Raw genomic sequence first — 247840 nt, forward strand, 5'->3', positions numbered from 1 at the left:
CGTTTATAGTTAATTGTTGTCTACTCTCATCATCCCAGCTTATTTTGTTATCCAACGATTTAAGACTGGGCGTAATACTGTCCCGATAACCTCGACCGGGCCACAGCCGTACAAATAAATATTCAGAGAATCTCTCCCATTCCTAAAAAAAAAGTCACCACACAAACGAGCTGAATATCTGGATGTGGGCCGACAGGACCCTGAACAGCTTCTCCACCCAAGCCATAAGACTGCTAAATAGTTAGGTAGCTACAGTATGAAGGCCTAGATTGCAATGAAGAAGAAGGCAACCAGATCTTTCTCAAGCAGCGTTGAGGTGGAAGCTAGCGTGGCGTCACAAGATAGCGATGTCAAAGGTTATTTTCAATACAAGATTACAATAATATAAAGATAACTGATGTAAACATCCATGCCTAAAGATCAACCCTGTCCAGAGACCTGTTTGGATGAATGCGAAGCGCCATTCAGAGATGCACTGTTTCTGTTTCTACTGTGTCATTAGGGCCAAAGTGTAATTCTTATTTATACTGTGCATTAGTTGTATTTTTTACATTAATGCGTTTGAGCCAACTGTGTCTCTTCACAATCCCCATCGTGCTGTAAGGTGTTATTTTTTCTGTTATTTTTTTATCTGTTTTTATTGCTAGCTTGAGTTACCTGGGCTGGCTGAGAGTTCCATTTAGTCATGTCTCTATTTAATACTCTGTGTTTCCCAGCCTCTGTTCTGGACCTGGGGACTGTGAAGAGACCTCTGGTTGCATGTCTTGTGTGATACCAATGAGTGTCCGAACTGTGTGCCAACTGCTTGAAAAGGCAGTTCGGTACCTTCAACACATCAACACCTCGCACAAAGACCAATAGTGGGTGGCTGTGTCTGTGTGAACGTTGGACATGTTGACTCAATCAGTTACTGTTGTGACAGTGGTATGGTAGTCCTGGGGTACAGGCTTGGTGGGGCAATAATTTGCATTCCCAGCACTGCACCCAGACCTCCTGTTACAACTTACCCTGACCCTTGCAGCCATTAGCTAGCTTAAATGTTTTGCTACAAATCAAATGCAAATGTATTTGTCACATGCACATACAACAGGTGTAGACCTTACCGTGAAACGCTTACTTACAAGCCCTTAAACAACAATGCAGTTCAAGAAATAGAGTTAAGAAAATATTTACTACAGAAACTAAATAAAAAAATTAAATAAAAAGTAAAACAATAAAATAACAGTAACGAGTGTCAGGATGTCAGTGTGATGCGGTAGGACGAAGTCAGGCGCAGGACACAGAGCTAATCGAAAACGTACTTTACTCGTAGGTAACGTAAATAAGATAACCTCCACGCAGGGAGGAAACAAACCCACTCACCAGACGACAACCAAACATGAACAAACACGCACAACATACAGTGGGAGCCAGAGGGTTAAATAGGGAAGTAATCAATACCTAATGGGAACCAGGTGTGAACAATAAAGACAAGTAGAACACAGAAACATAGATCGGTAGCAGCTAGTACTCCGGTGACGACGAATGGCGAAACCTGCCCGAGCAAGGAGAAGGAGCAGCCTCGGCTGAATCCGTGACAGTATCTGTCTCTGCCCAGGGGATAAAACCCGACCACTCCCCCGACCGGTCCTGGCAATAGGACCGCAGAAACCTACCCACATCCTGGTTAACTCTCTCCACCTGCCCATTACTCTCGGGGTGAAAACCTGAGGTCAGGCTGATCGAGACCCCCAGACATTCCATGAACGCCCTCCAGACCCTTGAGGTGAACTGGGGACCCCGATCCGATACAATATCCTCAGGCACCCCGTAGTGCCGGAAGACGTGTGTAAATAGGGCCTCAGCAGTTTGTAGGGCCGTAGGGAGACCTGGCATAGGAATGAGACGGCAGGACTTAGAAAACCGATCCACAACGACCAGGATCGTGGTGTTTCCTTGTGAGGGGGGAAGGTCCGTAACAAAATCCACCGATAGATGGGACCACAGCCAGAACTTGAAACTCTAGACCCGCACCACTACAGCCCCGTCAATGTGAATGGGGGCGTGTTCGGCCCTCCTTTTCATATTAACTTTAGCATTGCAGAATTACATCAAATATATCTACACACACTGGTTATAAACCTAATATAATTGTTGAATCTAACTACAAAGCAGGTGATGCCATCACAACAACAAATTTGGTCCAAAAAATGACTTTACCTCAAAATAAAAATGAGGGTTGAGGACTAAACTGAGCATGTGCACGGTGAGTCACATGATTCTAGCTTGTTCCTGTTTGAAGATATGGAGAGTGTTACAACCATCCCCGGTCTCCCCTACACGGGATATCACTTTTCAACAGGAAAACTTCAAAAATCATTGGAGGTTGTCTTTAAAGCAATCCCACTGGGCACACCACATCATTTCAAGGTGGAAATGTTGGTCATATTTAGTTGAGATGTTGATCAATGAGATTTCAACCTTTTATTCACCCACTCAAAATGACAGACTACAGTTGTTTTTTAAATGTTGGTAGTATTGAGTTTGGAAACTATACTCAACAAATAATCAACCACATTTAAATATTGGAGTGAGGTTGAGAACACATTGTGATATGATTTGACCAAAACACCCCATGAATTCAACAGGGATTATCACCAATCCATGAAGTGTGGTGATTAGACGTTTAGAAGTAGTTGCCATTTTGTGATGTAGGCTTCTTTACATTAAACAAGGATAAGAGATAAGAATAGGAAAACAAACTGTATCAACCAGGACCTTTCTGATGTTCCACACTCTTGAAAAGCACCCTGATTTCTATAACACAAATTCTACTCATGATGCAAAATATATCTTTCAGATTTAAGCCCTATTCGCACGAACTAGTACAGTATTACTAGAGAACGTTGGTTATGTAATTATTACCCCAGAATATCCATTATTCCAGAGGAGGATTCTGACGTTTTTTTTTTTTTTTCAATAAATTGACCGTTATGACTGAAGCCTGGAGGTTTCTATTCTAGGCGTGATGATATTTCAACATGTCCAGGTGATAACAGGCTACATTGATAACTCAAGCTTGGCTCCCGAGTTTCTAAACCATATCAAACCATCTTTGGTATAGAGTCGCCATAATATTTGAATTGAGGAAGTGTGATCATAATCATTATTTTAGCGATCCGCAGTAGAATACGTCCTAAATGCTCCCCAGCCTTCAGATGCACTTACACTTCAGATTAATTTTTAGGCTATGGATGAGAACGTGAACTTGTCATTTCCAAAAGTTTAGCACAGTTCTAATGCTGCTTTGTGATCTATTAACAGCATTTAATAGGCACAATATGTTTTTACTGACGCATTTGGCATGTTCAATTCATTGGCACAAAACGTATAAACGAAAGCATTCACCGTGAAAGTTGATACATACATGTAGGCCATTCATATACAGTGGCTTGAGAAAGTATTCACCCCCCTTGGCATTTTTCCTATTTTGTTGCCTTACAACCTGGAATTAAAATGGATTTGTTGGGGGGTTTGTATCATTTGATTTACACAACATGCCTACCACTTTGAAGATGCAAGAAATAAGACAAAAAAAACTGAAAACTTGAGGGTGCATAACTATTCACCCTCCCTAAAGTCAATACTTTGTAGAGCCACCTTTTGCAGCAATTACAGCTGCAAGTCTCTTGGGGTATGTCTCTATAAGCTTGGCAGATCTAGCAATTGTGTCACGATCGTTACAGGAAGCGGACCAAGGCGCAGCGTGATATGCGTATATTATTTATTTTAAGTACACACACGAACCAAAACAACAAAACAAACGATACGTGAAGTCCTGGGTTGAACACAAACCTTCCGGAACAAGATCCCACAAGAAACATGTGCCAACAGGCTGCCTAAGTATGGTCCCCAATAAGAGACAACGAGCTACAGCTGTCTCTGATTGGGAACCACCCTGGCCAACATAGAAACTAAACGATCTAGAACACAACATAGAAAACTATAACATAGAAAATCCACACCCTGGCTCAACATATAAGAGTCCCCAGAGCCAGGGCGTGACAGTACCCCCCCAAAGGCGCGGACTGCGACCGCGCCAACCAAACACAAGAGGGTAGGGGCCAGGTGGGCATTCCGCCTCGGTGGCGGATCCGGCTCCGGGCGTGACCACCACTCTCTCTACCCCCCCCGTAGCGCCCCTGGTCTGGACCAGGCACCGGTGGAACAGGCACGGACCGTGCCGGACTGACGACGCGCACCACTGGCTTGGTGCGGGGAGCAGGAATGGGCCGGACCGGGCTGACGACGCGCACCACTGGCTTGGTGCGGGGAGCAGGAACGGGCCGGACCAGGCTGGCGACGCGCACCACTGGCTTGGTGCGGGGAGCAGGAACGGGCCGGACCGGGCTGACGACGCGCACCACTGGCTTGGTGCGGGGAGCAGGAACGGACCGGGCTGACGACGCGCACCACTAGCTTGGTGCGGGGAGCAGGAACGGGCCTGACCGGGCTGACGACGCGCACCACTGGCTTTGTGCGGGGAGCAGGAACGGGCCGGACCGGGCTGGCGACGCGCACCACTGGCTTGGTGCGGGGAGCAGGAACGGGCCGGACCGGGCTGACGACGCCGCACCACTGGCTTGGTGCGGGGAGAAGGAACGGGCCGGACCGGGCTGACGACGCGCACCACTGGCTTGGTGCGGGGAGCAGGAACGGGCCGGACCGGGCTGACGACGCGCACCACTGTCTTGGTGCGGGAAGCAGGAACGGGCCGGACCGGGCTGGCGACGCGCCCCACAGGCTTGGTGCGAGGGACAGGAACAGGCCGGGCTGGACTGTGGAGACGGACTGGAGGTCTGGAACGGAGAGCTGACACAACCCGTCCTGGCTGAATGCCTATTTCCACACACTCTGTGTGAGGCATCAGCACAGGACATACAGGGCTGTGCACTCGTACTGACACTACAGCACGTGGCACTGGATATCCAGGACCGAGGAGGGGTACTGGAGGCCACGAGCGTTGAGCCGGCACACTCTGTCCTGGCTGCATGCCCACCTTAGCACGACACGTGCGTGGTGCTAGCACAGGACGTACAGGATTGTGCCGGAACACTCGCGGCACAGTACGTAGCTCCGCATAACTCGGAACCTGCCCAGTTTCACGCTGCCTAGCCTGAGTACGGGGAGTTGGCTCTGCTCTACCTCTAGGCTCCGCCAACCACCCTTCCAGCCCCCCAAACCTGGTGGCCTCCTCTCCTAGTCCGCCGATTCGTCCTGTAGCTGCCTCCAGCAGCCCTGTCGTCCACGCCGTGTGCCCCCCCAAAAAAATTACTTGGGGTTGCCTATCGCGTGTCCGTCATCGGCACGGTTGGCGCCGTTTCTCCTCTCCTGCCTGGGCATTTACTTTTGCCCATGGCCCTCTGCCCGCGAATATGTCCTCCCATGACCACCATTCGCCCACCTGGGACATCGCCAACTTCTCCTCCTGGGCACGCTGCTTGGTCTTGTGGTGGGATCTTCTGTCTCGGTCGTTACATGATGACTCGGACCAAGGCGCAGCGTGATAAGCGTACATTTTATTTACCGTACTGCACACGAAACAAAACAACAAACCAAACGATACGTGAAGTCCTAGGTTATACACACAAAAACAAACCTTTCGGAACAAGATCCCACAAAATACTAGTGCCAAACAGGCTGCCTAAGTATGGTCCCCAATCAGAGACAACGAGCTACAGCTGTCTCTGATTGGGAACCACCCTGGCCAACATAGATATAAACGATCTAGAACTGTCACATCCTGGCTATGGGACTCTAGTTGTTGAGCCAGGGTGTGTTTGTTCTATGTGGTGTGTTTCTATGTTGGGGGTTCTAGTTCGTCTATTTCTATGTTTTGCCTGAGTGACTCCCAATCAGAGGCAACGAGTGTCAGCTGTTGGCTGGTTGTCTCTGATTGGGAGCCATATTTAAACTGTATGTTTTCCCTTTGTGTTTGTGGGTTTTTGTTCCGTGTTCGGTCATTGATACCGTGGACTTCACGAGTCGTTTCTTGTTTTGTATTGTGTAACTTTAACTAATTAAAGTATGTTTGTTCATCACGCTGCGCATTGGTCTCTCCCTGACGATCGTGACAGAAAAACCCACCATACCAGGACCAAGCAGCGTGTCCAGGAGCAGGCAGCCTGGACATGGGAGGAGATATTGGACGGGAAAGGGTCCTGGACCTGGGAGGAGATCCTGGCCGGGATGGATCGCCGGCCATGGAGTGAGACAGTTGAGAGGCGACGGAGAGAGGAGCAACGGCGTAAGCAGTGTCAGCGTCGGACGGTCGAGAGGCAACCCAAAAAATTTTTTAGGGGGGGGCACACGGCAGGGGCGACTGGGCAGCAGGAGGCTGCCACAGGGCGATTAGGTGAGGAGGCCACCAGGTTAAGGGGGCTACTGGCCCAGAGGGAGCAGGAGTTAGTGTTGCAGAGGATGGAGCTATTGGAGGCGATAAGGGAAAGGGTGAGAAATGAGGCACGGCGAGAGGAACTCGGTAGGCAGCTGAGGGAGCAGAGGGTTATGATGAAACCCAGTCCCGCTCCTTACACCAAGCAAGTGGTGTGCGTCACCAGTCCGGTCCGGCCCGTTCCTGCTTCCCGCACTAAGTGTACGGTGCACGTCGCCAGCCCAGCCCGGCCTGTTCCTGTCCCTCGCACCAAGCCTACGGTGTGCGTCGCCAGCCCGGCCCGGCCTGTTCCTGCCCCTCGCACCAAACCTACGGTGTGCGTCGCCGGCCCGGCCCGGCCCGTTCCTGCTTCCCGCACTAAGTGTACGGTGCGCGTCGCCAGCCCGGCCCGGCCTGTCCCTGCTCCACGCACCAAGCCTACGGTGTGCGTCGCCAGCCCAGCCCGGCCTGTCCCTGCTCCACGCACCAAGCCTACAGTGTGCGTCGCCAGCCCGGCCCGGCCTGTCCCTGCTCCACGCACCAGGCCTACGGTGTGCGTCGCCAGCCCAGCCCGGCCTGTCCCTGCTCCACGCACCAAGCCTACGGTGCGCGTCGCCAGCCCGGCCCGGCCTGTTCCTGCCACTCGCACCAAGTCTACGGTGCGCGTCGCCAGCCCGGCCCGGCCTGTTCCTGCCACTCGCACCAAGCCAGGGGTGCGAGTCGTCAGCCTGGTCCAGCCCGTTCCTGCTACTCGCACCAAGACAGGGGTGCGAGTCGTCAGCCTGGTCCAGCCCGTTCCTGCCACTCGCACCAAGCCAGGGGTGCGAGTCGTCAGTCCGGTGAGGCCCGTTCCGGCTCCACGCACCAAGCCAGGGGTGCGCATCGTCAGCCCAGTCCGGCCCGTCGCTGCTCCACGCACCAAGCCAGGGGTGCGAGTAGTCAGTCCGGTGAGGCCCGTTCCGGCTCCACGCACCAAGCCAGGGGTGCGTATCGTCAGCCCGGTCCGGCCCATTGCTGCTCCACGCACCAAGCCAGGGGTGCGCATCGTCAGCCAGGTCCGGTCCTTTCCTGCCTCACGCACCAAGCCAGGGGTGCGCGTCGTCTGTCCGGCACAACCCGTGCCTGGGTCACCGGTGCCTAACCAGGTACCGGTCAACGGCTCCACTACGGAGTTGAAGCTAACCGCTCCTGCTACGTCCAGTCCAGCTCCAGCCAGCGGGGCCAGACCGGACCAGGGGCGCTATGGGGGTTTGTTGGAGGGTGGTGGGCAAGCCCGGAGCCAGAACCGCCGCCGAGGAGGTATGCCCACCCAGCCCTCCACTGTTTTGCTCTTTTTGAGGCGCGGTCGCAGTCCGCGCCTTTAGGGGGGGGTACTGTCACACCCTGGCTATGGGACTCTAGTTTTTGAGCCAGGGTGTGTTTGTTCTATGTGGTGTGTTTCTATGTTGGGGGTTCTAGTTCGTCTATTTCTATGTTTTGCCTGAGTGACTCCCAATCAGAGGCAACGAGTGTCAGCTGTTGGCTGGTTGTCTCTGATTGGGAGCCATATTTAAACTGTATGTTTTCCCTTTGTGTTTGTGGGTTTTTGTTCCGTGTTCGGTCATTGATACCGTGGACTTCACGAGTCGTTTCTTGTTTTGTATTGTGTAACTTTAACTAATTAAAGTATGTTTGTTCATCACGCTGCGCATTGGTCTCTCCCTGACGATCGTGACAAGAACAAAAGGATAGAAAATGTAACAGAAACTCCACACCCTGGCTCAACATTTAAGAGTCCCCTGAGCCAGGGCGTGACACATTGGGATTTCTGCCCATTATTCAAGGCTAAACTGCTCCAGCTCCTTCAAGTTGGATGGGTTCTGCTGGTGTACAGCAATCTTTAAGTCATACCACACATTCTCAATTGGATTGAGGTCTGGGCTTTTACTAGGCCATTCCAAGACATTTAAATGTTTCCCCCTAAACCACTCAAGTGTTGTTTTAGCAGTATGCTTAGGGTTTCCCTCAAGAATTTCCCTGTATTTAGCGCCATCCATCATTCATTAAATTCTGACCAGTTTCCCAGTCCCTGCCGATGAAAAACATGGACGGTGTTCTCGGGGTGATGAGAGGTGTTGGGATTGCGCCAGGCATTTTCCTTGATGGCCAAAAAGCTAAATTTTAGTCTCATCTGACCAGAGTACCTTCTTCCATATGTTTGGGGAGTCTCCCACATGCCTTTTGGTAAACACCAAATGTTTGCTTATTTTTTTCTTTAAGCAATGGCTTTTTTCTGGCCACTCTTCCGTAAAGCCCAGCTCTGTGGAGTGTACGGCTTAAAGTGGTCCTATGGACAGATACTCCAATCTCCGCTGTGGAGCTTTGCAGATCCTTCAGGGTTATCTTTGGTCTCTTTGTTGCCTCTCTGATTAATGCCCTCCTTGCCTGGTCCGTGAGTTTTGGTGGGCGGTCCTCTCTTGGCAGATTTGTTGTGGTGCCATATTCTTTCCATTTTTTAATAATGTATTTAATGGTGCTCCGTGGGATGTTAAAAGTTTCTGATATTTTTTTATAACCCTGATCTGTACTTCTCCACAACTTTGTCCCTGACCTGTTTGGAGAGCTTCTTGGTCTTCATGGTGCCGCTTGCTTGGTGGTGCCCCTTGCTTAGTTGTGTTGCAGACTCTGGGGCATTTCAGAACAGGTGTATATATACTGAGATCATTTGACAGATCATGTGACATTATTTAACTAATTATGTGACTTCTGAAGGTAATTGGTTGCACCATATCTTATTTAGGGGCTTCATAGCAAAGGGGGTGAATACATATGCACGCACCACTTTTCCGTTATTTATTTTTTTCATTTCACTTCACCAATTTTGAATATTTTGTGTATGTCCATTACATGAAATCCAAATAAAAATCAAATTACAGGTTGAAATGTAATAAAATAGGAAAAACGCCAAGGGGGATGAATACTTTTGCAAGGCACTGTATAGGCTTTGCACTTCATTTTAAGCATCAATTTATTGAATCAGTTGTTTTCTTGCTCAAACCGTGAGCAACACCTGTCAAACTCAGACACTTCTCTCAAAACACAGGGATGTCGATTTGCACAGGACTAGTATTATCAGAGGACTTTGGAGTTAGTAAAATCTTTTTTTCACCTGGAATTATTACTCTCCTGCTACGTAAATGACCGACATGGCAGATTCGGACTGGATTTAAATTACAGATGTGGTTATTTGTGCTTGTGAACATAATTACATAACCCTATCTCCCCCAGTAAAACGAATCCTGTGCGAATAGGGCGTTAGGATCTATACTACTGTTGGCTATTTTTATTATGTGTAACACAATAAAAGCAGTAACTTGGAACAGCATTGTGTAATCCTTTGTCTATGTAAAAACGTATGCATTTTTTGTTGTTGCCAAAGTCAAAAACGGTTTAAATGAAAGTTGATTGCTCCACAAAATAGATGTACAAACCCCAATTTGTTTTTTAAAAAGGCCAAAGACGCATTTCTGGCACAGGCTTCTTGGAAACAAATTGGGGTAACACTACTTGACACCTAGCATCATAACACGTTATGACACAGTCATTACCATGTCATAATAGCTGACATAACCTGTCATTATATGGCCATAACACTATCATGACCCATATATTTACACCTGTTGTGGCATATATTGTGTTATATTAAGGCTGGTTATGAAAAAACCTAAATTAAAATGTGTTTTTTCCCTGCCAAGAAGTTTCCTTTCGTTGTTGTAATGAATCCTTTACAGTCATGTTTTTTTCACCATGTTTTAAATAACTTGTAGAACATACCATTTATGACACTGTCAAGAAGCATTATAACCATCAGAATTATATGAGCCAGATAGGCCTATCACGTCACTCATCAGTCAAAAAGAGGGCATCTTGTCCTGCTCCTGAAATCTGCTCCTGCATTCATCCCAGTCATCAGCAAACAGAGCATTAGGTTAGGTGGATGTCTGACATCAATGTGTGTGCAATTAAAATGGCAGTTTAATATGGTCCATTTCAGAAAATGTTATAACAAATATACTGTTGACGAGTAGGCTATGGTGTAATTGAATGTTTTGCCTTGTGCGTTTTTGGTTTTGAAACTCTTATGTAGGTGTCATAACCAGCCATAAAATAATGCTATATATCACAACAGGTCTAAATAAATGTCATGACAGTGTTATGACAAGTTATGTCAGCTGTTATGACATTGACATTGTTATGACCACTGACGCTAGGTGTCAAGTAAAGTGTTACCATTTTGGATACACAAAAAAATGAAATAAAGGCACTGTCAGACCAGCTTTGACGCTTTTAACTTCTTAACTCTTTCATCCCCTTACTCATTGGCCTTCCCACTGCCCCCCTTGCGGTCAGGTGCATATTTCAGGCAGGTTGATGTCGTCTGTAGTATTTCTGCCTCTGTAGCCTTTGATTCGCCAAGACTCTCACCTGTAGTAAAGGGGGAAAACAAATATTAGAGAAGGTCATGTAAAATGTCATGATTTGGACTCCACCGTACCTATGATGCTGCAAAAGCTGTAGTCCGCAAAGGCCCTCTTCCCTTTGTTTCCTTTCATATTCATTGTTGACACGAGCCCTTTTGTCAGGGTTCTGTATAGAACACAAAATATGTACTTTACAAGGAACACACCATGACCTAATTTAAAAGTGAAACAAATATGGTAATAGTTTACCGGTGCATCACTCTTCACCTGGTCTGATATGTCTTTCCCTCCCAGCTTTGAGATATCTGTAATTTTACAAAGGACACTAATGCATTACAAATGTACTGGATGGAAAAATCCTGTACTACATGGCAATATAATGTCATACCAATGAAACATTTAATTTCTCACCATGTATTTTCAAAAATCACTTTCCATTAGCTGCTCTTCCATCTTTAGTAAATCTTCCTCCATCTCTTTCAGATTTAAGTCAAATTTCTCAACCAGACTCAGACGATTGTCCTTTAAAAGGGTCACGGATCTCAAAGGAGATAGGATATTTATTTATTTATTTATTCTGAAACAAAGTAGTTTTACATTTCTTCACTTCTGTCACGTTCGTTGAGTACAGGATTGGACCAAGGTGCAGCGTGGAATGCATACATGTTTATTAGCGAAGTTAACACACGACAAAACAACAAAAGCAACGTAACGTGAAGCTCACAATGGCTACACACAAACAAGCCAAACAAGAGTCAAGATCCCACAACATAGGTAGGCAAAATGGCTGCCTAAGTATGATCCCCAATCAGAGACAACGATCGACAGCTGCCTCAGATTGGGAACCACACCCGGCCAACATAGATCTAAACATACTAGATCTACACATAGATATACACATTACATAGATACTCACACCCTGACCAAACCAACTAGCGAACTCTATGTCAGGGTGTGACAACTTCCAAATACAGTATAACAGCCTAATTTCAATATCATAGAAAATGGCTTAAAAATAACTTTGTCATACTTGCTTCCAGCATAGGAAAAGGGTCTGAGCCTTTGCAGCGCTTTGGTGAGGGGGATCTCTCATCTAAAGAGGCAGAAGGAAACCTCTGTGTCCCATATGACATATCCCTGGAGGATGAAGGCTCAAGATCCTCTGCAGTATAATATTGGACAGCATCATGGCAATTCTTGGTACAATTAGAATATCTTTCCCAAATACGTCGATCATGAATGAGAATTACGTCCAGCAGTTTCTACACACATTTGTAAGGCAACCCAAAAACTATATAATTTCTACCAAACTTTAAACCAAAGTTCTAAATGGAGAGTTTCGTACTTGCGTCTATCACAGCAAAAGGGTCTGATCCTTTTCAGCGATTTGGTGAGGGGTATCCCTCAATTAGGAAGGAAGAAGGAGACCTCAAACCCTCATGCTCCAGGGTTAAGCCAATGTGAGAGACCAAGATGATTCTCTTGCAATAAAAGATTGGACATCATATGCAAAAAAATTTACAATTAGAATACCCTCACCGTCATTACTTGGTGACTTGTGCTGCGTTTTAGCCTTTTGCTTCTTGGTAGCATGGCACAGGTTTTCTGGTGCTTCAGGGCATATTTTGGTGGGGGCTTGGGTAGACCTTTGCCTGAAAATATACATGCATGTGTAAAATAACATCCAGCCTTTTTCTACACACATTTATCTTGTGTTTAAGTTTTATTGAAGTGGACAAATTCTTCAAAAGTAAACCTAAACCCATTACCAAACTTTAAACCAAAATTCTACAACATGCCAAAGTTAACATCCCAAGCCCCTACCCCCTAGCCTGGAAATCCGGACAGATTTCAGCTCAGTTTCACGTTTCACTACACTAAAAATTGTGAAACATGGAGTGATTCCGTCTGGATAGAGGCTACCTTTCCACTAGTCACACTCTTGTAGATTTGAAAGGATCAGTTAAAGTATTCCGGTAAAAGCTCCTCCCAGTCTATCAAAAGGCAAGGTGGTTGTTCAGTGGCTAGGGTTTAGGGACAAGGGGTTGATTAGTAATCAGCATTGCAGGCTACCATACTTACATACTTTGGAGGCAGTAGTGGCTGGAGATTATATTCCTCATGCGATTTTAAACAACAATACACAGAATTAAAAACCATGCCAAGTATATTGAATGTACACAAATTGTCAGTGTGTGTTTAAACCAAGGGTTGGAATCGGTACAAGGAACAGAACAGAAAACTGTTAAAGAATGAATTTATTTGAGGAAACGAAAGTGAGCTATACTGTTCCGGAACAGAACAGTTATATTAAAAAGCATGGGAAGTGAATGAAATAATCTTATTAAATACTTTTTTCTTTACATAGTTGAATGTGCTGACAACAAAATCACACAAAAATGATCAATGGAAATCAAATGTATCAACCCATGGAGGTCTGGATTTGGAGTCACCCTCAAAATTAAAGTGGAAAACCACACTACAGGCTGATCCAACTTTGATGTAATGTCCTTAAAACAAGTCAAAATGAGGCTCAGTAGTGGATGTGGCCTCCACGTGCCTGTATGACCTCCCTACAACGCCTGGGCATGCTCCTGATGAGGTGGCGGATGGTCTCCTGAGGGATCTCCTCCCAAACCTGGACTAAAGCATCCACCAACTCCTGGACAGTCTGTGGTGCAACGTGGCGTTGGTGGATGGAGCGAGACATGATGTCCCAGATGTGCTCAATTGGATTCAGGTCTGGGGAACGGGCGGGCGAGTCCATAGCATCAATGCCTTCCTCTTGCAGGAACTGCTGACACACTCCAGCCACATGAGGTCTAGCATGGTCTTGCATTAGGAGGAACCCAGGGCCAACCGCACCAGCATATGGTCTCACAAGGGGTCTGAGGATCTCATCTCGGTACCTAATGGCAGTCAGGCTACCTCTGGCGAGCACATGGAGGGCTGTGCGGCCCCCCAAAGAAATGCCACCCCACGACTGACCCACCGCCAAACCGGTCATGCTGGAGGATGTTGCAGGCAGCAGAACATTCTCCACGGCGTCTCCAGACTCTGTCACGTCTGTCACATGTGCTCAGTGTGAACCTGCTTTCATCTGTAAAGAGCACAGGGCACCAGTGGCGAATTTGCCAATCTTGGTGTTCTCTGGCAAATGCCAAACGTCCTGCACGGTGTTGGGCTGTAAGCACAACCCCCACCTGTGGACGTCGGGCCCTCATACCACCCTCATGGAGTCTGTTTCTGACCGTTTGAGCAGACACATGCACATTTGTGGCCTGCTGGAGGTCATTTTGCAGGGCTCTGGCAGTGCTCCTCCTGCTCCTCCTTGCACAAAGGTGGAGGTAGCGGTCCTGCTGCTGGGTTGTTGCCCTCCTACGGCCTCTTCCACATCTCCTGATGTACTGGCCTGTCTCCTGGTAGCACCTCCATGCTCTGGACACTACGCTGACAGACACAGCAAACCTTCTTGCCACAGCTCGCATTGATGTGCCATCCTGGATGAGCTGCACTACCTGAGCCACTTGTGTGGTTTGTAGACTCCGTCTCATGCTACCACTAGAGTGAAAGCACCGCCAACATTCAAAAGTGACCAAAACATCAGCCAGTAAGCATAGGAACTGAGAAGTGTCTGTGGTCACCACCTGCAGAACCACTTCTTTATTGGGGGTGTCTTGCTAATTGCCTATAATTTCCACTTGTTGTCTATATCATTTGCATAACAGCATGTGAAATTTATTGCCAATCAGTGTTGCTTCCTAAGTGGACAGTTTGATTTCACAGAAGTGTGATTGACTTGGAGTTACATTGTGTTGTTTAAGTGTTCCCTTTATTTTTTTGAGCAGTATATTTGTTCCGCACTTTTGAAATGTACAGCGACAGAATTCAGAACATGGGCCGTTCTTACAGTATTCTCCCTGTACACCAAGTCAGAACCGAAGGATAAATTAATGGGGCATATAAGCAGACAATGAAAGCTCTTACAATATCCGATGACATTTCTCTAAAACGGGCTATAGGCTACATGTGCACCACCAACAGCTAACAGCTTACTACACAACATACACTTAGTATTTATTTCTTAGCTACAGTATACATATCTTCCTGGAATATCACATCATTTATGCAGCAGCATACAATACATTTTTGCACTCACCTTGTTGTTCTGTGCTCACTTGAACAGGGAGGTGGCACGGCGGTCCTTCGTGGGCAAATTTTGTAATCAATTTTGTCATCAAAGTCTGGCATTCTTTGGATTTATTGTGCTTTCAAGACAACTGGGAACTCGGAAAAAACAAGGTCGAATCATGATGACGTCAGTGATCTTCAGGTCAGAGCTCTAGAAAGAGGCCCGAATTCCCGACTTGCAATTCCTAGTTGGATGACCGCTCGAAAAGTTTTTTTTTTAATCAGAGTTCCCACTTGTCTTGAAGGCACATTTCCCAGTTCTGCGTTTCCAGTTGTTTTGAGAGCGGCAGTCTCAATGACAAGGTGCTCCATCATGCTGGGAAAGGCATTGGTCGTCACCAAACTGTTCTTGGATGGTTGGGAGAAGTTGCTCTCGGAAGATGTGTTGGTACCATTCTTTATTCATGGCTGTGTTCTTAGGCAAAATTGTGAGTGAGCCCATTCCCTTGGCTGAGAAGCAACCCCACACATGAATGGTGTCAGGATGCTTTATTGTTGGAATGTCACAGGACTGATGGTAGCGCTCACCTTGTCTTCTCAAAACAGCCCTGAATGACGGGTGTCCACTGGGCGCAGCTGTCAACATTTGAGACAAAAAGAAAAGAAAACAATTGAATAAACATGACATTTATTTCAATATCATTTAAATATATAGGCCTACAGCCTATTACTGTATGTAGGCTATATTTTAATGCAATCATCAAGGTTTTCATTTGAAGCATCTTCTTATCCTTCGCTTGTTTGTAACAATTGCAAAGACATTGGCAACTTTGTATCTGTACTCAATTTTGTTATGAAGTTATCGGCAGTCAGAGACAGATAAACACTGTGATTCTATGTTTAGCTGAGATCTGTGTATAAAGTGATGCGGGAGAGCAAAAAAACATCTAACGACATACTTAGCTGTTCGAGTGGTCTGAGGCAGGCCTTAGATTACGAGCATTTTAAGTGCAACACTAATAACACTGGTTTGGAAAACAGCTGAGATTTAACGATGCACCTACGAAAGTTCTAACAATGAACTTAGCCTTAAGATGCTTTTGGGAAACCGGGCCCTGAACATACTTGGCAAAACTGTAATAGAGGGATCACTATGTATTGCCTAGGATAAGGCAGACACAGCCTTGCTGATTAGGTCCTCGGGATAAATAATGTATCTTTTGCATTTGCGGATATTTGAGATACTTGCGAAGTCTTTGGAGCCACGTGGATGAATGAAGAAGGTGTCAGTTTGAGTATGGTGAATGACATCATAGACGTCTCCCAGAGTCTGTCTTCACACCATACGCATATAATCTAATGGAAACCCTGAAATACAAGAAACTCCACCGTCGATAAATGGAGATGTAGCTACCTGATGGCTAGCCATGTAGGCCAAGTTATTGAATTCACCATAATTTCTCTCTGGATGTGTCCCCTCAGAGTGCAACACTAGCCTTCCATTCCAAGAAGCCTTTAATCTGACATTTTTCGCATGCTAAATATCCAGTATGGGATTTTAGCATGGCTGGTGCATCACACAGAAAAGCTTTGATTGTGACATGGTAAAGACCATTTGTCAGATTGATACCCCAAACCAGGATCACCTTCAACTCAGATAGGAGATCACTCAGCTAGTCATCCACAGGCACTGGATTAGCCTCTCCAGCGAATAAGGCAACAACAAATGGATGGAAATCATTAAAGCTGTTTTAAACAGGCCCAAGTTGGCAGCTAAATGATTTGAAGAGAGGAACACCATCACATTTGATTTTCAAATCTATTGAATCCTCAATTAAATCTGGATGTTCAACTAGAGTCTACACTATACCCTGCTCAACAGCCAAAAACTCCATCTAAACGTGAATTGATTCTCAATTGCGATACGGTTCTATAAACATAAAGCCCTTTACTTTCATATCACAACAAAATAATTTCAGAAATGCTAAATACACACTTACTGTTTTAACCAGCTTTACCACAGTTGCAGCTGACAGTATTTTTCAGTGGCAACACATTTCTGGCGACCTCCTTCCGTTACACACAGGTTTTCAGAGTGTGCTAGATAGCCAATTAGCACAGGTGGTCCCTCTGCCTTCCATAAACACAAGCTGTAACATGGAGATATAGCCATGTGGGAACATGAACAATATAAAAAGGTGTGTATCAATTTAATATTGTTTTTTGAAAATTGTTTCTCGCTGAAAGATAAGGTCCTTATGCCTCCAAAACTGTACCGCAAGCAATGCGGGTTAATGTTCAGACCAAGCGCTGGGGCTCTGAACAAAAGTCCCCCGTGAAGAAGACACCTTTATCCAATTACTCTTATGTGTAATGTAATGGAACTGAGAGTCGTGATCAAGGGCTGGGTGTATGCATATGTGTGCGTGCATCTTTTGGAACTTTAAGCCCCTCTTCTCTTAGAATTACCAATAAACTACTTACTGCACCCCTGGTGAGGTTGTTTTCATTAGCCCAAGCAATTTGAGAAGATCCTGCTTCACACACTGACGACCTCTCAATCTCATCACTTGATTAACTTGAAATTGGTTGTTTTCCGTGTTAATTATCGTGGGCTACCCATACTAATAAGGCAATCAGGTCAATCAGGTGCAGCAGTCAGATGACATCATGAACAGGGGTGTATTCATTATGGAAAGTTTACCGTTTAACAACCAAACAGGCCAAAAGGGGAGGGACCTACCTGAATTTGCGTTTTCCGTTTGGAGTAAACGGTTTCTGCTGCAGAGTGTTTTGCAACAGACTAAACGTTTTGCAACAGAATCAGTCTAATGATTACTCCTCAGGTTGACAGACACCTTTTTCACTAGTGTGGAAACACTTCATGCAACGTAAATCACAAAACATCATATGGCAACTTAGCCCTATAAATAGAACGCCAAATTCATGAAATTAATATAATAAACACATTTGGATATTGTCTTATCCAGATACAGAACCAGTCAAAAGTTTGGACACACTTAATTGTTGAATGATAGTGAAGACATCAAAACTATGAAAAAACACATATGGAATCATGTAGTAACCAAAAAAGTGTTAAACAAATAATAATAATAATAATAATATGCCATTTAGGAGACACTTTTATCCAAAGCGACTTATAGTCATGTGTGCATACATTTTTACGTATGGGTGGTCCCGGGGATCGAACCCACTACCCTGGCGTTACAAGCACCATGCTCTACCAATTGAGCTACAGAGGACAACCCATACGTGGTCAAAATATATTTATATTTGAGGTTCTTCAAAGTAGCCATCCTTTGCCTTGATGACAACTTTGCACACTCTTGGCATTCTCTCAACCAGCTTCACCTGGAATGCATTTCAATTAACAGGTGTGCCTTGTTAAAAGTTAATTTGTGGAATTTTTTTCCTTCTTAATGCGTTTAAGCCAATCAGTTGTGTTGTGACAAGGTAGGGTTGGTATACAGAAGATAGCCCTATTTGGTAAAATACCAAGTCCATATTATGGCAAGAACAGCACAAATAAGCAAAGAGAAACGACAGTCCATCATTACTTTAAGACATGAAGGTCAGTCAATACGGAACATTTCAAGGACTTTGTAAGTTTATTCAAGTGCAGTCGCAAAAACCATCAAGTGCTATGATGAAACTGGCTCTCATGAGGACCGCCACAGGAATGGAAGACCCCAGAGTTACCTCTGCTGCAGAGGATAAGTTAATTAGAGTTACCAGCCTCAGAAATTGCAGCCCAAATAAATGCTTCACAGAGTTCAAGTAACAGACACATCTCAACATCAACTGTTCAGAGGAGACTGCATGAATCAGGCCTTCATGGTCGAATTGCTGCAAAGAAACCACTACTAAAGGACACTAAGAAGAAGAAGAGACTTGCTTGGGCCAAGAAACACGAGCAATGGACATTAGACCAGTGGAAATCTGTCCTTTGGCCTGAATTTGAGATTTTTGGTTCCAACCGCTGTGTCTTTGTGAGACACAGAGTAGGTGAACGGAAGATCTCGGCATGTGTGGTTCCCACCGTGAAGCATGGAGGAGGCGGTGTGATGGTGTGGGGGTGCTTTGGTGGTGACACTGTTGATGATTTATTTAGAATTCAAGGCACACTTAACCAGCATGGCTACCACAGCATTCTGCCGAGATATGCCATCCATTCTGGTTTGCGCTTATTGGGACTATCATTTGTTTTCAACAGGGCAATGACACAACACACCTCCAGGCTGGGTAAGGGATATTTGACCAAGAAGGAGAGTGATGAAATGCTGCATCAGATGACCCTGCCTCCACAATCACCCTACCTCAACTCAAATGAGATGGTTTGGGATGAGTCGGACCGCAGAGTGAAGGAAAAGCAGCCAACAAGAGCTCAGCATTTGTGGGAACTCCTTCAAGACTGTTGAAATAGCATTCCAGGTGAAGCTGGTTGAGAGAATGCCAATCAATCAAATGTATTTATAAAGCCCTTTTTACATCAACAGATGTCACAAAGTGCTAAACAGAAACCCAGCCTAAAACCCCAAACAGCAAGCAATGCAGATGTAGAAGCACGGTGGCTTGGAACAACTCCCTAGAAATGCAGAAACCTAGAGAGGAACCAAGCTCTGAGGGGTGGCCAGTCCCCTTCTGGCTGTGCCGGTGGAGATTATAACAATACCTGGCCATTAAGGCCAGATTTTTCTCCAAGATGTTCAAACGTTCAGAGATGACCAGCAGGGTCAAATAATAATCACAGTGGTTGTGGAGGTTGCAACAGGTCAGTACTTCAAGAGTAAATGTCACTTGGCTTTTCATAGCCGGGTATTTAGAGGTTAAAATAGCAGGTACGGTAGAGAGAGAGAGTTGAAAACAGCAGCTCTGGGACAAGGTAACACGTCTGGTGAACAGGTCAGGGTTCCATAGCAGAAGAGTTGAAACTGGAGCAGCAGCACGAGCAGGTGGACTGGGGACAGCAAGGAGTCATCAGGCCAGGTAGTCTTGAGGCATGGCTCTAGGGCTCAGGTCCTCCGGGAGGGGAGGGAGAGCAAGAGAATTAGAGGGAGCATACTTGAATTCACACAGGACACCGGATAAGACAGGAAAATAACACCAGATATAACAGACTGACCCTAGCCCCCTATTGCAGCATAGATACTGGAGGCTGAGACAGGGGGGGGTCGGGACAGGGGGGGTCCAACGAAAGCCCCGGACAGGGCCAACCAGGCAGGATATAACCCCACCCACTTTTCCAAAGCACAGCCCCCACACCGCCAGAGGGATATCAACAGAACACCAACCTACTACCCTGAGACAAGGCTGAGTATAGCCCACGAAGATCTCCTCCACTGCACGAGCCCGAGAGGGCGACAAACCAGACAGGAAGATCACGTCAGTGACTCAACCCACTCAAGTGACGCACCCCTCCTAGGGACAGCATGGAAAGCACCAGTAAGCCAGTGACTCAGCCCCGTAATAGGGTCAGAGGCAGAGAATCCCAATGGAGAGATGGGAATCGGCCAGGCAGAGACAGCAAGGGTGGTTTGTCGCTCAAGTGCCTTGCCGTTCACCTTCACACCCCTGGGCAAGACTACACTCAATCATAGAACCTACTGAAGAGATGAGTCTTCAGTAAAAACTTAAAGGTCAAGACCGAGTCTGCGTCTCTCACGTGGATAGGCAAACCATTCCATAGAAATTGAGCTCTGTAGGAGAAAGCCATGGCTCCAGTTGTTTGCTTATAAATTCTAGGGACAATAAGGAGGCCTGCGTCTTGTGACCGTAGCGTACGTGTAGGTACAGTTGAATTCGGAAGTTTACATACGCTTAGGTTGGAGTCATTAAAACTAGTTTTTCAACTACTCCACAAATGTCATGTTAACAAAGTATAGTGCATGACACAAATTATATTTCCAACAATTGTTTGCAGACAGATTATTTCACTTATAATTCAATGTATCACAGTTCCAGTGGGTAATTAGTTTACATACACTAAGTTGACTGTGCCTTTAAACAGCTTGAAAAATTCCAGAAAATTATGTCATGGCTTTAGATAGGCTAATTGACATACTTTGAGTCAATTGGAGGTGTACCTGTGGATGTATTTCAAGGACTACCTTCAAACTCAGTGCCTCTTTGCTTGACATCATGGGAAAAAAAAAAAATCAGCCAAGACCTCAGAAAAAGATTTGTAGACCTCCACAAGTCTGGTTCATCCTTGGGAGCAATTTCCAAACGCCTGAAGTTACCACGTTCATCTGTACAAACAATAGTACGCAAGTATAAACACCATGGGACCACGCAGCCGTCATACCGCCCAGGAAGGAGACGCGTTCTGTCTCCTAGAGATTAACGTACTTTGGTGCGAAAAGTGCAAATCAATCACAGAACAACAGCAAAGGACCTTGTGAAGATGCTGGAGGAAACAGGTACAAAAGTATCTATATCCACAGTAAAAGAGTCCTATATCGACATAACCTGAAAGGCCGCTCAGCAAGGAAGAAGCCACTGCTCCAAAACCGCCATAAAAAAGCCAGACTACGGTTGCAACTGCACATAAGGACAAAGATCGTACTTTTTGGAGAAATGTCCTCTGGTCTGATGAAACAAAAATAGAACTGTTTGGCCATAATGACCATCGTTATGTTTGGAGGAAAAAGGGCAAGCTTGCAAGCCGAAGAACACCATCCCAACCGTGAAGCATGGGGATGGCAGCATCATGCTGTGGGGGTGCTTTACTGCAGGAGGGATTGGTGCACTTCACAAAATTGATGGCATCATGAGGAAGGAACATTATGTGGATATATTGAAGCGACATCTCAAGACATCAGTCAGGGAGTTAAAGCTTGGTCGCAAATGGGTCTTCCAAATGGACAATGACCCAAAGCATACTTCCAAAGTTGTGGCAAAATGGCTTAAGGACAACAAAGTCAAGGTATTGGAGTGGCCATCACAAAGCCCTGACCTCAGTTCTATAGAAAATGTGTGGGCAGAACTGAAAAAGCGTGTGCGAGCAAGGAGGCCTACAAACCTGACTCAGTTACACCAGCTCTGTCAGAAGGAATGGGCCAAAATTCCCCCAACTTATTGTGGGAAGCTTGTGGAAGGCTACCCAAAACGTTTGACCCAAATTAAACAATTTAAAGGCAATGCTACCAAATACTAATTGAGTGTATGTAAACTTCTGACCCACTGGGAATGTGATGAAATAAATAAAATCTGAAATAAATAATTCTCTCTACTATTATTCTGACATTTCACATTCTTAAAATAAAGTGGTGATTCTAACAGACCTAAGACATGGAATTTTTACTAGGATTAAATGTCAGGAAATGTGAAAAACTGAGTTTAAATGTATTTGGCTAAGGTGTATGTAAACTTCCGACTTCAACTGTATATACTGAACAAAAATATAAACGCAACATGACACAATTTCAAAGACTTTACTGAGTTACAGTTCATATAAGGAAATCAGTCAATTGAAATACAGTGGGGAGAACAAGTATTTGATACACTGCTGATTTTGCAGGTTTTCCTACTTACAAAGCATGTAGAGGTCTGTAGTTTTTATCATAGGTACACTTCAACTGTGAGAGACGGAATCTAAAACAAAAATCCAGAAAATCACATTGTATGATTTTTAAGTAATTCATTTGCATTTTATTGCATGACATAATATTGACGTATTTGATACATCAGAAAAGCAGAACTTAATATTTTGTACAGAAACCTTTGTTTGCAATTACAGAGATCATACGTTTCCTGTAGGTCTTGACGAGGTTTGCACACACTGCAGCAGGGATTTTGGCCCACTCCTCCATTCTCTAGATCCTTCAGGTTTCGGGGCTGTCGCTGGGCAATATGGACTTTCAGCTCCCTCCAAAGATGTTCTATTGGGTTCAGGTCTGGAGACTGGCTAGGCCACTCCAAGACCTTGAGATGCTTCTTACGGAGCCACTCCTTAGTTGCCCTGGCTGTGTGTTTCGGGTCGTTGTCATGCTGGAAGACCCAGCCACGACCCATCTTCAATGCTCTTAAGAGGGAAGGATGTTGTTGGCCAAGATCTCGTGATACATGGCCCCATCCATCCTCCCCTCAATACGGTGCAGTCGTCCTGTCCCCTTTGCAGAAAAGCATCCCCAAAGAATGATGTTTCCACCTCCATGCTTCACGGTTGGGATGGTGTTCTTGGGGTTGTACTCATCCTTCTTCTTCCTCCAAACACGGCTAGTGGAGTTTAGACCAAAAAGCTATGCCCCACGAGGTGAGATCTTGCATGGAGCCCCAGACCGAGGGTGATTGACGGTCATCTTGAACTTCTTCCATTTTCTAATAAATGCGCCAACAGTTGTTGCCTTCTCACCAAGCTGCTTGCCTATTGTCCTGTAGCCCATCCCAGCCTTGTGCAGGTCTACAATTGTATCCCTGATGTCCTTACACAGCTCTCTGGTCTTGGCTATTTTGGAGAGGTTGGAGTCTGTTTGATTGAGTGTGTGGACAGGTGTCTTTTATACAGGTAACGAGTTCAAACAGGTGCATTTAATACAGGTAATGAGTGGAGAACAGGAGGGCTTCTTAAAGAAAAACTAACAGGTCTGTGAGAGGCGGAATTCTTACTGGTTGGTAGGTGATCAAATACTTATGTCATGCAATAAAATGCAAATTAATTACTTAAAAATCATACAATGTGATTTTCTGGATTTATGTTTTAGATTCCGTCTCTCACAGTTCAAGTGTACCTATGATAAAAATTACAGACCTCTACATGCTTTGTAAGCAGGAAAACCTGCAAAATCGGAAGTGTATCAAATACTTGTTCTCCCCACTGTACATTCATTAGGCCCTAATCTATGTATTCCAAATGACTGGGAATACAGATATACATCTGTTGTCACAGATACCTTTAAAAAAAGGTAGGGGATCAGAAAACCAGTCAGTATCTGGTGTGGCCACCATTTGCCTCATGCGGCGCGACACATCTCCTTCGCATAGAGTTGATCAGGCTGTTGATTGTGGCCTGTGGAATATTGTACCACTCCTCTTCAATGGCTGTGCGAAGTTGCTGGATATTGGCGGGAACTGGAACACGCTGTCGTACACGTCGATCCAGAGCATCCCAAATATGCTAAATCGGTGACATGTCTGGTGAGTATGCAGGCCATGGAAGAACTGGGACAACTAATAAAGACCATGATCTTAATTCTGGAGGAATTGTAGAGGTATCATTGTCTATAATTACTACCTCAACTGGCCGGTGTGATTTCTTTTTAGGAGGGTGGGAAAACCGTCAAGTTGGCCAAATCTATACGCTTATATGATTCGTTTAGACTTCTGAGATATGAATAATATTACTACACAGATCATACACGTAACGTTAGCTAGCGAGCCAGCCAGCTAACATTAGCTAGCTAACAGTACGCTTTAACTTGCAATGAAAACGACCTTCTGACATAATATCTGAAAATGTAGCTAGCTAGACTCTCTTACCCGAATATATGGATGAACGCTTCTCCCTCTCTGTCATGAATGCCATGGCTGCCCTTAGTTTGAAGATGTAATCCAGAGACAGGTGTTTTATACAACAGCCTTCTGTGTGTTCTCTTTTCGACTCCCTCCGCATATTTGCAATCAAAAGCCAGAATTTTCTCCATCTCCTTAGCTATCATACTCTGCTTCCACCGGACATTCCACTGATTTCAAAACTCAGTCCTCCAGAAAGTAGAGAGCATCTTTCAAAAAAGCTGTGTTAGAAAGGATTACCTATAAAAACAAAGAGAGTCGCACACTCCATATCTATAACCTCCCAGTAATTTATTGGGTTAAAAACCACCAACGTTTCGGCATCACTGTGCCTTCTTCAGGGTGATACCGAAACATTGGTATTTTTTTACCCAATACATTACTGAGAGGTTATACATATGGAGTGTGCGACTCTCTTTGTTTTTATAGCTTACAGTTTATTCACCGTTAGTCAGCACCTCTACACTAAATGATTTTCTCTGGGTTTGCGGCAGCTCATGCTTTTTATTAGAAAGGATTAAGACAGAAGCGTGCTACATGGCAGACCAATCCGAACTCATCTCTCGGCATGTCCAGCCCACCATTAACTAAGCCAATCATTGCTAGCGGGAAGGTTCTTGTCTTTTTCTGTGGCTAAACCAACTAAGCTTGTAATTTAACAATTGTATTTGTATTTACGGATGGCATACAAGTTTGTTATTAACGCACATTAAAGTTCACATGTTCCAGAAGGCATTTCTGCCAAAAAGCACATTTTGATACAAAATAAATGTTTACATTCATTTTGATACAAAATAAATGTTTACATTCAAATGCCTCTCCTGTGAAGTAGTGACAGGATACATATGCCTAGTTTCCTGAAACGAGTCACAATTGTACGCAACAGTGAATTGGGCTACTTCTAAAACTGTTGCTATAAAAAAAAAACTTGTTAGAAAATAATTTGAAATTGACAAGTTGAAACAGCCTATAGATAATTAGCAGGCAGCGTGCCTTAGTTTGAGGGCAGTGCAGGTTAACTGTCCTGTTGTGTAACAATCACATTTTGGAACAGTGAGTGCATTCTGACATCACATGCATAAAAAAACCTATGCTGGGGCGACCGTTAGAGACATTTGGAACTCACACGTGAAAAGGCTAGTTCCATGTATCAAACTGTTAGTTCAGTTATATTAAAACCAGGAAAATATGGAGAGTCCCATGCTGATTACAGACTCATAAGTTTAATAAATTGTGACAATAAAATAATAACAAAGCTCATAAGCAATAGAATGGCAAAAGTCTTACCAGACTTGATACATATTAATCAAACAATGTTTATTAAAAATAGACACAAACAAATACAAGAACATATTTCAGTTTAATACGCTAAAAAACAAGATATAGATTCATCAATAATGGCTGTTCATAAATCGAAAAGGCTTTCGACTGTCTTGAATGGCCTTTTCTATTCAAAACTTTGGAAGCTTTCAACTTTCCAGCTGAAATAATATATGTCATAAAAATATTATATACACTGCCTTCAGAAAGGGTTCACACCCCTTGAGTTTTTCCACATTTTGTTGACTTACAGCCTGAATATGAAATTGATTAAATTGAGATGGCCTATACACAACACCCAATAATGTCAAAGTGGAATTATGTTTTTAGAAATGTTTACAAATTAATTCAAAATGAAAATCTGAAATGTCTTGAGTCAATAAGTATCAAACCCCTTTGTTATGGCAACCCCAAATAAGTTCACGAGTAAAAATGTGCTTATCAAGTCACAAGTTGCACAGACTCTTTCTGTGTGCAATAATAGTGTTTAACGTGATTTGTTAATGACTAACTCATCTCTGTACCCCACACATACAATTATCTGTAAGGTCCCTTAGTCGAGCAGTGAATTTCAAACACAGATTCAACCACAAAGACCAGGGAGGTTTTCCAATGCCTCGCAAAGAAACTGGTCATGAACATCTCTAAAACTAAGAGCATTGTATTTGGTACAAATCATTCCGTAAGTTCTAGACCTCAGTTGAAAATCCCAAATTGTTTGCATAGTCAACTTACACACAGCTCTGACACACACACGTACCCCACCAGACATGCCACCTTCTTTGGATCTTTTCACAGTCCCCAAATCCAGAACAAATTCAAGAAAGCGTACAGTATTATATAGAGCCATTATTCAATGGGGAACTCCGTTCCATCTGATATTGCTCAAATGAACAACAAACCTGGTTTCAAAAAACAGATAAAGCAACACCTCACAGCACAACGCCTCTCCTCTATTTGACCTAGATAGTTTGTGTGTATGTATTGATATGTAGGCTACCTGTGCCTTTTTTTTAAATAAATGCCTTTATTTTTAATTAATGTAATTCTATTCATGAGCTGTTCTTGTCTATTAATGTTCTGTATGATGTCATGTTTCATGTTTTGTGTGGAACCCAGGAAGAGTAGCTGCTTCTTTTACAACAGCTAATGGGGATCCTAGTAAAATACCAAATACCTATTTGTAGATAGGTCAAAATAAAAAAGAAGACAATGAATATCCCTTTGAGCATGGTGAAGTTATTAATTACACTTTGGATGGTGTATCAATACACCTAGTCACTACAGAGATACAGGCGTCCTTCCTAACTCAGTTGCCGTAGAGGAAGGAAACCGCTCAGGGATTTCACCATGAGGCCAATGGTGACTTTAAAACATTTACAGAGTTGAATGGCTGTGATAGGAGAAAACTGAGGATGGATCAACAAGATTGTAGTTACTCTACAATACTATCCTAATTGACAGAGTGAGAAGAAGGAAGCCTGTACTGAATAAATATATTCCAAAACCTGCATCCTGTTTGTAACAAGGCACTAAAGTAATACTGATAAATATGTGGCAAAGAAATTAACTTTTTGTCCTGAATGCAAAGTGTTATGTTTGGGTCAAATCCAATACAACACATTACTAAGTACCACTCTCCATATTTTCAAGCATAGTAGTGGCTGCATCATGTTATGGGTATGCTTGTAATCATTAAGGACTGGGGAGTTTTTCAGGAAGTAAAAAATAAATGGAATGGAGCTAAGCACAGGCAAAATCCTAGAGGAAAAACCTGGTTCAGTCAGCTTTCCTCCAGAGATGAATTCACCTTTCAGCAGGACAATAACCTAAAACACAAGGCCAAATCTACACTGGAGTTGTTACCAAGATGACAGTGAATTTTCCTGAGTGTCCGAGTTACAGTTTTGACTGACATTTACTTGAAAATCTATGGCAAGACCTGAAAATGGTTGTTTAGCAATGATTAACAACTAATTTCACAGAGCGTGAAGAATTTTGAAAAGAATAATGGCCAATGTTGCACAATCCAGCTGTGGAAAGCTTTAGAGACTTATTCAGAAAGACTCACATCTGTAATCACTGGCAAAGGTGCTTCTACAAAGTATTGACTCAGGGGTGTGAATGTAAATGAGTTAGTTCTGTATTTAATTTTCAATAAATTTGCTCAAATGTCTAAAAACATGTTTTCACTTCTTCATTATGGGGTATTGTGTATAGATGGGTGAGAAAAAAATATATTTAATCCATTTTGAATTCATGCTGTAACAAAATGTGAAATAAGTAAAGGGGCATGAATACTTTCCGAAGGCACTGTAAATGTCCTAAAGCAAAAATATACACAAATAATACATTTTCTGATGAATTTCCTTTAGAAAGGGCCACAAGACATTTCCTCTTTCCCCCCTCCTGTTTGCACTGGCAATTGAACCGCTTGCAGAAATAATTAGACAGGACCTAAACGTAACAGGTACCAGTATTGGTAAACATTAATATAAACTGAACTTATTTGCAGATGATCTCCTGATATAAATGACCAATATTGAAAACTCAATGCCACCCTTGCAAAAAAATATTTTCAGAATACTCCAAAATCTCAGGATATAAAATTAACGTGAAAAAAAATGAAATAATGGCAATAGGAAAAAGAAAAATAATAACTCATGATCTACAACAATTCTTTAAGTGGACCACAAAAAATATGAAATACTTACGATGCTTAATAAGTGACAACAAACAACAACTATGTAAAGACAACTTTATCTCCTTTCTCAACAATATGAAAACAGATCTAATTAAATTAAACAATCTTCCCATAAATCGTACAGGAAGAATAAACCTTTTCAAAAGGGCATGGCTCCCAAAGGTTTTATATTTATTCTCAGGAATGCCAATCACCCCACCGAAGACATTCTTTTAAAAAGTATATTCGGTCATAACAGACTTTATATGGGCAAATAAAACTCATAGAATAAAAAGGAAAGTTTTACATCTTCCTAAGTCTGAGGGGGGTTTTAACCTTCCAGACTTCGAATTGTATCAACTTGCCACCCAAGGCTTTTTACATACAGATGAAGTCGGAAGTTTACATACACTTAGGTTGGAGTCATTAAAACTCATTTTTCAACCACTATAGTTTTGGCAAGTCGGTTAGGACATCTACTTTGTGCATGACACAAGTAATTTTTCCAACAATTGTTTACAGACAGATTATTTCACTTATAATTAATTGTGTCACAATTCCAGTGGGTCAGAAGTTTACATACACTAAGTTGACTGTGCCTTTAAACAGCTTGGAAAATTCCATAAACTGATATCATGGCTTTAGAAGTTTCTGATAGGCTGATTGACATCATTTGAGTCAACTGGAGGTGTACAGTGAGGGAAAAAAGTATTTGATCCCCTGCTGATTTGTACGTTTGCCCACTGACAAAGACATGATCAGTCTATAATTGTAATGGTAGGTTTATTTGAACAGTGAGAGACAGAATAACAACCAACAAATCCAGAAAAACGCATGTCAAAAATTTTATGAATTGATTTGCATTTAATGAGGGAAATAAGTATTTGACCCCTCTGCAAAACATGACTTAGTACTTGGTGGCAAAACCCTTGTTGGTAATCACAGAGGTCAGATGTTTCTTGTAGTCAGCCACCAGGTTTGCACACATCTCAGCAGGGATTTTGTTCCACTCCTCTTTGCAGATCTTCTCCAAGTCATTAAGGTTTCGAGGCTGACGTTTGGCAACTCGAACCTTCAGCTCCCTCCACAAATGTTCTATGGGATAAAGGTCTGGAGACTGGCTAGGCCACTCCAGGACCTTAATGTGCTTCTTCTTGAGCCACTCCTTTGTTGCCTTGGCCGTGTGTTTTGGGTCATTGTCATGCTGGAATACCCATCCACGACCCATTTTCAATGCCCTGGCTGAGGGAAGGAGGTTCTCACCCAAGATTTGACGGTACATGGCCCTGTCCATCGACCCTTTGATGGAGTGAAATTGTCCTGTCCACTTAGCAGAAAAACACCCGCAAAGCATAATGTTTCCACCTCCATGTTTGACGGTGGAGATGGTGTTCTTGGGGTCATAGGCAGCATTCCTCCTCCTCCAAACACGGCGAGTTGAGTTGATGCCAAAGAGCTCCATTTTGGTCTCATCTGACCACAACACTTTTACCCAGTTCTCCTCTGAATCATTCAGATGTTCATTGGCAAACTTCAGACGACCCTGTATATGTGCTTTCTTGAGCAGGGGACCTTGCGGGACCTTTCAGTCCTTCACGGCATAGTGTGTTACCAATTGTTTTCTTGGTGACTATGGTCCCAGCTGCCTTGAGATCATTGACAAGATCCTCCCGTGTAGTTCTGGGCTGATTCCTCACCGTTCTCATGAGTATTGCAACTCCACTAGGTGAGATCTTGCATGGAGCCCCAGGCCGAGGGAGATTGACAGGTCTTTTGTGTTTCTTCCATTTGCGAATAATCGCACCAACTGTTGTCACCTTCTCACCAAGCTGCTTGGCGATGGTCTTGTAGCCCATTTCAGCCTTGTGTAGGTCTACAATCTTGTCCCTGACATCCTTGGAGAGCTCTTTGGTCTTGGCCATGGTGGAGAGTTTGGAATCTGATTGATTGATTGCTTCTGTGGACAGGTGTCTTTTATACAGGTAACAAGCTGAGATTAGGAGAACAAACTGAGAATTAGTGTGCTCCTAATCTCAGCTCGTTACCTGTATAAAAGACACCTGGGAGCCATACATATTTCTGATTGAGAGGGGGTCAAATACTTATTTCCCTCATTAAAATGCAAATCAATTTATGACATTTTTGACATGCGTTTTTCTGGATTTTTTTGTTGTTATACTGTCTCTTACTGTTCAAATAAACCTACCATTAAAATTATAGACTGATAATTTCTTTGTCAGTGGGCAAAAGTACAAAATCAGCAGGGGATCAAATACTTTTTTTTCCCCTCACTGTACAGTTCATTTAAGGAAATCAGTCAATTGAAATACATTAATTAGGCCCTAATCTATGTATTCCAAATGACTGGGAATACAGATATACATCTGTTGGTCACAGATACCTTTAAAAAAAGGTAGGGGTGTGGATCAGAAAACCAGTCAGTATCTGGTGTGGCCACCATTTGCCTCATGCGGCTCGACACATCTCCTTCGCATAGAGTTGATCAGGCTGTTGATTGTGGCCTGTAGAATGTTGTACCCCTCCTCTTCAATGGCTGTGCGAAGTTGCTGGATATTGGCGGGAACTGGAACACGCTGTCGTACACGTCGATCCAGAGCATCCCAAATATGCTCAATCGGTGACATGTCTGGTGAGTATGAAGGCCATGGAAGAACTGGGACAACTAATAAAGACAATGATCTTATTTCTGGAGGAATTGTAGAGATATCATTGTCTATAATTACTACCTCAACTGGCCAGTGTGATTTCTTTTTAGGAGGGTGGGAAAACTGTCAAGTTGGCCAGATTTATACGCTTATATGATTCGTTTAGACTTCAAGGATATCCGTACAAGATGCATCTTCGACTACCTCCGGAGGTGGTCAAGAAGATCTAATAACTATCAGTTCACAATGTGTCTTTTGATTGTCTACTCAAATTGTATATTTGAGCTGCCTCAACACTTCCCACGGGGCACAGACGTCAGTTCAACATCTAGTTTTGATTTACATTTGGTTGAGTTGTCTACTAACGTGAATTCAACGTGAAATCAACAAAACATTTCACCATGCAACTGGATTTAGGTTAAAAGTTGGGTGAAAACGAGACCAAGTTTCCTTACGTTGGTGACAATTTTCCACATTGATTCAATGTCATCACATTTCATTTTTCTATGTTGAAATTACTTGGAAACAACGTTGATTGAACCTGTTTTTGCCCAATGGGATGTTACTATTTTAGTCCTCAACACCTGTATATCACAGCATGAAATGTTTTCTGTTCGGCTGATTTATTTGTGACGTCAAATGTTTGTACACTGGTGATTCCAAAGGATTACAAATTAAGATAAATGTATCTATTGGTTACTTGGTTGAGCTGTTATAAAAATCCACTGCTTTCACTTAATAATTTCTGATTTATTCTAAATCTATTCAATTCCAATTCTCTTCTACTACACACTTCAAACTCTACTCAACACATGTAGGCCTGTATACACCCCTTTAGTGTACAGTATATACACAGACCATGTAAATCAATGTAACCCGACTACTTTGTGGTCCTCTGTAGCTCAGCTGGTAGAGCACGGCGCTTGTAACGCCAAGGTAGTGGGTTCGATCCCCGGGACCACCCATACACAAAAATGTATGCACGCATGACTGTAAGTCGCTTTGGATAAAAGCGTCTGCTAAATGGCATATATATATATGTATACTTTAATAGTTTTGTTTTCAAGGTAATGTTAAGAGACAGTTATGTAACATCAGGGTTGTGCATGAAGAAGGATACATCCCTTTAGGGTTGTTGTGCGTGAAATGAACAAAGAGATGGCTATATAACAGTGCTGTTGTGAAGAGACAGGTTATAATAACTGTAGGGATGTGCGTGAAAGAGGCCGTTACATTACATCACTAGGGCTTTTATGAATTAAGAGATTTATACTGTAGTGTGGTGTCTGAAGAGACAGGCAGGTTATAATAACAGTATTGTTGTGCACAAGGAGTCAGTTGCTCCTATAACTGTAGGTTTGTGCACGAAAAGACAGTTATACTGAAATGTTGTGCATTATGAAGCGACAGCAGAGGGGACAGACAGAGGACCCGACCGAGGCTCAGGCTGCCCCGACCCTGCCACTAGGATGACAGGAGGTCCTGCCAAACTTGGTGCTCCTGGAGTTGCCTGAAGGACCTTTAGAAGTCAGGGCCCTCCTTCTTCAGAGCCTTGTAGTCCATGTTGACGGCCACCAACTGCGGAGGGAGTGAATACATTTAAATACGTTTTGCTTAAATTAAATTCATCAGTGTGTTTTTAGGAAAGCGAATACAAACTGGCAGTTTACACACACGCACACATGCATACATACACACACGCGCACGCATACATACACACACGCGCACAAACCACAGGAGGCTGGAGAGGGGAAGACTGCTCATAATAATGGCTGGAACGGAGTGAATGGAACGGTATCAAACGTGTGATGTATTTGAAACCATTCAATTTATTCCATTCCATCCATTACTATGAGCCCAGCCACCAGGGACACACACACATCATTTAGCATGTTCATTTATTTTCCAACGGCCTCGGTCACACTGAGCCGCTCAGGACTGCTGCTCTTTGCATACGTCACAGACAGCGCTGTGTGTGCATGCCTGTGTGTGTGTGTGTCATGGACAGCACTGTTCAGGGCTACACAGCCTCCCAACCAACCGTGACAGACGACACGTTTTTGCTTCGCCAATGATTATTTTCTCCCTGCATGTTTTCCTTGATTGGTCAGCTGTCAACCCCTTGTCTCCCTCCTCTCCTCTTCCCTTCATCTCCCACCTCCCTCTCCCCTCCCCTCTTCCGCTATCCTCTCTTCAATACTATTATTGTGGTGGACTAAAGTGGAATGTGAATGTGAGACCTTTGCCTGCTTTAGAGAATTAAACATGGGATGTGTGGTGACCTTTCATCCGGCATGACTTTCACTATGGCACTGCGGCTGACACACACATACACATACAAACGTACACACGCACAGAAGCACAGACACACATAGGTACAGCCTTGAAAAACCCACTCAAACAGTTTCTGTTGGAATAATCAGACCCTCCTGTGGGGCTTTTGTTCAGTTGCTTTCCATTCAGTTTGTGTTTCTCTTGTTTAATATGAACATTAGCTGCCTGAGGTGATGCCCCTTATTCAAGGCATGTGTATGTGGATTCAGGAAACTAGCCGTACAAAATATATTGTGTTTGTTATGGAGAATAGAGATGCTTCAATTTGTTATGAGAGTAAGAAGAGGCTTGAATTGCTTTGGCCACGAAGTGTAGTGCCACTGTCTAGGGTTGCACCCCAAATGTCCCATAGGGCTATGGACTTTTAGGCACTATGTAGGGAATAGGGTGCCATTTGGGATGTATTGTAGCCTTGAAGTGAAGTGCTACTGTGGTACTGTGATATTTACTTTGTACTGATAGTTTGGACCGTATGTGTTCCAAGGCTCTGGGTTAGGTGGAGGGAAGGAGGGAGAGAGAGAGAGGGAGGAAGCGGGGAGGCGGAGGGGGGATATTGAAAGAGAGAGAGAGATTATGAGATGAGGTTAAGACAGACATTTCATGGCAGACTTCCTCTATTCATTACAGTAACAAAATGTGGTTGTCACTGTTCTGCACAGTCAAACTCAAACAAAGTCACTCTAATGAGTCTAGACAATGGTGGCCAGGCCAGCACATCCCCCTACTCTCTATATGAAGGGTTTCATTCCAAAACACTATATACCATTTTCAGAAATGTTGGTAAATCAGCTTTTATTGATTAAACAAATTATGAAAGAGATTGGTGTGTTTTTTCACTATCTAATCATGGCGTGGGGTTGTTCAATGAAAGACATGTATTTGATTAAAATGTATCACTTGATGCTTTCATTTCAGAGAAAGAAATAATCATGTGTTTTTGCTAAACGCTATATATATATCCGCCTCACTCTCAGACAAATAGGTAGTACTGCTAGGTTTTACACATTGTAACAAATAACTGAATTTCTTATAAATAAATGTGCAAATGATACATTTGAGACATCAATATTTAAAAAATGTTTTACAAAAATAATTCAATACAGTAATGAGACCTATAAGTAAAATATTTACATTTTAGATTTTAGTAATTCAGCAGATGCTCTTATCCAAAGCAACTTACAGTAGTGCATTCATCTTAAGATTGAGCGCTAAGTGAGACAACCACATATCACAGTCAAATACACAGGATACGAACATTCCATTCCAGCATTGTTTTGCAAAACAATTAACATTTTCATACACATCTAAAATCTATGAATAAAACATTTGAGAACAGTAATATTTTACACACACACATGAAGGTACTCATAAGTAATCATTTCAGATAAAAAAAAGTTAACATTTTGTAAATAAACTCTTCATATCATCACTGTTCAGTTTTCCATAGTGGATGACTGGATGTCTATTCCTCCCTACTGCATGGTCAAACACAAATACATACAGACTGATGGCCAGGCCAGCATGACTCTCTGCTCTCTATCATGTGGCCCAATAATGACCAGAGTTTACTAGAACAAAGGGATGACTACAGTGTCCAAATACTGTATTAAAATAGGAATGGCCAATGTTGATTACAAAATAGTGATTGCGTTTTAAGATATAGCTGCTCAACCAAGATGCAAAAACAATTGGTCAAAAAATGCACAGGTAACATGTTTAATCTTCACAGAAATTAACAACTAAGATGTTCAGGCAGTAGAGTAGGAGGTCCTACATGACGTGGGGTCCCTTGGCCGGACGAATCAGATAGCAGGAAGCCCCAGTCATGCCTATTATCAGGAAGAAGAACTGAGGGATGAGCTGAAGGAAGGAAGGATACATTGGTGTTAGAGCCGCAAGACATGTGTGTGCACATTGTTATGTGTATGTCTGTGGGCTGCCTGTCACATATTCAGGAAGAAAGATATATGGTATACACACACTTTTTGCAGTTGTTATTCCTCTCCTCTCCCTATCCTCCTCCATATGTATGAGCCAGAGGGCCATGTGAGGCGCTGAGGCTGTCAGGCTGGGTTGAGCGGGCAAGGACACTAGCAGAGTAAAGAGAGAGATCGCTGCTCGCTCGCTCGCTCACTGCATGGTTTCCTGTGTTGTGCCAGCCTCTCTCAAACACAAGCACCCACCCCCACACCCACCCATCCACACAGAGCTCCTTTCCACCCTGCCTGCCTCTGCCTGACTGCCTGTCAATTTGAGTGACAAGATAAGACACCGCAGACTTCCGGGACAGCAGGGTGACGACGACAGGAATTTAAATAGAAAACTCACATTAAGGGATAGATGGGATGTTGAAACTTCAAATTAAACCACGAAGGCAGGGGTGAGAGAGAGAGAGCGAGCGAGAGAGAGAGGCTGATTCAATCCTCTTGTTATTATATTACGATCTAGTCATTTTAATTACACTGCCAGGCTTTGTGTCATAACATGACATGCTACTTGTGCCACCACCCCAGCAGCTGGTGAAACAGTAGCCTACAGCATAAGCCACCCATTAAGTAGATTAAGTAGCCTATTTAGCTAGGCTATGTTTTTGCCATACATATTCCTTTCTAATTCCGCATTTTAGTAGGCCTAAGTGAATGGACAATAGGCTTATAAACAAATTGTTTTGATCATGATAGCCTAACAATAAACTTGTGATTTAAGATGTGAACATGTTGTTCACAGCTTTCTGAGGTCAATAACTGACTCGGGCCTAGTCAGTCAACAGAGCTGGTCTAAATCTGACTCTAAGCTATTTGATAGACTAGATGATTAGGTCACCACAGAAAGTAATCCAGCCTTTACCAGTGTTGCAGAACATTAATATGTTTCCTGGCCAGCGAACAGACAGACAGGGAAAGAGTAGTTGGTACTGGATAGGCTCTGCGTCCCAAATGACACCCAATTCCCCTCCCTATATAGTGCCAGAGCCCTGTGGGTCCTGGCATATAGTGCACTATATAGGGAATATGGTGCCATTTTGGACGCAAACAGGAAACGGTACACTAGTGCTGATGTATTCCTAGTATGGAAGTTTAAACAGCTGCGGCACTGGCAGCTGTGAAAGTTTCCCTACCTACATTATCATGACTCCGACCAACACGAGACAAAGCATGCTTATTCTGTGAGCTCGGTTCGATATTGTGGTTGCACTTATTACTATTTTGGTGGAGTGCCAAGTCAAGTCTGTCGATTTAAGAATTTGGGTCGCCCGCAGCTTGATTCACAAAAAATAAAGAACTAGGACTGCGTCGGTGCTTTTTAGTATTTGGTAAATATATGTACTGCTGGGACTATATCTCTTTTTATTGAATAATGTGTTATGAAGTATTTAATAATGTGTTATGAAAGGTATTAAACAAATCATGTGCTACTTTGGTATGTGCACAACCCTGCCTAGACTACAACCAGCATAGTGGTGAGACAATGGGCAGATTATGGGCATAATCCATGAGAGAGTCAGCAACATGTTACTGATTATTAGTAGGGATGTAATTGAAAAAAGTCACTGTGGGAATCCACTAATGTAAAATCCTTGAATTCACCTGTCAAAATGATTTCCCTCCCTTGGAGAACCGGGTCCCCCTATTTCCACAAATGATTATTAGCTTAAAGTACTAAAATGTGTGACAAGTGCTACAGATTAAACCAGACTCAGAGGGTTAAAATCTAATCAACCATTGTCCTAATCGGCATCTTTATCCCAGATCCCAAAACACTTACACAGCAAGCCCTTCCTGCTCCTTAGATTGCAGAAGGGGGTCAGAGGAACAGGCAGGGAGGGGAGAGAGGGGTGAGTGAGGGCGAAGGGAGGGTGAGAGAGGGGGAGGGAGGGGTTAGCTACAGTGAGGGAAAAAAGTATCCCCTGCTGATTTTGTACGTTTGCCCACTGACAAAGACATGATCAGTCTATAATTTTAATGGTAGGTTTATTTGAACAGTGAGAGACAGAATAACAACAACAAAATCTAGAAAAACCCATGTCAAAAATGTTATAAATTGATTTGCATTTTAATGAAGGAAATAAGTATTTGACCCCTCGTGCGTTGCGCGTGCGTTAGACAAGATGGCGTATTGAATAGAAAGCGGTACAAACCACCTCAAGATAAAAACATAATATTGAAAATCAGTTAGTTAGACTAAATATTAGCATTTCATATATTCACAGTTAATAAAATTCAATCTGGATAAAAATACAAAACAAATCATAAGGCTAGAGAAATATATCGACAAATTTTACAACAACACCCAAACATGGCGGAAGATAAACGAGGAGAACCAATCCCCAAGAGGAAACGTGACTCATCGACTGATACAGATGATATATGCTTTTCACCACTGGGTCTGGTACAGTGGGGAAAAAAAGTATTTGGTCAGCCACCAATTGTGCAAGTTCTCCCACTTAAAAAGATGACAGAGGCCTGTAATTTTCATCATAGGTACACGTCAACTATGACAGACAAAATGAGAAAAAAAAATCCAGAAAATCACATTGTAGGATTTTTAATGAATTTATTTGCAAATTATGGTGGAAAATAAGTATTTGGTCAATAACAAAAGTTTTGTCAATACTTTGTTATATACCCTTTGTTGGCAATGACACAGGTCAAACGTTTTCTGTAAGTCTTCACAAGGTTTTCACACACTGTTGCTGGTATTTTGGCCCATTCCTCCATGCAGATCTCCTCTAGAGCAGTGATGTTTTGGGGCTGTCGCTGGGCAACACGGACTTTCAACTCCCTCCAAAGATTTTCTATGGGGTTGAGATCTGGAGACTTGCTAGGCCACTCCAGGACCTTGAAATGCTTCTTACGAAGCCACTCCTTCGTTGCCCGGGCGGTGTGTTTGGGATCGTTGTCATGCTGAAAGACCCAGCCACGTTTCATCTTCAATGCCCTTGCTGATGGAAGGAGGTTTTCACTAAAAATCTCACGATACATGGTCCCATTCATTCTTTCCTTTACACGGATCAGTCGTCCTGGTCCCTTTGCAGAAAAACAGCCCCAAAGCATGATGTTTCCACCCCCATGCTTCACAGTAGGTATGGTGTTCTTTGGATGCAACTCAGCATTCTTTGTCCTCCAAACACGACGAGTTGAGTTTTTACCAAAAAGTTATATTTTGGTTTCATCTGACCATATGACATTCTCCCAATCCTCTTCTGGATCATCCAAATGCACTCTAGCAAACTTCAGACGGGCCTGGACATGTACTGGCTTAAGCAGGGCCACACGTCTTGCACTGCAGGATTTGAGTCCCTGGCGGCGTAGTGTGTTACTGATGGTAGGCTTTGTTACTTTGGTCCCAGCTCTCTGCAGGTCATTCACTAGGTCCCCCCGTGTGGTTCTGGGATTTTTGCTCACCGTTCTTGTGATCATTTTGACCCCACGGGGTGAGATCTTGCGTGGAGCCCCAGATCGAGGGAGATTATCAGTGGTCTTGTATGTCTTCCATTTCCTAATAATTGTTCCCACAGTTGATTTCTTCAAACCAAGCTGCTTACCTATTGCAGATTCAGTCTTCCCAGCCTGGTGCAGGTCTACAATTTTGTTTCTGGTGTCCTTTGACAGCTCTTTGGTCTTGGCCATAGTGGAGTTTGGAGTGTGACTGTTTGAGGTTGTGGACAGGTGTCTTTTATACTGATAACAAGTTCAAACAGGTGCGATTAATACAGGTAACGAGTGGAGGACAGAGGAGCCTCTTAAAGAAGAAGTTACAGGTCTGTGAGAGCCAGAAATATTGCTTGTTTCTAGGTGACCAAATACTTATTTTCCACCATAATTTGCAAATAAATTCATTAAAAATCCTACAATGTGATTTTCTGGATTTTTTTTCTCAATTTGTCTGTCATAGTTGACTTGTACCTATGATGAAAATTACAGGCCTCTCTCATCTTTGTAAGTGGGAGAACTTGCACAATTGGTGGCTGACTAAATACTTTTTTTCCCCACTGTAAGTGTGGAAAGGGACCTGTTGAAGTCGATAAATGACAAATTGGGCATACTAGAATTGGTCAGTAAGGACGTAAAAGAGTTGAAAGCGAGTCTTGAAATGAGTGACGAGAAAGCTGCGTTAATGGAGAAAGAAACCAAAAAATTGTGAAAAAAAAAAAAAAAAAGTGACAGTCTCTAAGATGGAAACGGACGTTAGGGAACTTAAAAAGGAGAACAACCTTCTGAGAGAAACCTTACTAGACATCCAAACTAGATCGATGAGAGAAAATCTAGTACTTACGGGTATTCAGGAAAAGGAGGGAGAAATAACCGAGAATATTATGAAGGATTTCCTGCATACAGCGCTTCAAATACCACTCGAGGTTGTCGATAAAATCCAACTCGAACGTGTACACCGTTTCGGAAAAAGAGGACAGAAATATGAGCGCCCAATCGTTGCCAAATTTGCATTCTTTAAGGATAAAGCAATGGTAAAAAGCCTAGGGAAAAGACTTGCTGGCACGAAAATAGGCATGAATGATCAGTTCCCGAGGGAGATTGCAGAAAGGCGCAAAGTTCTGTATCCAATCTTCAAGGAAAATAGATTAAAAGGGAAACGTGTTGCACTGGTGGTAGATAAACTGTATATCGACTACCAAATGTTCAGAAACACAAAGACTACTCCATGGCTATTCTAAAAGTTGTAATAGAGGAGTCGAATAATGGAACACCCAATACTAGCAATGATAGGGATAGTAATATTAAAGAATATTTATAGTAAGTATAGTATTTTATAAAAGGATAAAACGATATAACAAGAAAAGATAACAAGCAGAATAATACATCTTCAAATACAACTAATTAGAACACTTTTTTGGCGGACGGTTGTTGTGGTTGGTCCTGTGTTCTCCCTGGCGTCCTTTCCCCCTTGCGGCAGGTGTGGACGCGGTTTGCGCACTCGGCCCATTTCCTCAGCAGTCAACCATGTGGGGTGCATTTTTGTGTTTGGAAAGGTGCGGCGTTAAGTGAGTGCGAGGGGAAATGGTTGCATATCCCAGAGCCGACGGAGGTCTATGAGCAGGGGTAGTGAGAGAGAGCTTTCAATTTTGTGTCAATGAGGGATATACATTTTTTAATATAGTGTACATCTAATCTAATTTTTTATTGTCCTATCATGATGGAAAGATCCCCAACCCTATATCCTGGACACCCACCTGAGCGACCCATACACCAAAGAGAAGTTCCTATCTGTTTTATGGACCTGCTGTGAGTATGCAGCCTAAACAGAGAAATAAATGCAGTCAGAGACCTACTTGAGCAGCATCGCCCCCTCAAGATTCTGAGCCTGCCTGGCAGGGTTGTTCCTACAAAGCCAGAGCCCCCTGATGGGAGAGCATTATATACAAGGAACCTTGACGACCTTGTACCTAGCCGGTGGGGATTCCGGTGGGGTACCCCCACTTAGGTAGTGGCAGTGCTGGCAACACTGGCTGCAGTAACCCATGGGGAGGGGGTCACACTCGGACAATCAGAGAGGGGGTTTATCATTGTGGCCCTGGTGGCACAAAATAATCAATGGTCTGACTGCACAGAGATGCTTGGGAAAAATGGTTACAACGGGGGACCAGAGTGTTTGTGTCTCAGGTGAAGAGGGTGGATCTGATCTCCATCACCTAGGACATGACATAGATTAAATAGATTAATCAAATCTCACATTGTTGTCAATCTTGCATGCTTTCTCAATCAGCTGTAACTGTATGTGCACCCGTAAATCAGTGCCTTTCTTGAGTTGGGCTCTGGGATGTAATAACCGTTGAGCATCTAATTTTATGGTTGATTGTGGGGGAGGGGGGTTGAGTGTGTTGGAGTATGTGAGTGTGTGTTTGTCCCGCATCTGTTGTGGGGGGTGGGGATGTTGAGGGGAGTATGATAGGACCGTGGTAATTGTTTGCTAGAATAATAATTGCTTGTCAATAAATTAAATGTAATACAATGGCAATCCATGTTTGACGGTGGGGATGGTGTTCTTGGGGTCATAGGCAGCATTCCTCCTCCTCCAAACACGGCGAGTTGAGTTGACGCCAAAGAGCTCAATTTTGGTCTCATCTGACCACAACACTTTCACCCAGTTCTCCTCTGAATCATTCAGATGTTCATTGGCAAACTTCAGACGGGCCTGTATATGTGCTTTCTTGAGAAGGGGGACCTTGCGTGTGCTGCAGGATTTCAGTCCTTCACGGCGTAGTGTGTTACCAATTGTTTTCTTGGTGACTATGGTCCCAGCTGCCTTGAGATCATTGACAAGATCCTCCCGTGTAGTTCTGGGCTGATTCCTCACCGTTCTCATGATCATTGCAACTCCACGAGGTGAGATCTTGCATGGACCCCCAGGCCGAGGGAGATTGACAGTTCTTTTGTGTTTGTTCCATTTGCGAATAATCACACCAACTGTTGTCACCTTCTCACCAAGCTGCTTGGCGATGGTCTTGTAGCCCATTCCACCCTTGTGTAGGTATACAATCTTGTCCCTGACATCCTTGGAAAGCTCTTTGGTCTTGGCCATGGTGGAGAGTTTGGAATCTGATTGATTGATTACTTCTGTGGACAGGTATCTTTCATACAGGTAACAAGCTGAGATTAGGAGCACTCCCTTTAAGAGTGTGCTCCTAATCTCAGCTCGTTACCTGTATAAAAGACACCTGGGAGCCAGAAATCTTTCTGATTGAGAGGGGGTCAAATACTTATTTCCCTCAATAAAATGCAAATCAATTTATAACATTTTTGACATGCGTTTTTCTGGATTTTTGTTGTTGTTATTCTGTCTCTCACTGTTCAAATAAACCTACCATTGAAATTATAGACTGATCCTTTCTTTGTCAGTGGGCAAACGTACAAAATCAGCAGGGGATCAAATACTTTTTTCCCTCGCTGTAAATCCTTATAATTACATCTGCTCTGAGAGGGACAACCAGACCTGGGTTCAAATAGTATTTAAAAACCCCTAGAGGCGATGTCCACGCCCCCGCATATATCTAATTAGCATAATACAAAAATCCCCATAAAAATCTGTCAGTTTAAGATAGAGATATCTGGGGGTTTGGCATTGGATGTGTCTCAATCCACCGCATCCGCCGAGGTCGCACTTCCGCATCTGCGGTGAGAGGTGGCAGAGCTGGAGCGGTGTGTGTCAGTCCATGAACCTACAGACTATTAAGTTTTACTCTACAACCCCCACAAGAGTCTTGGGACTCGTCTGAAGTCGGTACAGCCGGTCTGCGAACTTCTGTCTGTGGCGCCTGAACAGTTTGGGCTAGACACTAATATGACCCCTCTGTGGAAAGGTGAGACTGTCACGAACACGTACATATTGTTTTGCTCTAGGACGCCTCACAAGACTCGTCTGAAGGACCCCCAGTTGGAGACTGTAAGGGTGCCAAAAATAAGGGGTTAAATACATGTAAAAAAATAACTAAATGTTTCCTGATCTTTCTTTTATGTCTCAGATATAGGACAGAAACTTCAGAACAAACTTCCTTTTGATTTTTTTTTGGGGGGGACTGCTGTTCAATGTTGTGAATCTGTTATTCAATGCATTTGTATGGGCTAATAGCAGTAAGGCCAAAAATAATTTTTCTGCAAATAATTTTTGGGATACTTCAAGGGTCTTAGTAGAACACCACCCAAAACTTCCAATCTCAGGGCGGACACTGACTTGATAATGGGGAATATACACAATGAAGCATGTGAGTGTGTGTGTGTGGATACATCACCTGTAGTGTGTCGCAGTGATTATACAGTAGGTGTCAGAAGCAAGGTAAATAATTGTGTGGTTTTGTTGAACGTTGCATTTTGGAAGTTAATGAATTTAAAAGGTCTGCAGTCGCTGCATTACGGGCCAATCAATGACTATTATCATCCCTGAGTCAAAGGTTGCACCTCAGGGGAAATAGAACCGCTCCAGACAGCACAACACAACTGGACAGAGACAAGGTGTTATATATGGAAGTAATGAGACACAATTTGTTAATGTTAATGTCCTCTACAGGGCAAAGGGTGTACCCAGAGCCAATTAAATATATTACTTTGGATGTACCTGTACGTCAATATCCACTGTCCACACTACCATACTATTTAGAATGCATGGCCAAAACATTCTAAAATCTAAGTAGTAGCAAGTTCTAAATCCAGAACACAGAAGCACATCATTGTGATTCTGATGCATATAAATATAATTAATAGAACTGATGTCCCAATTCAAGGCAATGATGGCATAATGGGTGGGCTGGCAGCCATTTTGAGTGTACCCATGCCAGGAAGTAAAAGCAGGAAGTGTACCCTTCCATTAGTGGTGATCTGTTGAGTCAACTCAACTGATATTACAACAAATACATTCCATTGCATGAGCCATATCAGTTAGCATCATTTGAATGAACATTCTACATTACCATGGCAATCCAGCATCAGTTGATAGAACATTCCAAATTACCATGGAAATTATTGCATCACAATACCAGGCAGCCATTGTGAGTGTACCAATGAGTTTACCAGTCAAATTGCCAGAGTTTCCAAGCCCGTTCTATTCATTCTACTTCTATGTTATGATGTGCCCTGCCCAGAAAAATCTATGTGAGTTTATATAAAGAAGTTGTATTTTACATTTCTCAGGAGAACAATATGCTATTTTTGTACCTCATCATGACAACGGTAATGGCCACCATCTTTCAACACGCAGCGAGGAATCGAGGATAGAGAAATTGATGACGGTCGGGAAGGAAAGGTGTTCAACAAAAGACTGATGGGAAAATGAGATGCATTACGAGAGGGAAAAAAGTCAATACTTTTGGCCCCTTCCACATCAGTCTCAGGCATCAGCCATTGTTCTCCCAAAGGATTGCTCCGCTCTGTGTTCAAAAGAAGAATCAGAGTGCAATATCAATCCAGCACATTTAAATGTTTTCCATTTATGATTCAGTTAACAGGAAGAGTGCTTCTGATGAGATTTCTCTGTAAAAATGGATTAGGATAACACACACACACGCGCACATGGATACCACACACACTCCTCCCTATGCCCCACACCATCCTCTACTACAGGGAGGTCATACCAGCCGCCAGCCCAGGCCTGGATCCCCGACAAATTGCACGACCCGGCACACTGCTGCTTTACCTGCTTTACCTTCAGGCTGCAAAGTGGAGAGAGGAAAGGAGTGGAGAGATGTGAGTCCCAGTGTGTGGCCCCCTATCCCCTATATAGTATAAGGGTGCAATTTGATACGCAGGTGCAGTCTCAGTGACAGGAGTTTGCCATGCTTTGCTAGGGGAATACAGACGTCTCATTTCAACTAAACCAGGTCTGGAGCAACATACTGACCCTGGCTATGACCCACCCGCCTCCCTGACAAATAATGGATGCTGCTTTGACTGCTTTCTGCTCCTCTGTGGCCATGGTTTTATTATACAATGGAACTGGACCAGAGCAGGGGCTACACTGAAACAGTTATAGACATGAAAGTAAACACAATGTCACTTAGCAGACACATATTCAAAGCGACTTACAGTACAGTGAGTGCACAGATATGATCCCTGCAGGAATTTAACCCAGGACCTTGGTGTTGCTAGCGCCATGCTTTAGCCAACTGAGCCAAACCGGACCATTATATTACATCGAGTCCTATTCAACCTGTCTATGTCCGTTTGACCCTTGCCAGGTTGTCATTGTAAATAAATACGGGGGCGTTCTTCATTGGCTTACCTGGTTAAAGAAAACATGAATTAATCATTTGTATCTCATTTGCATTAACAGTGAGATGCTTGTTAGAGGTAAAATCCAACTAACATTGATATTCACCATCCCTCGCAGCAGAAGGTGTGAGGAATGGTTGTTCATAAACAGAAGGCATTGGCAGCTAAGGCTGTGAGTGAATGACCATTTTTGATTCAACACAATCTGTTAGAATTTTTTTCAGGAGGTAAGAACACTTAACCACTGACAAACCACAGCCACTGACAACACAACTCACAACCACTAAAAATAACTGGAAGTAGAAGAGTGGGGAGATTTTCCTACCTGATAAAAACACCTATAATAAGTCTGTACTTCCTAAATCGTATCCAGCTTATGCAGCCTGGCAACAAGGGCGCATCCAATTTGTTGCGATTGTTTTCCTTCTTCTAGTGCATTGACACACAGCTGATGAGGTCGTTAAATATACCTTATTATTTAGAAAACTATAAAATAACGTGCACAGAATTGGAAAGATATGGCAATTCTCTGGTGAGGAAAATTATAGATAAAAAAATATATATATATTTGCTTTCACGTAGTATAAGCACTCGGAAGCTGACGTTAGCATTATTATCATTCTCATAGACTTAACATGGGGATTACCTAGTTAGCTTTGTGGAACAACAGATTGCAAATATCCTAATGTTATTTACATAAAACATTTCGGCACTATTTCGGTCTTTTGTCATTGATATTCTGTGTCTAACAACATTGTCATTTCAAGCACTGATCTTTGATTGTAAAGGTATACAGCCTGTATGGATAACAACCATTATGGGGTGTTCACATGCTATCAGAGTTATTGGAGGGTCGTACTTCCGACTGGGAAGTTTCACTTGAATGACCCTCCAAGTCGTAATTACAGTGGGGGAAAAAAGTATTTAGTCAGCCACCAATTGTGCAAGTTCTCCCACTTAAAAAGATGAGAGAGGCCTGTAATTTTCATCATAGGTACACGTCAACTATGACAGACAAAATGAGAAAAAAAAAATCATTGTAGGATTTGTAATGAATTTATTTGCAAATTATGGTGGAAAATAAGTATTTGGTCAATAACAAAAGTTTCTCAATACTTTGTTATATACCCTTTGTTGGCAATGACACAGGTCAAACGTTTTCTGTAAGTCTTCACAAGGTTTTCACACACTGTTGCTGGTATTTTGGCCCATTCCTCCATGCAGATCTCCTCTAGAGCAGTGATGTTTTGGGGCTGTCGCTGGGCAACACGGACTTTCAACTCCCTCCAAAGATTTTCTATGGGGTTGAGATCTGGAGACTGGCTAGGCCACTCCAGGACCTTGAAATGCTTCTTACGAAGCCACTCCTTCGTTGCCCGGGCGGTGTATTTGGGAACATTGTCATGCTGAAAGACCCAGCCACGTTTAATCTTCAATGCCCTTGCTGATGGAAGGAGGTTTTCACTCAAAATCTCACGATACATGGCCCCATTCATTCTTTCCTTTACACGGATCAGTCGTCCTGGTCCCTTTGCAGAAAAACAGCCCCAAAGCATGATGTTTCCACCCCCATGCTTCACAGTAGGTATGGTGTTCTTTGGATGCAACTCAGCATTCTTTGTCCTCCAAACACGACGAGTTGAGTTTTTACCAAAAGTTCTATTTTGGTTTCATCTGACCATATGACATTCTCCCAATCCTCTTCTGGATCATCCAAATGCACTCTAGCAAACTTCAGACGGGCCTGGACATGTACTGGCTTAAGCAGGGGGACACGTCTGGCACTGCAGGATTTGAGTCCCTGGTGGCGTAGTGTGTTACTGATGGTAGGCTTTGTTACTTTGGTCCCAGCTCTCTGCAGGTCATTCACTAGGTCCCCCGTGTGGTTCTGGGATTTTTGCTCACTGTTCTTGTGATCATTTTGACCCCACGGGGTGAGATCTTGCGTGGAGCCCCAGATCGAGGGAGATTATCAGTGGTCTTGTATGTCTTCCATTTCCTAATAATTGCTCCCACAGTTGATTTCTTCAAACCAAGCTGCTTACCTATTGCAGATTCAGTCTTCCCAGCCTGGTGCAGGTCTACAATTTTGTTTCTGGTGTCCTTTGACAGCTCTTTGGTCTTGGCCATAGTGGAGTTTGGAGTGTGACTGTTTGAGGTTGTGGACAGGTGTCTTTTATACTGATAACAAGTTCAAACAGGTGCCATTAATACAGGTAACGAGTGGAGGACAGAGGAGCCTCTTAAAGAAGAAGTTGCAGGTCTGTGAGAGCCAGATATCTTGCTTGTTTGTAGGTGACCAAATACTTATTTTCCACAAAAATTTGCAAATAAATTCATAAAAAATCCTACAATGTGATTTTCTGGAGAAAAAAAATCTCAATTTGATGAAAATTACAGGCCTCTCTCATCTTTTTAAGTGGGAGAACTTGCACAATTGGTGGCTGACTAAATGCTTTTTTCCCCCACTGTACAAGTGTGAAACTCCGAGTTGCAGAGTTGACGTTTCACCATTGACCTTTTCATTTTTTACAATTACATAATTACAATTGGATAATGTAGCTAGTTTGACACCATATTGTCAATGTTAAGCAAGCTAGCTAACTTTATTATTAGCAATGCTAGCTAGCTAGTTTATCAAGCTAGGTAAAATCTTATTGGTTGAAGAATTGTTCCAACTTTAAAAGCACTTGAACACAATCATGTCGGATTTACAACTTCCCACTTCTCAACAAGCATGTGAATTTCTAGTCAGTTATACAACTGAGTGCATTCAACTGAAATGTGTCTTCCACATTTAACCCAACCCCTCTGAATCAGAGAGGTGTGGAGGGCTGCCTTAATCGACATCCACGGCGCCCGAGGAACAGAGGAACAACTGCCTTCCACAGGGGCAGAACGACAGATTTATACCTTGTCAGCTCGGAGACTCGATCCAGCAACCTTTCGGTTACTGGCCCAATGCTCCTACCCGCCAGGCTACCTGAATGCCCCACTAAGTACAGTGTAATATGCTAAGTAGCTCGGCCGCCATGTTTAGTCTATGAGAATAATAATTATGCTAACGTTGGCTTCCAAGTGCTTATACTATGTGAAAATGTTTTTCAATAATTGTCCTTAACATAGAATTAACCTTTCAAATTCTGTGCTCTTTATATAATAGTTTTTACAAATGTCATTCATATTTAACGATGGGATTACTTGTTTGTGAATGGGCCAGAAGTAGAAAGAAACTAGGTCAAATGGGCGGGGCTACATAAGGTGGACAGGCTATTGGCGCAATGCCAGCATTATGGATGTGACATTTGCACTCAAAATGACAAACCAAATGTCAAATAGAAATGTTCTTTGTGGTTGTTGTAATTCACACTCACCTCTTCTCTTCAGGTTTGAATGACATCTGGTCTCTTTTTTTCTATGTAAATTGAGCAAACCTTCTAATTAAGTTGCAAAGTTTGTCTCGGTGTACAGTGATAGAAGAAAGAAAAACATATCCATATTTCCATAATTTCAGACAGTTTTCATTTTCATAAGATGTGACATTTCATTTCAAAGCCACCTGTGTGAGTAGGGAGAAAGGCAGCCAGAGTAGCCTAGCCTCAAATCATTGTCCTATGTTTTGGCTACCCGTATGCCCAGAGTCCCGGTCTCTCCTACTTTTTCCATTGGCTTTGATGCATTTTTCAAAAGACTGTGACACAAATGCCATGGCCCAATTCTAGCACACATAAAAAATACAATGTCTGCCCTCTCTTTCTCCTTCTCTCTTTGTCTTTGTTGAACCTGGTGCACTGTGACTGTCTTCTCCCTCCCTGCCTCCCGGTCTGATCCCTGTGAGACCTGTGTGCTCCCTGCTGACAGAATGGTGGCACTGTGAGAAGCTGTGGTATTCACTTGGCTCCAGACCTGGGTTCAAACACTATTTGAAGTATTTCAAATACTTAGAGCATTTGCTCTAGTCTGCCTGGAGTTCCAGATGGGTTTGCACTCGTGACTATTCTGATGGTTCCATTGTGCCAGGCAAGCTGAATTAAGCCCAGATTAAGTAAATCTTTGAAATCATTCGAAATAGTATTGGAACCCAGTGAAAAGCTGTGCTGTGTTGGTTTTCACTTTGCTCTGTGTTATGGTGGAACCAGATGTTTTGCAGATGTGTTTCCCACGTGAGGGGGGAACGTAAATGTGTAAACACCTCCGTGGGTTGTTCTGTAAGTGCTAACTACCAGCCCATCCTCACTGTGTGAAAATAAACAAGCATTCAGGTTCTTGTCATTTTCTATGTTGCATGTTTGTTTACTTGTTTGCATGTTTGTATAGTCTACTTGTTTGTTTCGAAAGGTTCACAGTGCTGAAATGAGTGGTGGTACACTACATGAACATCTCGACAATAATCTTGACCAACCATTTATGTATGGACCTCGCTTTGTGCATGGGGGCCTTGTCATGCTGAAACAGGAAAGGACCTTCCCCAAAGTTGGAAGCACAGAATCGTATAGAATGTCATTGTAATCTGTAGCGTTAAGATTTCCCTTCACTGGAACTAAGGGGCCTAGCCAGAACCATGAAAAACAGCCCCAGACCATTATTCCTCCTCCACCAAAAACTTTATAATTGGCACTATGCATTGGGGCAGGTATCGTTCTCCTGGCATTCGCCAAACCCAGATTAGTCCGTCGGCCTGCCAGATGGTGAAGCGTGATTCATCCAGGGACGCAACTTTGGTTTTAGAAGTCATACATTTTTATTAAATTGTTTCCAGTCGGATAAACACTCCAAACAGCCTACCCGACCGCTCGGAGGTGTCCGCTTGGTCCTAAAGCACACCGTTGCCTTGTTTTGTATCACATTCCAATGATAAAACCGGGGGGGACAAAAAATTCAATTTCAGAATGTGGGGGAACATGTCCTTCATTTTAATTGCAGAACCATAATGGAATTACCTGCAGGTGTGACAATGGCTTTTAATAAAATCTTCACAAAGTATTAGGGAAGACTTGGGTAAGTTGAGCCTAAGGGTTAAGTTGAACCACCCTTGTTTCTAGGAAACCATACACAAAATGTATAATTTTACCAAATATTTAGAAAGAGGTCATAATTTAATGGAGTCTGTGAAGGAAGAAACCACATGGAAAAAGTGGTAGCAAGTTAGGTCCAAAAAACTGCTTTTCACCAAGTCAAATGAATTTGTGTTAGAGGTTTAATGATGCTTAACTTACCCCGTCTCGCGGCTTAATTTACCCCATGCCTGGGGTAAGTTGTGCCAATATACTTTTTTTTTGTCAATATATATTTTCAAAACCGTAATATTTACATGAAATCTGATCATTTCCAGGAATCCTGAAATATATGTAGATATCTTTGTTAGAAATAAAACTGTATTTCCCTTGACGGAGTGATGCTGAATGTAAAACATGACTAAACTTACCATTCTCTCCCCTACCTGTTTTTCGCAATATTTTTGGGGTTATTAAAAGGGACTTTAATATTAGCGTGAGAAATAACATTAGTGTCTCTCTCTCACACACACACACACTTCTCTTTATCCTCCTACCCTTTTCACTCTATACCCCCTCTCTCTGAGTGATTGTAGTATTTGTCAGCCTGGCAGGGCCCACTCCTTTGTGGCTGACTGGTATAAGTGCCCGCGGGGAGCAGCAACCAAATCTGATTGGGGATCTAAAAAAGCAATACATCTCTGTTACGCTGCGCTACGTGGCTGCTACCGTATTGATGGGTTGAATGTATTGAATGTAGGGCTCTCATTTCCATGCCCCCGAAGCATGCAGACATAAAAATAATATTTCAATAAATGGTACTCTCTGATGCGTGTAGTTTATGTGTGGTGTTGTGCTGTTATCATAGGGAGTCTGTAGGGAGTCTTTATTTATGTCTATCATTCTCCCTCTCACTCAGTTTCCAAAGGCTCCAAAACACACAGGTTGTACAACTGATGAACAACGCATTTGATACAACATGTTTTGAAGAGTTTGTCTGCACAGAAATGTTTACATAACCATTGTGTGGTGTCTCTCTACAAAGTTGCCTTATTAAAATTCCCCTACATTCAACTATCAGGTCTTGACCTCCCTATTTCCTCAACACACTATTCACCCGCCTTTAAATCTCCTTCCTAAAGCCGTGGGGAACGTCAGCAATATAAATAAAGTAGAGTAGGGGGCAAATCACAGTGGTCCAGCTAGCAATCTATAATTCTCTTTGAATTCTGTATTGCAAAATCTATTTCTTCCTGCTTCACACACTTGTAAATAATAAATATCTTTCCATGGCAGAGAAACAGTGTTTCTTCCTCAATCAACCATCTGCATGACCTACGGTTTTTCAAGTGTTTGTCCCAAATGGCACCCTTTTACCTATATAGTGCACTACTTTTGACCGGAGACCTATGGGCCCTATAAAGGGAAAGGGATGGCATTTGGGACACACATATCGTATCATAGCAACAACCTCTGCATTATTCATCTTTATTATTATTATTGACATTATTATTATGTTCTTTGGAGACGAGGGGCCTTAGCGTGTGAAATATACTTCTCATTCAAACTGAAACCGGTCAATATCTACAGTATACCAGAGAAATCCCTATATGGAGTGGAGTGGAGTAAACTAAGAAATCCATGGGAAGAAAAATGACAGCAGTGAATCAGATATGCAGTTCAGCCCTAACATATGAATACACTGAATAATAACAGAGTAATATAAAAGTTTCCAACCATCTTAAACAAGTGTTCGTCCTAAATGGCACCCTATTCCGGGGAACCCTATTCCATGGGCCTTGGTCAACATTAGTGCACTATATAGGGAATAGGGTGCCATTTCGGGGACACAAAGTCTTTACCTTCCAAGACAGAGACAAAGATTATATATTTATTTATTATCACACACACACACACACACACACACACACACACACACACACAGAGTTTGGACACACCTACTCATTCCAGTTTTAGTTTTACTATTTTCTACATTGTAGAATAATAGTGAAGACATCAAAAGTATGAATTAACACATATGGAATCATGTAGTAACCCAAAAAAGTGTTAAATAAATCAAAATATATTGCGATTTTTCAAAGTAGCCACCCTTTGCCTTGACAGCTTTGCACACTCTTGACATTCTGTCAACCAGCTTCATGAGGTAGTCACCTGTATTTCAATTAACAGGTGTGCCATGTTAAAAGTTAATTTCAAACTTAATGCGTTTGAGCCAATCAGTTGTGTTGTGACAAGATAGCGTTGGTATACAGAAGATGGTCTTTTACCAAATAGGGCTAAGTCCATATTATGGCAAGAACAGCTCAAATAAGCAACGAGAAACGACAGTCCATCATTACTTTAAGACATTAAGGTCAGTCAATCCGGAAGATTTCAAGAACTTTGAAAGTTTATTCAAGTGCAGTCGCAAAAACCATCAAGATCTATGATGAAACTGGCTCTCATGAGGACCGCCACAGGAAAGGAAGACCCAAAGTTACCTCTGCTGCAGAGGATAAGTTCATTAGAGTTACCAGCCTCAGAAATCGGCAATTAACTGCACTTCAGATCACAGATTTCAAGTAACAGACACATCTCAACATCAACTGTTCAGAGGAGACTGCGTCAATCAGGCCTTCATGGTCGAATTGCTGCAAAGAACCACTACTAAAGGACACCAATAAGAAGAAGAGAGACTTGCTTGGGCCAAGAAACACGAGCAATGGACATTAGACCGGTGGAAATCTATCCTTTGGTCTGACGAGTCCAAATTTGAGATTATTGGTTCCAACCACTGTGTCTTTGTGAGATGCAGAGTAGGTGGTTCCCACCATGAAGCATGGAGGAGGTGGTGTGATGGTGCATTGCTGGTGACACTGTCTGTGATTTATTTAAAATTCAATGCACACTTAACCTGCATGGCTACCACAGCATTCTTCAGCGATACACCATCCCATCTGGTTTGGGCTTAGTGGGACTATCATTTGTTTTTCAACAGGACAATGACTCAAAACACACCTCCAGGCTGAGTAAGGGCTATTTGACCAAGGAGAGTGATGAAGTGCTGCATCAGATGACATACCCGAACTCAACCCAATTGAGATGGTTTGAGATGAGTTGGACTGCAGAGTGAAGGAAAAGCAGCCAAAAAGTGCTCAGCATATGTGGGAACTCCTTCAAGACTGTTGGAAACGCATTCCAGGTGAAGCTGGTTGAGAGAATGCCAAGAGTGTGCAAAGCTGTCATCAAGGCAAAGGGTGGCTACATTGAAGAATCTAAAATATAACATATATTTTGATTTGTTTAACACTTTTTTGGTTACTACATGATTCCATATGTGTTATTTCATAGTTTTGATGTCTTCACTATTAATCTAAAATGTAGAAAATAGTAAAAATAAAGAAAACCCTTGAATGAGTAGCTGTGTCCAAACTTTTGACTGGTACTGTATATACACTACCGTTCAAAAGTTTGGGGTCACTTAGAAATGTCCTTGTTTTCAAAAGAAAAGCAATTGTTTTGTCCATTAAAATAACATAAAATTGGTCAGAAATACAGTGTAGACATTGTTAATGTGGTAAATGGCTATTGTAGCTGGAAACGGCTGATTTTTTATGGAATATCTACATAGGCCCATTATCAGCAACCATCAGTCCAGTGTTCCAATGGCACATTGGATTTGCTAATCCAAGTTTATCATTTTAAAAGGCTAATTGATCATTAGAAAACCGTTTTGCAATTCTGTTAGCACAGGTGAAAACTGTTGTGCTGATTAACCTAATTGACTGAGTGAAAAGAAGAAAGCCTGTACAGATTAAAATATTCCAAAACATGCATCAAGGCACTAAAGTAATACTGAAAAAAAATGTGGCAAAGCAATTCACTTTTTGTCCTGAATACAAAGTGTTATGTTTGGGGCAAATCCAATACATTATTGAGTAGGGTACTAGTGTGATGAGGTGGTGATGAAGGAGTCAGGCGCAGGAGGATAAATCAAGAATAACAGGCTTTAATCCGCAAAATACAGGTTTACGCAGAAATGCGTGAAACACACTCCAGGGCACAAAACAGGCACACTGGAAAATACAAGGCATACGGGAAAATACTCCCATCGATATACAATACCACAAGCTCCACCGAGCTTCACTAACCTCCACAAATAAACAATCACCCACAGGGACAAGGGGGCAGAGGGAACACTTATACACGGACTGATTAGGAGAATAGAAACAGGTGTGTGTATGACAAGACAATTGTGATGATGATTGGGGTGGCAGTGGTTAGTACTCCGGTAACGACGAACGCCGAAGCCTGCCCAAACAAGGAGGGGAGGCAGCCTCGGCGGAAGTCGTGACATTACCCCCCCTTGACGCGCGGCTCCAGCAGTCGGGTCCTTCTTCTTCTTCACAAAAGAGAAACTCGAGGAGGCGGGTGAAGTGGAGGGACGTATATACCCCTGGCGCATGGACTCGTGACATATTTTTCCATAGCCATCGTTTCAGCCTGTGACAGGGGGTATATATGACTCCTGGGAGGTACTGCGTCTACCCGGAGGTTTATCACGCAATCCCCCGCCCGATGAGGTGGTAATTTAGTCGCCTGCGTTTTAGAGAACGCTTGCGCCAGATCGAGGTATTCAGGGGGAATGCGCACGGTGGAGGTACTGTCTGTACTTTCCACCGTGGTTGCACCAACGGAATCACCTAGACACCTACCCTGACACTCTCGCGACCACCCTGTGAGAACCCTCTGCGGCCATGAGAAGGTGGGGTTGTGGAGTGCTAGCCAAGGGATACCTAATACCACAGGGAAAGCAGGAGACTCAATAATGGAAAAAGTAACCTGCTCACAATGAGTCTCCTGGGTAATCATGGTGACTGGTGCAGTAACTTCCTTAACCAACCCAGACCCCAATGGTCGACTATCAAGTGCTCTGATGGGGCGTGGAATGGATAGGGGAATCAATGGAATGCCTATACGGTGTGCGAATGCCCTGTCCATAAAGTTCCCAGCTGCGCCTGAATCGACTAGCGCCTTACACTGGGGAACTACCGTGTCCTCAGGAAAAGAGACTAGTATTTTACAGTGCGCAGCAGAGGGCTCTGAACGAGTGTGGGTGTTCGATACCTGGGGTGATGCGAGAGTGCCCTGCCTGCCGCCTCCAAACCCAGAAGGGGGTTGATGACAACGTGTGGTGAAATGTCCCTTCGCGCCACCGGTGCTGTCCTCCTCCGCTCTCTCGGCCAGCGGCTCCACCCAGCTCCATCGGTTCGGGATCCGAGTTGTCCGGGGTGGAAACGGGCAGACCTCCTCCAGGACGTCCTCTGTCCAAACAAATGGCCATGTCCACCAGTTGCTAGAAGGACAACATGGTGTCACGGCAGGCTAGCTCCCGTCGGACGTCCTCTCGCAGATGGCACCGGAACTGGTCAATCAGGGCCCGCTCGTTTCACCCGGACCCAGCTGCCAGAGTTCGAAACTCCAATGCGAAGTCCTGCGCAGTCCTCGTCCCCTGCGTCAGGTGGACCAGCCGCTCGCCTGCCTCTCGATCCTCGGGCGGGTGATCGGAGACCGCCTGGAAGAGGCGAGCGAACTCCCCGTATTTCTCCACCTTCGTTCCACACCGTGTTGGCCCACTCCAGGGCTTTCCCCGAGAGGCAGGAGACGAGGGCGGACACCTTCTCCCGCTCCGATTGAACCGGCCGGATGCTGGAGAAGTAGAGCTCCAGTTGGAGGAGTAATCCTTGGCACAGCGCCGCTGTCCCGTCGAACTCCCCTGGTCAGGATATCTTGATCCATCCGGGTGCTGGGGTGTAGGTGGCGGGATCCGGTTGTCGAGCTGGTCTCGACGGATCGGGCTCTCTCCTCTCCAGGCGTTGGACGACCCATCGCTTCACCCAAGCTGGCTAGCATAGTTGAATGCTCCTGGACCCGTTCCACGACTCCAGGCATGTGCGTCTCTCCTGACTCCATATTCAGGTGGGTGATTCTGTGCTGAGGTGGTGATGAAGGAGTCAGGCGCAGGAGGGTAAATCACAGAATAACAGGCTTTAATCCGCAAAATACAGGTTTACGCAGAAATGCGTCAAACACACTCCAGGGCACAAAACAGGCGCACTGGAAAATACAAGGCATACGGGAAAATACTCCCGTCGATACACAATACACGAGCTCCACCGAGCTTCACTAACCTCGACAAATAAACAATCACCCACAAGGACAAGGGGGCAGAGGGAACACTTATACACAGACAAATTAGGGGAATAGAACCAGGTGTGTGTGATTGACAAGACAATTGTGATGATGATTGGGGCGGCAGTGGTTAGTACTCCGGTGACGACGAACGCTCTTATCCAGAGCAACTTACAATTAGTGAGTGCATACATTTTTCATACTGGCCCTCCGTGGGAACCAAACCCACAACCCTTGCGTTGCAAGCGCCATGCTCTACCAACTGAGCTACAGCAGGGCCTACCACTCTCTATGTTTCCAAGCATAGTGCTGGCTGCATCATGTTATGGGTATGATGGTAATCGTCAAGGACTGGGGGGTTTTTCAGGATAAAAAAAAAAAGAAACGGAATGGAGCTAAGCACAGGCAAAATCATAGCGGAAAACCTGGTTCAGTCAGCTTTCCACCAGATGCTGGGAGATTAATTCACCTTTTAGCAGGACAATAACCTAAAACACAAGGCCAAATCTACACTCAAGTTGCTTACCAAGAAGACAGTGTATGTTCCTGAGTGGCCGAGTTACAGTTTTGACTTAAATCTACGGCAAGACCTGAAAATGGTTGTTTAGCAATGATCAACAACCAATTTGACAGAGCTTGAAGAACTTTGAAAATAATAAATGGGCAAATGTTGCACAATCCAGGTGTGGAAAGCTCTTATACTTACCCAGGAAGACTCGCAGCTGTAAAGATGCTTCTACAAAGTATTGACTAGGGGTGTGAATACTTATGTAAAGTAGATATTTCTGTATTTAATGTTCTATACATTTGCTACAATTTCTAAAAACTTGCCATTATGGGGTATTGTGTGTAGATGGGTGAGATTTTTTTAAATATTTCATCCATTTTCAATTCATGCTGTAACACAACAAAATGTGGAATAAGCCAAGGGGTATGAATACTTTCAGAAGGCACTGTACTAATGACATAAAGCTGGGAATTATTTTGGGTGAGGGAGAAACCACAAATATCACTGCCAGATACAGTGGGGAAAAAAAGTATTTAGTCAGCCACCAATTGTGCAAGTTCTCCAACTTAAAAAGATGAGAGGCCTGTAATTTTCATCATAGGTACACGTCAACTATGACAGACAAAATGAGGAAAAAAATCCAGAAAATCACATTGTAGGATTTTTTATGAATTTATTTGCAAATTATGGTGGAAAATAAGTATTTGGTCAATAACAAAAGTTTCTCAATACTTTGTTATATACCCTTTGTTGGCAATGACACAGGTCAAACGTTTTCTGTAAGTCTTCACAAGGTTTTCACACACTGTTGCTGGTATTTTGGCCCATTCCTCCATGCAGATCTCCTCTAGAGCAGTAATGTTTTGGGGCTGTCGCTGGGCAACACGGACTTTCAACTCCCTCCAAAGATTTTCTATGGGGTTGAGATCTGGAGACTGGCTAGGCCACTCCAGGACCTTGAAATGCTTCTTACGAAGCCACTCCTCCGTTGCCCGGGCGGTGTATTTGGGATCATTGTCATGCTGAAAGACCCAGCCACATTTCATCTTCAATGCCCTTGCTGATGGAAGGAGGTTTTCACTCAAAATCTCACGATACATGGCCCCATTCATTCTTTCCTTTACATGGATCAGTCGTCCTGGTCCCTTTGCAGAAAAACAGCCCCAAAGCATGATGTTTCCACCCCCATGCTTCACAGTAGGTATGGTGTTCTTTGGATGCAACTCCGCATTCTTTGTCCTCCAAACACGACGAGTTGAGTTTTTACCAAGAATATCTATTTTGGTTTCATCTGACCATATGACATTCTCCCAATCCTCTTCTGGATCATCCAAATGCACTCTAGCAAACTTCAGACGGGCCTGGACATGTACTGGCTTAAGCAGGGGGTCACGTCTGGCACTGCAGGATTTGAGTCCCTGGCGGCGTAGTGTGTTACTGATGGTAGGCTTTGTTACTTTGGTCCCAGCTCTCTGCAGGTCATTCACTAGGTCCCCCCGTGTGGTTCTGGGATTTTTGCTCACCGTTCTTGTGATCATTTTGACCCCACTGGGTGAGATCTTGCGTGGAGCCCCAGATCGAGGGAGATTATCAGTGGTCTTGTATGTCTTCCATTTCCTAATAATTGCTCCCACAGTTGATTTCTTCAAACCAAGCTGCTTACCTATTGCAGATTCAGTCTTCGCAGCCTGGTGCAGGTCTACAATTTTGTTTCTGGTGTCCTTTGACAGCTCTTTGGTCTTGGCTATAGTGGAGTTTGGAGTGTGACTGTTTGAGGTTGTGGACAGGTGTCTTTTATACTGATAACAAGTTCAAACAGGTGCCATTAATACAGGTAACGAGTGGAGGACAGAGGAGCCTCCTAAAGAAGAAGTTACAGGTCTGTGAGAGCCAGAAATCTTGCTTGTTTGTAGGTGACCAAATACTTATTTTCCACCATAATTTGCAAATAAATTCATAAAAAAATCCTACAATGTGATTTTCTGGATTCTTTTTCTCAATTTGTATGTCATAGTTGACGTGTACCTATGATGAAAATTACAGGCCTCTCTCATCTTTTTAAGTGGGAGAAGTTGCACAATTGGTGGCTGACTAAATACTTTTTTTCCCCACTGTATGTACAGTGCCAGTCAAAGGTTTATACACACCTACTCATTCAAGGGTTTTTATTTTATTTTACTATTTTCTACATTGTCGAATAATAGTGAAAACATCAAAACTATGAAATAACACATGGAATCATGTAGTAACCAAGAAAAAAGTGTTAAACAAATCGAAATATATATATTTGAGATTCTTCAAAGTAGCCACCCTTTGCCTTGATGACAGCTTTGCACACTCTTGGCATTCTCTCAACCAGCTGCATTTCAATTAACAGGTGTGCCTTGTTAAAAGTTAATTTGTGGAATTTATTTCACAAAGCCAGTCAGTTGTGTTGTGACAAGATAGGGGTGGTATACAGAAGATGGCACTATTTGGTAAAAGTCCATATTATTGCAAGAACAGCTCGAATAAGGGAGTGTATATGATTGCCATAGCCTCAGGGACATCCCATGACCATTAATAAGTATTTATTTATTGTACATTGTATATAACATTGTATATAACTTACAAGTAATACATAGTGTAACCATCATCCATGTACATTTAGTTGTTTACTTATTAGCAATTTTCTCTTTTTAGAATCGTATTTTTATTTTAAATCGACCGTAGATTACACAATACAACAGCAGTAGTGTTGTACCTGTATACATTATTATATATATACACACACACACACTATTATTATTATTAACCTCATTGCATTTTACTGTATTTACTGAAATGCTGTACCACTACTGCTTTAGCAAGATCTACTAATTGTATTTCATGCCAATAAAGCAATCTGAATTTGACTGACAGAGAGAGACAGACACAGAGAGAGAGACACACACAGAGAGAGACACACAGAGAGAGAGACACACAGAGAGCCCGAGAGAGCCCGAGAGAGACAGAGAGGAGAAAGAGGAGAAAGAGGGAGAGAGAAGGTGAGAAAGAAAGAGCGCAGAGTGGAAGACCAGCTCAGCAGCTCCCCAACAGCCATTAGTCATCATTTGGCCCCGGACGCGCAACAGGGCCCTTGCGTCTGAAGGTACAAACTAAAATTGATTGGGCTGGCCTGCATGGGCTAATTGAAAGAAATTGTCTGTCTGTTTGCTTTCCACAGTGTTTGAGAAGGTTCTGAGGTGGCTGGGGAGTCAGTCGAGTGGAAGTAGAGAAGGGTTGGTTTTAAAGCTGAAGGTTTTAGCCACCAGCGCCCTCAACCTGAACAGCACACCAGCACACAGCTGAGCTCTGCAGCTACTGGAGGGACAGGATTAAGGTTATTTCTAACAGGGTTAGGGTCAGTGCCATTTCAATTCAGTCAATTCAAGGAATTAAAACTCAACTCATGAATTGAGTTGAAAAATGAACATTTCGTTTTTCTAGGTGGACTCGCTTTTCAATTCATGAATAGAATTTCAATGCACTTCCTGAATTGACTGGAGCCGAGTGGAAACAAAATCGAGCCCCCACCAAATTATTACCTGGCCGGCCATTACAGATAATTACTAGATTCACCTCAGTTGATGACACAGCCCAAATAAACACCAATCCACCAACTGTCAAAAATACTGTGACAGGTTGTGACCTTACTTTATATACACTTTCCTACCTTTGTCAGAGCTGGAACAGTATCCTACCTCTCCTCGCCAGCCTCCTTCCTTCTACTATAAATTGCCACAATCTTGCAAAAACCCAGAGGAAAATGTGAGAGGGGAATGCAATGAATGAAAAATAAATAAAATATATTTGAGACTGGCAGAAGCTCCTGTTTTTAAAATAATAAGATGTAGCTGTTCTGAGTTCTAACCGTCATTGTCTCAACCCCAGTATTCTGTGGCCTCTATGGCAACTGAGCCTCGTCATGATGAAGGAAGACCGTTGACAGCACAGCCAGGTTGACTCCACCATCCGCTATAGCCACAAAACTTAACTCAGAGAGGAAGAGAGAGAGAGAACGGGGGGGAGCGAGAGGGAGCGAGAGAGATAGAGAGAGAGAGAGAAAACGAGCGTGAGAAAGGAAAGAGTGCTCAGCTCCTCACTGTAGACCAGCCGGCTCTGCTGCTCAGAGATCCTGTTGCAAGTAGTGAGACTTGTTGAATTGTTGACTTTCTATTCAGACGCCGAGAGGACAAGTCACACTGGGGCAGTAGTGCACTACATAGGGAGCCATTTGGAACGCAGCCTGGGTCTCAGACAGGTAGAAGATGTTGTGGATGGCAGGCAGCATTCATACTGTGTCAACAACAGTATTTATGTCCTTAACTCCTCATCACAACTGGACTCATCTGGGACTCAGCTAGGGGTGATTATTATTAGAGTACCCAGGGAGTTGACCTGCTCCTCAGAGAGAGAGGGGAGAGAAGAGAGAGGGGGGAGAGAGACATGGAAAGGGAGAAAGATGAGAGGGAGAGAGAGAGTGGAGCAAGAGGGAAAGAGGCTAGCAAGAACAGCCTGCCAGTGTGGTTAGAAGTGCTGCCATCCTGCCTAGCTGTCACCAATTTGTTCCTAGCCATGGGGGACATCCAGGGGATGGCGAGGTGATGGCAACTAAAAGTCCTCCTCAGCCCAGATAATGAGCCTTGAGTGTGTGTGTGCCTGTCTGTGTGCATGTACGTGCCTGTGTTCAAGCTGCTTGAGCCATATACCTGTACATTTCCCTGAGACTGTGACTGATAACTGTCTGGCACTTCATATTTCTCTACTGTAACTGGACAGAGATTTTTTTAATTATACAACTCTGAAAACACTATAAATTATTTAGCTTTCTGACCAAAAAATTATAACCCAGGTCTAGCGTGGGTCCAAGACAGGCCTGTACAATAGTGGTTATTGGGGGATACAGAGTCAGACAGGGCTGCTAGTTTCCCTTTTCCCTGACCTATGAAACCTTAAATGGGAAGCAAGAGAGTGAGAAGCTCCTGTAGACCTGACCTGATAGAACAGGGGCTATAACCAAACGTTTTAGGGTTGAGCAGAAAGAAAATTATGAAACCAAATGTGAAAACATTTTTTGTGCAGACAAACTCATCAACATTATCTGTTGTATCACAACTGTTGTGCATGTTCAAGCTGAATATGTACGGGGCCATTGAGATTAATTAAATAAATCTAGTATCTTTTTTTTATTTTTTATGAAGATATTTAGGGCATTTTCAAGAGAAATGTTTCCTTTTAAACAAGCTGCTGCTCTGGAGGCTATTTGAACAGTCTTGGTTAAATGAATTAGGTTTTAATAAATGCTGTTCGCTGTGTAGAGACGCAGTAAAGCTCTTTATAGTACAATCATAGCATCCATAAAGGATGGAAACAGAATGATTTGTAGTTCAGGACCGCCACTGTGTGGCACTTGGTGGTATTTGACTGTGTGTACATGCTTTCCTTTAAGAGCAGCCATAGATAATGCAGATTATAATCATGGCTGTATCCTTGACAAAAAAAATATGTATTAGACATTTTATATAAACTATATAAAACGTTTGTCCTTTAGCAGACCCGTTTATCCAGAGCTACTTACAGTCAGAATAAACCCACATAGAAATAATAACAGTCCCTTTTAATAGTTAAATACAACTCCAAACATTTCCAAAAAATATTTCACACATAATTATGATATGGAAGGATACAAACATCCCTGTAAATCCTTACTTCATACAGAGCTAATCGGACAAGAACTTGTATTGGACACTAAATTATTGCTTAGCTAATTACAACTAGTCTGGAATCCAAACTGGTATGCTCTGTTTCACCAGAGTTAACGGAGCATATGTGTTTCCAGGCTAAATGACAAGGGGGAGAGTTAAGAAGGTAACCTGAATATTTCTGCTGATTCATTCACCTAGCACTAAGAACAGAAGAGAACATGGCTACTCAGCTAACAGCAAGACCCGCCAGTGGAGGTGAGTGATCAGCTTTTTTACAAACCTTCCCCATAGAGAACCTTCACAGCACAAAGAGATGCTGACTGACCGACCTGCATCCACAACTCCTATTCCTAAAAAACATTATTTAGAACATTCCTTAGAACCTTCAGAACTTCAAGGTAGGGTTTAGATTCTAGTATCATTCAGAAAGTCCCTGATGATCAAACTTCGTCCAGTGCCACTGGTTCCATATGATTGTAAATAAATATATCTAAGACAGATGGCCCTTGTGTTGTCTTTTTTTGGTCATGAATGGATGAATTTCAACTCAAGTTATATCACTATAAAATCAATGATAAACCTGTAACAGTGAATTCATTATTTTCTTTCAATAATTCAGACAGATGCTTTACTTACTTCTGTAACAAAAAGGAAGCAGAAGCTAAGGTAAACACAATTGCCTCAAAACACAAGGGCAACTGCAGAGAATCTTAAAACATGCATATTGAGGATATTGAGTTTGTAAAGGCAAATGGATATGGATATTTACAGCAGTGGAGGCTCCTCAGAGGAGGAAGGGGAGGACCATCCTTAGTGAATTTAATAAAAATAGTGAAACAAAGTTAACATTTTTAGATAAAATTATACTAAATATATTCACATCACCAAATAATTGATTAAAAACAATGTTTTGCAATGGTATACAGTAGCCTCAGCTGCACTCTGTAGGGTAGCATCATGGTGTAGCCAGAGGACAGCTATCTTCTGTCCTCCTCTGGGTACATTGACTTCAATACAAAACCTAGGAGGCTCATGGTTCTCATCCCCTTTCACAGACTTACACAGTGATTATGACAACTTCCGGAGGATGTCCTCCAACCTATCAGAGCTCTTGCAGCATGAACTGACATGTTGTCCACCCAATCAAAGGATCAGAGAATAAATCTAGTACTGAAAGCACAAGCTATAGCTAGCTAGCACTGCAGTGCATAAAATGTGGTGAGTAGCTGACTCGAAGAGAGAGAAAGATAATAGTTGAACAGTTTTGAACAAATTCATTTCTTCAAAAATGAAGGAGAAGCAAGAGAGAGCGAGCTGGCTAGCTATATTTGGTTGTATTATTTGAAACTTCACTTAGCTAGCTGAATGCAGCTAGCTAGCTTAGCCTACTCAAACAGAAAGGGATAATATGTTAGCTAGCTGGCTATGGCTATCCAACACTGGAACTCTTCAAAGTCAAGGTAAGCTTTTGCTGCCAGTGTAACTGCTAAACTGCTTTCTGACTGTACTGCTTGATTGTAGCTAGCGGGTTTATTACCGCGTTAGTTCTAGTAGCTATGTTGACTATGAGGTGACAACGATGTAGGCTGTGTGTAGTGGTCAGCGGTCATGGTATGAAGGTGTTGTGCACTGAAGTCCAGAAGTGAAGGGAAAAAGTGAGAGGAGGAGAACGCATAGATAGTTGCGAGAAGGACTTATACACAGTGCATTCGGAAAGTATTCAGACCCCTTGACTTTTTTCACATGTTACGTTACAGCCTTATTCTAAAATGGATGAAGAAAAAAAATTACAAAGCGAAAACAGGTTTTTAGAATGTATTTACATAAGTATCCAGACCCTTTACTATGAGACTCGAAATTGCGCTCAAGTGCATCCTAATTCCATCGATCATCCTTGAGATGTTTCTACAACTTGATTGGAGTCCACCTGTGGTAATTTCAATTGATTGGACATGATTTGGAAAGGCACACACCTGTATATATATATATATATATATATATATATATATATATATATATATATATATATATATATATATATATATATATATATATATATATATATATATATATATAAAGGTCCCACATTTGACAGTGCATGTCAGAGGAAAAACCAAGCCTTGAGGTCAAAGAATTGTCCGTAGAGCTCTGAGACAGGATTGAGTCGAGGCACAGATCTGGGGAAGGGTACCAAAACATTTCTGCAGCATTGAAGGTCCAAGAACACAGTGGACTCCATAATTCTTAAATGGAAGAAGTTTGGAACCACTAAGACTCTTCCTAGAGCTGGCCGCACGGCCAAACTGAGCAATCGGGGGAAAAGGGCCTTGGTCAAGGAGGTGACCAAGAACCCAATGTTCACTCTGACAGAGCTCCAGAGTTCCTCTGTGGAGATGGGAGAACCTTCCAGAAGGACAACCATCTATGCAGCACTCCACCAATCAGGCCTTCATGGTAGAGTGGCCAGACGGAAGCCGCCACTCAGTAAAAGGAACATGACAGCCCGCTTGGAGTTTGCCAAAAGGCACCGAAAGGACTCTCAGACCATGAGAAACAAGATTCTCTGGTCTGATGAAACCAAGATTGAACTCTTTGGCCTGAATACCAAGCGTCACGTCTGGAGGAAACCTGGCACCATCCCTACGGTGAAGCATGGTGGTGGCAGCATCATGCTGTGGGGATGCTTTTCAGCGGCAGGGACTGGGAGACTAGTCAGGATTGAGGCAAAGATGAACGGCGCAAAGTACAGAGATCCTTGATGAAAAACCTGCTCCAGAGCGCTCAGGACCTCAGACTGGGGTGAAGGTTCACCTTCCAACAGGACAATGACACTAAACACACAGCCAAGACAACACAGGAGTGGCTTCAGGACAAGTCTCTGAATGTCCTTGAGTGGCCCAGCCAGAATCCGGACTTGAACCCGATCGAACATCTCTGGAGAGACCTGAAAATAGCTGTGTAGCGACGCTTCCCATCCAACCTGACAGAACTTGAGAGGATCTGCAGAGAAGAATGGGAGAAACTCCCCAAATACAGGTGTATTTGAAGCTTGTAGCGTCATACCCAAGAAGACTCGAGGCTGTAATCGCTGCCAAAGGTGCTTCAACAAAGTACTGAGTAAACGGTCTGAATACTTATGTAAATGTAATCCGTTTTTTTTTTTTTTATACATTTGCAAAAAAATTCTAAAAACAATTTTATACATTTTAGAATAAGGCTGTAACATAACAAAATGTGGAAGAAGTCAAGGGGTCTGAATACTTTCCGAATGCACTGTATACAACGAGCAAAGTGATCATGCTGTTTTTATATGGCTGCTATGAAAGTGATCTGTGTTTGCGTGTGATCAGGGGTGTATTCATTCTGCTGATTCTGTTTAAAAACGTTTTTTAAATGGAACGGGGATAAACATACCTGAATTTGTCCAATAGAATCTCTCATTTGCAACTGTTGGACTAATGATCACACCCTAGATCAGCTAGATGCAGGCACGAGAGTTCACGGCGGTATTTAATGTGTTACTGTCTGTCACCTTGATTACTCAAAATTCATTCATAAACTAGGTTGTAGCAACCTCATGATGGGTGCAGGGACATTGAGTATCTTGTAGTAGCCTAAACCTATCGATGTTACATTGAGCTGGGTGAATGGAATATGAATGACAGTCATCCAATATACTGTAATAGAAATAAGAACATGCTCATAAAAAAATCTTAAAACGGCACAGACCGCCATTGATTTACAGGTGGGTTAAAAGTGAGCCTCGGTGGGTTATCGAGGAGATTCAAAATTCTGTTTTTCCTCCCGCAGAAATTCCAGTTGAAGAATGATGGATGGTTGGAGGAATTTCTCACAGCTTATTCCCTCCTGATTCCAGAAATCCTGAATTTCTTAAGAAAAAAACCCTGGTAATATTTGGAAAGTCTCAGTTATCGAAGTTAGAGGTGGTTGGGGTCTCAGCCACTCAGGGTGTAGGTGAGGTGGGTGTCTTGAAGAGGCCGGTCTTTCTGACGTGTCGTACAAGAAGAGGCACTGACATCAGAGTGATGCTGATACGGAGCGGAGCAAACAGCTTGTGGATGGCGTATGCCAGGACAAACGTACTTGTCCCTGCTGCCAACTTGGACTGAACCAGAGATTCACTGAACCCTATCTTGTACAGGATAGCAGCCATGTCGATCCCACTGTGGAGAGGAACACACACACACCAGAGGGAGCCATATAACTTTAGCACTGGATAGGATTTCATCATGGTCCTCAAAGCAATTGTTGGATATTGCTAACTTGTACCTCAAAGATGCAGACTATTGAAAGGCTTTATGAAGAAATAAACTATTAAGTAATCAAATGTATCAAAAGTTTCTAATTGCTCATCCCATTAGAATGCTGCTCTACACTCATCTAACTAAGTATAAAATGGCTCCCTATTGCACTGCAATGTATTATCAGACCACTATAGGGAATAGGGTGCCATTTCAGAATGTCCCCATGTCTCTCCCACAGCAATTATGTGGTGTTTTAGTGAACTGTAGCACCGGGCGGGCCAATAGGGTGTTGAATCCAAGGGCCATTACAGCTATAAGGGGAGATCTGTGAGCTGGCTGATAATCTGGACTCAATCCCTCTGGTATTCAGCCTACTGGGCTGGCAGAGAGCCAGCAGGCAGGCAGTCAGTCAGAGATGGTGCTCACATAACCAGGCCATGAGTCCACGGCTACAGACAGTCTTACTAACAACAGCTTGGCCTACATTACACAATCAGTCGAGGGCCTTCCCCCTATTGTCATTGGCACCTTCCAAATTAAAATGGCATGTGAAATGACTGAATGCAGTGTGCTTAAAGTGCTACAGTAGTTCACAAAATCAATCAAGATGTTTTCAGGCCTCAAACAGTTTGGGATGAACAGAGCCATGTCAACTGGGAAGACAAATTTAATGTTTTTGTATATGTGACAAATACTGTTGAAGTCTTGCAACATACAGTACCTGGACACAGCGAGGTAGAACATGCCCAGAGACATGAGGGACATACATATGTGGAAGGAGACTCCCACTGCTCCGTACTCTTTAAAGATCTTCTTCAGCTGTTGGGTCTTGCTAGGTTTGTCCTCCTCAGGCTCCGGTACCTTGGGCTCCTCAGGGCCTTTGGCTGAGGCCTCCTTTGGAGTCTGGTCCTGATCGGGTCAGAGAGAGATATACATTTTTGTATTTATCCTTTAATTAAACTCAGGGAAGTCACATTGAGATTTACATCATTTTCAAATGAGCCCTGGACGAGGAAGATCAATACTGGTTCCACATATAAAATAGTCTAATTCAAAAAGTAGTCATGAAATGTATGTGAAATAGAATTCTGCCTTTGTATTAGTTGAGACTCACCTATGGGTTTGGTTGAGTGAGTCTAGAAAGTGAGAGTAAGAAGTGCGAGCCTCAGCCTATGATTCAGCAGAAAATAAACAAGCAGGTACCATCATCAATCAAATTGATATAGCCCCTTTTACATCAGCAGTTGTCATAATGTGCTTTTATCATACATATATGCATCATACATAGCCAATATGTTGAATAATAAGCCACAGCACCCTTCCCAACCATTCCACACACTATTCATTAAACCTGGGGGTCCTGACCGAGCCTGGGTACTGCAGACTCTATTGAATATTGAATCAGTGTACTACTGAGTCAGCTGATTAGATGGAGTCTGCCTGGAGAAGTGTTGTGTTATTCATGTAATCTACTGGGAGAGAAAGGAGATCGTCTGAGAGGCCTGTAGCTGATGGCAGGCGGGCGGGTGCTTCACTCACGAGACATGACGCGGGGCTGTGATTACTCTTTGTCTGTGAACCCAGGGCCACAGACACACTCAGATGAACAGGAAGGGAGATTAGACACTATCTGTAGGATGATTACATGTACTGCGGCATGCAGGGCAGCACACACACTTCCAGAGATTACATGTAGTAGGGGCAATAGAGCGTCGGCCTGTATTATTGGCATGGAATACAGAGGTATTATAGGGTAGACATAGAGCTATAGTCAGCCCCATAAAGCAGCCGTGCTCCAATAGGTAAGAACCAAATAAGATGCAAATCATAAACACACAGAGGGTAGAAGCTGGAGTGTAATCTGGAGTGTACATTATTGTACCACTGCCAGTCAGAGTGAGAGTGGTGAGTGCTATGATATTGCCTGCTGAGTGTCACAGGGAGGCCAACAACTCATTCCAAGACCAATAGGAATCCAGGAGGGGCTGACATAGCAGAGTAGAAAATAACTAGCCACGGTCCGCATCAAGCAGACTCAAAATTTGGACAAATACAGAGTCTCTCTCTCTGGATAGATAGAGAAAGGCAATTCCACGGAAACAGAATGACAGACTTTTCACTTTAAAAGTAAGCCAAACAAAAACTATTGATTGAAAAGTTAAATAAACCTCACAACTGTGCACAAGGACTAGTTTAAAAAATGTACACAGAAATTTTTACAAAAACACGTTTACTCAAAGAACAGTGCAGATGTAAAATGTAGTATCAGAATGATGGTAAAATCTCCCTCAGTTCTTTATGTGACCAAGTTTTCCAAAAACGATGTTAAATATCTACTCTGAATTATGATTAAAAGATACAGTGCATTTGGAAAGTATTTAGACCCCATGACTTATTCCACATTGTTACATTATAGCCTTATTCTAAAATTGATTTAAATATCCCCCCCCCTCATCAATCTACACAAAATACCCCATAATGACAAGGCAAAAACAGGTTTAGACGTTTTTGCAAATGTAAATATCTCATTTACATAGGTATTCAGACCCTTTGCTCAGTACTTTGTTGATGCACCTTTGACAGCGATTACAGCCTCAAGGCTTCTTGGGAATGACGCTACAAGCTTGGCACACCTGTATTTGGGGAGTTTCTCCCATTATTCTCTGCAGATCCTCTCAAGCTCTGTCAGGTTGGATGGGGAGTGTCTCTCCAGAGATGTTTGCCAAAAGGCACCTAAAGACTCTGACCATGAGAAACAAGATTCTCTCATACAAAACGTATAACATCTCCTAAGCCTATGTTTACCACAGAACATATTTTTTTGGCATTTATCCAAAAATTCATTTTCCTCATAGGCTTTGTCCAACGAACCATGGCGCAGTTAGTGCCTACAAAAAGAAGGCCATTACTATTTCTCTCTATATGGCCGAGCATAACCGAACCAGAGCTGATAGAGAAGGGTGAAATTGCAGCCCGCAATTCAGGGTGTTCCTGCATTTGGGCATTCCTGCATTGGCAGGAACCCCTCTTCATACTTCTATTGATCCATTTTGAAGTTAGGACAGGAGGGATACGGGGGTTTCTCCAGTAAATTAGGTGGTGTTAACGTACAATAATGTTGGATGCCAGCCGCTGATAAACCCCACAGAAGAAGGGGCGGGGGCGTAAACGGTAGCTAGCTAACCATACACCGGTAGGCAGTGTCCTTCGCCCCCGCATGTAGGGCACTGTTTTCCCACAGTTCTGTTATCGACGGTGAGGGCAGGTGATCGGCAGGCGGGGACCAAAGGACACTGTGTGCTAACTTAGCCAGTTAGTCCTAAGGAGGACTCCGGTACACAGCCGGCGGGGGCGACACTGTGTGCTAGCTAACTAACAAGCAAGCACACAGTGTTGCTAACTATCAAGCTAGTTAGTACACGCTGTCACCCCAGCCTCCCGCCTGCTATGCTAGCGGGAGGCGGGGGCGACCGCTAGACAATGCCCTTTGGCCCCGCCTGTGCTGGCACCGTTTTCCTGCAGTTCTGTTAACGACAGTGTGGGCAGGTATTCGGCAGGCGGGAGCGAAGGACACCGCTAGCTAGCAAGGAAGACTCTGGTAGGCGGGGGTGAAGAAACTCAGATAATACTTCTATTTCCCTTTTGACCCATATTCAAAAGAGGAAATGGGGGGTCATGCAGGAACCAATGGGATGTTTGAGGGGTGGGGTCAACTAAGTTTGGTTACATTCAGCTATTGTTGCCATATTGTGCGTGAAGAGATTGAAAATACTAGTGACAGAACCAACCAGCACCTCAAAAAATAGGGTAAACGACCCTTTCCTTTGGATACCCTATCTCCACCTCCTACCGCCAAAAGGACCAACAGCATGCACAACCGGTAGAGTAAGGGTAAATATAAATGCATTGAACATTCTGGATTGTAACGTTAGAGACTATTGCGTCTTTTTTTTAGGTGGACTTGGGTAAGACTGATAATCCATGGAGTAACCATGGTAACAGTCTGACATTTAGACAACTGCAACAGTTGACTAGACCCAAAATCACAGCCACAGGGTTTAGAGTCGCAATGTTTGGCATAGCTAAGTGGGGCATGATTGTGGTGGAAAAAGTACCCAATTGTCATACTTGAGTTAAAGTAAAAAGACACCTTAATAGAAAATGACTCAAGTACAAGTGAAAGTCACCCCTTAAAATACTACTTGAGTAAGTCTAATAAAAGTATTTGGTTTTAAAAATACTTAACCTTACAAAAAATAATAATCATCCAACAGTTTCAGAGAGAATCGAACAATGTGCTTTCTCTCTGGGTATGTAGCTAGCTAGCTAACGTCATTGGCCAGAAAGCTGAAGTCAGGAGAGGGAACAACGAGCAGAGGTGAGGACATGGGAACGAACCGATTTGACACGCTAGTTTACTGGCTAGACACTATTCTACTGTCAGAATGGCAGGTAAGTGGGCAAAAATATTGCAAAGACTGGGAAAGAGAACCGGGTATAATGGAATGGATTAAGAGCATCCCAGGAGATAACAGAAAGGTTTACTGTAGGTATTTCTCATGCACAAGCAGAGAAACACAAAAGAGATGCTACTCCATTTTCTAATGCAAGAACATTGTTTGACACAGGAACTACATTTGTAAGAGATAATAACACAGTTAAACGATCAGAGTTACAGATGGCTGCACATATTGCATGCCACTCCAGCATTGCAACTGTAGATCACCTGGGATGTGTTGTTGAAGATACTGCAAAGAAAGGAATCAATATCCACAGAACAAAATGCACAGCGCTCATAAATGCAGTTATAGGGCCTGCAGTGCATGAGGAACTAATAAAGGACATTGGGAATGAGTCTTACTCATTGATTATTGATGACAGTACTGATGTCACAACCAAGAAGCAACTGTGTGTGGTGATAAGATACCGAAGCAAGAAACTCTGAAATCATAAGGACATCTGGAGGAATAATCAACATTCCACCTGGTTATTCACGGACCATTGCCAATGCAATGTTCAAGTTTCTTAATGACAATAAAATGCACATTGACAACAGCATCCGTCTAGCCACAGATGGCAGCAATACAATGTGTGGCAAAAAACAATTCTGTCCTGACAAAACTTCAAACACTGAATCCGAATATCGTTTACATTAAATATGTGCATCATTCCCTGCAACTCCAAAGCAGTGAATGTTCTTCCACGAAATGTTGAATATATGACTTGTTTCAGGAAACTAGGCGTATGTCATGCGTCACTACTTCACAGGAGGGCCATTAGAAAGTTGCGATTTTTTGGCAGAAATGCCTTCTGGAACATGTGAACTTTCATGTGCCTTAATAACAAACTTGTATGCAATCTGTAAATACGAATAAAATTGTTAAATTACAAGCCTAGTTGGTTTAGCCATGGAAAAAGACAGCAAGCTTCCCGCTAACCATGATTGGCTGAGATAATGAGTGGGCTGGACATGCCGAGAGATGAGTTCGGATTAGTCTGCCATGTAGTACGCTTCTGTCTATAAACATGAGCTGGTCAGTCTGTGTAGGTAATCCTGGCTTTTTTTGAAAGATATCACGTAGTAGAACTACATAAGTGTTGCTCTCCACTTTCTGGAGGACCAAGTTTTGAAATCAGTGGAATTAGAGTATGATAGCTAAGGAGACAGAGACAATTCTGGCATTTGATTGCAAATATGTAAGTCGCTCTGGAGAGCGTCTGCTAAATGACAAAAAAAAAATATATATATATATATATATATGCAGATTGGAGTCGAAAAGGGAACACACAGAAGGCTATTGTACAAAACACCTGTCTCTGGTTTACATCTTCAAACTAAGGGCAACCATGGCATCCGTGACAGAAAGGGAGAAGTGTCCATCCATGTATACGGGTAAGATAGTCTAGCTAGCTACAATTTCAGATATTACACATTTCTAATTTTGTCAGAAAGTCGTTTTCATTTAAAGTATTAAAGTGTACTGTTAGCTAGCTAGCTAACGTTAGCTGGCTGGCTAGCTAGCTAACGTTACGTTATGATCTGTGTAGTAATATTATTCGTATCTCAGAGACATTTGCATTGCTAGTTATAGCCTAATGTTAGCTAGCTAACATTGAACCTAGTTGGTTAGCTACCTGCAGATTCATGCAGGGTAGTAACGTTATGAGTTGGGATTATGGTTCATTGTTTAGCTAGCTAGCTACATGTCTAAACATAATACTCCTCTATGCAAGTAACTATTTCAATAGAATGTTTATGAGGTCACTGCTACAACTGTCGATAGACGTAGATGGTAAATTCGCTATGGCTATCTACTCCGATTTCAGAGCACTCTCGTCTGAGTGTACCAGAGCGCAGAATAACTGACGAATTTACGAATGCTCAACACCCGTTGAATATGGCCGGTATCAGTAAACGTTGGCAAAAAATAGCCAGAGCGTCCAGTGTTTTTCAGGAACTTGGAAATGTTGCTCTCTCCATGCTTTCTTTGCCATTCAGCAATGCTGCTGTTAAACATGCCATCTCCCAGATGACACTGATTAACAACAAGCTGAGAAACAGAATACAGGAAAGATCCCTTGAGAACATCATGAGAGTCCGAGCCCACATTGAAAGGAACGACATATGCTGCCACAAATTCAGGCCGTCACAAATTCAGACCGTCAGCAAGGATGCTCTCATTGTTCACCGCTGACATCTACTCAGCACAACAGGCTGAGGTAGATAAGGACAACCCTCTTATCTAAAAGAAGAGGAAACAGACTGTAAATAGTTCAATTTGATGTGAATCGTTTGGATCTGTGGAACAAAAAAGAACAGAGTTCACAGCAGAAGAGTGCACTGGATACGGGCAGGGAGTTGGCTAAACACAAGAAAAAACCAGGGTGAATAACTTTTACAAGCGTTATTTCTGAGTATAAACACAGACATCTACTAATCAATTTGTGACACTTCAGTCATCTGTCTGTAAAGTCTCATTCCCCCTGTTTCTCGAACTCACCCCTCATGATATCTCTGTCTGTTCCTCTACTCTCTTTCTCTGTTATGTGGTGATGAGGAATGGTAGGAGCACGAGCATGTACCTCCTTTGGCCCCTCACTGGCTGAAACCTTGTTGCTGAGTGTCCCCTAAAGTCCAATAAATGGCTTCAACCTGGTAGTGAGGCTCCTGGTTGGCCTAACCCAGCAATTTGGGGGTGAGCAGAACACACACACAGACACTTCCTTCAGTCATCTGTCTGTAAAGTCTCATTCCCCCTGTTTCTCTAACTCATCCCTCATTTAATCTAGGTCTGTTCCTCTACTCTCTGTAGAGCAACATATGGGGAATGGCAGCAGCAGCACCAACTTGTATGGGGATCCTCTAGATGGAGGGTTACTACCAAACCAGCACTACTGTTTTGGTGAGTACTTATCTCTACACATTGACATCTATTATGAAAAGAAGCCAAAAGCGAACTTTTAGGGCTTAGAGATTTTAATACTCCAGTTTAAAGGAATACGATTATTTTAGAGCAATGTGACTTGTATTAATACTATTTCTCAATGATTAACATTGTGTTAACACCATTTCACAATAATATTTTCTGAAAAAAACATACCTCTTAACCATTCACTATCAATCACTTCTATAGTTCAAATTAAATAATTTGGTGTGATGAACCAATAACAAAGGGAGAAATGCAGAAGCAATTTGTCCATAAGTATTTAGATAAATGTGCGAACTCCTCTCTTGCTGCTGGAAGAAAAATGTAGACTAGTTTTCAGGCCTTGTTGGCGGGTTTTGAGGGATCATTGGGCTAGAAATGTTTGCTTAACCTGGCAACACTGATTGGACTGATCATGTCAACATCATACTTACAAAATCTTAGCTAGCAGTCATCATCATGAATCAAGTCGACAATCAACTGGCAAATTATTTTTAATCCTTGTCATATGAAGAGAAATAATAGATAAAACGTATCCGTGCTCATCGGCCATACACATTACACAACAAGTTGGAAATTGCAAATTCAACAATGAGTGGTTTGGAAGGAATCAGTGGCTAACTGCAAGCATTTCAAAGCAATCACTAGCCTGCTATTCAGTGGAGTGGGTGTGTGGACCCAAGTCTGGGTTTAAGGGTCTCTTTTCCAAGCTTAAAAGGATAAACATTCAACATTGGTCATGCTGTCAAGCCAGCATGACTTCTGCCACGCTCAAAACAACTGGAAACTCTGAACTGGGAAAACTGACTTCAGTGAGTTCAAGACAACTGGGAACTCGGGGGGAAAAACAACGAGCTCCGACTGGGAAAATACGTTTTGAACGGTCATCCAACTCGGAATTGTAAGTCGGGAACTCGGGCCTCTTTCTAGAGCTACGACCTGAAGATCACTGACGTTATCATGATTTGATTCCCAGTTCCCAGTTGTCTTGAAAGCATCATAAATCCAGAGAATGCCAGAATTTGATGACAAAGTTTGATGACAAAATTTGCCCACGAAGGACCACCGCACCACCTTCCTGTTCAAGTGAGCACAGCACAACAAGCAAGGTGAGTCCAAAAATGTATTGTATGCTGCTGCATAAATTATGTAATATGCCAGGGAGATATGTACAGTGCCTTCGGAAAGTATTCAGACCCCTTGACCTTTTCCACATTGTTACGTTAGAGCCTTTTTCTCAAATGTATATATTTTTTTTATCCCCAGCAATCTACACACAATACCCCATTATGATGAAGCAAAAACAGGTTATACATTTTTGTAAATTTATAAAAAAATTACAACAGAAATACCTTATTTACATTAGTATTCAGACCCTTTGCTATGAGACTCGAAATTTAGCTCAGGTGCATCCTGGTTTCCATTGATCATCATTGAGATGTTTCTACAACATGATTGGAGTCCACCTGTGGTAAATTCAATTGATTGGACATGATTTGGAAAGGCACACACCTGTCTATATAAAGTCCCATAGTTGACAGTGCATGTCAGAGCAAAAACCAAACCATGAGGTCGAAGGAATGGTCTGTAGAGCTCCGAGACAGGATTGTGTCGAGGCACAGATCTGGGGAAGGGTACCAAAACATTTCTCCAGCATTGAAGGTCCAAGAACACAGTGGCCTTCATCATTCTTAAATGGATGAAGTTTGGAACCACCAAGACTCTTCCTAGAGCTGGCCGCCTGGCCAAACTGAGCAATCGGTGGAGAAGGGCCTTAGTCAAAGAGGTGACCAAGAACCCGATGGTCACTCTGACAGAGCTCTAGAGTTCCTCTGTGGAGATGGGAGAACCTTCCAGAAGGACAACCATCTCTGCAGCACTCCACCAATCAGGCCTTTATGGTAGAGTGGCCGTCTGGAAGCCACTCCTCAGTAAAAGGAACATGACAGCCCGCTTGGAGTTCTCCAAAAGGCACCTAAAGACTTTCAGACCATGAGAAACAAGATTCTCTGGTCGGATGAAACCAAGATTGAACTCTTTGGGCCTGAATGCCAAGCGTCACGTCTGGAGGAAACCTGGCACCGTCACTACGGTGAAGCATGGTGGTGGCACCATCATGCTGTGGGGATGTTTTTCAGCGGCAGGGACTGGGAGACTAGTCAGGATTGAGGCAAAGATGAACAGAGCAAAGTACAGAGAGATCCTTGATGAAAACCTGCTCCAGAGCGCTCAGGACCTCAGACTGGGGAGAAGGTTCACCTTCCAACAGGACAACGACCCTAAGCACACAGCCAAGACAACGCAGGAGTGGCTTCAGGACAAGTCTCTGAATGTCCTTGAGTGGCCCCGCCAGAGCTGAGACTTGAACCGATCAAACAGCTATGGAGAAACCTTAGAATAGCTGTGCAGCAATGCTTCCTAGCCAACCTGACAGAGCTTGAGAGGATCTGCAGAGAAGAATGGAAGAAACTCCCCAAATACAGGTGTGCCAAGCTTGTAGGGTCATACCCAAGACGACTCAAGGCTGTAATCGCTGCCAAAGGTGCTTCAACAAAGTACTGAGTAAAGGGTCTGAATACTTATGTAAATATGATTTTTTTCATAAAGTAGCAAACATTTCTAAACTTGTTTTTCCTTTGTCATTATGGGATATTGTGTGTAGATTGAGGGGGAGAAAAGCAATTTAATTCATTTTAGAATAAGGCTGTAACGTAACAAAATGTGGAAAAAGTCAAGGGTCTGAAAACTTTCAGAAGGCAAGAAAGTAATACTAAGTGTATGTTGTGTAGTAAGCTGTTAGTAGCCCATGTGCCTCACCCTAATGATTTGGTCCCTTTTCCCCTCTTAATTTCGCCTACTGTTCTGACTTGGTAGTGCACATGTAGCCTATAACCTGTTTTAGAGAAATGTAATCATTGAATATTCTAAGAACTTGAATTGTCTGCTTATATGCACCCTTTTATTTATCATAAGGTTCTGACTTGGTCTACAGGGAGAACACTAAGGACGGCCCATGTTCTGAATTCTGTCGCTGTGCATTTCAAAAGTGCTTAACAAATAGTTATATTGACTAGGTCCGTCCTAACTCGCTCATTAATGTCTTAATCGAAATTACGGATTGCCTCTTATCCGCTCGTCCCCTTATGCCATACTTTGAACATCTCAATTGTCAGTAGAAACCACATTTGTTTAAGCAAGTCAGCCATATCAGCAATGTTTTTTTTTAAAGGCAGTAAATGAGGCCGAATGAACTGTTTCGCTGCCAGACAAGACTCCACTGTGGTGTAGTAGTGGTAAGGTGTTGGGAATGCTGTTGGGACAGCATTATGTAGGCCTTAACAGATTGTGGGCACCGTTTGTCACCGGTATAGTGCAGTGAATGTATTGTTTTGTGTTGTGCCTTTGATGGCATGCATCCCCCAAATGTTTGTTTTGTTTGCCCCACCAAGATTTACATGCTAAATCACCACTGAGTACTTTACACCACTGGCATGATTGACGGTCAAACATTGTTAAATTCGATGTCACAGTCACATGGGTTAAACAAATAGCATTCAAAGTTGAATTTACCACTTTGTGATCTGCGGGCAAGTCCTCCACCCGTTTGGGAGCGACATCAACCGAGGAAAAAGCTCTCATTTGCACAGTCGATGTGGGATTGAAACGATGATTGCAGACATTGGCGCCAGACGTAAACACAGATTCAAGTGCATCTACGTTCAGTTTCTTCTGCCAGCTTTGGCCTTCATTCGTCCGATAAAGCGTTGGGCTAGTGACGTTATGTGTACGGCTGATGAAACTTTTACGGTTACTTTTGTTGGAGAGATTGAAAGCAAATGAGTTTACTCGAGTTAATTGTTCCTGATGCGTGATTATGAAACTAACAGAGTCCCGGTTTTTGACGGAAAACATATCCTTCTCCCTTTTTTCTCGCTTTCCATCAGGCGAAAGTGCAGAATCATCCTTTTCCCAACCATCACCACCGATATATCCACAAAAAGCTCGGGAACATTTGAATGTATGTATGTTACGTAATGGCAATGGGCAGGTAATGTCAGCTAACGTTAGTCTGTTTGTTTTAAGTTGCGCCGCTGCTTGCAATGCCGTCGTGGAGTTTAAACCTTGTTCCAAAGCCGTCGCCGAGAGCCTCGCTCCTGGACACAAAAACATGTCTCTCAAATTATAAACAAAGCACGGACTGTAAAGCGGATGAGTTCAAATAAACTAACATTTGTTGAGGATACTAATAAAAATAGCTATCAACATGCTATCCATCTCGCGCTGCTGATTAGGTCGTGTGTGGCACAGCCAATAGGGGACAGACATGGCTCCACCAATAACGAGCCCGCATGTAGGTGAAAACTGGAATAATGAGGGAGTTATTTTAAACTGGGCTGGGTTGAACCCGGCAAAGGCCCGTCACATTATCAGGCTAAAGCGGGGAGGGAGGAGTTCCATTCTCCAATCGAACAGTAATCTGAGCCGATAGGTCATTTTGTCAATAAGGCAGCAGGTGCATCGTCTCTTTTCCATGAAATATTTTTTTCGAATTTTCCAAGTAGTTTTCATTGGGAAGGCAGATAAAGCGATCTTTATCAAAAGCAATCACCTTTGCATGGGAAAACACAGAATCCTAACAATTACTACACGTGCTTAATTAGGCTAAATCACGTTTGTTTAGAGCAGAGTCAGACAGAGTGGGGCACCTCGCTCACCAATGTAATCAATTTTCAGCCGATGCAAACGCTACATGGGTGCCCGGGAGAGATTAATCGAGCCTCTTCAATACATGTAACCTACATTACCAAAAGTATGTGGACACCTGCTCGTCGAACATCTAATTCCAAAATCATGGGTGTTAATGTGGAGTTTGTCCCCCCTTTGCTGCTATTACAGCCTCTACTCTTCTGGGAAGGCTTTCCACTAGATGTTGGAACATTGCTGCAGGGACTTTCTTCCATTCAGCCACAATAGCATTAGTGAGGTCGGGCACTGATGTTGGCCGATTAGGCCTGGCTCGTAGTCGACGTTCCAATTCATCCCAAAGGTGTTCGATGGGGCTATGTGTAGGCCAGTCAAGTTATTCTACAGCCGATCTCGACAAACCATTTCTGTATGGACCTCTCTTTGTGCACGGGGGCATTGTCATGCTGAAACAAGAAAGGGCCTTCCCCAAACTGTTGCCACAAAGTTGGAAGCACAGAATCATCTAGAATGTAATTGTATGCTGTAGCGTTAATATTTCCCTTCCCTGGAACTAAGGGGCCTAGCCCGAACCATGAAAAACAAACCCAGACCATTATTCCTCCTCCACCAAACTTTACAGTTGACAATAGCATTCGTGTCCTCCTGGCATCCGCCAAACCCAGATTCGTCTGTCGGACTGCCAGATGGTGAAGCATGTTTCGTCACTCCAGAGAACGCATTTCTGCTGCTCCAGAGTCCAGTGGAGGCAAGCTTTACACCACTCCAGGCGACGCTTGGCATTGCGCATGGTGATCTTAGGCTTGTGTGCGGCTGCTCGTCCATGGAAACCCATTTCATGAAGCTCCCGACGAACAGTTTTTGTGCTGACCTTGCTTCCAGAGGCAGTTTGGAACTCGGCAGTGATTGTTGCAACCGAGGACAGACGATTTCTATGCGCTTCAGCAGTCCCTTCTGTGAGCTTGTGTGGCCTACCGCTTTGCGGCTGAGCCGTTGTTGCTCCTAGATGTTCTCACTTCACAATAACATTACTTACAGTTGACCGGGGCAGCTCTAGCAGGGCAGAACTGACTTGTTGGAAAGGTGGCATCCTATGACGGTGCCATGTTGAAAGTCACTGAGCTCTTCAGTAAGGCCATTCTACTGCTAATATTTGTCTATGGAGATTTCATGCCTGTGTGCTCGATTTTATACACCGGTCAGCAACGGGTGTGGCTGAAATAGCGAATCCACACAATTTAAGGGGTGTCCACATACACTATATACACAAAAGTATGTCATTACCATACTCACTGATCCTGTATAGGGAGCCTAATTTTCTGCGTAGCCTATCTAGCTTTTAAATTTCAGAAACGTATTATGTAATGTAGGCAGGGTACATACAGTTAAAGTCGGAGGTTGACATACACTTAGGTTGGAGTCATTAAAACTCATTTTTCAACCGCTCCACACATTTCTTGTTAACAAACTATAGTTTGGCAAGTTGGTTAGGACATCTACTTTGTGCATGACACAAGTAATGTTTCCAACAATTGTTTACAGACAGTGTATTTCACTTATAATTCACTGTATCACAATTCCAGTGGGTCAGAGATGTACATACAATAAGTTGACTGTGCCTTTAAACAGCTTGGAAAATTCCAGAAAATGATGTCATGGCTGTAGAATGTTCTGATAGGCTAATTTACATCATTTTTGTCAATTGGAGGTGTACATGTGGATGTATTTCAAGGCCTACCTTCAAACTCAGTGCCTCTTTGCTTGACATCATAGGAAAATCAAAATAAATCAGCCAAGAGCTCATAAAAAAATGTGTAGACCTCCACAAGTCTGGTTCATCCTTGGGAGCAATTTCCAAATGCCTGAAGGTACCACGTTCATCTGTACAAACAATAGTACCTGTTTCCTCCAGCATCTTCACAAGGTCCTTTGCTGTTGTTCTGGGATTGATTTGCACTTTTCGCACCAAAGTACGTTCAACACTAGGAGACAGAATGCGTCTCCTTCCTGAGCGGTATGACGGCTGCGTGGTCCCATGGTGTTTATACTTGCGTACTATTGTTTGTACAAATGAACGTGGTACCTTCATGCGTTTGCAAATTGCTCCCAAGGATGAACCAGACTTGTGGAGGTCTACAATTTTCTTTCTGAGGTCTTGGCTGATTTCTTTTGATTTTCCCATGATGTCAAGCAAAGAGGCACTGAGTTTGAAGGTAGGCCTTGAAATACATCCACAGGTACACCTCCAATTGACTCAAATGATGTCAATTAGCCTATCAGAAGCTTCTAAAGCCATGACATCATTTTCTGGAATTTTCCAAGCTGTTTAAAGGCACTGTCAACTTAGTGTATGTAAACCTCTGACCCACTGGAATTGTGATACAGTGAATTATAAGTGAAATAATCTGTCTGTAAACAATTGTTGGAAAAATTACTTGGGTCATGCACAAAGTAGATGTCCTAACCGACTTGCCAAAACTATAGTTTGTTAACAAGAAATTTGTGGAGTGGTTGAAAAACGAGTTTTAATGACTCAAACCTAAGTGTACGTAAACTGTAGGGCTGTATACCAACTAAAAAACAGTTCAAGTGTATCAGTTTTTCAGATATTCATTTGCCCCATTGTGTCTGGGTACAGATAAGGTTATCCAATGTGGAACGGATTCTATTATTTCTTTATTTTTATCAAGAACCTACGGCTGAAACTAGCCAGCTAACTAACTAGCTACTTGCTATTAGCTACCGTTAGCGGTCTTCACCACTGTCCGTGGCCTGCACTACCTACCAGCCAGCTCTAGCCTGGACAATTATCGGCCAGTCTGCACAGCGTGCTATCGACCCAGAGCATATCGGATTTTCTGCCGGAATCACTGAATCACTGGACCTTAACACCGGATCATCGCAACTAGCTAGCTGCAACCGAATGGCTGTTGTTGGCTAATTCACCACTGTCCCGAAGCAGCAGTTAGCCTTGAGCTAGCCTCGAGCCAGGCCCATCTCCCGGCTATCTACTTCTCTGTCAACCGGACGGGACCTCCTAGTGTCGACACGGAGCCCCGCCGATCCATCACGACTGGTCTGCCGACGTAATCGTAAATGTACATTTAAATGTAATCGTCTGATGTGGTTTCAACAGGCTTCCCGTTGCGACGACCACGAAGATCCATCTGCCAGCCCCGGCCCGCTAGCACGCGCAATCAACAGCCATGCGTCCTGCTCGCATGTGCTGCAGCAGCCTACAAGCTGCTCCCAGACTTACCTATTGCTGTTCACTGGACCTTATGATCACTCAGCTACACAGCTGATGTCTGCTGGACTGTTCCTTTTACATGGTACCTTATCCTGTTTATCTGTTTAACCTCAGCCCAAACTTTCGTCGCCATTACCAGTTGTTGTCTTAGCCCTCTCGAATAACACCTGTGATTGTGTTATGCCTTTCTCCCATGTCAATATGTCTAGCCTATTGCTGTTTGGGCTAGTTCTTATTGTACTATTTCACTGTAGAGCCCCCAATCCCACTCAACCAGCCTCAGAGAGCTCCTTTGTCCCACCCCCCATACAGGCGCTATCATTTGTTGACTTCTGTAACCGTAAAAGCCTTGGTTTCTTGCATGTTAACATCAGAAGCCTCCTCCCCAAGTTTGAGTTATTCACTGCATTAGCACACTCTGCCAACCCTGATGTTCTAGCAGTGTCTGAATCCTGCCTTAGGAAGGCCACCAAAAATTCAGACATTTCCATCCCGAATTACAACATTTTCCGTCTAGATAGAACTGCCAAAGGGGGCGGAGTTGCAATCTACTGTAGATACAGCATGCAGAGCATACTATCCAGGTCTGTGCCCAAACAGTTTGAGCTTCTACTTCAAAAAATCCATCTCTCACTGTTGTCGCTTGCTACAGACCCCCATCAGCCCCCAGCTATGCCCTGGACACCATATGTGAATTGATTGCCCCCCACCTATCCTCAGAGTTTGTACTGCTTGGTGACCTAAACTGGGATATGCTTAACACCCTGGCCGTCCTACAATCTAAACTAGATGCCCTCAATCTCACACAAATTATCAAGGAACCTACCAGGTACAACCCTACATTCGTAAATATGGGCACCCTCATAGATGTCATCCGGACTAATTTACCCTCTAAATACACCTCCGCTGTCTTCAACCAGGATCTCAGAGATCACTTCCTCATTGCCTGCGTCCGTAATGGGTCTGAGGTCAAACGACCACCCATCATCACTGTCAAACGCTCCCTAAAACACTTCAGCGAGCAGGCCTTTCTAATTGACCTGGCCCGGGTATCCTGGATGGATATTGACCTCATTCTGTCAGTAGAGGATGCCTGGATGTTCTTCAAAAGTGCTTTCCTCTCCATCTTAAATAAGCATGCCCCGTTCAAAAAATTCAGAACTAAGAACAGATATAGCCCCTGGTTCAACCCAAACTTGACTGCCCTTGACCAGCATAAAAACATCCTGTGGCTTTCTTCATCAGCATCGGACAGCCCCCGCGATATGCAACTCTTCAGGGAAGTCAGGAACCAATATACACAATCAGTTAGGAAAGCAAAGGCTAGCTTTTTCAAACAGAAATGTGCATTTGTAGCACTAACTCCAAAAAGTTTTGGGACACTGTAAAGTCCATGGAGAATAAGAGCACCTCCTCCCAGCTACCCACTGCACTGAGGCTAGAAACACTGTCACCACCAATAAATCTACGATAATCGAGAATTTCAATAAGCATTTTGCTACGGCTGGCCATTCTTTCCACCTGGCTACCCCTACCCAGGCCACCAGCTCTGCACCCGCCGCTGCAACTTGCCCATGCCCCCCCTGCTTCTCCTTCACCCAAATTCAGATAGCTGATGTCCTGAAAGAGCTGCAAAATCTGGACACCTACAAATCAGCTGGGCTAGACAATCTGGACCCTTTCTTTCTAAAATTAGCCGCCGAAATTGTCGCAACCCCTATTACTAGCCTGTTCAACCTCTCTTTCGTATCGTCTGAGATCCCCAGAGATTGGAAAGCTGCCGCGGTCATCCCCCTCATCAAAGGGGGTGACACTTTAGATCCAAACTGTTACAGACCTATATCCATCCTGCCCTGCCTTTCAAAAGTATTTGAAAGCCAAGTTAACAAACAGACCACCGACCATTTCGAATCCCACGTACCTTCTCCGCTATGCAATCTGGTTTCCGAGCTGGTCATGGGTGCACCTCAGCCACGCTCAAGGTCCTAAACGATATAATAACCGCAATCGATAAAATACAGTACTGTGCAGCAGTCTTCATCGACCTGGCCAAGGCTTTTGACTCTGTCAATCACCACATTCTTATTGGCAGACTAAATAGCCTTAGTTTCTCAAATGACTGCCTCGCCTGGTTCACCAACTACGTCTCAGATAGAGTTCAATGTGTCAAATCGGAGGGCCTGTTGTCTGGACCTCTGGCAGTCTCTATGGGGATGCCACAGGGTTCAATTCTCAGGCCGACTCTATTTTCTGTGTATGATGTCGCTCTTGCTGCTGGTGACTCTCAGATCCACCTCTACGCAGACAACACCATTTTGTATACATCTGGCCCTTCATTGGACACTGTGTTAACAAACCTCCAAATGAGCTTCAATGCCATACAACACTCCTTCCGTGGCCTCCAACTGCTCTTACGCGCTAGTAAAACTAAATGCATGCTCTTCAATCGAACGCTGCTTGCACCCGCCTGCCGACTAGAATCACTACTCTCGGCGGGTCTGACTTAGAATATGTGGACAACTACAAATACCTAGGTCTCTGGTTAGACCGTAAACTCTCCTTCCAGACTCACATTAAGCATCTCCAATCCAAAGTTAAATCTAGAATCGGCTTCCTATTTCGCAACAAAGCCTCCTTCACCCATGCTGCTAAACATGCCCTCGTAAAACGGACTATCCTACCGATCCTTGACTTCGGCGATGTCATTTACAAAATAGCCTCCAACACTCTACTCAGCAAATTGGATGTAGTCTATCACAGTGCCATCCGTTTTGTCACCAAAGCCCCATATACTACCCACCATTGTGACCTGTATGCTCTGACTGGAACGAACTGCAAACATCTCTAAAGCTGGAGACACTTATCTCCCTCACTATCTTTAAGCATCACTTGTCAGATCAGCTTACCGATCACTGCACCTGTACACAGCCCATCTGTAATTAGCCCACCCAACTACCTCATCCCCATATTGTTATTTACATTGTTATTTATTTTGCTAATTTGCACCCCAGTATCTCTATTTGCACATTATCTTCTGCACATATATCACTTCAGTGTTAATACTAAATTGTAATTATTTTGCACTATGGCCTATTTATTGCCTTACCTCCATAGCTTACTACATTTGCACACACTGTATATAGATTTTCTATTGTGTTATTGACTTTATGTTTTGTTTATTCCATATGTAACTCTATGTTGTTGTTGTTTTTATCGCAATGCTTTGCTTTATCTTGGCCAGGTCGCAGTTGTAAATGAGAACTTGTTCTCAACTGGCTTACCTGGTTAAATAAAGGTTAAATAAAATAAAAATAAAATGACCATTCAGACTAGTATTGATAACTGAAGGCATGCCGGATCAACTGTTTTTGCTGCCTATGTGTTTACTGTCTGTGTATTTACTGTCTGTGGGTGTGCTGTGCATTTATATGGAAGTGTTTGTCAGTGTAGTTGCATTTCTGTGTTACGTAGTGGGTGGAAGTTAAAGTGTGTGTACGTGCAATATCTCTCTCTCTCTCTCTCTCTCTCTCTCTCTCTCTCTCTCACAGGAAATTGTTAAACCACATGACAAACAGGTCTGAAACACAACTTTGCTCCTCACCTAGTTAGCTTCTGTAGCAGACTATGATTTGAATATGCAATTCTTTCTATAGCTGATTTCAAAACTCACCATGTACCTTTCTCTTCTTCTCAGACCTGTGACCGGTGAAGTAACTTTCTCAGGAATTCACACACCGTTAGTGTGAAAGCTGGCAACCAGCCATTCAAAACAACCTGCTGGGGCTGTAACAGTCCCTACCCTCCTTATTACCTTACCACTACCATCAACATGACAGGTGGTTCATTGGTGTCTTTAAAAGTGGAGCCTTATCTCTCTATCTATGCATTTCAATTCACCTAAATTAAACATACACTGAGTATACAAAACAGGTGAATCCAGGTGAAAGCTATAACCCCTTATAGATGTCACTTATTAAATCCACTTCAATCAGTGTAGATGAAGTGGAGGAGACAGGTTAAAGAATGATTTTTAAGCCTTGAGACAATTGAGACGTATTGTGTATGTGTGCCATTCAGAGGGTGAATGGGCAAGACAAAAAATGTAGGTGCCTTTGAACGGGGTACGGTAGTAGGTGCCAGGCGCACCGGTTTGTGTCAAGAACTGTAATGCTGCTGGGATTTTCACACTCAACAGTTTCCCATGTTTATAAAGAATGGTCCACCACCCAATGGACATCCAGCCAACTTGAAACAACTGGAGTCAACATGGGCCAGCATCCCTGTGGAACCTTTTAGAGTCCGTGCCCTGACTAATTGAGGCTGTTCTGAGGGCAAAAGAAGGGGGGGGGGAACTTAAATTAAGTTCTGATATTGTTGAATTTCTCATTTTTTAGAGGAAGTGAAATAAGATGCCATAGTATTTCGATGTTGTAGTGTGAAAATAGGATGTTGTTGGCCAATAAGTGAGAGGGCCACAGCCAGTCAGTCTCCACAACCGCAACATGCTGACTCTGCACTCATAAACAATGACTGTGGGTTACTGGGACTGACTGGTAGCTCAGCATGATGCATGTTTGTTCTCCATCATCAAGTCTATTGTTGCTGCACAGCAAGTTGTAGTATGGCTGCCATGTGTCACATAATCACGTCAATGATTGTAAATGTCTATAGATGATGGAGAGCAAACACATTGCTGTTTCCTGTTTGATACATAAGGGCCTGGTTGAGAAACCAGAAAATCTGGTCATACATACAGTATAATAATATAATATATAATACAGTAGATATAATACAGTAGATACAGTTGAAGTCGGAAGTTTACATACACTTAGGTTGGAGTCATTAAAACTTGTTTTTCAACCACTCCACACATTTCTTGTTAACAAACTATAGTTTTGGCAAGTCGGTTAGGACATCTACTTTGTGCATGACACAAGTAATTTTTCCAACAATTCTTTACAGACAGATTATTTCACTTATAATTCACTGTATCACAATTCCAGTGGGTCAGAAGTTTACATACACTAAGTTGACTGTGTCTTTAAACAGCTTGGAAAATTCCAGAAAATGATGTCATGGCTTTAGAAGCTTCTGATAGGCTAATTGACATCATTTGAGTCAATTGGAGGTGTACCTGTGGATGTATTTCAAGGACTACCTTCAAACTCAGTGCCCCTTTGCTTGACATCATGGGAAAATCAAAGGAAATCAGCCAAGACCTCAGAAAGACAATTGTAGACCTCCACAAGTCTGGTTCATCCTTGGGAGCAATTTCCAAACGCCTGAAGGTACCACATTCATCTGTACGCAAGTATAAACACCATGGGACCACGCAGCCGTCATACCGCTCAGGAAGGTGACGCGTTCTGTCTCCTAGAGATGAACGTACTTTGGTGCGAAAAGTGGAAATCAATCCTAGAACAACAGCAAAGGACCTTGTGAAGATGCTGGAGGAAACAGGTACAAAAGTATCTATATCCACAGTAAAACGAGTCCTATATCGACATAACCTAAAAGGCTGCACAGCAAGGAAGAAGACACTGCTCCAAAACCGCCATAAAAAAGCCAGACTAATGTTTGCTGCAAAGATCGTACTTTTTGGAGAAATGTCCTCTGGTCTGATGAAACAAAAATAGAACTGTTTGGCCATAATGACCATTGTTATGTTTGGAGGAAAAAGGGGGCTGTTTGCAAGCCGAAGAACACCATCCCAACCGTGAAGCACGGAGGTGGCAGCATCATGCTGTGGGGGTGCTTTGCTGCAGGAGGGACTGGTGCACTTCACAAAACAGATGGCATCATGAGGAAGGAAAATTATGTGGATATATTGAAGCAACATCTCAAGACATCAGTCAGGAAGTTAACGCTTGGTCGCAAGTGGGTCTTCCAAATGGACAATGACCTCAAGCATACTTCCAAAGTTGTGGCAAAAGGGCTTAAGGACAGCAAAGTCAAGGTATTGGAGTGGCCATCACAAAGCCCTGACCTCAATCCTATAGAAAATGTGTGGGCAGAACTGAAAAGGCGTGTGCGAGCAAGGAGGCATGCAAACCTGACTCAGTTACACCAGCTCTGTCAGGAGGAATGGGCCAAAATTCACCCAACTTATTGTGAGAAGCTTGTGGAAGGCTACCCGAAATGTTTGACCCAAGTTAAACAATTTAAAGGCAATGCTCCCAAATACTAATTGAGTGTATGTAAACTTCTGACCCACTGGGAATGTGATGAAAGAAATAAAATCTGAAATAAATCAGTCTCTCTACAATGTTTCTGACTCCCAATCATGGCCGGTTGTGATACAGCCTGGAATCGAACCAGGGGGTCTGTAGTGACGCCTCAAGCACTGAGATGCAGTGCCTTAGACCGCTGCGCCGCTCTGGATTCTTGGATTCTTCAAACCGTTGCTATCTTCGTTACAGTTTATTGATAACACTCCCTTATTACTATGCTGCAGGCATAGAAAGTAGCTATTTGTAACCAGAGCACCAGTTTTTTAGCTCATGCACATTTTTTTTAATGGTATGAATTACACTATATTTGGTTGCTTTCAGTTTGATCGTCTATATAATTATATTATTTTATGCCCTGTAGAATATGGTAGACACATGTTAAATGTACTGTACTGTAAAATAACTGTGACAACTGCTGATGTCAAAAGGGCAGTAGACCTACAATAGAATAGTCATAATCTCAAAGCAATGTGTTGAGTGGCTAGCTATGAGAGTTGAATGCTCATACTAACACAATATCCAGGTTTTTATCTCAATTAGACTAACCTGTTTAAATAAAGGTTCAATAAAAATAAAAAACTACTATAGCCATGTCAACAGACCTTACACGTGACCTTTCTCACCTATTGTGTCTCATGAATGTTGCCCTTCTTCTTTGACTGAGGGGCACCATGTTGCAGAGACAGATGGAAATAGAGACACTCGCTGCCTTATAGACAGAGCAGAGGAACAATGGAGCTAAATCACATGATACAGGCTCTGCATTAACTTCATCTCTTTGGCCTGTTCTTCTCATTGTGGCTGTGTTGTCCTTTAGACTGAGCTGGTTACATTCAGACTGGGCCAGCTGGCACCCACCCCAGTCCTCTCTGAATAAGGACGAGGTGGAACAGTGCCAGGACTAGGAGTTTCTCCCATAGAATTAGAATTAGTTCCACTTTTAAACATTCTGATTCTAATTCAAAGTTCTAAGAGTTCTATTCCATCGAGAGTTCCACCCTGCTAATTCAGGTTACAGTGGCCTACTAGGGTCAGGGGCCTCTCACTGCCCTGTTCCCGAGATTCAGTGTGTCTGGGGCACTGTTATGCCAGATACGGTAACCCATGTTAGCAGGGTAACATGCACTTAAACAGTCCCCCATTCCCTCTCCTTAACAGATTGCTTTGAGATTGAGAATACCGTATTACCAGATAATTATGTGTTACTTAACTAGAAGTGCAGAAACATGAAGAACACAGGCACAGAGTAACTACATAACTATACTGAACAAAAATATAAACGCAACATGTAAAGTGTTGGTCCCATGTTTCATGAGCTGATATAAAATATCCCGGTTTCAACTGTACCGGGCAGATGGCAGACAGCGTGTATGGCGTCGTGTGGGCGAGCGGTTTGCTGATGTCAACGTTGTGAACAGAGTGCCATATGGTGGCAGTGGGGTTATGGTATGGGCAGGCATAAGCTAATGTCAACGAACACAATTGCATTTTATTGATGGCAATTTGAATGCACAGAGATACCGTGACAAGATCCTGAGGCCCATTGTCGTGCCATTCATCCGCCGCCATCACCTCATGTTTCAGCATGGATCTGTACACAATTCCTGGAAGCTGAAAATGTCCACGGCCTGCATACTCACCAGACATGTAACCCATTGAGCATGTTTGGCATGCTCTGGATCAACATGTATGACAGTGTGTTCCAGTTCCCGCCAATATCCAGCAACTTTGCACAGCCATTGAAGAGGAGTGGGACAACATTCCACAGGCCACAATCAACAGCCTGATAAACTCTATGCGAAGGAGATGTGTCACACTGCATGAGGCAAATGGTGGTCACACCAGATACCGACTGGTTTTCTGATCCACGCCCCTACCTTTTTTAAAAAAGGTATCTGTGACCAACAGATGCATATCTGTATTCCCTGTCATGTGAAATCCATAGATTAGGGCCTAATGAATTTATTTCAATTGACTGATTTCCTTATATGAACTGTAACTCAGTGAAATCTTTGAAATTGTTGCATGTTGCGTTTATATTTTTGTTCAGTGAATGTAATAATATAATACTTTTTATGAAGTGACCATGGAAAATAGGGCACTGTGGATGGATTCGTTCACTCCTCTAACCTCTCTCCTTCGTCATGCCAAGAGAGTTATGGCTGTGACGGATGCTAGCTAACAGTGTGACTCCAGCCTGTAGGAGTGTGACTCCAGTAAGCCCACAGTACAGCCAGTGAATGAGTCATTCTTCTGAGAGGAGCGGAGGGCCGCCGCTAACACCAAGCACTTGACAGCTGCTTAACGGAGGGCAGAGGGCTGTTACCAGGAAAGTAGAGGACAGCTATAATTTTTCTGTGAAAAAATATAGATTTTGACAATGCAACAGGAATGGCTTCTTATATACATTGAAGACAATGAAATGTGCAAAATACACAATTTATTCAAAATATGTTAATACAACCATCAGTATTCTCCAGTAATGACAAAATCAGTAGTTTTAATAGTTTTCCTTTTTCTTATTAACAACACGTCTTTATAAAATAAACACTGATCAACCATCTTAGTACAGATTCATTTTCAGTTTGCACATCTGACAGACTGTTTGATAGACAAGCACTGGCCACAACAATAGGAAAAAACAGTCGGAGAATGGATATGTCACTGTAAATTTGGGTCATATTAGTGGTCTGATAATACAGACTTTAAACATTTGGACCCCTGGGAATTCCTACTTACACATAAATACAATGGCCACTATGAAAACAACCTTCTGCCTGGCCTGCTGACATAGTCCATATTTAAAGTGTATCTGACAAAACTTTTTGGTAACACAGCCAGGGTTGTAAATTAACATTTTTCATTGGTAGCACTGGTGCTCCCAACTTTAAAAAGTTAGGAGCACAACATACCATTTAGGAGTACAACATACAATTTAGGAGCACCAGAAAAACGTTTATGTTTTATTTGTTTTATATCAATTGAGATATAGCATAGCCTATATGAATTATATCTACTTCTGAAGCCTTGTAAATACATTTGCTAATTATAAAAAGCTAAAATGTTGATACAAAGTCATTTGTGGAATATTAGGTTTGCATTATGTAAAAGCACTATTTTCCTATTGAGATGCATTACATTGAAAATTATACACAGTCTCTTTAAGAGCGTCAAGTCCGTGATGACAACATGCAAGAGATGTCATTCATTCATTGCTATGATCATTGATCTCCTGAAGAAGCTATCCCTTTTCCTTTCTGTGCCCCCAAATGTTTGGATATACTGGTAAAATTACCAGGTTGTTAGCTAGCTAGCTAATGAGGTAACAAACATGACTGAACCAGGTGTAAAACAAATGGTTAATGGCCTGTGAATAGTTATAGAACGGCCCGACATGATTTATGAATGTAAAATGCGGCCTCCCCAATCCTCGACAGGATGAAAAAATGTTCGCTGGTAATATGGGTCTAGAAACAAGCAGTTTTACCTGTAGTAATGATGCAAGCATGACACTAACAAATTATTTTTCTCGCACTGGTGCTCCCAAATTAAAACTGCAGGTCGCAAAGCTAAATATTTTGTTGCATATGCAACCAAATTGCTGGCACTTTAGAGCCCTGAACACTGAAGTTGCCCTATAGAGTACCACAGTAGGAGTCATAATACCCATAAAACCTAGCGGTCAAACAAGAAAATGGTTCCAATAATTTTTCCACCATACATCTATCCCATAGGGGATTTTAGAAAAACTTAAAATAAGGGCTGGGTTTTGTGTAGGCTTACTGTAGCGTAACGTTTTGATAACCGTGTAAATCTCTCTAGGACAAGGTGACTTTGATCAATATATTCACCTGTATTTACCCCCCAAAAAGGAAATGCTAATTAGCTGCTAATGTGGCTATCATAAAGAACTACAAATGCCATGATGATCTGGACGACACTGCCGGATCAAGGCAAAGGTAAGTATCTCTGGATTAACTATCTAATGTTAGCTACATTTAGTAATGAATAAATTGGCTAAATTTCTTTAAACTGACAATTCTTTGAACTGTCATGCGAAAGTTTTAAATTGACACAATACCTGTTAGCAAAGGTGTCAGCTAGAGATGATGTGCAGGAGCTTGCAGGGATTTGTAGTCTTGCATGATTTCGACATTGATACTAATTAGCATTTTAGAATCTGAGAGTAAATAGAGCCGAATATATTGATAAAAGTCACCTTGTCCGAGAGAGATTTACATGGTTATCAAAACGTCACGCCAGGGTAAGCCTACATGAAACACATCCCTTATTTTAAGTGTTTCTAAAATACCCTATGGGAAAAATGAATGGTCGAAAAACGATTGGAACGATTTCCCTGTTTGACTGCTAGGTTTTATGGGTATTATGACACCTCCACTGTGGGGCTCTATACCTGTAACTACATAGTTATAAGAGCAACTTAAGGTAAAGTGTTACCAACTTGTGTTATCTTTCACTCTATATGAATGGCTGGAGTACAACGTCACAACAATAACAACTAATTATGCAATTCTTCGAACAGTTTACCATTTCTGACACTATACACAGGCAGGACAGGGCAGTTGGGATGGCGGTGGGTACAGGAGATAAGAGATATTGTGAGGACAACACTGACACAGGTGGGCTGCCTTCCCTGGTCCCCGTCCCCAGTCCATTCCCCTCTCCTCTGGAAGACTACTTGGCAACCATAGGGAAACAATCGAGGAGGGCAGAGCTGAGGGTAGCTACTACAGATAATTGTCTCCTACTACTTTATACTGTATGTATCCACAGGTTAAAGGACAATGACACAGATTAACCAGCCTCATTAACTACTTCCTACTATCCTACTTTGCATTGTTTAGTAGGTAGGTGCTTCCAGTGTTGGAACTTGGAACACAGACACACATTCTACAAAATAATACACAGTGGGCTACATCATGTCAGATACCATACATTCTCTGAGTTAATACGAATGTAATGGTAATAAGCAAGTTTTATACTTTGCTTTGCTAAGTCTCTTAGTTTTCAAGCACTTTAACTGAGCCTGGGTGAATTATGCCTGGACTCAGATCCGTTTGTGCTCTTTCTTGCCAAATCCTATGGTTGTTGAGTTGGCAATACAGCACACACACAGATCTGGGACCAGGTTATACACAAGCTACAGATGACTGGACAATGACCTTGTCTTGTCAACTCCACAGGAACATTTCCATTCTAGAAGGTGCAGTGCTTCTAGCCTGGTTCCAGATTTGTTTGTCCCGTTTTGCCTACTCCATGACAATGGCAGCAAGGAAGTTGGCAAGACAGCACAAACAGATCTAGGATCAGTGCTTCACAGGAAAGGAAGACATACTGTACTGTACCAATAGCTCATCCTATTGCATTCACTCTCCATATATAGATAAAGAAAATAAATACACTGTAGGACTTTGCAAACCATATCATTTATACATACAATTATTCCTCATTAATAAAAAGCTAAAAACGGTAAACAGTGCCTTCGAAAGTATTCAGACCCCTTTACTTTTTTCCACATTTTATAACGTTACAGCCTTATTCTAAAATTAATTAAATCATTTTTTCCCCTCATCAATCTACACACAATACCCCACAATGACAAAGCAAAAACAGGTAAATAAAAAATTGCAAATGTATTGCAAATAAAAACAAATATCACATTTACATAAGTATTCAGACCCTTTACTCAGTACTTTGTTGAAGCACTTTTGGCAGCGATTACAGCCTCAAGTCTTCTTGGGTATGACGCTACCAGCTTGGCACACCTGCATTTGGGGAGCTTCTCCCATTCTTCTCTGCAGATCCTCTCAAGCTCTGTCAGGTTGGATGGGGAGCGTTACTGCACAGCTATTTTCAGGTCTCTCCAGAGATGTTAGATCGGGTTCAAGTCCGGGCTCTGGCTGGGCCACTCAAGGACATTCAGAGACTTGTCCCGAAGCCACTCCTGTGTTGTCTTGGCTGTGTGCTTAGGGTCATTGTCCTGTTGGAAGGTGAACCTTCACCCCAGTCTGAGGTCCTGAGCGCTCTGGAGCAGATTTTCATCAAGGATCTCTCTATACTTTGCTCCGTTCATCTTTCCCACGATCCTGACTAGTCTCCCAGTCCCTGGCGCTGAAAAACATCCACACAGCATGATGCTGCCACCACCATGCTTCAACATAGGAATGGTACCAGGTTTCCTCCAGATGTGACGCTTGGCATTTCAGCGAAAGAGTTCCATCTTGGTTTCATCAGACCAGAGAATCTTGTTTTTCATGGTCTGAGAGTCCTTTAGGTGCCTTTTGACAAACTCCAAGTGGGCTGTCATGTGCCTTTTACTGAGGAGTGGCTACCGTCTGGCCACTCTCCCATAAAGGCCTGATTGGTGGAGTGCTGCAGAGATGGTTGTCCTTCTGGAAGGTTCTCCCATCTCCACAGAGTAACTCTGGAGCTCTGTCAGAGTGACCATTGGGTTCTTGGTCACCTCTCTGACCAAGGCCCTTCTCCCCCGATTGGTCAGTTTGGCCGCGCGGCCAGCTCTAGGAAGAGTCTTGGTGGTTCCAAACTTCTTCCATTTAAGAGTAATGGAAGCCACTGTGTTCTTGGGGACTTTCAATGCTGCAGAAATGTTTTGGTACCCTTCCCCAGATCTGTGCCTCGACACAATCCTGTCTCAGAGCTCTACGAACAATTCCTTTGACCTCATGGCTTGGTTTTTGCTCTGACATGCACTGTCAACTATGGGACCTTATATAGAAATCATGTCCAATCAATTGAATTTACCACAATTGGACTCCAATCAAGTTGTAGAAACATCAAGGATGATTAATGGAAACAGGATGCACCTGAGCTCAATTTCGAGTCTCATAGCAAAGGGTGTGAATACTTATGTAATATAATAAAATAATATGCCATTTAGCAGACGCTTTTATCCAAAGCGACTTACAGTCATGCGTGCATACATTTAATTTATTTTGTGTATGTAAATAAAGTATTTCTTTTTTTCCGTTGCAAACATTTCTAAAAACCTGTTTCACTTTGTCATTATGGGGTAGTGTGTGTAGATTGATGAGGATGTTTGTGTTTATTTTATCCATTTTAGAATAAGGCTGTAACGTAACAAAATGTGGAAAAAGTCAAGGGGGCTGAATACTTTCCTTATGCACTGTATTTTCAAACATTTATTTTTGATTAAATTACCTACAAATAAGCAAAAAGACATGGGCATATCAAACACCTTTTTACAACCTTCATCGATGCAAGTTTGGATATGGACGGATGATGAGAAAAGACAGTTTAATGCTGCATTGTTTCAAATGTCTATAGTGCAGTGCTCCTATCCTCCTTCTTCACAGGAGCAGATAGATCGTTGACAGTAATACTGTTCTGTATTTACATTTTAGTCATTTAGCAGACGCTCTTACCCAGAGCAACTTACAGGAGCAATTCGGGTTAAGTGCCTTGCTCAAGGGCACATCAACAGATTTCTTCACCTTGTCGGCTCTGGGATTCAAACCAGCAGCCTTTCAGTTACTGGCCCAACGCGCTAACCGCTAGGCTACCTGCCACCCGGGTATAAACCATTCCTTCCCTTTTCTAAAATAGTCAGCATTTGAACAAGAATTCTTCTTAAGAAAGATTATCCCTCCTTTGTTTCAGTAATAACACAGAGAGATTATTCTGATATGTTGGGAGTTTTTTTTCCTCACACACTTTCAGAAACAGTGGATAAACTGAGGAATGTGGTTTGAAAACAGTGATTCAGTCAAAAGGCTTAACATGGGAGAGCACGCTGCCTAGCCATCCATCGCTTTATAGGGCACCAGAGTTCTCTCCTCATAGGGGCTAAGGGCCATCTCCTTCCACTTCCTTACCCTCTACATCAACCACAATCTATCACAGTGGCATGCCCGTTCTCCGGAGTAAGGGTATCCTCCATACTCTTATGGTCTACGGACCATCTCAGCCACACACTCCATAGGGAGATCAACAGTATCCACCACATACTTTCCCTGTCAATCGACCACAAGCTATCACAGTGTGGCTCTTCCCCAATTCATTTCTCTAAGGGTATCCTATCCTCCATACTGGTGTGGCCAGGAGTTGAAACAGCAGTGGGTAGGAAAACTAGTGAGTAGGGGCAGGTAACCAATCACCTGGTTGGACCAGCTCCACTCCTATTGCATTCTTGGACCTTGGCTCCGCCTTTTGGTGTCCCTCTGTGCAATCTCTTCCTGCTTCAGTCACATGACCATCCTGCTCTGGTACGCTCTATCCGGGAAGAAGTGACCCTTCGGCACAGATCTAGGATCAGTTTACCCTCCTCGAACCTTAATGCATTGGAGGAGAACATAGTAAACCTGACCTTAAATCAGTGTCTTGGGGTGACCTCCACCCCTCCCTAGGAGACACAGCAGCAGCTGTGCCCCTTTAGTTCCTCATCATCGATTGGCTGTTTCAGTTTGAGGATGGGTGGGTCCCCGCTGGCTGGGGTGTAGTAAACTGCGCTGCCATTGGACGAGACCAGCGGCATGCGGGAGTCTACAGGGCTCTGGGGCTCTGCGGTTTCAGTGGAGCCGTTTCCAAGGTGACTGTTGAAGAGCGGGTGGTTGAGCATCTTGGCGGCCGACCTCTGCTTTTTCAGTTCTGACAGTGTCTGAGCACGCTCCCTGGGCAAGGAGGAAGAGTCCTCGGGCAGCTGAATAGATGTCACACTCTTCGTGTCAGGGGATGGAGCCTCGCCATTGGTGGGCGGCGACTGACTGGGAGCGGGCGTGGACGTCGTCGTGGAGATGATGCCGTTTTGTTTGATGATGCCGCTAGGATCTTTAAGGATTTTCTGGAGCTTGGGCCTCTCCGCTACTGGCTTCACCGGAATCACCTTGGAGACAGAGGACATTAAGATTACTGTTACTAACTACTGTTACTCAATACTGTTACCAACTACTGCTATCAATTACTGTAACAAACCTTTACTATGATTTCCTTCACAAACTAAATAGATGGCTACAGGCTGGTCGTTACTTCCTTTGTTAAATGATAAGCTGCATGGTCTTGTTTACACACACAGATATGATTTGCATTTTGTGATAGATGTAAGATAGGAGAAACATTCATCCAGACTAACCATAGTAACAGTCATATTGATCAGATGGCTGTTCTCCTGGTCGGTCTCCTTCTCTTTCTCCTGCTCCTCCCTCCCTCCTTCCCTCCCACCTCTCCACACGATGGCCTCTGTCTCGTATTCCTTCACACGAAGGTTGTGTCTGTCAGACAGGCTGGCCCGCCGTACCACTTTCCTACACAGAGAGGAGGAGAGGGGTCCAGGGAGTAGTTCAGTGGTCATGGTTTCTTTATCCTAGTCCTGGCACATTTTAGTTTTATCCCAGGCTAGTAACTGGGATTCCCAGCACCAACACACCTGATTCGGCTAATAAGAAAATGCAGCTATTATTTAATTAGGTGAATTATGTGTTAGGCTGTAACAAAAGCAGCCCATCCCTTGTGTTGTGGCTCGCCATAGAACAGCACTACTGCAGAAGAAAATAGAGAGAAAAAACAACTAGTGTGCAGTTTCCTCTCTGTCCAGCAGAGGTCAGTACGTACCCACGGCTGCCTGCGCTGGACGTCCTCCTACACAGGGAGGTCTTGTGTTTGAGCTGAGACTTCATGATAATGTCGTGTTTGTGTTTCAGGTCCAACAGGATGGCACGGAACTCCTCGTCCTCACACAGGTCTACAGGTCACAGAAAGGTCAGAGCTCACACAGAAACCAAAACACAACAATCCACATCAACTACTTCTCTGGGGTGGCCCCGTGGGTTTCTATGGGGTTTTAGACCCTAGTACAGTAATCATGTATACAGTATAGCATCACCTTTTTCATGATAAACAGCAGGTTGGGGCAGACCATAGAGATAGTACAACAGAAAGGTCATAATGTTCTCTAAAGTTTTGATCTCTACAGTCGTGGTCAAATGTTTTGAGAATGACACAAATATACATTTTCACAAAGTCTGCGGCCTCAGTTTTTATGATGGCAATTTGCATATACTCCAGAATGTTATGAAGAGTGATCAGATGACTTGCAATTATTTGCAAAGTCCCTCTTTGCCATGAAAACTTTATCCCAAAAAAACATTTCCACTGCATTTCAGCCCTGCCACAAAAGGACCAGCTGACATCATGTCAGTGATTCTCTCATTAACAGAGGTGAGAGTGTTGACGAGAACAAGGCAAGAGATCACTCTGTCATGCTGATTGAGTTAGAATAACAGACTGGAAGCTTTAAAAGGAGGGTGGTGCTTGACAAAGACATTGCTGCTAGTAAGATTGCACCTAAATCAACCATTTATCGGATCATCAAGAACTTCAAGGAGAGAGGTTAAATTGTTGTGAAGAAAGATTCAGGGCGCCCAAGAAAGTCCAGCAAGCGCCAGGACCGTCTCCTAAAGTTGATTCAGCTGCGGGATCGGGGCACCACCAATGCAGAGCTTGCTCAGGAATGCAGCAGGCAGGTGTGAGTGCATCTGCACGCACAGTGAGGCAAAGACTTTTGGAGGATGGCCTGGTGTCAAGAAGGGCAGCGAGGAAGCCAGTTCTCTCCAGGAAAAACATCAGGGACAGACTGATATTCTGCAAAAGGTACAGGGATTGGACTGCTGAGGACTGGGGTAAAGTCATTTTCTCTGATGAATCCCCTTTCCGATTGTTTGGGGCATCCAGAAAAAAGCTTGTCCGGAGAAGACAAGGTGAGCGCTACCATCAGTCCTGTGTCATGCCAACAGTAAAGCATCCTGAGACCATTCATCTGTGGGGTTGCTTCTCAGCCAAGGGAGTGGGCTCACTCACAATTTTGCCTAAGAACACAGCCATGAATAAAGAATGGTACCAACACATCCTCCGAGAGCAACTTCTCCCAACCATCCAAGAACAGCTTGGTGACGAACAATGCCTTTTCCAGCATGATGGAGCACCTTGCCATAAGGCAAAGGTGATAACTAAGTGGCTCGGGGAACAAAAAATCGAAATTTTGGCTCCATGGCCAGGAAACTCCCCAGACTTTAATCCCATTGAGAACTTGTGGTCAATCCTCAAGAGGCGGGTGGACAAACAAAAACCCACAAATTCTGACAAACTCCAAGCATTGATTATGCAAGAATGGGCTGCCACCAGTCAGGATGTGGCCCAGAAGATAATTGACAGCATGCCAGGGCGGATTGCAGAGGTTTTGAAAAAGATGGGTCAACACTGCAAATATTGACTCTTTGCATAAACTTAATGTAATTGTCAATAAAAGCCTTTGACACTTATGGAATGTTTGTAATTATACTTCAGTATACCATAGTAACATCTGAGAAAAATATCTAAAAACACTGAAGCAGAAAACTTTGTGAAGACCATTACCTGTGTCATTCTCAAAACTTTTGACCACGACTGTATAGGGACGACTTACCAATGGGTGTCTCCTCTAGGTACGTCTTGGCATTGAGACTGGCACCGTGAGAAACCAACAGTTCTGCTACATGCATCTGAAACAATGGAGAGTATCTATGAGTATTTACATGGCTATCCGCAATCATGTTCAGAGAGTGTGTGTATGTGTTTGTGTTCGTTTGTATGCATCTGTGTGTCTGTGTTTGCCCTTTGCCTGAGCCCGTGTGTGCCCGTATATGTTTCTGTGCACCCCTTGTGTTTCTGTGCACCCCTTGTGTGTCCATGCTCCCCTGTGTGTGTTACCTCACCTGACCCCAGCAGGCTGCAGCGTGGAGCGGCTGCCATCCGTCAGTGTCTCTCTGGTCCATCCTGGCCCCTCCCTCCAGCAGCAGCTCTGCAGCCTGGACGTAGCCATTAGCTGCTGCAATGTGGAGCTGCATGGGGGACAGGAGAGAAGATAGATGGAATATAGTCAGTTTAGAGTGTTAGCTACTTCAACAAATATTTGTATTTGAAAAGATTCCCTACCTGCTATTTTGATATACAGTATCTAATGCCCTCTTGGGATCCTTTTGTGTCACTCTTTCTGTCCTTTCTCAAATATATTAACCATAGATTGACTGGAACCAAAGTTGGACGCTAACTCTGGTGCTAGGGCTGTAACGGTGACCGTATTACCGCCACACCGGCAGTCACGAGTCATGACGGCAGTCAAACTCCACATGACCGTTTAGTCATGGTAATTAGGCTTCTCCAAGCTCTGATGCTGCTGATGGTCATTAGTATCCTACCAAACTTGCTAACTGCCTGGTACTCAGCACTCTATTGTCCCTCTAATCACTCTGACATCAATGCAAATGTAATCGAAAATCTAATCAAACACTTCATGAGTAACCATGAGCTCATGTTGCGTAACATTTCTATAGGCTATGCAATTGCTTGAGAAAACAGAGTTTTAATGGCCTCTATTAAAAAGAGGAGGATCACATCAGCTTTCTATAGGCTAGGCCTACTATATATATTTATGAACTTTCCGAATATTAAGCACGTTGCTTCGCTTTACAACAGGAGTTGTACCTGGCTGGCATGAAAATGAACCATTGGAAAAGCGTCCTCCATTCACTGTTTACAGTGCATTCTAAACGTATTCAGACCCCTTGACTTTTTCCACATTTAGTTACGTTACAGCCTTATTCTAAAAAGTGTTAAAGTGAAAACAGGTTTTTAGAAATGTTTGCATAAGTATTCAGATCCTTTGTTATGAGACTCAAAATTGAGCTCAGGTAAGTCCTGTTTCCATTGATCATCCTTGAGATGTTTCTATAACTTGATTGGAGTCCACCTGTGGTAAATTCAATTGATTGGACATTATTTGGAAAGGAACACACGTGTCTATATACAGTGCATTTTGTTGAAGCACCTTTGGCAGCGATCACAGCCTCAAGTCTTCTTGGGTATGACGCTACAAGCTTGGCACACCTGTATTTGTGGAGTTTCTCCCATTTTCTCTGCAGATCCTCTCAAGCTCTGTCAGGTTGGATGGGAGCGTCGCTGCACAGCTATTTTCAGGTCTCTCCAGAGATGCTAGATCGGGTTCAAGTCCGGGCTCTGGCTGGGCCACTCAAGGACATTCAGAGACTTGTCCCGAAGCCACTCCTGTGTTGTCTTGGCTGTGTGCTTACCGGCCCCCCGTGTAGCTCAGTTGGTAGAGCATGACGTTTGCAACGCCAGGGTTGTGGGTTCGATTCCCACGGGGGGCCAGTATGAAAATGTATGCACTCACTAACTGTAAGTCGCTCTGGATAAGAGCGTCTGCTAAATGACTAAAATGTAAAATGTCGTGGTCCTGTTGGAAGGTGAACCTTCGACCCAGTCTGAGGTCCTGAGCGGTCTGGAGCAGGTTTTTATCAAGGATCTCTCAGGACTTTGCTCCGTTAATCTTTCCCTCATTCCTGACTACTCTCCCAGTCCCTACCACTGAAAAACATCCCCACAGCATTATGCTGCCACCACCATGCTTCACCGTAGGGATGGTGCCAGGTTTCCTCCAGACGTGATGCTTAGGATTCAGGCCAAAGAGTTCAATCTTTGTTTAATCAGAGCAGAGAATCTTGTTTCTTATGGTCTGAAAATCCTTTAGGTGCATTTTGGCAAACTCCAAATAGGCTGCCATGTGCCTTTTACTGAGGAGTGGCTTCCGTCTGGCCACTCTACCATAAAGGCCTGATTGGTGGAGTGCTGCAGAGATGGTTGTCCTTCTGGAAGGTTCTCCCATCTCCACAGAGGAACTCTGGAGCTCTGTCATAGTGACCATCGGGTTCCTGGTCACCTCCGCTTAGATTGGCCGGGCGGCCAGCTCTAGGAAGAGTCTTTGTGGTTCCAAACTTCTTCCATTTAAGAATGATGGAGGCCACTGTGCTCTTGGGGACCTTCAATGCTGCAAAAAAAATTGGTACCCTTCCCCAGATCTGTGCCTCGACACAATCCTGTCTCGGAGCTCTACGGACAATTCATTCGACCTCATGGCTTGGTTTTTGCTCTGACATACACTGTCAACTGTGGGACCTTATATAGACAGGTGTGTGCCTTTCCAAATAATGTCCAATAAATTGATTTATCACAGGTGGACTCCAGTCAAGTTGTAGAAACATCTCAAGGATGATCAATGGAAACAGGATGCACCTGAGCTCAATTTCGAGTCTCATAGCAAAGGGTCTGAATACTTATGTAAATAAGGTATTTCTGTTTGTTATTTTTCATAACTGTGCAAAAATTTCAAAAAAACTGTTTCCGCTTTGTCATTAAGGGGTTGTGTGTCGATTGATGAGGGGAAAAAATAATTTAATCCATTTAAGAATAAGGCTGTAACGTAACAAAATGTGGAAAAAGTAAAGGGGTCTGAATACTTTCCGAATGCACTGTATTATTTAGTATATGTAAAGACATTAAATTAAGAATGGTCTGATGGGTGACAATATTAGCCTATCACTTGTGAATAATGTATTATCACTTGTGAATGATGCCCAGCTTGTGCAGTAAGGCATGAAACAGCGCATACCTTTTTTTTTTGTTGACTTTTCACACACACCTCATGTATCCTAGCCCATAGGCCTATATGTTTTGATAAGGTTTGTATGGCCAAATAACTTCTTAAAATTAAGCACATTCATGCTTTTTACAACCGGTGTAGAGCCTAACTGGCATACATCGGCTGCGCGGGGATTTCACGTTGGGGGAGATCATTTTCACCATAAAAATGCACCTTTATAATAAAGCATTACATGCATAATCACATTTGCCGTCACTTTCGAGAACAGTGTTTTCCTGTTAATTGATTGCATTTTGGAACATTTGTGCCGTGTGCACATTGCTTCGCTTATAATGTGAAAAAATTGCCTAATAGTTTATCAACATTTTAAGCTAAACGTTCAGCATCACTGCTTCTTAAACTTGTTTTGATGCAAGTGGTTGTATTAATATCGCATCCCACAACTGTCCCAGAGTATGTTTGGAATATTTATTTAATGCACAGATGGATAAGTTGACCAATTGAATAGGTCCATTTTTGTACTATGGGGGATAGTAGACTGACATAAGCTAGTGCTTTTGCTGTTGGCCTACTTATCTCGTTGGCTGACGAAAAGTAGGCTAAATGTGGACAGTTCTAACATCTAACAATATGTGCCTTGGAGTTTGATAAGAGGGACACGAGCAGTTGCGTCCCCGATGTGTTGGTCTTCATTCACTTGTAGCCTACTTCTTAGCTGAAATGCCTGTGAGAAGGAACCGATCGCGTGACGGGCATTGGCTACATCTGAGAGAGCCATGTGAGTGAGAGGTGCTTCGGAGCACGGCAGCCGGGAGAAGGGAATTATAATTAGCCTATTATATTCAGCCCAAGGGCACAACGGCCACTTTGGCCGCAAAAGGCATCGATTTTTTAGGGTGCATTACGGCTACACAAGGGGGATGCCGCCAGGAAATTCGAGGCCTGGTGAGAATATTATCAAGTGCTTGTCAAATCGTGAACGAGAGACTGATGAAGTCTGTGCAGCTTGCGACTTTTTTCAAATCACCATTAGAGTCCCATCATGCAGCCTTAGAATTAAACATCTAAACATATAGCCTAACGTTTGTATCACAACTAAAGTTGCATAAATAACTCTAAATTAAACATATAGGAGGACCAGTTTCTTTGTCAAACAATCAACACAGAATAGCCGCATGTGCGCACTTCCTTTGAAATCGTTTGGAAAAAATATACTTTCTATTTTATTAAGCTATGTTCAATTGTAATCTTCATACTATAAAATAAAATAAACATTTTCTAAACAAATCTTGTCTGCTAAATGAACTAGTGTAGCCCACAGCCATATGACATAGCCATATCAGGGCCTAACATAAGGACAACTCAGAGTATGTTATTCTGTTATTCTGAAATAGACTACATTTTCTTCATATCATGTTTCTTTAGACCTGTCTAAAATAAATAATGGATTTATTGTGATGGTGTAGGCTATATTAAAATGATTTATTATACTTTTTTAAATGTAGATGTTCCAAAGGTCTGCATCAGTGGCTTGGAGGCTATGCGTGGAAGTCAGGAGATGTTAAACGTGTTTATGCTAATTAACGGTCAATTACCGTGAGTCCGTGTGTTATTTGCTTGACAATCACCGGCTGACAAAATTTCATAACCGCCACAGCCCTATCTGGTGCTAAACGTATGTTGATTTATTTTAACTTAAACCTTGAGTAAACTCATCTTCTCATCTTTATTGCCCTTGTCTCAGGGCCAAGAGAAAAGCCTTACCGGAATCTGAATCAGAACAAGATGAAGTTGTCTCCTGAATAAATATTTAATAATAAAATAAATGAGTTACAGTAAAATAATGTGATTAATATATTTAAAACAGCTCAATTCTTGCAGTCCTGGATGGAATGACGGACTGCCTTGTTAAATGACTGGTTCAGTTCAGCTGAGGAATGAGGATGGAGAATGAGCCTTAAAGTAACTGTCCAGTGTTTCTAGATTTCTATTAAATATGACCTATATATTAATTACAAAATTAGTGAAATAGTTTTCCTTAAAAAAAAAAGAAGGTAAATACAGTGGGGAGAACAAGTATTTGATACACTGCCGATTTTGCATGTTTTCCTACTTACAAAGCATGTAGAGGTCTGTAATTTTTATCATAGGTACACTTCAACTGTGAGAGACGGAATCTAAAACAAAAATCCAGAAATTCACATTGTATGATTTTTAAGTAATTAATTTGCATTTTATTGCATGACATAAGTATTTGATACATCAGAAAAGCAGAACTTAATATTTGGTAAAGAAACCTTTGTTTGCAATTACAGAGATCATACGTTTCCTGTAGGTCTTGACCAGGTTTGCACACACTGCAGCAGGGATTTTGGCCCACTCCTCCATACAGACCTTCTCCAGATCCTTCAGGTTTCGGGGGCTGTCGCTGGGCAATACGGACTTTCAGCTCCCCTCCAAATATTTTCTATTGGGTTCAGGTCTGGAGACTGGCTAGGCCACTCCAGGACCTTGAGATGCTTCTTATGGAGCCACTCCTTAGTTGCCCTGGCTGTGTGTTTCGGGTCGTTGTCATGCTGGAAGACCCAGCCACGACCCATCTTCAATGCTCTTACTGAGGGAAGGAGGTTGATGGCCAAGATCTCGCGATACATGGCCCCATCCATCCTCCCCTCAATACGGTGCAGTCGTCCTGTCCCCTTTGCAGAAAAGCATCCCCAAAGAATGATGTTTCCACCTCCATGCTTCACGGTTGGGATGGTGTTCTTGGGGTTGTACTCATCCTTCTTCTTCCTCCAAACACGGCGAGTGGAGTTTAGACAAAAAAGCTCTATTTTTGTCTCATCAGACCACATGACCTTCTCCCATTCCTCCTCTGGATCATCCAGATGGTCATTGGCAAACTTCAGATGGGCCTGGACATGCGCTGGCTTGAGCAGGGGGACCTTGCGTGCGCTGCAGGATTTTAATCCATGACGGCGTAGTGTGTTACTAATGGTTTTCTTTGAGACTGTGGTCCCAGCTCTCTTCAGGTCATTGACCAGGTCCTGCCGTGTAGTTCTGGGCTGATCCCTCACCTTCCTCATGATCATTGATGCCCCACGAGGTGAGATCTTGCATGGAGCCCCAGACCAAGGGGGATTGACCGTCATCTTGAACTTCTTCAATTTTCTAATAATTGCGCCAACAGTTGTTGCCTTCTCACCAAGCTGCTTGCCTATTGTCCTGTAGCCCATCCCAGCCTTGTGCAGGTCTACAATTTTATCCCTTCCCTGATGTCCTTACACAGCTCTCTGGTCTTGGCCTGGTAGAGCACGGCGCTTGTAACGCCAAGGTAGTGGGTTCGATCCCCGGGACCACCCATACACAAAAATGTATGCACGCATGACTGTAAGTCGCTTTGGATAAAAGCGTCTGCTAAATGGCATATTATTATTATTATTATTGGCCATTGTGGAGAGGTTTGAGTCTGTTTGATTGAGTGTGTGGACAGGTGTCTTTTATACAGGTAACGAGTTCAAACAGGTGCAGTTAATACAGGTAATGAGTGGAGAACAGGAGGGCTTCTTAAAGAAAAACTAACAGGTCTGTGAGAGCCGGAATTCTTACTGGTTGGTAGGTGATCAAATACTTATGTCATGCAATAAAATGCAAATTAATTACTTAAAAATCATACAATGTGATTTTCTGGATTTTTGTTTTAGATTCCGTCTCTCACAGTTGAAGTGTACCTATGATAAAAATTACAGACCTCTACATGTTTGTAAGTAGGAAAACCTGCAAAATTGGCAGTGTATCAAATACTTGTTCTCCCCACTGTACGTATGTTAAAAAGCAGATTTTCTGCGTTGGAATGGTGTGGCCGTACCCCAACAACAGAATGGTGTGAGCGTGTACCAGTAATTAAAAATATTAATGCGAATAGACCGCTGATTGGCCACCTCATTCTCCTAAGGAGGTTGACATCATCCTCTATGAGGAAATAGCAATCTTTTTTTAAAATGTTTGAGTTGGGGTTTTTAAAGTGTTCTTTCTCCAATTTATGCTTTAGCCACAAATACGAGTATAGGATGAGTCAATAACATTATTTGGGTATGAGTTAACAGAATATGAACATTTAAAAATGAGATTTTCACTAGTCAGCCAAAAGGATCATCCCTTGTCCTCGCCTGGCCTCTCTCACCTGCCTGTAGTAAGTCACTGGGATGTCTCTGAGTTTTACATATTTATCTTTCGCTCTCCCTCTCTGTGTGTCTCCCTCTCTTTGTGTGTGAGTGGTGTGTGTGTGTGTGTGTGTGTGTGTGTGTGTGTGTGTGTGTGTGTGTGTGTGTGAGTGTGTGTGTGTATGTGTGTGCACGCATGCGTTTGAAAGGTTGACCTTTCCCAGTAAACTAAATGCATAAATACTAGTCCATGTTATGTGGCCATTGATTGGTTATATGACCTTTTCCTCGTATACCATTATTCAACCATTTCCTTTCAGCTCACATAATACAGCATTATAATGAATCCCTGTTAAACTGTATTGGAAGACTAGCACAAATGTATCTTGATACCAGTTGAATGTTTTCTCTGTGTTGCTCTACTTTGATTGTTATCATCATAAATCAAACACAGATTAACAGACAGCATAAAGCTGGATGACAAGCTTCTCAATCACGGCATTACTGAAGATTACCAAAGTTATTTTGGGATAGTTTCATGTAATGTCCCTTCCCCATTTTTTATCCAATTGTGTTTGTTTTCGATTGAGACAAATCCTTTCATGCAGTGTTTTTATATCATGAACCTTAATCACACCTAGCGTGTGATCCTCGCAGTAGACTAGGCACTGACATGAAACACTCCTTTACTACCTATACTACATTCTCATTGCCACAGCAACTCATACGGAGCACACAAAAAGTACACAAAAAGTACACAAAAAGCACACAAAAAGCACAGACCCCACTGAACATTATTTATACAGTACCAGTCAAAAGTTTGGACACACCTACTCATTCAAGGGTTTTTCTTTAATAATAATAAAAAAAACTATTTTCTACATTGTAGAATAATAGTGAAGACATCAAAACTATGAAATAACACATATGGAATCATGTAGTAACCAAAAAAGTGTTAAACAAATCAGGTGAAGCTGGTTGAGAGAATGCCAAGAGTGTGCAAAGCTGTCAAAGGCAAAGGGTGGCTATTTTGAAGAATCTAAAATCTAAATTATATTTTGATTTAACACTTTTTGGGTTACTACATGATTCCATGTGTTATTTCATAGTTTTGATGTCTTCACTATTATTTTACAATGTAGAAAATAGTAAAAAATAAAGAAAAACCCTTGAATGAGTAGCTGTGTCCAAACTTTTGACTGGTATATACAGTGGGGAAAAAAAGTATTTAGTCAGCCACCAATTGTGCAAGTTCTCCCACTTAAAAAGATGAGAGAGGCCTGTAATTTTCATCATAGGTACACGTCAACTATGACAGACAAAATGAGGAAAAAAAATCCAGAAAATCACATTGTAGGATTTTTTATGAATTTATTTGCAAATTATGGTGGAAAATAAGTATTTGGTCACCTACAAACAAGCAAGATTTCTGGCTCTCACAGACCTGTAACTTCTTCTTTAAGAGGCTCCTCTGTCCTCCACTCGTTACCTGTATTAATGGCACCTGTTTGAACTTGTTATCAGTATAAAAGACACCTGTCCACAACCTCAAACAGTCACACTCCAAACTCCACTATGGCCAAGACCAAAGAGCTGTCAAAAGACACCAGAAACTAAATTGTAGACCTGCACCAGGCTGGGAAGACTGAATCTGCAATAGGTAAGCAGCTTGGTTTGAAGAAATCAACTGTGGGAGCAATTATTAGGAAATGGAAGACATACAAGACCACTGATAATCTCCCTCGATCTGGGGCTCCACGCAAGATCTCACCCTGTGGGGTCAAAATGATCACAAGAACGGTGAGCAAAAATCCCAGAACAACACGGGGGGACCTAGTGAATGACCTGCAGAGAGCTGGGACCAAAGTAACAAAGCCTACCATCAGTAACACACTATGCCGCCAGGGACTCAAATCCTGCAGTGACAGACGTGTCCCCCTGCTTAAGCCAGTACATGTCCAGGCCCGTCTGAAGTTTGCTAGAGTGCATTTGGATGATCCAGAAGAGGATTGGGAGAATGTCATATGGTCAGATGAAACCAAAATATAACTTTTTGGTAAAAACTCAACTCGTTGTGTTTGGAGGACAAATAATGCTGAGTTGCATCCAAAGAACACCATACCTACTGTGAAGCATGGGGGGTGGAAACATCATGCTTTGGGGCTGTTTTTCTGCAAAGGGACCAGGACGACTGATCCGTGTAAAGGAAAGAATGAATGGGGCCATGTATCGTGAGATTTTGAGTGAAAACCTCCTTCCATCAGCAAGGGCATTGAAGATGAAATGTGGCTGGGTCTTTCAGCATGACAATGATCCCAAACACACTGCCCGGGCAACGAAGGAGTGGCTTCGTAAGAAGCATTTCAAGGTCCTGGAGTGGCCTAGCCAGTCTCCAGATCTCAACCCCATAGAAAATCTTTGGAGGGAGTTGAAAGTCTGTGTTGCCCAGCGACAGCCCCAAAACATCACTGCTCTAGAGGAGATCTGCATGGAGGAATGGGCCAAAATACCAGCAACAGTGTGTGAAAACCTTGTGAAGACTTACAGAAAATGTTTGACCTGTGTCATTGCCAACAAAGGGTATATAACAAAGTATTGAGAAACTTTTGTTATTGACCAAATACTTATTTTCCACCATAATTTGCAAATAAATTCATTAAAAATCCTACAATGTGATTTTCTGGAATTTTTTTTCTCATTTTGTCTGTCATAGTTGACGTGTACCTATGATGAAAATTACAGGCCTCTCTCATCTTTTTAAGTGGGAGAACTTGCACAATTGGTGGCTGACTAAATACTTTTTTTCCCCACTGTATATAGTGGGGTCCGGAATTATTGGATCCTTTGATAAAGATGAGCAAAAAAGGCTGTATAAAATAAATACAAATAATGAGCTATATTTGACTTTTTTTTTTTTTACATAGGATAAAAGTAGAGACTCAGAGCTAGAAAATGGTATATCATACACTACAGTTGAGGAACAATGGGAAAGTAATTCTGTTTTGAAAGTTCATAAACATGTAACCTCACTTTTGAGAAAATGGCCTTTGAATGTTTTGGTACACCTACAGGAGAGGTCTTCTTTGTCTACACCTATTCAGCATGGTTCACACCCTCTTAAGCCTTAGCCCCACCCATCTCTTTAAGGATTCACATGTGAGGCCATGTACTAAACAACCAGAGATTTCAAGACTAAAGGCTGGTTTATACTACGGGTGTGTTCGTAAATTTAAATCTGGAGTGCCAGAGTGTGCTCAGAGTGCGCTCTGGGTGTTCAAAAACTCAGAGCGTTGTCAGATTGTCCATTCGTAAATTCAGAGCGTTTCGCTCTCGGAGCGTTCAGCGTGCACACTGGACGCTCTGGCCGAGGAGTAGGATTGATCTGAGCGTTCTGACCTAACAACAGCAGTCAAGCACCCAAGCTAACTGGACAACGTTGGCTAGCTTGCTAGCTACTTCCAGACACAAATGAGAGAACAGCTCACTCTGACCATTTTAATCGCTCTAGCAGAGCTGGTTAGGCTGTTTTTATGTTATCCAGAGCGTTGTTGACTGCAACTGTGCTGCTGGCAACCTTTTAAATATGCTTTTTTGACATCGTTTAATGAGTCTGGAAACTGAGATGGCCATTGCAAAATGTTGATTTTGTGGTCAATTAACCATTTCTTTGTGGATTTTGATGTGTGCTTGGGCTTATTGTTTTCCTGGAAGATCCACTTGCAGCCAAGTTTCAGCCTCCTGGCAGAGGCAACCAGGTTTTTGGCTAAAATGTCCTGGTACTTGGTAAAGTTCATGATGCCGTTGACCTTAACAAGGGCCCCAGGACCAGTTTAAGCAAAATAACCCCATAACCAATGTTCCCCGGGACTGCCGCAAAGAACAAAAGCCTGCCTAGTTTTCCACTTTAGTTGTCAACGTTTCCCAACATTTACCTCTACTGTGTGAATTGTGATCGAATCAAAGCAATATTAGCCACTTTCAATGCAACATACCGAAACAAAACAAACTATGCAAGAGATTTTCTTGTAGGCAGAGCACATTGGAGTAGGATTCGATTGCATTGACAGGCACGACTCAGGCCCATACTCTACACAGATCGGTGCGCCATAACCAATCAGAGCTGCAGTATCCCTATATGCAAATAGACCATTGCCATATATGGATCTGTGCCATTCACTTTGAACTGGACTGTATTTACAGCATGAGTGGTCGCGAGTAGATGCGCTTGTTTTGAGATCAAAGCAAGAGCTGCATGTAGCGAGGTGTGTATATTTGTTCATATTCTTTGCTAGTAAGTGAGTTATTAGCCCAGTTATAGTTTATTTCTAGTCAGCAATGGGGGACTGGTTGCTTCCTACAAGAGCACAAAACGTGTGCATTTCTAGCTATCTTTGAAAAGCAAGTCAGGTAAAGAGCTTTTTTTCTGTCTTAAAGGGGCAGTGTTGTATTTTGAGACAGGTTTGAATAAGCTAAGTAGCCAGTAGGCAGAGGGTAGCATAATTTGTCTGAATCTCTGTAATAATGGTATGGGAATAATAATGGAAAGTGGTTTCTGGCATCAAACAACAACATTTTCAGTCACCTCCTTTAATGTCAATCCCTACATGTTTTTTTTTCAAAAGTCTCATGGAATGTAGGTCTACATTGAACACCACACATTGGCTGCTACTGTAGGCTGAATGATAGAACAGCTATTTCCATGTTAATGTTATGGGATGCATTTTCTCATAAAAAAAAAATGGTAGGCCACTCTGATAGGCCTACATTATGATCAAATAGCCACAGTAGCCTACTTGGCCACTGTTATAAATGTAACTTAAATTGGGTACCGCCTCAGTGTTCAAGTTGAACAGAATTTTCACACCGTTCAGCAGACCTGAGATTTGCTCAGTGCCAAAATAAATTAGAGGGAACATTGCCCATAACATCAAAGATCCACCACCATATTTTACAGTAGGGATGAGGTATTTTCTACATATGCATTGTTCTTTCGAAGGCCAAACCCACCTCTGGTGTGAGTGGCCAAAGACTTCTATTTTCGTGTCATATGACCATAGCACCGATTCCAATCCAAGTGCCAATGCCGTTTAGCAAACGCCAGGCGGGGCTATGGTCAGATTAATCTTCCAGCAAGACAATAACCCAAAGCACACATCCAAATCCACAAAGAAATGGTTAATTGACCACAAAATCAACATTTTGCAATGGCCATCTCAGTCGCCAGACTTGAACCCCATTGAAAACCTGTGACTTGAATTGAAGAGGGCAGTCCATAAGCGCAGACGAAGGATATAAACGATCTGGAAAGATTCTGTATGGAGGACTGTTCTAAGATCCCTCCCAATGTGTTCTCCAATCTCATAAAACATTTTAGAAATAGGCTCAGTGTCGTTATCCTCGGAAAGGGAGGGTGCTGGAGTATTGAAAACAGGGGATCCAATCATTTGGACCCCTATCTTTTATTTGTATTTGTATTACTTGTTAAACAAAATCTCTTTCTCTAAGCAATTGCATTCGTATGAAATAATATAATAGTAAAAAAAGCTCAGTATTTGTATTATTTCTTTTATAGTATTTTTGCTCATCTTTATCAAGGGATCCAATATTTCCAGAGCCCACTGTATATATCATCTCACCAGAGTAGCTCCTTGTGAGTCGTGGTGGTTGACGTCCTCTCCCTCAGTCAGCAGCTCCTGGATATCTCCCATCATTCTCCTCTCTACAGACGCCCGGGTCTCGTTGATCATCTCCTGGGTGATGCCTGTCAACCAAAAACAGATAAGAAGTGATATAAGTCAGACAGACAGACAGATGACACCCCGTTCACACTATCGTGTCGACCTGAACCGCACTGTCCTCACTCTGTTTTTGTTGTGTTTTTTTTCATATCTCCCTTTCCAGCATGGTTCCACCAACTGCAGTATATATGGTGGATGCGTAACCAGGCCAGTACAGTGCATTCGGAAAGTATTCAGACCCCTTGACTTTTTCCACATTTTGTGACATTACAACCTTATTATAACATGGATTAAATACACATTTTTCCTCATCAATCTACACACAATATCCCATAATAACAAAGTGAGAACATGTTTTGATTTATTTGTGCAAATTTATAACAAATAAAAAACAGAAATACCTTATTTACATAAGTGTTAAGACCCTTTGCTATGAGACTCGAAATTGAGCTCAAGTGCATCCTGTTTCCATTGATCATCCTTGAGATGTTTCTACAACTTGATTGGAGTCCACGTGGTAAATTCAATTGATAGGCCATGATTTGAAAGGCACACACCTGTCTATATAAGATCCCATAGTTGACAGTGCATGTCAGAGCAAAAACCAAGCCATAAGGAAGGAAGGAATTGTCCGTAGAGCTCCGAGACAGGATTGTGTTAAGGCACAGCTCTGGGGAAGGGTACCAAAACATCCCCAAGAACACAGTGGCCTCCATCATTCTTAAATGGAAGAAGTTTGGAACCACAAGGCCACCCGATACCATCCCTACGGTAAAGCATGGTGGTGGCACTATCATGCTGTGGGGATGTTTTTCAGCGGCAGGGACTGGGAGACTAGTCAGGATCGAGGTGAAAGATGAACGGAGCAAAGTACAGAGAGATTCTTGATGAAAACCTGCTCCAGAGCGCTCAGGACCTCAGACTGGGGCGAAGGTTCACCTTCCAACAGGACAACAACCCTAAGCACACAGCCAAGACAACGCAGGAGTGGCTTCGGGACAAGTCTCTGAATGTCCTTGAGTGGCCCAGCCAGAGCCCGGATTTGAACCCGATCGAACATCTCTGGAGAGACCTGAAAATAGCTGTGCAGCGATGCTCCCCATCCAACCTGACAGAGCGTGAGAGGATCTGCAGAGAATAACGGGAGAAACTCCCCAAATACAGGTGTTCCAAGCTTGTAGCGTCATACCCAAGAAGACTCGAGGCTGTAATCGCTGCCAAAGGTGCTTCAACAAAATACTGAGTAAAGGGTCTGAATGTGATATTATTATTTGTAATACATTTGCCAAAAAAATTACAAACCTGTTTTGCTTTGCCATTATGGGGGAATTGTGTATAGATTGATGAGGGAAAAAACCCCAATTCAATCCATTTTAGAATAAGGCTGTAACGTAAAAAAAAAGTAAAGGGGTCTGAATACTTTCCGAATGCACTGTATATGAATAAGTATGAATAGTGTGTACTATTTATCTCCTCCAAGATACATAAGCATAAGGGGCAACCAACCAACCAAAGATTCTCACGTCATATTCCAAGACCAAAAGCACTGACTCAGGACAGCTTCCTGACTCCTGTCTCTGTTCTACTCTACTTCCTTCTTGTTTTGACTGCAACAGTGCCTGTCTGTCTGGCTGGAAGACTTTGTGAAGATCACTGGCAGAGAAGATGCTGGCAACACTAGTAGGAGAGTAATTAGCAACATTGACTGATTCCCTTTGATCAAATGATTAGTCATTCAGATCACCTTCCTACTACACTATCTCCAGGCTCCACTGGGTTTCTCTGTGTTTCTCTATGTGTTCCGTTCTGTTGTGAGCCCACATTGCCACTATCCCTCCACTCGGATTCTCTATGCTCAGTTGTGTTGTCATCCCCCACACCCCTGGCTGACATAATACATCTGTTTATAGGATCTGGCTCCTTGAAAGCTGGAACCTGTGAATGCTGTGGGCTCTCTGAGGCTCAGGGCTGACTATTGCTCTAACTCAGTGCTGCGGACAAAGAGGAGGAAGGGGTGGAACATTCAAAAAGTTATCCTTTTAAAAACTATACTAAATATACTGAACAAAAATATGACCGCAACATGTAAAGTGTTGGTCCCATGTTTCATGAGCTGAAATAAATAAACTGAAATTTTCCATACGCACAAAATGCTTATTTCTCTCACATTTTGTGCACAAATTTGTTTACATCCCTGTTAGTGAGCATTACTCCTTTGCCAAGATAATCCATCCACCTGACAGGTGTGGCATATCAAGAAGCTGATTAAACAGCATGATCATTACACAGGTGCACCTTGTGCTGGGGACAATAAAAGGCCACTCTAAAATGTGCAGTTTTGTCACACAACACAATGACACAGATGTCTCAAGTTTTGAGGGAGTGTGCAATTGGCATGCTGACTGCAGGAATGTCCACCAGAGCTGTTGCCAGAGAATTTAATGTTAATTTCTCTACCATAAACCACCTCCAATGTCATTTTAGAAAATCTGGTAGTATGTCCAACTGGCCTCACAACCGCAGACCACGTGTAACCACATCAGCCCAGAACCTCCACGTCGGGCTTCTTTACCTGCGGAATGAAACTGTGGGTTTGCACAACCAAATAATTTCTGCACAAACTGTCAGAAACCATCTCAGGGAAGCTCATCTGTGTGCTCGTCGTCCACACCAGGGTATTGACCTGACTGCAGTTCGGCATCGTAGCTGACTTCAGTTGGCAAATGCTCACCTTCGATGGCAAATGGCACGCTGGAGAAGAGTGCTCTTCGCGGATGAACCCCGGTTTCAACTGTTGTGTGGGCGAGCGGTTTGCTGATGTCAACATTGTGAACAGAGTGCCCCATGGTGGCGGTGGGTTATGGTATGGGCAGGCATAAGCTACTGACAATGAACACAATTGCATTTTATCGATGGCAATTTGAATGCACAGCGATACCGTGACGAGATCCCGAGGCCCATTGTTGTGCCATTCATCTACCGCCATCACCTCATGTTTCAGCTGCATCACCTGGCACAAGAGGGTGCCATACTGTATGGCCGCTCTGACTCAACTTTGCTATTTTGTGACTCTATTTTAACGAAATGTAACCGCTATTATTTCTTACAACCGACAAGAACTCAGATCAACAGTTACTTACCCCAATTCCGGCTTCTACTTCGACTCATCTGCTCTTTCTGTAATTCCAACCCATTTTTCGGTCTACCCAAGAGGAAACGCCGGAGTTCCAGAGGCAAGAGAGGGGAGATTCTGGTGAGATTAAGGCAAAGGGAAAACCGGCCACCTCTTCCCTCCATTCTACTGGCTAATGTACAGTCACTAGATAATAAGATAGATGACCTCCGATCGCGGATTTGCTACCAACAGGACTCTCGGAACTGCAATAATCTTTGCTTTTCAGAAACATGGCTCTCGGATAAGATACCCCCACACGGCTATCCAACTTGATGGATTCTCCATTCACAGGGCGGACAGCGCAGTGGGGTCGGGGAAATAGAGGGGGGGTTGCCTCTTCATCAACCCCAACTGGTGTGCTAATTCCAGCGCGGTTGAAGTGTCGACCCACTTTTCACCTGTCTTGGAATACCTGATGGTCAAATGCCAACCCTTCTACCTCCCGAGGGAGTTTTTAGCTGTTATCGTGACTGCTGTATACATTCTACCTATGGACAATAAAAATAACAAGCTGGCACTTAACAAACTGTACAAGGCTATAAACAAGCAGGAAACCCTACACCCAAAGGCTGCCTTTCTGGTTGCCGGCGATTTTAATTTGGCGTCACTAAGAAATGTGATGCCCAACTTCCATCAACACGTCTCCAACGTCACTAGGGGCGATAAAGTCCTAGACCACTGCTATTCTATCCACAAGCAAGCATACAAGGCCCTCCATCGTCCGCCATTCGGCAAATCAGATCATGACTCCGTACTCTTGCTTCCTGTTTACAAGCAAAAGCTAAAACAGGAAGTACCCACAATTCGCTCTGTTGAGAAATGGTCACCAGAATCAGAGGTTATGCTACAGGACTGCTTTGCTAGCGCTGGAATATGTTTTGAGACTCCACCAATAACATCGAGGAGCTAACCACCTCCGTCACTGGCTTCATTAGAAAATGCATTGGCGACGTTGTACCCACGGTGAAGGTTCGCTGCTTCCCCAATCAAAAGCCCTGGATTAACACAGAGGTTGGAGCTAAACTAAAGAGCAGGGCTACCACACACATAGCTATCGTAGACAACCCTGATGTTACGGCCGAAGACAGGAATAAGTACAAGAAGTCCCGCTATGACCTCCGCAGAGTCATCAAACGAGCAAAAGGACAATATAGGAATAAGGTGGAATCATATTACACAGGCTCCGACATGTGGCAGGGGCTACAGTCCATTATGGATTACAAAGGAAGACCCAACAGTGATCTGTCCAACGATGCCTCTCTACCAGACGAACTCAATGCATTTTATGCACGCTTTGATAACAACAACATTGAGTTGGGTGTGAGGGCCGTCACAGACCCAGAGGACTGGGTGATCTCGCTCTCCGAGGCCGACGTGAGAAGGGCCTTTAATCAGGTCAACACCCACAAGGCCGCGGGGCCCGACAGTATTCCAGGGGGCGTTCTCAGAACATGCGCAGAACAGCTGACAGGCATTTTCACGGTCATTTTCAACCTCTACTTGTCCCAGTCTGTAATCCCCACGTTTTAAAATGAACACAATCATTCCTGTTCCTAAGAACTCTAAGGCTTCATGCCACAATGTCTACTGCCCTGTAGCACTCACTTCTGTAATCATGAAGTGGTTTAAGAGGCTGGTTATGGCACACATTAACTCCGCCATCCTAGACCTACTCCAATTTGCATACCACCCCAACAGATCCATAGACGATGCAATCTCAATTGCTCTCCACACTGCCCTCACCCACCTACACAAGAGGAATATCTATGTGAGAATACTGTTCATTGACTACAGCTCAGCGTTCAACACTATTATCCCCTCCAAGCTCGTCACCAAGCTTAGGACTCTGGGTCTGAACACCTCCCTCTGCACCTGGATCCTGGACTTCCTGACGGGCGAACCCCAGGTGGTGAGGGTAGGCAACAACCTCTCCCTCAACGTTAGCAAGACCAAGGAGCTGATCGTGGACTACAGGAAATGGGGGGGAGCATACCCCATGTTTTTTTCTAGTAATACATTGTTATTGATTATTGCATTGTTGGGTTTTGAGTTTGCAAGAAAGGCATTTCACTGTACTTGTGCATGTGACATTAAAACTTGAAACTTGTTTCAGCATGATAATGCATGGCCCCATGTTGCAAGAATCTGTACACAATTCCTGGAAGCTGGAAATGTCCCATTTATTCCATGGCCTGCATACTCAGACATTGAGCATGTTTGGGATACTCTGGATCGACAGCGTGTTCCAGTTCCCGCCAATATCCAGCAACTTCGCACAGCCATTGAAGTGGAGTGGGACAACATTCCACAGGCCACAATCAACAGCCTGATCAACTCATTGCGAAGGAGATGTGTCGCGCTGCATAAGGCAAATTGTGGTCACACCAGATACTGACTGGTTTTCTGATCCAATCCCCTGCCTTTTTTTGAAGGTGTCTGTCATGTTAAATCCATAGATTAGGGCCTAATTAATTTATTTCAATTGACTGATTTCCTTATATGAACTGTATCTCAGTAAAATCTTTGAAATTGTTGCATGTTGCATTTATATTTTTGTTCAGTGAATATTCACCAAATACCTGATTAAAACATACTGTTTTGCAATGAAGGTCTACAGTAGTCTCAACAGCACCTTATAGGGCAGTCTTCCCAACCTTTTTTGAACCGTGACACACCTTGATAATAATAATAATAATATGCCATTTAGCAGACGCTTTTATCCAAAGCGACTTACAGTCATGCGTGCATACATTTTTGTGTATGGGTGGTCCCGGGGATCGAACCCACTACCTTGGCGTTACAAGCGCCGTGCTCTACCAGCTGAGCTACAGAGGATGAAAAAAAATCTGTGGCATACCAGAAATGTCCCTATTAATTTATTTTGTGATAATGACCTCCATCTCATCTGATCCATACTGCAAATCATCTACTTTTCTGTGACAAAGGTTTTTTATAGATTTAATAGGATTTATTTTAACTCGTTTCATAGTTCCTAATGTATTTACATTCAGTAATCTTGCTCTGATTTGTTATCCTAACGGTCCCAGAGATAAAATGTAGCAATGCAAATAGTCCTGGTAGCCATGATTAGCTGTTCAGGAGTCTTATGGCTTTGGGGTAGAAGCTGTTAAGATGCACTGAAGCCTAGGCCCTGAACCGCTCAACCCCTGTCCTGCATTGAAGCCTATCCCCTGAACCGCTCAACCCCTGTCCTGCACTGAAGCCTAGCCCCTGTACCGCTCAACCCCTGTCCTGCATTGAAGCCTATCCCCTGTACCGCTCAACCCCTGTCCTGCACTGAAGCCTAGCCCCTGTACCGCTCAACCCCTGTCCTGCACTGAAGCCTAGCCCCTGTACCGCTCAACCCCTGTCCTGCACTGAAGCCTAGCCCCTGAACCGCTCAACCCCTCTCCTGCACTGAAGCCTAGCCCCTGAACCGCTCAACCCCTGTCCTGCACTGAAGCCTAGCCCCTGTACCGCTCAACCCCTCTCCTGCACTGAAGCCTAGCCCCTGTACCGCTCAACCCCTGTCCTGCACTGAAGCCTAGCCCCTGAACCGCTCAACCCCTGTCCTGCACTGAAGCTTAGCCCCTGTACCGCTCAACCCCTGTCCTGCACTGAAGCCTAGCCCCTGTACCGCTCAACCCCTCTCCTGCACTGAAGCCTAGCCCCTGTACCGCTCAACCCCTCTCCTGCACTGAAGCCTAGCCCCTGTACCGCTCAACCCCTGTCCTGCACTGAAGCCTAGCCCCTGTACCGCTCAACCCCTCTCCTGCACTGAAGCCTAGCCCCTGTACCGCTCAACCCCTCTCCTGCACTGAAGCCTAGCCCCTGTACCGCTCAACCCCTGTCCTGCACTGAAGCCTAGCCCCTGAACCGCTCAACCCCTGTCCTGCACTGAAGCCTAGCCCCTGTACCGCTCAACCCCTGTCCTGCACTGAAGCCTAGCCCCTGAACCGCTCAACCCCTGTCCTGCACTGAAGCTTAGCCCCTGTACCGCTCAACCCCTGTCCTGCACTGAAGCCTAGGCCCTGAACCGCTCAACCCCTGTCCTGCACTGAAGCCTAGCCCCTGAACCGCTCAACCCCTGTCCTGCACTGAAGCCTAGCCCCTGAACCGCTCAACCCCTGTCCTGCACTGAAGCTTAGCCCCTGAACCGCTCAACCCCTGTCCTGCACTGAAGCCTCTGAACCGCTCAACCCCTGTCCTGCACTGAAGCCTCTGAACCGCTCAACCCCTGTCCTGCACTGAAGCCTAGCCCCTGTACCGCTCAACCCCTGTCCTGCACTGAAGCCTCTGAACCGCTCAACCCCTGTCCTGCACTGAAGCCTAGCCCCTGTACCGCTCAACCCCTGTCCTGCACTGAAGCCTAGCCCCTGTACCGCTCAACCCCTGTCCTGCACTGAAGCCTAGCCCCTGTACCGCTCAACCCCTGTCCTGCACTGAAGCCTAGCCCCTGAACCGCTCAACCCCTGTCCTGCACTGAAGCTTAGCCCCTGAACCGCTCAACCCCTGTCCTGCACTGAAGCCTCTGAACCGCTCAACCCCTGTCCTGCACTGAAGCCTCTGAACCGCTCAACCCCTGTCCTGCACTGAAGCCTAGCCCCTGTACCGCTCAACCCCTGTCCTGCACTGAAGCCTCTGAACCGCTCAACCCCTGTCCTGCACTGAAGCCTAGCCCCTGTACCGCTCAACCCCTGTCCTGCACTGAAGCCTAGCCCCTGTACCGCTCAACCCCTGTCCTGCACTGAAGCCTAGCCCCTGTACCGCTCAACCCCTGTCCTGCACTGAAGCCTAGCCCCTGTACCGCTCAACCCCTGTCCTGCACTGAAGCCTAGCCCCTGTACCGCTCAACCCCTGTCCTGCACTGAAGCCTAGCCCCTGTACCGCTCAACCCCTGTCCTGCACTGAAGTCAAGCCTCTGAAAACCTCAACTCATGCCTGATACCCTCATTCAATCACTGCTGTGATCCCTTCCCAACACTGTGTAAGTAGCCCTCTCATTCCAATGATATTTTACTATAAATGCCTTTATTAAATGTTTTAGGTAAAAATAAATGACAATCTCTGAAACATGCTTTGTCGTCTCCGTGTGGTCTGCGCCTATTCCGTGGGTCTCCCATCCTCCTATTTTCTTCAGGTCACCAGCCTCCACTGCTCTACCGTTCAGCTATTATATTGATGATATCAGAGAACTGGGACTGCAGGTGCTACAGTGAGAGCCGACAGACTTATATTAAAACAGTATTTTTTATTAGCTCACCTCGATTGGCCATGGCGGTCTCGATGATGTCCAGGGTGGGGTCATCTTCACACAGGTCATAGGGCATGTTGCCGTCAGAGTTCACAGCTAACAGGTCTGCTCCACTGGGAAGGTGGAAAACCGACAAGAGATATGTGTGACTCAATTGGTTAGAGCATAGCGATAGCAATGCCAATGTCATGGGTTTAATCCTCTCAGTGATCAAAACATAGTAAAAATGTATGCTCTCACTGTACTGTAATCGTCTTGGGTCAAATAAAATACAGATCTGACATGAATAAATACAAGACATATAGATGGAAAGCTGCAGTGTTATATGTAGTGTGACTAAGCCACTGTCTTACTGTTGTATGAGGACCTTGACCAGTCCTGCATGTCCACAGGTGGCAGCAGCATGTAGCGGGGTCCAAAGTTCATTGTCCTGGGCGTTTACACTGGCGCCACGATTCAACAGGATCTTTACCATCTCCTCATAGTTATCAATACAGCACTGGAGGGGGAGTGGGGGAGTGAGAGAGAGAGAGAGAGAGAGAGAGAGAGAGAGAGAGAGAGAGAGAGAGAGAGAGAGAGAGAGAGAGAGAGAGAGAGAGAGAGAGAGAGAGAGAGAGAGAGAGAGAGAGAGAGAGAGAGAGAGAGAGAGAGAGAGAGAGAGAGAGAGAGAGAGAGAGAGAGAGAGAAGATGGAATATTAGCTTCATTTAGTGCCACAAACTAAATGCATTCATGTAACAAGACCCTTTAGAATCTATAGGAGACAGTTGCTCTTAATCTCTAATGTATTTTATTGAACATTATAATTCCACTGAGACTTGTTAAGAATACATTAAGCATCACAAAGATGTGACTCTTTGACATCTCCACTGCTGTGTGGGTTGTGTGTGTTCTTAACAGCAGGAAGTGGGCTAAAACTAAAACATTTAAAAAAGAGAAAGAAATTCCAGGGTGTGGAAAACAGCAGTTTTCTCCATCAGAAATAATTGGAGCTCTACCCTTTAGCTCAGTGCGGATGTTGCCTGTAATCCATGGCTTCTGGTTGGGGTATGTACGTACGGTCACTGTGGGGACGACGTCATCGATGCACTTATTGATGAAGCCAGTGACTGATGTGGTATCCAATGCTATCGGAAGAATCCTGGAACATATTCCAGTCTGTGCTAGCAAAACAGTCTTGTAGTTTAGCATCTGCGTCATCTGACCACTTCCTTATTAACCGAGTCACTGGTGCTTCATGCTTTAGTTTTTGCTCATAAGCAGGAATCAGGAGGATAGAGTTATGGTCAGATTTGCCAAATGGAGGGCGAGGGAGAGCTTTGTACGTGTGTCTGTGTGAGGAGTAAAGACTTGCATTTCAAAGATAATAGAACAAAAATGTATATTATACTTTTACCAGTTTTCTCCATCAGAAATAATTGGAGCTAACTAATGCTCAGTGGTGGTAAAAGTATTCAATTGTCATACTTGAGTAAAAGTAAAGATACCTTAATAGAAAATTACTCAAGTAAAAGTGAGTCACCCCTAGTCAAATACTACTTGAGTAAAAGTCTAATAGTATCTGGTATTAAATATACTTCAGCACAGTGGTGGAAAAAGTATCAGTTGTCATCCTTGAGTAAAAGTAAAAAGTAAAAGTAAATGCTATACAGTGGGGAGAACAAGTATTTGATACACTGCCGATTTTGCAGGTTTTCCTACTTACAAAGCATGTAGAGGTCTGTAATATTTATCATAGGTACACTTCAACTGTGAGAGACGGAATCTAAAACAAAAATCCAGAAAATCACATCGTATGATTTTTAAGTAATTCATTTGCATTTTATTGCATGACATAAGTATTTGATACATCAGAAAAGCAGAACTTAATATTTGGTACAGAAACCTTTGTTTGCATTTACAGAGATCATACATTTCCTGTAGGTCTTGACCAGGTTTGCACTCACTGCAGTAGGGATTTTGGCCTACTCCTCCATACATACCTTCTCCAGATCCTTCAGGTTTCGGGGCTGTTGCTAGGCAATACGGACTTTCAGCTCCCTCAAAATATTTTCTATTGGGTTCAGGTCTGGAGACTGGCTAGGCCACTCCAGGACCTTGAGATGCTTCTTACGGAGCCACTCCTTAGTTGCCCTGGCTGTGTGTTTCAGGTCGTTGTCATGCTGGAAGATCCAGCCACGACCCATCTTCAATGCTCTTACTGAGGGAAGGAGGTTGTTGGCCAAGATCTCGCGATACATGGCCCCATCCATCCTCCCCTCAATACAGTGCAGTCGTCCTGTCCCCTTTGCAGAAAAGCATCCCCAAAGAATGATGTTTCCACCTCCATGCTTCAAGGTTGGGATGGTGTTCTTGGGGTTGTACTCATCCTTCTTCTTCCTCCAAACACGGCGAGTGGAGTTTAGACCAAAAAGCTCTATTTTTGTCTCATCAGACCACATGACCTTCTCCCATTCCTCCTCTGGATCATCCAGATGGTCATTGGCAAACTTCAGACGGGCCTGGACATGCGCTGGCTTGAGCAGGGGGACCTTGCATGCGCTGCAGGATTTTAATCCATGACGGCGTAGTGTGTTACTAATGGTTTTCTTTGAGACTGTGGTCCTAGCTCTCTTCAGGTCATTGACCAGGTCCTGCCGTGTAGTTCTGGGCTGATCCCTCACCTTCATCATGATCATTGATGCTTCACGAGGTGAGATCTTGCATGGAGCCCCAGACCGAGGGTGATTGACCGTCATCTTGAACTTCTTCCATTTTCTAATAATTGTGCCAACAGTTGTTGCCTTCTCACCAAGCTGCTTGCCTATTGTCCTGTAGCCCATCCCAGCCTTGTGCAGGTCTACAATTGTATCCCTGATGTCCTTACACAGCTCTCTGGTCTTGGCCATTGTGGAGAGGTTGGAGTCTGTTTGATTGAGTGTGTGGACAGGTGTCTTTTATACAGGTAACGAGTTCAAACAGGTGCAGTTAATACAGGTAATGAGTGGAGAACAGGAGGGCTTCTTAAAGAAAAACGAACAGGTCTGTGAGAGCAGGAATTCTTACTGGTTGGTAGGTGATCAAATACTTATGTCATGCAATAAAATGCAAATTAATTACTTAAAAATCATACAATGTGATTTTCTGGATTTTTGTTTTAGATTCCGTCTCTCACAGTTGAAGTGTACCTATGATAAAAATTACAGACCTCTACATGCTTTGTAAGTAGGAAAACCTGCAAAATTGGCAGTGTATCAAATACTTGTTCTCCCCACTGTATATCAAATTCCTTATATTACGCAAAACAGGCGGCACGATATATCTCTTTTTTTTTTTATGGACTGCCAGATGCACATTAACACTCAAACATAATTTACAAATGCAGTATGTGTGTTTAGTGAGTACGCCAGATCAGAGGCAGTAGGGATGACAACACGTTATATTGATAGGTGCGTGCATTGGACCATATTGCTGTCCTGCCTGAACATTTGAAATGTAACAAGTACTTCTGGGTGTCAGGGAAAATGTATGGGAGTAAAAATAACATATTCTCTTTAGAAATGTAGCGGAGTAAAAGTAAAAAAATATATAATTAGTAATGTAAAGTACAGATAGATACGCCCCCCAAAAAAAAGTATTTCAAAGTATTTTTACTTTGTTACTTTATACCACTGCTAAAGCTATGGAGGCGTGTCATTGTGACAGGCTGTACAGAGAGTGACAGAGACAGTTGAAAGACAAGGAGCATAGAGATCAGCAAACCTTTTTTTTTTTTAAAAGACAAAAACATGGGAATTTCCATGTAAAAAGCCCAATGAGCACTAACGTGAAGTTCTCTTTCAATTATTAGTCTTGATATCTCACAATGGGGATTCTCTAGGACAGGGTTCTTCAATTCCGGTCCTGGAGGGCCGAAACACCTCTGTTTTTCATCCTCTCCTTCTAATCAGGGGCTAATTCAGACCTGGGACACCAGGTGAGTGCAATTAACTACCAGGTAGAAATAAAAAACAGAAGTGTTTCGGCCCTCCAGGACCGGAATTGAAGAACCCTGCTCTAGGATCACCTACTCTTGGAAGAACCTATCAAAAGCGTCTGTTGGAGACAGACAGGTAGAGTGGCGAATGAGGTGTGCCCATCACCTCTTTAAAAGGAGTCACTCTTCAGCCCTCTGGTTATTCTCGCTTCTCTTCTTCACAAAGAGCATTGCTCTCTAGCTCTCCTCAGATCGACTGGATCCCTGTTTTCCTGCTTAACTGCTCACAAGTGAACCATAAAGGATATCGCTGCCGAGCGTAGGTCTTCAGACCCTGTCGAGAAGTTGTGTACTGACCGAAAAATTCCTTTCTATTTCTCAGTCTCCGTTGGTAGCTAGCTTCATGGCTAGCTATTGAGACTTGGTTATCCCACGCTGCAAAGCTTAGGCTAACTTGGCTAGCTCGCTGAGAGGCACGCCAACCTCACTAGCATACCCTACCTGCAACACAGTAGCATTGCTAGCTCCCTTCTCTCATCTAATTTAACCTAAGTTCACCTGTTTGTGTTAACTAGACCGACCGTTTCAGCCTCGTGGCTCCTTCGGTCGTGGGAGCAAACTCTGCCCCTACGCAGTTCCCTTCAGTCACCACTGAGCTATCCACTGCACCTTCACCATGAGGTTGCTATCTAGCTAATGCCCCACTAGCTTTGTGGCTTTAGCGTTCTACTGTGCTCATTATTGCTAGCTGTTAGCCGCAAGGCTTCTAACTGGCTAGCTTATTACGCTGTTTACATGAGCTACGATTTGCTAGCCACCAGCCCCAAAGCTTCTAACTAGTTAGCCTACGCCGTCTACATGTTGTTCTTACAACAAGCATTGCTTTGTTCCCCTAGCAAGCCTTGTTCCTCACAATGGCCACTGCTATCCCATCCAAGGATGAGCCCAGCACTCAAACCCCAACGTTCTTGCGGTTACATGTTTGCAAGGAAAGATTCCCAGCTGCTATGCATGAATTGCTTGGGTAAGGAGCATGCCCAAAAGGTGCTCGACGACCCAGAGTCCTGCGAGCACTGCAAACTGCTGACGAGGGCAGGTCTGAAGAGGAGGCTTAAACAAGCTTCTATATAAGGTAGCTCCCTGCAACCGAGCCCAGTTGGGGAGAGGCCATGGATAGCCTTCGACTCACTCCCCTCACTGACGACATAGTGTTAGGGGAAGGCGAGTTAGGGGGTGACAATGAGATTCATCTCACGGATATCTTCGAGATAGTTCAGGAGATGGGGGCTGACAACCCCATTCTCCTGCCCGCTCGGGCCAGCAGGTCTGACAGTCCAGAGAGCATTTCAATATGCAGCTTCAGCTGCCTCTCCTTCATTGGAGTTTGGGCTCCTTCATGTCTGCAAGCGGGCCGCGGCCATTGAGTGGCCATCGCCTATAAGGGCTCAGGGCCTGTCAAGGGCCCTCATACCACCCCATACAATTACTGCTCCCCGCAGTACCAGCTTGCCACAGGGAAGCTTGTGGAATAAACCCTCATTAGCAAGATTCTTGCTAGAGGTATCCCAAGCCTGGACATGCACAATATGGAGGAATCCCGGTTTGGCAACCCTCCCACGGCGGAGGCATCACTTGCTGACCACCTTAGCCCCCTGTGCCATTTTACTAACCAACGACACCAGCGCCTCACTCTTTAGGAAGACTGAGCTCTTTACTGCCTCCATTTTTCAGAGCTCTCAATGTGACCTATTTACTGTTGGCTTATCAGGCTGAGTTACTGGAGGAGGTGGGGAAGCAACTGGAGGAGGACACCCTAGACCCAGATGCTTGGGAAGAGATCTGTATTACCGACCTAAACCTCCTGCCTCCCGTACTGCCATTCATGGCTGTGGTCGTACCATGAGCCCGGTTTCTCAAAAATATCTTAAGGCTGTTCATCGTTAGAACCCTCGTAGGAGCATCATTGAATCTCCGAGCTGTTTCCCAAAACCACCGTTACTAAAGTTGCTCTTGAAAACGCTTCGTTAGATGTGTTTCTTCCCTACCGCTTCCCTTTATACACAGAAGATCTCCTCTAAACATACACATCTTGATTCGATCTGTCTTTCTGTGACCGCAGATAACTTCACAACGAAGTTGACTACAAATACAAAGTTGCCAATGTCTTTGCTAATGTTACAAAGAAGTGAAGGATAAAAAGATGCTTCAAATGAAAACCGAGATGACTGCATTACAAGATAAATACCGGTAGCCTAGAGTATAGGCTACATAGGCCTATATAATTCAATATTGAAATCAATTGTTCATTCATTTGAGTATTATTTTGTTAATTGTAGGCTAATGTCTCATTTTTGCCACAATATATTTCATGATGTGTAGGCTAACAACACGTGCGCAATGATGTGCAAAATCTTGATTTAGTGCATCATTATAGGGTAAGCAAGCATTAGAATAAGCCGCCTCAATATTTGCAGCCATAGGTGACAATATCTTTCTAGAAGCTGATCTGTCGTCAGTAATGTGGAATTATTCTAAGTTAAGGTAAGATTTGAATGGCGAAAGCTGATCCGAGAGCAGCGCTGCCTTTCTTTCGATCCTATCAGTATCGATACATGCCTCAACGACACACTTAGTGAACGTTCTCGCTGCATGGTGTTTTATGAATCACACGTTACATCTTCGGCCGTTGTAGTAAAGATGGATTGTTAAAACACTCATAAGCCTACATGCCATCGCTATCGGGAAACCGGGCCCAGGGTTGTACCCAACTTCAGCTGTGGCCAATTAATATCTCGATTGGTCTTTTTCTGATAGGGAGTTACCCCTTCCTCATTCTAAATCTAAACCATTTTGTACTGGATGTGTAACTGGCAACATATAACTAGATAGTAGAGTGAGACAGTATAGCAGAAACAGCACCACCTAGTGTTCAGAACCTGGTTATATCAGGTTGTATGATGGGACATAAACCTAACAACTTCAATTACACATTTCTCTGAACGGGGAAAAAAAACATCACCAGATATGGGGTCCGTGGGTGGTTTTTGACCATTTATTTGGATTCCTCACATCCTAGTCACTATTAAGAATAGGTTTGGTCAAAATCGGACGATGTGTACTATAGTTATTTAAGCAATAATGCACAAGGTGTGATATATGGTCAATATACCACGGCTAAGGGCTGTTCTTACGCACAACGCAATGCGGAGTGCCTGGATACAGCCCTTAGCCGTGGTATATTGGCCATATAACACAAACCCACGAGGTGTCTTATTGTTATTATAGCTGGTTACCAACGTAATTAGAGCAGTAAAAAGAAATATTTTGTCATACTCGTGGTATACGGTCTGATATACCACGGCTGTCAGCCAATCAGCATTCAGGGCTCGAACCACCCAGTTTATAATGAATACTATATGAATCTATGAAATGGCCAATTTGGGTGCAATCAATTAGGTTAATTTCTCAAAGTTAAATGTATCTTTCAACAAAATAATGTTTCAGGAATGCTAATCTTATCGGTTCTGATTTCAGAACAATCTGAGATGGGTGTCAAAATCCTCTTTCTTGTCCTTTTTGAGGTAAAACGACTGCAGCCTGGTAGAAGCGACGACCCTGTGAGGGTCCTGGGAGACCCAATCCCCAAAAAAATTTGACCATGCCATTTTGGGGTGGAAGAGCTGACACACCCAGGAAAAATTGGGTGATGCCATATACTTTCCCTCCTATGTTCCCTACCCTTCCCTCTTCCGTCTACACGGAGCAAAGGAATAGGGCCTTTCCCTCATCTTCGAACCCCATGATGACCAGTGACTTTCCGGAAGGCAGTTACACCCTGCTTACAACCAGTCCTGGCAGCTATCGTCATGCAGGGTTTATACCCTAGCGAACAAAGCAATTCTCTATTCTCACCCGGATGCTTTAGCCCTCGGGCATAGCCAATGAGAGATACAAAAATAAAAGAAACTACACTTTTACAATTGCTGTGTTTTTCTTGGAGAAATGGTATGACTTAGCAGATTGTTCCTTCCTACACTCTGTTTTCCATGATCCTTGCAGGATTTTTTCGACGGAGAAAAGGTTAACTTTGTTATGGTCCTTTAGCCGCTTTCTCAGCCTGCTAAGGCCCCAACAGTGATACCGTTTATCCATAACTGTTGTGTCATCTCTAAGGCGGGAAAGTCGCTTACGCACAGTCTCTAAGCCTTTAGCTCATCCTGGGATATGTCTATTGTGCTTCAGATCCTTCCACAGCAGCTACTAGCCGCTGAAAAGCGTGGAGATGTAATATTCCTCCATCTTTTGCTTTACTACTGCCCTTGGCTCCCTAAGCATATGCGTGGACTGTGCTCTACCAGCCACTGTTGATGCCCACAGTCTGCCCAGGGGTTTTTCAGGTTAATGTACCTAACCCCATCTTTATCCTGCCGGATCATGGGGGCTATTATAGTGATTTATAATGGCAAGGGTGACCGCCTCCTACAAAGGAGTTTTACCTCTTGGGCACATTAAACTGAGATTGTGTGAGCCACGTATTGGGCTTCCCTCACTTTGAGGTTTTTCCCGATTGGTTGTTTCTGCACCTTCTTGGTGCGTACTCCCTCAGTTTCGGAGCCTCTAAGTGTTGCTGATGTTAGGACTACCCTGGCTTCGGAGAGCATGTCTTTGCGATACAGGAGTTGGCCATGTCCCCATTGTGGAATATCAAAACAAATAATTCAAAGAGAACTGAAAGTTATTTGCGTAACCCCGGTTCTCTGATATTATGAGTGAGATATCTCACCACATTCCCCTGCTCGTGGAAAGGATGTCACGCTGCTTGCTTAGCGAGTACCACTTCCTCACAATTCGACAAATACCTGGCGCGAACTCGGGACCTCTGTCTCACAAACACACGTGATCGTCCTCCTCAAGCGTCTTAGCCAATTGCATCACCTCAAAATCTAGCTGAATGAGGTGACGCAAGTGGGCCACTTCAGGCTAAGGAGTAAGTTTCAAACATCCCCATGTGCCACACTCGCAAGAGCACGAGGAAGAGAAGCATGCTCGAGAACAGCCAGAGGGCGGAAGAGTGGCTCCTTAAAAGGAGGTGAGGGGCTCACCTCATTCGCCACTCTGTCGGTCTCCAACAGACGCTTTTGATAGGTTCTTCTCAGAGTAGGTGACCCTAGTGAATCCCCACTGTGACATATCTCCCTCATAATATCAGAGAACTGGGGTTACGCAAGTAACCTTAAGTTCTCTTATAATTTTTGGTTTTGATATCCCAAATATGGGGATATGGCCAACTTCCGTATCGCAAGTAACCTTAAGTTCATAGGAGCACATAAAATTGTGTCAAATGAAAGCTAACAGTCTATATTCTTTAGAAATTAATGCATTTTTCAACCATTTTCCATCCTAACAATTAGGAATAAGCAAAGGCTTTGATTTTTGTTCCAACAGATGGAAAATGGGTTCTAGAAAACATCTAGCAGAAAAAGTAATAAAAGGTATTAGAAATACATCAAACCACAATACTGTTGAAGTAAAGACCCCTGCCAACTAATATCAACATTTATATTTAGTTTTGCAGACATTATTTGCCTTCTGTAAGTTTAAGAAATATTGCAGAGAGCCTTGTCATTCGTTACCAAAAACCCACATACAGTGCATTCAAAAAGTATTAAGACCCCTTGACCTTTTCCACATTTTGTTACGTTACAGCCTTATTATAAAATGTATTAAATTGCTTTTTCCCCCTCATTAATCTACACACAATACCCCATAATGACAAAGCAAAAACAGTTTTTTTGAATTTTTTCCAAATGTATGTATATATATATATATATTTAAAAAGTATGCATGCCAAATGCATGCCCAAGTATTCAGACCCTTTACTCAGTACTTTGTTGAAACACCTTTGGCAGCGATTACAGCCTCAAGTCTTCTTGGGTGAAGCGTGTCATGCCTGTATTTACTGAGTTTCTCACATTCTTCTCTGCAGATCCTCTCAAGTTCTGTCAGGTTGGATGGGGAGCGTAACTGCACAGCTATTTTCAGGTCTCCAGAGATGTTTGATCAGGTTCAAGTCTGAGCTCTGGCTGGGCCACTCAAGGACATTCAGAGACTTGTCCCGAAGCCACTCCTGCGTTGCCTTGGCTGTGTGCTTAGGGTCGTTGTCCTGTTGGAAGGTGAACCTTCACCCCAGTCTGAGGTCCAGAGCGCTCTGGAGCAGGTTTTCATCAAGGAGCTCTCTGTACTTTGCTCCGTTCATCTTTCCCTAGATCCTGACTAGTCTTTCAGTCCCTGCTGCTGAAAGACATCCAAACAGCATGATGGTGCCATCACCATGCTTCACCGTAGGATTGGTACCGGGCGGCCAACTCTAGGAAGAGTGTTGATGATTCCAAACTTCTTCCATTTAAGAATGATGGAGGCCACTGTGTTCTTGTGGATGTTTTGGTACCCTTTCCCAGATCTGTGCCTCGACACAATCTTGTCTCGGAGCTCTACAGATAATTCCTTTGACCTCATGGCTTGGTTTTTGCTCTGACATGCACTGTCAACTGTGGGACCTTATATAGACAGGTGTGTGCCTTTCCAAATCATGTTCAATCAATTGAATTTACCACTGGTGGACTCCAATCAAGTTGTAGAAACATCAAGGATAATCAATGGAAACCGGATGGACCTGAGCTCAATTTCGAGTAAAAAGGGTCTGAATACTTATGTAAATAAGATATTTCTGTTTTAAAATTTTAATACCTTTGCAAACATTTCTACAAACCTGTTTTTGATTTCTCATTATGGGGTATTGTGTGTAGATTGATGAGTAAAACATTTCATTTAATCATTTTTAGAATAAGGCTATAACGTAACAAAATGTGGAAAAGTCAACGGGTCTGAATACTTTCCGAATGCACTGTATCTTTAATATATTTTCTAATTTCTCTCCCTCATGAGGAGAGAGGATAATGAAAGTTTAGAAGAAACAAGTAAAGGTAGACCTACCAATTAGTTATACTGTTTTTACTGAAAACTAAACTCAGCAAAAAAAGAAACGTCCTCTCACTGTCAACTGTGTTTATTTTCAGCAAACTTAACATGTGTAAATATTTGTATGACAAGATTCAACAACTGAGACATAAACTGAACAAGTTCCACAGACTTGTGACTAACAGAAATGGAATAATGTGTCCCTGAACAAAGGAGGGGGGGGGGGGTCAAAATCAAAAGTAACAGTCAGTATCTGGTGTGGCCAACAGCTGCATTAAGTACTGCAGTGAATCTCCTCCTCATGGACTGCACCAGATTTGCCAGTTCTTGCTGTGAGATAAATAAATAAATAAATTAGTCATTTAGCAGACGCTCTTATCCAGAGCGACTTACAGGAGCAATTAGGGTTAAGTGCCTTGCTCAAGGGCACAGACAGATATTTCACCTAGTCGGCTCGGGGATTAGAACCAGCGACCTTTCGGTTACTGGCACAACGCTCTTAACCACTAAGCTACCTGCCGCCCCCTGTTACCCCACTCTTCCACCAAGGCACCTGCAAGTTCCCGGACATTTCTGGGGGGAATGGCCCTAGCCCTCAACCTCCGATCCAACAGGTCCCAGACGTGCTCAATGGGATTGAGATCTGGGCTCTTCTCTGGCCATGGCAGAACACTGACATTCCTGTCTTGCAGGAAATCACGCACAGAATAAGCAGTATGGCTGGTGGCATTGTCATGCTGGAGGGTCATGTCAGGATGAGCCTGCAGGAAGGGTACCACATGAGGGAGGAGGATGTCTTCCCTGTAACGCACAGCATTGAGATTGCCTGCAATGACAACAAGCTCAGTTCGATGATGCTGTGACACACCGCCCCAGACCATGACGGACCCTCCACCTCCAAATCGATCCCGCTCCAGAGTACAGGCCTCGGTGTAACGCTCATTCCTTTGACGATAAACGCGAATCCGACCATCACCCCTGGTGAGACAAAACCACGACTCGTCAGTGAAGAGCACTTTTTGCCAGTCCTGTCTGGTCCAGCGACGGTGGGTTTGTGCCCATAGGCGACGTTGTTGCCGGTGATGTCTGGTGAGGACCTGCCTTACAACAGGCCTACAAGCCCTCAGTCCAGCCTCTCTCAGCCTATTGCGGACAGTTGATGGGAATTTTTTAGTGGACTATGAGATAAAACAGAGTTAATCACGAACATATGGTCTGAATTCTCTGTTGCTAGGCAAGAATTTAATTGGTTCATTTCACTGTGTGTGTGAAGTGGGGATCTGACCTAGGGTCGAATTGCTCGCTCTTACCTAATCCATGGCTGTCCTACCTTATCAGAGACTGAAACCAGACTGTGGTCTTTTGCCTCTCTCCTCAAACAAAAAGTGGAAAGAGCGGCGTCAGAGTTGAACAGAGTTTAGACTAATCATGAGTAATTACAGCATGACAGGAGGGAAGAGAGGAGTGGGTTTTGGGTATGTTTGAAAGATTAAGTGTGGACCTGTCATGTCCAACAATCAATCTTTAGGTCAAGCCAGGGAGAGCCGGGGTTGAACAGAGTGATTATTTGTGAATGACAAGGGCTTGATTGATTGTAATAATATAGTTTCTAAATTGAAGAGAAGTCAAATTTAGTTGCTATCATAGACTAAGGAAGTGGGCAGAGCGGTAGAGAGCGGGACACTGAAGATAATGGTGAGGAACCAGAGGGAGGGGCTCTAAACTAGGATGTGTGTGAATATGACTATATAAACGGAGAGCTGAGAGGGAGACGGGAGGTGCTCTGCAGATCATCTCAGCTTACGTTACTCTGTGTAATAAAGTCTATCTTGATTCTACAAAATCTGTACCAATCATTGATGTCAATGTTTCTCAAGTTTGGGCAGTACAGCACATTATAGTTCAATAAAGTATTTATGCCCTCACTTCCCTGTGTTCCCTTGCTCAGTTTTCTCTGTTAGTATCTCTATGTCCAGCAGTACTACTCAGTGTCTGATCTGAGATCTATGTACAGGTACTTGAGAAGTGTTCTCCCTGTTTCGTTATTTGTTTCAGTCTTAGATAGTATTTTGTATTTTGGCTGTCAGCCGGTTTTTGGAGACATTTGCTCCGCCTTTCTTTTATCGTGATAAGTCTGTTATTTTGTATTCTGGCTTCGGGACCACCAATAAAGATCCTTGTTTCACCATCTCTGCCTAATGTATATCTTGCACCGCACCTGGTTCACACCTCACACCAACCCTTACAAATACCCAGTTTGTAGAATAATACCTAAACATGCAAAGGAAGATATAAAACATTTCAACTTTTGTGTACCTATTCAGGATACATCACCATGAAGAGAATGACATTCATAATAATTATCAATTTCTGTATAGACCTTTTCAACTGTCAAAACAATAACACGTTCTACACACGCAACCAAGATGTTCCCTAGTAAACATCCGATGCTGCAGAGCACCATAATTGGTAGCTAGCACCAAATGACAAGTTCGTATTTCTTGATCCAACCAAAAAACACAACAAACAACTTATATACACACACATTGACTTGTTGCTACCAGATCCACTAAACAAAATCAGACGTTTATTTCCCATTTATTATCTGTTTGCTCTGGTGGTGTTACATTTGGCTAGCACAGCGAATATCCACAGAGCTAGCGTGATGTGAAGGTAAAGATAAGCTTACCTTGTTTGCCAGCTAGATAGATAAATTAATTTCTCACGACAGCCAACAATATAACTAAACTAAATTTAACTAGCATACAAGTCCAATGTTTTTGACGGCCACATTGTTCACATCAAAAGTTAGCTAGCAGAGGTAATTACCCTACCATCAACCTCTCTCTCCCCCCTCACCAATCTGTAGCCATGTAATGTATGAGTTCCATCCATGTCTGGCTGACCGGGCCGGGACGCAAACCCTAATCAAATGACACTTGTAGCTAGTATGCTAACCACTGGATAAAGAGGACAGCGAGTGTAGCAAAATGAAGCAAATCGGCGCAAAATTGCAGGAATAGATCCTCCCACAGCTGAGATGCTTACGGTATAAAAATATTAATGATAGACAGGAGGAGACACTACTTCAAGGCTCAGCGGGGATGACATCACATCACAGTGGATACTAGAACTCACCTGCAGCTCACCTCTGCTCCAGTCAGTGAGTGTAGCAGAGGGGTGAGTGTGTAGCACATGTGAGCTAGTTGACAGGTGAGTGCTAGGCTCTTTCTCAATTAATCCTTCCTTGATTCCTCTCCTCGCCTCCTTCTAAAAACCCATTGAAGAAGAAGGTCAGAGGGTAGGGACCATGTACCTTCTCCTCCAATACAGTTGTGATACAATACAGGTGTGGAGATAGGATGTGAGTAATCAAGGAAAGACAAAGTGAGACAAAGCTCTAGTAGCCATCGTGTGGTGATGTCGACCACCCTGAGACCGAAAGTACTGCTATCCTAGCCCAACCAAGACCATGGCTTTGGTAGGATAATGGACACTGCTTTGTGGGTATGAAGTGCTGTTGTGGACAGGGGTTGCATCCTAGGTCAGCCATACAGGGATTGTTACACTCACACACCAATGATGAAGGACATTAGCTGCAGCTGCAAATCTGTGCAATATCATCAGACACAATGAGAGTGAGTGACAACCAAATAGAACAAGACAAAAATGGAACGTTCAATGACCAAAAAATACACTATACTTAAATCAAAGAATCAACACTTTATTTCATATCATACAAAGGACGCCTATGTACATGGTTAGTGGGTTTAGACATTCATAGTGTGGCTAATACAAATAATAAGCAGAATGTCAGGGCTGTAACAGAAACCGGCACACCCAATAGCTAGATCTCAAGGAGCAAGGTTGGACATGCATGTAGTCCTACAACCAATTCTAACAGTAAACCAATGGCATATATAACCTATTGGAGGTATAACCTTCAGTCTCTCTGGGACAGGGTTTAGCAGCTTTCACAGGTCTGTATCTGAGGTTAGGAAATTAGACCAGGACTTGCTTCATTATTCTAAAGTGATATAACATTTGATATTTAGTTGCAATTGTGTTATTTTATTGTCATAGTTCTCTCTTTGGGACTGGAAATATGTTCATTAGCTAGCTAGCTTAGCTACTAGCTAGGTAGCTAACATTGTTTTTAGCAGATTAAGTTTACATTTGGGTCATACAAAAAAACGAATATTGGATGGCTGTCTATCCTATTTATATGTAGGTAATTTAGCTAGCTAGATACCTGATGTTGCCTAGAATAGATGGTTAACTTAATAAACAACTTACCCATGTGCTACATATCATTCTTGCGCCGCCACCTCCTGCTGCTAACGTCGTTACTAGCCATCCATGCAGGCAATGCAGCCCGCTGCGATGCTTCTTTGGGAAATTATCAACTTTAATTTAGAAAAATAGATTTGTCTCCGGATGCAAGGAGACATCCCAACAGGGAATACATTCTGTCAAACTGCCAATTTTTACCTTGAGAAAACAACTAAACTAAGTTAGCTAGCTTACCAGCTAGCTGTTTACAGCCGCGATTGAACAGCTGTTGTTTACAAACTCACCGAAAGTTAGTTGGGGTTCCAGGGTTCACTTCCACTCCTCCTCAAAAAGCTGTTAAAAAGGTCAATAGTACAGATCAGGGACCCATGATGTCATTATGTTACCATCATGCTGTTACTGGGTGTTAATCCACTTCACTTACTGTAGCTCAATAGCCAAAATAGATTTTTTCAAACTCAAGGTGTCCTATCATAGCTGACACCACATTCTTTCTGCAGACATCTTTGAATCTTCATTCAGAGTAGTTATTTAACAGAGTTTTTGGAAAACATGGTCACATAAATTGAGGGAGATTTTACCATCATTCTATTACCAAACTTTACATCTGCACTGTTTGAGTAAACGTGTTTTTGCAAAACTTTGTGGAAATTGTTCAAAGTAGTCATTGTGCATAGAGTTGGTTTGTTTAACTTTGCAATCAATAGTTTTTATTTAGCATACTTGTAAAGTGAAAAATCTCAGTTTCAGCGTCATTCTGTTACCATGGAATTGCCAACATACAGTATATGAAACATAACTCTACAGACTATGAGATTGACTAGAGATCAGTTTGTTCTCAGGGGATATTTCCCTTTTTAGACACAGTGTCTGTCTGAGAGACTAGTTTAATAACTTCCTTATGGGCTTCGAGAAGCAGAACAACAGTAGGACACATTATAGTAGAGGTGGCGGTGCTTATTTCTGTTCTTCCTGTGTGATGTGTGTGTGTGACGTGTGTCTGTGTGCATGTTTGTGCGTGTGTGTGCATGCGTGCAAACTGTTTGACAGCAGAAGAGACAAAGTTACAAGGCCCATGGTACGGTTGGGCTAGGTGAAATAACACAAGCCATAGCTACAGTGGAAAACCTTTTATTTTTAAACTCAAAGTCACCAGGAAGTAACCATTGTTACCACACAATTTCCTATCCAATACAGAGTTGAAACAGTAACGTAAAATACATTTGTAGGCCTACCAAATATGTTCCATTAATACAGCCCTAGTAACTGGTTCTAATGTGTGAAATGTACAGTAGCTAAATATGGTTTACAACTGAAATGTTACGCTTGTATACTCATGATTGGATTAAGTCAAAATCTGCAGCTTGTGTTAGGCAAAGGGCACATTTAGGCAAAGTGTACAGACAAACCCAACCGCGTCCATGTCAAAATAATTTACCCTTGTCTGGATTACAGCTCGGCTAGCCCACCATTAGAATTACCATAAGAACCCTCTTTAAAACCCACATATTTGAACCCACACACTAGCTGTTAGGCTAATCTCCCTAGCCTTTCCCTGTTATTCCCCTGTAGTCTGCCTCCCCCGGCCCTCTGCCTGCGCTAAGACAATGAACCGACCGGGGAATGAAATAATGTGTCTTTCATAACTCCCCATGCAAAGTATTTAGACACGAAGGCCTGCCTCACAAAGAGGCAGATTATGCATCTGTGTGTGTGGATAACAACACTGGCTGTGTTACTGGGCTCTGGCTGTGGGTTGTACGGATTGGAAGGTTGGTTGGAAGGGGAAGAGAGGAGAGGAGAGCAAGGCTGACATACTGTAAAGGTCCAGGCTAACAAAATAATATTATGGAGTCAGTGTTTGGTTTGTAGTACGGAGTGGAATACATAAACTGTGGGTTGGAAGACAGGGGGACTGTGTTACTGGGTGGCTAGGAGTTAATGAAGGGCCTGGTGAAGCGTAGTCTCTAGACAGATGCTTTGCTACCGGGAATGTATCAGTTGGGACAGAGAGGACGAGTCGGAAATGGGAAGCGCTTCACTGGTAACGTCACTGCCGTATCCGCTTGCTGCCCTAGGAAACATGAGCACAATTCCCGGCCGCATTTTAAGCCCCGCCTAGCCAAACTTGTGATTTGTTGGGTACTGTCAGAGAAATGTCAGAGAAAAGCCTATAGGCTTACGTTGCTCCAAGGTCGGGGATATCTGAGACTAGGTGAAGAGAGGAGAGAGCAAGGCTGATGTACGGTACAGTAAAGGTGTAAGCCAACTAAATATGGCTTCAGTGTTTGTTTAGTTGGAAGGATTCAGAGTATGGAATACTGGGGTATGGTACTGTTGTGTGGTATAATAGCAAAACATTCCAAAGCACTCCTGGGTCACTCTTTTACAGTGGTGGAAAAAGTACTCAATTGTCATACTTGAGTAAAAGTAAAGATACCTTAATAGAAAATGTAAAAGTAAAAGTGAAAGTCACCCAGTAAAATACTACTAAAAGTATTTGGTTTTAAATATACTTAAGTATCAAAAGTAAAAGTATAAATCATTTCAACTTCCTTATATTAAGCAAACCAGACGGCACAATTTATTTAAATTTTTTATTGACGGATAGCCAGGGGCACACTCCAACACTCAGACATAATTTACAAAAAGCATTTGTGTTTAGTGAGTCTGCCAGATCAGAGGCAGTAGGGATGACCAGGGATGTTCTCTTGATACGTGTGTGGATTGGACCATTTTCCTGTCAAAATGTACTTTTGGGGGTCAGGGAACATTTATGGAGTAAAAAGTACATTTATTTTCTTTAGGAATGTAGTAAAGTAAAAGTTGCCAAAAATACAAATAGTAGATGCCCCCAAAAACTACTTAAGTAGTAATTTAAAGTATTTTTACTTAAGTACTTTACTCTAGTGCTCTTTTATTCTGGGAGCAAGTGAGATTGACAGGCTTTTCTTTACTCGATGTGACACTTGTATGAAAGCACTCAAACTCACTGATTAACAGGGCATAACCGTGTCAAATTCTCAGATTCCAGTGCACTAATCATCAAGCGTGAAGGAGAATACCTCTGGTGGATCTATCAGTGATTATACAAAGCCAGCTGGATTATATGACACCTGAAATTGGTGTCGCGTCACTTCAGATGAGCCCGGTAGCATGCGTGCGCACACGCGCACACACACACACACACACACAATGCTCTTCTATCCTCGTGGGGACCTAAAAGAAATATCCATTCAAAATCCTATTTTCCCTAACCCCTAATCCTAAACATAATCCTAACCTTAACCCAAACCCAAACTCCTAACCCTAACCACTAACCCCTTACCCTAATTCCTAACCCCTAAGTTTAAAATAGCCTTTGTCCTCATGGGGACATGGGAAATGAGGTTGAATTTTCCTTGTTTTACTATCCTTGTGGTGACTTCTGAGGATTTTAGGTCCCCACAAGGATAGAAGAACCAACCAACCCACAGCCACCAAAAAAACACACACACACACATCCATCCACCCACACACGGACTTTCACAGTATTTGCAGCAGGTTTAAAATAACACAAAGCTAGTGTGTGTTCTTCATGCATGTCCATGTGTGGTCAATTGGTCATATTTTCCTTTCAAGGACCATATTGGATGTAAGTTGTTATATGATACTTTCATGTTATCCTCTTGGATCTAATGTATTCTATTTATCTATATGTACAAGTCTTTTCTAACCCAATAAATAAATCAAAAATCATTGTGCTCCAATATAGAGGCCTGTCACTGACCAAGAGGCCCAGTCCCCTCAGTCGAGACATGCCACCAATGGTCCAGAATGATGTGCCAGGGAGAGAATAGAACAGATAAATAATGAACACACACACACTTTGAGGTGCGGTGCTGACCATAGAAATGAAACGAGTTACTATATTTATATGATGCTGACAGACTAGCGGAACATATAAACTCAGAAAATGAAATTGAAGTCGCCCACTCTTGTCTTCTTATGACCAACCTCACAGGAAATGAAGTTGAGAGAGAGAGACATTCATTTATTTTCCATGAGAGAGAAGACGTGGTGCCACCCACCCATCACCCAGTGGTGCCAGACAGACGGACAGACAGAGAACAAGACAGAGCAGAGAGCTACATAAATTATACAATATGTTCGAGATGATCAGCCTGAGAAAGGCACTGCACTGTGCTGAATCTCTCACCTACAACACCTTCTATAAATGAAAAATGATCAGGACCAAAGCGGGTTTGTTAAAAAAACGTTTATCCTAGGATAACCTCAGTCGACTATTAATATCCTAAATGCTTCATCAGAAACAACAGCTCCTTGGGTTTTATCTCTCGATGCATAAAACGCTTCTGATAGACTAGAATGGTCATACTGTATTCTCTGGTCTGCCTTGGAACATACGGAAATAAGCTCCAATTTCATTAATATGATTAACCCTTTACACTCGTGGGAATTGGCCTGTATGTATAGGTCTAAATTGAAATGTTTCTCACAGAAGAAATATGAAATGCATAACCATGGTAGCAATTGAAAGGGAACCGTTTCGAGATTATGGGATAATTATTAGACCAAAGGTGAGGACACAAAAGTTCACCTGACACAAGACTGAATCCAAACATTACACTGTTCATTGTATGTGAATTTTACAATTACTGTAATTTTCGTCGCATTTGTTGTTAACAAAATCTGAAAATACTCTGGATACATTCAGTAACATGATAAGAATATTCCTGGGAAATGTGGGGTAGGTGCAAGATAAGACTAAAAAAATGACAAGGGTTTGAGTGAGGTCTACAGTAACTGGTGTCTCCAAGTGGCCACATCCACCTCTCCAAAGTGTGCACAGTTCCTAAGTAATTTAAATGCACTTTTATGATGCACTAGTCTTCAACTATAAGGTGATTTATTGAGCTCTACTTCTGTTCTCAGCAGACACTTTTGTATTGTGGTTTCCTTTCAGAAGCAAGAATAAAGGTTTGCATTTCTTCATCTCAATACAAGGTGTTTCAATGCATTCTATTTGTACATCAAGTGCTGACAATGATGACAAAAGCTGTGTGCCACAGACTTTCTTCTACTTGTGGTATAGTTCAATCTAATCTAAATTACTTCACACTGAGACGTCCCAGATTCAGGTTTCATTTTAACAAGATTAAAACTCTACTGGTTCACAGTGCACACAAATAACTGAGTCTGTGCATCTATCATGAATCCTCATCCTTGAAGCCATGATGCCGAATGCATTCTCTGACTCTGACAATGAGAATGGTGGTAGTTTCAGGTACGCCCAGGTTTATTGAGATGGACACCTGTGAATGAGAGGTAACAAGAGAATGTCAGATATATATATATATATATATACACATACATACACACACAGACATATATTACACACATACATACACACACACACACAGTACCAGTCAAAAGTTTGGACACACCTATTCATTTTTTCTTTATTTTTACTATTTTCTACATTGTAGAATAATGGTGAAGACATCAAAACTATGAAATAACACATATGGAATCATGTAGTAACCAAAAAAAGTGTTAAACAAATGAAAATAAATGTTATATTGAGATTCTTCAAAGTAGCCACCCTTTGTCTTGATGACAGCTTTGCACACTCTTGGCATTCTCTCAACCAGCTTCATGAAACATGCTTTTCCAACAGTCTTGAAGGAGTTCCCACATATGCTGAGCACTTGTTGGCTGCTTTTCCTACACTCTGCAGTCCAACTCATCCCAAACCATCTCAATTTGGTTCAGGTCAGGGGATTGTGGAGGCAAGGTCATCTGATGGAGCACTCCATCACTCTCCTTCTTGGTCAAATAGCCCTTACACCGCCTGGAGGTGTGTTTTGGGTCATTGTCCTGTTGTCCACTAAGCGCAAACCAGATGGGATGGCGTATCGCTGCAGAATGCTGTGGTAGCCATGCTGGTTAAGTGTGCCTTGATTTCTAAATAAATCACAGACAGTGTCACCAGCAAAGCACCATCACACCTCCTCCTCCATGCTTCACGGTGAGAACCAAACATACAGAGATCATCCGGTCACCTACTCTGCGTCTCACAAAGACATAGCGGTTGGAACCAAAGAGCTCAAATCAGGTTTCTTTGCTGCAATTCGACCATGAAGGCCTGATTCACGCAGTCTCCTCTGAACAGTTGGTGTTGAGATGTGTCTGTTACTTGAACTCTGTGAAGCATGTATTTGGGCTGCAATCTGAGGCTGGTAACTCTAATGAACTTATCCTCTATAGCAGAGGTAACTCTGGGTCTTCCTTTCCTGTGGCGGTCCTCATGAGAGCCAGTTTCATCATAGCGCTTGATGGTTCTTGCGACTGCACTTGAATAATCTTTCAAAGTTTTTGAAATTTTCCGGATTGCCTGACCTTCATGTCTTAGAGTAATGATGGATCTGTCGTTTCTCTTTGCTTATTTGAGCTGTTCTTGCCATAATATGCACTTGGTCTTTGAAGAATCTCAAATATAAAATATATTTTGATTTAACAATTTATTGGTTACTACATCATTCCATATGTGTTATTTCATAGTTTTGATGTCTTCAGTATTACTCTACAATGTAGAAAATAGTAAACATAAAGAAAAACCCTTGAATGAGTAGGTGTGTCCAAACTTTTGACTGGTACTGTATATATATGCAAGGCTGTAACGTAACAAAATGTGGAAAAAGGGAAGGGGACAACACTGTATATTATACAGTGCATGCGGAAAGTATTCAGACCCCTTGACTTTTTCCACATTTTGTTACGTTACAGCCTTATTCTAAAATGGATTACATTTTTACAAATCCTCAATCTACAGACAATACCCCATAATGACAAAGCGAAAACAGGTTTTTAGAAATGTTTTCAAATGTATTAAAGATGAAAAACTGAAATACCATATTTACATAAGTATTCAGACCCTTTGCAATGAGACTGGAAATTGAGCTCAGGTGCATACTGTTTCCATTGATCATCCTTGAGACGTTTCTACAACTTGATTGGAGTCCACCTGTGGTAAGTTCAATTGATTTGACATGATTTTTGACAGTTGACAGTGCTTGTCAGAGCAAAAACCAACCCATGAGGTCAAAGGAATTGTCCGTAGAGCTCTGAGACAGGATTGTGTCGAGGCACAGATCTGGGGAAGGGTACCAAAAACTTTCTGCACCATTGAAGGTCGCCATGAACACAGTGGCCTCCATCATTCTTAAATGGAAGAAGTTTGGAACCACCAAGACTCTTCCTAGAGCTGGCCGCCTGGCCAAACTGAGCAATCGGTGGAGAAGGGCCTTGGTCAGGGAGGTGACCAAGAACCTGGTGGTCACTCTGACAGAGCTCCAGAGTTCCTCTGTAGAGATGGGAGAACCTTACAGACTGACATCCATCTCTGCAGCACTCCACCAATCAGGCATTTATGGTACAGTGACCAGACAGAAGCCATTCCTCAGTAAAATAAACATGACAGCCCGCTTGGAGTTTGCCAAAAGGCACCTAAAGGACTCTCAGACAATGAGAAACAAGATTCTCTGGTCTGAGGAAACCAAGATTGAACTCTTTGGCCTGAATGCCAAACGTCACGTCTTGAGGAAACCAGGCCCCACTCATCACCTGGCAAATACCATCCCTACGGTGAAGCATGGTGGTGGCAGCATCATGCTGTGGGGATGTTTTTCAGCGGCAGGGACTGGGAGACTAGTCAGGATTGAGGCAAAGATGAACAGATCAAAGTACAGAGAGATCCTTGATGAAAACCTGCTCCTGAGCAAAGGTTTGCCTTCCAACAGGACAATGACCCTAAGCACACAGCCAAGACAACGCAGGAGTGGCTTCGGGACAAGTCTCTGAATGTCCTTGAGTGGCCCAGCTAGAACCTGGACTAGAACCCGATTGAACATCTCTGGACAGACCTGAAAACAGCTGTGCAGCGACGCTCCCCATCCAACCTGACAGAGCTAGAGAGGATCTGCAGAGAAGAATGGGAGAAACTCCCCAAATACAGGTGTGCCAAGCTTGTAGCGTCATACCCAAGAAGACTTGAGGCTGTAATCGCAGCCAAAGGTGCTTCAACAAAGTACTGAGTAAAGGGTCTGAATACTTATGTAAATGTGATATCAGTTTGTTATTTAATTTTTTTGCAAACATTTCTAAAAACCTGCTTTTGCTTTGTCATTATGGGGTATTGTGTTTAGATGGATGAATGAAAAAAACAATTTAATCAATTTTAGAATACAGCTGTAACGTAACAAAATGTAGAAAAAGTCAAGGTGTCTGAATACTTTCCAAATGCACTGTATGTGTGTATATATATATATATATATATATATATATATATATATATATATATATAACAAAAACACCATATAATTTTCCAGGAACCATATTCCAAAAGGCTTGATTAAATGGGATTTATTATAAAGAGGTGCATACATGTATGCAGTAACAAGGGAAATGAGAAATAGAAAAGTGAAACTGATTCCAACGTTCTATTATCAACATACCTGGATAAGGGCGTATGAGGTTCTCATGTAGGGGGAAAGCTGAAGGAAAACATGAGGAGTTGGCGTTGTGGTACCTTGCAGGACAGCTGGCGGTGGTAAATCAAGGGTCTTCTGCAGCAGTTTGGACCCAAAAGAACTCTTGAAACACTCCACCATAGCTCTCTCGGCCGTATGCCCCTATATCCACCATTGTGAACCGTAGATGGCTATTATAAGCTTATCACCCTCTACTGTCCCGGGGTAATATTGCCGCATTCGCACTTTTTTTGTTTGTTTTTCAAGCGAACGTCTTTTTAGGGAGCACGCGAGCACACTTGCTCGAAGTCGGCTAGCCGATAGCTGAACTGAAGCATGCTGACGCCTTAAGGGTCCAATTCGTTTTGAGAAGCGGCGAGGAGACGGGATTTGAAGAATTGAGGAAACATGAATTGAGACGGAGCCAAGGTGTGTGCCGGACTGCATTGATGAATGTCCCGTGTCATAACGAGAGCACACCACACAGCAGGTATAATAGCATGGCCTGGAACAACTCATTAATAACACTACCTCAGACAAACCCACAGGAAGGCACACACACACACACAGTGGGAGCCCAACACTGCAGGTACAATAGCATGGCCTGGAACAACTCATTAATAACACTACCTCAGACAAACCCACAGGAAGACACACACACACACACAGTGGGAGCCCAACACTGCAGGTATAATAGCATGGCCTGGAACAACTCATTAATAACACTACCTCAGACAAACCCACAGGAAGGCACACACACACACACAGTGGGAGCCCAACACTGCAGGTATAATAGCATGGCCTGGAACAACTCATTAATAACACTACCTCAGACAAACCCACAGGAAGGCACACACACACACACAGTGGGAGCCCAACACTGCAGGTACAATAGCATGGCCTGGAACAACTCATTAATAACACTACCTCAGACAAACCCACAGGAAGGCACACACACACACACACACAGTGGGAGCCCAACACTGCAGGTACAATAGCATGGCCTGGAACAACTCATTAATAACACTACCTCAGACAAACCCACAGGAAGGCACACACACACACACAGTGGGAGCCCAACACTGCAGGTACAATAGCATGGCATGAAACAACTCATTAATAACACTACCTCAGACAAACCCACAGGAAGGCACACACACACACACAGTGGGAGCCCAACACTGCAGGTATAATAGCATGGCCTGGAACAACTCATTAATAACACTACCTCAGACAAACCCACAGGAAGGCACACACACACACACAGTGGGAGCCCAACACTGCAGGTATAATAGCATGGCCTGGAACAACTCATTAATAACACTACCTCAGACAAACCCACAGGAAGGCACACACACACACACACAGTGGGAGCCCAACACTGCAGGTACAATAGCATGGCATGAAACAACTCATTAATAACACACACGCTAGTTGCTGTTATTTTGGGGAGAAGGCTCAGAACACACACTGTTGAGACTTCTAGCTCACTCAGAAAAAAATAAATACATATATATATATATAAATAGATAAAAGAGAAGCAAATGGGTCTGATGTGTTCAATTAAATGGGGAACGAGTGATTTCTTTAAGTTTCTTAGATGCTCAGATACAGTGGGGGGAAAAAGTATTTAGTCAGCCACCAATTGTGCAAGTTCTCCCACTTAAAAAGATGAGAGAGGCCTGTAATTTTCATCATAGGTGCACGTCAACTATGACAGACAAATGGATAATATTTTTTCCAGAAAATTACATTGTAGATTTTTTATGAATGTATTTGCAAATGATGGTGGAAAATAAGTATTTGGTCACCTACAAACAAGCAAGATTTCTGGCTCTCACAGACCTGTAACTTCTTCTTTAAGAGGCTCCTCTGTCCTCCACTCGTTACCTGTATTAATGGCACCTGTTTGAACTTGTTATCAGTATAAAAGACACCTGTCCACAACCTCAAACAGTCACACTCCAAACTCCACTATGGCCAAGACCAAAGAGCTGTCAAAGGACACCAGAAACACAATTGTAGACCTGCACCAGGCTGGGAAGACTGAATCTGCAATAAGCAGAGTAACCAAGTAAGCAGCTTGGTTTGAAGAAATCAACTGTGGGAGCAATTATTAGGAAATGGAAGACATACAAGACCACTGATAATCTCCCTCGATCTGGGGCTCCACGCAAGATCTCACCCCGTGGGGTCAAAATGATCACAAGAACGGTGAGCAAAAATCCCAGAACCACACGGGGGGACCTAGTGAATGACCTGCAGAGAGCTGGGACCAAAGTAACAAAGCCTACCATCAGTAACACACTACGCCGCCAGGGACTCAAATCCTGCAGTGCCAGACGTGTCCCCTTGCTTAAGCCAGTACATGTCCAGGCCCGTTTGAAGTTTGCTAGAGTGCATTTGGATGATCCAGAAGAGGATTGGGAGAATGTCATATGGTCAGATGAAACCAAAATATAACTTTTTGGTAAAAACTCAACTCGTCGTGTTTGGAGGACAAAGAATGCTGAGTTGCATCCAAAGAACACTATACCTACTGTGAAGCATGGGGGTGGAAACATCATGCTTTGGGGCTGTTTTTCTGCAAAGGGACCAGGACGACTGATCCGTCTAAAGGAAAGAATGAATGGGGCCATGTATCGTGAGATTTTGAATGAAAACCTCCTTCCATCAGCAAGGGCATTGAAGATGAAACGTGGCTGGGTCTTTCAGCATGACAATGATCCCAAACACACCGCCCGGGCATGATGGAGTGGCTTCGTAAGAAGCTTTTCAAGGTCCTGGAGTGGCCTAGCCAGTCTCCAGATCTCAACCCCATAGAAAATCTTTGGAGGGAGTTGAAAGTCTGTGTTGCCCAGCGACAGCCCCAAAACATCACTGCTCTAGAGGAGATCTGCATGGAGGAATGGGCCAAAATACCAGCAACAGTGTGTGAAAACCTTGTGAAGACTTACAGAAAACGTTTGACCTGTGTCATTGCCAACAAAGGGTATATAAGAAAGTATTGAGAAACTTTTGTTATTGACCAAATACTTATTTTCCACCATAATTTGCAAATAAATTCATAAAAAATCCTACAACGTGATTTTCTGGATTTTTTTTTCTCATTTTGTCTGTCATAGTTGACGTGTACCTATGATGAAAATTACAGGCCTCTCTCATCTTTTTAAGTGGGAGAACTTGCACAATTGGTGGCTGACTAAATACTTTTTTCCCCCACTGTATGTTACGTTATGTGCGCATCCGCAGATTCACTAGAGACTTAAATTATGGCAGCTGGTTATCATTTCACCGCAGACAATCATCAGGAGCACACAGCCCGTTGGTATGTAACTGCGAACTACTCACAGTCTAGCATTAATGTTTAAGTCACCTATATGTTTGAGCACTGAACGTTTACCTCACTGTGTCGGTGTTAGTTGGCCGAGAGTAACTTGTAGCTCGCTGGGTGCGGTAGCTCAGCGACCCAGATGCTGTATAGCATTATCAGCCATTTGCGTTGTGCTGATTGTTCGGAGCACTCTGCTGGTTTCTGGTGGCGGTGGTGATAGCGGTGGTTTGGTTCGTTGATCCATGGTGGAGTGCCGCGTTATGTTGCGTTTGTGCGTGTGTAAATCCTTTGGACGAGGCATGTGGTGGCATGGGTTCTATGTCCTGTCACAGCGTCCATAGCAACCAGTGACGGCAGAGTCACTGTGCGCATGCTCCTCTGGCGCTAGGCATTCTGGGTGATGTAGTCAATGTTGTTTAAGCCAGATTTGCCACATTTTTGATGGTGTTGCAGGCTTATTTGATTTTCATTATTTACATTATTATTATATTATATTATTTGAATAATATATTTACATTATATATTTGAATAATATATTGTCATTATTTGTTTGTTGTATTTCAGGTTTATTACCTGTGGTCATTTGATATAAAATAAAATGAAGGACAAAACACGAGTCATGACATTGTGTGCTTCCTGGTGAGCCTTTTCGGAGGGCTAAATAACGAAAAATCCGAACACACACAGTTTTATATCCTAAGAGTGCAGATTATCTGGTGCTGTGAACATACAGAAAGACAAGTAGGCAGGCAGGCAGACTGACTCTGAGCTGAAGGGCTGGAGGGCAAAGCTGGTTTTCTGGCACCAGCTCAATCACACATTACACCACCAGGCAGATTCACTACAGACTGATCTCTCAACCATGTTTATTTTATACTATAACGTTTTGGGACATTTAAGCGGTTTTTAACCAGTTGATGGTGCCGGTTAACCCGTTTTTTTTTTAAAGTGTGTTATTGCCTGGTGTCCTGGGTTTTAGAGAGAGACAGACAGAGACTGGGGATAACTGTTTGGACCTCCAGTATTACTGCCACTGAAAAATCTGTGGATTGAGGGACTTTGTGTCTAACTATTTATATGGTTGATCATGGTCAGAGACCAGGGACAGAGGAACATAAACTCACCTGGTGTAGGGCAGTGAGTCCGTCCTCGTTGCACAGGTCTGGACTGACATTGTTCTTCAGCAGGTAGCGCACTGGAACACAGAGAGCGAGAGAGAAACAGAGAGGACAACACATTACAATACATTAACAAACCATTGTAGAACAGCGTTGACAAAACACAACCACGCCAGACAACAAGAACAATGACAATACACATGGGCGTCTCTTCACTGGCCAGAGAACCTAAGAAGAGGGGGGCCACTCACAGCAAGTTCCCAGCAGGAGTTGTCCTTCCCCCCGTTTGCTCATTTCAAACCTCCAGTATAGGACAATGCCCAGGACACTCAGCCCATGATTGAACCAGCCAGTAGGAGAAATAGACCCAGCAGGGTCCCGACAAACAGTGATGATGACTACAGCTCAGCCAAGGATATTGGATGTCAGCCAATCGATGGACTGTACACAAAGTGCCTCAAAAACATTTCCTTGATTTGACTGTGAGCATGTAAATCTGAATCTGTTACTCTATTATTAGGCTGTCTCCAAGAAATACTGTACCTGTCTCTGTTCGTTTAGGACTTTCAAATATCTGCTTGTCTTTTGTCAGTTTCATCAAATGCTATAGAAATATCCTACACCTTTTCCCTTCCTTTCTTAGTTTGATTCCATTGACCATTTTGCCAACATTTTCATTAATCATTCATCCTGTACATTCATTGCTTAACCCTGGTTATCCCTTAATACATCTTCTTTGTTTTAGATAAAGTAGATACAGTATCTACTGTTCTCCGAGAATGCATTGCCTTGTCACTTAAAAGTACTGAACTGCCTTCAGATTATATCATGTGATAATTGTAACTATTTTATAGTTTCTTGTTGACTAATAACGAACAAGTGGTGCCCCAAATTAATTAGACGTTATCACATGACCATTCTCAACATATACTATGCTTTCAGACCAAATTAGACGTTATCACATAGACCATTCTCAACACATACTATACATTCAGACCAAATTAGACGTTATCACATAGACCATTCTCAATACATACTATGCTTTCAGACCAAATTAGATGTTATCACATAGACCATTCTCAATACCATACTATGCTTCCAGATAAAAGTAGACATTATCACATAGACCATTCTCAATACCATACTATGCTTCCAGATAAAATTAGACATTATCACATAGACCATTCTCAATACCATACTATGCTTTCAGATTCGAATTAGACGTTATCACACAGACCATTCTTAATACCTTACAACGCTTTCAGAACAAACCATGTGTGCAGACCACACCAGGCTTTCATACAAGGGTACTAAATGTCTATACTGGTAGAGTAGCGCCAGCCCTCTTTCTGCTGGATTACCCCTTACATTTACCCAGAAGCCATTAATTGTAGATTATCATATTACTAGAATTCATTTGAGTAGAAGTGAATGTTATTAAAATCATAAATTAAGGTCAGGATGTTATCACCATAGTGACTTTGGTTGGACAGTACAGCAGGTGATGTAAAGGCTTTTGGATGATTATTGTTCCCTTCCTGTGTGTGTGTGTGTGTGTGTGTGTGTGTGTGTACGTGCATGTGTGCGTGGGTGGGCGTACGTGTGTTCTTTAAGCCCCTGGATCTGATGCACCGTACAGAATATACTGTATAACCAGCGTGAGGAGAGCTGAACAACATAGTTGACAGACAGACCGACAGACAGGCTGATCTTTCTGGGTTAATTTTCACATCATTATCCTCAGTTTTGGCAGCTTTGCCTGATCTGCTTTTTTAATAACGGAAACAAACCAGACCCAGAAATGGGCATAACTCTGGGGTGGGTGCTGTGATGAGCTGGGGGGTGAAGGGCGATGTTCGGAGGGAGAGGGGGATTCGGGGAGAGAGAGAGAGCGAGAGAGAAAAAGAGAGAGAGAGAAAAAGAGAGAGAGAGAGAAAAAGAGAGAGAGAGAGAGAAAAAGAGAGAGAGAGAGAGAAAAAGAGAGAGAGAGAGAGAAAAAGAGAGAGAGAAAAAGAGAGAGAGAGAGAAAAAGAGAGAGAGAGAGAGAAAAGAGAGAGAGAGAGAGAGAGAGAGAGAGAGAGAGAGCAGGAAGAGGAGATTGGGGATGATAATTATCACACACATTACTAATTCCCCACAGGGTATCTGTCTTTTAAACTGCCAAAACTCCCCAGCAGCTCCACACACACACGATACGTAAACACACACCCCTCCCTGTTTCTCACCTCAGCTTGACTCTCTCCCAGTACAGTACGCTGTAGGCCTACAATACACACTACCTAACCTACACTTCCCAGTTTGTCAGCTGATTTTGTCTAAGGCCTCCAGGGCATTGCTGCCCTCCTCAGCATCCCCATCCTCACTGATTCCTGTTACTGACACACTACCTCTGACCTTCCCGTACCCATGCTCAGCTACTGATTAGAAAGATACTAATCTCTTCTCACAGCCGCTGTATCTCCAACACAACATGCGGAGCACCCTGCGTCTTGCCACCCTGACTAGAAAGTGTTTTTACTGTAATCACTGAGCGGTGAATCAGAATTTTCATTTCCACTGACATCAATGCATGACTAAGTGAAAATTTGACTTCAGTGGAAGTTAAGATTCGCCCTTGACTGATTAGAGATACCATTAACATATTAACCATCTGCCCCACTTAATGCAATCAAGAAATTATGTTTTATTTTCCTAAGCTGTCAGCTATTCGAGGTCTTCACGGATGCACCTGTACCCAAATACCCAAGACCCAATCCGGGAGCCGAGCGGGTCCTGATCCAGAATTCTAAATAATGTCACGGGTCTGGGTCAGATCTGATATGATTGTCACGGGTCTCGGGTATGTGTAATTTGAACTGACTTGACAGAAGGGCCCGTACAGATCCGTACGTGACTGTTGCAGTAGAGAGAGAGAGAAATGTAATAATTTATGCTTCTGCTCTTGCTTTTCACAAGAGTGGAGCGTGGCATGTGTAGCTTGTTGTTGGCCAATCATAAGTCATCAAAGCGGCAATAGGCTACAGTCATAGTGCCTCCATGTGTGGCAAATATCTAATCAATGGAAGATGGAATTCAAATGACGGAAGTAAAAATTTAAGGAGAAGGATAGGCAACACGACCAAGAGCCAACAGGTAGGCTGCTACTTAATATTCTGAATGGAGTTGTTATTGGTAACTGTAGGATGAGAAAGCGCATGCACTGCAGCCTCAGTTAGCCTAGCTAGCTAACGTTAGCTAGCTTAAGTAGCTTCTCCCGGTTTGATGCAGTCAAGACAGGTACTACGTAATCTTATTTGATGATAAATAACCTAGCTATGGCAGCTATTAGTCTACTATAGCGCGAGTCGGCTTGGTTGGTTGCTGTCTCTAGTCCCTCCCTCCTCCCAGTGTCACTCGCTCACAGTACGGCCCCTCCCCCGTCTGCTAGAGCCGGACCTCTCTCTCCCTCTTCTCGTGTTTTATCAGCTACGGATAATAAAGTAGCTTTTAAAAAATCATTTTCTGCTGCTTCCCTCACTCGGATTGGACCGGGACTAGATCCAACCACGTCTATACGGAACGGGTCTAGTTGTCCACGGGTACGTTCGGAACGGGTCTCTATATTTAAAAATATATATATCAGTTCCAGGTGGGAACCCGTGAAGACCTCTAGTAAGTGTGTTTAAATAAGTATTTTAGTGGACATTCCTGCCTGCAGTCAGCCAAAGCCCATCAGTGGTTGCCCTGTCTTTTTGACGTGTTCAAACGTTTACATCTAAATCGCAGTGGCACCTGCCTAATAGTATCTGCCGGTCTCATTGTCAAGCTGTCTCATTTCACAACCTTACAGCAACATTTTTAAAACAAAAAATAATTCTGCTGGACAAACAGCTAAAATTGTTTATGAACTGAAGAATAGAAAACATCTTTCAAAATGGAAGAAGGGACGTCTAGGGAGAGTGTCCATTAAGACCAGGCTAGAAGAACAGAACATGGTCTTTGATTTACCCTCTGGGTCCATCTGACTGTGGTCCTCTGTAGCTCAGCTGGTAGAGCACGGCGCTTGTAACGCCAAGGTAGTGGGTTCGAACCCCGGGACCACCCATACACAAAAATGTATGCACGCATGACTGTAAGTCGCTTTGGATAAAAGCGTCTGCTAAATGGCATATTATTATATTATTACTGTCTGTCGGATGCAAACAACGTTTTAGGATAGTTTATGCTTGATTTTAAACCGGTTAATGGTTTGGGTCCTGGATGCTGATTGGCTGAAACAGCATTTCAGCCATGTTTATAACAGACAATAAACCACGGGTATGATGCAAAACTAGTTGTTTACGGTTCTATTTATGTTGATAACCAGTTTATAATAGCAATAAGGCACATTGGGGGTTTGTGGTATATGGCCAATATACCACAGTTAAGGGCTGTCACCAGGCACTCTGCTTTGCGTCGTGCATAAGAACAGCCCGTAGCTGTGGTATATAGAGTACCACAGCATGAGTCATAATAACCATAAAACCTAGCGGTCAAACACGTACATTTTTCCAATAGGGGATTTTAAAAACACTTAAAATAATGGCTGTGTTTTGTGTAGATTTACCCTGGCGTGACGTTTTGAAAACCGTGTAAACCTCTCTCGGACAAGGTGATTTTAACCAATATATTTTACTGTATTTACCACCCGAGAATTAAATGCTAATTATCTGTTAATGTGGCTATCATACAGAACTACAAATGCCTGTCTCAAGCTTCACGTCACTCACCAGACTGGCGAATCAAGGAAAAGGCAAGAATCTCTGGATTAACCATCCAATGTTGGCTAAATTTAGTAATGAATAAATTTGCAACATTTGTTGAATTGACAATTCTGTAAAGTGTCTTGGGCAAGTTTTAAATGTACACTATACATGTTATGCAGAGAGATAGCTCATGGTTAGCTAGTTAGCAACATTAGCCTGGCCAGATGGCTACATTAGCCGTCTATTTGTCTAGCCATTTAAATGCATTAGAAACTCATAAAAACAAGTTTCTTTCTTTGGCTTTTATAAACCAATAGTCTAGGTCGCTAGTTAACTAGCTAGCTAACTTAGATGGTAAAGCTAGGCATTCTTCATAATGTTTGTTTGTGTCTGTTGGTCAGGGGTGGGTAGCCTACTTCAAGTACTACTTGACTTGTAGCTACCCTAGCTAGCTGTAATATTTTGGTCTGGCTTCTGAGAGGTTTCAGAGATTAACTGATTAGCATCCTCTCTCGAGTCAGTGTGCTTGCATTACTGCGGGAAGACATTGATCTGTTTACTGTTACCATCTGGACAGCAGATCATTAGTATAGCTAGTAGGCAATAGTGATGGGGGAAGAAATCAATAGAGTTATATATCACAACATTACTTTGACTCCAAGTTTCGATTTGTAAATACTGTATATATACTGTACCAGTCAAATGTTTAGACACTCCTACTCATTCCAGGGTTTTTCTTTATTTTTACTATTGTCTACATTGTTGAATAATAGTGAAGACATCAAACTATGAAATAACACATATGGAATCATGTAGTAACCAAAAAAGTATATTTTATATTTGAGATTCGTCAAATAGCCACCCTTTGTCTTGATGACAGCTTTGCACACTCTTGGCATTCCCTCAACCAGCTTCACCTGGAATGCTTTTCCAACAGTCTTGAAGGAGATCCCACATATGCTGAGCACTTGTTGCCTGCTTTTCCTTCACTCTGCGGTCCGACTCATCCCAAATCATCTCAATTGGGTTGAGGTCGGGGGATTGTGGAGGCCAGGTCATCTGATGCATCACTCAATCACTCTCCTTCTTGGTTGAATAGCCCTTACACAGCCAGGAGGTGTGTTGGGTCATTGTCCTGTTGAAACAAAAATGATAGTCCCACTAAGCCCAAACCAGATGGAATGGTGTACTTTGCTCCATTCATCTTTGCCTCAATCCTGTACTTTGCCCCTGAAAAACATCCTCACAGCATGATGCTGCCACCACCATGCTTCACCATAGGGATGGTGCCAGGTTTCCTCCAGAGGTGACTCTTGGCATTCAGGCCAAAGAGTTCAATCTTGGTTTCATCAGACCAGAGAATCTTGTTTCTCACGGTCTGAGAGTCTTTAGGTGCCTTTTGGCAAACTCCAAGCGGGCTGTCATGTGCCTTTTACTGAGGAGTGGCTTCCGTCTGGCTACTCTACCATAAAGGCCTGATTGGTGGAGTGCTGCAGAGACAGTTGTCCTTCTGGAAGGTTCTCCAATCTCCACAGAGGAACTCTAGAGCTCTGTCAGAGTGACCAACAGGTTCTTGGTCACCTCCCCGGCCAGCTCTAGGAAGTCTTGGTGGTTCCAAACATCTTCCATTTAGGAATGATGGAGGCCACTGTGTTCTTGGGGATCTTCAATGCTGCAGACATTTTTTGTTACACTTCCTCAGATCTGTGCCTCGACACAATCCTGTCTTGGAGCTCTACGGACAATTCCTTCGACCTCATGGCTTGGTTTTTGCTCTGACATCCACTTTTTTGAACAAAGCAATGATGACGGCACGTGTTTCCTTGCAGGTAACCATGGTTAACAGAGGAAGAACAATGATTTAAAGCACCACCCTCCTTTTAAAGCTTCCAGTCTGTTATTCTAACTCAATCAGCATGACAGAGTGATCTCCAGCCTTGTCCTCAATATTCTCACCTGTGTTAACGAGAGAATCACTGACATGATGGCAGCTGGTCCTTTTGCGGCAGGGCTGAAATGCAGTGGAAATGTTTTTTGGGGAATAAGTTCATTTTCATGGCAAAGACGGACTTTGCAATTAATTGCAAATCATCTGATCACTCTTCATGACATTCTGGAGTATATGCAAATTGCCATCCTCAAAACTGAGGCAGCAGACTTTGTGAAAAATTAGTATTTGTGTCATTCTCAAAACTTTTGACCACGACAAAAAGCTTATTTATTTCAAATTGTGTGCACAAATCTGTTTACATTTCTCCTTTGACAAGAAAATCCATCCACCTGACAGGTGTGGCATATCAAGAAGCTGATTTAACAGCATGATCATTACACATGTGCACCTTGTACTGGGGATAATAAAAGGCCACTCTAAAATGTGCAGTTTGTCACACAACACAATGCCACAGATGTCTCAAGTTTTGAGGGAGCATGCAATTGGCATGCTGACTGCAGAAACGGCCACCAGAGCTGTTGCCAGATAATTTAATGTTGATTCCTCTGCCATAAGCCATAAAAACGTTGTTTTAGATAACTTGGCAGTATACGTCCAACCGACCGGCCTCACAACCACAGACCATGCCAGCCCAGGACCTCGGCTTCTTCACCTGCGGGATTGTCTGAGACCAGCCACCCGGACAGCTGATGAAACTGAAGAGTATTTCTGTCTGTAATAAATAAAATAAAATAAAAAATCGAATACAATTTTGTTCCGAATACAACAGCTGTAGACCTTACCGTGAAATGCTTACTTACAAGCCCTTAACCAACAATGGAGTTCAAGAAATAGAGCTAAGTAAATATTTACTAAATAAACAAAAGTAAAAAATAAATAAAAAAGTAACACAAAATAACAATAACAAGGCTATATACAGAGGGTACCGGTACCGAGTCAATGTGCGGCTGTACAGCTTAGTCGAGGTAATTTGTACATGGAGGTAGGGGTAAAGCGACTATGCATAGATAATTACCAGTGAGTAGCAGCAGTGTAAAAACAAAGGGAGGGGGGTGTCAATGCAAATAGTCCTGGTGGCCATTTGATTAATTGTTCAGCAGTCTTATGGCTTGGGGGTAGAAGCTGTTAAGGAGTCTTTTGGACCTAGACTTGGTGCTCCGGTACCGCTTGCTATGCGGTAGCAGAGAGAACAGTCTATGACTTGGGTGACTGGAGTCTGACAATTTTTTGGGCCTTCCTCTGAGACTGCCTAGTATAGAGGTCCTGGATGGCAGGAAGCTTGGCCCCAGTGATGTACTGGGCCGTACGCACTACCCTCTCTAGCGCCTTACGGTCGGATGCCGAGCAGTTGCCATAGCAGGCAGTGATGCAACCGGCCAGGATGCTCTCGATGGTGCAGCTGTATAACTTTTTGAGGATCTTGGGACCCATGCCAAATCTTTTCAGTCTCCTGAAGGGAAAAGGTGTTGTCGTGCCCTCTTCACGACTGTCTTGGTGTGCTTAGACCATGATAGATTGTTGGTGATGTGGACACCAAGGAACTTGAAACTCTCGACCCGCTCCACTATAGCCCTGTCGATGTTAATGGGGGCCTGTTCGGCCCACCTTTTCCTGTAGTCCACGATCATCTCCTTTGTCTTGCTCACATTGAGGGAGAGGTTGTTGTGCTGGCACCACACTGCCAGGTCTCTGACCTCCTCCCTATAGGCTGTCTCATCGTTGTCGGTGATCAGGCCTACCATCGTTGTGTTGTCAGCAAACTTAATGATGGTGTTGGAGTCGTACTAGGCCGCGTAGTCGTGGGTGAACAGGGAGTACAGGAGGGGACTAAGGACACACCCCTGAGGGGCCACAGTGTTGAGGATCAGCGTGGCAGATGTGTTGTTGCTAAACCCTTACCACCTGGGGGCGGCCCGCCAGGAAGTCCAGGATCCAGTTGCAGAGGGAGGTGTTTAGTCCCAGGGTCCTTAGCTTAGTGATGAGCTTCGTGGGCACTATGGTGTTGAACGCTGAGCTGTAGTCAATGAAGAGCATTCTCACATAGGTGTTCCTTTTGTCCAGGTGGGAAAGGGCAGTGTGGAGTGCGGTTGAGATTGCGTCTTCTGTGGATCTGTTGGGACGGTATGAGAATTGGAGTGGGTCTAGGGTTTCCGGGATGATGGTGTTGATGTGAGTCATGACCAGCCTTTCAAAGCACTTCATGGCAACCGACGTGTTACGGGGCGGTAGTCATTTAGGCAGGTTACCTTAGCTTTCTTGGGCACAGGGACTATGGTGGTCTGCTTGGAACATGTATGTATTACAGACTCGGTCAAGGAGAGGTTGAAAATGTCAGTGAAGACACTTGCCAGCTGGTTCATGCATGCTCTGAATACACGTCCTGGTAATCCGTCTGGTCCCGCGGCCTTGTGAATGTTGACCTGTTTAAAGGTCTTGCTCACATCGGCTACGGAGAGCGTGATCACACAGTCATCCGGAACAGCTAGTGCTTTCATGCATGCTACAGTGTTGCTTGCCTCGAAGCGTCACTGGGCAGCTCGCGGCTGTGTTTCCCTTTTGCTTCTGGTTGGGATATGTACGAACGGTCACTTTGGGGACGATGTCGTCGATGCACTTATTGATGAAGCCGTTGACTAAGGTGGTATACTCCTCAATGTCATTGGATGAATACCGGAATATATTCCAGTCTGTGCTAGCAAAACAATCCTGTAGCGTAGCATCTGCGTCATCTGACCACTTCCGTATTTGAGCGAGTCACTGGTACTTCCTGCTTTAGTTTTTGCTTGTAAGTAGGAATCAGGAGGATAGAATTATGGTCAGATTTGCCAAATGGAGGGCGAGGGAGAGCTTTGTATGCATCTCTGCGTGCAGAGCGTCTGCTAAATGACTAAATTATAAATGTAATAAAGGTGGTCTAGTTTTTTCTTCCTCTGGTTGCCTGCATTAAAGTCCCCGGCCACTAGGTGCGCCACTTGTGGATGTGTATTTTCTTGTTTGCTTATGGCCAGCATCGGATTGTGGTAGGAAATACAGCACCAGCTGTTATTGACAAATAGACACACACACCCACCCCTGTCTTACCAGACGTAGCTGTTCTGTCATGCCGATGCATGGAAAACACAGTCACATATTATCTGTGTCGTCGTTCAGGATTCTTCCATCATCCACACACAACAAAATGCTGTCCTCAAAGCTGAAGTTGTATTGTGTATGGCTCACTTTAAGGAAATGCTGTGATCACTCATCATATTTGATGTTGTGATTCACCGACACAAGATGACCACAATTTGAATGCTGCAACTGAGACGGAATGACGTCGAGGGACACACACTGAGACCCCGAGTATGACTGGACATGGGCCGGATATTTGTGACAACGACCTAAAAAGGGGTGCAGAAGCGCACCAGCACCCCATTTTATGTTTATTCCATGGCCAACCATACCTCTAGCTACCCCTTATTCCACACTATGCCTTTTATGCCTCATGGTCCCTCAACTTCGGACACTTTGGAACGCCATCTTATCTCAATAAACATACCCTACCTTCACCCATTTTCCATATGCTGCTTCAGTCACTTGTTCTTTTCCTGATTTGATAACATCTAGACTTTAAAAACACGTTTAAAAGCCCTTACCCACGGGCTGTGATAAACGGCAATTGAACCACGAGAAAATCCGCCTACCGTGTGTAGAGACCAGTGGACCCGGTTGTTGTCAGCTCAAATGTTGTCATTAAAACATTGTTTAATTGGTTGACAAGATGCACTCTGCTCATTGGTCAACCATGCACGGCAGCCGCTCAAGACTTAATTGAATATGTTGGCGCCTCGAGCCAAAGCGAGCACCACGAACCACGCCACCTGCAAAACTGCTTGCATTTTGCCGCCCGCCACCCTACTCCAATTGAAGTCTATGAGACCTTCGCCGCTTACCGCGGCCTGTTTGTAAGTGCCTTAAAAGTGTTGTGGTGTACTGTTTTTGCTACCTTTTCTTCACCTGTGTAATTCTGTCCTCCTGCTTATTCTGGGGTTCAAACTGAATGCTGTGGTAAATGTGCTGCATGGACCTGGGTGTTGATATAGCTGCGTTTAGGCATGTCTTCCTTGTTTTGAGTCTGTTAAGTGTGTTTCTCATTCTGCTGGAGTTGACCTAGCATTGTATATTAAACCTACCTTATGCTTATTCATTCATGATTATGGATACATTCCGCAATTAGTTAATCTGGCTTTGAATCTGCAACAGAACATGTCAACAAGTTAGTTCTGAATTGCTTTAATACAGCAGTGCATTTTGACACCATGTTCATATTGTTGGAAGACATTTTAAGGGATTAAATATAGACCTCGACCAGCTGAAGGAGAAGAGTATGTGGTAAAATAAGGCTGTTGCTAATATGGAGCTAACTAGCAAAAAAATTTAAATAATAACTAGTCTAGTATTCACGGCAGATTGTAAATACCTGACTGCAACAAGGATAGTATTCTGTACAAGACACAAGACCAAATGCATAAATAAGCCAACAAATATTAGTTAAATAAAATATGGAACAGTAAATTAAAATGGTCAATATATCTTTCATTTTCGATCAAGGTAGCTAGTAGCTAGCTAGCTGTAAGCAAAGGTGTCAGCTAGAGATGACGTGCGAGCTTGTAGGGATTTGTAGTCTTGCATGATGTCTACTTTGATGCTAATTAGCATTTTAGAATCTGATAAAAGTCCCCTGATAAAAGTCACTTTGTCCGAGAGAGATTTACACATTTATCAAAACATCACGCCAGGGAAACCCTACAGACCTTGTCTAAAATTCCTAAGGGAAAAATGAATGGTGAAAAAACGTATGGAACCATTTCCGTGTTTGACTGCTATGTTTTATGGGTATTATGACGCATCCACTGTGGGGCCCTATTGGCCAATATTCCACACCCCCTCAGGCCTTATTGCCTAATTATAGCTTCTTATCCATTCAATCCATTCAGACATAAATTATGTGTTAACGATGAGGGTATGAATCACTGCCTTGCTGTTCTTAGCTTTGTCTCAACCTATTTAATGTGCACTTACTGTACACCCACACAAACAAACAAAACAAACAAACAAAACGACACAATGCGATACAAGACGACACTACACAACTACAGTATCTCGAGATAGGATCCTCACTCTACGGTTCTAGTTTTTCATTTCTAGAAATGAAAGTGCATACTTAAACTAATAAAAGCTCTATATTTGACAGGGAGGGAAAGTTAGAAGGCTGAAAAAATAACAGGAGGTAGAGAGAGCGATAGATTAAAGAGGAGAGTTGGAGGTGATGAATCAAACTGATTCCTATCTGTTGGTGCAAATGTTCCACACCCGTCAGCCCATGGGAGAGCAGAGCAGACCACACTGTCTCTGTCAGTGAAAACAGCGGAAACACACACACACACTTATGGGGGAGAGAAGACACAGGGACTTTCTACAGTTCTCATATAAAGGAATCTCTGATTGGGGGTTGCAATGGTAATTATTGTATGGAATGTCCAAAATGTCTTCCTGGGTGTCGCTACATTCCGATGGAGGGAAGAGGGGGAGGGGCTAGATGCTTCCAAAGCGATAAAACAAACACAGAAGGAAGTCTGACACACCCTTCCTGTTATCTAAACTAACCGCTGTGTTTGTAGGGAGAGCATACAGAACCAAGTGGACATTAAATCTCTCTCTCTCTCTCTCTCTCTCTCTCTCTCTCTCTCTCTCTCTCTCTCTCTCTCTCTCTCTCTCTCTCTCTCTCTCTCTCTCTCTCTCTCTCTCTCTCTCTCTCTCTCTCTCTCTCTCGTATGGACCTCACTTTGTGAATAAGCCTGCGACAGTATGTGATATGACATTGTGTGTATGTGTGTCATTGGTTTTAGTAGGTCGTTGGTTGGTATAATTAGCATAACACTGATATAATTAACCCCATATGAGCAGCTATTAACAGACTTTAATTGTATATACACTAATCACCACATTAGGGAAACCAAGCAGAAAATGCAGTAACCTGAGACAAGTGACTAAGCTCGATGTCTCTCCAATAGGGCCCTGGTCAAAAGTAGTGCATAGGATGTCATTTGGGACGGAACCCTTCTCTCTCCAATAGGGCTTATTTACCATCAATTGGTGCAATCTCTTAGTCCACACTGCATTAGTCCTACTCTGAAGGTAGGAGGGGTTTAATTTTCAAAGGACTGTAGGTGTGTAAGGTTAATCTTGTTCTGGTTTTCAAAAAACCACACCACCACAGGGAGAAGAGTATATAAAGCCTCGGACACACACATAGGATTGTCTAACATTTGCGAGCCAAGAGTACTTACCACCTCTGAACAGAGCACCGGCCGACGCTTCGTAGGTCATCACATAACGCACTTCTAAGCAGAGAACTCATGTGTACCGTTGGGAGTACTACAGGCTGGAGTTGGGAACCACTGATGTAGACGGTTCTGCACCTGCACTATAAATAAAAATACCTCAGACCAGTAACTGGCAGTTGCGTCACTTTCTTACTATCTGAATCAGAGGTGCGAGGGGCTGCCTTAATCAACATCCACGTCATCGGCGGCCGGGGAGCAGTTGTTGTTTGGGGTTAATTGCCTTGCTCAGGGGCAGAACAACAGATTTCTACCTTGTCGGCTCGGGGATTCGATCCAGCAACCGTTCGGTACATTTTTGCCAATTTATCGACAATGAAAAACATAAATATCTTATTTACGTATCCACACACGAGTCAATACTTTGTAGAAGCACCTTTGGCAGTGATTACAGCTGTGAGTCGTTCTGGTTAAGTCTCTAAGAGCTTTCCACACCTGGATTGTGCCACATTTGCCCATTATTCTTTAAAAAAATAACATAGATAGCTAGCTAACCATGGTGTAGCTAACTTTGCTAACGTTAGCTATGCCAAAGTAGGCATAATATACAAGTACAACACACTTGGCTAGCTAGCTAGGTATCGTCAAACAATGTTTTTTTTTTTATTATAACATATGACAATGTTAAATCTTGATTCTTGGATTGTATAGTTCTGTAGCTAATGAGTGTATTGCTGTGTATTCACAGGGGAAAGCTACAGGAGCCTGTCCTACCTGTTCCATGTGGTGGTGTGAGGAATTGTCCCTGAAACCTGTCACCACCATAGTCATTCATGTGGCATGTAAAAGCTAAGAAATTGATGCTGTAAATGATGTTTTGCTCAGTAAGTAAGTGCACACACTTTTCACCTGTTCTGTGCTGGTGTTTAAGTTGGTTGTAACCCCTGCGAGACAAAAATAACATTCATCACATTTAGACCACATCCCTTTCAGAAAAGCTCTAGGCTAAACAGTCTTTCCAATAGAGATTATTCTAAAGTGATGCAATCTCCAGACTCCCACATTAGCCCCTGTATCAGATCAGGAGATAAAAGACTGAAAAGATCTTTACACTTCTGTTTCATATTCATGAGAAGCTTGGTAATATTGACAGTAACTGCATATTCAGTGGTGGAAAAAGTAGCCAACTGTCATACTTGAGTAAAAGTAAAGATACCTTAATAGAAAAGGACTCAAGTAAAAGTGAAAGTTACCCAGTAAAATGCTACGAGTAAAAGTCTAAAAGTATTTGATTTTAAAATATACTTAAGTATCAAAAGTCAAAGTATAAATCATTTCACATTCCTTATATTAAGCAAACCAGACGGCACGATTTTCATGTTATTTGAATTTACGGATAGCCAGGGGCACACACCAAAATTCAGACATCATTTACAAATTAATAATTTGTGTTTAGTGAGTCCGCCAGATCATAGGCAGTAGGGATGACCAGGGATGTTATCTTAATATGTGCGTGAATTGAACCATTGTCCTGTCCTGCTAAGCATTCGAAATGTAACGAGTACTTTTGGGTACCAGGGAAAATGTATGGAGTAAAAAGTACATTATTTTCTTTAGGATTGTAGTGGAGTAAAAGTAAAAATATAAATAGTAAAGTAAAGTACAGATAACCCAAAAAACGACTTAAGTAGTCCTTTAAAGTATTTTTACTTAAGTACTTTACACCACTGTGCATATTTAATCTTAACCTCCATTTTAGAACCATTTAGAATCTTAGAATGTAGAATCATCTTTCCAACTGTACTGCTGAACTCAAGTCATGAACCAAGTGGAAACCTAGTGAGAAATAAGCCTCTCTGAGTCAAACATATTGAATAGTTTAATAGTTTCCTTGAATAATGTTCTGGATTATGAAACTCAGTCCAATTAGCTGCATTATGTTTGGTAATAGGCAGCAATTGAAACCATTAAGATAACTGAGTGTTACAGAGTGTAGCAGTATGCTGACAGTGACCGACTTGAGAGAGAGGCACCCTAGCTAGGAAATAAGGCCACAGTGGAGCTCCCACATCAGGCTATGAGAAGCAGGAGAGAGAGCGAGAGAGAGAGAAAGCGAGAGCAGAGAGGGAGAAAGAGAGCAACACAGAGAGAGCAATACAGAGCGAGATGGGGGAGAGGGCGAGTGAGAGAAAGAGTGTTTTAATGGGTTCAAACACAAGCTAATTCGGACTACAGAGGGTCCCCTATAGACTAGTGCAGCAGCAGCAGAGCAGAAGAGACAGGAAGGAAAGGGAGTGTATACAGTAGGTTACATCTGACTGTTGTACTTTGAACACTGCTAATAAAGCGAGCTTCAGAGAAAGAACAGTACATGTTAGATGTGCTTGTTAACAGTGTACTGTCAATCAGTGTATGTGCCTTGTATGAAGATAAGATTGTGTACTATAGAATAATATTAATAAATGGAACATCTACATACACTATATATACAAAAGTATGTGGACACCCCTTAAAATTAGTGGATTCGACTATTTCAGCCACACCCGTTGCTGACAGGTGTATTAAATCGTGCACAAGAACTGTTCGTCGGGAGCTTCATGAAATGGGTTTCCATGGCCGAGCAGCCGCACACAAGCGTATGATCACCATGCGCAATGGCAAGCGTCGGCTGGAGTGGTGTAAAGCTCGCCGCCATTGGACTCTGGAGCAGTGGAAATTAGTTATCTGGAGTGATGAATCACGCTTCACCATCTGGCAGTCTGACGGACAAATCTGAATTTGGAAGATGCCAGGAGAACGCTACCTGCCCCAATGCATAGTGCCAACTATACAGTTTGGTGGAGAAGGAATAATGGCCTGGGGCTGTTTTTCATGGTTCAGGCTAGGCCCCTTAGTTCTAGTTAAGGGAAATCTTAATGCTACAGCATATAATTACATTCTAGACGATTCTGTGCTTCCAACTTTGTGGCAACAGTTTGTGGAAGGCGCTTTCCTGTTTCAGCATGACAATGCTCCCGTGCACAAAGCGAGGTCCATAAAGAAATGGTTTGTCAAGATCAATGTGGAAGAACTTGACTGGCCTACACAGAGCCCTTGGAATGCCGACTGCGAGCAAGGCCTAATCGTCCAACATCAGTGTCCGACCTCACTAATGCTCGTGGCTGAATGGAAACAAGTCCCCACAGCAATGTTCCAACGTCTAGTGGAAAGCCTTCCCAGAAGAGTGGAGGCTGCTATAGCAGCAAATGGGGGACCGACTCCATATTAATGCCCATGATTTTGGAATGAGATGTTCGACGAGCAGGTCTCCACATACTTTTGGTCATGTAGTGTAGATAAAGTCTCATTTGCTCAATGGATTGTTTTGGTGGGATACTGAATAATAAACAAAAAGTGTACCAGACCAGAACAAAAAACGTTTGGTAATGTTTACAGATGGCACCAAGGTCATATCAAAAGGGTGGCAATTGTGCTCTTTAGTTATGATGACAATCATGTGTAGGGTTTCATTGGCCTTAATGAGGGTTATTACACAAGACAAACCCTGCAATACAATAGGCTAATCCTACTGGCTGGATAAGCTTATCCTATCATGGTCCTTCTGTCCATGGGGGTCTGTTTATCCCTAGGAGGGGTGTGTGTGTGTGTATGCAATTAATTGCATTCCTTCTTGTGTGTGTGTGTATGTTTGTGTGTGTATGTGTGTGTCTCAACTGCTATTGAGAGGGAGGGAGGGTACTGCTAAGGAAGAGATGGAGATATGGAGATGTCTATCCAGGGGTGAAGAAAGATTGCATTTCATGAAGGTCCGGGACCTCCTGTGTGTGCACCAAAACATTTTATGGGTGGGGAAAAAATTGCCATCCCCCTCCTATCCCCACTAAACTAGAATAGTGTACGGCAGCGGTCGGCAATAGGTTTGGCCTTAGGCCAATTTTCTTCTCAGCTAATAGTCGGCAGAACATTTTCATAGGCCTATGCTACAAATTAAACAATTTTTAACATCTGTTTAGTAGGTTATATAATCAGTTCAATGTCAATAACATATCCGAATATTTTCACATATTACACTGATCAAAATCACCAATGTCTCTATTAAATTCTTATTTTTTATATTTCTTTGTGCGTTGATTGGGGAAAAACTGATTGTAATCAGGAGAAAATGTCCCTCTGAAAAAGTCTGAAAAGAAAGGTGGATAATGAAAATATAAGTTTCAGGGAAGAATAGACTGAGAAATTGGCATTCTTACCATATTTCTCCAATGTCAAACCAGAGTGTCTTTTTTGCAACTCAATTAAATATTAGACACCTTATGAATCTAAGCATGGCACTTTCAAAAAAGTTACCTTTCTATCCAGACAGAGGTCCGACCGACGCAGAAAAATGTAAGCTTCAACTGCTGGCTGCTCGTCCGTTGCTTAACCCAACAACAGAAGTGCTTCCCTAAAAGCTGCCTGGGTTTAAACATATTTTCAGAAAGTGAAAAGCTACATTTATAGGGACAGAATAGCAAAGTAAATGTTTTGTCTCCTCGAATATTGAAGGCCGCAGCTCAGCATCAGAGTGTCAGAGACAAATCCTTCTCCTGTCTTCTTGGCATTTTAATCCATGTGTGCTGATCAACAGTGCCAAACTAAACACTCTGCCATGTGTTGGATATTTTTTTTTACTCTGCCATGCATACCTGTGTGAAGTTGGGCCACAATAAGGATTAGCCACAATAGCGGAATTTGCGGTTCGCCTTCAAAATTAAAGTCCCCCATTGAAAGTGATTCAAACTGATACAAATAGTGGAATCATGACATATTTGTAGTACATAATGCAAAACAAGGTCAGGATGTTGAACAGCCTTTAGCCGTGGAATATTGGCCATATACCACACCCCCTCTGCCTTTATTGCTTAATTATAATGAACACGATGTCACAGGAAGGCCAAAAAGATCATTAAGGACATCAACCACCCAAGCCACTGCCTGTTCACCTTCGCTATCATCCAGAAGGTGAGGTCAGTACAGGTGCATCACAGCTGGGACCGAGAGACTGAAAAACAGCTTCCATCTCAAGGCCATCAGACTGTTAAACAGCCATCACTAGCACATTAGAGGCTGCTGCCTATAGACAGACTAGAAATCACTGGCCACTTTAAGAAATGGAACACCAGCCACTTTAATAATGTTTACATATCTTGCATTACTCATCTCATATGTATATACTGTATTATATACTATTCTACGGTATCTTAGTCACTTTAATCATGTTTACATATCTTGCATTACTTATCTCATATGTATATACTGTATTCTATACAATTCTAATGTTGAAGTCGGAAGTTTACATACACCTTAGCCAAATACATTTAAACTCAGTTTTTCACAATTCCTGACATTTAATCAGTAAAGATTCCCTGTCTTAGGTCAGTTAGGATCACCACTTTATTTTAAGAATGTGAAATGTCAGAATAATAGAGATAATTATTTATTCCAGCTTTTATTTCTGTCATCACATTCCTAGTGGGTCAGAAGTTTACATACACTCAATTAGTGCACTGCTAAAAAAAATAAAGGGAACACTTAAACAACACAATGTAACTCCAAGTCAATCACACTTCTGTGAAATCAAACTGTCCACTTAGGAAGCAACACTGATTGACAATACATTTCACATGCTGTTGTGCAAATGGAATAGACAACAGGTGGAAATTATAGGCAATTAGCAAGACACCCCCAATAAAGGACTGGTTTTGCAGGTGGTGATCACAGACCACTTCTCAGTTCCTATGCTTCCTGGCTGATGTATTGGTCACTTTTGAATGCTGGCGGTACTTTCACTCTAGTGGTAGCATGAGACGGAGTCTACAACCCACATAAGTGACTCAGGTAGTGCAGCTCATCCAGGATGGCACACATCAATGCGAGCTGTGGCAAGAAGGTTTGCTGTGTCTGTCAGCGTACCGTCCAGAGCATGGAGGCGCTACCAGGAGACAGGCCAGTACATCAGGAGACGTGGAGGAGGCCGTAGGAGGGCAACAACCCAGCAGCAGGACCGCTACCTCCACCTTTGTGAAAGGAGGAGCAGGAGGAGCACTGCCAGAGCCCTGCAAAATGACCTCCAGCAGGCCACAAATTTGCATCCTCAAACGGTCAGAAACAGACTCCATGAGGGTGGTATGAGGGCCCGACGTCCACAGGTGGGGGTTGTGCTTACAGCCCAACACCGTGCAGGATGTTTGGCATTTGCCAGAGAACACCAAGATTGGCAAATTCGCCACTGGCGCCCTATGCTCTTCACAGATGAAAGCAGGTTCACACTGAGCACATGTGACAGACGTGACAGAGTCTGGAGACGCCGTGGAGAACGTTCTGCTGCCTGCAACATCCTCCAGCATGACCGGTTTGGCGGTGGGTCAGTCATGGTGTGGGGTGGCATTTCTTTGGGGGGCTGCACAGCCCTCCATGTGCTCGCCAGAGGTAGCCTGACTGCCATTAGGTACCGAGATGAGATCCTCAGACCCCTTGTGAGACCATATGCTGGTGCGGTTGGCCCTGGGTTCCTCCTAATGCAAGACAATGCTAGACCTCATGTGACTGGAGTGTGTCAGCAGTTCCTGCAAGAGGAAGGCATTGATGCTATGGACTGGCCCGCCCGTTCCCCAGACCTGAATCCAATTGAGCACATCTGGGACATCATGTCTCGCTCCATCCACCAACGCCACGTTGCACCACAGACTGTCCAGAAGTTGGCGGATGCTTTAGTCCAGGTCTGGGAGGAGATCCCTCAGGAGACCATCCGCCACCTCATCAGGAGCATGCCCAGGCGTTGTAGGGAGTTCATACAGGCACGTGGAGGCCACACACACTACTGAGCCTCATTTTGACTTGTTTTAAGGACATTACATCAAAGTTGGATCAACCTGTAGTGTAGTATTCCACTTTAATTTTGAGGGTGACTCCAAATCCAGATCTCCATGGGTTGATAAAATTGATTTCCATTGATAATTTTTGTGTGATTTTGTTGTCAGCACATTCAACCATGTAAAGAAAAAAGTATTTAATAAGATTATTTCATTCATTCAGATCTAGGATGTGTTATTTTAGTGTTCCCTTTATTTTTTTGAGCAGTGTATTTGGTAGCATTGCCTTTAAATTGTTTAACTTGGGTCAAACGTTTCGGGTAGCCTTCCACAAGCTTCCCACAATAAGTTGGGTGAATTTTGGACCATTCCTCCTGACCAAGCTGGTGTAACTGAGTCAGGTTTGTAGGCCTCCTTGCTCGCACACACTTTTTCAGTTCTGCCCACAGATTTTCTATAGGATTGAGGTCAGGGCTTTGTGATGGCCACTCCAATACCTTGACTTTGTTGTCCTTAAGCCATTTTGCCACAACTTTGGAAGTATGCTTGGGGTCATTGTCCATTTGGAAGACCCATTTGCGACCAAGCTTTAACTTCCTGACTGATGTCTTGAGATGTTGCTTCAATATATCCACATAATCTTCCTTCCTCATGATGCCATCTATTTTTGAAGTGCACCAGTCCCTCCTGCAGCAAAGCACCCCCACAGCATGATGCTGCCACCCCCGTGCTTCACGGTTGGGATGGTGTTCTTCGGCTTGCAAGCAGCCCCCTTTTTCCTCCAAACATAACGATGGTCATTATGGCCATACAGTTCTATTTTTGTTTCATCAGACCAGAGGACATTTCCCAAAAAAGTACGATCTTTGTCCCCATGTGCAGTTGCAATCCGCAGTCTGGCTTTTTTATGGCGGTTTTGGAGCAGTGGCTTCTTCCTATGTCGATATAGGACTCATTTTACTGTGGATATAGATACTTTTGTACCTGTTTCCTCCAGCATCTTCACAAGGTCCTTTGCTGTTGTTCTGGGATTGATTTGCACTTTGCACCTAAATACATTCATCTCTAGGAGACAGAACGTGTCTCCTTCCTGAGCGGTATGACGGTTGCGTGGTCCCATGGTGTTTATACTTACATACTATTGTTTGTACAGATGAACATGGTACCTTCAGGCATTTGGAAATTGCTCCCAAGGATGAACCAGACTTGTGGAGGTCTACAATTTTTTTTCTGAGGTCTTGGATGATTTCTTTTGATTTTCCCATGATGTCAAGCAAAGAGGCACTGAGTTTGAAGGTAGGCCTTGAAATACATCCACATGTACACCTCCAATTTACTCAAATGTTGTCAATTAGCCTATCAGAAGCTTCTAAAGCCATGACATCATTTTCTGGAATTTTCCAAGCTGTTTAAAGGCACAATCAACTTAGTGTATGTAAACTTCTGACCTACTGGAATTGTGATACAGTGAATTATAAGTGAAATAATCTGTCTGTAAACTATTGTTGGAAAAATGACTTGTGTCATGCACAAAGTAGATGTCCTAACCGACTTGCCAAAACTATAGTTTGTTAACAAGACATTTGTGGAGTCGTTGAAAAACAAGTTTTAATGACTCCAACCTAAGTGTATGTAAACTTCCGACTTCAACTGTATATATTCTTAATTCATTCCTTCCTTAGATTTGTGTGTATTGGGTATATGTTGTGAAATTGTTAGATATTACTTTTTAGATATTGCTGCACTGTCGGAGCTAGAAGCACAAGCATTTCGCTACACCCGCAATAACATCTGCTAAACATGTGTATGTGACCAATACATTTATTTGTATAATAATGTTGTATAATCACATTCCGGTGTAAAAACATGGAAATTAAAAGCAACCAACTATGTTTTAAGTGGAAATAGGCATTGGTCTGAAGCTGAAAAAGAAAGGAAATTTACATGAGCACCACAATGCCTATTCCACTCATGCTCTACTAAGGTTTTCCAGCACACAGCTTTGACCTACTACAGTAGCTATGTTGGTATTGTCTAGGCAGGTTGCTTGGGTTTCAAACCTTCTCAAGCAGCCTAATTCATACTCTTCAGAAGGACAATGGACTTTACAGTGTCCTGCTATTAAAATGATGTATATCGGTATTTGATCCCCTGCTGATTTTGTAAGTTTGCCCACTGACAAAGAAATGATCAGTCTTATAAATTGATTTGCATTTTAATGAGGGAAATAAGTATTTGACCCCCTCTCAATCAGAAAGATTTCTGGCTCCCAGGTGTCTTTTATACAGGTAACGAGCTGAGATTAGGAGCACACTCTTAAATGGAGTGCTCCTAGTCTCAGCTTGTTACCTGTATAAAAGACACCTGTCCACAGAAGCAATCAATCAATCAGATTCCAAACTCTCCACCATGGCCAAGACCAAAGAGCTCTCCAAGGATGTCAGGGACAAGATTGTAGACCTACACAAGGCTGGAATGGGCTACAAGACCATCGCCAAGCAGCTTGGTGAGAAGGTGACAACAGTTGGTGCGATTATTTGCAAATGGAAGAAACACAAAATAACTGTCAATCTCCCTCGGCCTGGGGCTCCATGCAAGATCTCATCTCATGGAGTTGCAATGATCATGAGAACGGTGAGGAATCAGCCCAGAACTACACGGGGGGATCTTGTCAATGATCTCAAGGCAGCTGGGACCATAGTCACCAAGAAAACAATTGGTAACACACTACACCGTGAAGGACTGAAATCCTGCAGCGCCCACAAGGTCCCCCTGCTCAAGAAAGCACATACACATGTCCGTCTGAAGTTTGCCAATGAACATCTGAATGATTCAGAGGAGAACTGGGTGAAAGTGTTGTGGTCAGATGAGACCAAAATGGAGCTCTTTGGCATCAACTCAACTTGCCGTGTTTGGAGGAGGAGGAATGCTGCCTATGACCCCAAGAACACCATCACCACCATCAAACATGGAGGTGGAAACATTATGCTTTGGAGGTGTTTTCTGCTAAGGGGACAGGACGACTTCACCGCATCAAAGGGACGATGGACGGGGCCATGTACCGTCAAATCTTGGGTGAGAACCTCCTTCCCTCAGCCATGGCATTGAAAATGGGTCGTGGATGACAATGACCCAAAACACACGGCCAAGGCAACAAAGGAGTGGCTCAAGAAGAAGCACATTAAGGTCCTGGAGTGGCCTAGCCAGTCTCCAGACCTTAATCCCATAGAAAATATGTGGAGGGAGCTGAAGGTTCGAGTTGCCAAACGTCAGCCTCAAAACCAATAGAAAATTGTCAATAAAAGCCAGAGCTTGCTCAGGAATGGCAGCAGGCAGGTGTGAGTGCATCTGCACACACAGTGAGGCAAATACTTTTGGAGGATGGCCTGGTGTCAAGAAGGGCAGCAAAGAAGCCACTTCTCTCCAGGAAAAACATCAGGGACAGACTGATATTCTGCAAAAGGTACAGGGATTGGACTGTTGAGGACTGGGGTAAAGTCATTTTCTCTGATGAATCCCCTTTCCGATTGTTTGGGGCATCCGGAAAACACCTTGTCCAGAGAAGACAAGGTGAGCACTACCATCACTCCTGTGTCATGCCAACAGTAAAGCATCCTGAGACCATTCATGTGTGGGGTTGCTTCTCAGCCAAGGGAGTGGACTCACTAACAATTTTGCCTAAGAACACAGCCATGAATAAAGAATGGTACCAACACATCCTCCGAGGGCAACTTCTCCCAACCATCCAAGAACAGTTTGGTGATGATCAATATGATGGAGCACCTTGCCATAAGGCAAAAGTGATAACTAAGTGGCTTGGGGAACAAAACATCGACATTTTGGGTACATGGCCAGGAAACACCCCAAACCTTAAACCCTTTGAGAACTTGTGGTCGATCCTCAAGAGGCGGGTGGACAAACAAAACCCCACAAATTCTGACAAACTCCAAGTATTGATTATGCAAGAATGGGCTGCCATCAGTCAGGATGTGGCCCAGATGTTAATTGACAGCATGCCAGGGCAGATTGCAGAGGTCTTGAAAAAGAAGGGTCAACACTGCAAATATTGACTCTTTGCATAAACTTAATGTAATTGTCAATAAAAGCCTTTGACACTTATGGAATGCTTGTAATTATACTCCAGTATACCATAGTAACATCTGACAAAAACACTGAAGCAGAAAACTTTGTGAAGACCAATACTTGTGTCATTCTCAAAACCTTTGACCACGACTGTACAAATGTGTCTGCGAAAAACAGGCAAACAGAAAAGTGTCTATGTGTCACGTTGTAAAATGATTAGAAGACAGCCGCAGGAATACGTATTAGGGGTTTTATTACTCCACCCAACAAACACGTATCTATATACAAAAGGGATGTAACCCAAACCAAGAGCGAGGTGTAACCTCTACACAGTACACGGGACGAGACCCGTAAACAACAAGAGCACAATACACGGTACTCATGAGACCAACGGAGATGGGACAATAATCGACAAGGACAATGGGGAACAGAGGGCACATACTAATCAGGGGGAATGGGAACCAGGTGTGCGTAATGAGACAAGACAGTCCGGGGTTCAAATGGGAATAGAATGTCAGATATTTCGTTTATTTATACAAAAGATTGTGTTATCACTGTGCTTCATCTAATAGCAGAACCAAATTATCCAGATTGCAGTTGAGATTACATTAAAAGTATACGGTGCAAGTGACCAATGCCATTCGAGATTCTGCGCAGATTATTACATTTACATTTTAGTCATTTAGCAGACGCTCTTATCCAGAGCGACTTACAGTTAGTGAATACATATTATTATTATTTTTTTTATTATTTTTTTATACTGGCCCCCCGTGGGAATCGAACCCACAACCCTGGCGTTGCAAACGCCATGCTCTATCAACTAAGCTACATCCCTGCCGGCCATACCCTTCCCTTCCCTGGACCAATTGTGCACCGCCCATGAGTCTCCCGGTCGTGGCCGGCTGCGACAGAGCCTGGATTTGAACCAGGATCTCTAGTGGCACAGTTAGCACTGCGATGCAGTGCCTTAGACCACTGCGCCACTCAGGAGTCAGATATATTATTACACATATTATTATTACAGCAATTGTGAAGATCTCCACAGATCTGCGACTACCTATGCATGATATCTTGAACAGGGTTGGAAATGAACACCAGCCAAATGCGGATAGATTTTGTCATTGGCGGGTAAGAATGTCTATTTCACCAGCCACGCATTTAGGAACAGTTATTATTTTATCCAAAGCCCACATGTAAAAAGTTGGTCGAATTGACAAGGCTACTAAAGTGTGACTTTGTCTTAGTGTTTCTTTGCCAGTTACATTGTTTTGTTCACACGCTAGGTTGTTTTCAATGTTTGTTTGAGTTTGCTGCAACTGTCTGCTGCTAGGAAGACATCGCAGTTTGAGATTGCTTTAATCACAGACAAGTGATAACAACCCGTCCCTTAAAAAAAAAAAAAGTTTACTAATGAACTTGTCATTTCTTATCATTAAAACACTCAAATATTTTCATTGTTCTCCTAAATGGATACTGAACAAAAATATAAATGCAACATGCAACAATTTCTAAGATTCTACTGAGTTACAGTTCATATAAGGAAATCAGTCAATTGGAATTAATTAATTAGCCCTAATCTATGGATTTCACATGACTGCGCAGGGTGGGCCCAGCCAATCAGAATGGGTTTTTCCCCACAAAAGGGGTTTATTACAGACAGAAATACTCCTCAGTTTCATCAGCTGTCCGGGTGGCTGGTCTCAGTAGATCCTGCAGGTGAAGAAGCCGGATGTGGAGGTCCTGGACTGGCTTGGTTACATGTGGTCTGCGGTTGTGAGGCCGGTTGGACATACTGCCAAATTCTCTAAAACAACGTTGGAGGCAGTTTATGGTAGAGAAATTAATATTCAATGCCAACTGCTTGCTCCTTCAAAACTTGAGACATCTGTGGCGTTGTGTGACAAAACTGCACATTTTAGAGTGGCCTTTTATTGTCCCCAGCACAAGGTGCACCTGTGTAATGATCACGCTGTTTAATCACCTTCTTGATATGCCACACCTGTCAGGTGGATGGATTATCTTGGCAAAGGAGAAATGCTCACTAACAGGGATGTAAAAAAAAAAAATTTGTGCACAACATTTTTGAGAAATAAGCTTTTTGTGCGTATGGAACATTTATGGGATCTTTTATTTAATCACATGAAACATCGGATCAACACTTTACTGTTGTTGCATTTATATTTTTGTTCAGTATACAGTGGGGGAAAAAAGTATTTAGTCAGCAACCAATTGTGCAAGTCCTCCCACTTAAAAAGATGAGAGAGGCCTATAATTTTCATCATGGGTACACGTCAACTATGACAGACAAAATGAGATTTTTTCCCCAGAAAATCACATTGTAGGATTTTTAATGAATTTATTTGCAAATTATGGTGGAAAATAAGTATTTGGTCAATAACAAAAGTTTCTCAATACTTTGTTATATACCCTTTGTTGGCAATGACACAGGTCAAACGTTTTCTGTAAGTCTTCACAAGGTTTTCACACACTGTTGCTGGTATTTTGGCCCATTCCTCCATGCAGATCTCCTCTAAAGCAGTGATGTTTTGGGGCTGTCGCTGGGCAACACGGACTTTCAACTCCCTCCAAAGATTTTCTATGGGGTTGAGATCTGGAGACTGGCTAGGCCACTCCAAGACCTTGAAATGCTTCTTACGAAGCCACTCCTTCGTTGCCCGGGCGGTGTGTTTGGGATCATTGTCATGCTGAAAGACCCAGCCACGTTTCATCTTCAATGCCCTTGCTGGTGGAAGGAGGTTTTCACTCAAAATCTCACGATACATGGCCCCATTCATTCTTTCCTTTACACGGATCAGTCGTCCTGGTCACTTTGCAGAAAAACTGCCCCAAAGCATGATGTTTCCACCCCCATGCTTCACAGTAGGTATGGTGTTCTTTGGATGCAACTCAGCATTCTTTGTCCTCCAAACACGACGAGTTGAGTTTTTACCAAAAAGTTCTATTTTGGTTTCATCTGACCATATGACATTCTCCCAATCCTCTTCTGGATCATTCAAATGCACTCTAGCAAACTTCAGACAGGCCTGGACATGTACTGGCTTAAGCAGGGGGACACGTCTGGCACTGCAGGATTTGAGTTCCTGGCGGCGTAGTGTGTTACTGATGGTAGGCTTTGTAACTTTGGTCCCAGCTCTCTGCAGGTCATTCACTAGGTCCCCCCGTGTGGTTCTGGGATTTTTGCTCACCGTTCTTGTGATTATTTTGACCCCACGGGGTGAGATCTTGCGTGGAGCCCCAGATCGAGGGAGATTATCAGTGGTCTTGTATGTCTTCCATTTCCTAATAATTGCTCCCACAGTTGATTTCTTCAAACCAAGCTGCTTACCTATTGCAGATTCAGTCTTCCCAGCCTGGTGCAGGTCTACAATTTTGTTTCTGGTGTCCTTTGACAGCTCTTTGGTCTTGGCCATAGTGGAGTTTGTAGTGTGACTGTTTGAGGTTGTGACAGGTGTCTTTTATACTGATAACTAGTTCAAACAGGTGCCATTAATACAGGTAACGAGTGGAGGACAGAGGAGCCTCTTAAAGAAGAAGTTACAGGTCTGTGAGAGCCAGAAATCTTGCTTGTTTGTAGGTGACCAAATACTTATTTTCCACCATAATTTGCAAATAAATTCATTAAAAATCCTACAATGTGATTTTCTGTATTTTTTTTTCTCAATTTGTCTGTCATAGTTGACGTGTACCTATGATGAAAATTACAGGCCTCTCTCATCTTTTTAAGTGGGAGAACTTGCACAATTGGTGGCTGACTAAATACTTTTTTTCCCCACTGTATGTGTGCTTCTACATTTCTACTTAGGAGCACATTATGTACTCTTTGTAAAAAAAAAATCAGCATAGTGCCCTGAACTATAATAATACAATTTGACGTATCACTCAGCATTTTGTGGCAGGGCAGGCACTTTGTTGATTCTTGATGTTCAGTTGTAGAAATGCTGATTGGTTAAAATGTGCAGGTCACAAAAATGTAATGAAATCAAGCAATATACCCCATTACTTCTTACTAGCAATACTAGCAATTAGAAAGCATGCTCATCCGTTTTGTTGGTGTGATTTCTGGTGTAATTATGGCAGGAAAATATATTTTGGCTGGTAAAAAAATCTGAGCGTCAACATAAAAGACAGGGTTGTGATGGTGGAGTGTTTGGTGGATACTAGCCACACAGTGAAGCAGCTAGTCTCTCTCTGTAACTCACCCACTCCGGAACATTCACTGTCTTCTTGGTAAGCAACTCCAGTGTAGATTTGGCCTTGTGCTTTAGGTTACTGTCCTGCTGAATTGTGAATTCATCTCCCAGTGTCTGGTGGAAAGCAGAATGAACCAGGTTTCCCTCTAGGATTTTGCCACTGCTTAGCTCCATTCCGTTTCTTTTTTATCCTGAAAAACTCCCCAGTCCTTAACGATTACAAGCATTCCCATAACATGATGCAGCCACTACTATGCTTGACAATATGGAGAGTGGTACTCAGTAATGTGTTGTATTTGCCCCAAAACAAAAGACTTTGTATTCAGGACAAAAAGATAATTGCTTTGTCACATTTTTTGCAGTATTACTTTAGTGCCATGTTGTAAATAGGATGCATGTTTTTGAATATTTGTATTCTGTACAGGCTTCCTTCTTTTCCCTCTGTCAATTAGGTTAGTATTGTGGAGTTAATACAAGGTTGTTGATCCATCCTCAGTTTTCTTCTATCACAGCCATTACCTCTGTAACTGTTTTAAAGTCACCATTGGCCTCATGGTGAAATCCCTAAGCGGTTTCCATTCTCTCCGGCAACTGAGTTAGGAAGGATCTGTATCTTTGTAGTGACTGGGTGTATTGATACACCATCCAAAGTGTAATTAATAACTTCACCATGCTCAAATGGGTATTCAATGTCTGCTTTATAATTGTTTACCCATCTACCAATAGGTGCCCTTTTTTGCGAGGCATTGGAAAACCTCCATGGTCATTGTGGTTGAATCTGTGTTTGAAATTGTAAATAACACAGGCTGTAACAACAAAATGTGGAAAAAGTTAAGGGGTGTGAATACTTTCTGAAGGCACTGTATGTACTGTAATGATCTTGAAAAATGCCAATAGATTTATTTTTGTCCAAATTATTGAAGGGACAGGGTTAGACACAGTAATAAATACATTTTAATAAACCCTGCCTGTTTTTGGATGCCTGTTGTTGGTCAATAAGAATGTTGTTTAATTTCTTAATTTGATAGGCATTAGCAAGCCAAAAACTCACTCAATTAGTTTCTGGTTCCACTCTCTTTGATCTAGACCATTCTACTGGACGTTTGTGTTTGTTAGCTACAGTGTTAGTTTGTTACAGCTCCAGTGATAATGTTAGCTCTTAGCGGCCTCTCAGTTCTTCTGCCCTGTTAATCTTGTGATGCCACGGACCATATTGTGATGATGCCCGTTGGTGCCATGGGTGCCAGGGAAAAAGGGAATACTAGTGCCAGTGTGTGCCAGCACTGCCCGTTGGTGGCAGTGCCATTCAGGGGATCTCTCTCCTCACAAGCTCGGTCCTTTCTGACTGAACTGAAGTGGCCTCAGGAATGTTAATTTGAATTGGAGAGGAAGAGTTCTCAGGAGACTGGACTGGACGGACTGTACTGCTCAGAGATACAGTACAGGGGGGGGTCTGGATTGGACAGAGTGTACTGCTCAACCAACAACAAAAACTGTTAGCTACTCTCTCTGATACACAAAACACAACACTTTGATTATTGATCATTCTCCTCTACATAGCAACCACAAGAAAACACTACCCCAGAATGCAGTAGCCTACACTGCGTAAAAGGTCTTCTGAAAAGGTCTTCTGACCATTCCCAAATGTTCTCAATTGCATAACCTGCTTTTCCAATGGCACAGGGCAAGAAAGTGGCAGTAAGGAAATCAAGTCAACATACTTTCATCATCATTTATGTTACAAATCTCTAGTCATTTTAGATCTACATAACAACAGGAAGGCCATGGCATGGCAGGGGAGGGACACAAAAACATTGTTTGCTTATGGTTGTGGATTAGGTTTACCGCAAGTAGTGCTTAGACCAACTGTCAAGTCAAACTAGCTCAACTGTCAAGTCTTGACCAGGATTAAATAGTGCAACTGTCAAATCAGTGTGTGTGTGTCTACTGTATGTATGAGAGCAGATAAGGCTGTTAGAGGTCTCAACGTGCCTGTCATCTACTCCTACTTCCTTATTAGAGAGAGGAAGAGGTCTGCTAACAGACAGTTTCTACAGAGGTATTTATAGGGAGAGAAAAGGGAAAAGCAGACCAATACCACAGTTCTACTTTTATTCTAAAGCTCTTAGGGCCTGAATCAGGGTTGAGATAAGCGACCGCTACTCTGAATTCCACGTAAATCATTCCAAGATGTCAATGGGAGACTTCTGAGAAAATGTAAGTATGTAAATCTCAAGTCAAAATATCTCCCCAAAAAGAGCTTTGCCTGTTTACACATTCTTCCCTTTAGCTGTCCTCCTCTGTTGTAATGTAATGATGGTGATATGAGAGACATGGAGAGGAGAGGAGGTGAACCAACCGAGCAAAGTCACTCTCTCCAAATGGATCTGGGATCCAGAGGTCTTTTTAAACATCACTTAGAGGTTTTTTCCACACTGCTAGTTAGATGTAAACAGAGCTGTGATTAGTGCAGTGGGTGTTGTCATGTCATCCGTGGGTGTTGTCATCATCATGTGAGCTTGTGGCTGCAGCAGAGGAGACTGGAACCACAGAGATGGGACAAAAAGTAGTTAAAATAGCTGGCCGGAGTTTTTCCTCCACAATATCCATCTCATGATTTTTCAGGGCGTTGTTAAAATGTGAATATACTGTATCTTTGATAACCGCGTCTTTTTCATCTCCTTTCTAATTCCCATCAACATGTACCCCTGAGACATCGAAAAGCTATCGGTCCCTCCCAATATCAACACACCAAAGATAACAGAACAGCCATCAGTCCCAGACACAGCAGCTTCAGAGCAGTTTCACAGCCATCACATAGTATCACTGGGAGCTAGACAAGGTCTCAGGACCTCAGCTCTCATGACTATTGCTTGGAGTGTAATAGTCGACAGACAGGAAGCACCTCATCCACAGCTTCAATAGGGACTGAGTTAGAACAACGTGTAACGTTGACAAGGATGGTTCTGGTCTGAACTGTAACTGACATAGGAAGCGTCATGGCAACCCATGGATAAGCAGTGGAAAAGAGGACAGAACACACATACGTAAAAATACTTGTGTTATTTCATTATATGAGAGCACACACAGTACTGTATGTTCACATTAGTGAGTGTGACTAACTGACTGCAGGGTAAATGCTGTGGATGATGCTGTGGTTGAATCACACACAGAGAATTCCCCTGTAGTACACAGCAAACAAAACATTAAGCCAAAGTTCAAACCATCATCAAAGCAATTTCATTACTGTAGCTAGGCTATGTAGGCTATATTCTCTAGCTAGACATTAATGTGGCTACTGGCCAGGCTACGCCCTCTAGCTCTCTTCCCTCTATAGCTAGGCTAAGCACTAAGTAGTCAGCCTCAATAGTCTCCTTTATTTTCTGAGAAAGCCCAGTAAGTGATTATTCATATGGGGGATTTTTATTAGCAACTTCTCACTCACTCTCACGCTTTATCTCCTTCTCCCTGCCCCAGTCTCTGTTGATCCCTTTGCCTTTTTTCTCCCCCCTCTTTTTACCTACAACCCTCCCACTGCTCTCTCTCTCTCCCCCCCGGTCAGTGAGTAGCAGTATAGGAGCAGAACAGAGGTACTGAGCCCAGATTAAGAGAACCCGACAATCCTCAGTTAGCCAGCTGCCACAGAGACTGAGTGACTGACTGGGACTCACTTTCAGTCACGCCACACACATTGTACACTGTTTACGCTCTAGTCAACCAACACATACACGCACGCATGCACAGTTGCAGGCAAACACCATATAAAAAAAAAAAAATTGTTGTAAGGATAAGGCTTCGCTGTACCATCAGTTCCCGAGCGCAGATTTGTTGACGTCATGCTTGCACCATTAATAAAGTGAAAACCGCTTGTTTCTAATCCAAACAGTTCAAAAGATCTGACCCATATTACCGGCCCAAAGTTATTTTTATTTTTGTCATTTTACATTTATAAACCATGTCGCGGACCGTTCTAGAACTACTCGCGGGCTGCATTTGTTTTACACCTTGTAACATTTGGGGGCTCAGAAAGAAAGGAAAAGGCTTCTTCAGGAGATCAATGATAACAGCAGTGAATGAATGAGAAATGTCTTGCATGTTGTCATCACACACTTGACGCTCTTAGACTGTGTACAATTTCAATGCAATGCATCTCAATAGGGGATAGTGCTGCTTTTACATAATGTAGAAACCAAATTTTTCACAAAGGACTTTTTCACTTCAATGACAGGTATTTATATCAACTTTTTTGATTTTTATAATAAACAAATGTATTTACAGGGCTACATATTAGTTTCTAGGTCCCCAGGTGCTCCAGAAGTACCAGTGTTACCAATGAAACATTTCAATTTAGAGCCTTTACCACAACACACTACAAAGCAGACCACACCGTAGTACTAACAACACACCACAACACGCAGTACACCACACCACAGCACACCACACCGCAGTACACCACACCGCAGTACACCACACCGCAGCACTAACACTGCAACAACACAACACACCACACACAACAGCTCAGCCCACAGCCAATCTGGATATGCTCAGCATAGTCCAGTTCACCTGTAATCAAGTTTAAAATGACATCGATGTGTAACTGTTGCGAGTTTGTTTATTTGTTTACAAGACTAGTAGGGACACAGTAAGTGGTGGCCTGGAAAACAGCCCACTGACCTCACAAATTGTGGATTACAAACAACAACAAACAAAAAGCTTTTAGTCCAGTTCTACGAACCACCAGTTCTCTATTTGTGGAACAACACTGAAAAGTGTACTGTTTTAATCCGGAATAAAACCCTACATAAAAAAAAAGAGTATATAATTTATTCGTTCTGACCTCTATCCAATCAGGCCTGATTCCAAGTCAACACCATCTCCTACAAATACAGTTTATCATCTTGGATTGGATTATATACAATCTAATAAAACATTCCACAACAGACATATCCCATGTGTTCCAATGCCTCTACATTCTAAATGTAGCACAGATAGAACACTAATTTGAATATAGACTGTTTGACTGAAATCATGAACGCTAATAATGTGTAGCATACTGCATAAAAGAGTAAAAAACTGAACTTTCCTCCTCCATAGTCTGAATTTAGAAAGTGCCTCAGGTCGTTTTACATACAGATACAGAAGGCAGTTATCATTTAATCTAAAGAACATTGAATGAAACATACAACAGGTAGCCTGTATGCTGTTATGTCACCATATGTTTATAATATGAGACACTGACTGAAAGGACAGAACAGCAGCACCAGTTTACCTAAAAGGCAGAGTCTGGTCAAAAGTAGTGCACTATGCAGGAAATAGGGTGCCATTTTTGGATGTAATCGGTTAGTTACAGGAAGTCATCAACCCTATCTGAACAACTGGGCAGTATTACTCATTCCATTTTTTTTTTATGTAGCAGCAGCACTATGGCTGGGTTTCATCTGTAGTGTAATGACGACATCTATTAAAATCTAATGATAGACCCTGGGATGATTCGGTTGGAGTGGAATAAGCACTTTACAGTTACTGTAGAGGGGAAAATATGATATAATCCATATACTGCTTTTTACTACCTCACTTCATCAGGACACAACTAATGGTTTCTCCTTGACCCGGTCTTTTTCATCACTGTTTGGGGTGCACTGATGGTGAAATGATCTGTATGCGTGTACGTGCATTAGTGTGTGTGTGTGTGTGTGTGTGTGTGTGTGTGTGTCCTCTCTTCCTACCTTCGTCAGGGTCGTTCCGTGCCGACGCCTCTAATAGCGCCACATTAGCTGCAAACGACACATGTCGTTTGGCCTCCATGGCTGCGGCATGATTGGCGTTCCTCCTCTTGTCCGCCTTGCGCTTCTTGTTCTGCATCTCCTTCTCATAGACGGCCCATCTCTTCAGCTGCTGCGTGCGGCGCTTCTGGGCAGCCCTTAGTCTTTCCAGGCTAGGCACCTTATCCAGTTGCTGCAGCTCGTTCAGAAGCTCCAGGTGGTTGGCCATGGTGGGGACGGGTTGGACCAGGGCTCAAAGGGGGACCAGGGGTTGGAGACTGGTACTAGCGTGGGGGGCTGCACCTTCGGCTGTAGTAGCCGACTCCCATCATCAACATCCTCACCACCAGGACAGTTGTGACTAGACCATCTGCTGGGGGGGAATGGGGGAGGGGGGGGTATGGTGAGAGAGAGAGAGCACGAGAGAGAGAGATGACATCAACTTGGAACTAAGACACTTTTCCAAGAATATGCGCTGCGGAGGCTAAAAATACATAACGGAACTACATGTATACTAGGCTATTTTAAATTCCAGCTGTTGAAATGTCTGGGCTTAAGAAAATACTTTCAACAGTATACAGTGGTACTCGTAGCTTAGTAAATGCCACAACGACTTTGCTATTCCTTGTTGTTTCAGCAAGCTTAATGCCCGTCTGTTCTCTTGTTTCATCTGATTAGAGTGTCCTTCCCTCAACAGTAATCTGTTACATCATACTGTAGTACACACACACTAGACAGTACACACTCCCTCCCTCCTGTAGTACACACTCACTAGAGAGTATGTTCAAAGACAGTACACACTCCTCCCAGTCCCAGTCCCTAGACAGGCAGTCAACCACACTAGTTATTGGGTACAAAAACACAGACACTACCTACATTACACTACTAGTGTTCAAACATTCAAAATCAATTTCTTCTTACTGTATATAAACAGTACCAAAACAAAATATCCAGAAAAATGCATATTCTTTTGAAAAAATGCAATACCTCATGGTTTGCGGTTGTGAAATTATGCAAACTAAATTAATTAAAAATGGACAACTTGCAAGCAGTAGGCGTATTGTACAGTGTCAGCCTGTGATAGGAGGGCAATTTCATTCCACGGTAACGGAATTACGCATTCGGAAAGTATTCAGCCCTCTTGACTTTTTCCACTTTGTTATGTTACAGCATTATTCTAAAATGGATTAAATAAAAATTGTCCTCCTCGATCTACACACAGTATTCCATAATGACAAAGCGAAAACAGGTTTTTAGAAATGTTTGCAAATGTATTAAAAGTAGTATTTTATGAGTATTGCTATGAGACTCGAAATTGAGCTCAGGTGCATCCTGTTTCCATTGATCATCCTTGAGATGTTCCTAAAACTTGATTGGAGTCCACCTGTGGTAAATTCAATTGATTGGACATGATTTGGAAAGGCACACACCTGTCTATATAAGGTCCCACAGTTGACAGTGCATGTCAGAGCAAAAACCAAGCCATGAGTCAAAGGAATTGTCCGTAGAGCTCCGAGACAGGATTGTGTCGATGCACAGATCTGGGGAAGGTTCCCAAAAATGTCTAAAGCATTGAAGGTCTCAAAGAACACAGTGGCCTCCATCATTCTTAAATGGAAGAAGTTTGGAACCACCAAGACTCTTTCTAGAGCTGGCCGCCTGGCCAAACTGAGCAATTGGGGGAGAAGGGCCTTGGTCAGGACTGTGACCAAGGACCCGATGGTCACTCTGACAGAGTTCCCCTGTGGAGCTGGGAGAACCTTCCAGAAGGACAACCATCTCTACAACTCTCCACCAATCAGGCCTTTATGGTACAGTGGCCAGACAGAAGCCAATCCTCAGTAAAAGGCACATGACAGCCAAAAGGCACCTAAAGGACTCAGACCATGAAAAACAAGATTCTCTGGTCTGATGAAACACAAAATTGAACTCTTTGGCCTGAATGCCAATCGTCATGTCTGGAGGAAACCTGGCACCAGATTGATGAGGGGAAAAAGATTGATGTAGATTGATGAGGGGGGAAAAAACTATAATCCATTTTAGAATAACGCCGGAAATTCAAGGGGTCTGAATACTTTCCGAATGCACTGTTAGCCAAACAAAAACCATTGATTTCAAAGTTTAACAAAGCATACAACTCTATGCACTAGGACTACTTTGACAATTTCCAGTGAAAACTTTACAAAAACTAATTTAGTGGAAGAACTGTGCAGATGCAAACTTTGGTAACGGAATTACGGTAAAATCTCGGTCAGTTTTTTATGTGACCACGTTTTCCAAAAACTCTGTTAAATATCTACAGAAAGAATAGGGTGTCTGCTATGACATGGCACCTTGAGCTTGAAAATATATATTTTGGTTATTGAATTATAGTAAGTAAAGTGAATTTACACCCGGTAATGAAATTACATCATGGGTCCCTGACCTGTAGGACACAGAAATGCATAATTATGGATATGAATGTCATTCTCCTCATGTTTCACAAGTTTGGACATCACAGCGCAGCACAGCAGAGTACAGTACAGTACAATACAGCACAGTAGAGTAGGGTAGAGTAGAGTTTCAGTACAATATACAATGTACCGCCCAAACTTGTGAAACATACGTCTATGATAGGTTTGAAATCTGGTCCAGTTTGGTCAGTCTGTAGACGTTAACATCAAGGCCAGGGTAGACTGACCAAATTTCAACTACCTTTCAACGTCCATGGACGTCCGGTGCTCTCTCATGTGTCAGTAAGAGCTGGGAGAGGGGACATTCATTGGAGAGAGGGAGAGAATAGAGAGAGGGAGAGAGAGAAGGAGGGGTTGTCCAGACTCACTGTTTTAACACTCTTGGTTTGACCACCAGACAACAGAAAGAGAAAAAAACAGTTATGAGCTGAACTTAACAGTATGCCAGTGGAAGTCAGGACAGTAGCAGGTGGCCCAACTGTGGTTTGTGACTATTATGATTTCCCATTGTAGCCGAACCGTTGTACATTTTTCTGGTATGCTGTTGAAACCAGATGATGTCAGCCTCAGTACATTCATTAGACTCTAGTAACCACATCCTGGCCTCATCCACAGTATGTCTCACTCACTCACTGTTCACCCACAACACACTATCAGTCAGGTGGATGTCTGTGACTGTCATTTTACCTCAGAACCCAATCTTGCATGCACTGGCCAGATACTCGATTAACAGTCTGTCATGAGAGACTGGCTGCTATAATATCAACGGCAAACATGGTCAAAACTTCATCATCATCATCATCGGATAGACTACCTATCCTCAAAGGCCATACACTATCTGTATGGGAAATCATACCGAGGCACGGAGTTGGACATCCTCCAACCACTAGCCATGATGTGACAGTGCAAGGGGTTTACATTGTCTAGGCCAGGACTGCCCAACCCTGTTCCTGGAGAGCTACCGTCCTGTAGATTTTTGCTCCAACCCTAATCCAGCACACCTGATTCTAATAATTAGCAGGTTGATAAAGATGAATCAGGTTAGTAACACCTGGGGTTGGAGCGAAAACCTACAGGAGGGTAGCTCGCCAGGAACAGGGTTGGGCAACCCTGGTCTAGGGGGTCGGGAATAGACAATGACAAAGGTAAAGGCACAGGGGAAAGGAGTGCAGGGCAAACACTGGCTTTTATTTTTTTTAAAGCCAATTCAATCCTGTCTCTTTCAGAGCGATACAGGGTCAGACTTTAAAATGAGAAAACAAAAGCATGAAGTCGACAGGACTAGTCAAAAGCTTAAGCGCTAGTAATAATTTCAGTCGTAATCATATCATCCTATTGAAATCACTGGCCACTTTAAGAAATGGAACACTAGTCACTTTAATAATGTTTACATATCTTGCACTACTCATCTCATATGTATATACTGTCCTCTATTCTATAATATTCTACTGTATCTTAGTCCATGCCGCTCTGTCATTGCTTGTCCATATATGTATATATTCTTAAATTCCATTCCTTACTAGATTTGTGTGTATTAGGTATATGTTGTGAAATTGTTAGATATTACTTATTAGATATTACTGCACTGTCGGAGCTAGAAGCACAAGCATTTCGCTACACCCGCAATAACATCTGCTAAACACGCGTATGTGACAAATAACATTTGATTTGATTTGATCCATACCTCACGTGACGTGCACTCTCCAGAACGCGCTCTCCATTAAGTCTTTAGGCAATTAGAGAGCTGCCACACCCCCGTGCTCAGCTGGAGGTTGTCCCCTAGCAAGCATTCCTCGTGCTGGCTATGCTTGGCCCTGCTGCACCACACATGGTTAATGATCAATATGAGCAAGTTTACCTCATTTCCCCTTGGGGATTCATCTAGTTAGTATCATTTCTCATATAGGCCAAATAGGATTCTGTAAATTAAGAAGCCTATGTTTTCCACAGTTCAGGTCGCAGATCTATTAGGCAGTTGGTTTCACAGAGTTTCCATCTAGAAAATGCTTAGCATTGCAACCAACCACCTGAAAATACAGCCCCCTTTCAAGCTGCAACTGCACAGAAATCCCTGCAACCGACCAAATGATAAAGCCTGAAATCAAGTGGTGGTGTTGTCTTTGACACTGTGCCAACCTTTAAACACATTCACAGCTGCTACCTCAGTAGTAGTGATGGGGGGAGGGGGGGATTGATAGTTATATATCACAATATTATTTTGGCCGATATTGTATTGATACCTTACATTTTACATTTTAGTCATTTAGCAGACGCTCTTATCCAGAGTGACTTATAGTTAAGTGAGTGCATACATTTTTCTTACTGGCACCCCGTGGGAATCGAACCCACAACCCTGGCGTTGCAAGCGCCATGCTCTACCAACTGAGCTACAGGAGGCCCTAAGTATCGATTTGTAGCTTTTGTGAAAGAGCAAAGTTAGAAAGATATGGCATATAGAAGCAAACCGGATGGACATCATGAAAATGATTGGAGAGGTTGAGGATGTCCAGGAGTAAAAACAAACAAAATAGAATTATTGTAAAATTGTCCATAACATTTCTATAGTATGTATATGCTGGAAGTCGAGGCCTAAGCATTGTTGTTCACTAGTTTACTCCAATTAGGGAAGGGGTGGTGGGGTTGGAAAGTAATAAAGGGAAATATATTTTTTTAAAGGATATATGTGTATGTATGTATGTATGTATGTATGTATGTATGTATGTATGTATGTATGTATGTATGTATGTTATTATATATGCGAGAAAGAAAAACATATGGGGGATTGGAAGTGATGCTGACATTTACATTGATGGAAGTTACAATCTATCTGCAATATTAAAGCTGATCTACCCCCCCCCCAAAATGTTTTTTTGATTTGTAAATGAAAATATCTAGTGATATTTTTTGTTGCTAAGTAGCGTTAGCTAGCGCTAGTCAGCTGTACTTGCACCAAAACGCAGGTATTTTTCATCATATAGCTTGTTCTCCATCTTCTTTTTAAAGTGAGCCAACATGTTTTCAGCACTTATTTCCATGACTGATAAAAACACATTTTCTCACACTCTCTCGTCTCTCTGCAGCAGTGGGCAATATGGTTGGAACATCAAATTGTAGTATCGAATCGCAATACATATAGAATCGTGAGAATCTCAACACATATCGTATCGGCACCTAAGTATCGTGATAATATTGTATCGTGAGGTCTTTGGCAATTCTGAGCCCTACTCTGTAGGACGTCCATTAAAGGAAAATTCCACCCATAAACTATTAGTCCATTGTTGATATAGTCCCAAAATGTTTTGCATGTCAGCAATCACGTTTTCAAGATATAACTTTCAAAATACAGAAATACAGCCAATAGTTTGCATCATATAATGCTAAATTCTTCATACCGGCTGTATGCATTTTGAAAGTTATATATCTTGGAAACTTGTTGACATGCAAAACATTTTGGTCAACAATTGCCTAATGAAACAAATACAAAAAAATATAGTTTTTGGGTGGAGTTTTTCTTTAAGTGATGAGGGAGAAACGGAACAGAAGGCATTCATTTTACAGCACAGTGATTTAACCAAGATGCCAAACTGGGAAATAGAAATGCACTGATGCAGTTTAATATGTGCTAGATTTCTACATTTTAAGGCACAGAAGAAAATCCCAATGGATATTGCTCAGGAGACTACTGATAATGGAGTGTGTGTGTGTGTGTGTGTGTGTGTGTGTGTGTGTGTGTGGACACGTTTTACTATACTTGTGAGTACCAGAAGTCCTCACAAGAATAATAAACCAACAAACAATCAGAAACTTGTAAAAAGGTTATTTTAGGGTTAGAATTAAGGTTAGGAGTTAAGGTTAGGGGAAATGGGATTTTGAATGGGAATCAATTATTGGTCCCCAAAAAGTCTTCACAAGTATAGTAAGTCACAGCTGTGTGTGTGTGCGCGTGCGCGTGTGGGTGTGTGGGTGTGGGTGTGTTCGACTGGGCTGTTCAACTGATTTCCCCTCAAGTGGTTAACTGTCCTATCACAGGGGAAAACCATGTAGATGCATAATAATGCAGTGACTAACACACACACAATGCAGGCCGTGGGTGAATTAAATCAGGTCTTGTATATTTTATTAGCAGGCGAAGTGGGCAGTAAAGTGAATTAGCATCTCTCGTGCTGTGTGACAAATAAGAAATGTCCACTGTTTGTTCTGCTCAGTCTGAACGCTAAATAGCGTCAACACAGGGCAGGAGGACCTGCCTCTGATCAAATCACAGGGAGAGTAATTACGTTACCTACAGTGATTCACACATACACAAGCATGGATGTGGACACACACAGAAAACACTGTACATAAACACACAGACGTGGGCAAACACCGTATACACACAGACACACAGAAACCTGCTGTACTGTAGCCAACTGCTGGTGCCAGTTATACACCCTTCTGCTTCTCCTTGCCCTGTGTAGTCTTCTCCTTGCCCTATATAAAACTAGACAGTGATTGTGTGTGCACATTCTACAAACATCAGAGAAATGGTTCCAGAGAGTTTTAAACTTTTAACTCAGAATTCTGATCTCAAACAGAGGACAGTTTGGGCTTACCCGGTCATTGGTCAGGACGGTCCAATCAATCACAGATTAAAGCCAGAACAGATCAGATAAGATCAATTAGGCAGCAGATTTCAGTGTTACCAGAATTGGCCCACAAGAAAAGCAGATTCAATTCATCTGTTTAATCTCATGTATGTCACACATATTAAAATGAGAGATGCTTTCAAATATCCTGAACAGAATATTATAAACTGGGCTATCTGGACACTCCCAGTGTATTTGTCATGCAGTGTCATTGTGGTCCAATGCTCCTGTATTGATCACCACTGCAGTATAGCACATTTAGTGGTTCAACTACCTGCTGTCTGTCTGTCTGTCTGTCCTCCTCTCTAATATCTCTGTTAAGCGGTCAACAGACTCTACAGAAGATTCGGAGCACAACAAAGTACATGAATGTCGTTTTACGTCACACAATGGGCTGCTCCTTGTAAAACATAGCCTACGTCGCTCACAACAGCTTTTTGCCCAGATCCAAATCTGTGACTCTATGGAGGGTTCATTGCGATGCCGTGGGGGCAGTGTTGTGTAGGCGATGAAGCTGCGCTGCTTGGTTCCTTGATCTGATATACATAGGCTATGCATCAAAGTAGCATTTTGCATTTACAAACAATAAACCAAACATTGTAGCCTTATTAGAATCCCCTCCAAATCGTATTTTGTTGAGAAGCAATAACTACGTGATTCCAGGCTATTTTGAAACGGTAAAAACATTGGGATAATGTTATAGGTTACACTGGCAAGTATAAGAATATTTGCCAGGGCATATTATAAGTATAAATCTGATTATTACACATGGAGATGTGGGAACCTAAAAAGGCTAGCTAGCTTGCTAAGTTTTTAGCCAGGCTAAAGCCAGCTAGCTACTACTAACAAGGGAAGATGAATGTGACTCTTTCTTGCTTTCACCACAAATGAGAAGACAAAAAAAATAATAAATAAACTGCTATCGCCCCCTTGTGAATGGGAGTCTAGGAAACACAGACTGAAGAGGGTATCCTGTCACCAAAAGGTGCCTGCTGCTCCAAAATCAGACTACACCCGTGCGACTACAACGGCGTGAAGCTTGTATCAGCCTTTAGCCAGCTGGGTCCAGGCACGTGCACAGATGGGGGATACCTGTGCCCGAGCAGCAGCCCTTTTGCCTTCCCACTCGCCAAGTGCCCTTTTGAGTGATTGTATGTATATGTATATGTATGTATATATATATATTTTTTAAACTGTATAATATATATATATATATATATATATATATATATTGTATACCGTTTTAAAAAATTGTATACAGTTTTTGCCGTTGTTCTGAACCCACTGCCCCCAAGTCGGCCTGCCATCGTCAAGTTCGCTACCCACCACCCCTACCTCGTCCGTTGGTCTGCCCTGTACAGAGCTCGCTTGCGCCCGGTTGTGCATTTTCCCCAGTCTGCCCTGTACGGAGATTGCACGTGCCCGGTATCCAAACATGCATGGTTTGAGATGCGGTCACCGGTCGTGTGTGTGTAGCAAGCTACCTAGTGTAAATATCAACAGTACTGCCACAGCAGCATAACATTTTATTCACACTTGATAACATCATCATCAATATTCCGTCTGGTTGGCTAATACGCGCAGCAGAGAGAAAAAGACAGAGAGGAGAGGCTGCATCTAAGACGATCTGACCCAACTCAATCCCGTCTTCAGCCATATATCATGAGTTAGACGACTATGAATATTATATAATGACGTTATTATAAGAGCTTTGAAGATAAATCAGTGAACAGAAAATCCGTAACTAGCAGATTTACAATCAACATAAATGATCAGCTGATAGGCTGCTCTCTTTTTCCGATGTCAATCATGTCTTTAGGAGGCACTGTGACATGCTTGCTTACAAATTGTTGTGAGTGCAGAAATATAGGCCTATGCTCAAACATTTAAAGACAATTCTCTACAGAGGCAGATAGTATGTTATGATTTCAAGATATGAATTATTATGCCGGTTGGGTGCCCTTTTTTCATTTTGAGCACCTGCCCCCTGAAAAGGTCTGTGCACTGCCCTGGCTGGGTCCCTGTCATCACCCTCTCCAGCAGATCAACAGTGTGGCCATCTTATTACATCACACAGATCAGTAGCCCATGCCCTGCTCATGGCCATCCTATATCACACAGATTGACACGGCCACCCCCAACTGCAGCTGTAGCTCTCACTCTAACTCTCCGTGTTTCCACCTGACAGAAATCAATAAACCTAATGGATGGGACAAAGACAATGGGACTACACAAGAGCTGAGAGAGAGAGCTGCACCAGGAAATGGCTGAGATATGGTTTAAAAACATGCTTCTATCATCACATAATGGAGTTAAGAAAAAATACAAAGACAAACTTATTCAAGAAAGATCAAGTGTAATATATTATAAAAAATAAAGCAAACTGGATGGAATATGGGGGAAAATGCACCAAATTATTTTTTTATCTTCAACATAGAAATGCTACCAAAAATAATTTCCTGAAACTGGTTACAAATGACAGAGTCACCCATGATTCACCAAATGATATTTTGAAGGAGGAAGCAAAGTACTTTAAGCATATGTTTTCATTTCAGTCACCTCCATCTCCTCTAACTGAAGCTAATTGTAGGGATTTTTTAAAATATTATTAAATATATATATATATATATACAGAAAGACTCATGTGAAGGTGGTCCTCTGTAGCTCAATTGGTAGAGCATGGCGCTTGTAACGCCAGGGTAGTGGGTTCAATCCCCGGGACCACCCATACGTAAAAATGTATGCGCACATGACTGTAAGTCGCTTTGGATAAAAGCGTCTGCTAAATGGCATATTATTATTAAGGTCAAATTACAGAGGAGAAACATAATTTTTTGAAAAAATGTTTAAAAAATGTATAATCTTCGAAAATGATATCATCGGTAGGACTCGTGGAGTTATGTCGCACATGCAGCTAACAACAACATATGGAAATGTCTGCTCTACCCAAAATTACAACCAAATAATTGCAGCACAACCGCAAAAATGGAAGAGGAAAGTGGAAGGGGGAAAAAGTAAGGAACTTGTCTGTCGCCCTGTATAAAAGACCATAATTGGTTAAAGAAAATTGTGATAAATAAAAAAGTATACCAGTTTCATTCAAGGATTGACAGCCGTCCCATATAGATTGCAAAATAGTTGGGAAGAGATTTTTGACGTACCGATTCCATGGCATAGTGTTTATGAACTGATAGGCAAAACGACACCGGATTCAAAACTTTTTCAATTTAAATTACTATACAAAATTCTTGCTACCAATAGAATGTTATTTATATGGGGGATACAATCTTCCCAGCTCTGCAGATTTTGCTGCGAAGAGACAGAATCATTTGATCATTTGTTTTGGTACTGTCCTTTTGTAGCTTGTTTTTGGTCACAGGTCCAGGAATGGCTGAAGGATTGCAATATTTACCTGGAGCTAACCCTGCAGATAGCACTACTGGATGATCTGAAAAGTCATAGTCAAATCGATCAATAATATAATAATACTTTTAGCAATAAAATGTATTTTCAATTTACAATCTGTAGAAACAATGAGAATAGAAGGGTTCAGAACTTTTGTAAATCGTCACAGTACAGTTGAAAAATATGTGGCAAATAGAAATCCAATATGGATGGTGTTAAGAGATAGATGGGAGGTGTTGAATGGAGCTGAACGATGGGACTAATAACAACTAACAACAACTAATAACAACAAGATAACTAATGTAAAGCATACTGTGTCCATAAAAGTATATAGGTTGAGAGCTTTTGTGAAAATATATGGCATATAGAAGCAAACCGGATGGACATCATGAAAATTATCGGGAGAGGTTGAGGGTAGAGGAAGTTCAGGAGTAAAAACAAACAAAATAGAATTATTGTAAAATTGACTGTGTCCATAAAATGTATATAGTATGTATAAGCTGGAAGTAGAGGCCTAAGCGTTAGGGCAGGGGTGGTGGGGTTGGAAAGTAATAAAAGGAAAATATATTTTAAAAAGGGAAATGTATATATATATACACCTTAGCTAAATACATTTAAACTCAGTTTTAGGTCAGTTAGGATCACCACTTTATTTTAAGAATGTGAAATGTCAGAATGATAGTAGAGAGGATGATTTATTTCAGCTTTTATTTTTTTCATCACATTCCCAGTGGGTCAGAAGTTTACGTACACTCAATTAGTATTTGGGAGCATTGCCTTTAAATTGTTTAACTTGGGTCAAACGTTTCGGGTAGCCTTCCACAAGCTTCCCACATTAAGTTGGGTGAATTTTGGCCCATTCCTCCTGACAGAGCTGGTGTAACTGAGTCAGGTTTGTAGGCCTCCTTGCTCGAACACGCTTTTTCAGTTCTGCCCACATATCTTCTATAGGATTGAGGTCAGGGCTGTGATGGCCACTCCAATACCTTGACTTTGTTGTCCTTAAGCCATTTTGCCACAACATTGGAAGTATGCTTGGGGTCATTGTCCATTTGGAAGACCCATTTGCGACTAAGCTTTAACTTCCTGATTGATGTCTTGAGATGTTGCTTGAATATATCCACATAATTTTCCTTCCTCATGATGCCATCTATTTTGTGAAGTGCACCAGTCCCTCCTGCAGCAAAGCACCCCCACAGCATGATGCTGCCACTTCCGTGCTTCACGGTTGGGATGGTGTTCTTCGGCTTGCAAGCTAACCCCTTTTTCCTCCAAACACAACAATGGTCATTATGGCCAAACATTTCTGTTTGTTTCATCAGACCAGAGGACATTTCTCCAAAAAGTACGATCTTTTGTCCCCATGTGCAGTTGCAAACCGTAGTCTGGCTTTTTTATAATGGTTTTGGAGCAATGGCTTCTTCCTTGCAGAGCAGCCTTTCAGGTTATGTCGATATAGGACTCTTTTACTGTGGATATAGATACTTTTGTACCCGTTTCCTCCAGCATCTTCAAAAGGTCCTTTGCTGTTGTTCTAATGATTGATTTGCACTTTTCGCACAAAAATACGTTCATCTCTAGGAGACAGAACGCGTCTCCTTCCTGAGCGGTATGACGGCTGCGTGGTCCCATGGTGTTTATACTTGCGTACTATTGTTTGTACAGATGAACATGGTACTTTCAGGCATTTGGAAATTGCTCCCCAGGATGAACCAGACTTGTGGAGGTTTACAAAAAAAATTCTGAGGTCTTGGCTGATTTCTTTTCATTTTCCCATGATGTCAAGCAAAGAGGCACTGAGTTTGAAGGTAGGCCTTGAAATACATCCACAGGTACACCTCCAATTGACTCAAATGATGTCAATTAGCCTATCAGAAGCTTCTAAAGCCATGACATCATTTTCTGGAATTTTCCAAGTTGTTTAAAGGCACAGTCAACTTAGTGTATGTAAACTTCTGACCCACTGTAATTTTGATACAGTGAATTATAAGTGAAATAATCTGTCTGTAAACAATTGTTGGAAAAATTACTTGTGTCATGCACAAAGTAGATGTCCTAACCGACTTGCCAAAACTATAGTTTGTTAACAAGACATTTATGGAGTGGTTGAAAAACGAGTTTTAATGACTCCAACCGAAGGGGGGGGGGGGGTTAAAATGAAAAGTAACAGTCAGTATCTGGTGTGGCCACCAGCTGCATTAAGTACTGCAGTGCATCTCCTCCTCATGGACTGCACCAGATTTGCCAGTTCTTGCTGTGAGATGTTACCCCACTCTTCCACCAAGGCACCTGCAAGTTCCCGGACATATCTGGGGGGAATGGCCCTAGCCCTCACCCTCCGATCCAACAGGTCCCAGACATGCTCAATGGGATTGAGATCTGGGCTCTTCGCTGGCCATGGCAGAACACTGACATTCCTGTCTTGCAGGAAATCACACACAGAACGCGCAGTATGGCTGGTGGCATTGTCATGATGAGCCTGCAGGAAGGGTACCACATGAGGGAGGAGGATGTCTTCCCTGTAACGCACAGCGTTGAGATTGCCTGCAATGACAACAAGCTCAGTCCGATGATGCTGTGACACACCACCCCAGACCATGACGGACCCTCCACCTCGATCCCGCTCCAGAGTACAGGCCTCGGTGTAACGCTCATTCCTTCGACGATAAACGCGAATCCGACAATCACCCCTGTTGAGACAAAACCGCGACTCGTCAGTGAAGAGCACTTTTTGCCAGTCCTGTCTGGTTCAGCGATGGTGGGTTTGTGCCCATAGGCAACGTTGTTGCCGGTGATGTCTGGTGAGGACCTGCCTTACAACAAGCCTACAAGCCCTCAGTCCAGCCTCTCTCAGTCTATTGCGGACAGTCTGAGCACTGATGGAGGGATTGTGCGTTCCTGGTGTAACTCGGGCAGTTGTTGTTGCCATCCTGTACCTGTCCCGCAGGTGTGATGTTCGGATGTACCGATCTTGTGCAGGTGTTGTTACACGTGGTCTGCCACTGCAAGGACAATCAGCTGTCTGTCCTGTCTCCCTGTAGCACTGTCTTAGGGTTGTCATAGTATGGACATTGCAATTTATTTCCCTGGCCACATCTGCAGTCCTCATGACTCCTTGCAGCATGCCTAAGGCACGTTCACGCAGATGAGCAGGGACCCTGGGCATTTTTATTTTGGTGTTTTTCAGAGTCAGTAGAAAGGCCTCTTTAGTGTCCTAAGTTTTCATAACTGTGACCTTAATTGCCTACCGTCTAAGCGGTTTGTGTCTTAACGACCGTTCCACAGGTGCATGTTCATTAATTGTTCATGGTTAATTGTAGAGGCATGGGAAACAGTGTTTAAACCCTTTACAAAGAAGATCTGTGAAGTTATTTGGATTTTTACGAATTATCTTTGAAAGACAGGGTCCTGAAAAAGGGACATTTCTTTTTTTTGCTAAGTTTATGTATGAATTAATGAATTAATTAATTAAATATACATACAGTGGGGAGAACAAGTATTTGATACACTGCCGATTTTGCAGGTTTTCCTACTTACAAAGCATGTAGAGGTCTGTAATTTTTATCAGAGGTACACTTCAACTGTGAAAGACGGAATCTAAAACAAAAATCCAGAAAATCGCATTGTATGATTTTTAAGTAATTCATTTGCATTTTATTGCATGACATAAGTATTTGATACATCAGAAAAGCAGAACTTAATATTTGGTACAGAAACCTTTGTTTGAAATTACAAATAGGGGATTTTGGCCCACTCCTCCATACAGACCTCTCCAGATCCTTCAGGTTTCGGGGCTGTCGCTGGGCAATACAGACTTTCAGCTCCCTCCAAATATGTTCTATTGGGTTCAGGTCTGGAGACTGGCTAGGCCACTCCAGGACCTTGAGATGCTTCTTACGGAGCCACTCCTTAGTTGCCCTGTCTGTGTGTTTCGGGTCGTTGTCATGCTGGAAGACCCAGCCACGACCCATCTTCAATGCTCTTACTGAGGGAAGGAGGTTGTTGGCCAAGATCTCGCGATACATGGCCCCATCCATCCTCCCCTCAATACGGTGCAGTCGTCCTGTCCCCTTTGCAGAAAAGCATCCCCAAAGAATGATGTTTCCACCTCCATGCTTCACGGTTGGGATGGTTTTCTTGGGGTTGTACTCATCCTTCTTCTTCCTCCAAACACGGCGAGTGGAGTTTAGACCAAAAAGCTCTATTTTTGTCTCATCAGACCACATGACCTTCTCCCATACTTCCTCTGGATCATCCAGATGGTCATTGGCAAACTTCAGACGGGCCTGGACATGCGCTGGCTTGAGCAGGGGGACCTTGCGTGCGCTGCAGGATTTTAATCCATGACGGCGTAGTGTGTTACTAATGGTTTTCTTTGAGATTGTGGTCCCAGCTCTCTTCAGGTCATTGACCAGGTCCTGCCGTGTAGTTCTGGGCTGATCCCTCACCTTCCTCATGATCATTGATGCCCCACGAGGTGAGATCTTGCATGGAGCCCCGGACCGAGAGTGATTGACCGTCATCTTGAACTTCCATTTTCTAATAATTGCGCCAACAGTTGTTGCCTTCTCACCAAGCTGCTTGCCTATTGTCCTGTAGCCCATCCCAGCCTTGTGCAGGTCTACAATTTTATCCCTGATGTCCTTACACAGCTCTCTGGTCTTGGCTATTGTGGAGAGGTTGGAGTCTGTTTGATTGAGTGTGTGGACAGGTGTCTTTTATACAGGTAACGAGTTCAAACAGGTGCAGTTAATACAGGTAATGAGTGGAGGACAGGAGGGCTTCTTAGAGAAAAACTAACAGGTCTGTGAGAGCCGGAATTCTTACTGGTTGGTAGGTGATCAAATTCTTATGTCATGCAATAAAATGCAAATTAATTACTTAAAAATCATACAATGAGATTTTCTGGATTTTTGTTTTAGATTCCGTCTCTCACTGTTGAAGTGTACCTATGATAACAATTACAGACCTCTACATGCTTTGTAAGTAGGAAAACCTGCAAAATCGGCAGTGTATCAAATACTTGTTCTCCCCACTGTATATATGCGGGGAAAAAACACATGGGGGATTGGAAGTGATGCAGACAATTACATTGATGGAAGTTGATGGTCCTCTGTAGCTCAGCTGGTAGAGCACGGCGCTTGTAACGCCAAGGTAGTGGGTTCGATCCCCGGGACCACCCATACACAAAAAAATGTATGCACGCATGACTGTAAGTCGCTTTGGATAAAAGCGTCTGCTAAATGGCATATTATTATTATTATTATTATTATAAGTTACAATCTATCTGCTATATTAAAGCTGATCTACCCCCTAAAAAAAGAAAAAAGTAAGACATTTGCACCCTAAATATGAATCCAAGTTATTCATTATTTTGTGACTGTGCAACTTTCTGTCTTTAGTCTAAGTTTATGGGCAGTCAGGTTACATCGTCTACTTTTTGGGCCTACTCCTCAGTCAGCTCTTACACGTCACTGAGTGGTAATTGCAAAAATAAGAAAGCCCCTCCCATTATGGGTCACGACCCCATCAATCACATGGTTTCCAGGGCGACAGCGGAGGGGAAATTGCAGACTGTTGTGGGGTAGAGCTGGTGCCACTGCCAGCTGTGCAGTGAGGGGGCACAGTATTGTATTATAAATAGTTCCAGTCCAGAGCTGCAAGGTTGCCTTCCCCCTCCCTCTCTCCCCTGTTCCTCCGCTCCCTCTCTCTCTCCCCTTCAATATAGTTCCTCTACCTCTCCTCTCTTTCTCTCCTCTTTCTCTCCTTAATCTCTTTCCTCTTCTCTCTTTCCTTGTTCAATATATATGTCAGAGCCAAGGGGAAAGAGGCAGTGACAACCACTGTTTTCAGAGTCAGGCACACACGCGTTAGGGTTGGGCAATATTACGATAGTATCGTCTATCGACAATGTTTGACACACACTCAAAAAAAACTATTTGGATCTACTTAATTACATTTTGGACAGTAGCCTAGTTATACCTCATGGAAACAGGTTATTTTTACATTAAATGATAAATACAGATCTACTTAATTGTGTTATTGAAACACTATTGAAATAATAATTAGAAATGAATGTCAGATTGAGTTGAAACATGATTACATTTTATCAATTAGAACAAGTACTGTACCTCCCAAATGAATCAATTGAATGAATCAAATGTGATCCCATTTCTAGCTCTGACTTTGCTGAAAGCTACTTTATTGAGGAAAAATGTACTTGCTATGACTGTGATGTGGTTGTCCCACCTAGCCATCTTAAGATTAATGCACGAACTGTAAGTCGCTCTGGATAAGTGTCTGCTAAAGGACTAAAATGTAAATGTCAATTGTGTCAGTTCTAGCTCATTGAGTTAAAAAGTCCTTCTTTACACTCAAGTTTGATTTCCAATAAAAAAAATGGTATAGTGAAGATTTCAGTAGGGAGCTTTGTGCTCCCATTCAGTTCTTGCTCATCCATGAGCTTCTCTAACAAATTGAGATAGAGCAAAACTTAAGGGCTGCCCTTGTCGATGGTGCGGACATTTAGCGTCAGGTAGCCTAGCGGTTAAGAGTGTTGGGCCAGTAACCGAAAGGTAGCTGGATCGAATCCCCAAGCCGCAAGGTGAAAAAATCTGCCATTCTGCCCTTGAGCAAGCCAGTTAAACCCCAACAACAACTGCTACCCGGGCACCGATGACATGGACGTCGATTAAGGCAGCCCCCCGCACCTCTCTGATTCAGAGGGGTTGGGTTAAATGCGGAAGATACATTTCAGTTGAATGCCTTCAGTTGTGCAACTGACTAGGTATCCGCTTTCCCTTAGCCATCGTCGATGGACATTTAGCCTATTTGAACTTGACTGGCGCCGCGCAGTTGCCTAAAGAATGGAGTCGGGCAGCACAAATGTGACATTGAGTAATCTGCCTATTCCTATAGCCTATGTTATATCGGCCTACAGAACGCAAGAGAGGAATGTAGCCTATACAGAGCAAAGAATCCACCAAAGCAGTGAAAAATGTCCAGTCAGAACTCAACCTCATCATTTTATGCATGCTTTATAACAGAGTTCCATCTCAAAAAGTTGTTTGAAAAGCCAAAAAATGTAAGGTAGCCAGGGGCTTAATAATGACAGAGAACAAACAATATCAATGGCGTATAGAAAAATCGAATGGCACGTTTAAATCAAGAGAGAGCGCAAGCACGAGAGGGAGAGAGCGCGAGGGCGCGCAAGAGAAAGAAATGAAACCATTCGACCACAAATAACCAAATTCTAACAAAGAAATATCTATCCAAAATACATACATTTATTGGCAATTGAAATTCAATTGAATTACAAACTTCATTGTAAATAGAGATAAATTAGGACAACAAGCTGGTCAAAATCAAAAAATTCTAACAAAGGAAGACATTAACAAATGTACAAACTCTGTGACCATAGCCTGGCAATAGAGACAGGACACCATAGAAGGTCAGAGAAGAAAGACTATGTAAGCACTGTGGGTCGGGTGAAGTAGAGCATGAACAGCACTTCCTACTCCACTGCTCAAACTGACTCAACCAAAAGTATTTATCTCTTAACATTTTAAGAAAGAATTGCAGGATGTCTTGAACTGCCTGCTGAGGAGAAAATCTGCATTTTCTTAGGAGAAAAGGTAGAGACAGTAGATCTTGCTGCAGATTATGTACTGGCCTGTCATTATATAAGAAAGACAATAGCTCCCACCATGTCATACACATGAGCCCTTGTAGATTTAATTTCTCCCCTGCAAACAATAATTAGTCGTTAGGACGTCACAAAATGGTCGCCTAAAGTTGTCAGGTCGTTGTGTCATGGTCCCCTGAATGTCCTCGGGAATGTCCCCGGAACCAACCGGGAACTAGACAAAACTTCCAGGGGACCATGACACAACGTCCCAAGAACATCCCCGGGACCAACCGGGAACTATAAAAAGGTCCCCCAGAGAACGTTCTCTTGGGACCATCACGCGACATCATTAGGATTATTAAAAGGAAAGTTCTGAAAATGCCCTAAAAAGGTCCTGACATGGTCCTCAGTGACGTCCTGGGAACTAGACAAATGTCCCCCAGAGAACATTCCCTTGGGACCATCACACAATGCTCTTAGAACGTTCTAAGAACGTAAGTGGGATAACTGTCTCCTGAGAGGCGCAGTGGTCTAAGGCACTGCATCGCAGTGCTAGCTGTGCCACTAGAGATCCTGGTTCGAATCCAGGCTCTGTCGCAGCCGGCCGCGACCGGGAGACTCATGGGCGGCGCACAATTGGCCCAGCGTCGTCCAGGGTAGGGGAGGGAATGGCCGGCAGGGATGTAGCTCAGTTGATAGAGCATGGCGTTTGCAACGCCAGGGTTGTGTGGTTCGATTCCCACGGGGGACCAGTATGAAAAAAAAAAGTACAAAAAAATATATATATATATATATATGTATTCACTAACTGTAAGTCGCTCTGGATAAGAGCGTCTGCTAAATGACGTAAATGTAAATGTAAATGTAATAACGTCGCACTGAAACCCTTAAGGGACCTAATGGGAGTGTCGTCGAATGTCCTCAGGATGTCCCCTGTTTGCTGGGTCAATTGTTGCTGTTCGTTTGATTTTTCCTGTATTCTTTTCCATGTATAGTTGTTTGTGTTGATATATACAGTATTATTATTGTTGCTCAAACATATTGTTAATTTATGTAATACTTCACCTACATTGCTATTGCAACAGTGGCAACAACCCATTCATGCCAATACGCATTTATTGAATTAAACTGGAGAGAGAGAGAGAGAGAGAGAGAGAGAGAGAGAGAGAGAGAGAGAGAGAGAGAGAGAGAGAGAGAGAGAGAGAGAGAGAGAGAGAGAGAGAGAGAGAGAGAGAGAGAGAGAGAGAAATGCAAATTAATTTATAACATTTTTGTCATGCGTTTTTCTGGATTTTTTTGTTGTTATTCTGTCTCTCACTGCTCAAATAAACCTACCATTAAAATTATAGACTGATCATTTCTTTGTCAGTGGGCAAATGTACAAAATCAGCAGGGGATCAAATAATTTTTTTCCCCTCACTGTATTCCACGGCGTGTCCTCGGGGCATGTGCAGACCAGCTGGCAGGCGTTTTCACAGACATTTTCAACCTCTCCTTGTCCAAGTCTCTAATCACTACGTTTCAAACTGACTACCATAATTCCTGTCCCCAAAAACAGCCTACAGGGAGGAAGTCAGAGACCTGGCAGTGTGGTGCCAGGACAACAACAACATCTCCCTCAACATTAGCAAGACCAAGGAGCTGATTGTGGACTTCAGGAAACGGGGGCGGGTGCACAACCACATCCACGGGCCGCAGTGGAGAGGGTCAACAGCTTCAAGTTCCTCGGTGTCCCCATCACTGGGGACTTATCATGATCCTCTCACACCAGCACAGTTGTGAAGAAGGCACGGCAGTGCCTCTTCTCCATCAGGAGGCTGAAAGTATTAGGCATGGCCCCTCAGATCCTTAGGAGCTTTTACAGCTGCTCCATCCTGATTGGTTGTACCACCTACAGAGGGAGGTGTGGACCGCCCAGCGCATCACTCGGGGTGAGATCCCAGCCATCCAGGACATACATGCCAGGCAGTGTCTGAGAATATTTTTGCTAAAATGACTCCAGCCAGAGACATGAACTGTTCTCCATGCTCCCGTCTGGCAGAAGGTACTGGTGCATCAAGGCTCAGACCAACATCATCCTGAACAGCTTCTATCCCCTGGCCATAAGACTTAAATGGCTAACAACTACTGCTCCCCCTCACACCTACGCTGCTGCTAAAATTATCATTGATTAGATGTACTACTACCACTACGCTGCTGTTCATTGATTATTGACTGCCATTGCCATTCGTCCCCATCTATTTTATCCTGCTACTGGTCACTATTACTCCTGTTCACATGTACAGTGAACAGAACATTAGGAACACATTCTTAATATTGAGTTGCACCCCCTTTTGCCCTCAGAACAGCCTCAATTCATCGGGATATGGACTCTACAAGGTGTCGAAAGCATTACACAGGGATGCTGGCCCATGTTGACTCCAATGCTTCCCACAGTTGTGTCAAGTTGGCTGGATGTCCTATGTGTGATGGACCAGCATTGATACACTCGGGATACTGTTAAGCGTGAAAAACCCAGCAGGGTTGCAGTTCTTGACACACTCAAACCGATGTGCCTGGCACCTACTACCATACCCTGTTCAAAGGTACTTACATATTTTGTCTTGCCCATTCACCCTCTGAATGGCACACATACACAATCCATGTCACAATTGTATGAAGGCTTAAAAATTGTTCTTTACAAATGGGTCTCCTCCCCTTCATCTACACTTATTGAAGTGGATTTAGGTGACATCAATAAGGGATCATAGAGTTCACCTGGATTCACCTGGTCAGTCTATGTCATGGAAAGAGCAGGTGTTACTAATGTTTTGTACACTCAGTGTACATACATTAGTATCTATCTATTTATGCTGTTACTGGTCACGGTTACTCCTGTTTACATGTATATATTACCACTAGTATATTACCATAAGTATTTATATACAGTATTCGTACTACCAGTCATTTTCCAGCTCTATTTACATGCATAGTCGCCTATCATGCCTACAATGTCAATCTTGCGCACACACTCATGCTAGGCTTGGGCGGTATACCATATATACCGTATACTGGGGTATTTGGAAAAAGACACAGGATGGTTTTTCAATACCGTCAAAACTTAAGTAAATACAGTGCATTCGGAAAGTATTCAGACCCCTTGACTTTTTCCACATTTTGTTACGTTACAGCCTTACTCTGAAATTGATTAAATAAATGTGTTCCCTCATCAATCTACACACAATACCCCATAATGACAAAGCAAAAAATCGGGGGAGAAGAACCCGATGGTCACTCTGACAGAGCTCCAGAGTTCCTCTGTGGAGATGGTAGAGCCTTCTAGAAGGTCAACCATCTCTGCAGCACTCCACCAATCAGGCCTTTATGGTAGAGTGGCCAGACGGAAGCCACTCCTCAGTAAAAAAGGCATATGACAGCCTGATTGGATTTGGCCAAAAGGCACCTAAAGGACTCTCAGACCATGAGAAACAAGATTCTCTGGTCTGATGAAACCAATATTTCACTCTTTAGCTGAATGCCAAGCATTCAAAACCTGGAAACCTGGTACCATCCCTACGGTGAAGCATGGTGGTGGCAGCATCATGCTGTGGGGATGTTTTTCAGCGCCAGGGACTGGGAGACTAGTCAGGATCGATGAACGGAGCAAAGTACAGAGAGATCCTTGATGAAAACCTGCTCCAGAGCGCTCAGGACCTCAGACTGGGGTGAAGGTTCACCTTCCAACAGGACAACAACCCTAAGCACACAGCTAAGACAACGCAGGAATGGCTTCGGGACAAGTCTCTGAATGTCCTTGAGTGGCCCAGCCAGAGCCCGGACTGGAACCCGATCAAACATCTCTGGAGAAACCTGAAAATAGCTGTGCAGCAACGCTCCCCATCCAACCTGACAGAGCTTGAGAGGATCTGCAGAGAAGAATGGGAGAAACTCCCCAAATACAGGTATGCCAAGCTTGTAGTGTCATACCCAAGAAGACTCGAGGCAGTAATCACTGCCAAAGGTGCTTCAACAAAGTACTGAGTAAAGGGTCTGAATACTTATGTAAATGTGATTTCAGTAATATATATATATATATATATATATATATATATATATATATATATATATATATATATATATATATATATACACACATATACACACACATTTGCACACACACTAGCTAATGCAGCTAGCTAAATTTAGCCTACTCACCCGGCTCAAACAGACAGGAATGCTATGTATCTTAGCTAGCTGGCTAAGGCTATCCAACAATGGAACTCTTCCAAGCCAAGGTAAGTTTTCGGTTTTATAAATGTATTGCCACCAGGGCACGCCGCTGTACCTGCTAAACTGCTTGCTGTACACTGTCCTGCGTGATTATAGCGGGTTTACTAACGTGTTAGTTCTAGTAGCTATGTTGACTATGACTTTAGCTAATATGGTGACAACAATGTAGGCTGTGTGTAGCGGTTAGCGGTTATGGTATGAAGGTTTGGCTTGGAAAGGTTTTTTCGCCTGGTCACAGACAGCTGTTGTGTTGTACACTCAAGTCCACAAGTGAAGGGAAAGGGTGAGATGAGGCGAGTGCATAGATGCGAGAAGGAATTATACAATGAGCAAAGTGATGAGGCTGTTTGTATGTGGCTGCTTTGAAAGTGAACCGTGTACGCGGGTGATCAGAGTTGTATTCATCCTGTCGATTCTGTTGAAAATGTTTTCTTAAATGGAAGCAAATGCTACAAAAAGGGGATAAAACTACCTGAATTTGTCCAACAAACTCTTGTTTGCAACTGTTTGGACTAATGATTACACCCTAGATCAGCTAGATGGAGGCAAGAATGTGCAAGGAGGTATTGAATGTGTCACTGTCTGTCACCTTAATTACACCAATTTGTCTCTCGACATATGCACCTACGTTATAAACTTTTCTTCGTAGGCTAGGTTGTAGCAACCTCATGATGGGTATAGAGAAAAGTTGAGTATCATGTAGTAGCCTAAACCTATTGATGTTACATTGAGGTGGGTGAATGGAATATGAATGACAGTCATCCAATATGCTGTAATAGAAATAAGGTCATGCTCATAAAAATAAACGACCGCCACTGGTGTCAAGGTAATATGCACATGGGCAAGTCCATGGCAACGGAATTACGCTGACACTCAGATTTTTCACATTAAAATGTATGCCAAACAAAAATCATTGATTTCAAAGTTTAAACTACCAGAGATCTGTGTGCACAAGGACTACTTTGAATAATTTACACAGAACATTTCATAAAAACACATTTACAGTAAAACTGTAAATATGCAGCGATGGAACAAGACTGTAATTACCAATTGGATATCACGAAATTGGGGAGAAAATAACTGTAAATAACTATAAATATGACTTTAATCAAGAGAAGACAGGTTTAATGTTAAAAAAGGTTCTTAGAAAATAGTCCTGATCATAGAAGCCTCGGCGATATCCAAAACAACTAACACACTGAATACATACATTTAGTAATTTTTAATTGTAAAGTCTTTCTACTCAATACCATGAGTAATTTTACAAATCTGGTAAAGTCGTTCAAGTATTGAATATTTTAGCTGTGTATTTTGGATGGAATCAAGGCATTAGAATGTACCAGAGGCCACTAAAATAGAGCTCATTCTGCAACAACATATCTGCAGACATGCCCGCCCGAACCCCCACATCCCAGAACTCTGGCTGGATACTTCATGTACTTACAGGAAAACACTGCATATGAGTAATGAGGACAGTCTACCACTGAACCATACTGACAGCAATCAGTGTGCCTGACACACACGCGAGAGAGAGAGCTGAGCAGCAGCCCTGGTACCACCAGGCACTGAGGCATGCTGTCCATTAACAGCGAAATGGGGCCAAAAGCAGAGCAGAGAGATGTGGAGCCCAGAGTCCCAGACATAAAAAGGGCAATTTTCAGCCTTCAGGAACACAACACACACAAACACATAGACGCACAACACACAGGGACACACGCATACACAGGGAGTTTCTCCAGATTTTTGTCTGACTGTAGCAGTATTCTTCCTTTGAAGTAGAACAGCTGTGAAGGTTTATGGTAATGAGACAACATTTACCTCTACAACTGAACGATAAAAGTGGATGCAAAGTAGGCTATAGGATGGACAGTAAAGCATTTAGGCACTATCCAGACACTACACAGGAATACTTTTTTATAATGTATTATTTATTAATACAGGTGATGCCAACGAGATTAAACATCTCTTTTACAAAGGATACCTATTCCAAGATAGGTGGCATCTTAATAATAATAATCTCTTAGAAAGCCATCCCAGCGGTTAAAGTAAGTAGGTTAATTTGCTCTGGCAGGACAGCTAGCTTTCTCCAAATTAGACCTTGAGCTAGCTCTGCACTGCTCTACTCTGCACTGCTCTACTCTGCACTGCTCTACTCTGCACTGCTCTACTCTGCACTGCTCTACTCTGCACTGCTCTACTCTGCACTGCTCTACTCTGCACTGCTCTACTCTGCACTGCTCTACTCTGCACTCTCTACTCTACTCTACTCTACTCTACTCTACTCTACTCTACTCTACTCTACTCTACTCTGCACTGCTATGTTCTGCACTGCTCTAGTGTGCTCTACCTGGCTGTGCTCTAGTGTGCTCTACTCGGCGGTGCCCTACTCGGCTGTGCTCACCTCACAACGGCCCCACAGGTCACACAGCTTCCTGCCATTTATACACAGGCCGCAAACACTGAGCTAACTTCCTGTGCACACTGAACCACAGCCAGTGATTGGTGCAGCAGGGGTAGACTAGCATGCCTGGGGACACTGTCGGAAAGGTGGTGTTAGTGGTAGCCAGTTAGCGAGGTAGCCAATGAGAACAAAAGTGTTAAAGGAGAAGTTTACCCAAAACCCAGAAACTCCCAAGTGATTCCATACATTGAAACTAGTTCAGTGGAGTTTGCCCTCTCCCTGGAGTGCAGAACAGAGACAGCTGCAAAAACGGGTCACGTGACTCGTGACGTTGCTTGATTCAAACCTCACTCTGCTCCGTTGTCAGTGAAGGCTTGATCCCCAAATCCGCGAACTGTGGACAAATGCATTGTTTTATTGAACGTGTACGGCTGAATGAGCAATTTTTGTCAAAAGTACTATCGGTGTTGAGTCAGGAAATGTGTACTTTTTCACCTAAAACATTTGATTATTTTATATAAATTATTATATGTAGCCGACTGCCACAGCAGCGAAGATTGGGTAAGAACTGCGCGTGTGCGCCCTTGTGAGAGAAACCCTGCTATGTAGAAACATGTTTTCCAGTAAATTATACAGATGGTTCATTAGAAATAGTAAATATTAAGTAAATACTCCAGCTGCCAACCTTACATCGCTGCATGTGTAACAAGCACTTCAGCGAAGATGCATATGAATGAGATATGCCATCTGAAATTATGGGCACAGAAAACCGAAGCGTACTAAAAGATACAGCTTTTGCTACTGTGTCTCCATGGACTGGATCTGGCGCAGTGGCAAAATACAAAGGCGCGTTTGAGACGAGAAAGCGACAAAGCAAGCAGAGATATGTAGCCTGATCCTTGAAGTTCGAAGTGTTCTTATTTTGTTATTGCCATTGCACCATATCATGTAGACTTACACTTAGTGTACAAAACTTTATGAACACCTTCCTAATATTGAGTTGCACACCCCCTTTGCACTCAGAACAGCCTCATTTAGCCGGGGCATGGACTCAAGGTGTCGAAAGCGTTCCACAGGGGTGCTGGCCCATGTTGACTCCAATGCTTCCCAAAGTTGAGTCAAGTTGCAGGATGTCCTTTGGGTGGTGGACCATTCTTACACACAGGAAACTGTTGAGTGTGAAAACCCCAGTAGCGTTGCAGTTCTTGACACACTAAAACCGATGCGCCTGGCACCTACTACCATACCCCGGTCAAAGGCACTTAAGTATTTTGTCTTGCCCATTCACCCTCTGAATAGCACACATACACAATCCATGTTTCAATTGTTTTTAAGGGTTAAAAATACTTATTTAAACCTGTCTCCTCCCCTTCATCTACACGAATTTAATTGGAATTAAAAAGTGACATCAATAAGGGATCATAGCTTTCACCTGGATTCACCTGGTCAGTCTGTCATGGAAAGAGAAGCTGTTCCTAATGTTTTGTACACTCAGTGCGCATATGAAGTGGGTAAAAAAGTATATGAACATTATTAAAGTGACCAGTGTTCAATGACTATGTACATAGGGCAGCAGTCTCTAAGGTGCAGGGTTGAGTACCGGGTGGTAGCCGGCTAATAACAGTGACAAAGTTCAGGGCGGAAGCCGGCTAGTGGTGACTATTTAACAGTCTGATGGCCTGGAGATAGAAGCTGTTTTTCAGTCTCTTTGTCCCAGCTTTCATGCACCTGTACTGTCTCTGCCTTCTAGATGGTAGCGGGGTGAACAGGCCATGGCTCGGGTGGCTGAGTTCCTTGATGATCTTCTTGGCCTTCCTGTGACACCAGTTAGCCTACTATCTTTGGTTACATGGATAAATATAAATAGAAGCTAAATCCTGTATACAGCTATAGATAGCAGGCTACACTGCATAATGAAACAATCCATCGTACGTAAGGGTGGACTGACTATTATTTGGCATTAATAGACTGGTTTTACGCATAACAACTTTCTATCCAAGCTGGGAAAGAGTGTGAGGATGGCTCATGTCATGCAGGTTCAGATAGGCTATAAAGGACAGTTGTGTATATTAAAAAAAATATATATATATATATATATATATATATATATATATATATATATATATATATATATACAGTGGGGAGAACAAGTATTTGATACACTGCCGATTTTGCAGGTTTTCCTACTTACAAAGCATGTAGAGGTCTGTAATTTTTATCATAGGTACACTTCAACTGTGAGAGACGGAATCTAAAACAAAAATCCAGAAAATCACATTGTATGATTTTTAAGTAATTAATTTGCATTTCATTGCATGACATAAGTATTTGATACATCAGAAAAGCAGAACTTAATATTTGGTACAGAAACCTTTGTTTGCAATTACAGAGATCATACGTTTCCTGTAGGTCTTGACCAGGTTTGCACACACTGCAGCTGGGATTTTGGCCCACTCCTCCATACAGACCTTCTCCAGATCCTTCAGGTTTTGGGGCTGTCGCTGGGCAATACGGACTTTCAGCTCCCTCCAAAGATTTTCTATTGGGTTCAGGTCTGGAGACTGGCTAGGCCACTTCAGGACCTTGAGATGCTTCTTACGGAGCCACTCCTTAGTTGCCCTGGCTGTGTGTTTCAGGTCGTTGTCATACTGGAAGACCCAGCCACGACCCATCTTCAATGCTCTTACTGAAGGAAGGAGGTTGTTGGCCAAGATCTCGCGATACATGGCCCCATCCATCCTCCCCTCAATACGGTGCAGTCGTCCTGTCCCCTTTGCAGAAAAGCATCCCCAAAGAATGATGTTTCCACCTCCATGCTTCACAGTTGGGATGGTGTTCTTGGGGTCGTACTCATCCTTCTTCTTCCTCCAAACACGGCGAGTGGAGTTTAGACCAAAAAGCTCTATTTTTGTCTCATCAGACCACATGACCTTCTCCCATTCCTCCTCTGGATCATCCAGATGGTCAATGGCAAACTTCAGACGGGCCTGGACATGCGCTGGCTTGAGCAGGGGGAGCTTGCGTGCGCTGCAGGATTTTAATCCATGACGGCGTAGTGTGTTCTCTTCAGGTCATTGACCAGGTCCTGCCGTGTAGTTCGGGGCTGATCCCTCACCTTCCTCATGATCATTGATGCTCCACGAGGTGAGATCTTGCATGGAGCCCCGGACCGAGGGTGATTGACCGTCATCTTGAACTTCTTCCATTTTCTAATAATTGCGGCAACAGTTGTTGCCTCCTCACCAAGCTGCTTGCCTACGGTCCTGTAGCCCATCCCATTCTTGTGCAGGTCTACAATTCTATCCCTGATGTCCTTACACAGCTCTCTGGTCTTGGCCATTGTGGAGAGGTTGGAGTCTGTTTGATTGAGTGTGTGGACAGGTGTCTTTTATACAGGTAACGAGTTCAAACAGGTGCAGTTAATACAGGTAATGAGTGGAGAACAGGAGGGCTTCTTAAAGAAAAACTAACAGGTCTGTGAGAGCCGGAATTCTTACTGGTTGGTAGGTGATCAAATACTTATGTCATGCAATAAAATGCAAATTAATTACTTAAAAATCATACAATGTGATTTTCTGGATTTTTGTTTTAGATTCCGTCTCTCACAGTTGAAGTATACCTATGATAAAAATTACAGACCTCTACATGCTTTGTAAGTAGGAAAACCTGCAAAATCGGCAGTGTATCAAATACTTGTTCTCCCCACATATATATATATATATATATATATATATATTAGGTTGCTGATTAGTATGCTGTTTTATCGAAAATGAATTTTTACTATCTGCAAAGTTTGAATTTCCAACTTGAATTACTGAACAAGTAATTACATTATTGCCACCAGCCAGCAGTCTAAATGGAACCCTTTCGACACTGTGTATAGCTTCGTGAAATGTTAGGCTTAACATGAGAAAATAACACCCAAATAGGCCTACCAATAAACATTTATCCATAGAAAGCCTATCATCGATTCGATAGGCAGCCGCATAAACATGTCGCAAATTCAGCACCATGGACAGTGACTGGTACTTTGCAAACGCCGACCTTGCAGGGGGGGGTGTTCGCAATCTCTGCTGCTGTGGCAGTCAGCTACATAAAATAATTATATAAAATAATCAAATGTTTTAGGTGAAAAAGTACACAGTTCCTGACAAAACATTTATTGATAGTAATTTTGACAAAAATAGCTTATTTGCCCGTATGCTTTCAATAAAACAATACATTTGTCCACAGTTCACAAATTTGTGAATCATGCATTCAATAACAATGGAGCAGAGCGAGGCCTGCATCCAGCAATGTCACGTGACCCGTTTTTGCAGCTGTCTCCGTTCTGCACTCCAGGAAGAGAGAGGGGGAGAGGGACAACTCAACTGAACTAGTTTTAATGTATGGAATCACTTGGGAATTTCAGGATTTGGGGTAAACTTCTCCTTTAACCAGTGAGGTAGAGCAGGTGAGGTAGAGCTAGTGTAGGGCTATAGGACAGCATGCCTCACGACAGTAAAGTGTCTGCAGCAGATGCCCTTTTAGCCAGTGAGGTTGAACGCAGCTAGTGATTGGTGCAAGGCTAGCATGCTTGGGGACAGTACAGGAGATGCTGTGTCTTTTAGCCATTGAGGTAGAATGACCGTCACACTACTGTCTGTAACGCAGCACTAGAACACACATACACTCACTGTTGCACACATTATTATCAGTCATTACTATCTCAATGTACCTGTAATAGTAGAAACAGATGATAATACTATACTTCTGCTTTGGGTATGCACTGCAGTGTGTACTCTGAGGAACTAGTAACTGGATGTATAATATATTCTGTCTCTGTAGTTCATTTTGTACCCTAACTTCTGAATGATTCTTCCAACACCATGATTTGGTGATTTCTCTTCTCATTAAATATTGAAACCTTAGCTGCCCAGGAGGCTCACTAAGGAAGCAGAAAATACTTTATTTTTTAAATTCAGCTTGTAGACTAGTAGAAGATTAAATCCATGATGATTGACATCAAAGCAGTTCCACTTCAACATGATATACAGCCTGTTTATTTTTCAGTAGCAGAAAGCTAATTTCCCTGCTGCTATGTTCAACACACACACACATTCTCTCTCTCTCTCACTCACACACACAGACACACACACACACACCACACACACTCACACACACACACACACACACACACCCCGCCGCTGACCAAACCCAGTGCATTTCTGTTCTGTGTTTCTATTCAGATTGAAAAATGTTGGTTGATAATGACCCGTGCTTTGTAAAATGTCCTCTCCCCTCTAAGCCATGCCTCGGCCTGTTCACTTACTATTGACCATGCAGTGATTATGCCGTTTCTGATTACAACAAGCATGTTGGAAGTCCTGCTGAGCTGTGTCAACGTGTGTGTGTGTGTGTGTGTGTGTGTGTGTGTGTGTGTGTGTGTGTGTGTGTGTGTGTGTGTGTGTGTGTGTGTGTGGCCATTGTTCATGTGTGATTATGGCTCTGACAGTGTGTGTGTGTCCGTGTGTGAGCACTGTGTTTGTGTGTGGGCAGTGGGCATAGTGTATTGTGTCTGATGGCCATCCCTAAAGGTAGCTGAGAGCCAGTGCAGATGCTGAGAGATACAGCAAGAGAAACCTCTCAAGACATCCCCACACATCAAACATTTAAGGGCTACACTACCCAAAGTGCCAGAGAATATACAGCCAGAGCTCTATTTTCTTGAGTGAATCACACCCTAAAGAATGTTTGATTCGGAAGAACAACACAAGCAAAATGCCTGCAGTGTAAGCAAAACCAACCAAGCTCCAGGCAACAATTTACATTACCAATAATGCTGTAATTACTCTAGTCTAGTAGGCTACCACTATTGCATTGTGAGCTACTTCAGTAGGCTAATTAGGCTACTCTTTAATTGCATTCTAGTAGTTTTTTTGTTATTAGCCTACACAAGTGGAATAAGGCACAATCTATTGGGACAAGAACACTATTCTTCATTGACCAATATAAAGCCTGTGATATACTGCCAGACCGCATAATAGTATAAATACAAACATTCAGTAGCCTAACATTTCTCCATCACTGTAGGCTATTCTCTTGTGGGCTACTTTAAAGAATGAATACAGGAATCTATCTGAACATTATCATAAGGACCATGGCAGTCTTTCCCCATCGCACGTGTGGGACTGTGACTTCTGGAACGAGTACTAACAAAATCTCTCAAATTGAAATTGACAATCATCCTTCTTTGCGTCCTTCCTCCCTTCACTTTACGAACTGGTGTAGCGAACTCTGTTGCATCTGCAAATCCCAACTGTCCAGCCAGCAACATACAAGTAGGATTGAAACATTGTTGTCTAGAATCACATTTGTGGCTCCAGCAACGGCAAAGAATAATTGTTTACAGTAATGCACGGTAATGTAACAGTAAAGTCAGCTAACAGTAACTGCTCAAACGAGGTTTAGACATGCCTACTTGGCACCCTCCCAATGCCGAAAATATCTACTTTCTTTCCCGTTTCATTTGAATCAATCAAACAGAAGAAGCCCTCCACCAAAAACTGACAGCATCTGTAAAATAATATTGTACTCACCCACCGTTACTAGGTTTTCAATAGTTCCAATTTCACTCACTGGGATAAACCTGCAGCAGCGTTAGCGTCCTGTGGCTAACTAGTAGCGATACAGAAGAAAAGCCAGGGAGACAGGGCAGGCAAGAAAACCTATAGCAGCTCTGTCGCTAGTTGCCGCCCACTGCAGATTGAGAACGCCCCTAGCGAGAAGTCACTCCTTGATGGCGGGGCTGGGGATGAGGCAAAGGGAGACGGAGGATACTCGAGTGAAATGCAGACAGACAAAACGTTCAGTGTATGTAGCAGCCAGTTTTTGTATACATTAGAAACAATTCGAAGGTACTCTTAGGTAAGCAATTATAAAGCAATATAATATATACGTAGCATAGGGCCGTAGCTCAACTTCTGTGACTTAAATGAGTTTGTACCATGTTTTGTGCTGCTACCATGTTGTCTTGCTACCATGTGTTGCCATGTGGTGATGCTACCATGCTGTGTTGTCATGTGTTGATGGCATGCTATGTTGTTGTCTTAGGTCTCTTTTTATGTAGTGTTGTGGTGTCTCTCTTGTCTTGATGTGTGTTTTGTTTTATAATTTTAATCCCAGCCCCCTCCCCGCAGGAGGCCTTTTGGTAGGCCCTCATTTTAAATAAGAATTAGTTCTTAACTGACTTGCTTAGTTAAATAAAGGTTAAATACAATTTTAAAAAATAAAAACATTGAAAAATATTAATTCCACAGAAGGTAATTCATTCTAAGCACCCTAACTTTACTGACTAATACCCAGAAGAGAAGAAAAAGGCAGTGAATCAATATCTCAAAGCCCATGAAAATTAAATGAGATATGCATATCTCTCTCTCTGGCCCTATTCCCACTACTAGAGATTGAGATTCTGAGGAGCGGAGTGGCAAAAGAGATTTCAACTTTTAAATTCACATTACAACCTTGCCTTACCTTTCGTTGTGGCTGGCAACACGACATTCTAGGTCTGCAGCTCAAATTGAGCCCCACAGTGGAAATGTCATAATACCCTTAAAACCTAGCAGTCAAACATGGAAATGGTTCCAATCGTTTTTTCACCATTCATTTAATCCATTGTGGATTTTAGAAAGACTTCAAATAAGGGCTGTTTTTCGTGTAGGATTACCCTGGCATGACGTTTTGATAACCGTGTAAATCTCTCTTGACAAGGTGACTTTTGTCCCTATATTCCACTCTATTTACTCTCAGATTCAAAAATGCTAATTAGCATTCAAAGTAGACATCATGCAAGACTACAAATCCCTGCAAGCTCCTGCACATCATCTACTAGCTACCTTGATCCAAAACGAAAGATAAATTGAACATTTTAATTTACTGTTCAATATTTTATTTAACTAATATTTGTTGTCTTATTTATGCATTTGGTCTTGTGTCTTGTACAGAATACTATCGCAGTAGCAGTCAGATATTTATAATATTCCATGAATAGTAGGCTAGTTTTTTTTACAAAGAAGCTAGCTAGCTTGATGATATTAGCAACATACCCTTATTTTACCAGGTCCTCTTCTCCTTCAGCCAGTGGAGGTCTATATTTAATCCGTTATCATTTCTGCCAACTACTGTATATGAACAAGGTGAAATCTATTTCAATTCATGGTGTCAGAATGCACTGCTGTATCGAAGCAATTTAGAATTAACTTGTTTACATGTTCTGTTGCAGATTCAAAGCTTGATTAACTCATTGCAGAATGTATCCATAATCATGAATGAATAAGCATATCTATTTGACAAGAATGCAGCTAGTAACCCATCAATCACATCAAACACCTGAATTCCAACAATTACATTGTTTTAAAGAAATCAAAATAGTATACAATGCATAAATATGCCTTTTATACATAACATATAAACATTAAATGATTTATTCATCAATACCACAAACCTGGGACATCGAAGAACATCATATTAACTATTATTACTATCCGAGAGCGCACAGATTCTTCCGATTTTCCATTTTAGGAATTAGACCAGAACAAATAACACAAAATGTAAAACAGCATATTGTGATTTTGGTCAGTGAGTTACCAATAGGAAAGCTGGATGCTTAAGGTAGGTTTTACATAAAATACTAGATCAACTCCAGCAGAATGAGAAACACACTTAACAGACTCAAAACAAGGAAGCCATACCTAAACGCAGCTATATCAACACCCTTCTTGTCAATTGAACAGGTCCATGTTGCTGCTGTCAATTGTGAGCAGCACATTTACCACCTTATTCAGTTTGAACCCCAGAATAAGCAGGAGGACAGAATTACACAGGTGAAGAAAAGGTAGCAAAAACAGTACACCACTACACTTTTAAACGTGTTACTGAGTCTAGATGTTATCAAATCAGGAGAAGAACGAGTGAAGGAAGCAGCATAGTGAAAAGGGGTGAAGGTAGGGTATGTTTATTGAGATAAGATGGAGAGTTCCAAAGTTGAGGGACCATGGGGCATAGAAGGCATAGTGTAGAATAAGGGGTAGCTAGAGAGAAGGTTACCCATGGAATAAACTTAAAATGGGGTGCTGGTGTGCTTCTGCACCCCTTTAGGTCGTTGTCACAAAAATCCAGCCCATGTCCAGTCATACTCGAGGTCTCAGCATGTGTCCCTCAACGTCATTCCGTCTCAGTTGCAGCATTCAAATCATGGTCATCGTGTGTCTGTGAATCACAACATTAAAGACGATGAGTGATCTCAGCATTTCCCCAAATTGACATGGTGGTTTACACTATGTCTACTGTGTGTGAATGATGGAAGAATCTTACCCCAGCTGTAGATATATTTCAAATCAAATCAAATTGTATTTGTCACATACACGTGTTTAGCAGATGTTATTGCGGGTGTAGTGAAATGCTTGTGCTTCTAGCTCCGACAGTGCAGTAATTTCTAACAAGTAATATATAACAATTTCACAACATATACCTAATACACACAAACCTAAGTAAGGAATGAAATTTAAGAATATATACATATGGACAAGCAATGACAGAGCGGCATGGACTAAGATACAGTAGAATATTATAGAATAGAATACAGTATATACATATGAAATGATTATTGCAAGATATGTAAACATTATTAAGGTGACTAGTGTTCCATTTCTTAAAGTGGCCAGTGATTTCAATAGGCAGCAGCAGCCTCTAATGTGCTAGTGATGGCTATTTAACAGTCTGATGGCCTTGAGATAGAAGCTGTTTTTCATTCTCTCGGTCCCAGCTTTGATGCACCTGTACTGACCTCGCCTTCTGGATGATAGCGGGGTGAACAGGAAGTGGCTCGGTTGGTTGATGTCCTTGAAGATCTTTTTGGCCTTCCTGTGACATCGGGTGCTCTAGGTGTCCTGGAGAGCAGGGTAGTTTGCCTTCGATAATGCATTCGGCAGACCGCACCACCCTCTGGAGAGTCCTGCGGTTGTGGGCGGTGCAGTTGCAGTACCAGGCGGTGATACAGCCTGACAGGATACTCTCAATTGTGCATCTGTAGAAGTTTGTGAGGGTTTTAGGTGCCAATACACATTTCTTCAGCCTCCTGATGTTGAAGAGGTTCTGTTGCGCCTTCTTCACCACACTGTCTGCGTGGATGGACCATTTCAGTTTGTCAGTGATGTGTATGCCAAGGAACTTGAAGCTTTCCACCTTCTCCACTGCGGTCCCGTCGATGTGGATAGGGGGGTACACCCTCTGCTGTTTCCTGAAGTCCACGATCATCTCCTTTGTTTTGTTGACGTTGAGTGAGAGGTTATTTTCCTGGCACCACACTCCCAGAGCCCTCACCTCCTCCCAGTCGGCTGTCTCATCATTGTTGGTAATCAAGCCTACTACTGTTGTGTCGTCTGCAAACTTGATGATTGAGTTGGAGGCGTGCTTGGCCACGCAGTCATGGGTGAACAGGGAGTACAGGAGGGGGCTGAGCACGCACCCTTTGAGTGTGTGTTGTCACTTAGGCCTGCACATCAACCAGTACTGGGACCATTGGAGACTTGGGATGCTTGCTCTCAAAGTGATGCTTGCATATCTTCGGATCTGCATCTATAAAGGTCAAGTACAAAATTAAGTTCATCTGTGGCTTCGATTGAATTCAAAGTTGACACAAATGATAAACTAAACAATACGATCCAATAAAGTACTACGCATATGAAAGACTGTACCACACAGGCCAGTACAATAGCTTACACATGGAGAGGAACCTAAAGGTACATACAGTACCAACCAATACTACTCACCTGACAGACAGGGCAGGTGTGGACCAGTGCTCCCTTGGCTGCAGTCCTCTGGTTCGCAGCTGCTCCCTTCTTCTTAGCAGCCGCCGCCATGGCATCAGTCAACAAGTTCAAGTTCAACTTAAGAGTGGAGCATGCGTTAGATATTAATCTCTAAAACCTCTCAAAAAGCCAGACTAAAATATTACAGCTAGTTAGGGTAGCTAAAAGTCAAAAAAGTACTTGAAGTAGGCTGCCCACCCCTTACCTACAGACACAAACAAACATTACCAAGAATGCCTAGCCCTAGCTTCACCATCTAATTTAGCTCGCTAGTTAACTAGAAAGCTAGACTCTTGGTTTATAAAAGTCAAAGAAAGATACAATTATTTTTATGAATTTCTCATGCATTTAAATGACTAGACAAATAGATGGCTAATGTAGCCATCTAGCCAGGCTAATGTTGCTAACTACCTAACAATGATCTAGCTAGCTAGATAACAGCCATTTTCAATTAAAAACCTGCCCAAGACAGTTCACAGAATTGTCAATTTAAACAACTTTAGCCAATTTATTAATAACAAAATGTAGCTAACATTAGATAGTTAATCCAGAGATTCTTACCTTTGCTTCAATTCGGCAGTCTTGTCCAGATCATCATGGCCCTGGTGAGTGACGTGAAGCTTGAGACAGGCATTTGTAGATCTGTATGATAGCCACATTAGCAGCTAATTAGAACTTCATTTTTTGGGGGTAAATACAGGCGAATATATTAATAAATGTCACCTTGTCAGAGAGAGATTTAAACGGTTATCAAAACATCCCGCCAGAGCAAGCCTACACGAAACACAGCCCTTATTTGAAGTGGAACCATTTCCATGTTTGGCCGCTAGGTTTTATTGGTATTATGACTCTGTGGTAGACTATTGACCGCAAATATCACAGTAGCCACTAACTATTTAACAATCAGAGCAACTTTTCTTCTAAAACATATTGAAATCTTGAATAATGCAACCAAACCATATTACACTTTTGAATAATGCAACAATCCACAAGCATGTGCAGACAATTAAAGGGTTTATTTTCTCGTCCGTTCACATTAAATTAGCTAACAATACACAGCTAACTCAAAGATTTTTATAACTAACCCAAGATAGACCAGAGCCTGTTGTTTCCAATGGGAGCAAATTAATCATAGTGGGCAGAACAAGCAAGGAGGTGGGCAGAGCCAAGCACGAGCTAGTGAGATCCTATTGGCGTGTTCTAGCATTTATTTGTATATTTCCGTTAGGGAACGCCTACTCTGTGAAGTGAGTGTGTGCAATAACTCAATTCGCCCTTGCGCTCTCTTTCTAAACAACGCAAGATTAAATTCTACAAAACGCAGTTCACTCTGTTTGTTACAGATTCTACTTTTGGAAACAGAAATCTGTATGGAGATCAAATGTTTCATCAATGAGAACATTTGCAGAATGTCAGCCAAAATCCATTTAGCTCCATCTCCAACATTAGCTAGCTAGCTAAACAAAATAATTTCTGCATCCTCACCTAAACACGCTGGCAGTAGCTGAATACTGACGTTTAGCTGAACCATAGCTAGATAGGAGCGCTTAGGCTAAGCTACCATATTAAAGTTACCTTAGAACAAACCAGGCTTCATTTTGTCAATATCATGGAAGTAATTATATGAGGTAAAAACAAAAACATTGATAATTCCCTGGGGAGTTGCTTCTTGCCTGGACCTTGGTGGCTCAGTGCAGTCAAGCAAAAAACTAAAAACACTTTCAGAATTAAACAGGCTGTTACTACAATTTCAGGTAAAACTCAATAAAACAAGTCAGAATAGTAGGATACGCAAGGTGCAATTTTGAAACTTTGTTGTGCATCAGCAGTTTTCCTCTTGTTATACACTGAGGTGAACCCAGGTGAAAGCTATGATCCCTTATTGTTAAATCCACTTCAATCAGTGTACAGTTGAAGTCGGAAGTTTACTACATACACTTAGGTTGGAGTCATTAAAACTCGTTTTTCAACCACTCCACAAATTTCTTGTTAACAAACAATAGTTTTGGCAAGTCGGTTAGGACATCTACTTTGTGCATGACACAAGTAATCTTTCCAACAATTGTTTACAGACAGATTATTTCACTTATAATTCACTGTATCACAATTCCAGTGGGTCAGAAGTTTACATACACTAAGTTGACTGTGCCTTTAAACAGCTTGGAAAAGTCCAGAAAATGATGTCATGGCTTTAGAAGTTTCTGATAGGCTAATTGACATCATTTGAGTCAATTGGAGGTGTACCTGTGGATGAATTTCAAGGCCTACCTTCAAACGCAGTGCCTCTTTGCTTGACATCATGGGAAAATCAAAAGAAGTCAGCCAAGACCTAAAAAAATTTGATCCCCTGCTGATTTTGTACGTTTGCCCACTGACAAAGAAATGATCAGTCTATAATTTTAATGGTAGGTTTATTTGAACAGTGAGAGACAGAATAACAACAACAAAATCCAGAAAAACACATGTCAAAAATGTTATAAATTGATATGCATTTTAATGAGCAAATAAGTATTTGACCCCCCAATTAGAAAGATTTCTGGCTCCCAGGTGTCTTTTATACAGGTAACGAGCTGAGATTAGGAGCACACTCTTAAAGGGAGTGCCCCTAATCTCAGTTTGTTACCTTATAAAAGACACCTGTCCACAGAAGCAATCAATCAATCAGATTCCAAACTCCACCATGGCCAAGACCAAAGAGCTCTCCAAGGATGTCAGGGACAAGATTGTAGACCTACACAAGGCTGGAATGGGCTACAAGACCATCGCCAAGCAGCTTGGTGAGAAGGTGACAACAGTTGGTGCGATTATTCGCAAATAGAAGAAACACAAAATAACTGCCAATCTCCCTCGGCCTGGGGCTCCATGCAAGATCTCACCTCGTGGAGTTGCAATGATCATGAGAACGGTGAGGAATCAGCCCAGAACTACACGGGAGGATCTTGTCAATGATCTTGAGGCAACTGGGACCATAGTCACCGAGAAAACAATTGGTAACACACTACGCCGTGAAGGACTGAAGTCCTGCAGCGCCCGAAAGGTCCCCCTGCTCAAGAAAGCACATATACATGCCCGTCTGAAGTTTGCCAATGAACATCTGAATGATTCAGAGGAGAACTGGGTGAAAGTGTTGTGGTCAGATGAGACCAAAATGGAGCTCTTTGGCATCAACTCAACTCGCCGTGTTTGGAGGAGGAGGAATGCTGCCTATGACTCCAAGAACACCATCCCCACCGTCAAACATGGAGGTGGAAACATTATGCTTTGGGGGTTTTTTCTGCTAAGGGGACAGGACAACTTCACCGCATCAAAGGGATGATGGACGGGGCCATGTACCGTCAAATCTTGGGTGAGAACCTCCTTCCCTCAGCCAGGGCATTGAAAATGGGTCGTGGATGGGTATTCCAGAATGACAATGACCCAAAACACATGGCCAAAGCAACAAAGGAGTGGCTCAAGAAGAAGCACATTAAGGTCCTGGAGTGGCCTAGCAAGTCTCCAGACCTTAATCCCATAGGAAACCTGTGGAGGGAGCTGAAGGTTCGAGTTGCCAAACGTCAGCCTCGAAACCTTAATGACTTGGAGAAGATCTGCAAAGAGGAGTGGGACAAAATCCCTCTTAAGATGTGTGCGAACCTGGTGGCCAACTACAAGAAACGGTCTGACCTCTGTGGGGGGGGGTATAGCCTTATTTAGTAAAAGACCAAGTCCATATTATGGAAAGAACAGCTCAAATAAGCAAAGAGAAACAACAGTCCATCATTACTTTAAGACATGAAGGTCAGTCAATACGGAACATTTCAAGAACTGTGAAAGTTTCTTCAAGTGCAGTCGCTATGATGAAACTGGCTCTCATGAGGACCGCCACAGGAATGGAAGACCCAGAGTTACCTCTGCTGCAGAGGATAAGTTCATTTGAGTTACCAGCCTCAGAAATTGCAGCCCAAATAAATCCTTCACAGGGTTCAAGTCACAGACACATCTCAACTGTTCAGAGGAGAATCAGGCATTCATGGTTGAATTGCTGCAAAGAAACCACTGCTAAAGGACACCAATAAGAAGAATAGACCTGCTTGGGTTAAGAAACACGAGCAATGGACAGAAGACCGGTGGAAATGTCTCCTTTGGTCTGGAGTCCAAATTTGAGATTTTTGTTAACAACCGCCATGTCTTTGTGAGACGCGGTGTGGGTGAACGGATGATCTCCGCATGTGTAATTCCCACCGTAAAGCATGGAGGAGGAGGTGTTATGGTGTGGGGGTTCTTTGCTGGTGACACTTTCTGTGATTTATTTAGAATTCAAGGTACACATCCAGCATGGCTACCACAGCATTCTGCAGTGATACACCATCCCATCTGGTTTAGGCTTAGTGGGACTATCATTTGTTTTTGAATGACAATGACCCAACACACCTCCAGGCTGCGTAAGGGCTATTTTACCAAGAAGGAGAGTGATGGAGTGCTGCATCAGATGACCTGGCCTCCACAATCCCCCGACCTCAACCCAATTGAGATGGTTTGGGATGAGTCGGACGGCAGAGTGAAGGAAAAGCAGCCAACAAGTGCTCAGCATATGTGGGAACTCCTTCAAGACAGTTGGAAAAGCATTCCAGGTGAAGCTGATAGAGAGAATGATAAGAGTGTGCAAAGCGGTCATCAAGGCAAAGGGGGGCTATTTGAAGAATCAAAAATCAAAAATATATTTTTGATTAGTTTAACACTTTTTTGGTTACTACATGATTCCATATGTGTTATTTCATAATTTTGATGTCTTTACTATTATTTTACAATGTAGAAAATAGTAAAAATAAAGAAAAACCCTTGAATGAGTAGGTGTGCCCAAACCTTTGACTGGTACTGTAAGTGAACTGGCATTGTTGTGCCAGGACAACAACCTCTCCCTCAACGTCAGCAAAACAATGGAGTTGATTGTTGACTTCAGGAAGCAGAGGAGGGAACATGCCCCGATCCACATCAACGGGACTGCAGTAGAGAGTCAGCAGTTTTAAGTGCCTCTACATTACTAAGGATTTGACATGGACCAACAACATCACCACTCTTGTCAAGAAGGCGCAACAGTGTCTCTATTTGCTAAGGCGGCTGAAGAAATATGGTATTCCACACAGGGTCCTATCCAAATACTACCGCTGCACCATCGAACGTCCTGACCGGTTACATAACGGCCTGGTACGGGAATTGCTACGTCCACGACCGCAAGGCCTTCCAGTGGGTGGTGAAGACGGCCCAGCACATCACTGGGACCGTTCTCCCACCCATCAGGGACATCTACTCGAAGTGGTGCCTGAGGAAGGCACCATCAAGGACCCAACACAGGCTAGCGACGAGCTGTTCACTCCCTTCCCGTTGGGCAGACAGTATCGGAGCATGAGGTCACACACATCCACACACACACGCGCGCACACACATTCATGCTACACACAATCAACTCCTTTGTTTTGCTGAAGTTGAGGGGGAGGTTGTTGTCCTGGCACCACAACGCCAGTTTACTTACCTCCTCACTATAGGCTGACTCGTCGTTGTTGGTTATCAGGCCTACAACCGTGGCGTCGTCAGCAAACTTGATGATGGAGTTGGTGTCGTGCAAGGCCACGCAGTCGTGGGTGAACAGGGAGTATAGCTGAGGACACACCCCTGGGGGGGCCCTGTGTTAAGAGTCAGTGTGGAGGTGTTACCAATCCTCACAGCCTGTGGTCTGCCCGTCAGGATGTCCAGGATCCAGTTGCAGAGGGTGGTGTCCAGACCCAGGGCTCTGAGCTTGGTGTCGAGCTTTGAGGGAACAATATTGTTGAATGCTGAACTACAGTCAATGAACAGCATTCTCACATAGGTGTTCCTCTTGGCCTCTTTTTACATCTTACAGGTAAGGGAGACATTAGAAGAGTTTAGTTGAAAATGCACAGAATTTATAAATGTATGCAGGCCTACATACCTTCTATTGTGAAAAATTGATCAAGGATAAGAATGTAACAACTTTTCTGACATAAAGAAAGCAAACATCTGCATATAAGGACACCCTCTATTGGCATATCATGGGTGTTTGGCGAGCTAAACACTGAGACCCAACTCCTTACTTGAGATCCATGCTCTTCATTCAGACTTTTGTGTAAATCATGCATTGAGGTCAATTGCAGATTTATACCAAAACTAGCACACAAGCTACATGTGCGGATCTTAAGTTAGGATTCCTCCCTGAAATAGGAAAAAGGTCTGCCTTGTGGTTAATATCATACTGCACTGCTCAGCTAAAACTACTGCATTCGCTATCTTAGCAGTCTTACTGCTGATTTGCTGAATCTAGGTCAGGAGCGGCAGTGGCTTGACAGTGCAGAGTCATACTGTTACTGTTCCCACACCCCCAGTATTATAACCACTCTCCTCCTCCTCTCATACTGTTCTTACAGTACACACCCAGCCTTATAACCCCTCTCCTGCTCCTCCTCCTCCTCCTCCTCCTCCTCCTCCTCTCCTACACCCCTAGCCTTATAACCCCTCTCCTCCTCCTCCTCCTCCTCCTCCTCCTCCTCCTCCTCCTCTCCTACACCCCTAGCCTTATAACCCCTCTCCTCCTCCTCCTCCTCCTCCTCCTCCTCCTCCTCTCCTACACCCCTAGCCTTATAACCCCTCTCCTGCTCCTCCTCCTCCTCCTCCTCCTCCTCCTCCTCTCCTACACCCCTAGCCTTATAACCCCTCTCCTCCTCCTCCTCCTCCTCCTCCTCCTCCTCCTCCTCCTCCTCTCCTACACCCCTAGCCTTATAACCCCTCTCCTCCTCCTCCTCCTCCTCCTCCTCCTCCTCCTCCTCCTCTCCTACACCCCTAGCCTTATAACCCCTCTCCTCCTCCTCCTCCTCCTCCTCCCTCCTCCTCCTCCTCCTCTCCTACACCCCTAGCCTTATAACCCCTCTCCTCCTCCTCCTCCTCCTCCTCCTCCTCCTCCTCCTCTCCTACACCCCTAGCCTTATAACCCCTCTCCTCCTCCTCCTCCTCCTCCTCCTCCTCCTCCTCCTCTCATACACCCCTAGCCTCCTAACTCCTCTCCTCCTACTCCCATTTCCATCATAGTTGCTAAGGGTTTTTAGCCATTTGTAGCCGTCGACTGTTTAATATTCTGAACATGTTTCACATTTCAAGACATCATACAGTGGCTGGCTGCTCTACTTTTTATCAAGTGAGAGCAATGTTTTTACACACAATAAACAAAACACAAAAATACAGACCAGGGGATAGAGGGTAGGACTACCTCAGGTTCACTCTCTCTCTCACACACACACACACACACAGTTTTCTATTGCTATCCTTGTGGGGACCAAATAATTGATTCCCACCCAAAATCCTATTTTCCCTAACCCCTAACCCTAAATCGAACCTTAACCTTAACCCTAAGCCAAACCTTAACCCCAAACCCCCAACCATAAAACTATACACTACCAGTCAAAAGTTTGGACACACCCACTCATTCAAGGGTTTTTCTTTTTTTTTACTTTTTTTTTTCTCACATTGTAGAATAATAGTGAAGACATCAAAACTATGAAATAACACATATGGAATCATGTAGTAACCAAAAAAGTGTTAAACAAATCAAAATATATATTATATTTGAGATTCTTCAAATAGCCACCCTTTGCCTTGATGACAGCTTTGCACACTCTTGGCATTCTCTCAACCAGCTTCATGAGGTAGTCACCTGGAATGCATTTCAATTAACAGGTGTGACTTGTTAAAAGTTAATTTGTGGAATTTCTTTCCTTCTTAATGTGTTTGAGCCAATCAGTTGTGTTGTGACAAGGTAGGGGGGTATACAGAAGATAGCCCTATTTGGTAAAATACCAATTCCATATTATGGCAAGAACAGTTCAAATAAGCAAAGAGAAACGACATTCCATCATTACTTTAAGACATGAAAGTCAGTCAAAACGGAACATTTCAAGAACTTCGAATGTTTCTTCAAGTGCAGTCACAAAAACCATCAAGCGCTACGATGAAACTGGCTCTCATGAGGACCGCCACATGAATGGAACACCCAGAGTTACAGTGGGGAAAAAAAGTATTTAGTCAGCCACCAATTGTGCAAGTTCTCCCACTTAAAAAGATGAGAGAGGCCTGTAATTTTCATCATAGGTACACGTCAACTATGACAGACAAATTGAGAAAAAGAAATCCAGAAAATCACATTGTAGGATTTTTAATGAATTTATTTGCAAATTATGGTGGAAAATAAGTATTTGGTCACCTACAAACAAGCAAGATTTCTGGCTCTCACAGACCTGTAACTTCTTCTTTAAGAGGCTCCTCTGTCCTCCACTCGTTACCTGTATTAATGGCACCTGTTTGAACTTGTTATCAGTATAAAAGACACCTGTCCACAACCTCAAACAGTCACACTCCAAACTCCACTATGGCCAAGACCAAAGAGCTGTCAAAGGACACCAGAAACAAAATTGTAGACCTGCACCAGGCTGGGAAGACTGAATCTGCAATAGGTAAGCAGCTTGGTTTGAAGAAATCAACTGTGGGAGCAATTATTAGGAAATCGAAGACATACAAGACCACTGATAATCTCCCTCGATCTGGGGCTCCACGCAAGATCTCACCCCGTGGGGTCAAAATGATCACAAGAACGGTGAGCAAAAATCCCAGAACCACACGGGGGGGACCTAGTGAATGACCTGCAGAGAGCTGGGACCAAAGTAACAAAGCCTACCATCAGTAACACACTACGCCGCCAGGGACTCAAATCCTGCAGTGCCAGACGTGTCCCCCTGCTTAAGCCAGTACATGTCCAGGCCCGTCTGAAGTTTGCTAGAGTGCATTTGGATGATCCAGAAGAGGATTGGGAGAATGTCATATGGTCAGATGAAACCAAAATATAACTTTTTGGTAAAAACTCAACTCGTCGTGTTTGGAGGACAAAGAATGCTGAGTTGCATCCAAAGAACACCATACCTACTGTGAAGCATGGGGGTGGAAACATCATGCTTTGGGGCTGTTTTTTCTGCAAAGGGACCAGGACTCCAGCAGCAATGGGGGACATAGCTAGCTGAAAATGCATTTAAACTGATGTTGAGTTAAATTACTTTTTATATGCATGTACTGCAAACAATCTTTGTATTCATCCTTCCCTGCCTCTCTCTGTTTGCTTTTAGAGTGAATAGAGAAGAAACACGTCACATCAATAAAACTGCATCTGTAATTGCGCAGAGATAAAATGCATACAATTAATATAATGCATGCAGGCCGCCTTTGTGATTGTGACTGATTTATCCATCAATGAGTGAACACGATTTGCCACATCATCTCTGGGTTTCTTCAGACACACAAAACTGATTGCAATGAGATACACAAGACTGATTGTTGTGAGATTGCAGGACAGGTGGAGTCTGAGAGGAGCTATTTGCATAGCTAGCTCAAGACAGACCGACAGACAGACAGATGTCTTCACAGTTGTCCTGGATGATTGTCTTTCATTTCAGTGTCAAGCTTAGGACTGTCTATAGCTCTGTTTACATTACAGCTAGACAAATGAAATTGTATTTGTCACATGCACAGTTTACAGCAGGTATAAAAGGTGCAGTGAAATACTTGTGTGCTAGCTTCCTCAACAACGCAGTACATTCAAGAATATCAATAATAAGAGTCAGAAAACAGGCTCTGTCCCAGTCAAAGAGATGTCATGTCTGTGTTTAGGATGCCATCAACAAGGGTCAGTAAGGTAATGACATGGCAACTGGAGTTTAGGTGCCACTTATCTGTCTCTGTATCATCATCTGCTGCCTGTTTGATCTTGTTCACTGTCAGTTTTCCATATTTTAGATTTTGAGCTTCAAATCCACAAATCCTCAAATCTGTTTTTTTGGAAACAGCAGAGTAGGCCTCGGTTCTCTGATGTCATCAGTCACAGCCCAAATGTAGATCTGTCAGGCTAACAAACATGTCAGCTTTTTGGATTGACCTGGTTCTCTTGTTCAGACCTGTCAGAGCCAGTCATGTTTACCCACCAGTGTGTCTCTACAAGAAGATTAGCAAAGTGTCATGCTGTGAGTGACAATAGCAATGGGATGGAAATGTGTGGCTCCAACAGTGAGGCCTACTGTGATTGCCTTGGCAATCTATTTATTTCTTCACAATTTCTCATCTCTGTGTTCAATGGTTTACCTAGCTATGGTTGAACAATTATAATACAATGAATGAAAAAATATAAACGCAACATGTAAGGTGTTGGTCCCATGTTTCATGAGCTGAAATAAAATATCCTAGAAATGTTCCATATGCACAAAAAGCTTATTTCGCTCAAATTGTGTGCACATATGTGTTTACATCACTGTTAGTGAGCATTTCACCTTTGCCAGATAATCCATCCACCTGACAGGTGTGGCATATCAAGAATCTGATTAAACAGCATGATCATTACACAGGTGCACCTTGTTCTGGGGACAATAAAAGGACACTCTAAACTGTGCACTTTTGTCACCCAACACAATGCCACCTATGTCTCAGGTTTTGAGGGAGCATGCAATTGGCATGCTGACTGCAGGAATGTCCACCAAAGCTGTTGCCAGAGAATTTTAATGTTCATTTCTCTACCATATGCTGCCTCCAACATCATTTTAGAGAATGTCCAACCGGCCTCAAAAACGCAGACCCACGTGTATGGCGTTGTGTGGGCGAGCGGTTTCCTGATGTCAACGTTGTGAATCGAGTTTCCCATGGTGGCGGGGGGGTTATGGTGTGGGCAGGCATTAGCTACAGACAACGAACACAATTGCATTTTATTGATGGCAATTTGAATGCACAATAATACAGTGACGAGTTCCTGAGGCCCATTATGAGGCCCTTTTTTAAAAGGTATCTGTGACCAACATATGAATATCTGTATTCCCAGTCGTGAAATCCATAGATTAGGGCCTAATTCATGTATTTCAATTGACTGATTTCTTCATATGAACTGTAACTCAGTAAAAATCAATGAAATTGTTGCATGTTGCGTTTATTTTTGTTCAGTATAGATAAATTACTTCACCGTCCATGCGTCTCTTTGCCACTGGCATTTATTGACCACGTCCACTTTTCAAGTTAGTGCTTATGTTAAAATCAAGAACATCAGTCACGGTCAGGTCATTTCTGTTTGAGTCATTGAAGTTTTGTTCAGCAGTATTGGTGTTACGACTCAGTAAACTAAACAAAAACAGTAAGATAAATTACATTTCTGCTCTGGAGGAAAACATGTAGTTTTGGGCCTGCATCTGTGACCAGAGCTAAGTAAGAGTAGAGCTCTGTGGGGGATAGTGCAGAGAGAGTGCCCATAGATGACAGTGTACTATATTTATAACAGTATACTATACTTAACACTAAGGGCATCTTGTTTCAAACTTTTTTGTCACAGCTAGACCACAAAACACCAGTATGACATTCAATTCTAGCCAATGTACACATGCACAACCTTATCAGCAATTGTCTGAGAAACAAGAGGCCTGAACAAGCATTGTGTGTAATTTTAGTAGAAGGGGGCCATGAGGACTAAGATATTTACATACAATTCATAAATCAATCTGGAAAGGTCATATAAACCTGAACGGATTGGCTGTAACATCACACCGCATGATGTACAGTGAGATTATTGTATTGAAAGCAAAGATCTCTACCCAGTGGTGAAGTTAGATAAGTAACATTTTACAATACGTGTAGATGGACAAAGTGTAAATTGATAATTTTAAAGGGATACACAGATAAGCAGATACACAGATAAGCACTGACAGACAGTGAATACGCTAATCCACTATCCACCTGGCCATCAATTAAAAATGCTGCCCATACATTTATAAATCAGATAACATAATGTTTTATGGATTAGTACTGGTACAATATATAAACTAGTACACAGGGTGGTGCTGGTGGTGCTTTAATAAAGTCTGTTGGAGCTGGGCTGGAACAAAAGCCTGCACACACCTCGTCCCTACAGGACCCGAGTTACCCAGAGGGAATAGTAGGGCTCCCCTTTGCTATCTCCGTTTGTTTGCACATTTCACTATAGGTCTGCAGTCTGTAGAATCCAATAGTTCTGATCTGGAACTAAGGTGACCGCATTGCAATGCTGCTTTAGTGGTTACATCAACATGACACATGGTGCATGTAACACAAGCAACCCAGCTACATACGTTGTTGTTTAAACGTGTGTATGTCATCTTATGTTATCCATTAAGGAATCCTTCTTAGCTCTGAGAGCACAGCCTACACAGCACTCTTCTAACACGTGTTAATGATGCAGTCAGGCAGCTTATAACACCTTTATATTATAACATGCTTATGCTTAGAACACAGCTTTTAACGCCTTTACATCTAGGTTGTACTCTCTGTCTGTACTCAGCTGAGGTGACTATTCTAATACCAATTAACCCAATGTTATGTTTGATGAGTAAAATCAAGCAAATAGTAGCCTTACCCGAGCAGTTATCACTCAATATGTCCACAAGGGGGAGAGTTTGAGCCTTGTGCTCATGCTCAGGATCCATACAAAATGTAAGCACAGCTTGACTCTATATATACTGTACCGGTCAAAAGTTTGGATACACCTACTCATTCCAAGGGTTTTCTTTATTTCTACTATTTTCTACATTGTAGAATAATAGTGAAGACATCACAACTATGAAATAACACATATGGAATCATTTAGTAACCAAAAAAGTGTTAAACAAATCAAAATATATATTATATTTGAGATTCTTCAAATAGCCACCCTTTGCCTTGATGACAGCTTTGCACTCTCTTGGCATTCTCTCAGCCAGCTTCATGAGGTAGTCACCTGGAATGCATTTAAATTAACAGGTGTGCTTTCTTAAAAGCTAATTTGTGGAATTTCTTTCCTTCTTAATGCTTAATGTTTGAGCCAATCAGTTGTCTTGTGACAAGGTAGGGGGTTTACAGAAGATAGCCCTATTTGGTAAAAGACCAAGTCCTTATTATGGCAAGAACAGCTCAAATAAGCAGAGAAACAACAGTCCATCATTACTTTAAGACATGAAGGTCAGTGAATACAGAAGATTTCAAGAACTTTGAAAGCTTCTTCGAGTGCAGTCGCAAAAACCATCAAGCGCTATGATGAAACTTGCTCTCATGAGGACCACCACAGGAATGGAAGACCCAGAGTTACCTCTGCTGCAGAGGATAAGTTCATTAGAGTTACCAGCCTCAGAAATTGCAGTCCAAATAAATGCTTCACAGAGTTCACAAATAACAGACACATCTCAACATCAACTGTTCAGAGGAGACTGTGTGAATCTGGCCTTCATGGTCAAATTGCTCCAAAGAAATCACTACTGAAGGACACCAATAATAAGAAGAGAACTGCTTGGGCCAAGAAACACGAGCAATGGACATTAGACTGGTGGAAATTTGTCCTTTGGTCTGGAGTCCAAATTTGAGATTTTTGGTTCCAACCACTGTGTCTTTGTGAGACACGGTGTGGGTGAACGGATGATCTCTGCATGTGTATTTCCCACCGTAAAGCATGGCGGAGGAGGTGTTATTGTGTGGGGATGTTTTGCTGGTGACACTGTCTGTGATTTATTTTTAATTCAAGGCACACTTAACCAGCATGGCTACCACAGCATTCTACAGCGATACACCATCTGGTTTGGGCTTCAGGCTGCAATTGCCCCAACACACCTCCAGGCTGTGTAAGGGCTATTTTACCAAGAGGGAGAGTGATGAAGTGCTGCATCAGATGACCTGGCCTCCACAATCCCCTGACCTCAACCCAATTGAGATGGTTTTGGATGAGTTGGACCGCATAGTGAAGGAAAAGCAGCCAACAAGTGCTCAGCGTATGTGCGAATTCCTTCAAGACTGTTGGAAAAGCATTCCAGGTGAAGCTGGTTGAGAGAATGCCAAGAGTGTACAAAGCTGTCATCAAGGCAAAGGGTGGCTATTTGAAGAATCTCAAATATAAAATATATTTTGATTTGTTTAACACTTTTTGGTTTACTACATGATTCCATATGTGTTATTTCATTATTCTACAATGTAGAAAATAGTAAAAAATAAAGACAAACCTTGGAATGAGTAGGTGTGTCCAAACTTTTGACTGGTAGTGTGTTATAAATATATATATATATATATATATATATATATATATATATATATATGTAATAATATAATAATAATAATATGCCATTTAGCAGCGACTTACAGTCATGTGTGCATACATTTTTACGTATGGGTGGTCCCGGGGATTGAACCCACTACCCTGGCGTTATAAGCGCAATACTCTACCAATTGAGCTACAGGGGACCACATTCACTGTCTGTCAGTGCTTATCTGTGTATCTGCTTATCTGTGTATCCCTTTAAAATTATTAATTTACACTTTTTCCATCTACACAGTATTGTAAAATGTTACTTATCTAACTTCACCACTGGGTGGAGATCTTTGCTTTCAATACAATAATCTCACTGTACATCATGCGGTGTGATATTACAGCCAATCCGTTCAGGTTTATATGACCTTTCCAGATTGATTTATGAATTGTCTTGTGAATTGTATGTAAATATCTTAGTCCTCATGGCCCCCTTCTACTAAAATTACACACAATGTTTGTTCAGGCCTCTTGTTTCTCAGACAATTGCTGATAAGGTTGTGCATGTGTATATTGGCTAGAATTGAATGTCATACTGGTGTTTTGTGGTCTGGCTGTGACAAAAAAGTTACTGAGCCAGAATGAGTCCCTTCCAGGCATAATCAAAACAAAACTTTTATCACAGGCTGTTTCTGTAACCCAATGGATCTATTTTAATTATTTTGAGAGGGAAATCATTTTTTAAGGAAATTATCAGATGTAGGCCTACACACAGAAATAGAATGTGTGTCCCCATTCAAGTAAATGATGGTATAATGGATGAACTGGCAGCCATTTTGAGTGTACCCATAGGAGCAAAGCATGAAGTAAAAGCAGGAGGTGTACCCATCAATCTGTGCTGTGATTTCTTGAGTCAACTTTACTGACATTACAAAAAATACATTCCATTGCACTAGCCACATCAGTTAGCATCATTTGAATGAACATTCTACATTACCATGGAAATTATTGCATCACAATACTAGGCATCCATTGCGAGTGCACCCATAAATGTGGTAAAGGAGTCAATGAAATGCAGACCGTTCCAATGACCAGATTGGCGCACATTCAACAAATCTGATCTAACAAAGTATATTCGTCACAGGCCCACAATGTGATTACTTAAGTCTGATTTCAAATCAAATCAAATCAAATTTTATTGGCCACATGCGCCGAATACAACAGGTGTAGACATTACTGTGAAATGCTTACTTACAGCCCTTAACCAACAATGCATTTATTTTTTAATAAAAAAGTAAAATAGAACAACAACAACAAAAAAGTGTTGAGAAAAAAAGTAAAATAAAATAACAGTAGGGAGGCTATGGATAAGAGAGTCTGCTAAATGACTAAAATGTAAAATATACAGGGGGGTACCGGTGCAGAGTCAATGTGCGGGGGCACCGGCTAGTTGAGGTAGTTGAGGTAATATGTACATGTGGGTAGAGTTAAAGTGACTATGCATAAATAATTAACAGAGTAGCAGCAGCGTAAAAAGATGGGGTGGGGGTGATTTTGATATACACTGCTCAAAAAAATAAAGGGAACACTTAAACAACACAATGTAACTCCAAGTCAATCACACTTCTGTGAAATTAAACTGTCCACTTAGGAAGCAACACTGATTGACAATACATTTCACATGCTGTTGTGCAAATGGAATAGACAACAGTTGGAAATTATAGGCAATTAGCAAGACACCCCCCAATAAAGGACTGGTTTTGCAGGTGGTGACCACAGACCACTTCTCAGTTCCTATGCTTCCTGGCTGATGTTTTGGTCACTTTTGAATGCTGGCGGTGCTTTCACTCTAGTGGTAACATGAGACGGAGTCTACAACCCACACAAATGGCTCAGGTAGTGCAGCTCATCCAGGATGGCACATCAATGCAAGCTGTGGCAAGAAGGTTTGCTGTGTCTGTCAGCGTAGTGTCCAGAGCATGGAGGCGCTACCAGGAGACAGGCCAGTACATCAGGAGACGTGGAGGAGGCCGTAGGAGGGCAACAACCCAGCAGCAGGACCGCTACCTCCGCCTTTGTGCAAGGAGGAGCAGGAGGAGCACTGCCAGAGCCCTGCAAAATGACCTCCAGCAGGCCACAAATGTGCATGTGTCTGCTCAAACGGTCAGAAACAGACTCCATGAGGGTGGTATGAGGGCCCGACGTCCACAGGTGGGGGTTGTGCTTACAGCCCAACACCATGCAGGAGTCTGGAGACGCCGTGGAGAACGTTCTGCTGCCTGCAACATCCTCCAGCATGACCGGTTTGGCGGTGGGTCAGTCATGGTGTGGGGTGGCATTTCTTTGGGGGGCCGCACAGCCCTCCATGTGCTCGCCAGAGGTAGCCTGACTGCCATTAGGTACCGAGATGAGATCCTCAGACCCCTTGTGAGACCATATGCTGGTGCGGTTGGCCCTGGGTTCCTCCTAATGCAAGACAATGCTAGACCTCATGTGGCTGGAGTGTGTCAGCAGTTCCTGCAAGAGGAAGGCATTGATGCTATGGATTGGCCTGCCCGTTTCCCAGACCTGAATCCAGTTGAGCACATCTGGGACATCATGTCTCGCTCCATCCACCAACGCCACGTTGCACCACAGACTGTCCAGGAGTTGGCGGATGCTTTAGTCCAGGTCTGGGAGGAGATCCCTCAGGAGACCATCCGCCACCTCATCAGGAGCATGCCCTGGCGTTGTAGGGAGGTCATACAGGCACGTGGAGGCCACACACACTACTGAGCCTCATTTTGACTTGTTTTAAGGACATTACATCAAAGTTGGATCAGCCTGTAGTGTGGTTTTCCACTTTAATTTTGAGGGTGACTCCATATCCAGACCTCCATGGGTTGATACATTTGATTTCCATTGATAATTTTTGTGTGATTTTGTTGTCAGCACATTCAACTATGTAAAGAAAAAAGTATTTAATAAGATTATTTCATTCATTCAGATCTAGGATGTGTTATTTTAGTGTTCCCTTTATTTTTTTGAGCAGTGTATTTGGCGGTTTTCGCTGCATAACATTTAGAAGTTGTCCCTTTTCAGGTTTAGAAGAAGTGACTGCTAAATGCTAACTCCCGTTCGTATAAGGTGGTTAGCATAGCTAGCCTATGGAAATCAGTGGTGATAGTCAGTCGTTTTTTACTCTAATGCAGCTGATTGGTGATGATGACATTAACATGTGTTGGGGTTGACATCCATAAAAGCATTATACTCAGATTTGTACCTCAACATAGTGTGAAATACACATAAACAATAGCCTAAATGTAGGGTAATTTTGCTGGGGGGGCAATGAGGAGATTCGGGATCTTTTCCCCCATGGCCCTTTCCCCCACGCATTTCCATGGCAATTCCATTGTTTTGGTCGAGTTTGATTAACCTCTTTACCGCATCTGAGTTTACCAGTCAAATTGCCACAGTTAGAGGTTCCAAGCCCGTTCTATTCATTATATGTGTATGTGCCTACACCTCTACCACCCATCCATCCCTCCCTCCTTCCTTCCCTCCACCCCCCTGACCCCAGACCCAACATGACACTCTTAGATCAGGGTTAATCTCTGCTCAGGATATTACTACAGTACGAATGAACAGTGGGAGAGGAGAGCTGGTTAAAAATAGCAGGACATTTGGTCCTGCTTCAATAGCAGCCATTGTTCGTTACTTTACATAATACCCACTGAAGTGAACCCTTATTGTGCTAACCCAAAGTAACACCATAAACCATCTAATCTAACAAAACACATCTATATTTGTGTCCATAATGTTCACTTGCATACATACAGTAAATATAGTATATGACATGTGTTCAGTAATTATAGTTCTGTGCAATAATAAGTCAAGTCACATTTTATTTACAGTGCATTTAACATCTCAATACACTTTACAAAAAAAACTGACAAAATATATAATAATAAGCATGCTTGATGAGTCTGCACACATGCACCTAAATACAGTACCGGTCAAAAGTTTTAGAACACCTACTCATTCAAGCTTTTTCTTTATTTTTACTAGAATAATTGTGAAGACATCAAAACTATGAAATAACACATATGGAATCATGTAGTAACCAAAAAAGTGTTAAACAAATCAAAATATATTTTATATTTGAGATTCTTCAAATCACTACCCTTGGCTTTGATGACAGCTTTGCACACTCTTGGCATTCTCTCAACCAGCTTCATAAGGTAGTAACCTGGAATGCACTTAAATTAACAGGTGTGCCTTCTTAAAAGTTAATTTGTGCGTTTGAGCCAATCAGTTGTGTTGTGACAAGGTAGGGGGGGTATACAGAAGATAGCCCTATTTGGTAAAAGACCAAGTCCATATTATGGCAAGAACAGCTCAAATAAGCAAAGAGAAATGACAGTCCATCATTACTTTAAGACATGAAGGTTAGTCAATACGGAACATTTCAAGAACTTTGAACGTTTCTTCAAGTGCAGTAGCAAAAACCATCACGCGCTATGATGAAACTTGCTCTCATGAGGACCGCCACAGGAATGGAAGACCAAGAGTTACCTCTGCTGCAGAGGATAAGTTCATTAGAGTTACCAGCCTCAGAAATTGCAGCCCAAATAAATGCTTGACAGAGTTCACAAGTAACAGACACATCTCAACATCAACTGTTCAGAGGAGACTGTGTGAATCAGGCCTTCATGGTCGAATTGCTGCAAAGAAACCACTACTAAAGGACAACAATAAGAAGAAGAGACCTGCTTGGGCCAAGAAACACGAGCAATGGACATAAGACCGGTGGAAATATGTCCTTTGGTCTGGAGTCCATTTGGAGATTTTTGGTTCCAACCGCCGTGTCTTTGTGAGACGCGGTGTGGGTGAACGGATGACACCTCCAGGCTGTGTAAGAGCTATTTGACCAAGAAGGAGAGTGATGGAGTGCTGCATCAGATGATCTGGCCTCCACAATCCCCCGACCTCAACCAAATTGAGATGGTTTGGGATGAGTCGGACTGCAGAGTGAAGGAAAAGCAGCCAACAAGTGCTCAGCATATGTGGGAACTCCTTCAAGACTGTTGGAAAAGCATTCCAGGTGAAGCTGGTTGCGAGAATGCCAAGAGTGTACAAAGCTGTTATCAAGGCAAAGGGTGGCTATTTGAAATATAAAATATATTTTGATTTGTTTAACACTTTTTTTGTTACTACATGATTCCATATGTGTTATTTCATAGTTTTGACGTCTTCACAATTATTCTACAATTTGGAAAATAGTAAAAATAAAGAAAAACCCTTGAATGAGTAGGTGTTCTAAAACTTTTGACCGGTAGTGTACACATGTAATAGCTATTTCAGTGATACAATATTCTCTAATATTGTAGGCCTGAGGCTATCTAAAGATGTGTCCAAAGAAATAGAACAAATCATTCTATCACTGATCAGTGATTCTATTTCTATGGCTGTGTCACTTGTTGATGACACTTTTAGTAGGCTATGGGTCAGACTGACTTGGACAAGAGTCACAAGACTGACTCCTTCATGTGTGTGTTTTAAAACGGGATAGATACTGTAGATAGGACAACAGCAGATGCCCACTGGACCTTTTCCAAGTATAGGCGTATGATCTTAGTAAGCCATGCAGCATAAAGCACACATGTCAGCAGACAAGCCAATGGAGGCCTGATCCTGAGTTTCCAATGCAAACAAACATTCACAGTTTCAGTTGGAGACAAACCAGGTGACGCAGACAGGATCCTTCTCAGAGAGTTTACTCTGTAATGAGAATAGAACTACGCAAACTATCAATAATATTTGTTAAAAGAAATTGTGAGTAATAAATATCTAAAAGACTGTATATAACTGTGTGAAAACATTTGGTTAAAGACACCGGAAGCTCTATTTTAACAAACACACCCTTGGCCATATAGGTCCAAGGGTGTGTTAGAAGTATTTTTGCTAATTTCACAGCCGGAATTATGAGCGCAATAGTTGGTTGTGGCACGAAAGGGCTGGGTTTTGATGAATAAGTTGTAGGTGTGAAGAGGGCTTGGCCACTCACTGGCCAATCAACGCGTTCCGTTACTTAAGACGGCATGCGTTTATCTCAATTTCTGTAGAGTATTGTCTCAAGTTCTATAGGTTATTGACGGTCTTTGCATTGTCATCTCCAATTCGGCTGGGGGCATGGAATATTCTCATCCTGGTCAATTGTGGATTGATACTACAGTTTGTTAAATAGCAAAGGTTACAGTAACGAGTAATAGCAAAAGTAAAACAAAAAACATCCAGTGTGCTCAATAGCCTATGTTTAAAGTGTTGGCAGTCAACATTGTTGTAATTGGATTCAACAAGCCTTTACACATCGCACTTCTCCAAAAATAAAAAATACTAGGCTCCCATAAATTGTATTGTATGTGTGAGGCACGTTCTCAATAAGCAAAATATAGCCTAGGCCTACTGTTGATACTGCATTATAGGACTGAATTATTTAAATAAGTTTGGAGGAACATGTCTTTGGTAACCGGATGAGAGGCGCTCTTTGGAAATGGGGATGGATACTTGAACAATCTAAATGAAGTATGCAGGTAGGCATTTGTGTGTATGTTTTAGGATGTGCCAATTCAAGGCACTCTGACAAATATACCCTTTAAAGACCTTTTATGGATTGGCTACATTGCAAGGCCAGGATAAACAATACATGATGCATTGTTGTTGAACCAGCCTTCATAGCCTAGGCTTAGTGTAAGGGTAGCCTATGGAGGGCTTGATATGACATGGAAAACAAGCAATCTGTTTTTTAAAGCTAGAATCCTTAGTTGCTACATCCATTTCTGGACTTATAAGTTACAGTGAGGGAAAAAAGTATTTGATCCCCTGCTGATTTTGTACGTTTGCCCTCTGACAAAGACATGATCAGTCTATAATTTTAATGGTAGGTTTATATGAACAGTGAGAGACAGAATAACAACAAAAAAATCCAGAAAAACACATGTCAAAAATGTTATAAATTGATTTGCATTTTAATGAGGGAAATAAGTATTTGACCCCTCTGCAAAACATGACTTAGTACTTGGTGGCAAAACCCTTGTTGGCAATCACAGAGGTCAGACGTTTCTTGTAGTTGGCCACCAGGTTTGCACACATCTCAGGAGGGATTTTGTTCCACTCCTCTTTGCAGGTCTTCTCCAAGTCATTAAGGTTTCGAGGCTGACGTTTGGCAACTCGAACCTTCAGCTCCCTCCACAGATTATCTATGGGATTAAGGTCTGGAGACTGGCTAGGCCACTCCAGGACCTTAATGTGCTTCTTCTTGAGCCACTCCTTTGTTGCCTTGGCCGTGTGTTTTGGGTCATTGTCATGCTGGAATACCCATCCACGACCCATTTTCATTGCCCTGGCTGAGGGAAGGAGGTTCTCACCCAAGATTTGACGGTACATGGCCCATCCATCGTCCCTTTGATGCGATTAAGTTGTCCTGTCCCCTTAGCAGAAAAACACCCCTAAAGCATAATGTTTCCACCACCATGTTTGACGGTGGGGATGGTGTTCTTGGGGTCATAGACAGCATTCCTCCTCCTTCAAACACGTCGAGTTGAGTTGATTCCAAAGAGCTCGATTTTGGTCTCATCTGACCACAACACTTTCACCCAGTTCTCCTCTGAATCATTCAGATGTTCATTGGCAAATTTCAGACGGGCATGTATATGTGCTTTCTTGAGCAGAGGGAACTTGCGGGCGCTGCAGGATTTCAACCTTTACGGTGTAGTGTGTTACCAATTGTTTTCTTGGTGACTATGGTCCCAGCTGCCTTGAGATCGTTGACAAGATCCTCCCGTCTGGGCTGATTCCTCACCGTTCTCATGATCATTGCAACTCCACGAGGTGAGATCTTGCATGGAGCCCTAGGCCGTGCGAGATTGACAGTTATTTTGTGTTTCTTCCATTAGCGAATAATCGCACCAACTGTTGTCACCTTCTCACCAAGTTGCTTGGCGATGGTCTTGTAGCCCATTCCAGCCTTGTGTAGGTCTACAATCTTGTCCCTGACATCCTTGGAGAGCTCTTTGGTCTGATTGATTGATTGCTTATGTGGACAGGTGTCTTTTATACAGGTAACAAGCTGATATTAGGAGCACTCCCTTTAAGAGTGTGCTCCTAATCTCAGCTCGTTACCTGTATAAAAGACACCTGGGAGCCAGAAATCTTTCTGATTGAGAGGGGGTCAAATACTTATTTCCATCATTAAAATGCAAATCAATTTATAAAATTTTTGACATGCGTTTTTCTGGATTTTTCTGTTGTTATTCTGTCTCTCACTGTTCAAATAAACCTACCATTAAAATTATATACAGAACATTTCTTTGTCAGTGGGCAAACGTACAAAATCAGCAGGGGATCAAATACTTTTTTCCCCTCACTGTAATTATACAGTTGAAGTCGGAAGTTTACATACACTTAGGTTGGAGTCATTAAAACTCGTTTTTCAACCACTCCACAAATTTCTTGTTAACAAACTATAGTTTTGGCAAGTCGGTTAGGACATCTACTTTGTGCATGACACAAGTAATTTTTCCAACAATTGTTTACAGACAGATTATTTCACTTATAATTCACTGTATCACAATTCCAGTGGGTCAGAAGTTTGCACTAAGTTGTCGGTGCCTTTAAACAGCTTGGAATATTCCAGAAAATGATGTCATGGCTTTAGAAGCTTCTGATAGGCTAAATTACATTTACATTACATTTTAGTCATTTAGCAGACGCTCTTATCCAGAGCGACTTACAGTTAGTGCATACATTATTATTTTTATTTTTCATACTGGCCCCCCGTGAGAATTGAACCCACAACCCTGGCATTCCAAACGCCATGCTCTACCAACTGAGCTACATCCCTGCCGGCCATTCCCTCCCATACCCTGGACGAATTGTGCACCGCCCCATGGGTCTCCCGGTCGCGGCCGGCTACGACAGAGCCTGGATTCAAACCAGGATCTCTAGTGGCACAGCTAGCCTTAGACCACTGCGCCACTCGGGAGCTACATCATTTGAGTAAATTGGAGGTGTACCTGTGGATGTATTTCAAGGCCTACCTTCAAACTCAGTGCCTCTTTGCTTGACATCATGGGAAAATCAAAAGAAATCAGCCAAGACCTCAGAAAAATTATTGTAGACCTCCACAAGTCTGGTTCATCCTTGGGAGCAATTTCCAAATGCCTGAAGGTAACACGTTCATCTGTACAAACAATAGTACTGTCACACCCTGGCTCTGGGACTCTATATGTTGAGCCAGGGTGTGTTCATTCTATGTGTTCTGTTTCTTTGTTGGGTGTTCTAGGTTGGTTATTTCTATGTTTGACGGAATGACTCCCAATCAGAGGCAACGAGTGTCAGCTGTGTGCTGGTTGTCTCTGATTGGGAGCCATATTTAACTGTCTGTGTTTCACTTTGTGTTTGTGGGTTTTTGTTCCGTGTCGGTATTTGTTTACCGTGGACTTCACGAGTCGTGTTTTGTTTGGTATACTTTAACTAATTAAAGTCATGTTTGTTTCACACGCTGCGCCTTGGTCTACTCACTCCTACGACGATCGTGACAGAAAAACCCACCGTAAAAGGACCAAGCAGCGTGTCCAGGAGCAGGCAGACTGGACATGGGAGGAAGCGCCAGGAAAGGAGATGGAGAGGCTGGCGATGGCCCAGGTGGGCAAATCGTGGTCCTGGGAAGACATGCTCGGGGGCAAGGGACCTTGGGGTAGGATTAAGGCCCTGGCGAGAGAGGAGCAGCGGCGTCAGCAGTGCCATCGTCGGAAGGACGAGAGGCACCCCCAATAATTTTTTAGGGGGGGGCACACGGCATGGGCGACTGGGAAGCAGGAGGCTGCCACAGGGCGAAATGGGAGACGAGGAGAGAAGGCCACCGGGTTACGGGAGCCATTGGCGAGAGGAGGGAAGGAAGTTGTAGAGGCACGGCGAGAGGTACTGAGGTGTATTGCCAGTCCGGTCCGGCCCGTTCCTGATCCCCGTTTAAGGCCAGTGGTGTGTGTTCCCAGTACGGTTCGGCCTGTCCCTGCTCCACGCACCAAGCCTGCGGTGTGCGTCGCCAGCCCTGCCCGGCCTGTTCCTGCTCCACGCACCAAGCCTACGGTGTGCATCGACAGCCCAGCCCGGCCTGTTCCTGCTCCACGCACCAAGCCTACGGTGTGCGTCGCCAGCCCTGTCCGGCCTGTCCCTGCTCCACGCACCAAGCCTACGGTGTGCGTCGCCAGCCCTGCCCGGCCTGTTCCTGCTCCACGCACCAAGCCTACGGTGTGCGTCGCCAGCCCTGTCCGGCCTGTCCCTGCTCCACGCACCAAGCCTACGGTGTGCGTCGACAGCCCAGCCCGGCCTGTTCCTGCTCCACGCACCAAGCCTACGGTGTGCGTCGACAGCCCAGCCCGGCCTGTTCCTGCTCCACGCACCAAGCCTACGGTGTGCGTCGCCAGCCCTGTCCGGCCTGTCCCTGCTCCACGCACCAAGCCTACGGTGTGCGTCGCCAGCCCTGCCCGGCCTGTTCCTGCTCCACGCACCAAGCCTACGGTGTGCGTCGACAGCCCAGCCCGGCCTGTCCCTGCTCCACGCACCAAACCTACGGTGTGCGTCGCCAGCCCAGCCCGTCCTGTTCCTGCTCCACGCACCAAGCCTACGGTGTGCGTCGCCAGCCCTGCCCGGCCTGTCCCTGCTCCACGCACCAAGCCTGCGGTGTGCGTCGCCAGCCCTGTCCGGCCTGTCCCTGCTCCACGCACCAAGCCTACGGGGTGCGTCGCCAGCCCGGCCCGGCCTGTCCCTGCTCCACGCACCAAGTCTACGGTGCGCGTCGCCAGCCCGGTCCGGCCTGTTCCTGCCACTCGCACCAAGTCTACGGTGCGCGTCGCCAGCCCGGCCCGGCCCGGCCCGTTCCTGCCACTCGCACCAAGCCAGGGGTGCGAGTCGTCAGTCCGGCACAACCCGTGCCTGGGTCATCGGTGCCAATTCAGGTACCGCTCTACTGCTCCACTAAGGAGCTGAAGCCTACCGCTCCTGCTACGTCCAGTCCAGCTCCAGCCAGCGGGGCCAGACCGGACCAGGGGCGCTATGGGGGGTTTGTTGGAGGGTGGTGGGCAAGCCCGGAGCCGGAGCCGCCGCCGAGGAGGAATGCCCACCCAGCCCTCCCCTGTTTTGCTCGTATTTAGGCGCGGTCGCAGTCCGCGCCTTTAGGGGGGGGTACTGTCACACCCTGGCTCTGGGACTCTATATGTTGAGCCAGGGTGTGTTCATTCTATGTGTTCTGTTTCTTTGTTGGGTGTTCTAGGTTGGTTATTTCTATGTTTGACGGAATGACTCCCAATCAGAGGCAACGAGTGTCAGCTGTGTGCTGGTTGTCTCTGATTGGGAGCCATATTTAACTGTCTGTGTTTCACTTTGTGTTTGTGGGTTTTTGTTCTGTGTCGGTATTTGTTTACCGTGGACTTCACGAGTCGTGTTTTGTTTGGTATACTTTAACTAATTAAAGTCATGTTTGTTTCACACGCTGCGCCTTGGTCTACTCACTCCTACGACGATCGTGACAAGTACGCAAGTATAAACACCATGGGACCACGCAGCTGTAATACCGCTCAGGAAGGAGACGCGTTCTGTCTCCTAGAGATGAACGTACTTTGGTGCGAAAAGTGCAAAGCAATCCCAGAACAACAGCAAAGGACCTTGTGAAGATGCTGGAGGAAACAGGCACAAAAGTATCTATATCCACAGTAAAACGAGTCCTATATCGACATAACCTGAAAGGCCGCTCAGGAAGGAAGAAGCCACTGCTCCAAAAGTCAGAGTACGGTTTGCAACTGCACATGGGGACAAAGATCGTACTTTTTGGAGAAATGTCCTCTGGTCTGATGAAACAAAAATAGAACTGTTTGGCCATAATGACCATCGTTATGTTTGGAGGGAAAAGGGGGTTGCTTGCAAGCCGAAGAACACCATCCCGACCGTGAAGCACGGGGGTGGCAGCATCATGCTGTGGGGGTGCTTTGCTGCAGGAGGGACTGGTGCACTTCACAAAATAGATGGCATCATGAGGAAGGAAAATTATGTGGATATATTGAATTTTGATCTCAAGACATCAGTCAGGAAGTTAAAGCTTGGTCGCAAATGTGTCTTCCAAATGGACAATGACCCCAAGCATACTTCCAAAGTTGTGGCAAAATGGCTTAAGGACAACAACGTCAAGGTATTGGAGTGGCCATCACAAAGCCCTGACCTCAATCCTATAGAAAATGTGTGGGCAGAACTGAAAAAGTGTGTGCGAGCAAGGAGGCCTACAAACCTGACTCAGTTACACCAGCTCTGTCAGGAGGAATGGGCCAAAATTCACCCAACTTTATGTGGGAAGCTTGTGGAAGGCTACCCGAAACGTTTGATCCAAGTTAAACAATTTAAAGGCAATGCTACCAAATATTAATTGAGTGTATGTAAACTTCTGACCCACTGGGAATGTGATGAAAGAAATAAAAGCTGAAATAAATAATTATCTTTACTATTATTCTGACATTTCACATTCTTAAAAGAAAGTGGTGATCCTAACTGACCTAAGATAGGGAATGTTTACTAGGATTAAATGTCAGGAAAAAACGGAGTTTAAATGTATTTGGCTAAGGTGTATGTAAACTTCCGACTTCAACTGTATATCCCCATTGACTCAGGACAAATATAACTTACAAATGTCTCATGAGCTTAGTTCAACTTTTGTACCCCATGTGAACACAAAAAACACTGAGTGTACAAAACATGCTCTTTCCATGGCATAGACTGACCAGGTGAATCCAGGTGAAAGCTATGATCCTTTATTGATGTCACTTGTTAAATCCACTTCAATCAGAAGGGGAGGAGACAGGTTAAAGAAGGATTTTTAAGCATTGAGACAATTGAGACATGGATTGTGTAAGTTTGCCATTCAGAGGGTGAATGGGCAAGACAAAATATTTAAGTGCCTTTGAATGGAGTTTGGTACTAGGTGCCAGGCGCACCGGTTTGTATCAAGAACTGCAACACTGCTGGGTTTTTCATGCTTAACAGTTTCCCATGTGTATCAAGAATGGTCCACCAGCCAACTTTAAAGAACTGTGGGAAGCATTTGAGTCAACGTGGGCCAGCATCCCTGTGGAACGCTTTCGACACCTTGTAGTCCATGCCCGACGAATTGAGGCTGTTCTGAGTGCAAAAGGGGGTGCAACGCAATATTAGGAAGGTGTTCCTAATATTTTGTACACTCAGTGTACAAGCTTGTTTTACTCCAATGTTTGTAAGCAATGTAGGCCTAAATGTAAACAAACACTGTATAGCCTCAAAACATGGTTAAAACTATCATTTTTATTATAATGGATGGTCAATCATTGCATCCATAGCTCTGTCTATGAATTTGAGAGTGGTTACATTTCTCCAGGCCCATCCCTCAGCTTAAAACCAAAACAATTTCAATTAAGGCTTAACTTTAAAACAACAACAATATTTCTAAATAGGATGTGGTCAGAAGCATGATATCATAAATTGCTTCTCTCATTCCATGGAACTGTGTGCAAATATAGGCTTAAATGTCTTTACGCATAACATTCACACACCAATACAACATACTAGGTTCCTGTCAATTGTTTCGTTACCTATGTGCAAGGCAGATTCTCAAAGAAATCCACCGTTGATATGTAATTATAGGAGGTTTAGTTTGGAGGAGCGTATTTGGTAATCGGACGAGGAATGCTCTTTGAAAATGGGGATGGATAGCCCACTTGAACAAGTGAAATTAAGTATGTGAATTGTGAATAATGAAAAAGCATGACGCCAAAAAACCTCAAATATTTCAAAGCACTCTCAGTATTAAAACCCCTTGAATACGAGATTCTCCGGCACAAAAGGCACATCTCTCTTCCATTGGCACTGTACATCATGGCTGGATAGGCTGCGCTTTCGCTCTCAAAATCCATGCCATAATCAACTGCGTTACCCTATAAGACCTGCTGTTTTCTGTGGATCTTAAAATTTCACATTAGCTCTGCATCAAATTGTCACGTTTGCGTTTGTTTTTAAGGACATACCTCAAATATTGTCACCCCTCCCACCTCAGCACCAGCGAGCTGATTAGACAGATATATTGCCGAACCTGGCGTTAGGGCTGGAAAATGCCAGTGCGCAAGTTTTTACATGACGAAATTGACAATTGTGCCTCAGCGTCAGCCGAAAATAGAGCCCTGGGATTGATCAGATCTTCTGGAGTCAGTGATTTTTCTAAACCGACAATATGCTCACAAAACAATTATGTGTTATCAGAATACCTCTTTAAATTCCTTCTTATAGGCTACTCTAGCATCCATTTTAGGTAGGCCTACCCCATCTGCAGAATTCCTGCCATACTCACTGTATCCATGGAAACTATGATCAGTGCGTGGGAGGAGAGGCTTGCCCAGAATGTGTGACCTAGCCCTCATCTGGTCTCTCTCTCTCTCTCTCTCTCTCTCTCTCTCTCTCTCTCTCTCTCTCTCTCTCTCTCTCTCTCTCTCTCTCTCTGTGTGTGTGTGTGTGTGTGTGTGTGTGTGTGTGTGTGTGTGTGTGTGTGTGTGTGTGTGTGTGATGGAACAATGGCAGGAAGACAGTTGGTTTGTTTTACTG

General features: G+C 43.1%; 2 protein-coding genes across 2 annotated transcripts; both read right to left on the minus strand.

Moving 5' to 3' along the window:
- Positions 1 to 65846: 65846 nt before the first annotated feature.
- LOC121578322 lies at positions 65847 to 78655 on the minus strand. The gene is made up of 3 exons (XM_041892629.2): positions 77937 to 78655; positions 67661 to 67848; positions 65847 to 66858 (listed from the first exon to the last, which is right to left on the minus strand). Exons 1-3 carry the CDS (start codon positions 78534 to 78536, stop codon positions 66639 to 66641), a joined length of 1008 nt encoding a protein of 335 aa, XP_041748563.2. The 5' UTR covers positions 78537 to 78655; the 3' UTR covers positions 65847 to 66638.
- Positions 78656 to 96061: 17406 nt separating this feature from the next.
- Positions 96062 to 214923, minus strand: LOC121578699 (protein phosphatase 1 regulatory inhibitor subunit 16B-like). The gene is made up of 11 exons (XM_041893089.2): positions 214841 to 214923; positions 183443 to 183848; positions 149580 to 149650; positions 121719 to 121864; positions 121375 to 121478; positions 112835 to 112959; positions 100295 to 100420; positions 100006 to 100081; positions 98157 to 98286; positions 97678 to 97849; positions 96062 to 97431 (listed from the first exon to the last, which is right to left on the minus strand). Exons 2-11 carry the CDS (start codon positions 183705 to 183707, stop codon positions 96952 to 96954), a joined length of 1695 nt encoding a protein of 564 aa, XP_041749023.2. The 5' UTR covers positions 183708 to 183848; positions 214841 to 214923; the 3' UTR covers positions 96062 to 96951.
- Between the last annotated feature and the right edge of the window lie 32917 nt (positions 214924 to 247840).

This window comes from Coregonus clupeaformis, chromosome 12 (genome assembly GCF_020615455.1).
Source record: "Coregonus clupeaformis isolate EN_2021a chromosome 12, ASM2061545v1, whole genome shotgun sequence".
In the NCBI taxonomy this organism is placed as follows: domain Eukaryota; kingdom Metazoa; phylum Chordata; class Actinopteri; order Salmoniformes; family Salmonidae; genus Coregonus; species Coregonus clupeaformis.

What these genes read in the sequence shown, in the direction of transcription:
- LOC121578322 (XM_041892629.2), bottom strand. Translation starts at nt 78,536, where the DNA reads ATGTTTTTGTGTCCAGGAGCGAGGCTCTCGGCGACGGCTTTGGAACAA. An exon ending in TGCCCGCAGATCACAAAGTG is followed by an intron (nt 67,849 to 77,936) that starts GTAAATTCAACT and finishes TGACCCGATCAG; the next exon opens with GACCAGACTCCAAAGGAGGC. An exon ending in TTCTACCTCGCTGTGTCCAG is followed by an intron (nt 66,859 to 67,660) that starts GTACTGTATGTT and finishes TCCTCTCCACAG; the next exon opens with TGGGATCGACATGGCTGCTA.
- LOC121578699 (XM_041893089.2), bottom strand. Translation starts at nt 183,707, where the DNA reads ATGGCCAACCACCTGGAGCTTCTGAACGAGCTGCAGCAACTGGATAAG. An exon ending in GACCGCCATGGCCAATCGAG is followed by an intron (nt 112,960 to 121,374) that starts GTGAGCTAATAA and finishes TTTGGTTGACAG; the next exon opens with GCATCACCCAGGAGATGATC. An exon ending in TCCAGCGCAGGCAGCCGTGG is followed by an intron (nt 97,850 to 98,156) that starts GTACGTACTGAC and finishes CTCTCTGTGTAG; the next exon opens with GAAAGTGGTACGGCGGGCCA.